General features: G+C 34.7%; 10 protein-coding genes and 1 long non-coding RNA gene across 33 annotated transcripts; 4 read left to right on the top strand and 7 right to left on the bottom strand.

Moving 5' to 3' along the window:
* Nucleotides 1–1,740: 1,740 nt before the first annotated feature.
* LOC130012266 (uncharacterized) lies at nt 1,741–4,621 on the top strand. Its single transcript, XM_056099719.1, has 2 exons — nt 1,741–2,481; nt 2,911–4,621. Exons 1-2 carry the CDS (start codon nt 1,824–1,826, stop codon nt 3,459–3,461), a joined length of 1,209 nt encoding a protein of 402 aa, XP_055955694.1. The 5' UTR covers nt 1,741–1,823; the 3' UTR covers nt 3,462–4,621.
* Nucleotides 4,622–4,912: 291 nt separating this feature from the next.
* On the bottom strand, nt 4,913–16,802 carry LOC130012265 (T-cell activation inhibitor, mitochondrial-like). 3 transcript variants are annotated; one of them, XM_056099716.1, is made up of 9 exons: nt 16,634–16,802; nt 13,582–13,729; nt 12,603–12,723; nt 11,918–12,158; nt 10,086–10,309; nt 8,762–8,853; nt 7,497–7,741; nt 5,634–5,765; nt 4,913–5,291 (listed from the first exon to the last, which is right to left on the bottom strand). In XM_056099716.1, the coding sequence occupies exons 1-9, from the start codon at nt 16,648–16,650 to the stop codon at nt 5,051–5,053; spliced, it is 1,461 nt and encodes a 486-aa protein (XP_055955691.1). In that variant the 5' UTR covers nt 16,651–16,802; the 3' UTR covers nt 4,913–5,050. The 3 variants fall into 3 exon arrangements, with proteins under 3 accessions (XP_055955691.1, XP_055955692.1, XP_055955693.1); XM_056099717.1 differs by lacking the exons at nt 12,603–12,723; nt 16,634–16,802 and adding an exon at nt 12,391–12,487 and having other exon boundaries at nt 13,582–13,616; XM_056099718.1 differs by lacking the exons at nt 12,603–12,723; nt 16,634–16,802 and having other exon boundaries at nt 13,582–13,719.
* Nucleotides 16,803–21,818: 5,016 nt separating this feature from the next.
* On the bottom strand, nt 21,819–43,678 carry LOC126815539 (uncharacterized). 3 transcript variants are annotated; one of them, XM_050541229.2, is made up of 13 exons: nt 43,534–43,678; nt 37,160–37,883; nt 31,000–31,390; nt 29,831–30,032; nt 29,390–29,524; nt 28,829–29,011; nt 27,413–27,541; nt 26,903–27,170; nt 26,530–26,656; nt 25,967–26,080; nt 25,064–25,493; nt 23,698–23,961; nt 21,819–23,396 (listed from the first exon to the last, which is right to left on the bottom strand). In XM_050541229.2, exons 2-13 carry the CDS (start codon nt 37,866–37,868, stop codon nt 23,289–23,291), a joined length of 3,060 nt encoding a protein of 1,019 aa, XP_050397186.1. In that variant the 5' UTR covers nt 37,869–37,883; nt 43,534–43,678; the 3' UTR covers nt 21,819–23,288. The 3 variants fall into 3 exon arrangements, with proteins under 3 accessions (XP_050397186.1, XP_050397188.1, XP_050397189.1); XM_050541231.2 differs by lacking the exons at nt 37,160–37,883; nt 43,534–43,678 and adding an exon at nt 35,764–35,899; XM_050541232.2 differs by lacking the exons at nt 37,160–37,883; nt 43,534–43,678 and adding an exon at nt 31,625–31,807.
* Nucleotides 43,679–47,237: 3,559 nt separating this feature from the next.
* LOC126816003 (uncharacterized) lies at nt 47,238–60,491 on the top strand. 2 transcript variants are annotated; one of them, XR_007678178.2, is made up of 5 exons: nt 47,238–47,722; nt 54,143–54,223; nt 57,167–57,400; nt 58,104–58,302; nt 59,026–60,491. It is a non-coding gene; the product is annotated as an uncharacterized LOC126816003 (long non-coding RNA). The 2 variants fall into 2 exon arrangements; XR_008787738.1 differs by lacking the exon at nt 54,143–54,223.
* A 3,119-nt stretch (nt 60,492–63,610) lies between these two features.
* Nucleotides 63,611–66,272, bottom strand: LOC130012259 (toll-like receptor 4). The gene has a single exon (XM_056099696.1). It carries the CDS (start codon nt 66,217–66,219, stop codon nt 64,312–64,314), a length of 1,908 nt encoding a protein of 635 aa, XP_055955671.1. The 5' UTR covers nt 66,220–66,272; the 3' UTR covers nt 63,611–64,311.
* Nucleotides 66,273–66,323: 51 nt separating this feature from the next.
* Nucleotides 66,324–81,861, bottom strand: LOC126815717 (toll-like receptor 4). Of its 2 annotated transcripts, none has more exons than XM_050541604.2 (2): nt 81,790–81,861; nt 66,324–69,667 (listed from the first exon to the last, which is right to left on the bottom strand). In XM_050541604.2, exon 2 carries the CDS (start codon nt 69,664–69,666, stop codon nt 67,018–67,020), a length of 2,649 nt encoding a protein of 882 aa, XP_050397561.1. In that variant the 5' UTR covers nt 69,667; nt 81,790–81,861; the 3' UTR covers nt 66,324–67,017. The 2 variants fall into 2 exon arrangements, with proteins under 2 accessions (XP_050397561.1, XP_050397560.1); XM_050541603.2 differs by lacking the exon at nt 81,790–81,861 and adding an exon at nt 74,785–74,883.
* Nucleotides 81,862–83,007: 1,146 nt separating this feature from the next.
* Nucleotides 83,008–177,292, bottom strand: LOC126816806 (tight junction protein ZO-1). Of its 13 annotated transcripts, none has more exons than XM_050543528.2 (38): nt 177,013–177,292; nt 155,236–155,446; nt 154,823–154,916; nt 153,415–153,441; nt 119,969–120,016; nt 117,303–117,427; nt 116,574–116,676; nt 116,286–116,376; nt 116,032–116,135; nt 115,666–115,810; nt 114,616–114,846; nt 114,137–114,302; nt 113,663–113,692; nt 112,615–112,771; nt 111,768–111,794; nt 111,113–111,215; nt 110,903–110,954; nt 110,301–110,471; nt 109,729–109,874; nt 108,313–108,363; nt 108,045–108,140; nt 107,325–107,404; nt 106,862–107,069; nt 106,320–106,417; nt 105,686–105,901; nt 103,552–103,615; nt 103,061–103,186; nt 102,610–102,764; nt 102,117–102,352; nt 97,925–98,098; nt 96,944–97,357; nt 95,029–95,256; nt 91,324–91,452; nt 90,899–91,078; nt 89,800–89,900; nt 88,336–88,446; nt 87,676–87,819; nt 83,008–87,177 (listed from the first exon to the last, which is right to left on the bottom strand). In XM_050543528.2, the coding sequence occupies exons 1-38, from the start codon at nt 177,290–177,292 to the stop codon at nt 87,074–87,076; spliced, it is 5,226 nt and encodes a 1,741-aa protein (XP_050399485.2). In that variant the 3' UTR covers nt 83,008–87,073. The 13 variants fall into 13 exon arrangements, with proteins under 13 accessions (XP_050399485.2, XP_050399486.2, XP_050399490.2 ...); XM_050543529.2 differs by having other exon boundaries at nt 114,137–114,293; XM_050543533.2 differs by lacking the exon at nt 90,899–91,078.
* Nucleotides 177,293–177,536: 244 nt separating this feature from the next.
* LOC126814980 (RNA polymerase-associated protein LEO1) lies at nt 177,537–191,384 on the top strand. The gene is made up of 13 exons (XM_050540479.1): nt 177,537–177,782; nt 179,500–179,673; nt 181,564–182,547; nt 183,321–183,419; nt 183,931–184,022; nt 184,253–184,407; nt 184,652–184,736; nt 186,022–186,140; nt 188,446–188,580; nt 188,911–189,046; nt 189,904–190,096; nt 190,700–190,806; nt 191,110–191,384. Exons 1-13 carry the CDS (start codon nt 177,746–177,748, stop codon nt 191,257–191,259), a joined length of 2,466 nt encoding a protein of 821 aa, XP_050396436.1. The 5' UTR covers nt 177,537–177,745; the 3' UTR covers nt 191,260–191,384.
* Nucleotides 191,385–191,786: 402 nt separating this feature from the next.
* Nucleotides 191,787–195,436, bottom strand: LOC126814981 (ERI1 exoribonuclease 3). Of its 2 annotated transcripts, none has more exons than XM_050540481.1 (6): nt 195,299–195,436; nt 194,839–194,952; nt 193,772–193,831; nt 193,165–193,256; nt 192,861–192,933; nt 191,787–192,189 (listed from the first exon to the last, which is right to left on the bottom strand). In XM_050540481.1, exons 1-6 carry the CDS (start codon nt 195,299–195,301, stop codon nt 192,010–192,012), a joined length of 522 nt encoding a protein of 173 aa, XP_050396438.1. In that variant the 5' UTR covers nt 195,302–195,436; the 3' UTR covers nt 191,787–192,009. The 2 variants fall into 2 exon arrangements, with proteins under 2 accessions (XP_050396438.1, XP_050396437.1); XM_050540480.2 differs by having other exon boundaries at nt 195,209–195,434.
* A 13,868-nt stretch (nt 195,437–209,304) lies between these two features.
* On the top strand, nt 209,305–211,635 carry LOC126815222 (cytochrome c oxidase subunit 7C, mitochondrial). The gene is made up of 3 exons (XM_050540780.2): nt 209,305–209,476; nt 210,262–210,414; nt 211,530–211,635. The coding sequence occupies exons 1-2, from the start codon at nt 209,381–209,383 to the stop codon at nt 210,376–210,378; spliced, it is 213 nt and encodes a 70-aa protein (XP_050396737.1). The 5' UTR covers nt 209,305–209,380; the 3' UTR covers nt 210,379–210,414; nt 211,530–211,635.
* A 3,467-nt stretch (nt 211,636–215,102) lies between these two features.
* Nucleotides 215,103–265,515, bottom strand: LOC126815461 (phosphatidylinositol 4-phosphate 5-kinase type-1 alpha). Of its 4 annotated transcripts, XM_056099376.1 has the most exons (19): nt 265,210–265,515; nt 255,227–255,261; nt 252,732–252,830; nt 248,882–249,012; nt 241,914–242,031; nt 239,768–239,920; nt 238,648–238,707; nt 237,693–237,932; nt 235,697–235,859; nt 234,873–234,990; nt 234,138–234,270; nt 233,700–233,787; nt 233,077–233,223; nt 232,243–232,390; nt 231,812–231,823; nt 230,320–230,525; nt 227,762–227,916; nt 221,655–221,667; nt 215,103–218,748 (listed from the first exon to the last, which is right to left on the bottom strand). In XM_056099376.1, exons 1-18 carry the CDS (start codon nt 265,298–265,300, stop codon nt 221,665–221,667), a joined length of 2,100 nt encoding a protein of 699 aa, XP_055955351.1. In that variant the 5' UTR covers nt 265,301–265,515; the 3' UTR covers nt 215,103–218,748; nt 221,655–221,664. The 4 variants fall into 4 exon arrangements, with proteins under 4 accessions (XP_055955351.1, XP_050397071.1, XP_050397074.1 ...); XM_050541114.2 differs by lacking the exon at nt 221,655–221,667; XM_050541117.2 differs by lacking the exon at nt 221,655–221,667 and having other exon boundaries at nt 230,350–230,525.
* Between the last annotated feature and the right edge of the window lie 22,843 nt (nt 265,516–288,358).

Below are 288,358 nucleotides of genomic sequence, written 5' to 3'. Positions count from 1 at the left end.
TTTCCTACTTTTCGCGTATTTTGAATTTGATTGTTACATGACATATATTTAGCCCCGCCTTCATGACGTTACCAGATGTCAGTAAAGCCAGTAATTATCGCTTCGATTTAAAAGAGATGGTTTGTACCCGTGTCAGGTTGGATTATATGCTTAATTGTAGTTGGATGTGGCAGAAATGTAATAAATAACAATAATAATCAATCGTTGTTTTGAAGAAAAAATTGAGTTTTGCTTTTTGAATCCCGATCTCATTGCATCAGGAGGGTGGAGAGATCAGGTTTCTTATCTATTATAAACCTGTAATGGTAAATCTTTTTGATATTTTGGGGTGTTGGATGGCCGAATGGTTAGCACGTGCGTGCTGTATCATACGGCATGTCATTGAGTCAACTGGCGTGGTTTCGAAACCCCGGTTGTACGTAACAAGGAGTAGGGTCACCTGTCCAACCTCGTGGGTTTTCTCCGGTTTCCTCCCACTGCTAAAGACCCCTACGCGCAAGCGAATTATAGAAATAAAACTAAACCATGTTATTTTGTTTTTCGGGACCCAGACTGAAGACGAATTGATGGACACAGAATGGAGGATGGTTAATGGCGGATGCAGACAAGGCAGCTGCGGAGAAGGTGCACCATATAGGTGGTTATCTGTGGGGACGATTTTGGTCGAAATAAGAGTAAAGCTTTTATGAATGTTTTACTTGAAGGTGATCATGGACTGCAACCCAGCGACTCTTTTTTGTCTTGGATCGGCTGAACACTCCAGTTCAATGGGGATGAAGTTAATTTCGTTTCCATTCAAGATATTTTAATAATTAGTACATCTGCAATGATAAAATATCTTGAATGAAAACGAAATTCTTGCTTCAGAACCCTTCCTAGCGGCACTACAGATAAAAGGATACAAATTTGTGGACACAGAATGGAGGATGCAGAATGGCGGAAACAGATAGGCGGATGCAGCCAAGGCAGTGGCTGGGGAGGTGCACTAGATAAGTAGTGATTTGTGCGGACGATTTTGATCAAAAGGAGAGTACAACTTTGATGGATGTAACATATGAAACAACAGATAGTCCATCATCACGGCCGTCTTCATTATATTAGCCTTATTGGTACAGAAAAGTAGGACGTTAAGCGTCGTTTTATAATCAACTCCACGGCAACGAAAACATCGTTGGCGTTATTTAAGAAACATTTGAAAACGCACATATTCTTAGAGGCTTTTCCTGGGCATTACATCATTTTAATTTAAAGTAGGGTAATGCTAGGTTGTGCATTAATGAGTTTTAATTTGGTTTGAATGTTCACACGTATGCCTTATTTGTATTTTGCTTTATTTATTCTATTTGTATATTCAGTTTCTGCGGTATATTTCTTTTGTAAGGCGCGCGTGAGGACCGAGTCGTGGAAGTTGTACGCCATAAAAATGTACAATGATGATGATGATAATAATAATAATAGTGGCGTAAATTATATTTGACCAGACACGCCTCAACAATTGACGTAATGGAAATGAAGCTATATTCTTTATATAAAATCATTAAGATTGCTTGAAATGGTTCTGTGGAAAATACTTATAGGATCATAACAATTTCCAACTGATTAAATCAATACTTATAAATATATGCGCAATCTGTGGAATTAGTTAAATTTCTAACAATAAAACAAAATGCAGACTGAACGAAATGTAACAACAGCTGGCGTAGCTTTATTCTCTGTATAATTACATCTGTGTACAGTAACCGTTATAATTAGTACAGTTTAAAGTTTATTGGAATGGCGAATTCGACACATTTAAAGATCACCAGTTTCTGAAGTGAAAAACTATGGGCAATGCAATCAGATGGAAGAGAAAAATAACATTGCCAGTAGTTTTCATTTCGATCTATGGTGCCATTTACTTATCTGTTGCCTGGAGATATACATCAACAGTATTTCATCCTCGAACAGAGTTTTCTTACAACAATGAAACTGCTTGCCCAGGAGTTCTATCTCATATGATGCGAGGATACTGGAAACCATATCCAGCACTTTTACAACGTGAACTACTTCAGATTTTACAAGAAAAATTTCTGATTAGTTACAGGTTAAACAGAGGAATACCCAGAAATTTGTCCCGATCCGATGGTAAATGCGGTAATATAACATTTTCTAATACTAAATTTGGTGTATACCGGGCTTTATGTGATCCGTCGGGGCCCACTCCGTGCTGTTATGAAGGTTATTGCGTTTCTAAATCGGTTCAAGACTGTAAATGTGAGGATTGCTTTGATGTAAGACAGCGTATTCAAGCGGAGTCTTCTATCTGGATCCCTTCAGATCATCGGTGTCATGTTGAAGATTTTGATTCCGAAACCGCGTGTGATATATTGAAGGATTCTACTATATTTTTCAGTGGAAACTCACTTCTCAGACAGATCTTCATGGCTTTAACAATGATATTGAGAGGTGATCTACGACACGCACTTCAAGAACCACAGAAAGGTATATATATTCTTCTTCTTGTAAATATGGTTTATCCTGGCATGTATGTTTACAGAGAGAGAAGGGGGGGGGGGATTTGAAAGACGCTGATCTCATAGCTTCAATGGGAAAATGAATATAAACCGTACTAATTTAATTGAGCATGATTCTTAGTAATAATATCCCTTCCCGAGTACTTTACCTGTTTTCTCATCTCTATAGTAACTAGAATGAGTGAATTTTTAACAGTCACATTTCATGGATTAAAAGTTTACGACATTAATTGTATAATTTTTGTGAGATGTACTGTGCACACTGGAGCGTATGCTCATTTCGTCGGAAATATTCCAATAAGTCCATATTATTGACAGATCTATCCGTTTTTGTTATGTTTATATTTTGAATGTAGGATGTCCTAATAACTTGATATTAATATTTTATATATTTCAGTTGTAGAAATGTGTGATGGTTTAGACAATATGGTGGGTCCCTGTCAATTTGAAATGGAGAAGAAACCCGATGTATGTAATGGTCGTGTCAATATAACGTTTGTATATAAACCACACGCTAGAAATATTCAAGAGCCATTTCGCGCTATAGACGAATTAAAACATAAACCTAAAACAATGATATTTCTGGGCGTAGGTCTACATGATCACTATAATTATGAAAAGGTTTATTTTAAATATTGTCGTCGGATATTGAAACATTTCAGAGCACAAAATGCCATTTGGCCAAAATTTCTATGGGCAAGTACCCATGCTACTGGACTTTTAAAAAGTCCGCATATGCCATCTCAATCATATAAATCCGGGCGATATTTTAATGAATGGTTAAAGCCCCGTTTAGACAAAGAAGGAGTGACTATATTTGATACCTTTAATATGACTGATGGTGTAGTCAGCCCTGATGGTTGTCATCATGGTTTGACTGTGAATATGTTGAAGGCCAGATTTTTTCTACATTACATAGCTGAACTACAGAGGAAAGGAGAATGGTGAAATCTAAGAATGTATAGGCTGGATATTAATGTGCTAAAAATATGTTTTAGGGAGTATGGGTTTCTACCAAACCAAGGATATGAGGTCAAAACCAGCCAAACCACAAACTGAACCTTAGTGTCACAACCATGTCCTGCGATAAAGTAGAATATGTGCCAAGTTGATATTTGAACTACATATATGGACAATTGATTATAAATGTAAGCATTATTCCTGCCAGTTCTGTTTAAAATACTATGCTTTTGTTTGAGGTAGATAACTGAGATTGTAACATGGATGGGAAATCTTTCTTTGTTCTTTTCGTTGAAAAAGCAGATTGTTTTCCCTCTAGTAGATTGGGTGGAGCTTAACCGTGCAATTACTAGACATGTTCAATGTTATTGCACACTTTTGCTGGTTTACACTAGTTTTAGTAGAAATCATATTGAGAAGTGGGGTGGGTTTTCTGTGCAATAACAATAAGCATGTTGAGCAGTTGTCAATGTTACAAGTCATTCATAGCGCGCTTCATTCATTAACAAGTTTAACCCCTCGGCCTTTGGCCTCTGGTTAAACCTGTTAACGAATGAAAACCATGCTATAAATATAACTTAGCTTAAATCTGGGAATACAAAAAGTACTAGTATATATGAATGAAGATCTGTTTATCCTCCCCTTTTCTGTGCACTCATGTAACAAAGTACTCTATAACTTTTATCAAATTAAACTTGTTGACCTCCAGCTGCTTTGATAATATATATAATATTGACCTTTTAATTCTGTATGCACTGTTCTTAAGTCACGTTTGTCTGTGTCATTTACGGGCTGCACATGATCTGTGTGCAACACTCGGCAGGACTTCAAAGGAATATGCACTGGTCAGTAAGCATGCCATGATGAGATAAAAGAGACAATTGCATGTATGACCATGTGTCTTATCTATTCTTTGGCGCTATATAATGTGGAGTTCACTGACTAACTACAGACGAGGCGGAGAAGAGGGGCTTGGACAAGTGCATGGACTCACCCGAGTTCAACTGCTGCCCTGGCAGAGGGGCGGAATGGTAGAGTTAATATAGTTATGTACCGTCCTGATGAGTTCCTGTATATAGTTTAAGTACCTGTATTGCTGTTGTAATTATGTAGATGTGTTATATTCTGTTCCAATGTAAATAAACCATATATTTACGAAACTGATCTCTGTTATCACTAAGATAGTGTTACACTCAACACAAACTATGTCATTTGCATCTAACATATTTTACTTCAATAATTTGCTGGTGCGTTAGCAGTGGGCCAAGTAAAAGGACCCGGAGAAAACTAAGCCGCTTGATTCAATGACAAACCTTATGATATAGAGCGGACACCTTTAACCATTCAGCCACCCAACCACCTAAATCAATTCCAGAAAATACTTATTCTCAATTGAAATTGTTATAAATATAATTAACATCAAATATGTAATAACAATGAAAAGTCTGAAAGCTTTTATTTTACATATTATCACAGAGGTAAGATTTTCAATCACCTGAAACATTTTTTTAAAAAATGAAATAAAAGTCTGATAAAAATCACTAAGTACTTTATCAACTACAAGTTTCACTTCATTCTCATTCATCCATCTTACAATTCCACGGAATACATATTTTACCGTCTTGCATCATAGAATAATAATGTGATATATTCAATCTGGTGTCAGTCAATAAAAGTCCTAATTTCCAGTATTCTGTAACTAGTCGTTCACAACAGGTTATCATCTGTTCACATGTTATATTCTCATCTTTACTGATTTCTTTTAACTCTAAATGTTGTTTACATTCTTCAATGGCCTTTTCTTCATATAATCTATAGCTGAAAAAAGCAAAAGCTTTCATTAAATTATTGCAAACAAAGAGTTTATTATGAGAAAATAAAATAAACAAGCTGGTAAATAAAATTGGTATTTTTTTGGTGATTAATATGTAGTTATCCCCTAAAATAACATAAAATGTCATATCTTATTAACAAAACTTACAGTGCTGCCTTTTAGAGTACTCAATCCCCTTAGCAACTAGCCAGATTAAAGATCAAACTTGCAAATATACCTCACCGTTGTGATTAGCTCTCTTCTTAGTTATACCCCCTTATGTTATATTTAATCTTGGACATATAATTTACCAGTCAAAAAATTAATGAACCTTGTACCTTTCTTACCTCATATTCTGTTTAAGTGTATAACTACCCTGTTCTTTATTTTTAGCTATAAATTCTACTATAAGCGAGCCAGGAACAGATGCTGGTAACAAGAACTGTCCTGTATTAGACAACGCCAACGGACCAGATTCTCTGTAACAATAATACACACTACAATTAATGTTTTTGTATAAATTTATTATTATTACAAATGTTGCAAATTGACAATATTCTTGGCAAAGGCTGCTAAAAATTCTTTAATAAGGATAAATAACAGTACTAGTCAATTTACATTGATTTTTATAAAAAAAATATTTTCAATCAAATACAATCAAAATCCAACTTTTATAGGCCGATCAGATTTCAGACGCTTATTTTCAAACGGTTATGGGTTTTTAGGACAAGTTAGTCTTGCGTTCACATGTACTATATGCCACATTAGTTTAACTTCATCGGATAAAGGTTAGAGTTAATTACGCATGGGCACAGTCGACGTTATACATGTAAACCAACTTTATCAAACGGCCAAGATGAACCAGATTTTCAGAAATGCCTTTTCGAAGACAGGTAGAGAATTGGGCTTTTTAAACTAGTTTATATGACTACCTTTAACAATCGCTGTTTTTTTAAAACTAGTTTAAAGATAGGTTGCCAGGCAACGAAACATACGCCCACAGCAGCTACATCGTCCAGGCAGTCAACAAGAGATGTCGCATATTTTTACTTTTTTCGGTAATGAAACATTTATAATACATTAAAATCTGATTAAGAGTAACAACTTATTAAGTAATTATCAGAAAATCATTAGACTTTGTTTGGTTTTTATAAAGTTCTGCCCCATGCTAACGTTTAGTATAAGAAACTTTTAACATTATGGATTTAGCTGTTCAAGTCATAAAGATTCAATGAAAATCAATATACATGTACTTGTTTGTCTCAAGATCTTAAACTCTGTGTATCAATCTGAAGTCAATCGGATGATAACTTTAGCCTCTAGAGCGTCACAAGATTTTTCAAAGTGATCAAGGGTCATAACTCTGGCAGTAATTATCCGAAATCGTTGAAAATCAATATGATTCTTCATCTCATGGCCTCAAACACTGTGTATAAATTTAAAGTCAATCGGATATTAACTTTAGTCTCTAGAGCGTCCACAAGATTTTTCAAAATGATCAAGGGCCATAACTCTGGCAGTAATTATCGGAAATCGCTGAAAATCAATAGGCTTCTTCGTCTCATGACCTTAAACACTGTGTATAAATTTAAAGTCAATCAGATATTAACTTTAGCCTCTAGAGCATCCACAAGCAATTGTGGACGCCGGCCGGACCGACCGAACACCGACGGACAGACAGGGGCAACAACAATATACGACCACATTTCAATGTGGGCGTATAAAAATGTGAGCATCTGAACAGGCTATTAGTTTGGGTTAATTGTACTAGCTTTTATTAGTGGAAGACTTGTTGGTAGTGAAATAATCTGGGCATTGGACCATTGATTTGAAATGTTTAATAACTGAACGCGAATAACACATGACACAATCAATGAATTATATGGAATACAAGTTGCATAAAAGATTTATTTCTGGCGACAGTTCGAAGAGGGTTCTCTCGTCTTTATCTTTGCTTGATAGACAAGAGAAGCCTTGTCAAAACACCGCCAGAAATAAATCTTTGAAGTAACTTGTTTTCCATATAATCGTGGCATGTGTTATTGATTTGAATGTTTTGGTTTCAAGGATGAAAGGAGAACTTTTAAGATTGTTTTCAGCCCTGTTCAATTAAGAAGTGACAAATTATCCAACCATGTACACATTAAACATTTTTTCCTTCCTTAAATGGCAGACATTTTCTAAATGAGAACAGAAACAATAAAGCTTACCCTTCTACTACAATCTGTACATCAGATAAACTTTCATCGCCTAACCACTTCTCACTTAAAACCTGACTTCTTCTTAAAGTATTCAGTAATTTATTTAATAACACTTCATATTCATCCGCCATTGTAATATGGTGATAATGTTTTCGTCGCACTACTTGAATATTATTTAAGAGTTCAGAAAGTTTTTTTTCCATATAAGGCAACCGTTCTAAAACAGCATCGTAGGCACTTACTGAACGCAGAATCTAAAGAAAAAAATATATATTTTTTAAAATTATCATCTAAATATGATTGTAACTGGTAAGAATTGTGTAAGAGAATGACTCTGCAGCCAACTTTGAATCTCTAAAAGGAATATCAGCCCAAAAATGGTTTAATTTTATTCAGTATTCATCAAGATGTGATGAATATTGAAAATTTGGCCACATTCGGCATATTCTGCAGACGATATAAATGGGATATGGTCAACCAGCGGCTGCCTGGCAGGATACGCCTACATTTTGCAAGAGATGGATAGAGAACAAGATAAAAAAAAGAGATTTTTCGTACCATCAAGGGACATAATTCAGGAAGTTATGATCTGATATGCGCAAATATCAAAAGGAACCATGATCTTAGGGTTATAAAGATATATTTCAAGTTTTATAAACATCGGATCAAAATTGTGTCCCCTAGAGGGTCCACAACCTTAATATACCATATATTTACACTATTGTGTACGTGTAGCGGCCATTTTGTCCGGCAGTTTTGGTCCGATTTTCACAAACTTCAGCATCATTACAGTGTTATGGTGATATATTCGAACATTTTTTTTAAATCAGATAATAATTATGACCTCTAGAGGGACCACAAGCTAAAAAACGTGATTTTTTGTACAATCAGGGGCCATAATTCAGGAATATGCACAATATCGAAATGAACCAAGATCTTTGGGTAATAAACATGCATTTCAAGTTTCATCAAAATCTGTTAATCCAATGAAAATTGTGACCTCCAGAGTGTCCACAAGCTAAAAACGTGATTTTTTGTATAATCAGGGGCCATAATCTATTAAGTTTCGATCCGATATATGCCAATATCTTTCGGAGACAAACCTATATTTCAAGAGTTGTCAAAATCGGATAAGAATTGTGACCTGTAGAGTGTCCACAAATAAATTGTGGACGGACAGACAGAGGTCGACAACAACATACATCCACATGAAAATGTGGGCGTATAAAAAGGATTTCAATTTATTCAAAACAGTCAAATTTAAACCTACATACTTTTATCCAATCAGCTCTGACATCTTCTCCACTTAAGACTACATCACCATGGAGACTAACACCAGAATTATTACCAAAAACTAATGTTCTTCCTGTAAATACAGTTTATATTATAGTTAAATATACAGTAAACTTCGCATAAGTCGGATCTAAGTGGACTGACCAATTTTATCCGAGCTAAACGAAGATCAATCTTAGCTCGAAGGCAAAAAATGTTCTCAAACTAGTAAACATTTAATCTTTCGAAACAAAACTGTAAAGGTATAGGGCTTGCACCATCACTTATCGATATAAAACATCATATTAACCCAAGTTAATGTACTTCAGCTTATCCTTGAGTTAGACACACATACTGGACAGACAGACTAGTGAGGATTGACCACAAGTATTTCTATATTCCATGAGTTTTTAATGGGGTTTAAATTGAATAACCCATCAAGTGCTGCCAACCAATGAACCTAGCAATAAAGCACCTGCCATACACACTGTCAGGCACAATTCAGACTCAATCACTTGGTGTCTGTAATTTTATCCAGAACAGATTTGTCTTTTTTTTCTGATTTAAGATACAATGGGTCAATTCAAATCCCGGGTTAGGCTTGTATTAAGGTTGCTTTTTTTGTGGTGTATAACTGGTGTTCTTTTTAGTGCCTTAAACGGAGTCTCTCGATTTAGCACTAGTGTTTATATCAGTGTCTAAACTAGTTTAATACCAGTGTTAACACTGGTGGAAAATAAAGGAGAAATATAACACTAGGCTAGTGTTACATGTATTTTTAAATGTTACATTTTCGTTTTTGTGTCTTGTTCTAACGCATGAGCTGGCCAACTAAAACAAAACACCGAAAGAAAGATAATGGGGAAACTAACCACTTCCCGAAAGTTAAGTAACTAGCATCTATGTTGAATTTTTGTTGTGTCATTCAAACTTTATTCAGTCGAAATTTCCAATCTGAAATTTTTCGTAAATCAGCAGGTCTGCGATAAACATTTCTTTAAGCTTTGGCCATAAATGGGTAAAAAAAAACATTTTAAGCCTTAAAACTAAATCTAAAAGCCCTAAAAGAAATTCCCCTTTTGTCCTCTGCTGTTTTACACCAGTGTATATGTTATAAGAAATGACTTGAACTGAGATTTTATTTAACACCTAGGGGTTAGTGTTAAGAGTTATTTTTAACAAGATGATAAATTTAACTGGTGTTATACATTACACCACCTTAACCCCGGACATGAATGGACCTATTGAATGGAAAGTAGTCAGCAGCACCACCATTTTCACCATGAAAGGCGAACAGTCTCAGTACTAAAATAGTAAAATTCATACCTTTTAAAGTTTCTTTAACTTGGGTAGGATGTTCTTTATATAACAAATAAAATCCCTTTAAACAGCCTCTGAAGTGGGAAAATCCCCAAAAACTTTCCCACCGAATATCTTTTAATTCCAGATGATCAATAAGCTGACAACGTAATTTATTAATATCATCTTGTACAGCAGTAGTCGATTCTTCTAATGTACGAATATTGTCAATATTCTTCCGCAACCATGATCTGTCAAATAAACAAAAAAGTGAAAAATTTAGCAGCTGGATATTAAATTAAACACACCTAAACATTTGCAAAGTTGTTGATTTAAATCACAGATAAACTATACATCAAGACGCAATGAAAACACACCACTGTCATACCCAATATGCAATGTAGCCATTTGGGGAGATAAGCCTCTGAATGGCTGCTTGTGAGATCCTATTCCACTCTTGTTGAAATACTGCTTCCAATGGTTCTGGTACTCATGCCCTCTTCAATTAACACAATGGCTGTTCTCAGTGTGCAGATGTCAACGATGACATATCGTTGCATCTTCCACAGAACTGTATACAAGTTGTACTGACCCCAGCTTTTTACAAGGGACATTTTATACCCCATGTTTGCACCATACAATAATGATTTTCAACATTCCGTTTCAATTTTTTGCATTTGAGAGAATTGATCTGTGTACTGTTGAGTTTACTCAAACATGAAAACACAATTCTCATGTGCCATCATTGTGAACTTATATTCAGAATTGCAAGATCAAAGTGTATCCATAAAACAAAATTTATAATCATCTTAATGAAGCATTTTTCAAAGATAGGTTGCCAGGCAACAAAACATACACCCACAGCAGCTAAGTCGTCCGAGCAGTCAACAAGAGTTGTCACATATTTTTTCTATTGTCGGTAATGAAACATTTATATAATCAACTAAAATCTGATTAAGAGTAACAACTCATTAACTCGTTAAGCGTGAGATTTTTAAAACATTAACTACCCCCTATTGTGTAATTAATTTGATGAAGTGTCGAAGAACTATGTACTATGTTCTAAGAATAGGTTGGGGAAAATACCTCCAAGCGTTATATTATGCCCTACACACAATGAGTGGCAGTTGTCCAAGACGTAATATAACGTCCTACACATGCTGCGATCGTGGGGAATTCCCAAGAGATTCCCCCAAGTGACGAACTATGTTCTAAGAATAGGTTGGGGAAAATACCTCCAAGGCGTTATATTTCAATGCGGGTGTATAAAAACCAACTACGGTGTCAGATCTTTTGCAGTCGGTGCTCCGAAGTTAAGGAATTCAATATCAAACGAAACCAAAAGCGCAAATTCTATTAAAGGTTTTGAAAAGTATCTCAAAACCGAACTTTTTAATCAAATATACAACTGATTTAATAGGGCTTAGCTGGGTTTGTGTCAGACTTTCACCACGTGTACTAAATAATGTTCCCTGTTTTTTGTTTATGTCTTTTTTATGGATTAATGTGTTAAGTTTATATTATTTATACTTATGTAAAGTGCCCAAGAGCAGCTCACAGAGTTTAATTGCCGACACTATATAAATTAATTATTATTATTACATGTATTATTATTATTATTATTATTATCTGTTTACAAAGCAGTGCATTGTCATTGAATCTCAGGTTTTGTACATAAATACAAAAGGTTAGAAATTAACCTCAGCAACGTGTTATTCAAATTATATGCTAAAGACCGATGGAGTTTACAAATCCAATATAAAATTTTAATATAAAACAAATAGAAGATCTTTGCTGTAATGAAACAAAAATAAAAATTACTGTATGTATGTAAACTGGTATCTGTGTAAATGTCTTACCTTAAAGTAACCTCTATGGTGGGTTGAGAGAATGCCTCACCAGGTGGAGGCTTCTTCCCAGTAGCAGCATAAAAAGATGGATGCCATTTAATTGGTCGTGAAAACTCGTTAGAATCACCTTGTGAAGAATCTTTAGGTATGGTATTAATATAACTTAAAGGTAAATCACATCTCTCCAATACAGTAATGACAGTATTCCGTACACTTTTACCCATTAAATTAAAATCCACTCGTTTTAATTCTGAAATAAAATAACATAAGACTTAATGAGTATACATAATTATATGATGAGAACTATATGCCTGAAACGGTGGCCTTAAACCATGTTTTATCTCCCTCAATAATTTCTAGTTAAATTAAAAGAGGTAAGCTTATATAAAAGACAAAGTGAAAAATACACTCTGGAATTAAAATTAAGATATGTTTTGTGACATATCAAACTGAAAGAAATACCTTTTTCTAGAAATACATACATGTATATCCTTTATATGATTCTATCTTTGGAAGTGTTTTCAGTGGATAGGCCTACTAAACAAAAATGTTATATTTCTAGTAGACTTAACTGCAAATCTAAAATAAAAATAACCCCAGTAATTCCATATCAAGAAAGACTTATCCTAACTAGCTTTTCTCCTATTGATAAGACTTTTTTCGATATTCACTAAACAAATTAAATAGATAATACCTTTAGAGTTTGTATACCGAGATCTAATATAAAATGTAACTTGAGCTGGTTTAGTTTTAACAACTTTTTGTTGACATGTTATATATTCATGTAATATCTTTAAAGACTCTTGATTCACAGCCTACAATACATAATCACTAAATTATACATCTATCATAAAAATAAATTATATATGTTTAACCCAGAAAATTTGATACTGCTTTAATGGGCGTCCTCGCTAGAGATAAAGGGACATAATTTATAGGCGAGGTGGTACCACGTGACCTCATTGTTTACCTTATGTTATAGCACAGTTTTCCTGTACATTCATTACGAACTTGTGTGTAGACAAACGTTAGTTTTTGTTGTTAATATGGAATTTAATACCGATACAGTTCTCTTACCATCGATAAGGTCACATGGAACCGAGTTTTTACTAGCGACACCTGGTGAGAATTCCTTCAGCGAGGACGCCCATTAAGTTAGGGATTAAATTAAAAGTAATCAACCTTCATTCAAACACCCACCAAAAACTATCAATTACTGTCTGATGTTTTTAAAAAGAATTTGGGAATTCCACTTATTGTGTAAAGATAAATATTGTCCAAAGAAACCCCCAGAGAAAGGATATACTAAAAATCTTCCACTATATGGCTCTGAAGGCATATCTACCATTATGTGATTACAATACAAAGTTAAAGAAGAGAGATGATAATATGAAGTTAAAATTACACAACACCTAACAATATTCTTGAAGTAATGGTTAACAGCCTTACTATCGCACTGAACAATGCTACATCAAATTTTAACTATGGTGTACAACTTTCCTTGGTGACTGATCAAAACCAGGAGACAAGAAAAGTAGTTATATAGAATCAAACTAATAATATATAGCAATGGTTAAGGAGCTGGTAATGATCATAACCCTTGCTTCAGGAATATGATCCTGACTAGGAAGTTTGACAAACTTGTTTATGGCAGTAATAAGCATAGTACTTACCTGTTCCTGAGGATATTTGCCAAAGAAATCTGGATGAACACTAAAGTAAAATGGACGAAGAGCTTTAGCTGTTTGCTTGGCACTCAGACATCTTGTTATTAGGTTGACATGATTTTTAATGTTATTTAATTTCTTTAACCCATATTGACTGAAACAGAAGAGCGGAATTCAATTTAAAGGTTTTGAATGAAATCAAATTATAGTGGACCAATCGATATTTTATTGAAATGGTACTTTTTGCACTGTAATTTCACTTACATCTGAGCATTAAAGAGGTTTCCACACTGCAGAGATTTTTTTGGGTTGGTAATTTAGTGATTTGACGTTTTTATACCATCAATTTACGAGTTATACATTGCTTAAAATGTCTTTTAAATTAATTAAATTTTTTATATTATGATGATGTTAAATTATGATGTATATGTTTCTTGGTGAAGAAATAATGCCTCTCTCAACTCTCTAATTTTGTCTAAAGTCAACAAAGTACAGTACTTACTTGACTAGTCTCTACTAACCGTGAGGCACCGGTCACAAATATTTTCGGACACAAATATTTTGAGGTATTATGACAAAACAAGGCTAATTAGAAAGAAATATTGGTGCTTTCACTTTCTGGCCATAAATAATACGGTATTATCTATGATCTGGATGCCACTACACTACTAACTACTGTCTGAACTGTCGTAAATTTTAAAAACAGATTTCTTCGATTATGAACACACTACTCAACTTTGGTTATTATAAACTTACCTGTATATTTCAAATCAACTCCCATCGAATAAAATCCATTGCACAATTAAATATTCCAACGAATAAAAAAGTTTTCTCTTGAAAAATTTGACTATTTACTTGAGTGGACGATAACATGGCTTTGGTCACGTGTTGGGCGAAACCAATGAAGTTGATGCTGGGGTGGTTTAACTTTGACAGATACATGTGTTGCAATCAAAACAAAGCGCGACCCATTGCGATCGTTTGAGTTTGGGCAATGAAAAATATCAAGTTAAGGCAATTACATAGGAGATTTGTATTGAAACCATTGCACGGATACTCGTAAAATAAAGTCATATATAAACTAAAACTTTCCTATCTTCTTTATATTATAAATAATTGAACAAGCAACATGAAGTTCATGTCCGACTTTTCTGAGTGTATTGTCAATTTGATAGCATTCTTTCAATCCAATAATAATCGTTTCAATAACATCTATGTGGCAGCCCTGAAAGTGCCTATTGGGTGCGTTTATAATGCTAAGAAGCCCGTAAGACCTCGTAAGAAGCCCAAAATTACTTCCAGATTCAATAGTTTTGACCTTAGTGTCAATATGAAACTATCCACGGTCTGTATTTCTTGCAATGTCTATGTAGTTTGTCTTGTCCACAGGTTAGGTTTTTTAGCTTTAATTTACATGTAGTGATGTCCTCCTGAACTTACTATTAGAGGAGCTAAACCTTTCCATAACATTTAAAATTAAACACACAAATTATAATTCACAACTGGGTCCACTTTAATCAATATTCATGTTGTTATCTTAAAGTGAAAATATGCAATCCTTCTATCCAACAGTTAAGACAAAATGAACATTAATTTTTATAATCACTACACGCGGTGTGTATTCATATTATTTTGAAATCCATTTCAGTTAATTCCATATCTATTCGAAATATATGTAATTTTAGATACTTTTATTTTTAAAATTTTGAATTGGAAGGGGGCTTTAAAGAAATGAAATTCAAACTCAAATGATATTCAACACTTTAATGGTTTCATTTTCGGAATTTTATCCAGTTCTCAACCAGACGACTGTGTTCTGTACACTCCAGAAACGAAGGAAAAAGTTTTTATACTTCTCATGGTAAAAGATTTGTCATTGTTTTTGTGCTATATGTGAAATTTCTCCCATTCGAGTCTCTAAATCAAATAATCAAAAATATTTCATATGAGTAAGCTATAAACTTTGAAGAGATTTTACTAGAATGTAAAAGACGGTAACAAAGTAAAGGGACACTCAAACTTAATACTGAGCCAGAATCAACTTCCATTTTGGTATACTTGAATTTAAAGTTTGTCGGATTTCAATTTTTCAAGAGAGAACTTTTTTATTAGTTGGGAATTTAAACTGTGCAATGGATTTTAATTAACGGGAGGTGATTTCAAACACACAGGTAAATTTATCAAAACTAAATTAAAGGAGCTAAATTGCTAATATTTGGGACCTAGTGTTGACACAATTTCACAAATGGGTCGCAAGGCATATAATAATGTAATATTATATGAATGTCTATTAACTGATTTATATTCAATTCTTTCCGTTGTTACTCTAATTTCAAATCAGTTATGTTCGGCTCTAATCCACAAGCTAAATATAAACTACCACTGCATTTAACTGGTGTTGACATCTTTATTGCATACTTCAGCGTCCGATCATGTTTTTGTTTACATTGGTTATGTGCGCAGAAAGTGATGCGCACAGCCGGGAGGAATTCCTCCTGGGAAGATGGCTGCCCGCTACCTGTCTCTATATTGAAGTCAGAATAGCAAAGTGACGTAGGAACCAGCCTGACGTTATTTAGAGCAGGTTGTCCAGTCTACGTTTGACATGACTTGTGGAATATCATGTCTAGCCTCGTTCTTTGAGTCCCTTCTTAGAAATGGCGCTGAAACACATTATGGTACACGATTCGTGTACCAATGGTACACGATTCGTGTACCAATGGTAAAATGTTTAATTTGTCATAAATTATTATTATTTATTATATAATTGGATATCAGAAGCCTTTTATCTGTATTATATCTTTTCACGGTAAAATCACTTAACATCAATGTTGATTTAAATTGACAAATAATTCCTGTTTTCAATGTCGAAGAGTTTGGATGATATTGAATTAGAGACTTAGCTACTTTAGGTAGTTTATTCATAATCGAAGAAATCCGTTTAAAATTTACGATGGTTCAGACAGTAGTACGTGAACTTCAGTACTAGTTTGTAACGCAGAATTGAAAATTCGGAAAAAGAAACATGACAGCGTGAAATATATTTTCATATACTTACCTAATGAAAAGCGTCATTATTTATATGACCTACATTGTCAATAGATATAATGATGTCATTGTTTGTTAGATTAGGCTATAAGTTATATTTTCTTTTTGTAAACAAAACCAAAAAACATTTTTGACCTTCGTTTTAACTAGGTGCCTATTCTAATTCTATAGAAAAGAGCGAATTGAAGGGGAGTTACCCTTGTATGATGGACACGTGATCAGACCACAGTAAATAACTCCATCATAGATCGTAGGCTACAGAACTCAATAAATCACAGAACATGCACGAACGGAACAAATGCGTTTTCCTCGTTCAGCTGAAAGCGTGAATGTTTATAATTAACCTCGTTTTGCCATAATACCTCATGTTATGTACTAGGTTAGCCCCTTTCTGTCAATCTGAGAGCCTATCCAACAATAAAATAAAACCAAGTACGAACAATCCAAACCATAAGACAGAATTCGAAGTCCTAAAAAACGTTATCGGCAAAATAGTGTATTCAAGCAAAATAGTGTAATCAGCAAATGGACTGCTCCTCGTGTACAAAATACACGACAAACAGTGGTAACAGGTGTCCGGAAGAGTAAGCTTACCCTGCCTGGCGCCACACCCGCCATAGCTGCATCCAAACTATTAGGCGATTTTCCAGGAAATTGCTCGCTCCAAAAAAGAAATGGTAGCCTATAATTTTTGACGAGCTCGCTATTAAATCGTCTGGGATATCCTTATTTATTTTAATCTTTTGTACTGGAAAAGGTAAAGCCTAAGGGTATTTTTGTTTTCTTAATCAGCTTTATGACATTAAATTGTTGTTTCCCAAGCTCAAATCGGACTCATTTAAAGCCAGTTTTATACACTAATTATGTTGTATAATATACTGTTTAAACGGCATTTAGTACCTGAACATATTAAATTAAATACAACACTTCTATGGAAAATAATAATTGCTGTATTTCGATTGGAGCTACATTTCTGCCATGATTCTCTTGTGTTTTTATATTAATGTTGTCAATTTATTAATTCATAACGGTTTGGGATATTTTGATTGCCTGTCCGAGCAGGCATGGGTTACGCGAAATTAAATCAAGTTTAACGTCTTACTGTTCAGGGAGAGGAAGGGGGAGAGGGAAATGGGGGGGTCACGGTGGCTATGTGGGTAAGGCGCTGGTTCGCTAGCCTGGACGTCGGGTGTTCGATCCCTGCATTGGCCGAGAAAGTTCATCCAGATTTTCCGGCGTGGTCCCCCCTTGTCAGTGACACAGGGCGGATGGTCTGACAAAGACAGCTGTCTAGTCGTTCGGATGGCACGAAAAACCGAGGTCCCATGCACGTAAAAGATCCCGTGACAGCTGGAATTCGATATAAGAGTAGGCAGTAGTGCCGTTGTCCGGGCAAAATTTCAGGGTGAATGTATATTTTCGCGACGATATTTTGAGAAATAGATTGCCGGAAATGCAGCCTGTCAGTAGGCTATTTCAGACACTGGTCGTCGAGATAAACAGAGCTGACCAGATAATGTCTGTCGCCAAATTACTAGCTGGGGCTATTTGCCACATGTGGTAAGACAATCCGGAGATTATTTGCCACATGTGGCAAGTCTCCGTACCGCAATTATCAACCGATTTCAATGAAACTTACAGATAACGATAACATTAATCTCAGAGTAGGCAAAGTTTCGGCCACTTCCGGTTAGCGGTTTCCGAGATATCAGGTTACCACACATTTCATGTGGCACGGCTACAGACCACAATTATCAACCGATTTCCATGAAATTTACAGAATATGATAACATTAATAATATCTCAGAGTAGCCAAAATTTCGACCACTTCCGGTTAGCGTTTTCCGAGATATCAGGTTACCACACATTTCATGTGGCACGGCTACAGAACGCAATTACCAACCGATTTCAATGAAACTTGCAGATTATCTCAGAGTAGGCAAAGTTTCGGCCACTTCCGGTTAGCGGTTTCAGAGATATCAGGTTACCACACATTTCATGAACCGATATCCATGAAACTTACAGAATATGATAACATTAATAATCTCTCAGTTAAGCCAAAATTTCGACCACTTCCGGTTAGCGGGTTCGGAGATATTAGGTTACCACACATTTTATGTGGCACGGCTACAGACCACAATTATCAACCGATTTCATTGAAACTTGCAGATTATAACTACATAAATAATATCTCAGATTAGGTAAAATTTCGACCACTTCCGGTTAGCGGTTTCGGAGATATCAGGTTACCACACATTTAATGTGACACGGCTTCAGACCGCAACTACTAACCGATTTCAATGAAACTTGCAGATTATAATTACATTAATAATATCTCAGAGTGGGCAAAATTTCGACCACTTCCGGTTAGCGGTTTCAGAGATATCAGGTTACCACACGGTTCATGTGGCACGGCTACAGACAACAATTATCAACCGATTTCAATGAAACTAGCTGATTATAATAACATTAATAATATCTCAAAGTAGGCCAAGTTTCGACCACTTCTGGTTAGCGGTTTCAGAGATATATAGCGTCTAACAATTAGGGAAGATGGACAGGAGTGATAATCATAATTGTATGGTATTGTTTATTAGCAAATTATGGTGTCTGTAATTACACTGCATATTTCTTTGGAAGTCATTGTCAGGTCAAGGTATGATGCACTGACCACTAATACATTCTCTTTGAAGTTCTGTCGAATTATACACGGATCACGTGTAGCTTGTAAAAACATATTGAATAAACTAGATGTTTAATAAGATCGTGCCTTAACAGAAGTTTATAGAGAGTTTAAACGTCAACTTCAGGTATAGATCACTTTGTCACATATTTTGAAATTCTTGCTTACCACATGTGGCAAATAGCCACTGCCTTCCGAACAGAGGGGGGAGGTGTCAAACGAACGGAGAAAGTGAATGAATAGGCTTGCCGCGTTGAACCTATACCCCAAAACTTTGACAGTCGTAAAAAGCACTTCTCAGGTAGTTCACGTCTTATTGCACTATCCACACAAGTCTCGCTATCCAGCATAGTGTTAACTGCAAGGGAATACAACTTTGTTTGGGAGATTAGTCTTATTGTTTATAGTAGGTTTACAGCCGGATGCGTCCGGTAAGACATCACTCGGCCTCTACACAACATGACTGAGTTGGAACGTGGGATTTAATCACCGTAGAAGGTATTAATTACCGAAACATATCACAACTATTTCTTTTTTAGTTTTCTAAATTATTGGTGTGTGTGTGGGGGGGGGGGACAGAGGGCAGAGCAAATTTATGGGGGGCGGGGCGCAAATTTGCCCCCCCCCCCCACACACACACTGGTTTTACCAACTTACGTAGGCCTATCTCTAAACATTTCGTGTTATGAGTTGTTGGTTTTTTAAATTAAATTCTTACAAAGATGCGTTATGCAAGAGTTAAATCTGCAAATGGAAGGTTTTTATTTATGTTACTCTTCAAAAAAGGTAGGGGATATTGAAATGCAAATACCTATGCAGATTGTGATATGATAAATAGTCATGGACACTTGACATGCTTTGAGAGTATGTTCACAGATGAAAAACTTATCGCCCCAACAGAACCACTGAGCTGCAAGTGCGACACGCAATAGCGCCATACACGTGGGAGGGGTTCATTGTCAAATTTGACACTTCAAGGAAGGGTTGGTGAAAACTGCCGCGTGCTGGTTTATCCTATCCATGTTTGCTTTCCTATTGGTTCTTGCATAAGATTTACTGTGTAACGTTTAATTTGCAATGAGCTATTGGCATGCTTCAAATGGGTGGTACACAGCGAGCAGTAGCCAACATGCTTCATGTGTCACAGACTGTGGAACCGATACCATCAAACACACAATGTTGATGATAGACCTCGTTCAGGTCGTCCTAGAGCCGCTACAAAAGCCCGGGATCGATACATACTTACACAGGTCCTGCGAAATCGAGGACAAACGGACAATCAGCTTTCTGTAAACTTGTACCAACTTACAGGAATTCGAGTTACACCCCAAATGATTAGAAAGCGGCTACATGCAGCCCATTTGCATGCGCGACGCCATTAACTAGCCAGCAGATGGCAAACAGGCGTCAATTCTCTTTGCGAGTGAAATGGGGCCGTCAGATAAGCCACCCAAATGAACTGTTTATGTTCATGTGTAGCCAATTGGCCTGTTATTAACATACACTGTTTACCTCTAATAAAAACAGCAGTGCATTTCCGAAGTTTTGTATTGTTTCTGAATATCCCCTATATTTTTGAAGAGTATATAAACTATTATTTAGACATTTCACATGACAAGCCCATAATCAACTCTCTAGACCATTAGATGGCCGAGATTTAAATGGATTGAAACACGATCTCCATTTTATAATTCAATTCAAAAATGGATTATCCAGACTTAATCTCGATAGTCAAGTACCGTTGCTATGATATTAAAAAATCTTCCAACCCTGATAACTTAGCTTAGAACAAAGTATACATTTTTAATTATCTATTTTAGAACTATTATAACAAAAACGCTCAGCTTTTTATCTAAATCTTACATAATGCATCTAAAAGTTTATACCGCATGTCAGTACCCGGATATGTAAATTTCTAATAACTAGATATTTTTCCAGTCAATGTTTTTTTTTCCGCCTGTCGTTCGAAAAATATGAAGAGGTATCTTGTACGTGCACGCCTGTTTTCATCTCACCCTACCCACTTTTCATGTCAGTCCATCATGCTTATGGAAATAGGGCTTGGCAATCACTATTTTCCCAATTCTCTCTCAATATACGTGGTTGGATATTTTTACCAGTTTTATAATTCTTGAGTAATAAAACTGGGCCATATAGCAAAAGCCACCAGAAATCTGTGTTGTTGCCCCTTTTCTTTGTTACTCCACAAAAACTATAGTTTGCGAAACAGTGGGACGGTATTGATGGGCGGTGTGTGTGGGGGGGGGGGGGTAACTTCACTTATCAAGAAAGACATTTCATATCATAAGCATGCAAGGAGATTGGCAGATAAGTAAATAAAAACAAAATAAAGCAACACGATCAATCAACAGCTGTTAAAAAGTGAGGTTTTACGTACATTCAAGGAGTACCACACGTTTGACACTAGTCTCTTGCACAAAACCGCTAAAACCACAAGGGCCAAACCAGTGCCAGTACTATCCCAGATCATAAATCGAGCTAACCGACAATATAGATTTAATACTGTTATTTTATTTTCACTAAAGCACACTACCTTTCTAGGATATAAAGACATTATGATGAATATATAAATACAATGATACAATAGATCTGTACCAAAATGGCGATAGACACTATCAAATATAAGAAGAATAAAAATAAAGTTGAACAGTTTTACATACCATGTATATTATACGATGTATAGACTTAATAAGGCTTAATATCACAGATAGCTGACAAAATATATTAACATGGAAATATAGTTCTGGGGGTAATAATAAATAGGACGGAATTAGAATATAATATTATACCATTCCAAAGTGTAAAGGAAATAACAGATCTTTTAAAAGCCCACGTTCGGCGTACATCTTCGCCTGAAACCGGCTTAAACGTATAAGCATAAAAAAAGGTCTTTTCTAGGAGATCTCAATTATCTTTGCTGCATATTGTTTCACTATATTATACAGTCGTCAACAGATTTTTAGTCGTAATTTAGCTCAAAATGCTGTCTCGACTATTTTGGTTAGTGGGAAAGCGGACTTGGTAGACCAATGAAGATTATGTAGCATCTGAAATGGCAATAGTTAAAGATGGTTGTCACTGGTTTATGAGCATGGAACTGTACGACCTCCATTTAAAATTATTATTTAACTTTAACCCAAAACCTAAACTGGAATACCACCTTATTTTACAGACTAGTTTTATCAAATGTATCATGGATAAAAACATTACAAAATACATTGTACAGTAAAATAAAAAGTGAGAACTTATACCTATACTTTATTTGAAAAACCATTGTAAAATGTCTCTGAACTGCGTCTTAGTAACGCTTAATACTGCAAAAGTTTTTCCAACTTATATGAACTAACTAACACAGTGGTGGTGCCAATATTTTTCAGTATGGGGAAAAGAGTGGCTGTCGGGGTACATTCCTATTAAATTTTTCAAAATATTCCAAGAGAAATAAATACGCGATATGAAATTTGTCTGGCATCTTAGCATTGATTAGAAAGGAAAACTATTATTAATTTTTCCTCTTCGGAACCCAAGTTTCCCGACGAACTGACACCTGGACATTAATCAGACAATCTACCATCTTGCAAGGAAAATATTTATTTTTACTCAAATTTAAACATATCTGGGCTTCGGTTAAGTTGTCACAAATCGAAACGTCACATAGATTTCATACGGTCATTGTCACATGTAAAAGTACGTCTCTATATGTGAATTTCTAAATAGCTATATGTAGTTGGATGATACCAATGGACTTTCGATATATCTGACTGTTGGGACAATTGTTTGTTGGGTTAATTGAATATTAAGTACATGTATAATCTGAGAGCGTTGCAAAAATGGGTGTATAATATGATACTAACAATGAACCCTCGATCGGATGTATTTTTAATATTTTAATAATTTTACTAAATGGTGGATGCGGTGTGAATGTCTAGATTAGTTCGTTGTTATCTGACACATTCCAAAACTAATTTGCCTGTATTTCATGACGACGATATTCTTTTTCCTTTATGCGAAGATTTTCAGCTAGATCTGACCGCCCACTTCTTGTCAAGGCTGACCCCAGAATGGATATCTGAAATACAAATATATTAGCTCATGAATCCAGAGAACTGTTCACAATATCTCGGCAAATGTAACGCAAGCGATCTATTACTAAACAACTCATCAAACATCTTGGCATTGATTTAGTGAACTGAAATAAAGATGGAACTATAATTGTCATGGATTAAAAATATTTAATCGAGAGAATGTGTTTTTTCATATTTTCAATCGCAGTGGTGGAAAAATATCACCACTGACTTTAATTGAACCCATTGATCAAAAATGGTGTACTGACAAATCGTTACCCCATTTTATTATAATTTGGGTTATACCTTATTAGCTGCTTTTGGTACTCTCTTTAACCACGTCATCAACATATCAAACTTGGCTTCGTCAAACGTTCTTTCACCTATATTCATATTTCTTAGTATGGCCTGGATACGAACTCTGTGTACATTTAAACAATGGGCAACTTTCTTCCACTCTTCTCCTAATTCTGTTGCTAGGTTACGCATGGTGTCCTCGTTTACTGGATCAGTTGTATTGTGTATTTTGATTGGTGCCTTTACGGGAATGGAACTGGGCTCAATGTGATACTGAAATGGCAGAAGGTTTTTTAAAAAAAATATGCGTGTAAATAAAAAGTCCAACGAATCACAAAACGTACAATCCAAATTGTCAATGTCATTGGTAAAACCCTTCAACACACACAATCTAAATTGCCCGTGTGGATGGTAAAAGCCTTCACAGTGTTCACAGCGATATAAAAAGAAACAATACACTAAGTACTAGAATAAAACGAAGTTATCGGACTTGAATCGGGATTCAAACTACAAAGCAAAGATACGCTAAACAGTAAATCTTATGCAAGAACCGATAGGAAAGCAAACATGGATAGGATAAACCAGCAAACGGCAGTTTTCATCAACCCGTCCTTGAAGTGTCAAATTTGACAATGAACCCCTCCCACGTGTATGGCGCTATTGCGTGTCGCATGTGCAGCTCAGTGGTTCTGTTAGGGCGATAAGTTCTTCATCTGTGAACATACTCTCAAAGCATGTCAAGTTTCCATGACTATTTATCATATCACAACCTGCATAGGTATTTGCATTTCAATATCCCCTACGTTTTTTTTAAGAGTATATATTGACAGGAGGGGTTAAATTGGCGACACAGACTGTGCAAATCTCCAGTGATCTCATTCCTTTCTACTCCACTTTACCAGGGGTTTATCCATGGGTATTCACGCATTCAAATCAACGACCCTTGACCGTAGCTTGATTTTACAAACCAATCAAAAACAGTGTACAAACCATTCTTAGCCCCATTGCTTACGTTCACAACAATATGGCGGCTTGTTTGATATAGCGGCTTGTTTGATGCAACAAGGTGAAGGTTACTCCCCTTCGCCATCTTCCTTTGTATTTAACGATTTGTTTGAATGGTCGATAAAAATAGCGTAGTTATCAAGCGGAGATAATGTTAATCCATTCTCCTTCATGGATGAACCCAGGGGTTAGTGGAGTGGAATGGAATGAAACCACTGAGAATACCGAGGATGTTGTCCTAGTTATTGTCAAATCCTGCAATATGGACTCAAATTTTCACGACTTCCATCTCCATCATAACCATTGTGTCAGGAACAACAGTTGATTATTTCGAATTATACCAGACTGATTATTTGTCAAACTTATTTACCTTCGGTATACTGAGCAACAGCTCACACAACAGTTCCTCTTTAATCTCGGGTTCCCTTTCTACGTCACCATCATGTTTTCGACCACCTATTGTTTTCACCACGGCTTTCTTCTCCTTATATTTTCGATAGACTTGTACAAGGCCACGGAACATAGGAAAGTTCTTTTGTAAATATTTATCCACTTCCGAAACAGAAAAATATAGTTGAGAATGCACATGTGTGTTGTAAGGCATTTGTTGTTTTGGATTATCACCAAGATCACGGATGTTACCACGGAATGTTATTTCTATGGTATCGCCTTCAGTCACACAGACTTGTATGGGAGGGCATGGTGCCTCTTCATACCCTTCTTCTGTTAGATGCTTTAGTGTTTTCTCCAGTCTGATAGCGGGTGTAACAGTCAAAGTTGCTTGAAAAGGATCGTCATTTCTAAAAAAAACAAGACAATATATTGTTTTGGATAGTATAATGCTATTGTATTTCATACCCTATCGTATGGACAAAACACCCAAGTTAAAAATCTAGTACATCACATAGGAATCTCCAAAACCTTCTAAAATGGGCATTCATATTTGTTTGATGGATTGTACACAGGAATAAACGTTAAATATTAAAATCTTAAGATCATATCTTTAAAAGAACATCAAGTCAATAGACTTGAATGCCCCCGTGCATTGATTTGCATCTAGATCATCGGTGATTGTTTGTAAATGACAATATTGACGAAGTATCTTTACTACTGTGAACAAATTCCGAAGTTTCAGTTCTACTACCATTTATATACCCACGACAAGACGCACCACAGTCTCGAGGAATCTGTTTCGGCTAAGTCTGTCCTCATAGATACGATTTTTAACTTAAAAGATCGCCCTGTTCAGCAGAAAAAATCGAAGAGCACGTACTTTTGTCTAATTATAACTTGAACAAATTTCTTATCTAAATATCCATTTAAACCTCTACCAATTTGAGCAACAGAATCTTCTGATACATTTGTTCTTGTTCTTATTACCATGAACCTGAAAATAACAACATACACTTTAAAGTGCTTAAAAATCCACATCGCACCAGGGCATTTTTAAGGGGTTTAGTGATGAGCCCTGAGTGAAAAGAGGACCTGCCTGAGGCAGCGTCGTGACTTTACGAGAAATATTTGAAAAAGCAGACGTGATTTGATTCATTCTAACATATTTCCCGGGTCATAAAGCCACCTCTATAGCTAGTGTCTTCTCTTTCTATGATTAGACGTCGTAAAAAAGAACTAACGCTGTAAATTAAATACTATTGTTTCATGATTTCAGATCGGGATATATGCGAGGGACCATAAATAAAATATGCAGTAAAATACCCGGAGTTGAGCCATGGATTATATCAACACATACAATGGAAAATTCATACCCTTGAGTGTGGAAAAATGTAATTGACTAAATTATAAAGGGTTGAAGATAGCGTAATTCTTATATTGTACCTATCACATGTTCTTGGTAGGTCAAAGGTAACTAGGTCGATTTTGGTTGCTGTTATGTGAACTTCTGGTTCAACATTCCATCTACCATTGGAATAAACTAAGAAATGTAATAAATCATTTTCATCATCTGAAAAAAAAAAATGCTAAATCGTAAGAAACGAAGCTCTCTTTACAGTGTCGAGTAGTAAAGAACATATAACTCTTCTTTCATTAGGGACACCAGTGTCAAGTAATGAAGGACATAGCCCTCCTCGGACGCCCACACCATAAAACTATAAGCATGTTTATATTCGGGACACTTCTTCCAAATGTCTGTCGAGATACACCCAGATTTTCAGCGTGATTGTATTATCTGTTAAAATGGACAACGTACCGTCACTAGAAGCATACTCTCCCATGTACCATCTATTCTGTGTTTTTTTTAAAGTCACAGCACCCTCTTCGTCATTCTCGCATTCTTCGCCTTGTTGCTGTTTTTGTTGTACTTTTGCCACTTTCTTTGCTTTTCTAGCTTCAGTTTTTTCTAGTTCTGCCAATGTCTTAGGAGCATTTTTTGGATGTTTCATTTTATCTTCTTTCATTTTTCTGATCTGTGCCAGTTTCTTAGCTTTAGCAGGATTTGGTGGACACGGTAATGTCACCTTCAAATACAATGAATGAATGGTGGCATAAGCAAATAGGTGTAGAGTTCTATTCTGATGGCAAGCTGCACACTGCTATCTTAAATCCATTGAATGCTGTGGTATGGAAACATATTGAAGACCATTATGGGTTTAAAACTTAATGAATTTTACTTCATAATTACCACAATATATCTCATTCACTAATATCATGAATAGAACCGAAAATATGCTAATGTGTCTATCAAACTAGTTTAACTTACCGTAACTGGATTTAATATATCACGGGAATCCCAATCCATATGTACTATATGACTAGAAGTTAATAAGCCTTTAGCTGCTGGATCTCTTGCTCTATAATCTTGTATTGACCCGGAATCTACATATTGAACCTACAAAAACAGATTAAGAAGTAATAAAAACTGATACTTGTAGATGCGACGAAACATATCAAGTCAAATGAGATCTTGTGTTTGATCCTGGCGAAAGAGTAACTCTTACTATTCACCCAAACCCTATTTTTACTTTTGGGATAATAGATTCTTTGCCGAAAATCAAATTTCAAGAAAGTTCATTTATTACGGTATTTAGATAATTGTGACCTGTAGCACCATGGGTCTTTTGTCAGACATGGAAAGCGGGCCCACCAAATCCGGTCGCCACACCCGGCGTATAACCCATGCATTCTTTATTACTACATATCTTAGGAGCCTTTATGATCGTCTAGTATTTTCACTTGTCGTCTTTGGCATCCCCTTCACATTGTGTATTCTCTTCTTCGTATCTATGTCAGTTAAGACGTTCGTCTTACCAGGAATAACAATGCAACAGTTCGGTTTTACATGTTATATATCAAGCTGCTTACATATGGTACAATGTATAATAGAATAAAGTCATTCTCTCAAGCCCCATCCAGCCAGACTCGCTGGAGCGAGTCTGCTGATAGAAATTACTACATCAAATGGTCTAGGAACTCAGATGGTAATATCTCCGGAATCTAATGAAAATCTGCCTTAAAGGTTTGCCAGGATTTATTTTATAGCACCCATATGGACATCACGTACAGACTAGGCTATTCATGTCCCCGAACCTGTGCAATTACTGATATGATTAGTTACTTAAGCCAAATGATGCAATTAGTAAATTTTCAATCACGTGTGATCTGGTGATATTTTGTTGACACATAGAACTAGCTATGTTTTGGTTCTATAACTCTTTTTATGTGTCAACCTGTCACTCATATTTTTAGTGCATATTTAGTACAATTAGCCAAAGACATTAATTAATACAATATAATGCCATCATTAATTGTAAGAACAAAATCTGTAGCAATATTGCTACAGGCCATGACAGAGACGGGTATCTACTCAAACTTCAAATGGAAATCTTGACAGGATTCCTGTTTTCTATTAGAAATCAAATGTAATATTCTGAAGTCCGAAAGAAACTATACGAAACGTAGCCTATATACTGAGATTGTTAAATAATATATAGTATATGGAAAACCAAATTAAAATACAATTTAAATCACCGAATACAGTATAAAAGCTTTTTGGGGGTATAATACATTTTGGTGGTTTAGTAAAATACTGAAACACGGATTAGAATTTGTCTAAGTCTTTTTTTTAAATTATATTTTAATAACTAAAGAGCAAATATTTGAAGAAGAATATATCTACCTGTAAAAGTAGGTTTTGTCTTTCTTGTACGGTGTCTTTTGGAAAAGAAAAGGTAATTCTCTGATCAAATGAAGATGTTATTTTTGAAGCTTTGCGTGTGAGGGTTACATAATCCTGTTTAAATCTGGACATCACCACCAATATACCCGGATGTTTAACTTCTGCTTGAGCAAATTTCATATCCTACAACACAGAAATCGTCCTACATGTAATATTAATCTAAAAAAAATATCAATTCAGGTGTTTCATCTTTAAAATTCAGAAATTTAAGAGATGACTGAGGAATCCAGCGAATATCTCTTTAAGTATTCAGGGTAATATGGTTTGTCACGAGGTTAGGCCTTATATTAGTTTCGTTACCCACTGGAGCTGCTCCATGCGACCACAGGCATTTAGGACGGAATAGGATAAAGCCATGCTAATTAGTGTAACTTCTGATAACCGTTTTAATAAGTATCTGATAACATATACTGGTATGGACAAAATGGTCAGAAAACTAGGTTCTGTCATGTTAAAGACACTTCTGAAGCTTTCAATAAAACGTCTGGTTTACCATCATACCTTCCTATTATCGAAAGATACTTCTTTAGTAGGAAGATCTACCCAGGCACCACCTACATCTGTTTTGACAATAACTTCTCTATAATTAGCTGCTGCTCGAGTTTGAAAGTGGGGTATACCAATAAACACTGGATCCTGAAAGATGTTCATAAAAATGTTTCAGCTATATACATCTATATACTAGATAGGTAAATAATGTATAACAATACAAATCTATCTGGCATCTGAATAACGCAGTGACCCCATTTACGTGATCACACATCATGGGTATTTAATACGCTATTGACAAAAAAGTAGTCGGATACTGCGATGGACAGCATTCAACATACATATATATAAAGTCTACTGTTCTTGGATTGTCGATATGATACTTGTGAAAATAGAACAAGTTTATCATAGGGTCCCTTTTATCCTTTCAGCGAAAAAGATAACTTTACCTACCTGAAATTCGGTTTCATTATGAACAGATTTAATTTCTAAGACTTCACTGACTAGTTCTTCGTGGTCATTAAATGTTACATTAGCTTCAGTTCTCTCGATAATTTCACACTTAACTAAATCTAATCCAAATTTAGTAGGATGACCTCTTACTGAACAGATGATTGGCGGTTGTTCATTCTCCTCATCACTTCTTTCCAAAATTCTGAAATTACATTACAGTCGAGTAATGCCAATACCCATTTCGAATAGATACTAAAAATATGGCCTATCAACATCGAAAAAGGAAACCGAGCCCTATTGGAATTGTGACGACATATCAACAATTGAAGTCCGTAAATTGATGCGCAATTTTCCTTGGACAAAGCATGCCAAGTTTTATGTCGACCGTACTTACATTGGTGGAACTTTTTGTCCCGAGAAGAATAACAAAAGAACAACTAGAACTCTTAAAGAGTACGGACGTGTTTCGGTATGTCACGTCACGTTACGTCACGCCTTGTCACGCCAACATTCCAGTTACACCATAAATTATTGAGTATAGTAACATTCAATACCTATTAAAGTGGAAAACCTGTCATTTTGAACTCTTAATAAATCCAATATGGCGGCCAAGCGGTTGAAAATGTTATGGAACAAGCTCTTTGAAAATGAGCTAACACCACCATGTCATTATTTGTGGATTTTTAAAATGGAGAGAACTATTCATGTTCGGGAAAAATCGGAAGGTCTCGATAATTTCCGGAAGTTTCCGGAAGCCGTCACAAAACTTTGAAGGCATTGGTGTGTTTCTTATTCCTATAAAGTTTCAACTTGATACCTCAAATAGTGACGGAGATATGCCATCTTGAACGTCGAAAAATTGATGAAGAAAACTTTCGCAAATCCTTGATGCGAATATTAATCGCGCGAACTTCCGAATTTCGAAAAACGTCAGTCAGAGCCAATATGGGATTCGTCCAAATAATCCAAAAATGAAAGCCCGAAGAAGATCCGTTGAGAAATAACCGAGATATGGGCAATTGATTTTGACTTATTTTATCAAAGGCGGGAAAGGGAGTGTAAGAACGGGGCGGATATGCTTACTACAACACATACAAGAATTCCATGAAAAAAATGCACATAGCTTATAATTTCTATTTTACTTGTGTATTATAAATTCATAAGCTTACTCGAGAACTGGCCATTTTTCTCGTTCACAGAGCGGTATTTTATCTGAACTGTTAACTTCACGTCTTCTCCATTCTGCTTCTTTAGCTTGTCTTGCGTGTTCTTCTTTTCTTTCTTGTTCTTCTTTCTTCAATCTCTCTTCCTCAGCTATCCTTTCTTGTTCTGCTTTCTTCTCTCTCTCCACCTTGGCTTTAAAATCTATTTCTTCTTGTATCTGTTCAGCCTCCATTTTGGCGCGCTCGGTGGAAATCTGTGCCCTAACTGCTGTACTCTCTGTCTCTGCTGATATTTTAATGGCCTCGGCTACGTCAAAGTGGGCAGCTGCAACTTCTACGTTGATTTTTGCTAATTTCTCGTGTAATTCCTTTTCTTCTATACTCGTATATTCGTCATCTGAAAAGACCAGGCCCTAATTAAATTCTGGTTATATACCAAGATCTAAAAATGTACTAATAAAATAATAACTGTTCATTAATGGTCACCCGTATCTCGTTATTGGTAGTTATGAAGTTGTTGTTTTTTTTTCAGTTACAGCTGGTTTATGGTTACAGTATTTCCAGAAAGCAGACATGCCAAAATTCTCTTAAAGAGGTAGATGCGGATAGCTAAATTACTAAATACAGGCACCATAAAATAGTTAGATCTTCTGTCATCTTATCAAAAGGAGGAGGAAAAGAATTCAGCCATTCGAGTGTATGTCCAGTTTAAATGAGGACTAAAACATTATGGCAGCTACAATAAAGTATATCTGTATTTACACTTGTATAAGTCTATAAAACACCTTCACTATCTATAAGTGCGATATAAGTACTGACTACCTAACTGAACGTGTAGCAATAATATTTGTATACAAACATATCGCATGGCAATAAACGTAATGTGCCCCCAGTTTTGAACTTTACATGGCTGTATTATCTGCAGTATTTGTAAATATGAAAGACGTTTTATTTTTAAAACCTTTATTGTGTCTCCTCAAACAGTCTTTATACTTTTCTTCGAGATGATTACACACGAGGGAGGTAGTGAATAGAACACAAGTAAACACTATAATAATGTTTATAAAAGACTATTGTTTGTATTTGATCGTGTTAAATGTAGCATTGTGTTATAGAAAGGGGCATGAAATAAATGTACATTTATAAAATATTCCCGGAACAAAGACTGTATAAACAGGAAACAGAACAGAATAAGAAAAGAGACGTGGGTGTTTTGTTTGGGTGTTGGTTTGGATGTGTGTATGGGTGTGAGAGTAGGGGTGGTGGGGGGGCTGGCACTGAACGGAACGGAAGGCCACCTTAACGACGGAGCAGAATGACTCAATGGAAGCAATAGCAGTAAGGAAGGTACGAAAAGGGAAATGAAAGAAGGGCACCTTAATAAGGGGCGGGAACCGGGCCGAAGAACAGTGAATGATTAATTTTGATATATGTAAAATATAAGTAGAGAATATCAACACAAACCCCTTTTGCCTGGAATTTTATTCGTGCATTAAAAGGTCAATTTAGATTGTAATATCTTCAATCCAAAAATACCCTAAACGAAACCAAAACGGGCTGTCTGGCGTAAGACGCACACCTCTTAATTTATCCACTATGGATACTGTCCCACGATCTAAAACTTACAACGGAAAGATACCTTTGTCCTATATCGCGTAAAAAAGCTGAAAGTATCATAATATGTGCAAATTTATGCGTCTTCCTTGAATCCTAATGAATAACCCCACCGACTTTAAAACAAATCCCCCAATAACGTTGCCTTTATCGTGCTTAGATAACTGCAAGATTTGCGAATGAATTTACATTGACCAACTGATCACTCCTTATAAATTATGAAAAATAAAATCCATAGAGAGCTCAATTTGAGTTGACAAGAAACACGGACGCAGGACCGACCGACGCACTAACTAAAGGTATATAATTATATAGATACTCGCGTAGCTAGGTAAAAACTTACGGTACTTACAAATGTTAATATTTAATATAAATGTATGTCAGACAGATTTCTAGAGTTCAAACATTTCAATTATGCTCTTACTGAGATAAGTTATAAATCAACAATAAAGGATTTAAGTGTTGGACCCGGGACGATATATTTAATTAATAAATTACATATCAGTATTAATACTGTGTCAATATTACAAGCTTCGCCAATTGATACACGGATCAAAATAATTGAAATGTTTAGTACAAATCGATCTATAAGACCTTACTAACCTCATAAGAATACAAATTGGTTTAAAGGATATAAGACATAGATATTCCTATCTGCATTATGTATAATTGATTAAATGTTTTGATTCATAAATTATTTAATAATATCAAAAAAAATATCGGTGGAATAACAATGCTGCGTGAAAAATGACATTTATTAATGTACCCATTTGAGTATTTGTAGACCAATTAAGGAATATATCAGTACATTTTATTCAAGTAAATGTACTGCAAATCACCCACTGACCTGGTAAATTCTAATATCACTTATTAACAAATAACAGAAAAGAAGAAAAACAGATTTTGTACGTTATTAATATTAATAAGTCTTACCTGGTTTCTACCCTCTATATTTTTTAATCTACCGTTATATATACATTCATGCTTTATTACAGGTAAGTGTCTGTGTATATGAAAAGATAGGGCTTGACCCCAATTTATTCCTGTTTTTATTTGTGATAAGCAGAACGACGTCGTATATAGATAATAAGAGAAATATGTATTAGATACGCTCACTTATCAAACATAAAACCAATGTTACTTACTTCGATTCTTTAGTTTTTATACAAAATACTGACCCACTATTATAACCTATTTTAACTCATTTCATTTCATTCCATTCAATATAATTACCTTTCTTGCCTATACATTAAGATAAAATGGCAATATGGCCAATTTCAAATTAAATTTAAAGCCAGACGAGTGCCGTTCCATAAATGCCCCCCAAAATTATATTTCTTACCAACGTTAAGATAAAATGGCAACATGGCGAGTTTCAAAATAAATTTTATGCCAGACGAGTGTTGTTCTTTAAAATAAATAATGCCCCAAAACAAGGCGAGCGTAAAAAAACATCTCGATCAAACCCACTTCATTTATATTGTTTAAATGGCATGTAGTAATTGACAAGCATAAATCAAATAAAGATAGAGACGTAAAGTGTGGAAATATGACCACAGGGCAGCTAGACACATGTTTCGAAATAAAAAGACAGCCATAGACAGCAACTTATCCAAAAGGAAGACTCTGGGTTTTGACCAAATTTGATAAGAATCCTTCATGCCCCCAAGAAATCTGAAATGTATCTCTGAAACAGAAAGACAGCCATAGACAGCAGCTTATGCAAAATGAAGACCATGGGTTTTGACCAAATTTGAAACCTGTATGCCCCACCCCCCCTAAAAAAATAATTTGAAACGTATCTCTGAAACAGAAAGTCCTAGAATGCTGAAAGTTAGCAGGGATTATCCTCGTCGATCACAAGGCTTCACACCAATTTGGAAATCAATAGGATTCCCTTTCTCAGAGTCCTTATGTTCCACACCAAAATTGTAGGCACTGTCGCATTGACAAGGTGGTCGTGGAAAATTGAAAATCGATAGAGTTCATAGGGGTTGCGGACCGTAATGGCAGATCAATGGGATTCATCTTCCTACAGTCCAAATGCTTCACACCGAACCTGTAGCCCATATCGCGTGCACAAAAAAACAAGACAAGTGGGGCGGGGGGGAATTTGAAACCAATCAGTTTCGGAAAATGTGAATATAAAAATAACTAAATGGGATACTAATTACCTGTTTTATCACATGGACGTTTCAACAAAGCTTCACTAGTCCCCATCCAGCAATTGCCCATTTTACGAATAGATCACCAACTTTGAAACACGCCATTTGACATCATGAAGACAAATTCGAAATCTTGTAGTAAGCAACTTTTCTGAAGGTAAGTCAAGCGCAGGGTAGGAATGGGAAGACGAAGAGGCAAATATGCGGCCATAATCCCATGGATAAAGACGCAGTCGTAACTTTTGAGATACAATGTCGACAAATGTTTTCTAGGAATAAAGAAGAGTCAGCAGTGACAGGGATGTTAGGGCGAAAAAGCCGTAGTCTCAACTCTGTAGTTAAAGGCCCAGTCTTGTGTTTTGAGATACATTGTCTAACAGATACTTTCAAGTCCATTCTCGGCGCCATCTAACGCCTTGCTCTCGTGTACAAGTGATATTGTCTTCCCACCTTATGAGATAATATTGATTTATTTTTAATGCAGCTGGGTTTCCCTGACAATCTACACCTCATTGGGTGTAAGGAAAGTTACCCAGTGTTCACACTTTCCACAGTCGAGAACCAAACCAAATCAGGTTCACATTACAAGAACGGCAAAGAGAGAGAGAGAGAGAGAGAGAGGGGGGGGGGATATGTTGTTCTTTTTTGGTTTCAGTATGTTACAATAATAAATCTTAGAACTCATCTAGTTTTGTTCTTTACACAATGTAAATAACAGCATATATAAAGCATAGCGCGTTGATGGTCGTATATTATCTTTTCTGGTAAGTGTCATGTTTCTATCCTTGTTTCGCATTTACCTCAAAATAACCTAAGCAGGTTTTCCACTAAATTCAAATGTTATGAAACGGAAAGTTGTTGGGCTTTTACAGAAATCTTAGAACTTCAATTTATTTTATCAATTTTGACGAAAGGGCAAGTAACTTGGTTGTGTTTTTTAAAATTTAAAAATCGTTCTTTGCGAATAATGTTTTGTTATCTAAAGACTTACCGTTTAAAGTGCATAAAATTCCCTTTTTTAACAATTTTAACGAATAGTTATAGACAGTAATCCAAACACTGATTATATCGAAATATACAATACATAAAGTCTACTACGTGAAGAGCACTGACAAGTAAAATAGCAGATCTAGGTCGAATTAACAAGCATATATAAGTAAAAAATATATATAAAATTAATGTATGTATATCATAATGTATTGTGTGATATCAATGCATTTAGATAAATGAAAAAAGAAATCGGTTTTATTGTATCGATATGAAAGAGATCTTTGTTACTTCCCTTGTCATTGTCACAAGTTATATACGTGTAGATACATACATATAGCGACATTCCAATGTTTATTGCAACAATACACGCTATAATATAATATAAAATATGAAAAGATCACTTTACTAAAGAATATATTAGCGCTTTTGATAATCAATGATAGTGATTGATAAACCACGGCATACTGTCTAATGTTACTCAATAGTACTTTGCAATAGAAAGCTTCCGAATCTATCTTTTAAATTTGATGAAAGGTATACAGCATGTTTCTTCTAAGCTCTTTCCAGATTAACTATTTAGCAATTAAAAACAAGTGCATGCAAAATGGAGTGATTTAATAAGAACAATTTTGTTTTAAAAAATCATAAATTAAAAAACATATGCCCATCAGCAGTTTTTCCACCATGGTGGAATTTAAATGAAATTGCAAACACATCGATTTCTTGAAAAGCGAATAGCTTACAAAATATAGATCTGATTAGCTAAAGCAATAAACCCCAAAACACAATTTGAAAGCTTAAAAGCTTATTAGTCTTTTCTAAATTAAAGGCCTGAATTCTTAATAATACCGGTGTTGATTTATAATAAAGGCTCACAATGACTAATATCTTTCTAATAAAATACAAATACTGAAATTTTGCGAAATGAATTGATTCGATCATTACGTTATAACTGAATCGTTAATGAATATTTTTGTATGTTATGTTGCTTAAGCAAGCCGAACAATTTTTGCCAATTGGCTGAGAACTGATTCTCGTATATTCACGTAAAGTAATGAACTCAGATTTGAGAAGCACGTACAGCACCAAACAGGATGTTAAATAAACCATGGTTCATACGTCCGAGACGCGCGAACTGTGAAGAGGCTATAGACAGATTTTCTCGAGAGTTCTTAATTGTAGCCTACATATTATTGTGTTGTTCTGTTACATTCCCATAGACATTGTGTTTTGGCGAATATACCCCCTCATTGGATTTTATGGCCACCCCTCTGGCCTTTGCTTTTATGATTTAATAATATTTAATGACATAATAATGATTCCTATTGAAGTACACTTTACAACAGCTTCTATGCCGTGTATTGAGATTTACTAAAATAAACAAAAAGGAGTCGTACCGTCTTGTAGTTCAAAGGCCTGTCGTGTCACACTCATGTGGATATTTTCTTTAACGGTCTTCATACGGTTCCTTAGTTCTTCTAGGTTTCTCTGGGAATCCGCAGTATAAATTTTATAATCTTCAATGGATGCAGATATGTCAGATACTACAGAAATTAAGTCATCAATAGGGTAATTGCCATCAAGGGAAGTAAATTTAGGCGATGAAAATAAGTCCACGTAATCACTGATACTCGTATTAAAGGACTTGATATCAAAATCCCGTGGAACTTCTCTTCTAATACCAGCTGAAACACTTCTTGGTTCTCTATATCGAGATTCGCGATTAGGATCAATATGAATTCCATATGATTCTGGAGTCTTTGGCGGGCTCCTTGGTGGTACTTTGGTCTCGACATCGCTATTTTGGTCCAGGCTAACTTCTGATTCCCGTTTCTCTATCTTTCCTTCACAATTCCCATTCTGGGAATCATGAATGTAAGATGGAGCATCTTCGCGAAAAGGTGTACCAGCTCTTGGTGGTGTTTCTGATTTTGCATTGTCCGTATTTGCTTTCTTTTCCTGGTTTGCATTATTAACACCTGATTTGCGTATCTTTGTTTTTTCGGTTTGTTGTTTTGAGTAAGCTCTGTTATCGTTACCCACTCGGTGTGCTTGTCGTTTGCTGCCGTGGTGGGCGTGTTCGTTTATTCTGCGTTCACCGGGCATCTTGTACCATCTTACCTGTAAAATATAAAACGATACACATTTATAAGTCTTACAAATTGTGTAATAAGTAATACTCTTCACTGATCTTCATGAATAAACATACCTTATGTCAAATATTATTATAGAGAACAATAGTCGGCACTGTCTAAAAATCCCTCTAAAATCAAATAACTGATATAAACCAACATTTCCTATAGCCTAATCCTTAGAGTAAAGGTATACGGTTTTTGACTGGGAGATGTAGCCACTTGTTGTTCTAAGTCTGCATTAATGACCTTTTCAAAAGGAACTTGATTTTATATTGACCTTTATATCTACAATAATATTACTGGCTATAATCTTGTAAGAACATATATAAAACACCAAGTATATAGTCTCAAAATTAATAAATCTAGAGATATAAAACACTGTGTCTTAGATCTTAGTACCACTTGAGATTCGAGGGGTATTTCTTAAGTTGAATATGGTATGTCCTACAAGGGGATTAACTACAATAATAAGTTAAAGGTATTTTTTTATACTTCAGATGCATTGCTTTAGGTTCAAGTATTGTTTATTACATGTATAATTATGCCTCTGGTGATAATACTATAGGGAGGATAGAGTGTCGCAGTTTTATTCCTTGCGTTTCGTTTTATTCAATACCATTTGACCCCATATACTCAGGTGTTTTAACTTTAGTTTATATATTATTGATATGATATAAATGTTATAGTATGAATATTTAAAATTAATATCCCTTAATGTATTCGTGGTAACATTTGCCCCTATTTTTCCCACCAAATTATGTGTTCGCCAATAAAGGGCTATAACTCTATAAACTTTTCTTCTTAATTCTAGTAAAATGAATTGTGAAGATTATTTTGTGATTTAAAAAACACGACATTTAAAATCGCTGCATAGTCACCTTTATACATATTAGATTGGTCAATTTATTTAGTAAAATAGTGTTGATGGTAGTTTGCAATATAGAACTGCAAATATTCCAGTTTTCCATACATAAAATCCCTAATAAATCTTCAGCAATGTATCAAGCACAAATTAGCAAATACATTGTTTTTCATGCAAAAGGTGTCATTCTCGAACACTATTAATCAATTACTTACCTAACTTAAAAGCAATCTGGACTATGAAACTACATCTATCTTACATCACACTTCGTTTAGAACTGACTAAATTAACCACAACTTTAGACTACATTAGATTGATATCGTAACCTAACACTATACCCAGTTTATTTCTCATTAAAGAAATCACGTTAATGGTGATAGAAGAATACCAAATTACCTGTATATATTCTTATCGGGATATAGTAAACATGATAGCGACCATGAGTCTTTTAAACCGATAATTGCAAGCGACGGAAGACCGCACCACATACAACTTTATACAAAACACATATTCGGAAAATGAGAGAACACAAAATAATCTATACGAGGACGATCAAAAGCGGAAATGTCATTCTTTGAAGCAATTTCCACTCCACTATAAATCAAGATAAATTTTACTACTGTTCTTGAGTAATTTCACTTTAATTAGAGTTTACCAAATTTATTAATGTAATAAATAACTTTATACTTTATTGCCTCTATTCTGAATGTGTCATTTCTTGATGCGAACTTTCAACAGATTAATCATTTGTGTCCAATAGCGTGATATCTGATTTGGTAATCTGTAAACGGTATCGTAATAATATAGGACACCTTTTTTTCTTTTAAAGATGGCGGTAAATAGTATAACTTATAGTTAGCGCCAGAGAGGTAGAATGGCATGTTCAGTTACCATGGAATAGTAAAAATGTTTTAAGCGAAAATCAATATATCAATGTTTAAACAATCACCGCCCATATCAACTATACGGTATTAAATGACAGCTTATTGTTTTAGGTGGAATCCAATAGATCAATATTATACAAATAAAATTTTATCACCTTTACATGGCCAAATATAATCTATAAATAAGATAATGGTTATCAATCAGATGCCAGACATAACAAAATATAAAAAGATTCAACCTTCACTAAAAGTCGTCGTTGGTCTTACTTAAAGGAGCTAAATCGCTAACATTTGGGGCCTAGAAATTGACAAAAGTGGGTCGCAACGCATATAATACTGTAATATGAATGTATATAAATTGATTTACATTCAATGGTTTCCGTTTTTACTCCAATTTCAAATCAGTTATGTTCGGCGAAATAAGCCAGCAGTCTCAAGCGAGTGCAAATTTCTAGCGTCTGGTTATTCCAGTCTACATACGCCTTTTGATTTGGAACAATGTGTCTAGCCTCGTCCCTCGAGTCTCTTGATACAACTGGGGCTGAAGCGCATTATGGTACACGATTCGTGTACCAATGGTAAAATGTTTATTTTGTCTTAAATATTGGATATCAAAAGCCCATCTTTTTCCGGTAAGATCACAACATGAATGTTGATTTAATTTGACAAATAAATCAATGTTGAAGATTTTGGATGATATTGAGTTAGAGACTTAGCTACTTTAACCGGTTGACTATACATTGCCAGGGCAGTGATCTTCAGTAACTGTTCTTGTCTAACAACTGTGTTTTGTTATTTATTGGGTTTTTTGTTCTTTGGAGGGGAAGGGGGTGCATCTTTGTCATTTGTTTGGGGGTTTTGCGCGCGGGTGGTAATGGTTTTGGTTTGTTGGGCTTATTTAGTCCTTTAATCTCTATCTCGTATTTTCATAGCATATCAAGTAGCATTACCTTATTAGGCCAAGAGAATATATTAAATCTGGACGCCTATAAAATAAGTTATTGTTTTAAAAGTGTTTTCTACTGTTAGATGGAAATAAAAATAGATAGTAATCAGAGTAATATTGTCTATAATGACCTATATCCGTGATAAGGTGGTTTATCATAATGCTTCAATGATCAAGTTGAATAAAATACGTTATATTGATTCCACGATTACAAGGTCACAAGTTGTAACACTATCTATAATAAATAAAAATAATCAAAACTGTTAATATTATTGATCAAGTTCAATAAATTAATCTCATGTTATATTTTTTAAAAAGTGCAGTGTTACGAAGCTGTCTAAATCTAAGCAAAATTAATTCATTTACTGGTGGATTTTGGAGACCTTCAAATTTGCTGAAAATGTTTTTAGTTCTATTACCAAACAAACATAATGAAACAAATGAGACGAGTTAGATCTTTTTTTAATCTCGTCTTGAACCTATTTAGGTTGACCCATAAAAAAATGTCTACGTCATTATAGCTCATTATGTCACCTGTGATTGTAGATGTTTAACTGAAGGAATGTGGGATAATACAGTTACATAATAGATGTTTTTTTTACATGTCCTAAATCAGCCACCGTAATATGTGGCAAATGCAATTTGAAATAAACTGTCATGTCAACAATATTTAAGGGAACCTTCCCCGACGTCATGTGTGGATACATGTTGGTTTATGAATCCAAATCAAACGCCAAAATATAAATACACGGTCCATTTACCGTGACTGAATATTTCAGCTCGGAATACGAACAAATTTAACAGTTCAGAATTGATTGTCTAAAAGTGATTCACAGAAGTATAGTCAAATGTATTCATTTAAATATAATCGGTACTGTGTTCCTTTCTTTTAATATTTTTTTTCTGTTTTTTTTTTTTTTTGCGAACCATATTCTTAGATTACTTAATCAATGGCGGATTGGGGTATCTCTATTTCTTGGCAAATAGTTCTTTTCTGTCACGACCTCCTGTGAGCTAGACAGGACTGGAGCGTAAATCCTAGATACAAATCAATTATTAATTATACTGATTAAGCAACCCAACAAAGCCAAGATCTATTTAAAACAGCTTTAAACCTTAAAATGGCGTGTACGAGTTTTGACTTTATATATAAATACATGTACTGAAAAAATTATTATAATTGTGTATAAAATATGTCACGTTAGTAATGAAACTATCTCTTAAATCTATAATAATAAACCATGTTGATTTTATTTACATTCTTTTAATATTATATAGCCTAAACTTACATAAACAACAATGTCATGGACTATAAACATCAAATTTATGTACATTAGATAATAAAAATAACCAAGTCATGAATATGAACATTCGTATAAAACTGTTGAAAACAATTCATTTACAACTCCATCAATCCTAAGCTAGAATCAGATACAATTTGGTTATAATAGTTTTGGAATAAAACATTAAACATTGTACGTGGTCATTTTCAGACTAATACGAGTCCCGGCTGAACAGTTCTAAGCCTGAACAGGATAGATAAGTTGGGTTGAAACAAACTTTTGCCACCACCAAGGACGATCATTGAATGAATCATAGTCATAAGAGCTGCAAATGTACCAGACTATCTTGTGAATCTACCCATTGAAATCACCAGAAATGGACAAAACTGGCTATAGGGCAGTCATCAAGTACCTGCAACTGAAAGGACTAACCTCCAGCCTTGACAATGACCCGCGTTTTGGAAGACCATCAACAGCAACCATTCAAGAAAACATTACCCAGGTGCCTGACATGGTGATGTCTGATCGACATTTGACCACTCGACATATTGCCAGTGTTGTGCGCATCTCTCATGTGAGGGTTGACCACATTATTGCCAACGAGTTAGAAATGACAAAATCTTCTACAAAATGGGTTCCAAAGCTCTTGACTGCAGATAAGAAACGTGTCAGATTCCTGACGTCCCGTTTTGAAGTAGATCCTATAATTTTTAGCCAGATTTGTAACCATGAATAGGACCTGGATTCATTACTTTCAACAAGAATCCAAAATTCAGTCTAAACAACTGAAACATCCAGAGTCGACAGCACCCCAAAAAGCCAAATCGATTCCTTCTGCTGGAAAGGTGATGGCTTCAGTCTTTTGGGATTCCAAGGGTATTCTGACTATTTGGAAAAAGACCAATGGAAGATATTATGCTGACCTACTGAGACAGATGCGTGAAGATATCAAAGCTAAGCGACGGGGAATGCTCACTAAAGCTGTTCTGTTTCACCAAGACAAAGCCCCTGTTCATAAATCGGTGAGTGTCATGTCAGCAATCCATGATTGTGACTTCGAACTCATTGACCACCCAACTTACCCGATTTGGCCCTGTCAGACTTCCACCTGTTTATAAAAATGAAAAACCAACTAGTCGGTCGTTATTTTCCTAGTAATGATGGCGTCATGTCAGCTGTGAACTAGGGTGGTTGAAGAAAACTTTTTCCTGAGCGGCACCCAGGCCTAGCAACATCGTTGGCAAAAGTGTGTACATACGTCGAAGTCTGTTTAGAAAAAAATGGAAACCATCAACTTTATACAAGTATTTCACAGATAGGTTTAGATCTTTTCAGCCACCCCTTATATCCCCGTTGAAACTAAACAACCAATAAACTATGGTTACTTTAAAGTTGACTATGAAAAGGGTCAGAAATCTGAAAACCTCAACATTACAAGACTTCTGTATTACAAACCACCTCAAAACTATACGAGAAATAAAACACAATAACAAATACGACATTATAATATAATCTATGTAATTCATACGATAGTCTTTTTATATTAAAAACAACACATAAAAACCATAAATTAATATAAAATAAATATGAAATAAAAATAAATATAAAATATAATACAAGAAAAACAGAAACATAAATTATAAGAAGGCTTACTAACGTACCTGATGTGTATTTACAGTCTATAGATATCCTTTATGTCAATTAAATCCAATAAGAACATAGGTATATAATAGCCGACAGTCAATCTATATAGTATACACAGTCCATTATTCTATTATCATGTATATTCCATAAACTATGTATGTATATATAAGTAAAATGGATTTATATAGTTAACCTCTATCTCACTGTCACTAAATCTATATTTACACTGATCGTAGAAAACTAGTTGTAAACAAACACAACCCACTTCTAATCAACCCATACCTTATCAATCATATACACCTAAAATATATCTATAGGCTAAATATCATAAAATAGGGTTAAAGAGAAAGGTTGCCCTAAGGATGGTCGATGGAATTGTATTGTTTTAAGCCCGATCGATGGAATTGGGAGGAATCGAATGGAATTGGCTGGAATTGGCTGGAATTGAACGTGTTTTATTCATTCTTCACATCACACTCATTAAGTTATATTATGACCACAGTATGGATTTGACATCTATTTAACTGTGTTACGTTTATAATGTTTTTAAATTTGATTGTTGCACAGAGGTAATGTAGTACCATGGGTCGTCTGTCAGACGTGGAAAGCGGACACGTACTAAAACCGGTCGCCACATCCTACATATCACCCATGCATTCTTTTCTTACTACATATCTTAATGGCCTTGTGATCGTCTAGTATTTTCACTTGTCTTCTTTGCTTCCTTTTCACGTTGTGTATTTTCTTCATTTTTTTTAAGTAGTTAAGACTTTTATCTTCTCATTAGTTAAGACATTTGTCTTACCAGGATTAACAATACAACAGTTCAGTTCTATATTTTTATGTCAAGCTGGGTACATATGGTTATAATGCATAATAGATTACAATAAAGTCATTCTCTCAATCCCATTCCACTCGCCTTTTCGAGTTTGCTGATAGAAATTGCTACATCTTCTCCCTCTGGAAATCAGCGGCTGTCTAACGAATGCTCAGAGATATGATAGTCTTGTAGCTTTGGGTTTGGCCCTTCAATTATCTAATTGGTCAAATATGACATGATTAATTATAATGATTGGTTAATTAGCCCAATGACGTCGAAAACCACCTTAATATGGACAGTGGAAAGTTAACACCAGAAGTGTCACACATGTTATTTTGTTATTAACCCAGCATTATCTGTTTACCAAATTATAACTGTTTTTATGTTTAAATCCGTCAGTCATTATTTGAGTGCACGAGATCTGACTTCTATAGAATGTATGAATCCAATAATTAGTTAAAGATACAATATAATGCTATTAATAATTTAAAGAGCAAAAATTCTACCAATAGTCTTAAAGTAACCCGACATTCGTTTATTTACTCTATATGCCTCTATGAGTACTTTGCCCGGATAGTGGTGATCTGTGACGAGGTTATGCGCATCCTGCCATACGATTACCTCGGAATCTTATTTTTATTTTTAAACTCATACTGATCTGAACTAGTTTTACCGAACAAAACTACTCATATTTTTTTTTATTTATTTTTTTTTTTTTTGCATCAAACAATACTTTAACGACTGTCTCTTTAATTCATTTTTATTCATAACCGTGCGTGCATGTCAAGTCATAGACCGGAGTGTCAAGCGACAATAATCTGTTTTATACTTCATTGGGTCACCATTAATGTGTTTAAATAATTCAAGTCTAAATGAAATAAGAGACCAAGGGGAAGGGGAATTCAATTTCATTTTCATTCTTATTGTCGTTATATGGCATTTGATGGCGTCTTCGTTATGTCACCTAATCTGGGTTAATAAAAGAAAACAATGCAAATAAATGAAATGGGGATTGTTCCTTCAAAAATCTTCTCAGAGACGTGTTCATTTACATTTCTAAGGTTGCGTGTATGCATTCCGAAACGTAGGTTCGTTTCCCGTCTGAGCTTCTTCAAACAATTCCAATTTGTACAAAGAGGTTCCATCTTCGTCCTATCCTTTAAAACCCAGAATCCTGTCGAAGCCGAACATGTTTTTACATGGGAATTCAAACCCTTGACATTATAATTGGGACTGTCATGTGACCTTTAAGACAAACGCTTACGGTTTCAGCCACAACCAATATTCAAGCCATATTCTATAGACATATTTTTTTCCTCGGTTCCATGACAGCACGGGTTGTGATTTCCAAATAAAAATTTATGAAAATAACAGCCAATCCTAAACATTTAGATTAATATACATAAACATAGCAACCTACTATTACTCATGTTGAAATATCGCCCCCTTTTTATGAGTATATATATGTTTTGTTATAATGTGTTTACATGACTACCTGTATTTATAATAAATACACAGATTACACACGTAGAAACCGCGACAAGAATGTTAGGAACATGATTCCCGGTGTGTTTCTACAACATGTCATAGGACTTCATCTTTATCACAGACCCGCCCTGCAGTGAGATATGATACCCGTTATTCTACAATGTGCAAGCACAATCTGCTTAATGTACGACAACCACCACAACTTGTTAAACGTTGTTTATTAAGGCATGGGTGCATGTAACTATAAGAAATTAAGTTAGCCTTGATAGTGAACTATTGTTGACCAGACCTTAACCCCATTCCACTTATTTTGCCAAAATGCCCTACCTGGCTGTTTTATGACTATTCATGATAATTATAAAGATATAATTGTTTTTCTTTGGTCATCGGTTTTTCAATAAAGGAATAGAGATTAACCTTTCTAGATTCAACGGCGTGAAAGATATTTATTGTCGTCAATTTTCGATCCGATCATTCCATATGTTATCATATTTCATATCGTCTTTAATCGATCAGATTAAATCGATTACCACTATATTATCAATACCTAGCTGTATATTTTACCACCTAACCTTGTATGCTACATTAATTTCTAGTGTTAGGCTTTAAATATATAGTTTGCTGTGCAACTTGATCTGTAATAATTTGATATGGTGTGTATTAACCACGATCAGTATGGCTCTATCTATTCAGCAGTATTATTGCATTTGTTAAGTTCCGACCTTGCGTATATATTCAAGATCGTGTTTTATTTCTAAATCTATCGATTGCTGCACACAAAATGCCTTTGTCTATCGCCCTACATTGTGTACCATTGAATACAATTGTTTGCGACTTTGTAAACAATCGAAAAAGAAATAATCCGAATAATGCATAATGTACTATATAAATATTATGGACTATAATTATGCCGAAACCTAAGAAAAATATCGATAAAATGTTCACATTTTGGATTTTGCTAAAACGTCACATCACTGTGATAATTTGTTAATTAAGAGAGAATCAATTTGTGCATGCGATATCACCCTAGGTGGAAGCGAACGTTAAGTCCCAAGGAAGAAGAAGAAGATAACGGCTGAGTTATACACATTAGTTCAGTAGTTTAAACAACACGTAAATTTATAATACCCTATTCTATCAATTTACAGTAAATTATTATCGCTTTAAACTAGTATCTAAAGGATAGAAGACATTCGCAGATTCGAAAGTGGTAAGTCTAGCTGTTTTAACTTAAGATTCTATTTTAGGCAATAGAACCATTAATTATTTGTAAATATATATTGATTGGTGTGTACGACATGCAACATTGAATATATAGTTAAGTCTTTAGGTGTGTAAGGGTAGATAACTCATATTATCTACCGTATAATGAATTCAGTATTATGTACAATAAAAAAATATGTATATCCCGAGGCAGCAGCTGTGTCAAGACAGTCCTAGTAACATTCACCACAATATGTTCATAGACTTCGATTTCTGTGAGAAAACCTCTTTATAGCTAAACGACTGTTTGTGTTATCACGTTTAACTACGTTTTGCAATTAGAACGACTCTGAATCATATATTTTATGGATTTTTACTGGAAAGAGCACCGTGTCCTCATCTTAAACTCAACAACGTTTAAAGTCAGTCACCGATAACTCCCAGATGACGTGCGACTTTTGTTATATATTACTGGTAAAAAAAAGATAGAATATATTCTTGAGTTGAAGAAATTGTGGATGTATTACATTCTTTGTTATAGTTAATTCAGTATCAGACTTCATGCCACAGATGTCCTGTTAAAATGCAATTAGAATTGGAGTTTTTATTGATGTATTGAACAATGTATGTTTGAAAACTGGAATTCCTTTAAAGGTTGTTTATTTACTAGTAACGTTTCAAAGAAGATATTGGAGGTTTGAATTACTTTTATTTACAGTAATTTTCATCAGTATATCATTTTATATTTCCTATAGGAACCCGTGCCTGGTAATGTGAACGGTTTTGAATGGGGTGGTGTTGAGATTTAAGTAACAAATTGTTAAATTTCTAGAATTTTGATACAGGCGGTTCTGGAATTTCAAATATTTGGATATGGCTATTTCACTGCTCCTATCCTTTTCTTTGCGAAATGTTTTGAAATAACAGTGTCACGGTAGATTCAAATAAATTGACGGATACAAAATGATAAATCATGTAGAAAGATGATTTATTACCTGACGTTTTATTTTAACACCCTATTTTATCTAGACATATCACTATTCTGTCTTAATAGGCAATAGAGCCAAACTAACCCAAAAAACATACTGTATATATTTAAACAAAACGTGGTGCATAATGCTGCAAAGAAAAACCACCATAATGTATTTAAAAATAACTTGAAATAAACATACATGTAATGTATATTGAAATAAACATAATGTATATTGAAATAAACATAATGTATATTGAAATAAACATAATGTATATTGAAATAAACATAATGTATATTGAAATAACCATAATGTATATTGAAATAACCATAATGTATATTGAAATAACCATAATGTATATTGAAATAAACATAATACGCATTAAGTATATCAAGGTTAAATATGCTGAATGTGTATGTATATACATGTATTTACAGTGTATATTTATACAAAATACAGTGTATATTTATACAAAATACAGTGTATATTTATACAAAATACATTTCCTGGACCCTCATCGCCGTGAAGAATACGTGACATGGCGAGAAAACTTGATTCAGATTTTCCGCACACCATTCATAGATCTTTTTTCTCCTCGGATTTAGGCCATTATATTTTGCAGTGGATGTCAGACGGTCCGAAACCTAGTCCGCTCCTCTGTGGCTTGATAATCTACTGGTTGCCTTGTTTTTTATTTATTGTGGAAGTGTAAGGCACTTTGAGACGGGGAGCCACGGAAACCCAGTGAGTAAGACGTTTGCGCGCTACCCTGGAGGTCCCGTATTCGATCCCTGTGTTGACGAGAAAGTTCATCGGAATGTTCCGACTTCGTTCTCACTTGTCAGTGGAGCAAGGCGGATGGCTTAGCAATGTGAATCGTATAGTCGTTCTGATAGGACGAAACATCGAGGTCCCGTGTACACATCACTGTAAACTCGGCGTCCTCTTTTAAAACACCAAATTCGCCATTTTAGAACACTATTTTGAAACACTTTTTAAACACTCTGTTCGTGGAAAACATCATGGGAACCAATATTGAACCTAGCGTAATGATATTAATATAACTTATCCTTAATAGAACCTTGTTTATTTAGTTCTAAATGAGTTGGATGTGGTAATTTTAAGTATCATAACCCCCGTTTACAAATTTGGGTCAAAGTGTATGTGTACGCAACTCGTTGAGGATATTTTAAAAGTCATTTATTCGTAGGTGTAATTTCCCGACATCAAAATGTCAACAGCGCCGACTATATTTCATTTTCTTTAGATCACAGATAATATATATTTAACTTTTGAAAGGTTATGCAGCATTATAAAACAACTCAGTAAAAACAAATAACAGAATCCCACGAAAGACGAACTTGATTTGCTATTCACAGCAGTATTCCAACCTCCAATAAAATACCTCAAAGTTTAACATACAATTTAATGATTTTAAGCCACCCAAGGACTATATAATTCAACAAAAAAGCAAATATCCAAATCTTAAGAAACGCGAACTTGATATGTGTATAACCATGGACCGTGTATAGATGGACAGGCAACGCCCACGTAGCCTTTAGAATTCTGTGCCGCGGTAAAAGAGAGACCTGACAATCGTGACTAAATTAAATTAGCTCCCCTCGCGCAAATACCTGTATTAAGTTTAAAAGCAAAGAAACAGAAATCAATTCATAATATTTTTATTAATCTTGCTACTCTTTTTTTTTTTAAACCCATACATAGATAGACTACTAACTGATGATTGGGGTGTAAATATATCAACACATCGTCTTTGTTTACTTCGGACGCGCCTATGTGAATCCGAAAAAAAAACGTCGAGTTTTTCTTAAAAACAAATCTACTAAAACACTCTTTTAATTTTTACTTCTGCACAATAAATCATCATCCCGGACAGTATTATACCTGAACTTTATTTTCATAACTTTAAAATCCTTCATATATACGGGAATTCGGAGTATTAAGCAAAACCAAAATGCTTACAAAACCTATGAAAATATTGAAATCGATAATTTCACAATTTTCAACTGCTGCATTTGGAAATTTCAAAGTTTCAAACTGCACAAATTCGTCACTACCGGATAGGAATACTTATCAGGTTGAAAAATTACCGTGTAACTATAAGAATACCGTAAATTCCAAGGAGGAGTTCGAGAAATTAATCAGTATAAAATCCCGCAATGTCAAAAATCACATCGCTTGATTTGCCGTTGACATTGAGATGGTATAACTATGTATACCGCAAAGCAGCGTGCCAACCCCTAATAAAATTCATAAGTGTTTAATTTAAAATTGTTGCGGAAAACAGATTTTTCATTGATCTTAAGTCAATTAAGTTACTGAAACGACCAAACAAAACCCGAAATCCTACGAAACATGATTTTGATCTGTATTCGCCGTATACAGCAGCAGTTTATCAACTTTCAATAAGAATATAAAAGTATAACAATCAAAGAATAAAAAAAAATAGCTAAACAGACTTTATAAACTTCATAATTTGTCAACTTTATTGTTTAAAAATTGTAATGACTACGAAATCTAGGAAATAACACTTAAATATGATGGGAAATGATTTGTCACGGTCACGTTTTAACCTACTTGGGTTTAATACAGTACGGCAGAAATATCAATCATTCTCAGAAAAGGAAATGACACTTAATAGATGTCTTAACCGAGAAATGTTACTTTACAAAGTATGTAAAATAAAATGGCAGCCAAAATACTATTTATGGGGCTGGTGACATGGAACAAATAATATATTAATCTTGACATTAATACCTGCATAAGATCATATCTGTATCCTAGACAAACTGAAAATCACTGTTGATAGGCTGTTGAAGGAATTGCTTACATTTTTTAAACAAACGAAAATTTCAGGATGTTTGATTAACTTGAACTCTTATGAATACATTTAATGATCGCTGATTGACTATTCATCTACTTTTATAAATGTCTAATTTTTCTTTGCGTTTCTAATTGATACAGTCTACATTATATTATATCGTTTTTTACAGCCACGGGGGTTCAGTGAGCAAGAAGCTGATAGCTTACTTTATTGATTTTCTACTTTGTTGGTTTACTTTATTGATCGTCTACCTTGATAGGTTACTTTATTAATGGTCTACCTTGATAGTAGACATGCTAGTTTACTTTACTGGTGGTCTGCTTTCATAGTTTACTTTATAAATAGCTTCCCTTGATCGTTTACTTTATTGACGGTCTACCTTGATAGTTTACTTTATTGATATTTTACCTTGATAGTTTACTTTATTGATGATGTACTTTGCTAGTCTACTTTATTGATAGTTTACTTTATTGACTGTTTACTTTGATAGTTAATTTTATTGATGGTCTACCGTGGTAGTTTATTGATAGCGAACTTTGATAGTTTACCTTAATACTTTACTTTATTGATAGTCTAGATACCTCAATAGTTTACTTTATTGGTAGTCTGGTTAGTGATAACAGAGATCAGTTTAGTAAATATACTCTTCAAAAAAAGTAGGGGATATTGAAATGCAAATACCTATGCAGGTTGCGATATGATAAATAGTCATGGAACTTGACATGCTTTGAGAGTATATTCACAGATGAAGAATTTATCGCCCTAACAGAACCACTGAGCTGCACCTGCGACACGCAATAGCGCCATACAGGTTGGAGGGGTTCATTGTCAAATTTGACACTTCAAGGAAGGGTTGATGAAAACTGCCGCGTGCTGGTTTATCCTATCCATGTTTGCTTTCCTATCGGTTCTTGCATAAGATTTACTGTTTAGCGTATCTTTGCTTTAGTGTGTTACGTTTAATTTGCAATGAGACGTCTTCAATATGATGAACGTCTACGTGCTATTGGCATGCTTCAAATGGGTTCTACACAGCGAGCAGTAGCCAACATGCTTAATGTGTCACAGTCTGTGATCAGCAGACTGTGGAACCAGTACCAACAAACACACAACACGATGATAGACCTCGTTCAGGTCGTCCTAGAGCTACTACACAAGCCCAGGATCGATACATTCGTACACAGATCCTGCGAAATCGAGGACAAACGGCCACTCAGCTTTCTGTAAACTTGGACCAAGTTACAGGAATTCGAGTTACACCCCAAACGATTAGAAATTGGCTACGTGCAGCCCATTTGCATGCGCGACGCCGACGAACGCGTGTTGTGCCTCCATTAACTCGCCAGCACATGGCAAACAGGCGTCAATGGTGTAGGCAGCGTAGAAATTGGGGTAATCGTCGATGCGCGCGTGTAATATTCTCAGATACGTCCAGATTTACTCTGAATTTCACCGATAGGCGTGCTCACGTTTGGAGGCGTGTAAATGAACGTCGTGCTAACGTTAAGGTCAGACTGCATGACAGATTCGGGCGTGGGTCTGTTATGGTGTGGGGAGGAATCACCATGACTGGCAGAACGGACTTACATATTGTTCAAGGAAGGGTCACTGGTGTGTACGACCGTGAACACATACTGGCACCGATAGTTCTGCCCTTTGCTCAACGTGCAGGTCGACGTTTCATCTTTCAAGATAATAATGCCCGTGTCCACAGCGCCCGTGTCGTGAATGTCCACCTTCAGCGTCACCATATTGTCCATATGCCTCGGCAGCGGCTGAACTTGGGTGAATCCACACGCCGGTCTCTCCGTCTCTCTCTGCCCTCTCCCTGTCTGTCTTTAGTTGTCTTGTTTAACTATATAGCGCCGGAGAATAAATAAGACACATGGTCATACATGTAATTGTCTATTTTATCTTGTCATGCTTACTGACCAGTGCATATTCCTTTGAAGTCCTGCCGAGTCTTGCAAATAGATCATGTGCAGCCCGTAAATGACTTAAGAACAGTGCATACAGAATTAAAATGTCAATACTATATGTATTATCAAATGGCACCTAAATGGCCGTTCAATTTGATGAAAGTTATAGAGTACTTTGTTACACTAGCTACCTCAATAGTATACTTTATTGATAGTCTAGCTACCTCAATAGTTTACTTTATTGGTGGTCTACCTTGGTCGTTTACTTTATTGATAGTTTACTTTATTGATAGTTTACTTTATTGATAGTTTACTTTATTGATTTTTTACCGTGATAGTTTACTTAATAATATTTTACCGTAATAGATACTTATTGATAGTTACTCATTGATTTTCTACCATGAAAGTTACTTGTGGATAGTTTACATTATTGATTATCTACCATGACAGTTACTTATCGATTGATTACTTTAATGATAGTTTATGGGCGAGCGGGAATATTTCAGACGCTTGTTGGACTGTTTGGTGTAAAACTAAAGCCTTTTCAATTATTCCAATTACTCCAAGTTTGGCATATAGCTTACTATCTTTATCTTGGCTACTACTAATAATAATAACATAATGAACTTACAGAGCGGCTGCATTCCAGTAAACATAAGGACATAATAATGTTGTGGAATGATTCTCTGTTATAATGGTCTTACTGAAACTACTTAATTGCTGGGATTTATTCCCAACATGCTGATTATATTAGACACCATATAGTATGGACTGGAGTAGCAATTCTCGACAGACAGAGAAGTAGCGCGTTAAACTCCATTTTCATAGTACAACTTTCAACAGTTTGAAAATAAGAAGAACAATGGCTATCTATCGTTATTGTCGTGCAAACACGTTGATACACCTTTCACATTTATAGTCTACTTTATTGATAATTTTCTTATTGTATTTTTTTCATTATATTTTATTTTATTTTTTTTTTTTTACATTGGGTTGGTTTTATTTTAATAAGTGTTCATATTACATTTAAATGCTTTCATAATCCGGATATCAGTGTCGCAAATATTTAAATATATTTTCTACAAAGTAGCTGATATATTCAGAAAATTGCATATAATGAGCTGTATCAGAATGTAAACTATAGTAAACTGATACACTGGCTGTTGATTAATATCTACAGTAAATGACAATATAATGTATTCATAAAGGCACACCTGGGTTGGCAACTTTAAATATAATTGTCAGTGTGGTTGGGTGGAATAAATCTATCAAAATATTGTGTAAGGTCAGGTGATGTACAGTTTTGCCACAATTCATTTATTATGCAACAAGGAGAACAATTAAACATTGTTCTACGTTATATTATTGTTTTACTTGCAGTGCGTCGTAATTAAATAATGAATAGAGTTTGGTGTATTTTGTAGAGCAGTGATATACAATACAATATATATAATATTTCAAGTAAGTAAAAGATAATATTTGTAATTGATGATGACCGTATTTTAGTATGTGTATGGAACAAACCTATCCCTAGGAGCTGCTAATGGATACTACCTGAATATATCCTCATTCACATTTTACTTAGTTGCTTAGTAAACTGCCTCCCACTAAAAAAATGCCAGTCAGCCAGGATCCGAATTCAAACTCGGCCTTAAGTGTATTAGGTGGAAATAAATATATCTCTGCATTAAAATATGTAGGTTGATGAGAGTGTTGAAGAAGAAAAAACCATTGATGAAAGTTGTAAATAATGACTTTGTTCACGATTGGCTATATATTCATTACGTGCAATGAACACAAAGGGCTTTTTTACATTATAGATCAAACGTGACACGTACTTCAATTTTTTTTCTAATCAACAAAAATAGATTTTTAGACTACAAACAGAGGCTAATCAATAATTGTATTTTGAAAACATAGTTTAATAAAGTCTGTGTCAACATTAGAAATATTTAACTATTGTTATCTAGTAGAAATATTGATGTATCGTTCTTAATAAAACATAGAATCAATCATTTTATTGTCTCGCTTGAAAAATAACCCACGACACTTGCCAAAAGGTCAAGATTGTAATACTTGTGCTCTGAACTATATACTCATTGATAATATCGTTTTATTAAAACTTCCGAACGAGTGTAATTTAGTTTTTATTTAAATTCAATATTTTGCGCTTCAGTGGTGTTATATAATGAGGAATTAGGAAACCAATACACACATATATATTTATACCAATGTTTCGCCAATTGCTGACCAGGAAGGTCCTCATCTTCGAATCGCTAGTGTAAATGATATTTTCTCTACTTGTGTTGAAACTTAACCAGATGTTGGACCGTCCCCATCCAGTCGACAACTGTGGGTATGGCAAAAACCGATTGGAAATAGCAAGTTGGTAGGTTTTGCATAATGTTTTATGTCCATATTACTACGAATTCTGTCGCATTTTTGTTTAAATTTATAAATGAGCAACGTGGTCGTGTATTCTTGTCCGCCCGTTCAACATGTTGTAGTCACTGCTCAGGAAAGAGTTTTTGAGATTTGTTTGTTTTTTTTTAAAAAGGCTTACTGGGAAACTTCAACTAATCAAATCATGTTCTGTTAAAAAAAAAATCCTTAAATTTAACATTTATATACAAAAAAAAAAATACCAACTGTAAATAATCTCCTGGTGTGGATTCAATCGGATGTTAGCCAAGGTTAAGAGTGTCTCGGCTTGTTTTGAATATATCCAGTGTATATCATCTGCAGATCAGAGGATGCAGATTATTCACGAATTGACAATTTAACATATCTTCCTGAATACTGGGCTGATATTCCTGTTAGATATCCAACCTAACTTTCGTCATAATTTAGTTTGTAAATATTGTATTTCCGAATAACACCAATATACTTTCGTAAGCTAAAAAATCCCAGTATATCTACATTTATACATGATTTAAAATAAGATTTGACCAAATATACAATAAACGATGTTTGTCTTTGCTAGAGTTGATGTTTCTTGTGTCAGAATTTGGAGTTGGGTTGTCCTGCTCGTGATGTTTTTATTATTTTTATATGGAGTTAGTCAGTTTATTACTTATCTCGAAGGTTGTCATATTAAAATAATACACCTACATGTATATACCTATTATCCAATTAAGTGACTAATTTCTTTTTTTGGCCAACAATTTAAATTATGTATTATACTGAACAATGTTGTGGGACTAGGAGAGGGTGTCGAAGAGGTCTTGTATATATTCTTCTTTTTTATATGAAAAAAGAGCAATACTAAAACAAAATGTTCTTAACTATTTCTGACAACAAAGTCATCTTAAATATGTTTAAAGGTAAGAGAAAATTTAACCGGATGTACTAATAACATGTCCATGAATGCACTTATTTTGTGAAAAAACATTATAAGTTTATTTTTATACGGCCATACAGGGGCGGATCCAGGAAGTTTTGCAGGAGTGGGTTTGCCAGGTGACGTCAATTTGTATTATGAATTTCATACGATGACATTGTGATTCAATTTTATTGATGCAAAGCATAAATTGTGATATCACATACACGTACGTCTATATGATTATCTTGCACAATTATGACACTTTTCTCACAAAAAAACGTTGTTTTACAAAAAAAATTATGCAGTTTAGGTGCGTGTATATCGTTGTCCATCTATTTGTCTGTTCACAAGTCTTGTACACATTCTACATGATTGATATTTTAGATTTTAGAATTTTAGTATCGCCACATTGTTAAGTCACGTTTAGCCAATTGGGTTAGTTCCTGTACCAATGGTGACAAATAATTTTTTTTGACTCTTTATTAGCCAGCAATTAATTTGTCATCATTGTTGATTTGTTAATCATTTTGCTTTCTCTACCCGGTTAATTGATTTTTCTTTGTTTTGCCCCAATGTTCCCCGCTGTTTTGCCCGAAATTGGGGTTATAGGTGTACACCTGAAAAATACTAGTGTGGAAAAATTTAAGAAGGTTGTTTATCGTGATGTTGATTATTGGTCATCTTTGTTTGTTAATAATGGTGCGTTTTCTGTCCGAAAATTTGTATCTTGCTTTGTCCAAATTTCCGACATATTTTTTTCCGAATTATGAAAGAAAACTCCGTCCTCATCAACCCCGACCGTACGCCAATGCAACGCTTGTACAATTCAATATTTCTGATTAATGCTTCCGGTAAGTTTGGCAAGACATTTGAATTGTGGTTGGGGCGTGAGGAAATTCCTTTAAACAAATGAAAATAATCTGCGATATTGAAGCGTTAATCGAGACACAGACGTTTTTATAATTTAATGACAAAAATTGTACAAAGAACGAATCTTAATTAGGGCTTCTACCATTTGATTAAGCGCGAGGTTTTACGATTTAAATAAATGTTGTTTTTTTTTTATAATTTTCTTATTCTAGGTAACATTACAACAGAAATGGAATGTCCTGTATTAGCAAATAAAACTGTTATAGTTACTCAAAACAATATAAATTCTGTTGTATTAAGTAGTTATATCAGACGTGTTAATACTGTTGTTAAGGTTTCATGTTTAAGTAAACCAGATTATAAACCTGTTGGTCAGACAACTATAACATGTCAAGAGAACACAAACTGGAGCCATCCACTACCAAAATGTATGAGACTTGCTGCAAGTAAGAAAAGAATATGGTTATCAAATGTTATTGTGAGTGTGAGATATCAAGAGCCGTAGGGCTACGCCCAACCCCACCCCTATTTATTTGACAAAATTAATGTAGGCCTACTTACATTCCAACCCAACAAATACTTAGTGCTGGATTAAACTTTATTCACCCTTCTAGATTTCTCAGATCGACTGGCAAAAGCTAAACAAAAATCACACACACACACGCACACAGGGGCGGGTCCTGGAACGTTTGCAGGAGGTGCCCCCCCCCCCCCGATCCACGCCTGACACTTGTGGTCTTTTGGCAGTTGATGAATGATTGGGATACGGTCTCAGACCCATAACTTTAAACGTCTTCTACTGATTGAAATAGTCCATATGGTCTCTCACATTCCGCGGAGCTACTGTGGCTCAGTGAGTACGGTGCTACCTTCGTTTCGGAGTAGGCCAAGAAACTTCATAGGGATTTTTCGGCGTAGTTTTCACATGTCAGTGGTGCTGGACAGAGGACGTGGCAAGGGGCAGTGTCTAGTCGTTCGGGTGATATGAAAAGCCGAGGTCCGATGTACAATTACCCTTGGCAGATGGAATTCAATGACGTGTAGGCGAAAACCCCATTGCCTGGTCAAAATTTCCCCTCAGTCGTAAATTACATGGATAAACACCGTAATAATACCTTGCAATAGCTCTTTAAAATGTTTTTTTTTCAGCAACTGAGCCAACAGTAACGGATATAAAAGAAAGAACGGGGAACATTGTTAATAATGATATTAGTATGCTACCTATGATAGTTGTACTCGCATTATTTTCTCTGTTGTGCATATTTGCTCTTGTGTTGATAATATTTGCTGCAAGAAATTGGAAAAGAAACCAAAAGAAACCGCTGACAGAATCATCTAGCCTTGACAGGTATGCCACGGGGACTCGAATTTATTGATTTTTGGTTGTCTAGCTTTGGTTTTCAGTTTTCTTAATTGCGTATTTTAAAGTTCATTGTTATAGAATAACTGCACAACAGAACCAAAAAAAAAACGGATCAAACAAACTTAAGAAAGATTAAATTCAATTTTCAAGAAAGGGAACGGCGAATTCTTATTGGACTATAAAAAATGAGTTATAACTACCACAGATCATTGTCTTCCCTTGGTTTTTGGTACTACGCAAAACAAAATTATATAAATACCAATGTATCTTTGCCGTGTAGAGACTCGACATTAATTGTCTTTGCCTTATAAAATATCACATGACTAAGCTTTGAAATAGTTTGGGTTTTTTAGCGTTCAGAGAAAGAAAAAAATAATCAATCCAATTATCAACTTGTAGACAAATTCTAGGTGCCCTCGTTCAAGCGCAACCGTTAACTAAAAAATGCGTTAGCTTTCAAATAGAGATGGTTTAAGTAAATTAACAGTTAATCGTGTGACTACCCTTTCGAAATGACAATTGCTAGTCCCAGTTACGTCAGTGACACCAAAACACAATCTTTAATTTACCTCGGAGTTTTAACGGGGGTGTTTAGAAAATTTTAAGTTGGTTCCAGTAGCTGTCACCGTGTCCTGTTGTAATGTTATTAGTCCTATATAAGTATACTTATCTAGACCCAATAATATTTTGATGTTTATCTGATTGCAGAAATAGTCAACCAATTAGTCAACCAGCCAGTCAACCAACCGCTCAGACGTTCAATCAACCAAGACACATATTCCCGACCTTCAACTCATCACCACATAGTTTATTTAATAACCCATTCAGTACGGACTGGGAATCGGCGTCTGCTGGCGATGCCTATAATTTAGCTCTGGACGACAATAGTGATTACATCTATAACGGATCGACAGTAACTGCTATTGATAAAAATAAAACTAGACCATCTAGACCCTGGTATTGTAATATACCACAAAATGGTGTGTCTATGTCAAACTTAACAAATGATTCAGAGGAGAAATTCTGAAAGGTGTTGCCTTGTGATATTACATACATTTCAACCTGAACAAGTTTGTGTTATTGTTTAAATAATGATCCATCATATGGTGCAATTAAAAAATGTGGGTAATATACTGCGACGCAATTAAAACCCCGCCACTTTTATAAATGGATGATTGTAAATTTTGTTTACTTTAATTTAGCAAAGAAACACAGATCACAATGATGACACCTGAGAATGGTGTTTTCCCGATCCCGTATTCGCACTCAAAGATCAGTTGAATTTGACAGACTAGGATATAAAATGGGTCTTTTTAACAAGCTAGGGCCAGTACATATCTGCAGAAGACGCATTGCGTTAGTTCAAGAGAACATTGGTACCACATACGTAGCTCGATGGTTTGGGTGCCAACTCTTGGGACGACAACGCCTCGACAAGACATACGTTACTGACTTTTGATTTTTACCATTCGTGCCTAAGTTTTATTCAAAACTTGTTGTGACCCCCGTTGTTGATTTTCTTGCGTTGGCTTGACTTACTGCAACCATGCCAAAAATCACATTTCAGCTGCCTTATGTCTCGACAGCTCTTCCAGTCAAATTCGTGGTGGGTTTGCATTGCGTCTCAGTGTATGAAAAGTTACTGTACATCTCCAACGCCAATCTTTGGACACACCCATTGTAATAAATATATTTTTTAAGAATACTGTTTGGAAATAACTTCAAAGATATAACCAAGGATACTTAAATACATAATGAACATTTCTTTTGGGCTTTTGTGTACGGACCTGAAATGTGTATTAAAAGTAACAGTGCGGAACTGTGAAAGAAAGATTGTCTTGTTGTACAGTACATTTATCTAAGAGAGAGAGAGAGAAATGGGGTTTAACGTCCACTCGACACAAACTAGGTCATTTTGGGACTAACATATGGTTTAATTTTATTTCAATAATTCGCTTGCGCGTAGGGGTCTTTAGCAGTGGGGGGAAACCGGAGGACCCGGAGAAAACCCATTTATCTAAGAAGAGAGCCCTGTATGTATTGTTTTATCATGCAACAGATTGATATACGAAGATCAGCTAACAAAGCCAAGGACACTAAATAAGGCGCGCCTCCGACTCAAAATGTGATCATAACCACAAATCAATTAACATAAAGACCATGTGTATATATACTTATAAAGAAAATTGAGTATTTGTTATTTATTTATGCATTTATCTACCGTAAACAAAGAAGTACTTGTACTTTTTCTACAGTAATATATTATATATATGGAGAAATAGGGTACAGGTAGGATCGAAACCGCGCCACTTGACTCAATGTCAGTCCTTATGACTATTGGGTCTCTCTTTATATGGGTATTCAAAATTGGTCCTACTAATCACCGACAAGAGTTTTTTTTTCTCAAAAGCACGCGAAGTACATGTATTGCAAACATTTTGGATATGATATGATATACTTTGGGCGCTATATCGACAAAGTAAATGATCTTGTCAGTTCTTGTCGGTGAATAGTGGCCGTGCAAAATTAATAGATGGTTGGGTTGAGTCTATGTAGCGTTGTTTCTTACGGTTGAGAAGAATCTTTCTTCCCTGCTTGGTTTACGCGTATCAGCTTGGATACACCCCCCCCCCCATTATTCCACTCCTCTATCATATACTAACTTATCACCATCATATTCACGGTAGTGAATCGTCCTGTTATTAGTACCACTAGTGAGTGGTTCGTGGGGCGACAGGCTGTACAAATGTTATGTCAACTCTAACAAAACAGGCGGAATTGACAGGCAGGCCTCGAGATTCTGCCCCCTTGAGGCTTGACTCACATTTTTGGCCCTCTCGTTCACAAGAATGTGCTCCCAGCAATGACCTCAAATGCCAGGATATTGACTCAAATTACAAAATTTTCTCAGATTGTTCAGTGCTCCTAAGGTTCACAAAAATCTAATAACATCAATAACAATCCTAATATGACATGAACTTTGTCAACTTGAATGAAACTGCTTTCCGACGAGGTAAAGATCGGCGAACAACAATACGATTAGAGCGGGAGCCCAGGGGGTTAACCTAGCTGAAAAGTGTACCAATTTTCTCCTGTATGGTATCGATGATACATATCTGGTATCATCAGAATGTAAGTCTACCGGGTATCTGGTGGTGGGTGTGGTATTCCACGGCCAAAATGCCATGCACCCCACCTAGGCTAGATTAGCTCAAAAGTGTACCACATAAAAATCGTACAGCAGTCTACCGTACATCTTCAAAACACCCTGACAGACATTTCTAGTGGCGGTGTACCCTGACAGATCTATGTAATTGCAAGACATTTGTAGTGGTGGAGTATCCCTGACAAGAGTTATCTAATTTCCAGCCCACAGCTAGGCTAGATTAGTTGAAATCTGTACCACCTAAAACTGCGTTGAATGACCAATGCCAGTCAGTTTGTGCAGTGGGTTACCTATAACAGGCACGCCCAAAATGCCACGGCCCCTAACTAGGATAGATTAGCGTAGAATACTAATTAAAATTGGTACACTTTTCAGGTAGGTTGAGCCCCCCCCCCCACCCCCAGGCTCATGGTCTAGATCTATGTGTTCTACCGGTACGCTCAGTGTTTTAGCCAGCATTTTGTTGACATTCATTGTGGGGTGGGATTGTGGATGGCGCCATAGATCCCCCCCCCCACCTTATTTCCCGCTTCTAGATCGACTATTGTCACCTGAAGAATAAAATTTTCTTGGATTAGAATTTACCTATAATAAAAATGTTATTATATTTAAAAAAATAGTGAGGACGGGTGAATGTGTGTGAGTAAGGGGCGGGGTGGCGACTTGGGCAATGTGGATTATATGAATTAGTACACAGATAATCGACAATGGCGAAGGAGGGTATTTGCTAAAAGGGGGGGAGGGGGTCTTAGGTTTGAATGACAGAAGGCCATAAAGCGAGTACAACAGGTGAGGACGTATATTGCCGTCGTCCCTGTCTGTGTGTATGTTTGTGGTGCATGCCCAACCCTCAGGGGCAGAGCTGCGCCTATTTTCTTTATGTGTGTCGCCTACAACCCGCAATTCTTAATTGATTGTCTTGAAAACTTTTCATACTTATTCCTTGTGCCCTAAGGATGACCTTTATTATGTTTGGTGCATGCCCAACCCCCTGGAACAGAGCTACATCCAATTTTTGTCTGTGTCTGTGTTTCGTCTACAGGCCGCAATTCTTAACAGATCCTTTTGAAACTTTGCATACCTATTCCTTATACCCTAAGAATGATCCCTATTGTTTTTTTGTGAATGCCCGACCCCCAGGGACAGAGCCGCGTCCATTTTTTCTTTGTCTTTGTTTGTTGCCTTCAGGCCACAATCCTTAATGACTTGGAACTTGGCATGTATATTCCATATCGCCTAAGGACGGCAACTATTGATTTTTGTGCATGTCTCGACCCCCAGGGGCAGAGTCACGCCCAAATTTTGTGTTTATCGTATACAGGCCGCAATTCTGAATGGATCAGCTTGGAACTTGGCATATGCATTCCTTATAGCCTAAAGACGGCAACAATTCATCTGTTTAGCGCCCGAAGGCCACAATTCGGAATGGATTATCTTGGAACTTGGTATACACTTATTCCTTATAAGCTAAGGATGGCAACTATTGATTTTGGTGCATGATCCCCCCCCCCCTACCCGCTTTTGGGCGGTCCCACCTTTTGTTAATATTTTGTCTGTAAATGATATATAGGCCGCAATTATTTACAGATTTGGATCCAATTCAGAATGATCCCTCATAGGGTTGTACTTATTTATATTGGTCCATGTCCAACCCCAAGGAGCAGAGCCACGCCCAATTTTTGTGTTTTTTGTCTACAGGCTGGAATTCTGAATGGATCATCTTGGAACTTGGCATATTTATTCCTGCAAGGATAGCAACTATTTATTTTGGTAGATGTCCTGACCCCCATATCAATCATTTCAATAACAGGGTTTTATCTATTTATATTGTTACAAATCCAACCACAGGGGCAGAGCCACGCCCAATTTTTGTATTTATCATCTACAGGCTGTAATGTGGAAGTTTATTGCAGCGTTAGCTATGCTCTAGTTATATCTCGAGGGCGTTCTAATCCATTTCAATCTCTGCCATTGATTATGAACTTGTCATGTTAATATATATCTAAATTATAGTATACATTTAACATTTGAAGCCAAAATAAAGTCCTGCTATAGGAAGATTTAACTCTTACATAATTCAGCTTTAATCATTGGACATAAAACAAAAAGTACAACAGACTTGGTTAACTGCACGTATGTAAAATATCAATGATTTATTATGTTAACGATAAAATTATACATATTTAGATACTTTCCATACAGAAGTTCAATGAAATGGACTTATATTCATTGGAATAAAACTAAAAAAAAAATACTATTCAATAAAAATCGACAAACGCATTTATAACAGAAAAGAAAGGTTTAACGTAGCTAAGAAATATTATTTACAATTTGATGGCATTACTGTAGTACTGTTTTCTGGGGGTTGTAGCTATTTCCAACACTAACGACGAAAGCTGTACTTTTTTACTAAACAAGTATCCAAAACTGGCTAATGGTCACAATAACGAGATATGTATCGCTATAGGGCGAGTCGAAGCCCAGACAAAAGTTTCAGTAGAATATAGAACATATATATAAGCTTAGGATTAAAGCAATTATATAATAATATTTGATAAGAAATGTTAAATTGTACAAAGAAAACCAATGTTTAAATACGCGTGGTATCTATAATTAACTCAAATACATCGTTACATAAACTCAAACAGTTAACGATGAGATATTAATACGGATATAGGTCAATTGCTACATTAACTTTAATTAAAATTAGATAATAATTAAAATATCCACAAAGATACGCTATAACAGTATAAATAAATATATCATTTCTAGTAATCTAATATATAATGGGGGTTTCGTCTTTATTCCAATCCTCTAATGCATTCTTTTCAATCGGTATTTATTGCCCTTGTTAGATTGGCCCAAAATACAACGTTACCTTCTGGGTCGTCTGTATAATCTATGTAGCTGTCGTCGTTCATCAGCTGAACAAGGGCCTCGGGTAAATCACAGACCGGAATACTTTCACAGACAATAACAATCAGGACATTTCGTCCTGTACTAATGCTTTCAACCTTAGCCATATTCAACTCATAAATGCACCAATAACTATTCAGAAAATTTCTTGTTAAGAGAATCAAGGTCTTCTTACTATTTCTTACTGCGCTCAAAATATTGGCCGCGATTTCCTCTCCAGGCACAAAATCTCTGTGGTGTATGCATAGTCTCAGATCTTGTTCCTGTTCTAGTTTCTCCCTCATTCCCTGGGTGACCAAATGACGATCTTCGTCGGCGTAAGAAACGAAGGCGTCAAATTCAAACTCGGTTTCCGCATCATTCACCAGGGGAAACGCTCCACGATATCTATTTCTGGTTAGATAATACAGATACCTTAACTTCCATCGATAACGATAGACCAAACTTCCAATTAGAACACTGACAATAACAAATAAACTACCAGTTAAAACTATAATCATAGCTGTTAACGAAGCACACTGCTTCTCCAGCTGGATGATAATCCCATCTAAGTTGGACAAACTCAGTTCTTTTCCCTTATTATCTTCACATGTGTATTCGTTACGTCTCAAAAAGACAGTCTTGTTGGATTTCATCCATATTAAAAACGGTAAATTCTCACAGGTACACTGTAATGTCTGATCTGATAGGTCAACCATTAATTGTTTATTCTTATTGTACTGTTGTTCACCAAAATTTCTAAATTTGACGGGTAGACTTGTCAATTGATTTGAGGAGAGGTCAATGTATTGAAGTTCGTCCATGTGGTCAATGTCCAAAGTCCACAATTTAAGGATATTTTTCGATAAATCTAGACTCTTGAGGTTCACTTGTCCACGGAGTAGTTTTTGTGGTAGTATTCTAATTTTGTTGTCGGAAATATCGAATAATTCTAGATTTTTTAAATTACTAAATATATTTCCGTTTACATCAGCTTCCAAAACAACGGCTAGAAAATTAGAAGCAATATATAGCTCTCGAAGGTTGGGAAGATAATCAAAAAATGTATCACCAATGTAGTCACAGAAGTTGTTTGACAGGCTTAGCCATTCTAAGTCGTCCAATCCAGTTACTGGTCCTATCCATTTATTTAAGATGTTGATGGATACGTCGATCACTTTTACGCTGTTATTTTCAAACCGCATTTTAGGGATTGGATAACTAAGAACACAATAGCTACAATTAGCATACTTTAGATTGGGAGGAATAGGAATTGGTACATTCAACTTTGGATTCAAAATGTCATCAAATGAAAGTTTGCGTAATGCAGGAAAATTATTACGTCCATGCAGGTCACCTTTATCTACGGGGGTGTTTAATTTGCTTAGGCGACTTTGTTCTTTTTCGGTAAAATTGGGGCTTTGGTGTCGTGACCAGGTTAAATCTGAAGAACACAACTTACGAAAGTTGTACCTGGATTTAGAATAGGATGAAACATACCGAGAAGAAAGGGGATGCCCAACTGGATTATGCGACGTGTATTGATAACTTGCGTCTAAACAGATCAGATTCATCATTTTCTCCAATCCAATTATATAAGCCCCATACGTGGGTCTATTATCTCGCATGCTAAATAATTGAATGTATTTAGGAATTTGCGGAATCGCCTCTGTTTCTATTAACTCGAATCTGTTGTGGTCTAAATAAAGTTCAGTTATATTGAGATGTTTTATTCTATAAATATGTAGAGCTGTAATGACAACACCAACTGCAAAAGTGTCAACAATAGCACTCAGATTCAAAACGCGCATATCCGGCGAATTTAATGAAAACAGTGCCATTGAGGCTCTATCTAAGCCAAGGTTGGAGTTAAATGACAAATCCAAGAAACGCAACTGGGGGAACACATAAAACAAAAAGTACAACAGACTTGGTTAACTGCACGTATGTAAAATATCAATGATTTATTATGTTAACGATAAAATTATACATATTTAGATACTTTCCATACAGAAGTTCAATGAAATGGACTTATATTCATTGGAATAAAACTAAAAAAAAAATACTATTCAATAAAAATCGACAAACGCATTTATAACAGAAAAGAAAGGTTTAACGTAGCTAAGAAATATTATTTACAATTTGATGGCATTACTGTAGTACTGTTTTCTGGGGGTTGTAGCTATTTCCAACACTAACGACGAAAGCTGTACTTTTTTACTAAACAAGTATCCAAAACTGGCTAATGGTCACAATAACGAGATATGTATCGCTATAGGGCGAGTCGAAGCCCAGACAAAAGTTTCAGTAGAATATAGAACATATATATAAGCTTAGGATTAAAGCAATTATATAATAATATTTGATAAGAAATGTTAAATTGTACAAAGAAAACCAATGTTTAAATACGCGTGGTATCTATAATTAACTCAAATACATCGTTACATAAACTCAAACAGTTAACGATGAGATATTAATACGGATATAGGTCAATTGCTACATTAACTTTAATTAAAATTAGATAATAATTAAAATATCCACAAAGATACGCTATAACAGTATAAATAAATATATCATTTCTAGTAATCTAATATATAATGGGGGTTTCGTCTTTATTCCAATCCTCTAATGCATTCTTTTCAATCGGTATTTATTGCCCTTGTTAGATTGGCCCAAAATACAACGTTACCTTCTGGGTCGTCTGTATAATCTATGTAGCTGTCGTCGTTCATCAGCTGAACAAGGGCCTCGGGTAAATCACAGACCGGAATACTTTCACAGACAATAACAATCAGGACATTTCGTCCTGTACTAATGCTTTCAACCTTAGCCATATTCAACTCATAAATGCACCAATAACTATTCAGAAAATTTCTTGTTAAGAGAATCAAGGTCTTCTTACTATTTCTTACTGCGCTCAAAATATTGGCCGCGATTTCCTCTCCAGGCACAAAATCTCTGTGGTGTATGCATAGTCTCAGATCTTGTTCCTGTTCTAGTTTCTCCCTCATTCCCTGGGTGACCAAATGACGATCTTCGTCGGCGTAAGAAACGAAGGCGTCAAATTCAAACTCGGTTTCCGCATCATTCACCAGGGGAAACGCTCCACGATATCTATTTCTGGTTAGATAATACAGATACCTTAACTTCCATCGATAACGATAGACCAAACTTCCAATTAGAACACTGACAATAACAAATAAACTACCAGTTAAAACTATAATCATAGCTGTTAACGAAGCACACTGCTTCTCCAGCTGGATGATAATCCCATCTAAGTTGGACAAACTCAGTTCTTTTCCCTTATTATCTTCACATGTGTATTCGTTACGTCTCAAAAAGACAGTCTTGTTGGATTTCATCCATATTAAAAACGGTAAATTCTCACAGGTACACTGTAATGTCTGATCTGATAGGTCAACCATTAATTGTTTATTCTTATTGTACTGTTGTTCACCAAAATTTCTAAATTTGACGGGTAGACTTGTCAATTGATTTGAGGAGAGGTCAATGTATTGAAGTTCGTCCATGTGGTCAATGTCCAAAGTCCACAATTTAAGGATATTTTTCGATAAATCTAGACTCTTGAGGTTCACTTGTCCACGGAGTAGTTTTTGTGGTAGTATTCTAATTTTGTTGTCGGAAATATCGAATAATTCTAGATTTTTTAAATTACTAAATATATTTCCGTTTACATCAGCTTCCAAAACAACGGCTAGAAAATTAGAAGCAATATATAGCTCTCGAAGGTTGGGAAGATAATCAAAAAATGTATCACCAATGTAGTCACAGAAGTTGTTTGACAGGCTTAGCCATTCTAAGTCGTCCAATCCAGTTACTGGTCCTATCCATTTATTTAAGATGTTGATGGATACGTCGATCACTTTTACGCTGTTATTTTCAAACCGCATTTTAGGGATTGGATAACTAAGAACACAATAGCTACAATTAGCATACTTTAGATTGGGAGGAATAGGAATTGGTACATTCAACTTTGGATTCAAAATGTCATCAAATGAAAGTTTGCGTAATGCAGGAAAATTATTACGTCCATGCAGGTCACCTTTATCTACGGGGGTGTTTAATTTGCTTAGGCGACTTTGTTCTTTTTCGGTAAAATTGGGGCTTTGGTGTCGTGACCAGGTTAAATCTGAAGAACACAACTTACGAAAGTTGTACCTGGATTTAGAATAGGATGAAACATACCGAGAAGAAAGGGGATGCCCAACTGGATTATGCGACGTGTATTGATAACTTGCGTCTAAACAGATCAGATTCATCATTTTCTCCAATCCAATTATATAAGCCCCATACGTGGGTCTATTATCTCGCATGCTAAATAATTGAATGTATTTAGGAATTTGCGGAATCGCCTCTGTTTCTATTAACTCGAATCTGTTGTGGTCTAAATAAAGTTCAGTTATATTGAGATGTTTTATTCTATAAATATGTAGAGCTGTAATGACAACACCAACTGCAAAAGTGTCAACAATAGCACTCAGATTCAAAACGCGCATATCCGGCGAATTTAATGAAAACAGTGCCATTGAGGCTCTATCTAAGCCAAGGTTGGAGTTAAATGACAAATCCAAGAAACGCAACTGGGGGAACACAGAAAACGTAAAATTATCAATATAACGAAGGTGACAATGACTCAATACAAGCTCTTCTATGTGGAATACATGATGAAAACTATCGATGAATATATTAGCTGTTTGACAATTGCCAGAAAAGTTGAGATGAGTTAGGTTTTGAAGGTCGGAGAACTCTCTCAGGTACAGATTTGGTATACCATCAATTTTCAACTTCTGGAGAGATATTAAGTGACGAAGATTAGGGTAGGTCGGGTTTCTGGTATATTTGCCCAAATTTGAAGATAAATCCAGTCTTTTTAGTTTAACCAATGGCTTGAATACGTCATCAGGGTAACTCTTGTTATCCAGGTCTAGCTGGTTGTGTTGGAGGTTCAGGGTTACCAAGGATTCCAACCCATAAAAAGAATTTTGGCTGAGATTGTTAAGTGCATTTTTGGAAATGTCCAGATTGACAAGTTTAGTGTTACTGAAGATGAAATCCTTAATTTCGTCTATGTGGTTGTCTTTGAGGGTGAGGGTGGACGTGTTATATGGAATATCGGGTGGTATTTCCGTCAGATTTTTGTTGCTGCAATCTATGATGAACTGACCTTGGTGATTTAGGCAATGACATGTTTCGCAGACAGAATCTTGAAGGTTGGTTATAGAGTCAACAACTGTCAGTAAAAACACGACGATCTTCAATATTAACATCCTGCAAAAAACACGAAAATAAACATTATATATGAGAACAAGTGCTCTAATAACATAATAATTTTCAACAACAGTAAACACTAATGGAGGATAGCTTAATACGAGTGAAATCTGTACACGGTTGATTTTAATATAAAATTATCAATAAATAAAAACAATCTTTCTCATGTTACCCAATCATGCTAGGGCTTCTAGCTTTACATTGAAACGTGGAGCAGTCAACAATTTTGTTTTTGTGCTTATGTTATAGGATATTGTCGGGACGCGAGGGTAGAAATTAGGGTGTAACCAGGTAAAATCTATACTCAATAACGGATTTAGGGGCGCTTTCCAATAATTCAAGGATTAAAAGGCAGGCGTTTATAAATTAAATAGATATCTGATACCCAGCGTATTGTAAAAAGTGACTGACAAGGACATCATATCCAAACTGTATATGACGTAAAATTTGGTTGATTCGAGATGACTGCACACATTACATAATGCAAGCAGTTTTCATTTTGAAATATTTCAATTAAACAGACATTATGCAGGGCTAAATCTGGCTATTGCAGATCTTTCTTTAGGTCTTAGATGTTATATAAACTATTAATTAAACATTTATTAACATGACAAGACCCTAACCAACTCCCGATGCCATCAGATTGGTCCGATTTTAAGTAGATTAAAAAAATCCGGCCATTTCATGATTTAATTTAAAAATGATGAAGCTAGACTTAGCCTCGAACAACCAGTGTGGTGGTTACAATCAGTGCACACCTCTTGTCAAACCTTTAAAGGCTAATATCTTTGCCCAGAATAAAGTAATTTTAATGAAAATTTCAGTATATTCATTTCAGGGGTGGATCCAAAAAAATTTGCAGGAGTGGATTTGCCAGGTTCTTGAGATAATGTATCTTTTAGTTGGGGTCCTGGTGGGTTCTCTCCCCCGGCCTTGAAAGTTTTTGAGCTGTCGCCGTTTTAGCGTATATCTGGGGTAACAAGAGGTCACTTTGACATAACAAAGAAACTGGGAATTTACATAAAAACATACTAAATACTTGTACCTAGTACGCTACGTTTTGGTTTTATTGATATCCAATAAAATCAGTTCTGCACGATCGTTACAGGAAACTTTAAAGATACATTATGGGAGATTTTTATAAAGAGTTGGCCATTCTTGCTATAACAGTTCAAAAGTAGATGATGAAAGAAGAATATATTGAAAAATTCAGTCAAATTACTTTATTCTGAACATAGTTATCATCGTTGTAATATTTGCCTAGAAATGGTAGCGAATTGTGTCTTCACCTTCGCTGATCGTTTGGTTGACAGGCGTTAACTCCACCTACATATCTCGATTATCAAGTAAAGTTTTCAATGGCATACCGAAACGCTTTACAGCGGCCTCGCTAAGTACACTCTATCATTTAGCCTCGATCTAACAGGCGTATTTTCATCAGGTTACCCCTTATTTGATTTAATCAATTAGTGAAATCCTATTTAAATCCGAGCTGTAGCCGAGCCATCCGTGGGTCTACAGAGTTGATTTTGGTCTTGTTGTTTAAATAAAGATCTAATTTATAATTTCTATAACATCTGAAGCCTAAATTAAGACTTGCAATAATCAGATTTAGCTCTTGCATAATGCATGTTTAAGGAAGCAAAATAGAAAAAAAAAAGACCGCGACTGCGTCAAACACCAAAATATCAAGAAAATTCATCACATAAACCATTCGTTTAATTGTTTCCAAAACGTCGGGACACAGATAACTTGACAAGAGCCTATAACAGAGTTTTGCACAATTATGACTCGAAATATAATGGGAAAAATAGGCGGTGTGGATGTTTTTTGATGAATGCAAAGCATTAATTGTCTATATTAATTGGCAGCTATTGATAGGGCAAATTCAAAACACCCAGTCTTACAAGGTTTCAGTGGGTCATTTGGCTGGGAGGGGCAGATAAAAGGGGCCAAAAAAGGGCTAAAATGTGCCTCATAAGTAATAGGATCAGAATTATTTCTAAAATATTGCCATACAATGTATGAATGTAAAATATATAAATCTGACCGGAAAAAGTCTGGCCATGCCCTTTTCTGACTGCCTTTAAAGTGTGGACCGGGGCCAAAATTTGCCTCATAAGTAATATAGTTGTTTCAGTAGAGCACATCCCTAATCTGAGCACTTAAAATCTGCCCGATCTGCCACGCCCACACAAAAGGTCAAAATTTGCATCATAATACGATCAGAAACAGTTTTGAAATGTTGTAGTGCTATATCTGAATCTTTAAATTTAAAACTGAACGGAAAAAATGGGTCACCTTTCTGACTGCCCTAAAAATGCCTCACGAGTAATAAGATTGAAATTGGTGCCAAATGTTAGCTAATTATGAGACGGTTCTAAAAATATTAAATTTTGTCTCATAATTAATATGACTGAAACTGATGTCAAATGTTAGTTCTGTATTAGTCAGTTCTAAAACTATCAGGGCATATCCCTAATCTGACTAATGAAATATCATAATCAACCACACCGGCAAGGGGAATACACAATTTGTTATCAAGCAAAAGTTAAATCTACAAACTGAAATATGATTCAAATCTGTGCCAAATGTCTGTGAGTAGGTTCTGTTTGGTTTTTAAAACTTTCTATATATCTGGCCTCATTTACACTTGTTAAATGGCATAATCCATGTATGGGACAAACAAACTTTCCTATTGTAGGTGTAGCTTCCTCATTCATATTTTGGTGGCACCCAAAGTTGGAAATTTATTCTTGGACCTCTGAATTGCCCTCAAGACCTTTTAATGGGCGAATCTTTTCCATTCTGAAGAATGCAGCAATATAGTCACAGCCAGTGAAGCAGTGACAAGCTGGCAAAGCACTGCATAATAGTGGTCCTAATTGTCTTAATATATCGCAAATTAGTTTGCGACTGGATTCCAACCTCCATAAACACATTTCCGACACAAGGAATTTGATTTAAAAAGTATTTATAAATGCATACATGTCAATGTAGAATCTTTGTAATACTGAAGAGACCGGTTTACATTTGTAAAAACATAACAGCCCGTATCCCGATTTACATGCAATGTCTTAGATCGAATAACTGACAAATAGTCAGTACTCATCCAATTGTTAACTATGTACCGCACAATAGATTTTTTGAACTTGTCATTTATTTACGCTGATGTAAAGGTTATTGGCCGTCTCATATTTGGACCTGAAATGGTATATTTTTGGTCACGATCTAAGGAACCCGCACGTCTATCTCTCTCTACGTCCCTTATCGATGGTTGAGGGTCTCCAAGTAGATGAAGAAAAATCATTACATCTATCACTATACAGTCAATCCATTTAGGCTCATGAGACTCTATTCTGTTTGCAAAGGCCTTCAAATGGAAAGATGTTTCAGTTGATATCATGGTTTCATCTATATAACTAAACACAGGTGGCATTGTGTGAGCAGATAACGTAAAGTAATCATCAGGTCTGTTGCCGTTCTTTTGACGTTTCTTGTAAGTACTGTCAGAAGCAAATGTGCTTGGTTTTGACAGTTTTATGGATTTATCAAACCAGGAAGGATCTGCAAAAACTTCTGAAATAAATTTGTCTCGAGAACTGTTGCCATTTTTATAAACGTTTCAAAGAAAATCTTTTGATTAATGTTAATTAATATATCTTGTTCCGCATTATTCTTGAATGGATTAGACATGTTTACAATTCTTTCAATAATTTTGATGTGATGTACCGTGTTCTGAATACTAGCTTGTCTCAATTCAGAAGTTACATCTTCAAGTGTGGAAATGCCTAAATGTTCAAACTTCAACCATAGTTGCCCTCGTATAATGGGACATGGGCCATCTTTATCTAGCTGCTACGGAATTTGTAAATGATGATAGTAATACCTGAAAAACGATTAGTAGCATCTGCATTAACTGTCCGTTCTACGTATGGAAAGGGCACGTCTTTGGAATTGGCCAGATACTCCAGGATGTGTTTCATCTATTTTCATCATACTGTCATGCAACCGGAGAGTCCATCTGGCATAGTTTGGCTGATATAAACTGAAGAATAAACTTGACATTTCAAAGAAGCGGTATGTAAATAAGTTGTCACCAACATGAATACCTTGTGAAACAAAGTGAAATATTCGAATTATTTTCACATACGTGACCAGTGTATTTTGTGAATAAACAATTATTTAATTCAGTTCTTTGGAAACATTATAGCTTATTGAAGAATTTGATTCACAAAAATGTCTGAAATGTAATACATCCAAAGAGAAAGCTAGCAAAGGGTGGGTGCGTTTACATCTATTATAGTGGGCACCTGTTAAGAATCAAGTAAGAGAACCATCAACTATTATCCCAGCATCACTCAATACGAATGGTCCTTCGGATTCTCCAATATAATTTGAAATATGCCATTGATATGTGGAAAGGTCCCAGCAGTATGAAGAGGTTGTCAAATAGAGGACTTTCTGCAGCCTGAATTGTATATGCCATATTCGCAATAGCCAAGTCATATCATGTATTTCTTGACCACACTCTTCACCAATCTGTTGGGATCACTTCATTGTTTCCAAAACAAAATTGGGAGAGGTTGGCGATTGATTGATTTGAGGAAGATAACATATTTGTTATTGAGGAAGGTTATCTTTTACCACAAGTGGATTCCACCATACCCACGTTTGTGTATCGGTAGTTTCTAGTGATATCAACCAAATAACATCCAAAAGTTTGCCATCTGCACAGTTACTAAAAATAATAGATCTTCTGGGATACATCCACTGTTAGTCATCCTAAGTTTCTTCCTATATGGTTCTAGATTTAAAAGGCTTCGAGTAAATGACTGTCTATTCCGACAAACAGGGAGCTGGTTATCATTGTCAGTTGTTTTAGTACTGGTACTTGTATCTGATACATTTTGTCGTAATTATCCCAGGCAGCACTGTGTTCTTCCTGTGAACTACTAGTATATGTTAATCCGTATCCAGTTCTCCATTGCCGGTGTAGCCAACACCGTGTCCATAACGATTTAAAATATCAATTACTTTTCTGCGTCTTGTTATACTCTTAATCGCCATTCCAAGAGTCAAATGACATTTTGAGAAATTGATATAATTTTTCTTACATTTTTTACTGTTTTTCTTCGTCTCTGGTCAGGCCCTCCTACTAAATGAGTAAAAAGTCGATTAATAAATCTTGCACAGAAACCTCTCCTTGAATTATATCCTGCACAGTTAATTTTGATGATAAAGTGGACTTTGGTACATTTAGTATTTCCTTACATAATACGTATGCTATTGTGACGAATCTTTGCTTTTATCGATGATTTTCTGAGAACACCTCTTTAATTGTCTCTTCAACATTCAATCTTTTGTTTTAGTAATATTTCCTTTAGTATGTGATGATAATAATGTCAATTTCTCTGTCCCAAAGTAATTCACTATCTTCCTTTCAAAATGGAAAATAATAAAATCACCATCCTTCGAAAAACTGGTATATACTATTCAAAAAATGTAGGGGATATTTGATTTTGGGGGCACAATACTAAAATATGCAAATGACTACGAAAAAAGTCACTATAGAACCTAACAGAAGAAACATTTCCAGTTACATGTGACGCCCAAACGCACCAATAGCTACCGCATGGAATGCAGGTGATGCTTGGGATCATCATGGGGGTCCACCCCAAGATTTGCACGACTCTGACTTTGAATGTTACAGTCATTGTGGCATTGAATTCCAGGGTGGAAACATCAGTTTAATTGTTTTAGTGACCAGAAAACAAATTTTGATATGCGTCGGCTTACCCAAAATGAAAGGTTACGTGCCCTTGGCATGCTACAGATCGGCACAACACAGGCGGTTGTGGCGCGGACGATGAATGTTTCTCAGTCTGTCATAAGCAGGCTATAGTCCAGATACCGTGATACACAATATGTACAGGACAGACCACGCTCAGGTCGACCAAGGGCGACAACTCAAGCCCAGGATCGATTTATCCGTACCTTGGCCTTGAGAAATCGTGTCATCACAGCAAATCAGATCAGCGCTCGTCTTCAAACAGACACTGGTGTGAGAGTGAGTGGCCAGACGATTCGGAATCGACTGCATAGGGGTCACCTTCGCGCCCGACGTCCTCGCGTGATCCCTTGTTTGAGAGATCATCACATTCAGGTAAGACATCGTTGGTGTAGGGATCGTCAACACTGGGATAATCGACGCTGGAGCAATGTGATGTTTTCAGATGAGTCAAGGTTCACTGTTGATTTTTTGGACAGACGTAGGAGGGTGTGGCGTCGTCGAAACGAGCGTTTCCAAGACGTTAACGTCATCAGACATGATCGATTTGGGGGTGGTTCTGTTATGGTGTGGGGAGGCATCACTGTTGCTGGAAGAACGGCTTTACATGTTGTTGCAGGGCGTGTTACAGGCCAGTACTACCGGGACAACATCTTGGCAGTCCATGTTGTGCCGTTCGCACGACGTCATGGCCGCCGTTTCATCTTCCAGGATGACAACGCAAGATGTCACAGGGCCAGGATCGTTACAGGTTACCTCCAACTACAGAACATCACCACATTACCTTGGCCAGCACTGAGTCCCGACCTCTCCCCCATCGAGCATGTCTGGGACATGCTTGGACAGAGGTTACGTCAACGTCAACAACGTCCTACCAATGTCCAAGAACTTGCTGCTGCGTTGCAACAGGAATGGGACAATCTGGACCAAAATGACCTTAGACGTCTCATAAGGAGTATGCCACGTCGGATCAATGCTTGTTTGGCAAACAGAGGAGGATTTACCCGTTGTGATGCTGTGGTAACTTTGCTGTTTGACCCCGGGTATCATTTTACCCTTATAATGGTCAGTCTGTGCATTACTTAGTCTAACGATCATTTGGAATAAATCGATGAATGTGAACTTCATTTCATTTTGTCATTTGTTTCTTCGTCAGTTTCATTAGGTGACTTTAATAACACTTAAAAATCAAATATCCCCTACTTTTTTTGAATAGTATATATATATACTTCCAACAATGCACTGATTATATATTTCTTTTGTTTGATGTTGAATAGAAATTTCGGATTAATATCTCAGTTTCTAATAAGACGATTTAAACTGTAATTTGGGATTGGGGATCTCAATTGCTAATGGTTGCATAATTTTAATCGATTGGACACTTGGGAATGGGGATCTTCGTTTCTAATCTAATAATGATTTCACAATAATTTTGTAGTATGGATCTTACTTGCTAATGTTTTAATAATAATAACTTGGGAATCTCAGATATTAATAATCAATATTGTATTTCATGCATTTATGTTATGTAACATTTGTTTAAAATATTCTACACATTATCTTGGATGGGGGATATTGCTTGTAACAATGTTTGAGCAAAGTTACAGCCATATTGTGGCGGTTTTTTTTATTCCCATCTTTGATCATTACAGTAGCCTATAAGATAATTTGTATTGTTATTATATATGTTATCGTAGTTCAAATTGTATTAGAAATTGTTCATTATTCATTACAATCATATTTATATATTTTTGTACCTTGTCATTTATTAATAAGATATATTAATAAAAGGCCATTTTCAATTCATTCACTGTGTTGTTGTATTATACGTGCTTTGATCAAACTGAGCAAGATACTGTGTGGCATAAAAAAGAAAATGCCATGAAATAATGTAACACTATATTTAAAGAAGATAAATCGCTATTCTTTGGCACCTAGAAATGGACACAAATGGGTCGCAACGCTCATAATAATGTAATATTAATGTATATAAACTGATTTACATTCAATCGTTTCTGTTTTTACAGTAATTTCTAATCAGTTATGTTCAGCGGAATACGCGAAGAGTCCGAATTGAATGACAGTCTTTGGCATCTGGTTATTCCAGTCTACACTGGTAGTATTCTCCTACATGGGACATGGTTAGCTTCGCTCATCGAGGCGCTTCATACAAAGGCGCTCAAAAGCAGCCCGACACACGATGCGTGTACCAATTGTAACATTTTCATTTTGTCTTAAATATTGAATATCAGAAGCACAACTTTTCACGGTAAGATAACAAAATCAATGTTGATTTTGGTTCCATTAATGGAGAATCATATCACTTGAAGGTCAGTCGTGCTGTATTGTATTTCTACTATACAATGTTGTTGACATCTGCAAATTAATAGTGAAGGTGTCAAACTAGTCAGTTTGTAGATTTAACTTTGAAGTGAAAGCAAGAATGTGTATTCAACCTTGGGTTGGGTGGTGACAATCAAGTGGTCAGATTAGGAGTTTGCCCCACGGAAAACCATCAGATTTGATATTTTTAGAACCGACTAATACATAGTTAACATTTGACACCAGTGACAGTCATATTATTTATGAGGAAAATTTTGACCCTCATTATTGAGAGTGGCTAATTAGGCACATTTAAGTGGTCAGATTAGGGGTTTGCCGTTGTGGTGGGATATGATATTTAAATAGTCAGATTAGGGATATGCCCCACTAATACCAGGCAGATTTGATATATTTAGAACCGACTAATACACAGCTAACATTTGACACCTGTTTCAGTCATATTACTTATGAGGCAAAATTTGACCCCTTTTGTGGACGTGACAGATGAGGCACATTTAAGTGCCCCACTGAAACCAGTTAGATTTTATATTTTTAGAACCGTCTCATAATTAGCCAACATTTGGCACCAATTTCAATCTTATTACTTATGTGGCATTTTTGGGCCCCGTCCTAACTTTTTAGGGCAGTCAGAAAGGGGTGTGGCCAATTTTTCTGGTCAGATTTTGCTTTTTAAGATTCAGATATAGCACCACATTTCAAAACTATTTCTGATCGTGTTACTTATGATGCAAATTTTGACCTTTTGTGTGGGCGTGGCAGATCGGGCAGATTTTAAGTTCTCAGATAAGGGATGTGCCCCACTGAAATCAGTCAGATTTGATATTTTTAAAATCATCTCATACATAACTAACATTTGATTTGGCACCCGTCCGCACTATTTAAGGCAGTCAGAAAAGGGCATTTCCGGTCAGATTTGTATTTTTTATATTCATACATTGTATGATTACATATTAGAAATAATTCTGATCCTATTATTTATGAGGCAAATTTTAACTCTTTTTGGCCCTTTTGTCTGCCCCTCCCAGTCAAATGCCCAACTGAAATCTCGTAAGACTGGGTGGTGAAATGAAATGAAATGAAATTTAACGTCCCACTGTTCTGCTCCTATACTGGGCTAATGAAAACGGGCATAGGCCATACAGTGTGCTATGAGAAAATTTTGCCCGGACTGCGGCACTATGGCCTACTCTTATATCGAATTCAAACTACCAAGGATCTTGTACGTGCACGCCAATGTATACAAGGGACCTCGGTTTTCCGTCAGATCCAAACGACTAGACAGCTGTCCTTATCAGGCCCACCGTCCTGCACCACGGACAAGGGAAAACCACGTCGGAAAATCCTGATGAAATTTCTCGGCCAATGCAGGGATTGAACACGCGACCTCCAGGCTAGCGAGCCAGCGTCTTACCCACTATCACCGTGCCTCCAGACTGGGTGTTTTGAATTTCCCCTATCAATAGCTGCCAATTAATATGGTCAAACCTTCTATACTATTCAAAAAAAGTAGGGGATATTTGATTTTTAAGTGTTATTAAAGTCACCTAATGAAACTGACGAAGAAACAAATGACAAAATGAAATGAAGTTCACATTCATCGATTTATTCCAAATGATCGTTAGACTAAGTTAGACACAGACTGACCATTATAAGGGTAAAATGATACCCGGGGTCAAACAGCAAAGTTACCACAGCATCACAACCAAGTCAGTAACGGGTAAATCCTCCTCTGTTTGCCAAACAAGCATTGATCCGACGTGGCATACTCCTAATGAGACGTCTAAGGTCATTTTGGTCCAGATTGTCCCATTCCTGTTGCAACGCAGCAGCAAGTTCTTGGACATTGGCAGGACGTTGTTGACGTTGACGTAACCTCTGTCCAAGCATGTCCCAGACATGCTCGATGGGGGAGAGGTCGGGACTCAGTGCTGGCCAAGGTAATGTGGTGATGTTCTGTTGTTGGAGGTAACCTGTAACGATCCTGGCCTTGTGACATCTTGCGTTGTCATCCTGGAAGATGAAACGGCGGCCATGACGTCGTTTGAACGGCACAACATGGACTGCCAAGATGTTGTCCCGGTAGTAATGGCCTGTAACACGCCCTGCAACAACATGTAAAGCCGTTCTTCCAGCAACAGTGATGCCTCCCCACACCATAACAGAACCACCCCCAAATCGATCATTTCTGATGACGTTAACGTCTTGGAAGCGCTCGTTTCGACGACGCCACACCCTCCTACGTCTGTCCAAAAAATCAACAGTGAACCTTGACTCATCTGAAAACATCACATTGCTCCAGCGTCGATTATCCCAGTGTTGACGATCCCTACACCAACGACGTCTTGCCTGAATGTGATGATCTCTCAAACAAGGGATCACGCGAGGACGTCGGGCGCGAAGGTGACCCCTATGCAGTCGGTTCCGAATCGTCTGGCCACTCACTCTCACACCAGTGTCTGTTTGAAGACGAGCGCTGATCTGATTTGCTGTGATGACACGATTTCTCAAGGCCAAGGTACGGATAAATCGATCCTGTGCTTGGGTTGTCGCCCTTGGTCGACCTGAGCGTGGTCTGTCCTGTACAGATTGTGTATCACGGTATCTGGACCATAGCCTGCTTATGACAGACTGAGAAACATTCATCGTCCGCGCCACAACCGCCTGTGTTGTGCCCATCTGTAGCATTCCAAGGGCACGTAACCTTTCATTTTGGGTAAGCCGACGCATATCAAAATTTGTTTTCTGGTCACTAAAACAATTAAATTGATGTTTCCACCCTGGAATTCAATGCCACAATGACTGTAACATTCAAAGTCAGAGTCGTGCAAATCTTGGGTTGGACCCCCATGATGATCCCAAGCATCACCTGCATTCCATGCGGTAGCTATTGGTGCGTTTGGGCGTCACATGTAACTGGAAATGTTTCTTCTGTTAGGTTCTATAGTGACTTTTTTCGTAGTCATTTGCATATTTTAGTATTATGCCCCCAAAATCAAATATCCCCTACTTTTTTTGAATAGTATATTACTCATGAAATGAAGGATTTTTTTCGTTACTGGCTCTTAGACTAGTTTTACAAACTTTTTAAATAGCTACATAAATCATCTACATAATATATCTTGAATGTCTATCGAAGCCCTTCGTTCTACACCACTGACAAGGGTGAACCACACCAGAGCATCCGATGAACTTTCTCAGCCAACGCAGGGATCGGACACGGGACCTCCAGGTTAGCGAGCCAACGGTTACTTACTGAGCCACCTTAGCCAGGCATACGTTGAAACTAAATGAAATCAGGTTTAACGTCCTACTGTTCTGCTCATGGTCGGGCTAATGAAGACGAACTTGCGCCATACAGTGTGCTATGAGGGGATTTTTTCCCGGGCAGCGGCACTACGGCCTACTCTTATATCGAATTCCATCTGCCAAGGGATCTTTTACGTGCACGCCAATGTGTACACGAGACCTCGGTTTTTCGTTGTCACTTGTCAGGCCCTCTATTCTGTACCACTGACAAGGTAGAACCACGCCGGAAAATCTGGATGAACTTTCTCGGTTCAATGCAGGGATCGAACACCCGACCCCCAGGTTAGCGAGCCAACGTCTTACCGCCTAGCCACCACCGTAGCAAGCTCCCATGTTTAAATTAAAGCTACTAGGTTCGGAGTTGGGGTGTTGGATGGCCGAATGGTTATAAAAGAGTGTGCGCGCTGTATCATAAGGTCTGTCATTGAGTCAACTGGCGTGGTTTCGATTCGCCAGTTGTATGTGACAAGAAGTAGGGTCGCCTGTCCAGCCTCGTGGTTTTTCTCCGGGTCCTCGAGAGACCCTACGCGCAAGTGAATTATTGAAATAAAATGTCCCGAAATGACCTGGTTTGTGTCGAGTGGATGTTAAACCACATCTCTCTCTCAGGTTCGGGGTTTCAACGAAATAATAGAAAAATGTCAAATTGCATAAGTTGTGTAAGACATATTAAACAACTTACCTAGCAGAGACCACTGTGTCGACAAAAATATATTAAGCGTGAAGGAGAGAGAAACGCTTCATTATTACGGAGTCCGATACCGGACACAAAATATAGCCTACCTCGCGTACCCAATTACTAACTAGTGCACACAAAACAATAAATAGTGCGTGCCAGATATTAAATATTGTGTAACTTAAATACTAGTGCGCGCCAAATTTTAACGAGCTAGTTATAAGGTGGCTTCAGACCGCGATGTCTACACAGGCTTATCCTTTCAGTTTAATACCCCAAAACATAATGCACTTCGTATTATAAATCGCGCCCGAGTTGTTTACTTTTGTGTCGCTTACCGGACTCCGTAGTATACGCTTGCGCCTGGGTTTTCTCCATTCAACTTATTATAGATAGAGTCTGCCTGTGTCAAACTATTTGTTGCGTAATAGTCAACGGGAAGTATCATCTAAAGGAGTTAAGTCTTTAACTCAATATTTTCCATAATATTCGAAATTAAAAACACGAATTAGAATTCAATGTTGATCAATTTTAATCAATATTGATGTTGTTAGATGTTGTTATCTTGTCGTGAATCTATAATCATTACATGGGTGCCATTTTGTAATCATCAAATAAAATAATATCCCACAACAGTATGTGGAATAATTAGTAAAGGCTGATTCACAAACGACAAAATAATAATTTAAAAAATGTCTAGAATGCACGCAGCAGGTGTAAACGACTGCCGTTCAGTTTGAACTGTTCACATATTTCACCAAACATAATTGATTAGTAATTGCAATATTTTTTTTTTCAAAAATTGAATATAAATCACTTTACATACATTCATATTACATTAATATGTGCTTTTAGAACCATTTTTGTCTATTTCAAGGTTCCAAAAAATAGAGCCAAAAGGTTGTGATCAAAAGCACATTGATCACTCAATACAAGAGCACATCAACAGCACATTGATCACTCAATACAAGAGCTATAGGCAACAAGTGTGTTCCCACCCTTTACATTTTCATACACATTCTGAAACCAAACTTTGCACCAAGTGAGCAAGTGACAATTGCTTTCTTTCCATTGCTCTGCAATCCTTTTTGACTAGTTGTCATATCTAGGATAGGACAAAATGGTCAAAGTTGGGTTAGTGGATATAGAAAGTCATAGGAATAGTTTGATGTGAGATCATGATCTGTTACTGATCTCAGTAAAGAATAATAACAAAACATCATATTATAATAGATAAATATCATTTTTTATTGATTGTTGCTCTAAGACAAATATTCTGTATGTTTTTCTGATATGGTAAAAAAACAAAATTGGTATTAATTTTTTTTTTACATACCAATTACATAGAAAAATATAAATATACAGATATGATAGCAATAAAGATCAGGGCTGGGGCCATTACACTGCCAATGTAATTACTTTTTCATTTTTAGGAATGTAATTCATTACCATTGCCCATAACATTGAAAGTAATTAATAACCATTACCTATTACTTTATGGCTCTATAAATAAAACTCTTTTTATATAGACATTAAAAAAGACAACCTTATTTTTCTGCCATTGAGCACTTAAAAAATCGCACTGAAAATAATATTTGATTTGATATAACAGAGTTTTGGTATGAATTCTAATTTCTAAGGAAATTTTCAAGTGATGGGTGTTGTGAAAAAAATCTGCTGTTGTAATTTTATGGGTTTGAAAAATGAATTGATCATATTGTTAACTACATATGATTTCAAGTACATGTAATAAGATAAAATTCGTACTCAATTCAAATAGTTTTCTACAAACATTGCTCAGCATGACCATAAAACAAGATTTACCTTTTTTTCATATTTTAAGTAACCATATGATGAGATACTTGAAAGCCATTGTTTGGTTGGTCACTTGTTACCTTGAGATTAAGATCAATCTGCAGGACCGTAGCTAGCCCAAAATTGTTGGGGAGGCAAAGGCTTCTGGGGGCGCTGATGTACCTACACTTGACGGTTCACGGTGAACAGTACCGTGGACACGCCTCCCTTCGGAGATTGGTCTAGGGTGCTCTCCCCCCAGAAAATTTGGGAAAATAGGGTTTGCACCTGAAACTGACGGAAAATTTTATTTTTGAAGCTGAATTTGCGATATTGGCATATTATGATTTTTCGATATGAACATTATAAAAATTTGAAGGAAGGAATACGACTTTAATGTACCTATAATAATTTGAAAAAACCCCGAAAAATTCGGAATCAGGTTAGAGTGCGACTTGTTTGCATTTTGAAGATTATCATGCCATTTTGGACGTCCAATTCATTCGTACGCGCCTAACCAATCTCACTCGGCAAATGGGCGCCCACGATGTCGGTAATATGGGTGCTGCTCCGGGATGAGGCACCTCACCAATCATTGATCAGGTCGTGGGCGTCCAACCAATCTTATGTGCGGTCCGACAATCATATATTGTCATTATAAGGCACCCCACAGATCAAGCCGTGGTGTTAATCGTGTGAGTCATGGTGAGGCACCTCATAATGACTCACATAAAGCCAAGTGACATTGGTTGGGCGCCCCGCCAATCTCGTTAGTCATTAGCTTTGTATTGCGTCCGAATTTTTCTAGGGGCCCCCGCTAGCTACGGGCCTGAATCTGTCATAAGACTATCTAATTGTCTTTTAATCTAACTGATGGATTGACTAAAAGGTTGAATTCAGATTAGCACTAATAATTCCCTTTGTTTTATCTGTCTATAAAAGGGCCCTCAATAAAAACAAAAGGACTAATATGAAATAGTTTTGTTTTGTAATTATATTTTGTCTAAAACAGATTTGTTCTTTTTTTCAATTACAATGAATTGGATTTGTGTCAGATGTAGTTAATTTACTTCTTTAATGCTAAAATTTGAGGCTTGTCATAGTTGGAACTATTGATATATGCCATGAAATGTAATTGAAAAGTTACTGAAATGTAATTATTCATTATATGATTTTGGGAATGTAATTTTAATTAAAATTACATTTTCATTACTCATTAGTATTGTAACCTCCCATTACTCATTACATGACCATAAATTAAAAATATAATTGCCAATTTCCATTATCCCAGTCCTTATAATAAAGATAGCTTTAATATACTTATTTTCTTGTCAATGGTATTCATGTTACAACGGGTATCTCTGGTTTTGTGTAAAACGTGGCACGGACAGACTGAAGAGCAAAATTTACTTTAAACAGGCTTTTAATAATAATATACAATGATATGAAAAGGCTATTTACATGAATACTGATACACAGAATTCAGATGTTTCTTATAAAGGCAAGCAAGGACAGTACATCACACATATAAAGTTTGTCCTACAACTCATTGAACCGAAATCATCATGGAAGACAGGAGAGGTCTAGATTCAAATGATTCGTTTTTAAAGAATATAAAATTCTATATAATTTCTATCTAGTTTTCTTTCTAGCATGATGATGATGGTGATAATGATGAAAGCAGAAAAATAACTAGAATAAGAATTTGATTATATTTAAGGAAGACATTATAATAAATTATCAATACAATTACATGCATTTATATTTTAAAATGTGGAGTGAAGATATAGATGATCAGATAAAAGTGTACAATGAAATTATGAGTTATCAGGTTAATAAAACATGAAAGAATAGTGTGCCAAATAAAATACATTTATACAGAAAATCCTGTTTCAGTTTAAGAGTTGAGGAAAATATGAGATAAGATTTGATTTATTAGGAAGTTGATATAAAATGTTATCTTAATTATTTAAAGATGCATTAGCAAGTTGGGGGTCTTTGTCAGTTGGTACAAAAATAATTTTTGATGTACTGTCATTTGACTACAGATCTACATTGGGCAAGTTCAAATTAGACTGTCATAGGCAAATCTACCAAACCACCAAACAGTGTCATACAAATTTTAGTGCTACTGAAGTAGTTTAATAAATACTCTTTAAAGTATTCTTGGATTTTGCACAAGCGAGTTTAAGTTTGTTTTGAATATATATATTATTATAAAATAATTACATTTATTTTATTGGGGGAGAGTTTCAATACGAAATGACAGGTTCAGTATATTTTGGATGATCAGATAGCCCCAAAGTATAAAATCTCTAGTTATCAATATAACAACATTTTGAAGATGAACAATCTTGTTTTCACATTCCATGTTTTACTCCCATGTTCTTCTTCATTTTCATAAATATAACACTAAAAACTATTTACATATCATACAATATTTTAACAGACCTACAAGGTTTTCTAAATATTATTTAATAACTTTTAATTTTGTAACAAAACATAAACAATAACAGATATAAATTTTAACTAACACTCACAACCTCTGTTTTCTCTTCTACTTATGATTATCAAAATGACTACTAATGACAAACTGTTACTTTATGGTCAGTTTGATTGTAGCTCTAGTGAGTCTACATCAAGATTTAAGATTTCTAAAGCACATTTTCTGTATAAATATTACAATCTCAATTCTAAATACAGCTTTGAAAATTAGTGTTGATTCTTAGGAATCCAAATAGTAGCCATTTTAGTTCAGATTTATTTCAATCAAAATTCTCCTTTAATTTTTTAGAAAAACAATTTCAATGACCCTGTTCACAACCTTCCTGTGTAGATAAGTATGGTATATAAAACCACATGTGAAATAATGCTCACTCAATTTGAATTTCAAAATAAAACTAGAATCAAATAAAGTTTTGGAATGAAATACATGTATTTAAAAACTTGAAGGGAGTTGATATCTAAAATACATCTAAATAAATCTATAGTACATGCAAAATCAATATTTGGAAGGTGGAACATACTATAACAGTGGTCACATTAATAAGATGTATACATGATGTAACTTCATCACCAACATAATATATAACACATTTAAATTTAATATCAATTAATAAATTTTTGGCAAAATTTAGAAGATATGTCTAATAATATTTCAGCTATAATATTTAACTCCTTCAACATACAGACATTATAAATGTTCCATAGAAAATTTTGTATGAAATTTTATTTAAAGTTCATATTTACATTATATATAATATCTCTAATAACTAATTTTTTCTAATATCACACAATGCAGTTCACTACGAAATATTTAAATGAAACTATCCTATGAACACAATATGGATGTGAACGTAATAAAAGTGATCTACAATACATATATGTAGATGTAACAAAATTATATGTTCACAGTTAAGTACGTACAGCGAATGTTGAATGTGACCTATACTGGAGGTAGTATTAATACTATGTAATGAATTTATCGAGATTGCTATTAGAAATGATCAACCATTACAGATACACTGTTCTTGCCAACATGTCCTTGTGTTACCCCATCTAAACCAGCTAGATTCATATTCTGCCATTGTGTTGGGTGACCTAAATTATAAAGGAAATAGATAGGTCTATTTTCACCAGATTGATATGAAAATACAAGCATATTGTTTTACTGGAATCATGATTAAAATAATCTAGGAGACAGTACTTGTTTGAAATTCAAAATATTACACAAATGAATGCTCAAAATTAATGTCACCTCTATCCGACGGACTTAAAAAAATCAAAAATTAATATACTATGTACTTTTCTTTTGAAGCTAGCCATACCCAATCTCCATTGGCCAATTTTTCTCCTTTCTGATTAATACTAAGATGCAATCATTTCTATTGATTGTGTTCCTTATGAAGGACCTACTCCAGAATATTTTCTGGGGGAGACCCCCCCCCCCCCCCTACTTGATAATCACAATATTGATGACTTTATTGACTCTAAAGAGATCTTCTGGACAAATATAGCTTAAACTGTAAGATAGGAAGAAATATTGGAATAACCTTTCCTTTATACTGTACATGATGAAGTATTATATATAATACATACCTGATGGAGAATCACTAGATTTTAAAGCAAAAGACCAACTATCCGGATTAACAGCAGCACAATGTGGTAATTTTAATTCTACTGGTTGATTAAATTTTAAACCATGGGGACCACACATTACTAGTGGACTTAATAATGTTTCTCCTGAAAAAATATAATATTTACTCTATTACCAGTATTCACATTGTATGATTGAATGGTATCACATTTTGCATTTTTATTCATTACCAGTATCTAGTATCAAAAGATTTAAAATTTCATCAACCATGAATGAATGAAATAGGGTTTAACATCCTAATTTCTGCTAATGAAGACAGGTGCCCAACCAGAAGTACCATTTATTCACCTTTACAACTGCTCCAACCATGAAAAACCCGGAAGTGCAAACCATTTCATTAATGAGGAGAGGGCGTGTCATATTAAGGACATGTAATCATGTTTATTTATTTTTGTCAGCTACTTTTTTGTCAATTAAACAAGCAACATGCACAATATTGTCAATATTTTGTTTTGAATCTTGTCAATTGTTCTCAAATGGAGGACAATTTTTAAAAAATATAAAAATTCTGAATTTTTTATTTAGTTTGACAATTTAATAACATTGTAATTAACAAAAGCTGGTAGGGATTCTACAAGATTATAATGTGATGAAATACTAACCTTTATCTCTATCTAATGGAGGTAGAATACTGTTATCTCTACATACTTTAAAATATATTTCTTGTTTTGGACCATCTGGTATAGCACCTGGTGGTATTATAATACTAACACCTATATAAATATACAAAAACATTCATATATGTCAAGATAGGTTGCCAGGCAACGAAATATACGCCCAAAGCAGCTAAGTTGTCCGAGCAGTCAACAAGAGTTTTTTCTTTTGTCGGTAATGAAAACATTTATAAAACACTAAAATTTTATTAAGAGTAACAACCCATTAAGTAATTATCAGAAATCACTAGAGTTTGTTTGCTACAGCTAAAAGATAGGTTGCCAGGCAACAAAACATACGCCCACAGCAGCTAAGTTGTCCGAGCAGTCAACAAGAGTTTTTTCTTTTATCGGTAATGAAAACATTTACAACACACTTAAATTTGATTAAGAGTAACAACCCATTAAGTAACTATCAGAAATCATTAGAATTTGTTTGCTACATGCTAACGTTTAGTATACAAAAATTTAATAGCATGAATTTAGCTGTCCATGTTATTGGAAATTATTGAAAATCAATTAACTTCATCTTCTCATGACCTTTAACACTGTGTATAAATTTAAAGTCAATCAACACTGTGTATAAATTTAAAGTCAATCTGATGATACATATGGTCTCAAGAGCATCCACAACATTTTTCGAAGTTATCAAGGGCCACAACTCAGGCTGTAATTATCGGAAATTGTTGAAAATCAATAAGTTTTGTAGTTTCAGGACCATATCACTATATATCAATTTAAAGTCAATCGAATGATAACTTTGGTCTGAAGAGCGTGAACTCGAGTATTCAAAGAGGTCAAGGGCCATAATTCTTGCAGTAATTATCAGAAATAGTTGAAGTCAATTGGATATTAACTTTAGCTTCTAGAGCGTCCACAAGATTTTTCAAAGTGATCAATGGCCATAACTCGGGCAGTAATTATCAGAAATCGTTGATCAATAGGTGTCTGCATCGCATGATCTTAAACACTGTGTATAAATATGAAGTCAACTGGATATTAACTTTAGCCTCCAGAGAGGCCACAAGATTTTTCAAAGTGATCAAGGGCCATAACTCTGTCAGTAATTATCGGCAATCGTTGAAAATCAAATTTAAAGTTAATTTGATATTAACTTTAGCCTCTAAAGCATCCACAAGAATTTTTAGTGATCATGGGCCATAACTCTAGCATTAATTAATGAAAAAAGTTGAAAATCAATATGCTTCTTCGTCTCATGACCTTCAAAACTGTGTATAAATTTAAAGTCCATCAAATATTAACTTTAGCCTCAAGTGTGCCCACAAGCAATTATGAATGACAGACAGATGGAAGGGTGTGACGACAATATATGACCACATTTCAATGGAGGCATATAAAAACTATATCTTAATTAATAATATCTTTCTATGGGAGAGAATAAACAAATTTTACCTGTTTCTTTTGATTCTAAAACACCACCTCCACTATCAAATGATCCTCTAGCAGTAGCCACTACTGTATGGTTCTCGTCTATTTCTCTGCCAAAATCCATCCTACAAAAATACAAACAGTTCAGATAAATGGGACAACAGTTCAGAGTATTTTTAGATGCATATAACACAATTTCTTCAATAATAATAAATCAATTCATACAAATACAAAATTCTTTCTTGAATTTAACATTAAGCTAATGTCAATATTTCAATTTCATTCATGGTGGGTGTGGTGTGCAAGGCAAGTTATGCTTGCTCTTTCATGGAAACCTGGTACCACTTTCCATTAAGGGATTCATCCAGGAAGCTGCGTTGGCTCACTCACCTGGTGGTCCCCTGTTCCATCCGGGTGATTGCCAAGAAAGTTCATCGGAACTTACCGGTGTGGTTCCCCCTTGCCAGTGGTGTTGGACAGAGGGCCTGGCAAGGGAAAATGTATAGTAATTCAGATGGTACGAAAAACTGAGGTTATGTGTACACATCGGTGTACATGTAAAAGACCCTTGACAGTTGGAATTCGAAATAAGAGTAGGCTGTAGAGGCAAAATTTCCATCATAGCACACTGCATTGCATATGCTCGGTTTTCTAAGGAGAGTCAGTGCAGAAAAGTAGGATATTAAACCCCATTTCATTTTATTTCATTTCAGTTGCTACCAATACTCGATTTTGCTTCATTTGTCTGCTGGACTATATATTTGTCAACTGGTTAGGAATTTGGATTGATTGTGCTTGAATTTTGTTCAATAAGTGACATGCATGTTTTTAGTTATAGAAAAAGATATATTTTATAAACCAACTCTATAAATACATTACAGCTGTTCTAGAAAACATCTGCCAATTTATCCCTCATAATAAAATACTTGCTAATTTGTGGACTAATTTGATGGCTACTTTATAAAGAATTTAAAATAAAGCTCAAGTAACACTACAGAAGATTGCTGCAGAATTTAAAATCTTGCGTGCTACCACAATATATGCCCATCAGCAGGAATAAAATTCACAAATCCTTTTTAATTTTTGTATTGCCAGAAATATGGCTGATTTCATGCAGTCTTACCCTGCAATAACTGTATCAGGCGTAGAGATACTATCTGATGCCCCATCACAACTATCATTATCTCGTACATATAGTTCCTTAGTTACCAGCAAACTAGTCACTAGGGGAGATGGCCGATACACATTATCAAATTTAATTGGGGGTGGAGGAGGGGGAGTGGGGACAGGTTTAAATGGTGTACTGGTGTTAAAAAAAGAAAAGAAAGGAGAGAAAATGTTAAAAATTAAAATGGATAAAGCAGAAATAAAGCTTTTAAACCAAATATGAAATAAGCACCACAACCATGAGAGAAATAAAACTGATAAAATTAATTTTAAGGTACATAAAACTTTCAGTACTCAGATCATTGAGATTAAAATCCAGAAAGTTTAAAAACCCAATGGTAAAATATATCAAAATACATTTCATTGGTTAAAATAAAGTACCTGTCAGTAACATCTACAGCTTTTACTGATTGTGGAGGTTCCTTTTTACCAAATGTCCTCAAAGGTTCTTGTTTTCTGTATGCCTCAAAAGCACTGTTTCGTTTATCTTGCGCATCTTTCTCCCCCTCTCTGTGCAATAAAATGAGTTACATAGATTTTTCACAAGTTATTAGAACAAAAGCAAATGGAATGGTAAGCGCTAGAAGCTCTAAAGCACACCTTAGCAAGCGCATTATTGAAACTAGGATGAAATGAATATTCAGCCTATTATCTGTACGTGAACAAAAACATGCATATTGATATATGATCGATATATGATCATATGGCCTATTATTAAAGAAAAGGGAATCTACACATGACACAATTATATGGAATACAAGTTAGATGTTTTTGTTGTGATGTTTTGCCAAGGATTCTCCCATCTTTATCTTTGCTCGATAGAGAACACGTGTTGAAACATCGCCATTCTTTGCTTGAAAAAGACATTTATTGTACCATGTGTTATTAAACATATTCATATTTAATATAGCAACTTGTAAATTGTCCGTCATTTATCATTCCAGTAAAGAATAAACAAGTGCATACATTAAAAATTTCAGCTGTTACTTTTAACCCACGTCAGTCATTTTTTAAAATACACCCAGCTATACCGAATTTGAACCATTAACTTGTTTTATATCAAAAGCAGTCTACAATCAACAGATCTCAAACCTTTTAAATTAACCTGAACATTCAAAAGATCCAGTTCACGATAAATCTTCAATATTCACAACATTAGCATTATAAGCCATAGGCATATAATTATGTATAATCATTTAGTGAATGGTACGTGTAGGTGTAGAATATGTGTTTTGTCCCCATATTTCTAAACTTTCTTTGATGTGTATCTTAAGTTAAAATATTTGGTTTGTTCATTAATTTCCTGTTCTTTATGATTAACATTCTGTACTCAACATTTTAAATAAACAGTGACAATAAAACAGCTTGATGAAAACAATCAGTAAGCTTACATGTTCTTATCCTAAATTAAAAAATCTTCCAGCTGTGTCACATGTCAATGTGAAGTCAATATTTTACTTTCATTGCTTAAATGTCCATTTGAGCTAGGTAATGCAACAGAGATGTTTCAAATCACCACGTCCTTTGGCACCAAACTTGCGTAAGTGTTTTACGCATGATACAAAATAGACACATTTGTAAACTAGGTCATATTAACTGAGTATTACTTGTTCAATTTGATTGAAAATATTAGCACCAAACCTTAGCTGAAGTGAACTATTTGTTGAAATTTGTGTTTCATTTAGGTATTTTTTTATTTCTTATTGCCACTGATATATTTGCAAAAATAACGAATGGGAGCACATAATGTCTGATGGTTATTTGGCTTAAGCTATACTTTAGTGGAACAAACAGAACATGCACCCTGATTACATGCCAAACTCAAAGACAAGTTAATGTAGCACATACAGTAAAAAAAAAAGATAGGTTGCCAGGCAACGAAACATACGCCCACAGCAACCAAATCGTCCGGGCAGTCAAAAAGGGTTGTCGCATATTTTTACTTTTTTCGGTAATGAAACATTTATAATACACTAAAATCTGATTAAGAGCAACAACTCACAAGGTAATTATCAGAAAACTATAAGAATTTGTTTGGTTTTTATAAAGTTCTGCCCCATGCTAACATTTTGTATGCAAAGCTTATAATATCATGGATTTAACTGTTCAAGTCATAAAAATTCATTGAAAATCAATATACTTGTTCGTCTCAAGATCTTAAACTCTGTGTATCAATCTGAAGTCAATCGGATGATAACTTTAGCCTTTAGAGCGTCACAAGATTTTGTAAAGTGATCAAGGGCCATAACTTTGGCAGTAATTATCGGAAATCGTTGAAAATCAATAGGCTTCTTTGTCTCATGACCTTAAACACTGTGTATAAATTGAAAGTCAATCGGATATTAACTTTGGCCTCTAGAGCGTCCACAAGATTTTTCAAAGCGATCAAGGGCCATAACTCTGGCAGCAAATATTGGAAATCGCTGAAAATCAAAAGGCTTCTTCGTCTCATGACCTTAAAAACACTGTGTATAAATTTAAAGTCAATCGAATATTAACTTTAGCCTTTAGAGCGTCACAAGATTTTGTAAAGTGATCAAGGGCCATAACTCTGGCAGTAATTATTGGAAATCGTTGAAAATCAATAGGTTTCTTCATCTCATGACCGTAAACATTGTGTATAAATTTAAAGTCAATCGGATATTAACTTTGGCCTTTAGAGCATCCACAAGATTTTTTGAAGTGATCAAGGGCCATACATAACTCTGGCAATAATTATCGGAAATCGCTGAAAATCAATAGGCTTCTTCGTCTCATGACCTTAAACATTGTGTATAAATAACTCTGGCAGTAATTATTGGAAATCGCTGAAAATCAATAGGCTTCTTCGTCTCATGACCTTAAACACTGTGTATAAATTTATAAAGTCAATCGGATATTAACTTTGGCCTTTAGAGTGTCCACAAGATTTTATGGAGAGATCAAGGGCCATAACTCTGGCAGTAATTATTGGAAATCGTTGAAAATCAATACGCTTCTTCGTCTCATGACCTCAAACACTGTGTATAAATTTAAGGTCAATTGGATATTAACTTTAGCCTTTAGAGTGTCACAAGATTTTGTAAAGTGATCAAGGGCCATAACTCTGGCAGTAATTATCGGAAATCGCTGAAATTCAATAGGCTTCTTCGTCTCAAGACCTTAAACACTGTGTATAAATTTAAAGTCAATCAGATATTAACTTTAGCCTCTAGAGCGTCCACAAGCAATTGAGGATGCCGGACCGCCGGACGGACGGACGGACGGGGGCGACGACAATATACGACCACATTTCAATGTGGGCGTATAAAAAGGAGATACAATTACAAAATAAACTTTGACAAAGCATACTGTATAGTTAGCTGAGCATGCATTGAAATCTGTTTAACCATTAAATGAGCATTGCAAAGCCATCTTAAATTGGATATTCCAATTGTTTTTTTGACAATAATTTGAATACTAAATCAATTGTGGCATTTTACTCATACAACAGAAAAAAAAATCAGCAACAAATATAAATGCAGTTTGCTCCAACAGATCCAGAAATAGCAGAAAGAGAGAGCCAATCGGTTATTGTGTAATTGTGGTGTTATAATAAGCTAGTCATGCACTATCAAAGATAACATCTAAATAAAGCAACCGGATACTGTATTCATCTTTTAAACTCAACACAGACATGATGCATACTTGTACTAATATAGAATGTCCTGGTGTAAATTCTAGGAAATATTTCATTCACATAAAATTTCTATAAATATATCACTGGCTTTTCTTATATCAAGGGTCAAAATAATATGCAAAGTTCATAACCTTATTCTGTCCTGTTTCAGTTAGGTACATAGGTGGTTACCATCTTTATTTGTTTGAAGTTTAATTTTGGGCTTGGTCATTAAAGTTGTATGTTTTCATGCTCTTAGTCTTAGTAATATTTATGTTCTATCCATACTACCATACGAGGCAAAGTGTCTGGTAAAATAACCACAACTGATGTATGTGCTGTAAGCCTTGTGTGCTTATTTTGATTGAATACAGTACCAAAGGTATTATAAAATAGGCTATACTCTTATTAGCAACCATCTCCAAGGATAGCAATAGAATTTTTTTTACCGAAGATCACTATGGGAATGTAAAAACTGTTTCTTTGATCCGTAAAAACCAGGTGTAATTAACTTCTTATAAGACTCAAAATGTTCTCTGACATGTTTGTCTGGGTCCCAACTTTTATATCTATCTGATCGAGGGTTAGAAAGTGTAGGTTTATTTGTTCTAGTATGAGATTCAGACTTTGCTCGATGTCTAAATTGATTTAATTCTTGCAGTTGTTCATCATCAGTTCTGGAAATTAAACGAACCAAACATGTTAGCAGAATACTCTATGATTAACAAAGGCCTTGAGAAAGTTAAATTCCTTTTGCAGACATGTCATTACATCATATCAACATATACAGCATTTGTTAGTCATGTGGCAATGTTTTTATTAAACAGATTAAATTAAAGCAATATATGCAATCTTATTGACTACTTAAGCTGGTAGAATGCACATGGAGAGAGGTGGAAAATACCAGTTGATTGTAAGTTTATTTCAGATTTGAAATTTTGCAGTATTTTTTTGCTTGGTAATTGTTCTGACTATAGACCATGAAATTATACTCTTTTTTTCAATAATTAAAGAAAGATTTAAAAGGGAAAATATACTAGCAAAGAAGAAGCAAGTGCAGTCAGGGTTGGGAAGGGAATAGGCAAATTGAAACGGACTAATAAAAAAAAAATAAGACATGCTATTCAGTAATGAAATTGGTACTTTATTCATGCTTGTTGAAAATATGATAATTTAGAAAATAATACTACAGATATAATATTTATGCTATAATTCATGAATAGCTGAGCATGAATGCTAATTATAAAGTATGTGAATCATTTTTAACAAATGATGCAAGTTTCCGTTCCATTACATTACATTCAAAACGGTCCATGCAGTAGCGAGTAATAAATTCATGGCCATTTTTACAGCATGCACAGGGTATGTGTTTTTTTTTCTAGCTATCTATAGATGAATAGAACTGTTATATGGGTAATTTGGAATGGAATGGAAACATGCAACTATTAATCTACAATGGACAATGATGAAGGAAGCTTGCTCCTTCTTTGCTGTAGTATACATTAAGAAAATTTTAAAATAACATTGGTTGGTTACAGTATATTTAAACATATTATGCCTTCATGTTGAAAAGTGAGCATACTGATCAAATGCCTATTCAAACCATTATGTTCATGTATATCTTTGACCAATACATTCCGAAATGTTGGCATACAAATTTCCATTTTGCATACCATTCGAAACTGAATATATATGACCATAGAATTCTGGGTTTATTCACAATATTTGGATTATTCTATTTAATATATCTATCTTTCTATTTACAATATACTAATGTACAAAACTATAAATATTATTATATATTACAATTATTTATATAAATAAGATATATACGCACTCCTAGAACTGCCATTTTCTTTTTATAAAATATCATTTTGGGATAATAAAAGTTAGCTAAGAAATATTAAAATGCCAGAATCTGTAAAATCTCATTAGAAGCCAAATGGCCTCAAAATAAACTTGCTGAAGTTTAGTATAAAAGTAAAAAAGAGTGATTTATAAAATGATTATTATAAAATATATCAAACTTAACAACAGTGATCTACTTTGCTAGACCGGCAGCATCAACATGTGTGTGCCGAATGCAATGGCTATCAATACAGCACCTAGATTATAAGTATTGTCTGTATATTTATATCAGTTGTGAGTGACGTATCAAAAGGCAAGAACAAGAATGAAAAGAAGAAGAGCACTATTATATATCACACAATATGTGATTAAAATGAGAATTAAAATGATGTTACGGTATATCAATGATAAATGGTAGTCAAATATGTACATGTAAACGATAATAAAACTGATATTTGTTAATACTGTCATGTAACAACACAACCTTTTAGTAAACAACCACAACCTATATCTCACCTTGGTCGAGTATACCCATTTTCAACAGGGTAAATTTCACTATCGTTACGCAATTGTTCTTTACTGGATCGTATTCTATCTAGATCGCGATGGTCCATGTACATATGATTTGCGAATGATTTACCAGTTCGATCATACACATTGTCCGGAAAATATTCTGTTCCGTATATTTGATTATCGTAACTGTTCACATGATTATTATAAACATCAACATGATTATCAGATGGTCGTTTTTCCCTATTCACACCATTCTGACGCAAGTCGCGCACATGACCATTTGGCTGTTTGAGTGCCACATATTCATAAGGTCCTTCTGGGGTATTGTCCACCGAACGATGAAGTTCGTTATCTGCACCATTGTAATTTGGTCGGTCACGTCTGGCTTGTGAGGAATAGTTCATGTCTGTATAACTCCTGCAATTAAATATGGTACCATTCAAGTGCTGTGATATACATTAAAAGACATGTGTTGGTCAGACAGTAGTTGAGATTTGGTAGGAATTTGGATGTGCCTGTCATCCTTTAAGCACATAAGGGTCAAATATTAATAGCCAATTACTAAGTGTGACCAGTGCTTTAATCAATCTAAACTTTTAACAATGTCCGTTTTACACATGTCTACAGTCTAAAACAAGTCCAACTAAATGTCCTTAATTAGTTTCTAAAACAAATTAGATTCAGTTCTATTTCTATCTATTTGTCAAAGACAACAGTATTTTTTTGTCACAGAGTTTATTGTTAAGTATCAACAAAAATATGAATTTTGGGAAGTTTAAGACAATAAGAGCTGATTATTATTTGGTGATGCTAACTAATGAAAATTGAGAACATTGTTTACTGAGGCTGTAAAAAGTTTAGATCCACAAAAAATAAAAAGCAAAATACAAGGCAAAAAAAAAAAAAAATCAATGTTAAAGCAGCAAACTAAACTTTGAACTAAAGAATGCAATTGAATTCCAAATGGCAATATTAAATACAAACCTATTGGAATTTTCATAATTTCGGGCTTTTTCATCCTCAAATACAACACCTCTTTCACGCAAACTATAATTTTTAACTGGCACTGGTGGGGGTTCCTTTTTTACTTTGGGTGGAACATCTATTACTGGAGCATCCATGTATTTAACAGGTTTTTTTGATTTCGGATCGTCCTTTCTGAAACAAAAAAAAAAAATGGAACAAAACCATTAAATGTGATAAGAAAAATGTAATAATGTAACATAATGGTGCATAATTAAAGTATGTATAAGTATAGCATGATATTTAGTCAACATATATTCCAGATAACAGAACATACTTAATCAACCTGTCAAAATTATTTTTATGGCAACCGTGGGGATCTTAATTTCAAGCAAGATCAAAGAAAACAAAACATATTTGGTCAACTTGGCAAGTTTAATTTGTAGGCTAATTCTAATCGCAGGGTGTATTCCCATGACCGCACCGTTACAGAGATGAACAAAATCAATCCTCCCCACGAAGGTGCAGATATTGACTTGTTAGCTTTCATTTGAAGAGAGGCATGTTGTTATTAGGACCCAATTAACAGTGTTAAAGATTTTATGAATTTATATTCACTCTGAATTTTATGAATTTATGTTCACTCTGAATTTCATGAATTTATGTTCACTCTGAATTTATGTTCACTCTGAATTTTAGTTCACTCTGAATTTTATGAATTTATGTTCACTCTGAATTTTATGAATTTATTTTCACTCTGAATTTTATGAATTTATGTTCACTCTGAATTTTATTCACCAATTGGCAACTAATGATGAATATCATGAAATCATCCAAGTAGTGTTCACTCTGAATTTTATTCACCAATTGGCAACTAATGATGAAAATCATCAAGTCATCAAAGTATTCAATATGAATCTTAATCACCAATTGGCAACTAATGGTGAATATCATTATATCATCCATGTAGTCTTCACATATTCGCTCACTCTCAATCAGATCCAAAAATAACTGAATTGGCCGACTATGTAACAAACCAATGGGCGAGGGTGAATATATCAGTGATGGGATTTCCCCCATATATTCTGGACATCTCCGACGCTATTTTCCAAACGTCCTAAATTGTGCGACCAGGAATATGCCCGATCAGACATCAAGACATGGTGAATAATATTCCAAATTCCAAAATTAATATAGTGTACCGAGTGTATAACTACCACTCAACCCGATTATCGCTGATAATAGGCTGGATTGATTAAGTAATTCAGTGATCGACGTATTTATCGTGTTATACTGTCTATACACCTACTTAATCTGCCTTGATTGGCTGACTTAATCCTTTGTCGGACAATTCATCAATCCAATTCTGAACAGAAGACATTGCATCTCCTTGGTCGGACTATATATCAATCCAATATGAGTGATTATAAACTTAATCTACGTGATAAACCCATGACTTCTCCATCGTTGGACGTTTCAATCTCCTTGGTGTTGGCCGACAACGCATAGGAATAAGTCATATATGATATGTCACAGATCCTAATAGTATATAACACCCCAAATCAATATAAATTGTATCAGATAACTTGTCTGTGATGTTTCTTTGGTGGAAGCCGAAGTTAAATAAAGCTATTTCCCACACACGCATATCGGATAAATACTAACTGTTTCTGATTGCACGTGGCAGTTATAGTACAATAACTAAAATGAAAGAAATCTCGCGAGACCCGTGAAATTAAGAGATGTAAACGTGCCGAATTTCACACGTCAAATGTCAGAGAAAAGATTCTATTTTGATGGCATATTCTCGGATTTATGATCATATTTTGAATGGGGTTTATGTTTTTAAATAAATAAACATGCTAAGAAATGTTGACGAATATTTCGATTGGAATAATGTAAATAGTTAATTGTTTTAGACAATAGCGCGTGCTAGAGTCGACTGCGATTATTTAGAAGATGTCACTCGCTCATTGTGGTCGAGCAACGGTTACTGCCAAATAAATTTAGGGATGTCATTTTTTTTAAAACTTCAGTACAATTCGAAAAGGAGTATACGACGAATGTCGGACTTCCAATGAAAAGTGTATTGACTTATACCCCCCAAAAATATGGTAATTTTGGAGGAATTTGAAACAGGCACAGGCTGGCACGCTTTTATTCTATCATATTATGACAATACGTAATTTTTAGGAATATTACTGACATAAATTTGAATGAACCAGCGGCTGCCAGGCAGGATACGCCCACATTTTCAATAGATGGATAGAAAACAAGCTAAAACGAAATTTTATCTGTCAGTTTTGGGCCGATTTTCACGAAATTCGAACTCAATCATCCTTAGGGTGTAACGGTGATATAATAATACGATTTTTTAAATTGGATAATAATTATGACCTCCATAGGGTCCACAAGCTAAAAACGTGATTTTTCGTACAATCAGGGGCCATAATTCAGGAAGTTACAGTCCGATATGCGCGAATATCGACAGGAACCGAGATCTTTGGGTTATAAACTTACATTCCAAGTTTCAACAAAATCGGATAAAAATTGTGACCTCTATAGGGTCCACAACCTTGATATACCGTATTTTTACGCTATCTGAGAACGAGCGGCGGCCATTTTTTCTGTCAGTTTTGGGCCGATTTTCACGAAATTCGAACTCAGCCGTCCTTAGGGTGTAACGGTAATATATAAACAGGTTTTTTTTAAATCGGATAAAAAAATTATGACCTCTATAGGGTCCACAAGCCAAAAACGGGTTTTTGCGTACAATCAGGGGCCATAATTCATGAAGTTACGGTGCGATATGCGCAAATATCGAAAGGAACCAAGATCTTTGTGTTATAAACTTACATTTCAAGTTTCAACAAAATCGGATAAAAATTGTGACCTCTATAGGGTCCACAACCTTGATATACCATATTTTTACGCTATTTGAGAACGAACGGCGGCCATTTTGTCTGTTAGTTTTGGGCCGATTTTCACGAAATTCGAACTTAGCCGTCCTTAGGGTTTAACGGTGATATATTAATACGGTTTTTTAAATCGGATAAAAATTATAACCTCTAAAGGGTCCACAAGCCAAAAAACACGTTTTTACGTACAATCAGGGGCCATAATTCAAGAAGTTACGGTCCGATATGCGCGAATATCGAAAGGAACCGAGATCTTTGGGTTATAAACTTACATTTCAAGTTTCAACAAAATCGGATAAAAATTGTGACCTCTATAGTGTTCACAAGCCAAAAACGTGATTTTTCGTACAATCAGGGGCCATAATCCATGAAGTTACGGTCCGATAGATGCCAATATCGAGAGGAACCGAGATCTTAGGGTGATAAACCTATATTTCAAGTTTCATTGAAATCGGATAAAAATTGTTACCTGTAGACTGTTCACAAACAATTGTGGCCGGACGGACGGACAGGGGCGACGACAATATACGTCCACATGAAAATGTGGGCGTATAAAAATAACGAGGTGCACCTATTTTTTTATTACGTATGAATTTGAATATTTTGTTGACATGTGATTTTTAATTGTGGTCTGAAAACTCCTGTTTAAATAATGATAAGAGTTATTCCCCTTTATTTTTGAGGAAAAATTTCTGATAAGAAAAATTTTGAAATCCCATCACTGGTGAATATGCTACTCATCAGTGGAACCACTACCAAACAGGGGAACACAGAACCAACAAAACTCTGGAAGGATGGCATTCAAGGATCAAGTAGCTAGTTGTTAAAGCTCATCCAAATGTTTTTGAAATGATCGTATTTTTACAACAAGAGCAAAAATATTAATGAAATTAGAATTGTACAGTATGCTGGGGGACAGGGACCACCAAGGAAGAAACATAAATATGCCCAAATCCAAAGTCAGCTCTAGGAATTGAAAAGAAAACTCGAACAAGCGGAATTAACTTTAGTCAAGTATTTAGACACGGTGTCTTATTTGGTGAAATTGAATTAATTTGTTTTTATTTCTTATGCCATATGCCAAACATGTTAATTAAAATGTTAGTTAATTAGTCACATTAGGAATTATGAAAGTGTAAATTCTTATAACAATCTATAACACCATTGTTACATTTTTAATCCATTTTAATCCCTAAAAGCTGGATTCCCACGAAGGCGTCGAAAACAACCTCCTTTAATCCATTATGGTCAATATCATGATATCAGAGTAGTTGAGATGTAACAGAAGTACATACCTATATTTAGCACTAAGGTCAGATAGTTTTGCTTTATCAACATGAGCCGAACTAACAGGATTAGTAGTGCTGCGTGTAAATCTATAAGGATCATGAGCTAATCCTTTCTCGGGTTGACCAGACACCACTAAACTACCAAATTTATCTCTTAATTTTGAGTCATCATGTTTATTAGATGGAGAGCTCACATATCTGTTATACGAGTCGCTACTGTGAGATGAAGAGTCATTGTGGCCCTGAAAAAATATAAAAACACTTGTTAGAATGTCACATGAAAATCAAAGACTTTGTTCAATTATTATGACTTTTTAAAATAATTTTCTATATTTGTTAACAAGAGTATCAACACTTCAAATATAACACTGATGCTAGGGTCAACTGATCCCCCCACATCAAACTGAAACCAGACATTCATCGAACCACAATCTATATTTTTTCATACGTTTTTCCAAATCTATTTTTGACAATAAATAATAAAACAAGCAGTACTTACTGATTTTTGATTACTAGTTGGTGGAACACTAGATTGTGATATATGAGGTAAAGTATGTTTTTGTACAGTAGCATATTCTGGTATTTCAGATCGATATAAATCTGATGAACTAACTCTAGTTTTATATGGACTGTAATCATTGACACCAGGATTAACTGCAATTTAAATAACATTAACACACTTATTGACGGACATTTTATCAAACCTACTGATTAATGCACTGCCATCACAAAGGAGACAAGATTGATATTCGAATTTCACAGAAAAATTCAATCTAATTTGGTGGTATAGAAAAGTTGTTGTTTTTACTGAGAAAGAAAATCCAACAATTCTTACAATTAACATATAAATTAGTTGATGTTTTCTATGGGGAATTGGATCCATCACTTGATCAAAATGATCAACAAGAAAACAAAAAAAAACCCATTTGAAATGTGTTATTCACACCCACCTTCAACTGATCTATGGCGTAATCTTTCACTAGGTGTTAAGGTTGCGTAGTGATCTATATGGGATCTATTTTGTGCATGATCAGCGTAATAAGATGGGTAATAATGATCTTCTGGTCTGCCATTAACTAAAATATAAAGTAAATGGTGTCAAAATTAATGTCTACTATTTAATTATTGACCTAAACAAAAGCATCAATATAAAGCAATTCATATAACTAGATCAAATGATAGCATTAAATATTGCATTATTAGCATCAACCGGACTAATCAAGATGTGTACAGTCTAACGTATACACAGTGCCTCATATTTTCAGACCATCAGAATGAATGAATGCGTTTCTTTGCTAGGCTCACACCACTTATATAGGGAAACTGGTGGAAAATCCTGATGAACTGTCACTAACTGTCCTAGTTAATGAGCCAGCGCCATATTCACTGAGCTACGTGGCTTCAGTTAGAAACAAACTCAAATAACATGACTTAACCTTACCATGAGAATAGGGATCGTCATATCTAGGATCATCATTATAAGGTATTCGTTCTCCATAGCCTTTCTACAATACAAAATGAACATCATAAACATAATTGAAATATTATGAAATTGAAGACCAGGTGTCATTTAAAGGAGACAAACCTCATGGACTTAGACCAAAATGAAGATTTGATTTAAGATTACCGGTATCTTTGATTGGCAAGATCTAAAGAAACAGAATTAACAAGCCAACAGTGAGGCTGATGTCCCCCGCCGAAATTGCAAAATAAATAGATGACACATATTAATTAATCGCACATTTATTTTTTTCACTAAGTTTCATCACTCTCTATCAGATAGAATCAAGATTATCTTGTCCCAAACCATCGACAAATGAAATCGATTAGCTCTGCTTAGCTTCAGCTCGAAATGTTAATTATTGAACTCAGTCAAGACATTCACCTAATGAATATCTACATATACATCAAGTTTAAACATTCACCTAATAGACACCTATGCCAAGTTTGAACATTGTACCTCAATTAGAAGGAGAGTTATTGTGTTCCAAAGTTTCTACCAATCAAATTGCTTATCACTCTGCTTACCCTCAGCAAAAAATGTTCATTATCGAACTTAGTTAAGGTATTCATATAATAAATCTATACACCAAGTTTCATCAATCTCACTTAATTAGAACTAAAGTTATCGTGTCCCAAAGCATCAACCAATCAAATTGCTTATCTCTGCTTACCCTAAGCGGAAAATGCTCATCTTCGAACTCCATCAAGGCATTGACCTACTCAACACATACACCAAGTTTGAACATTCTAGCTCAATTAGGAAGAGAGTTATCGTGCCCCAAAGTATCAACCAATCAAATTGCTTATCTCTGCTTACCCTAAGCGGAAAATGCTCATCTTCGAACTCCATCAAGGCATTGACCTAATAAACACATACACCAAGTTTGAACATTCTAGCTCAATTAAAAGTTATCGTGTCCCAAAGCATCAACCAATCAAATTGCTTATCTCTGCTTACCCTAAGCGGAAAATGCTCATCTTCGAACTCCATCAAGGCATTGACCTAATCAACACATACACCAAGTTTGAATATTCTAGCCCAATTAGGAAGAGAGTTATCGTGTCCCAAAGCATCAACCAATCAAATTGCTTATCTCTGCTTACCCTAAGTGGAAAATGCTCATCTTCGAACTCCATCAAGGCATTGACCTAATAAACACATACACCAAGTTTGAACATTCTAGCTCAATTAGGAAGAGAGTTATTGTGTCCCAAAAAGTGTGACGGACAGACAGACGGACAGACAGAAGGACAGACAGACGGACAGACAGACAGACAGACAGACAGACGGACGAACCCATTTTAATAGTCCCCTGCTTTCTTCGAAAGGCGGGGGACAAAAATTTGTTTCAAAATATTAAAGATACATTATATAAGATTTAGATAAAGAGCTAGCCATTCGTGCTATAATAGTTCGGAAATAGATAATGTAAAATGAATAATTTGAAAATTTCATTCAAATTACTCTATTGTGAATGAATATATTAGCCTTTGAAGGTTTGACTTTCAACCACCGTACTGGTTGTTCGAAGCTAAGTCTCGCTCCTCCATTTTGAGCTTAAATCAAAATATGGCTAACTGTTCTAATCTATTTACTATCGGAGAATTCTGATGCCATGTAGAGTTGATTATGGCCTGGATAAGTTAATAATTTAGAAAATATTTCAGGCCTAAAGAAAGACCTGCAATAGGCAGATTTAGCTCTTGCATAATGTATGTTTAAGCCGAAGTCGACTTGTTTACTAATAATATAACAAGTTCGATATCACATCTAGAATAAGTTGGTTCAGCATCATCAATTTGTGGTCACAAACTGTTAATTGTGACCACACACAAACTGTCCAGAGAACCATGAGTGGCAACTAGATTCTGTATGGTGCTAGCACTTGTTTTATCTATAGATGTAATGTTTTCAATGAGGATAAATTGTCATCCCTCCGAACAAATGCCCCCAACAAATCCAATAAAATCAACTATTTTATTTTTGACCCACATAAAAGAGATCTAGTCATTTTAAATCTATCTTTCACATCAATGTACTGAAAATATAATAAATACAAGTAAAAATTTACCTTATGATTATAATTAGGTGGTGTTGGGTATGGAGGTATACCAGGTATATGATCGTTGGTATTAATACTAGGATCAGATGATGATCTCATTAATCTCGGTTTACCGGATTGGTCACCAGTATTGCGACTTAAATCTAATTCACTATCAGGTGAACCAGCAAAACTCATACGATTTGGCATCGGAAACAAAAAATCATCATTAATATCATCTTCGGGCTGAAAGACATATAATACATATTCATATTCTATAAAATTGAAAACCGAGGTCCCGTGTAAACATTGGAATGCACGTAAAAGATCCCTTGGCAGTTGGAATTCGATATAAGAGTAGGCGATAGTGCCGCTGCCCGGGCAAAATTTCCCTCATAGCACACTGTATGGCGTATGCCCGTCTTCATTAGCCCAGTATAGGAGCAGAACATTAGGACGTTAAACCCCATTTCATTTCATTTCATTTCTATAAAATTGATGAATGAAATAATTCTAGGTATTAACTGAGCAAGGGCTATTTGAACAATTGCAAGATAATCTCCAGAAATAATAAATATCTTCTATCACTGATATCAAATCTTTTGAATATCTAGTAGATAATATCTTTGTTCAAGAAAACATCTCTACTTATGTTTTTACAAACCTTTTTCTCTGACATCCAGATTTTTTGATGATTCTGTGCTTCAACCATTTCCATAACTTTAGGAAACCAGTTATCTGAGCTATTGTGATTAATAACACCTAAAACATATCAATTTCAAATGTTTTAACACGGACATCACAATTAATAAAACTGATATATAACTGCATGTCTTTCTGCTTGTAGAAAACACTGATATTATTATTAATTAGTATGAACATTTTTTCTCTGTACAACTCTGTTGTTGGGTGGGTGAAAAGTCCAATGCATATACTTTGCATCATAAGGTTTATCCTATAGTCAAGTCTGAGACTCTATCTCAGGTGTTTATGTGACAAGCAGTAAGTTTGCCTACATAACTTTGTGGGTTTTCTCTGAGTATTCAGGTTTTTCTCCTTCTCTTCTGACAAACTTCTGTGCACAAGTGAATTATTGAAATAAATACCACATTAGTCCCAAAATGACCTTTTTAGTGTCTCTTAGTCTTTCAAAACATAGCTCTTTATAGATAATCATTATATAGCATAATATATTTGAAGACATACCTGTAAATAAGTGAGAATAGAATCTTTCTAGTTTTTCATTATGTTCAAGAAGTTTCTTAGGGTTTTTACTGGATGTTTTCCATTTGGCTCGACAATCTTTAATAGCCTGTTTATTATCTGCCTTGATATAGATAACTATAGGACAATACTGGGCATAGTTTAATCTATCTACATGATGTGGTGTGACATCTATTACACAATGTTTTCTCTGTTCAAAAAATAAAATACATATTATAACCCTACATATCTTGATCAATTTGATCTGTTGATTCGTTCACTAAATTTAGCTTCATTTTTGGCTTACTATGTTGACATTTTCAACGAAGACAGGTTATAATCTAACAAAGCAAATCAACAGATAATATTCAATGAAGTCTTCAAATTTTGATTTTACTCAAATCAAGATCACAAATTCTGTCATTTTAAGATTTACAATGATCAAATTGTGAAGTGAATTTTTTACCTTGTTTATAATATTACGAATAGATCCCAGTCTAATAATACCAGACTTTTTCTTGGAATCTTCTGAACTGGATTCACTTTCTGCATTAAAAAGAAATATTATATTTAGTTAATTTTACTAAAAAAAAATATTCCTAACCGTCCTCAATTAGTGCTTTTTTCAACACCTTGGATGGTTGTTTAAAATAAATCATTTTAATAATGTCTGTTCAAATGTCTATCATGCCATAGCAAATGTCTTAGCTTTCAACGTTGGGGTTGTAAAAAACAAGAGTTGTCACATATTTTTTGCTTTTTCAGTAATGAAACATTTATAATACACTAAAATCTGATTAAGAGTAACAACTCATTAAGTAATTATCAGAAAATCATCAGAATTTTTTTTGGTTTTTATAAATTTCTGCCCCATAAGAAATATTTAATATCATGGATTTAGCTGTTAAAGTTATCAAAATTCATTGAAAATCAATATTATACTTAAATCAAGACCTTAAACTCTGTGTATCAAGCGAATGGTGGAAATAATAATATACAAGAAAGTACTTCTAATCTTGTCAGTACTTGTATTTTTGGTGATTAAGTATGCCTATTTTATGATATAATTCAAAATTAATTTCATCTATTTTTCATGGTGAGCTTGATAATGCTTTTCACAATTTTCATCTAAAAAAATACCTATATCAAGTATGTTTTCAAAAGGACATCAACCTAGAAAACTTACCTGGTGCTTCAAATCTTTCAGGATAAGTACTGATAAGTCTTTCTCTAGCAATATCTGATATAGCACCGAAAATAACAACAGGTCGTACAAAGCCAGCTGAAAAAAAATCGACAGTTTAATTAACTCAATTCATTAATTATTTTGTAACAAAAAATTCTTTATTGACATTTTAAAAATTAGTGTTTATAATCTCAACAGTCATATTAATTGGCATCACAATTATAAGAGAGATTCCTATGTAAACAAAAACACAATATTTACCACTTACCTTCTCTTAGTACAACTCTTTGGTATGCTGTGAATTTGGTATGTAAGCCAGCTGAAATAGTGAAAGTGAAACCATGGTGGAATATGACATTTTACATCAATTCATATTAATCATAGACATATATTAAACTGCAAATCTATCAATGTTATAAAATTGTTTTTTATGGAATACAATTACTGCTTATTACTGAGCGATGTTTCGACTAGGCTTCTCTAGTCTTTATCAAACAGTGTCCTGTGTATTTCACGTTCAATTACTAAATGCCACTGAAACAATTCAATATTGATTGTACAAAAACTAAACAGTGAATAGAAAAGGCAAAAGATTGAAATCAAGTAGAAACTTGAAATACAAATCAAGAGAAAATACAAATCAATAGGAAATAAAAAGCAAAGACAATCATGTTTGTATAGTAAACTTAACACTTCTCTATTCTAATCAAAATTGATAAACTATGTTTAACAAACAGGAGGACTGAAGTATTGTTTTCTTTTATTTTCGTAATCCTTATCACTATATCAACTTCTGTTTACTCAAGGTAAGCATTTAATACATGACTAACAAGAATGTTAAGTAAAGATTTTTAAGGAAAGAAATTTGTGTATTTGACAGAGGAGGCCTACATGTAGGATAGAGCATGTATTTGTAATAATTTCATGCGAGTAACATATCTAGTAATATTTCATATACATAAATATATGTATCGTGCATTTGTGCTTACAAATAAGAAATATCTTAATATATAACATAAGATATTACATAATCATAATCATATAATCATAATGTTTTTTCTCCTTTATTTTAAAGTGTTGTAAATCAGTTATAAATAAGATCATTCTATATTATTTATAAAATCATCTATCTGTTATTAACACTATTTAATTGATCTAAAAGATTATCAGTGCCACTAGTAGAATAAAGATTAAAATAATGCATAATAAACAGTAAAGCAAACAGGTAAAATAAGTGAATCACATCAAGCTAATTTCTCCCAACTCTACACTTACCATCATCATTAGCTAATAAAAATAAAACAAAAATAAAATACACCAATAATATAAAACTACACATTACACACAGATACAGTGGAACTTTGCTATTATTTTGTGAGAGAAAGAAATAAGGTCAATTTTTGTGTGGAAAGGTTATTACCATTTTTCTCATTAGTTCTCTAATTCAAAACTAACAAATCTTCAGTGCTAAAACTAAATGTCCAAGTTCCTTCATTTTTCATATTTTATATATAGTAGAATAATTAATTAAATATATATATATCTCTTTACTTTAGCAAGGTTTCCCTGTATCACCAAATTATAAACACAACAAATACAATATGAAGACATAAAACATGGTATATATTATATTCCCTTTACCAGACATCAGTAAGAAATCAGTTAATAAAATATATAAACTTACAGAAGATAAGTTCTTCCCAATGGTCTTTACCGAGCGATTTTGCCCGTCTGGCAGCTTTGCGTCTAAATAAACTGCCCCGCCCTTTATTTGGGAAGTTTTCTTTGTCATTGTTCTGTTGTTGTTGATATTGACATATTGTTTCAGCCCTAAAATGTAATATATTTACACAAATTATTTAATATCAATTGTGCATAACATTAATTTTTCTATCTTTATAGTCACATTCAAAATTAATTCATTTGAAACTTAAGTTACTATTAAACATTAACGCTATAAAATGATCAATTTAGTGACATTGGGGGTTCTATAAGAATTAAATAATGTGTAGTGTGCTATAAAACGGAAGGAGGGTGTTACATGTAGCGAGTATTGTGAGTTAATCGACAAAGAAATGTCTTCACTGAGTTAAAACAATATGGTGTATGCTATACCTTGTCAATATTGTAGTATGCTAGACAAGATAATGTAAGAAATTTTAATCCCTTCAAGTGCCTGTGTTAAATTCTAATCAATAAATTTATGAAATTTGTATCAATTACATTCGTTTGCTGCAGAGATGTCCAAAAACTTACTTGTGAGTATTTGGTATCGTTCCTTTTTTGGTTTCCTGAAAGTTCTTATCTAGCTTAATAGCTAACCAGGAGCCACCAATACCTCGAAATAAAGTATCCTTAATATGAAATAAATCTCCAATAACAAATGAATGTTCACCATTAGCCGTGCCTTCATAATGAAAATGTGTTCTAAAAACAAAGACATAAGAATTAATAGAGGTTATAAAAAGAAGAAAGGAGGTAGGGAGATGGGGTTTAACGTCCACTTGACGCAAACTAGGTCATTTTGGGACTAACATATGGTTCAACTTTATTTCAATAATTCGCTTGAGCGTAGGGGTCTTTAGCAGTGGGAGGAAACCGGAGTACCCGGAGAAAACAAATGAGGTTGGAGAGGCGACCCTACTCCTTGTCACGTACAACCAGGGAATCAAAACTACACCAGTTGACTCAATGACAGACCCCCTTTTTAAAAAAAAATATATCTTTTTGAAGTGAAAAATATCAAACAATAAAAATTTTAAGAAAAGAGGGCTGTATTGGAAAAAGTAATGGGTTTTAACATCTTATTTTTCTGCACCAAGCCCTTACAGCATTGATGAGTTGCGTATTATACTTACTTTATATAGAATGAATCTCCAGCTTCATGACTTGCCATAATTCTGTCATATTCTGTAAAATACAGGAAGAAATACAGTTATATATAATAGTCAGAATATTTGTAAAACTCAATCAAAATACTTTAGAACATACGACCCTATTCAAGAATAATAAACATTCGATCCCTAATTATGTTTGTGAAATATAGAACTTTGAAACATGTAACATACCTTCTTTTTTATATTGCACAACCAATGTAACTTCTCCCTGTAGACTAGTTAAATAATTGACAGCTTCTTCTCTTGTCATTCCTGATACTTCACGTTCATTAGCCTAAAAATATACAAAGTCAACCAATACAACTCTGTTTTCAATAATTTATTAAAAAAAAAAAATGCACTGCATGCTTTATTAATTCACATACATCCAATGAAACTAATCACATGCAATTAAACATAATTCGTGGTAACCAAAACATATGATAGTAACGTATACATTAACGTATACAATGACAGAGAATATGTTTGAAAAAACAGACAATGCCAAACAAAAGGTAAGCAATTACAATCATTGTTCATATTCACACCGTATGCAAACGTGCAAAAACAATCTTGTCAGATGCAATTAATGTGTAAGCATTGGTTTCACATTAATAACCAATCTCAGTAAATAATAATGTTGTAATTTATGATCAGCGCAATTGGTACTGTATTTGTATTAAACGCTTATTAGTTTGGGTATAGAAGTGTGAAAAAATTCATAAACTTTCGATTAGAAAAAAAAAGATTTAATAGAAAAGACAGAAATAAAATGAAATAGGCTAGAGATTGGTCGAATACTATTACTAGTAGTGATTATTTAAAAAGGTTGCTTGTTAGTACACACCTTAACACCATGTTCTGTTAGCCATGCCTGCAAGTAAGGTAAATAAAACAAGGTTGGAATAAAAACAAACACAGCAACTTAAACACAACAAACAGATATAGAAAAAGTCTCCGGCATATATGTTTTGATTTGTAACAAATTTAATAAAACAGTTTTAAAGGAGCTAAATCTCTATTCTTTGGCGCCTAGAACAAGGACACAAATGGGTCGCAACGCATATAATAATGTAATATGAATGTATATAAACTAATTTACTTTCAATCGTTTCTGTTTTTACTGCAATTTCTAATCAGTTATGTTTGGCGAAATACTTGAAGAGTTCGATTTGAATGGCATTCTTTGGTGCCTGGTTATTCCAGTCTACACTGGTAGTATTCTCTTGCGGGATATGTTTAGCCTCATTACAAATGGCACCCGAAAGCATTCTGGCACGCGATTCGCACCCCAATTTTAAAATTCTCATTGTGTCTTAAATATTGGATATCAGAAGCCCATCTTTTCATGGTAAGATAACATCATCAATGTTGATTTAAATTGACCAGTAAGTCATGTTTGGAATGCCGAAGACTGTAGATGACATTGAGTTAAAGACTTGCCTCCTTTAATTAATAAATTGTCCCAGAGACTTATTTCCATATTCATCAAGAAAAACATATCGTATTCATTTCACTAAACTCTATTCATGCAATATACTACTTTACCTAATAATAAACTTCACAAAATATAATGAATAAACAGTTTCAAACAAAAAATTGTTTCTTGAAATAGTTCATTCAACCATGCAAAACATTCGTATTTCATACAAAATCATAAAGAAAAGAAATAAAACCAGCTCTTCTTTATTTACCTTAACAATCTGATCACCCTCTGTTAAACCTTGTGCTTCAGCAGCACAACCTGGCTGTACTGATGCTATAAATGTACCTGTAGAATTACCGCCCGCTAATCTTAATCCTAAACCGACATCAGCATCTTTTCTAAATGTCACTGATCGTGGTTCAGGCCTGTAGAAGAGAAAACATGAATATTATAATGTGAAAATGTGAAAAAAAATTATCTATACTACGACTGAATAAAATGAACTACAAAATCTAGTTTTGAAAAGACGTAGAACATGTGTAAGTGGGATAATTGAAGTCAATTTGGAACGACTTTATAATTCAGAGTTATTTGTGGTGCCTATAAACAATGAGGTCATACATAACGTAAATGAAAAATTTGCTATATTTTCAAAACAAATGAAAATATTTAAGTGCATTCTAGTACATGAAACATTAAAGAGATAGAACTACTTTGAACACAGAATTAAAAGAGGAATGGAAAAGGAATAGATATCAGATAAAAATAAAACAAAACTAAACTAGCAAGCCTTTACAAATTGCATGTGAATAATGATCACATGGACATGGTTGATAATTTATTTTTATGTGGAGTCATCAAATTACTACATGAATTTGTTAAAACTTGATTGTTATGGTTTAATTATTAGGTGAGGATTATTAGGCATGATCAAATCTGTTCTACAGTAAAATCCATTTGTTGTTTATGTATAATGCTTTAATTTCAGGGATATAATTATTATACGGAATGGGAAATAGACCTATGAACCAGACAATACCCAATTTACCAGGATTTGGATGGTAATGAATATGGGTATAACTCCACCACAGTAAAATTATATTTGATTAAACTTTTGTGTGGACAAAAACAACAAAAAAAGCACTGAAATCAAAACTCTTTCAAACAAAACTCTATTCATGCTTTGAGGCATTAACCTAGGAATGTAAATCATAAAATGAAAATGAAAGTTAAAAGAGGATGCTATTTGTTAAGGTAACCATGCGAAACCTTCATCTTCTAGTACTACAATAGTTTCACTAGCAACTCAAGCCTACCTAATATCATGTCGTTTTCCAACATATCTTCTGTAAAAACATATGATAAGCTAATATATATTTTATAAACAAATTAATATTCTACTAATTACATATTATAAACCATATTAATAATAGTTATTGTCTTAGTATCACACAAAATAAGTATCACACAAAATAATTATCTAGTTTGAGACAGGCGGGTTATTCACAGCAGACTATAAAATATGGTATAATTTATAAGCCTACTACATACAGGTAGAAACATGCATGATGTTTTTCGATTTAATGATGTTAAAGATGATCCATTGATTTTTAAATGATTGATTTATGAAATGATAATCAGCTAACTAAGTTAAACGATTGATTCATGAATTGAAAATCAGCCACATTTAATGATTGATTCATGATTGCTGTAACAATACGACTGGCAAAAAAAAAAAAAATATATATAAAACCTATGTTTTATCATCTTAATTCATATCATCTACTTACTCTTCATGTGATGTATTAAAAACATCATCATCAACAATTGGTCGGGTGTTGTAATCACGTAATCTTGAATCATGAGGCGAGTAGTTGTTATTACCAGGATACTGTTGATAGTAATCTTCAGGATTTAATCGACCTTGACCTGGACTTTGGGGTAGAGCTGGACCATCTAATAGAACAAGATCAATTAATGTTTATAAATGAAACTTACAGAAGCCACAATATATTAAAGGGAGGTAACTCCTACATAAAGACCTAACTCTCATATTATCTCCCCTTAGAGCACAGACTGACATCTTTTCTCAATTACACATAAAAATACTTCTTAAGAATAGTTTCATTACAAACTATAACCAAATAGATAACTATTATCAGGTTAAAAGAATGAAGCATTTCCTAAGAATTTCTGTCTTTCTTGGCAACAAAACTTCTGGAAAATAATGTAGTCAATTAGGTTTGAAATGGTAAATAAAGCAACATACCATCAAATCCAGTTGGTAATGGTGGTCTAGGAGGACCTTCATGATCATATACATATCTCCCATCATATCTAGTATGTTCTGATTGTGGGTAAGCGCCTAATGGTACACCCTGGGGTAGAGATTCAGGTTTAAATAAATCATCTTCTGATCGTACACTAGGTCTATATATATTCACATCATCTTTATCTAGTTGTCTACGTAAAGTATCAAAACCGGGTTGATATGGTAAAGCTGGAAAAATAATATAAGCAAACATTTTACAGTATAACATGGCATTTGTGAAAAGAATAGCTTGCCATGTCTCATCTTAATTTATATACATGTACTAGATAACAATAAAATTGATTATATTTGTATTGCATTGGTTATCCAATACTCTCATTACTATTCTATCCCAGAGAATAATTAACCTATTATTGTGACCTTGCATAATGTGGGATGGTGGGGTGAATGAATTCATTCTGGCAAATATTGTTCTTGCAGATGTCTTCCCATGTCATTTATTATTTAAACAATTTAATAAAATTAGGAAGATCTATAGATTCTTTGAACTCTGAACAATTGTTTTTAGGTGCAAAAATAAACAAAAAAAATTATCACATGGTTTTGCATCCCCAAGGACATAATAAAATGGTTTCTTCAACAAATCTTACCACACCAATCAATCTTTCTATCACATTGATGTGTTCCACTACCAAAGCAAATATTAAATTACCTTTTCCCCTTTAATACCATGTAGTAATACATATCTACATTGGATTTTTTGTCTCTTTCAACAAAATAATTCTTAATATCAATATTGATCACAATAACAAAACACATGAAAGATTGCTATCTACTCTTTGCAAATGCAAACAAAAAGATTTGTAGAGAGAGAGACATAAAGAAACTAATCAGCAGATCTTACAAAAGATCAACTGTTGAAGCCTAATAACATCTACAATTCAATACCTAGCCATTGATTTTTGGAGGAAAAATACAGTAATAGACGACGTGTAACATTTAGAGATTGAAAGGAATGATGGAAATAAACAATAAGAGACTTCTTACCATCATCTTTAGGTTGACTATTTTGTTTTTTATGTGATATATTTTTATGTTTGGCTACTATTAACTGTAATTTATCTTTACTGCCTTTCTCTAGAAGTTTTCTAGCCTCTATTAAAGATAAATTCTCTGTAGTAGTGTTGTTAATCTGAAATATAAAAGGATTAAAATAACTATAGGAATTGTACATGGCAATACATGTACTTAAACCCAAAATTTTGTTATGTAATGATCAATAATATGTAATGAAGAAAACTATCAACTTACAATAGATTGCTTTATAATAAAGTGTAAGACATATTGTGCATGGCTTTCACATACATGCAGCCTGCTTCAACAAATTAATGTAGACTTGACAGTCAAACTTACTTTAAGCACTGTATCTCCTACTTTTAGTCCCCCCTCTTGAGCAGCAAGAGAGTGACCAGGTATGTCTTTAATATAAAATCTACATCCTAATATCACTCCGAAATCTGAAAAAAGAGAAGAAAAAAAAAAGAGATTAAAACATCGTTTAAATAATGGTCATTCTTCTACATATTCTTTCTTATGGCTGCCACATTCAATTGTGCACAAACATTGAATTCATAAAAGAAGTCAAAATGTATTTAATTTCTACTAACCATCTTTCTTGCTCTTCTTAGAGAGGGTTACTTTGAGGGGTGGCGTATCTGAATCCAGGATGCTGGGTAGCACTACACGACGGCGTATAACCTAAAAGATGTTCATTTGGCGATTAATAAAATACATTATGTCATGTATTTTATGCATTAGGTATATGTTGAAATTATCTAAATATGAAATTTCTGTTTTGTGTGAATATTCAATAACAAATTATGTTTAGGGGCATTTCAAAATATCATCTTTTGCACATTCACTACATAACAGGAAGAAAATTGAATTTGACTCACCAAATGGACTGCTGTTCCACAGTCTCTTAGCACTTGTATAGCTCGGGCGTGATCTACATTCTCTAACGAAATACTATTCACACTAACAATTCTATCATTCACTCTAAAAAAAATACATTTACACGCAGTCGTTACCTTAATGTCATTTACTCAATTCATTTTTTCCAATTGCCATAAGAGATAGTATCTGCACTCGAAATGAAAATGTCAGAAAATATCAATTTGGTGGCTGAAGATTATCTTGAACAAAAACTGAACTTTCAAATTAGATTTTCATGAAAATTCAATTATGTGTCTCAAAAGAATCCAAAATTGAATGCTCATTCAGAAAGGATCGTCTAAAATTCATTTTCTTATTAATGTTATCTAATTTTAATGATGGAAATGCAATCTAATCAAATTTACAAATCTCCATTTTGTTCCCATATTAATATTCAAATCTTAAACTAAAGAGAATAAAATATGAAAAAGAATTTCCATATTTTGATCTGTAAAAAAAATACTAATTTCATCTTAGAAATTTGTGATAAAAAAAAGTACAACATGTGTTACTGTTTCCATTATCTTAGTAGGTAATTTGACTAAGTACATGAATATCTGATTATAATTAATTAGATCCTGTTGGAGACTAATGAGATCAAATGAACTACATCATTAAGACATCCAAACAGACCATATTGTGATAAGAGATAAGTAATTAGAGATTAAATTACTTATACTTTTACTTACTGAAGCCTGCCTTCTGCCGGTCCTGCTCTCAGTACGTCAGATATAGCTACAGAAGGATCACCGTTGGCGAAATGAGGACTATCAACTCCCCCACTGACTGCAATGCCAAAACCAAAGACTGGTGCCTGGAAAAAGGAATTAAGATGGAAATCTGTTAATGATCATAGTAAAACATGTTTGTACTGGTCATTTAATAAGCTGGGAAAATCTATTGGATGCTTGACAGAGGGACATTTATTAGAAAAATATTTGGCATGAAGGTTAAGGGAGAGGAATTTACTGACTAGAGAAAACACTGTCTGGTTTACTAGTAAAAATATGAATGTTATACCTACAGTCTATCTGTATAGGTATAAACTTAATATATAGTTGACCTTTAAAACAACACGAATAACACCTTAACCACCAAATCAAAATGAATGCAAACAATGTAGTGCAAATATTTTCAAAGTCAAGTAGAATACTGCAAGGTTTTTCCTTGTGTAATAATCTTTATTAAAGATTGGATAACTTCCTTGTTTCAATTACTGCTATTTAATTTTTTTTATCCATTTCTACTATTGTCAAAGATCTCGCTACAAAAAGCTTTAGGAAGTGATCAATGGTGTGCACGAGGCAGGGTAAACTTTACTTCGTCTAGAACACCTGATATCACTGCTGTTATATGCCCACATAGTCAATAAATTTTTTCTGTACTTTTGTATATTTATTTGAGTGTTTCTATGAATGTAGTTGATGTAATGTAAATATAAACTAGATGAATCAACAGGTGTGTTATGACTACTATCTTTCATTTTAGATCTGACATTTTACATGAAATATACAATATGTTCCGACCATGTTTAAGATGTGATGGAGCTATGCAGGTAAATCACTTGGGACAAAAATATACACATCAAGATGCAACTTAAACCACTTTGCTTGCCAAATCGTATCATTAAATGAAAATGCACATTTTCTTGCATTATTCTTCAAATAGCTTTTCCTACCACACATACCTAATGAGAATATAACTGTATGTGTTCTAAAAGGAGATGTAATTTGCAAGCCTAGAAACACAAATAGTGTACGATTTTATAATGCAATTTAGAAACATCAATAACACGTTGCAGAAAAAGGCAACAATTCTTTTTAAGGAATAAAGGTTACAGCTAATATGTAATTGCATGTATCAATAATTAAAATATCTATTTGCTATATTTAATGTCACCTTTTAAAATATGTGAGGTCAAACAATCAATATCAAATGGGGATATATGCAAACAATATCATAATCTATCTCACCACTTCAATCACGTTTGCCAGTATTCAAATAAATTCATGTTTGGTGTGCAAGAATGAAGTTTGTACAGAATGTGAACTTGGGTTTCCATTTCAAACTTTACACATCAGACATTTTAATTGGGGTTACAAAGGCCAGAAATAGATGTTAGCGTCAGGAATAAGGTTAATAAACTTTCATTGTCTTGAATACACTTCAACCACAAATTAAATGTTAATGTTATGTACCATATGGTATTCTGAATAATATTTATGATTATCCCCCAAAAATTAGGTGCACCACAATATTTTTCCTATTTTAATTCACATACTAACTTCAAGTTCATGGCAATAATAGTAATACTCCTAAATTATTACCTATATTCATTACATGTATCTATTAATCAAATACTGTGTTTTATTATTCACAGATATTAGAATTCCATGGGTCAAATTTGTCTGCTCAGCATGCAATTTCTGTTACACATTAAGATTAATAAATTGCGTGCCAAACTGCTTTTAAATCTCAGAAATCTATCAAATTGTATACATGTATAACCTTGTGTACAGGCAAAAAAACCAGATGAATTACAATAAAGGCAACTACATGTATTCAGCTTAAGTGTTACTCTAGTATTATCTCTTACAATGCCTCTTTTTTAAAAAGAGGATTTACAAAAAACTCAGTTCAGTCTACTTGCCAAGCTAAAACACTGCTGACATTTTGTTGTAAAAATGCCAAACAATCACAATTAGTCTTGTTTCATGCTGAACTACAGAACTGACAGCTTTATCAGGATGCTTCATTTTTTATAAAAATAATGCTCTCTTTCCAAAAACAAGTTTATTCTAGGTTTTAGTACCTTAAATGTTACAACACATATCATGTTTGTTTGAGAATTGATGTTTTTCTATTATTCTGGCAGTTTACAAATTGTTTTTACTTTCAAGACATATTCAAATGCAAAATGATCTACAGATTCTAATACAAACAAATGAAGGTCTAAACATGTAGAAATTTGCGTTACTCCCCCAGCTCCTGCATGTAAGCACGTACAATCCATTAGGTTTTAACATCAAAGATCATGATTCCTCTTTTATGCTATACATTAACAAGCCAATTTTTTTCTAATAAACACTATAAATTTCTTTACCTAACAAGAGAGACATTAAACCTAGATCCCAAAAGGCTGCTTATTGTTCATCAAAGCAATATAATAGTTTTTGATCATAATCTGTGATTTTTTGATATACTGGTACATGTCTTGATATTACTTATTGGAAACTAACTTGGACAACATTGATTTTCTCTTAGCATGTTCAAAATATAAATTTAATAATAACGGTATTTTTTAATAAAGTTCAGGTAAATTCCTTCCTGAATTTGTAAGAAGAGACTTACTTACCTTGGTTAAATGAACTTTATGAGTTTCCCACACCACATTATCTCCAGACTACAAAGAGAGAAAAAAATACATGAGTAAAGCTATAACAATCTTAAATTTGTCTCCATCAATAAATGTTGTGATGTACATTGATCCTCTGTATCTGAGTTAAAGATGATTTAAACAGCACACCTTCTTGATATATACACACCTTGATGAAACAACTATTATCCACTATGTCATTTTAACGAAAGATCAAAATGAGCAAAAGACAGACACAAGGTAAACACTAACTCCACCAAACTATTGTTTGTCAAAAACAAAATGCAGCACATTTAAGTGATGACACACCAGTTTAACGGCTTAACATGTATGATGTTGACATTAGCTTGTAGGTCCCCTACAGCAGACAATAACCCATGTGCTGTGTGAAATGTTCTTTGTAGTAGTAGTTAGTTGTATTTTACGTCCGCTTCCACCGAGGTGATATCGCAGACAAGATGTTCTTTGTGACCTTGATACATTTATATAGTCCTGCTTTTGTGACATGTAGATGCCAGAATTAATGGGGATGATTATTTTTGCTAATTTTAAAATCTACTGGTACAATTTTTTCAACCATCATAGATGTTATGTCATAATTGTATAATCAACATTTGTTTAAACTGTGTATGCTGTCCTTGGGGGATGCAATGATACAATAAAATCTTATCTTATCTTATCTTAGTTATTGTTTATTGACAAAACAGAAATTAATGGGCATAAAAATTTAAGTTTATTATTTTTTTAGTGGGTCATATAATTTATAAAAACAGTCACATCTGGTAGGTAATTTTCAGGGGAAATTATAATAAGCCTTCTTGAATATTAACATACATTGATTGCAGATTCATAATATCAGAAAATTGTTAAAATTAGCAGGTGTAACCCTTGACCCTGGTAAAGACGTATTGATCTTCGGGTCCATTAGACATTAGTGAAGCAGTTGAAGTACAAATAAATAAAGAGTTTTGTCACACGATTGATTAATCAGAGATATAAAAGCCTCTGTTTGATTGGTCAAGGAGCAGGTGAAATAATCAAATGACATTTTAGAAAGTGGCACACGCCAATTGTTATGGTTACAATTTCACAAACTCTTCCTGTCATTAGGACATGAACTTAATACTTAAATCTCTTTTATTAACCTGTCCATATTTCAAGGTAAATACTTCACTCAGTCATGGTAAATGTTTGAAATATAAATACTAACTTTCTAACCTTAAATACTTTTCAAAAAGACTTTTAAGTCTGCATTCAGAGGTCTTATAGTTTTATTTACAATATCAGCTTAGACAGATGGTATTCAACATTGATATCAACCTACTAATTCAACCACAACTTTCTCATTAGTAAATGGTATATATTTAATGCACTTAGTTGTACCAAATATATCTCCAGTATATAAATTTCACATTTAAATGTACAAGCTTCAACACCACAAAATTATTAGAAATAAATATGGTATATATTACCAAAGTGAGAATAATAAGTTTTAGCTCAAGTTCCAAGATTAGATAATCTCAACAAAGTTATAAATCAAATAACTTTTATGGATGAGAATTTTTTAATCTTATCTAAAATCTATCAATCGTTGGTGATGACAGAAAAATACACAGACAATAGATTCTTCTGATCTATTGTTCCCAGATGAGAAATGATTACTGGCCACCAATAAACCAAGACTGATTTCTATAGCAACATCCCAAGTGTGAAACTTTTGTAAAAAAAAACCCAAATCTAAACATGTTTTAATATTTCATGCAATATTTATTTTTCTGACATTAGTGATATACATATAAACCATCAAATTAAATAAACTTTAGCAGGTAATTAAATAAACTGAATCCAAAGATAATAACTTAATCTAAAATTAGCAAAAAGTAAGGTCTATAAATAAAAGGGGAAATCCAACTGTGTGAACTAGGACAACATTCTTCTCTTGAAGTCTTACATCAGCTCTTTAAATAGCTAGCCAAGAAACTAAAAGCCTAGATTATGTGATATACTGTAACAAGTCAACAAAGTTTAATTTCTGGGAGTTCACTGATAATTGTATAATTTATGAACTAATTATAGCAATTTAATTACAGTTAACTTAATTTTCATGAGTGCCAATTTAAAGTTATCACAGTTAAAAAATAAAAATTTACTTTCTTGATAAGAACATCAAAGTTTTAGAAAAGACAGAATCTTTCACGCAAGGGTACAATCAGGGTTCTCTTCTAACACATCACTTCTTCACAGCTTGCATAAATGAAATCAATCAAATTTGTTCAGTCTACCATGGGAGACCACCTTTCATTCTGATAAGATCTATACCTAATGGTTTAAAAATTGTCTTTAGCAGCTAACATTTCTCTGATGTTATAATATAGCACAGTAAAGATTAATGACTTAATCAAATTCTATTCAAAAACCAATTCTCTAACTGCATAAAAATTTCACTCATGTTATTTGCAACAATATACTTCTATCAACATGGGGTTCTACATTTGAATTAGTTGGTTATTAAGCATCACAATTAGAATGAGTAGCATCAGTGGAAGCCAAGTTATGTGTATTGATGTAGCTGTTAAAATTTTGCTAATTGATGAGTGTGAATTAATTCAGCTATTGTAAGGCAGTACACAACCTTCCAAATATCAAGTGGATGTATTGTCAAGTTAAGATTATACGAACTGTAAGATCTGTCAAGGTGCTAGATGTCAGCTCAGAAGTTAGCACTCTACTTTGGTAATAAACATTTCAGCACTGTGTCAAAAGATAATACAGAATAGCTTTAAGTGAGACATGGAACACCTTTCTTAATCTTTTAGTACAATTTGGTGTAAGGATATACACATGGATTATCTTTTTTCTGAAGTGTTTATCTAAACATACATTTTTTTAAACTTCTGAGATGCTTAGTATCCCTATTTATTACTTTGTGTATTCACTACTTTATGTAAATGTTGTTACTTTAAACCTTGGGTTGATTAAATGCATAAGGCAGTTTTAACTAAAACATTTACATATCTTGTTTAAAATCAAAAGAACAAATACAAAAATTTGTAATGAATCAAATAAATTTCTCATCATTCACAGAAGATTGATGGGATTTAAACTGATGTTGACATTGAACTCTTTGATTCCAAGAAAAAAATGTGCAATTTGAGATACTCCACATCAACTTTTCAGGAGAAAACTGGAATTAATAATCAATAAAAAAAAACCCAGTTAAAGCAGTGGAAGAGTTGTCATGGTGCTGTGAGTAATTTCCTGTAATTCTACCTCTATAATAATGTTCTACAGATTCCATTATCTTTATTTTATTGGTCACACCAACTGTACACTCACTTTATAGTTTAATACCAGTATAAATGATTACTACTGTTCATTAGAAAATGAGATCTGGGATATAAAACATGGATCTGTCAAAGCAGATTGTATTTTAATAAATAATTCCATTGTTTCATAGAATAAATCAATAACATATTTATCACTGGTCAAACAATGATCAAGATACCTGTAGTATTAAGTGCATACATATGTGTGACCAAAGTCCAGATAAATATATACATGTATGCTAATTAACTAAAAATATTTGTTGGTGAGGTTTGTGCGTAAATGAAAACTTTATTGACCATCGTTTAATGATAACAATAAACAGTTTATTTTGATGTAACAAATGAGAAGGAGGACAAGTATATATTAATATATTAGTTCATAGTAAATATAAGATATTTATCCTCTAATTCAATATTTAATACAACATACAAAATCAATGCAAGCTGTTGTTTGAGAGAAACTTACAACCAAAAGTTAAACAACATGTTCCAGTGATAGTAATGTTTTTTCTGGGTCACTTCTTCAAGGCAAAAATATGCTTTAAATACATGTAATTTTTTCAGTTTATTCATAATTCATTATCTCATGTAAATTTTTTTCTATGATTGAATTTGCATACATGATATAAAGATAAAATGACAGCTCTAGGTAAAGTGACTACACTGTATCAAGTATATTACCCGTACATAAATCTAAAGAATGTAGTTTTCAGTTTATTCATAAAACATTATCTCACATTATCTCTGAATTGAATTTGCATACATGATATAAAAATTCAATTAAAGCTCTAGGGTACATAATTGAAAGAATGTCCGTATTTAAGATAAGAGATATTGAATGATATATGACCACAAAGATTCAAAGAATGTTTGGCCATGTGCCTGGGTAAATAACGCCTTCTTTTTAATCTAACTGGTAGTTAACGCAATAAATGTCATCCCACCAGCCAACTGTCACCACCGTAAACTCATATTAATAATAAATTTATTTACTACAGTCTTCAAAACTAACCTAACCATAAAAATATTAGTTCATTTTACTGTCTTAGATGAAAATTTCAACAACAACATTTTGGGGGATTAGAAAAAAAAATATTTCTCACTGAAATTTTTTTTAAACTTCCACATGGCATGCATAGAATATTATGCTGCTTGTAAGTGTCGGTGTTCTAATAATCTTGTAAAATTTACACAGATCACTTTGACAATCGTTATTACAAAAAAAACATATTCAGATACAAATAATATATTTTATTTTGTTTTGTATAGGTGTCAATATCATAATTGATACTAAAATGTCACTTTCCATATCCGCATTCTAAAAAAATGTTTTTTTTTTTTTATAATGAATATCATCATAAGATACTATGTAAAACTGTCATTATCAATGCAGCCTGTATCAAAATATCAATCATTCATAAAAATAAGTTATTGTCAACATACCTTAACCCTAAGAAAATTTTTGGGTAGACGCATATTGGCAGTTAATAAATTATAATCCAGTTCAGAGTTTGGTAAATGAGACAAAAGTTCCTCGAAAGTTATCAGTACATGTTGAGAGCCTTGTTACATGTTGCTAGTCTGGTGTGTTCTTTTTAACTGTACATTCCATACAAGATTGAGGGAAGGCCAGACACCACTGATAATCACTATTATTAGATGGCTCACTGACCAATCAGATCACAGCTCTACCACCCGTCTGCTTAAGAAACCTTCTACCAAGGATTTCCAAATGCAGGTGTGTTGTGTTAATAAAACTACCTATTGTGAATCCATGAGGGTGTTGTTTTATGGTTCTACTTAATGGTGTTGTCTTAACATAAAATACTTTTGCTCAATAAATGAGTAAATATATTTTTAATAAGTGTGCTGCTGTTTTTATGGCTAATCACTTCTAAACTTTATGTGGATGTTAAATGTTTTATTAAAGAATTAGCTTTAAGAGTAATTCTCATATATAAAGTAATGCTTTGTGGAATTCACTGAGCAAAATTATCAAGTGATAAACTGCTGATAAATAAATTATTATCCGTTTAGAATAAAATGCACACTAAATTTAATTAACAATGGTGTATGAGGTGACACAATTTGGACATCAGTCAAACTTAGTGTCATGCTTAATTTAATTATATTTCCTGGTTAATTATTTAATGACACTAACAGAGCACACACCAATCACTGTTGTTTTCTGTTCAATACAAATTTATTAAATATTAATGTGAACTGACTGCTGCATAATTTCTTAAGATTTTAATCCAATATTATATTATTAATGCCTGATTATTTTATTGCAAGGCATTTTTCTTCACATTTCAATCCATAAATTGGATCTTTTAATTTTTGTTCAACTCTTTTTATACCTGACCAGAATAACCTCTCAAACTCAAACTTTCTATATGTATTATTGCATTAATGCCAAAAACACGTTTTGTAACCCTGATTCAATTTCTACATTTAATAAATAATTTACAAGGATTAGGGTGTTCTTGGTTCAAGCTTTTTCAGTATTATTGTTTTTGAAAAAACAAAATCAGCATGTATAAATAAAAGCTAACAAAACAGTTATACATGTATTTTCATACACCTTATGACCTGAAATATTTATGTAGTTTATGTATTTGGATTCAATCTTGACCATATGTTGCAGACCTTTATAGTGGTCAATCTTTATAAAGTGGACAATCTGTTACCCATGAACATTTTCTACTATTGTAATAGACTAAAGACAACATGTTTTCTATCCATGTCAATATAGATATCTAAAATATTCACATTACTCAAAGAACCAATTAATTAATTCTTTTACAGAAATCGACCAGCACCCTTATCATCTAGGTACTAGAACTGGCGTATAAGTATTCGTATGCTATTGAACATTTCATTTAAACATCCACTCACCATCACTTACGTTCGAGACAAATTAGACAATTTCAATTTTCTCTAGGACCTGCTTATCCATGAAGAAGACGAAATTGGGAGAGTAATCGATATAACCTTTGGGCTCTTTTGATAAATTTAGATCAATTCTATCAATTCTTTGCCATTTGAGAGAAGACGAAAAATCTTAATGATTTCTCCTGGTTGGCAGCAAAGATGGAAACTCCTTTAAATATGTTGTTGACAAGATTAGTTTTATGTCAACTTCAATAACATCTCCTTGACATCATCCTGTCTTCTAAACCAGTGAATATATCTGATTGCCCGTGGTCTACTTAACTCAGGCTTACTTAGTCCGGGGCAAATAGATATTGATTCTCATTACGAAGAAGCGACAGAAAAATACCAGTCTGCACCGGTTACAATACTACTATATTTCTGTAACTTTTTATTATCAAAACATTTAATGAGGGGGTTACAAGTTTCTTTTAAATATGACTAGGCTATTTTGAGATTAACATGTTGTAAATCTGTATTCATTAATATGCTTACATGCAACCGTTGGGAAATAGGAGAAAACTCATGAGGATAGATACACAAATAACCTTACTTCTTTTCAATTAATACAATCATCTGATGGGACCCATGGGCATGACACAATTAAAAGAAGGCACATTAACTTTGTGTTGAAAGAAGTAAATCAAATTCTGTGGAATGTTTTCTCTTTTCCTTCCACAAGGTTTTATGTAAGTTTTAATGAATGTCCCCTGTCAAATTTCATATTAACATTCTGTGGGTGACCTATGTTAAGTGATTATCATGATAAAATAAGTTACATAAATAGGAATATTCATTTAGATATTTCTTTTTAAAATATACTGATCATTGTATTATAATCTACTCAAGATGTATCAGGTAATCTAAAATGCAAAGTATTTACAGTATAATAAGTGGATATACCGTATTTGTAAAATAACATCCATACAAATATACCACGCAAGTTGAAAGTTTTAAATTTATTCTATCTTTTTAATATTTGAGGTGCAGTATGAAATTAATTATTAACAACTTCGATCATGAGGCTGCCTTTTTGCCATTTACCGGTAACAAAAATGTAGCGAACAACCACCTTTCAAGGGAAGACCTTGAAATTCCTAAAATAGTTTTGTAGTTACTTAATAAATAAAGTTAAAAGTCACAAAAAAAATGCCAAAGATTTTTTTGTTGAAACAAGATTAGAGATGATAAATCACTATAAAACTATTTATGTAATAAAATGAAGTACTTATTTTTAGATATTTTTTAAAACAATAACTGCACTTTATAATTTCAATGAAATAATTCAAGCAAATCTTGATTTATTTTCACAGAAAGTATTTCATGATTCCATTGCCAATTATTTTATTTGTGACACAGCATCTACTACATAATTAGTTAAACATTAAGACTGAGCTGCCAGGCAACCCAATTATTATTTGTGATATTTTCACGTGTACAATTTGCATGTCAGTGAGTAATATTAATATAATTTATGAACAGTTTATGTTGAGAGATAACAACAAGATAAATAGAATATGTAGCTGTAGTGTTTACAGGAATAACATGTTTCTGAAGGCTATGACACGTTAAATTACACATAACAGAGCTGTAATGTTTTTCCCACACCCTCAACATCAAATCTAACATGCACAGTTTCCTCTACACTACTACAAATGTTTAACTCATTATATGAGGTTCATTTAGTTTGTCAGTGAAACATTTGTATTTGTGTCCATCTGCTGGCTGGACATAGAAATCTGTAGAGTTGTGAGTGACCGCTGATAGACATACTGTATCAATAAAAGTTGTATGTGTAAGGCCATACAAACATGATAGTTGGATAATGAATAGATAGTAGACCACAGATAGATAATCTTCATACATATTTGTAAACAAACTGTCAGTTATTGAACTCTGATGACAAACAAAAGTCTAATATTGATATTGTACATACTTTTCTTATATGACTGTATAAACATAGTAATTATCAATAATCTCTTTATCCTCACAGGTAATATTGCATAAATGTATCAAAATCAGTTGACTTTGACATTTTGCTTTAAAGCGGTGGACACACTAGCCAAATGAATCGCCGCCAAAATTTACCTAGTGTGTCCAGTGTTCCAATGCCAAATTTGATATATTTGACCAAATGTTAATTCGCCGTGTTCACCTAGTGTGACCGTTTTGCCGAAGCATTCGTCTGATTGCAGAATTCATTAGCCAATCACCACTGGTGTCGAGAAAGTCACATGATATTTTGAAGACAAAATGGCGACCATCACTGAAACGTGGAATTCGGAACTTATTATTTTACGGGAAGAGACAAATACGGTGTAAAATTAAAACAAATCCCACTGCTGCAGCTTTTTTTTTTTTTTTTCTTGGTCGCTGCCATGTTTAATCATTGGAATCATTTTAAAACTTAAAATATAAAAATTTCAGAAATAAAAAGAATTCATTATGATTTGTCTTTCTGTTAAAAAAAATAGGAGTTCCATCCTTTTCAGGTTTAGACAATGTGTGAATCTTGTAGAACAGATATAAATATCTAACTACAATGTATGTAGCCATCAAATCTAAATAAACACACCTACATACATGTAGGTATATAAACATAGGTAAAAATATAGTTCCTGACACTCGCTATATAAAACACTGAAGTGATAAGATGAACAATGACCAATCTTAACTCATTCTTTCTCTATCATTCTCTACATATAGACAGTTACAACTTTAATCCTTGATGAGTGATAGAGAAAAACAATGCCCACAAAAGGTCAGTCATCAGAGAGAAGTTAAGGATTAGGAAGGATTATCCCATGAAACTGTTCATATTATTAAAAGAAGAAGAAGTGTCTCCCATCTTGTTTTAATCTGATCAGAATCCCCAGCTCTCCATCAAGAAAGACAATAAGCTTACAAACAATACAGTGCAACTGGAAGCTGTTTATTTTAACATGGTCAACAGATAATACTTACAAATCCTGTCTGACTAGGGTTTCAACTTTCTGGTCCCTGCTAATCCTAATCCTGTGGAGTGTTAATCCTACATTAGTTGACTGTAGTTTTACTAGAGTATATTTAAGTTAATAAACTTACTAGTGTAAGCAAACTGATAGATTTTATAAACATTGTTTAAATTGAACAACAAAATACCGACTTAAGTAGTATATATGTTGTTTGTATATTTATTTATACCATCATTTGTTGATTAAATTAACTTTTACAGACTAATCCTATCAGTACTAAAAATTATATTTGTAATGTAAATCAAATTGTTTTTACTGGAGTTTTTACAATTTATTCCTTTGTGTACTAATTTGATTGATTTCAATAATTAGCTTGAGCAGGAGTGTCTTTATCAGTGACAGTGGCAGGAAACTAAATAAGCAAGGCAGCTGACCCTACCCCTCATGATGTGTCAGTGGCACCTGAACCTATGACCAACCACAGGATTGACGGAATCCACCACGGTTGTTGTATTACATGTATACATGTAAGGTATAATACAAGTTTAATCTTTTCTAAATCTAATGATTTTCACAACAACTTATCTGGAAAAATATAGCTGCAGGATTTTTATTCAGAGGTAATTTTAGATTGCGATTTTCTAACTTCTGACTTAGCAGGTGGTCTTAAAGAAACCATGTACAGTAGAATCTGCATTAAGCAGCCACCCAAGGGAATTTTCACAACTGACCGCTTAACGGGAGTAGCCTCTTAATAAAATCTCGTTGCTTTTTGTGCCGACATAAATTAAATATTACGCTTGGATGCATTGGAAGCGGTAAATTTGGCCGTCGCTGAATCTTGCGCCGAACGAAAATTATTTTCTCAAATCTCGGACATAACTTAACGTGAGTGGCCTCTTAATAAAATCTTGTTGCTTTTTGTGCCGACATAAATTAAATATTACGCTTGGATGCATTGGAAGCGGTAAATTTGGCCGTCGCTGAATCTTGCGCCGAACGAAAATTCTTTACTTAAATCTCGGACATAACTTCTGTAAACTTGTCATTTTGTACCAACCTTCGATACTACTGTCTACCATTGTGATGCATTCGATAATATTTATCCATTTTTGTGAAGAAAATCGATGAATTCATTTTATTTTATCAAAAAAGCACATGAACAAAAAACATCGCTAATTTTATCACCTATTTACAGGGGGTGTAACTCTGTATGTAATGTTATAGGAGGCGCTAAGAGAGATACTAGATGATCGTGACAAAACTCGGTACTTTTATTTTATTCAATCAGTATCAAATAATGTGTCGTTACACGTGAAAACAATGATCAGGTTAGTCGTTTAATAAAACAAAAGATTAATTAACAGATAATCCCGGGTTGATTGTTATTTTTACATTTCTTTTTACCTGATCAGTGGGGGTCCAGTTAATTAACTACTACTCACGGGATTAGCGGGGGTGTTACAAAGAACGACAAGATGGTATCATTCAACAATGGCCGTTGAATGGGCGATGTTTTGTTGAATTTATTAGTAAAATAGTGACCGCTGGCCGCGTTAGAGGAGTGACCGTTGAATAAAGAGATGAAACAACAGAATTTCTAGTGGGGGAATTTATCGTGACCACTTACAAGGAGATGTCGCTGAATAGGAGTGGTTGCTCATACAGATTCTACTGTACAGAAATGTCTATTTAGTGTGTTCCATCTCATCAACAACTCCACTTATCTTCAAAATAATCAAAATGAGACTCATTAAAATAATAAATTAGTTTTAAAGAAGAAAAACACACAATTCCTCCCACAAAAACTAGACAACTATTTCGGCAACATCAAGACAGTTTTAAAATAATAACATGAAGATTTCTACTTTAAAATCAGGAATCGATATTTCATCAAAAAAGGAAGAAATAATATCTGTGGTTAATGGTATTTCTTCAAGTTTGTGATGTGCTGTCATCCTGTCTACTAGTCCTTCAATCATCTGACAATTATAGGTTTCAAAAGATGTAAGAAATATGAGGTGATATTTCTAGATAATTATTTGCTTAAGCAAGTAAATCAATACTCCCTATATTATGTTAAGGTGTAAAATAGATTCATGTTATCTGCAGTTCTGAATTAATGTCTATATCCAAGATACTATTTTACATTTTACAGACTGTTGATAAATTTATTATTGCCCCACTAGTTGACTGAACTGAGCAGTACACTGCTGTTGTAGCTCTGGCGCCCTATAAATTCATTATCATATATACACTGATAAATATATTTATTTCACGAAAAAAAGATTTGATTAATATTCTTCAAAAGACTATTCATTCGTAACTTTTTTCTGAGAAATGAAATGGGGTTTAATGTCCTACTTTTCTGCACTGACTGAGCTAATGACAACTTCTTTCTACCCACACACAACCACAGACTCAAAACTTGGCAAAAGTCTTGGGTTTAAATGGGTTTATTTACAGCTTTGGTTATGATGAATGAAGCCCACAGTTTCCGTCTTTTCAGACCCTCCCATGCACGCGGTCATTTTGGCTTAACTCTATTCTTAATTCCTATACATGTATGCTAAATGAGCACCAAATTTCACAAGTCCACCTTGACCCCATTCCCCCAACCTGCTGCTCAAATTCCTGGACATGCCCAGATATGTAATAAAGATGCCTATTTATTGCAATGATCAGGTTTAAAGATAGGTTGCCAGGCAACGAAACGTACGCCCACAGCAGCTAAATCGTCCGGGCAGTCAACAAGAGTTGTCGCATATTTTTACTTTTTTCGGTAATGAAACATTTTTAATACACTAAAATCTGATTAAGAGCAACAACTCAGATAACCATTAGAATTTGTTTGGTTTTTATAAAGTTCTGCCCCATGCTAACGTTTTGTATACAAAACTTTTAATATCATGGATTTAGCTGTTCCAAGTCATAAAAATTCATAGAAAATCAATATACTTGTTCCTCTCAAGATCTTAAACTCTGTGTATCAAGCTGAAGTCAATCGGATGATAACTTTAGCCTTTAGAGCGTCACAAGATTTTGCAAAGTGATCAAGGGCCATAACTTTGGCAGTAATTATTGAAAATCAATAGGATTCTTCGTCTCATGATCCTAAACACTGTGTATAAATTTAAGGTCAATCGGATATTTACTTTGGCCTCTAGAGCGTCCACAATATTTTTTGAAGTGATCAAGGGCCATAACTCTGGCATTAATTATCGTAAATTGCTGAAAATCAATAGGCTTCTTTGTCTCATGACCTTAAACACTGTGTATAAATTTAAAGTAAATCGGATATTAACTTTGGCCTCTAGAGCGTTCACAAGATTTTTCAAAGTGATCAAGGGCCATAACTCTGGCAGTAATTATCGGAAATCTCTGAAAATCAATAGGCTTTTTCGTCTCATGACCTTAAACACTGTGTATGAATTTAAAGTCAATCGGATCTTAACTTTGGCCTCTAGAGCGTTCACAAGATTTTCAAAAGTGATCAAGGGCCATAACTCTGGCAGTAATTATCGGAAATTGCTAAAAATCTATAGGCTTCTTCGTCTCATGACCTTAAACACTGTGTATAAATTTAAGATCAATCGGATATTAACTTTGGCCTCTAGAGCGTCCACAAGATTTTTTGAAGTGATCAAGGGCCATAACTCTGGCAGTAATTTTCGGAAATTGCTAAAAATCAATAGGCTTCTTCGTCTAATGTCCTTAAACACTGTGTATGAATTTAAAGTCAATCGGATATTAACTTTGGCCTCTAGAGCGTTCACAAGATTTTTTGAAGTGATCAAGGGCCATAACTCTGGTAGTTATTATCGGAAATCGCTGAAAATCAATAGGCTTCTTTGTCTCATGACCTTAAACACTGTGTATAAATTTAAGATCAATCGGATATTAACTTTGGCCTCTAGAGCCTCCACAAGATTTTTTGAAGTGATCAAGGGCCATAACTCTGGCAGTAATTATCGGAAATCGCTGAAAATCAATAGGCTTCTTCATCTCATGACCTCAAACACTGTGTATAAATTTAAAGTCAATCGGATATTAACTTTAGCCTCTAGAGCTTGTGGACGCCGGACCGATGGACGGGGGGGGCGACGACAATATACGACCACATTTAAATGTGGGCGTATAAAAATCGTTCATATATTAGATCAACAATAAGATCACATTTATGTTTTCCTAAATTAATGTGTTATCTTATTTTGATGCCATTTATTACACCAAAAATTATGATGAAGTTTCTCCCTCTTCTGATATCCTTTAATTGTAAATATGTACCGTAATAAAAAGGCTCTTTTGTTACGATTTGATTCAAATATTGCAATGATCATGTTTACAAAATCTATCTGTCGGATATCAGATCAACAACAAGTTCACATTTATCATTTCCTAAAGAAAATTCCTTTAGGAAATTAATGTCTTATTATTTCATGGACATGTTTCCATATATTAATCTGATATCATTTATCACAGCAAAAAATATGATAAAGATAAACATCAAAGAACTGATGGAATTATAAAATCAATGTGGACATCTCCAGGGTTGTATTGACATTTCCATATTTGTGGTCATGGTTTTATCAACTATTGCTAGCGATATATCCAATGGCTTTATTTCATAGTTCTAGTGAGAATATAAAGGATGTAGAAAATTTGATTAAATTAATGTTTTCTGTTAACTACAACTATTATCTTACAAAACAGTTAAAGGGACTGTCAGTGTTTATATAATTTCTAATGGACTTTGAAATTTAAATGAAAACTAAATCTGTTCAGCTCACCATGTAATGTTATTAACAAAGCTATATCACTGAATTAGAATGGAACTAGAAATCTATATAATGGGTTTGACAGATTTGGTGAATTTGCTTTGTGTATTTCCAAAATTAAAGATATTTTGTTTTGATCATTAAAGATACATTATGGGAGATTTGATAACGAGTTGGCAGTTCTCACTATAATAGTTAAAAACTAGATAATGTAAAGGCAATTTGCTGAAAATTTCATTTAAATTGATCCACTATGAACCGAGAACTAAGCGACTGAAATTCCCATAAGCCTCGGTCATCATTACTAAAGTCAGTACGATAGACATTAGGCCTGAAATGTTTTCTAAAGTATTAATTAGACATTAATTAACTGATCAACTCTCGATGGCATCAGATTTCTCCGATATTAAATAGATCAGAATGGTTCAGCGATACTTTGATTTAATCAAATATGGAGGACCGAGACCTAGCTTCGATCAACCAGTACGGTGGTTGAAATTATTGCACACGTCTGTCAAACCTTCAAAGGCTAATATCTTCGCTTGCAATAGAGTAATTTGAATGAAATTTTCAAATTATTCATTTTACATCATCTACTTTCGAACTTTTACAGCAAGAATGGCTAGTTCTTTATCATAATGTATCTTTAATAAAAACTTATACCATGTTTGAACATTCTAGCTCAATTAGAAGGAAAGTTATTGTGTCACAAAATGTGTGACGGACAGACGAACAGATCCATTTTGATAGTAACCTGCTTTCTTCGAAAGATGGGGGACAATAAAATTTTCAGTTGCAGTAAATTAAAAGAAAGGTGTTGTAATAAACTAGAGATTCCAAATTATCAAATACTAATAATAGAAAAGTGGTTTCTGTGAACAATGTTCTTTTAAGATATAATTATAAACGCTTTAAAAACAAAGTCAAATTTTTCTAGGCCTATTTTTTCACCTGGCAACGCTGTGTGTCATTACCATACACCTTACAGTAAGCTTCCCACAGATCTCTAAAGGAAACAATTTGGTTTCATTTTGAATGCTTTCAACGAATGATAAATTTTGTAAGATTATCATAAATGTGTATTATGGGAGCTCAACCTCTCCACTTACATTTTTATAATTTATTAATATCAGATAATAACCATCTGTGAATTTATCTTTTTTTTATATCGAGTATAGGTTGATGAATTTCCCTATTTTCAAGATATATAGGTCGATGAATTTTCATATTTCTGAGATATATCTTTCAGAGATTCTAAAGAAAAAATCATTTGACACAAAGAAAACAGCATAAGAGGATGTTGTTTGGTATCAAAATATTGTTCACAGATATAACTTTTATAACCATATGCTTATAATGATTTCTCATTTTAATTTGACTCAGGAAGGATTCCTGTATTATCTATCTTCAGATCAAATGTTTCACTGTTTATATGCCCACATTAAAATGTGGTCGTATATCATCGTCATCCCTGTCCGTTGGGCGTCCACAATTGCTTGTGAATGCTCTATCTGATTAACTTTAAATTTATTCACAGTGTTTATGATCATACAACGATGACACCTATTGATTTCCGATAATTACTTCCATAGTTATGGCCCTTGACCTCTAGAAACCAAAGTCATCAACCGATTTCCAATTTATACACAGTGTTTAAGGTCCGATAATTTCCGATGATTATTGCCAGAGTTAAGGCCCTTGATCACTTCGAAAAATGTTGTGGATGCTCTCAAGACCACATTTATCATCCAATTGATTTTAGATTTATACACAGTGTTTAAGGTCATGAGACTTGAACAGCTAAATTCATGATATTAAATGTTTTGGTGACTGCTTGGACGACTCAGCTGCTGTGGGCGTATGTTTCATTGCTCGGCAACCCATCTTTGTGTTTGAAATCAGCTGGTCTATATATTAGTGTGTATATACAACATATATCTATCTATCTATCTATCTATCTATCTATCAAATGTTAAACCATTAAATCAAATTGAAGATTTTTAAAAATGAAAGCTAATAAACTATAAATGTTATAAAACAAATCTTCAAATGTACATGTGATCATGTAATGCAATGTGGACAAATGTCCCGGGCCCCCCACATTTAGGGGCTCCCCACAATTCTGGTTTATACTAATATTTTATCCCGGACGGAGCCAACCAGTACCTGGGCTGAGGGGGCGAGGATTGGGGCCCTGGGCAGTAAGGGATATTGGGGACCCCGGGACTGGTAGGTACCAACAGATTTTCGGGGGTCCAGAGATCAGTTAGGCCCTAAAATTTGAACAAACAACAATGGGGCCCCCGCACAGTTGGAATGTCCTGGGCCCCCCACAAGGTTAATCCGGCACTGAATGTATCACCTACATATCAGATAAATTCAATTCACAATCAACTACTGCGATATCACCTCGGTGGAAGCGGACGTAAAATACAACTAACCCATCATCAACTACTGGTAAATGTACATAAGGGGAAATAACTCCTTTTTACCACCCAAGAAGCTGTTGCTTTGCTGAGTTAACTAAGCCTGCTGTTAATAACAGAAATTTGATGAAGTGTTAAGATCTAACAAGTAATTACTGCTGGTAATTATCTAATAAGTTCATAACTAACACAGTTGATTAAACAGACATATGTTTGTAAGTAACAATCAAATTATACTCATATCCATTATAATTAGACTATTAAGCTTACTCTACTTAGCTAGTCTATCAATATTTTGAACTAGATCAGTGCTTTCTGTGTTTTATTATCTTAATAATACCAATTTTCTTGAAGTCTCTGAGCGTTATTTGCATTTTTTTTAACATTTCAAATCTTCCACAACCAAGACTGAAAATAAGGGACCTGTCACTGACAAATGTCAGGCACAAATTCAAGCTTTGTCAGAACAAAATCCCTGGTGCCTGTCATTTTGTTTGGCACTGATTTGCCTTTTTATTGATATGATTAATACATCTGGGACAAAGTTAAAATGCCTGACATAAAGTCAAGTACAATTTAAACCGTTATTTCCTAGCCTGATTGCGTGCAAGATACAGAATTGTGTCATGTGCTTTTTTCAAATTAAAATATAATATTCAAATGCCATAAATCTATATTCAAATTATTTTAATTGTAACACTTATTCTTTAAGAATATACCTGATTAAAACTCGAATTTAATCCTGAACAACAGTTACACAATTTAAACTTCATTCTGAAAATAACTTAAACTTTATCTTTTCCACACATTATACCTATACACCTATTGCAAACACAAATATACTGTAAATAGAAAACTTACTGTTTCATTTTAAATCTCATTCCAAATGAAAGGTATACCATGGAATGTGACAAGAGGATCTTCAATTGGTTGGTTTAAAAATTAGGGTCAAGTATTCAACATGAAGAGAGAAGACATTCCAGGTGGTAACTTGACACAAATATTACAATATCTAACAACAAAACAAGACAGGCTTGACCATAGGTTTAGTTAGCGATAAAGATGAATTGTTGATATTACACAGATGTAGCAGAGACAAAGTTGTGTAGATCATGTTTTCAAACAAAACATCAAATACTGTATTTTACCTGTATCTTTATCTTATAAAAGAATTTAGGATAAGGATTAGAGTTACACTTACAGTATATGTGTGGAGAAATTTGAAAATGACAGTTATTTATGTATCACGTCTGTTGGAATGAAATTCATATGTAGGCATATAGAGAGCCAAAATTGGATTTTAAAAGCTTGTCAACATGACAATTTTTAAAATACTGAACACTTTTCAATGGCCATGTATATTCATAGAATTTAAGAATGCACAAGTATTATTATTAAAACATTTAAATGTGATATTTACCCATTTGATTCCATGGACGTGGATTTAGGGGGGGGGGGCCCCTTCCCAGAGAATTGGAAGGGGGGTACGAATAGGTCCCCCCCAATGATTTTGATCGCCAGGACAGATTTTCAGGTTTATATCCACATGAATGTCCCGTTCTGCTCAGCCGAGCGATCCTTCAGCACTCTGCGCCATAACAAAACTTGGCTGCGCAAGTCCATGGCGCAAAAACGACTGAACCACCTGATAGTGTGTGGGGTGCATAATGACCTCTTTCGTGATCCGGACCCAAAGCATGTCGCTAAGATAGAGAACAGTCCTGATCGTAGAATGAACATTTTTGGACGATTCACTTAACTTCATACTTCATGAACAATTAATATTTGTGCAGCTTTGATGTAGGTAGTCAGTTTTTCCATATCGTCATCATATTACCCCTATTTACAGTTTTCATCGAAATAACACTGGTATTTTGGTTTGGTAATGAAATGTTCCAGATTCCAGGGTTTGTTCTCCCTCCCCCCCAAAGTTATGACAAATCCACGCCCTTGTTTGATTCCAATGCAGAAATTCAGAACTGTCTTCTTTGCCAGTGACTTTGTATTAGTCAACTGACAAAAGCGTTTGTGAAAAAATCCATATCTTCATATTTTATGTATTAGTTCTTCTTGTAAGCATTTAATTTAACTAATTAAACTTTTACAATCCACAGGGACTAGTTCACATGGAAATTCATTCACATCTAAAATTAGTTATACAGTACGCAACTCATTATGCTGACGAAGTAACAAAATAACTCATGAGGGAGATGGTATTCAAATAAAAAATAAAACCCGTGGTTGCCATGCAAGATACGCCCACATTTTGCAAGAGACGCCCACATTTTGCAAGAGATGGATAGAGAACAAGCTAAAAACAGGCAATTTTTCGTACAATTTCGTATGGCCTGAAAGACACAAATATCAAAAGGAACCCCTATCTTTGGATTATAAACATACATTTCACGTTTCATCAAAATTGGGTAAAAATTTTGCCTTCTAGAGTGTCCCCTTTACAACCTTGGTATTACATACTTTTACACCATTTGCGTACAAAGAGCAGCCATCTTGTCCAGCAGTTTTCCTCAGATTTTTACGAAATTCGAACTAAACTTTTATTGATGTGTAATAGTGATATATTTAAAAGGTTTTTAAAATTCAATACAAATTGTGACCTCTAGCGAGTCCACAAGCTTAAAATGCAATTTTTCGAACAATCAGGGGTCATAATCCAGAAATTTATGTTTGCATATGGGCGATTATCGAAAGGAACCAAGATCTTTGTGATATAAACATAAATTTAAAGTTGCATCAAAATCTGATAAAAAATTATGGCCACAACCTTGATATACCATATTTTTACACTATTTGCGTACGAGTGGTAGCCATTTTGTCTGGAAGTTGGAACTAACCCTCCATTACACCATGGTGATAAATTTGAACGTTTTTTTAAGTAGGATAAAAATTCTGACCTGTAGAGTGTCCACAAGAAAATTAAGGACGGACGGACAAGGGCGACAATATACATCCACATGATTTTTAAAATCGGATAAAAAAAATGTGACATCCAGAGGGTCCACAAGCTAAAATGGCGATCTTAACAATATAATCTTCATTATATTTAGCATTAAAGACCAGTAACTAAGGAACCACAATTCAATTTAGAGTATGTACCATTGTTTGTCAATAACAGCATTGTTTGACATTTTAAACTCTTCTTTCATATAATTTCAAAATCAATGTTCTAAAAAATTTTGTTAAAAAATCAATACTAAATATTAATTCTATATTAATTCCATGAATTATAATACTTCACTGATTATTTATAAAAATTTGATTTATGTTTAAGTCTGTTTGAACCATATCCCATTGATAACGTCATAACGTCTGCAGAGGATGCTAAATATTGCAAAAATTCAATAATCATAACTTTGTAAATCAATCGTTTTTGAACCGATATTCTATTGACTTTTTTAGAGATTAAACTTTAACAATATTATAGTTTACAAGGAATTCGATTCCCTCAAATGCAGATTAGTACCTTTAATCTACTACTGGACAATGATGAGGTTTTTTAACATGGTGTAGGGTAGGGAGTATATGTTAGTTTACAAACACTAGTGTTTCTAAGCTAGGGGAGTGTAGGGTACACACATACTAATAAAGTGAAACCAGCTTTACTTGTTATGACAGCCAGTCAAAAGTTATATAGTTAATTATCCAAGCATACTGTATATTAATACTGCAGTACAACTGCAAATTTCCACAACAGGAAATGAAATGTGCATGTCCTATGATATCCGAAGCCGACAATTTAAAGGATTACAAGCTATTATAGGTTTTTGTAAGCCCTCAGGACGTTTCAATACCAATACAAAAAAATAAGACCAGGGGTGTATATGGAGATGTATTCATGAACTACCTCTACATAGTATGTCTTTCATATTCATGTACAATGGCCTATATAATACTGCATATCTCAGTCCTACATACTAGAATGTCCCTAACTGCAAGTGTCAAGCACCTGTTTTTAAAAATCAAATACCTTGCCAGGCTATGCTAAGGCGTAAATTAAGACGTGAACATTCATGTTTGAACAAACTAAACAGACAATATTGACAAGACCTATTTTAAACAAATATATAAGTAAGAAAGAATTTTAAAACTTCCACAAATCTTATTTAAAATCTAGGAACTCATTTATTAATAACCAACAACAAAATTTTCAGTGCCCATCCCCCCCCCCCCTTCTCCTGCATACTGTAAAGGAAAAAGACATCTGCATCATTGATTATACGCTCTAGTTAGAACTTTGTTATATTTTTTACTTCAATAAATAAATCTCAAAGCAAAAATATTAATTCTGATCGATATTTCCGCTATGCACAGAGTTTAGATGTTCTAAACTATACATGTCTGCGAGTTAAGATTTCATTTTAATATTATCTGACATGATTTGGAGGAAATTTATTTTAAACTTGGACTTCATTTTGAAATTTTCTTTTTGTCTGGGATTCTAAACTACACTATAGCTACAACATTTACCTACCTGGTCATCAAGATTGCTGACACTGTTCAAGAGATTGGTGTTTTTGGCATTACTGGCACCTAAATCATTCAAACTACGCGAAAATATCCTGTGATCACGTTGCATTTGTCAGTATTTATGAAACACCATAACAACAAGAGTGGACAACAATTTAATAGAGGAATAGTCAAGTGAAATAATTTTAATAGGTCACATACATGTCCCTTATCTTTCATCAAATATTATCATCAAATATCTAGCCCTTCTTAATAACCTTTGAATACCTCGCACAGAAATCTTCTACACAACATTCACAATATGTCAACCATCCCTCCACATGAATCACAAAATCTGTCAAAGCTAGCTCACAACATTCTCCTTCAAGTGTCCTATATAGAATGATTCAAAGGTAGAGTTGTAGACAATTTATCTTACACTGACACCAGTATACGGTCAAATTAAAGGGCAGTGTGGACAGTTTTACAAGTATTCATAATATGAACTGTTCTTAATACAAACTTAAGACTTACACCATCAATGTATTCATATCACTCAATGAAAATATGAACTGGTAATGTAGCACAATGGTACTGTTATTAAAATTCAATTACTGTAGGCTAACTGAAGTCAGACAATCATAATGGCCTCTATAACACCGACAAAAGTGTTTATCATTAGCCGATCACATTATCAAAGATTAACAATTACAGTTATCTACAGGTACATACAGAGTTCAATATCTTAAATATGACAAATGTATGAAATAGCAGAGAGTTTTATTGAAGACATCAAAGTTTACCTTGATCCTACTTTGGACTACTTTAATCCCTGTTTATTGATCTGATACAGTCATCACAATAAGATGAAAATAGCTACACAATTGATTCTATATTTATATTAGAAAACTATAGATGATTCACTTAATAAAACTATACCACGCACATCTACTTGGGTACATATAATCAACTCCGCTGGGAATGAAGTTTTTTGACTAGTTCTTAATTCAAATGTACATACTTTTTCTACTCATCCCACTTTGAACACTCCAATAATTTCTAACTAAAATTGATTCGTCAATAATATAAATTTACTTTGCACCTTTATCCATTCCGTGAATCAGCCCGTTTGTAATTCATGTCACATCCTTTGAAAGTATTCCACTATAAAAGTTGAACTGTGTGCAAATATGTTAAAATAAATATGTCTGATTGCTCCTTGAAGTGGAACATATACAACAATCAATCTTATATCTCAATTATATAAACCTATTATATCTACTTTTACAATACAAATATATAGTGATATACATCTATTTTTATAGTCTTGATATTCACTCTAACAGTTAGCTAATGTATACAGTTGACACAGGTTTTGGTGACTGGATGATGGGTGTCCCCGGGAATCAGTGTTCAGCCTAGCGTGACCTTACATTAAACAAACTTTTATCAAACCCCCAGTCACAAAAACAGCCTTTAGTCATGCCCAGTAAATTCCTTACCTGAATATTGTTTAAGTTCAGAGGTCAGATGATAAAGGGAAAACTAAAATGCTTGTTGCTTGTTAATCTTACAGAAGAGGTTTGACAAAGTAGCTAAGAATGCAGGTCAAGTGCCTTACTGCCTTCTTTGATGGGTGGCATTTCTGTGTTGTTAAACCACGATTTCATTGAAACAATGTTTTCTTCTAGAAACAACACAAATTTCAACTTAAGAAGAAATCATTCTTTAGACCTTGAAATTGATAAAAATAGCAAATTACAAGGAACTAACTAATTCCAATCACTATTGTAATGTTCAAGGAAATAAAATTAATTCTCAAATAAACATTAATGTTCAGGCACCTTTCAATTCCTGCATTCAATCAAACTGATTTAAATAACATTAGTTTTGCAGATTCTAAAGAAGATGAAACTTTATTAATTATCAATAATCATTAAAGAAAAATCACAGAAGGGTAAGCTTATACTGTAATAATAGACCTAACATGGGTTCTACGTCCATTTACCAAAAAAATGAAATGAAATGGGGTTTAACATCCTACTTTTCTGCACCGACTAGGTAAAGAAGAAGAGATGTCCATTTATGAATGACAATTTACAAAATTCTACTTGAAAAAAGTGTTGAAATGTTATAAATTTGTGTCAGATGTGACGAGAAATGATTCCTTTTGGCGAAAAATAAAGAATCACAGTGAAAAATAGAAGGCAAGGATTCCAAAATAACCTTAGAACACTGGTGGGGAAGAGTAGTATTTTCATATTGCAGCTGTATAGGGATGGATATGAACAGTCAGCGGATAGGATCCGATCAAAGACCGTTCCTAATAAGGAACTAATGTGTTCCATTCTCTAATTATATTGCTATTGTTTATCACTCAGAACATTAACTGCCACATGGATAAACTCCTTCTTTGTATTCCTTCTATATCTGACCGTCTTACTGTTAAACAGTTCTAGAAACATTTTCACCAGATGCCAATTGACCTGAACTTAAGTTTTCTCTACAATCCTATGCATGTTAACACAGATAGTGGTACTCGGCAAACCTCATCAGATTCCAGTACCTTACATCTAGCTTCAGCTGTATGACAAAGTCCGCCATTGGAACTACTTTCAAGTTCCCGGATTGACAACGCTTTTGAAGAATGTTTTATCATACAAATATTTCAAAGTCTGAAGCTGTTTTTCTTTCAAGTTTATCCGATTTTTTTAAAACTTTGCACTAAAAATTCTACACACGCTTTGAACGACACAATTTTGATACAGCATATTCAATATAACATTTGTGGAATAGCAAAACAACTGGATTTATTAAATTTAAATACAAGATGCTGAAAATAGACTGACTTGTTTAAAGAACTGTCAGCTTGATAATAAAGCATTGGAGTCACACACACACATACTTTTACCATCACCAATTTTAAACACCTAACATGCCAGAATAATAAATATTCAAAAAATAATTTAACACAATGAACAATAAAAAGTCCTTTTATTTTTAAAATTCAAGTCTAGATTATTCAAATCAATCAATTCTAATTTACAGTTTTACACTGACTGATCACACTTTACACACCATTTAATCAATTAATGTTAAAACAGAAAATCAAAACTCCCAGATGGTTATTACGGTTGCAATGACGATGGAGACTACATGTCAAACCTTCAAACATTTGAAACTTTGCTCAGAATAGAAATTTGACTTTGATAATTGATTTTCAAAATATTCATTATTCATAATGTATTTCTTTTTTTTTAAAAAGTATATTATTTTTGACTTAGAGAACTATGATGTGAACAATCCGGATTGTTGTGCCTCCCTTATGGAAAATTCCTACAAAAAAGTGGATACTGAAAAAAGATTCCTTAAGTCTTTCTACAACAATTGCATTTTTGGAAAATATCAAAATTTCCATGGCTTAATCCACATCAAAATATCAACTGTCGATACTCTCCCTGCTTGGGATTCAATCGGATTAAAAAGAGGCACAAAGGTCTCAAAAAAAATAAAATATTGCTTTTCTTTTGACCATATCCCATTTATCTTTGTAAATAATGAACATAATTAAATCCTTTTTGATCTTATATTCCTTATAGAGATTTAACTTCTATAATAATGTTGTAGTAGGGATTCCTAAATCTCTTAGTTCAAAGATGAATGGAACAGATTTCATAATTCCATTAAAATATCATGCAAGAAGTTAAATCAAATACATAGAAGTAAAAAGAAGCATCAACACTACTTACCCGTGGAATAATAAGTCTAGGTGAAAATGGAATTCTGGGACTTCTTGGCGAGAAAGATTTATGTGTTCGTGGTAAAGGGTGTGAGCGGGAACGAGGTCGAGAAGATCGGCCTCTTCTCTGATGATTTGTTCGCATTATGTAAATTAACAGAAACTCCCTCGGTTATTATCACTTGGTTAAAACAATTAAAAGTTGAATGTTTCATATAACTGAGATCTTCACATCCAAAATAAGAAATTGTCCCAAATCACCTCCACCAGGTATCCACACACTACTTAACAGCAGTTTGTTAAACTTTCTGATGTGCAAGTCAAAATCTGTCAAGAATGTCTCCAACCATCAACTTGTCAAATAAGTGCAGGTACAGATATAACCCATATATACCTTATATTACTATACCCAGTAAATATTAGTAGAGAATTTAAAGATAACAACTCATCCTTTACATCACCATGTCAACAGAATAGTCTTCATAATGTCCTGTCACCACCAATAACTCTAATTCTCTGACCATAAAATGTCCAGTTAATTATTTGTATTAGATAAAAAGGGTGGATCAGTTAATCACAGACCAATTAGAATTACAGAATATTGTACTAATTAAAAACAGGATGAGTCCATTGTTTTAATTTGGATAAAATCTGATACTCCTATCATCACCAAAACACTGATACTGTAACTCATGATTTTAAACAGCAAATAATCTGAAGGGTCATCAATTACATAAATATAATTTTATAACCATGGAAATTTTTAGGTTAAATTTTGTATGTACAAGTTGAAACTGAGTTGAATGGACCAAATAATTGTACAAAAACACGACCTTTGACACAGCAATTTAAACTGGTTATCAACAATGGTAATTAAACAATGGTTATTAGGAATAACATGTTGAGGCTTCCTACCACTAAGTAGAATATCAAATAGGTCTGATAATAATGTCAGGCACAGGTTATCTCAATCCTGGTCCATATAATCTATCTTCTATGATAACAACCAACACAATTATCTCAATTGCTGGCTAGTTTTAGGTGTCTTTTCTCACAATAGTTCACATAGAACAAAGTCAATCTATTTTGGATATAAAGCAGTGTTCCAGCTTTACAACTGTTTGAAGGTGGTAGAAGTAATTCAAACTTGCAGGAAAATCATATAAGCTTACAGTAACTTCCATAGCAAAGGCTGAACATTTTTGAATAAACATTTGTTTGATTTGTCCGGTTTGTCCACTCTGTAGCTTAGACAACCATGGACTTAAGACACAGCGCCGAGTGATTCAGCAGATGGGAGCGAAATGAAAGAAACATAAGCGCTCTCAAATGCTGTTTGTAATGACTTGCAGAAACATCTGACGGATTAAAAGAATACTTTTCTAAATTGCAAGATCTAAATTAGGTCAGAAGAATTCCAAGAGATTTTGGATGTTAGGATAGAAATATATGAGCTAAGCATTTGAGACAAATAGCTATCAAGCTGCCTCTTTACTACAGCACATGATTACAATAAAATTATTCATACTCACATAATAAAATTACCTAAAGAGATTGAATGACCATATCTTCTAGTGGAGGATTTTCTATTAAATGATATGTTTGTTAAAATTGGCTATAATTTATGTACTGGTTGATGTAATTTTATGTAAATGAGACCATCTCTAGCCTCTTTACATGAATTAGACAGTTGATGAGTGACAAGTGTATATTACATGGAACACAACAAAACTCCTGTCATCTAATACCTAAACTATATATGCAAGCATATTTCATCACTACGTAATACACTATACCAGTGTCTACATATTTTACATCAAATTTAACACCTTTATAAGATTAGATTGTTTAATTACGTCATCATAACTTTGTTACATAGTAACTTTAATTCTACACTACATCTACATGTAACACAATCCAATAAAAGACGTCTATAAAACAAAAAGCATTTACGGAATACAATTACTGAACTTAATATGAGCAACTTGTCATTATCAAACACAAGGCAAGAGGATCATTGTTGAAATGTTGCTAATATTAAATTGTATTCCTTAAAGGTACTGTGTTATTTAATGTGACCAATTGCTAAAATGCCACTAAAACAATACGTCATAATAACTTAGTTGAATTCAAAAAAGTTCTAAAAGTACAACTTATTATCAAAAATAATAATTAGAGACATACCTAGCAAAACCTACACATACCTGCTGTAAAGTTTTTAGAACTATAATATTAAAAATTAAAAATTATCCCTTTTGCGTAAAGAATATCTAACACTTAAAAACAGATACAGAATTTAACCAACATGACTTCTAATTAAAACTAAAGAGGAACAAAATCGCAAACTATGCACAGTTGAAAGTCTTCACATTATAACCTACAGATTAAAAAGTGCTTACCATAACCCCAGTCAAATTGATGATCTAATAAAAGTTTATAGAAGTCAATAGCAGTAGGCTATCCATCACATATTTTACAGCAGACTGTAGTACATAATATACATTTACCACATACCAGTAACGCAATTATTAAAACATGACCATTTAGTGATTTACCGGTACTAATAACAGTTTTACTAATTACATGTATTTTTAGCTAAACTTGCCTCGGAAAAATATTACAAATGTCAAAATGTTTAAAAGCAAGACTGTAAGGCAAATATGTCAGGAATATTTATTCCAGTTTCCATTTTATGAAATTTTACTTGCAACAATTTTAAAACGTGAATCAAGCCCCAGTATATATAGGAAACTGTATCCTCATTCTAGTAATTCTACAAATGTTTTCATGGATTTAATAGATTTCGTAACAAGACACATGGCAAGGTGTAATCAAAAACGATAAAGAGAGAATTTGTGTTATTTATAATGTCAAAGCTGATTAACATGTTACACCTAACACATTCCTTTACCTATCTATGAGAACGGGTGTTACTAATTACAACTAATTAACACATTAACAACTCATTAATCAGACAACAAAAAACTAATAACTCACATAACTCATCTTAAAGATACTTTCCCAGAAAAGTATTTATCGGGTGGTTATTTCCAATATCAGTATGTCAAATTTGATATATATGGAAAGTATAGACACCCAATCTTAATAGAAAAATAATGGATTACCCGAAAAATGCCCATGGGGCAAGCACTGGGCAAAATTGTCAGGGTATCACTAACTGGCAACCCGACTGTTATCTGCCAGCTTATTGTGTGCCAGCTTAAGTGAGGGAGCGGTTGTTATTTTTTGATCAAATGGTTAGGCGGTTTTGGGAACATTGAGGGGTGTCAACATACAAAAGACTCTGCAATTAAACTGCGGAAAAAGAAGTTGACAGAAATAATTAAGAATTTACTTAGGCCTCAATATGTATGGTAAATGTACAGTAAGTAATCATAAATACATTCTGAAAGATAGGTTGTCAGGCAACGAAACATACGCCCACAGAAGCTAACTCGTCCGAGCAGTCAACAAAAGTTGTCACATATTTTTACTTTTTTCGGTAATGAAACATTTATAATACATTAAAATCTGATTAAGAGTAACAACTCATTAAGTAATTATCAGAAAACCATTAGAATTTGTTTGGTTTTTATAAAGTTTTGCCCCATGCTAACGTTTAGTATAGGAAACTTTTAACATCATGGATTTAGCTGTTCAAGTCCTAAAAATTCATTGAAAATCAATATACTTGTTTGTCTCAAGACCTTACACTCTGTGTATGAATCTGAAGTCAATCGGGTGATAACTTTAGCTTCTAGAGGGTCACAAGGTTTTTAAAAGTGATCAAGGGCCATAACTTTGGCAGTAATTATCGGAAATCGTTGAAAATCAATACGATTCTTCGTCTCATGACCTCAAACACTCTGTATCAATTTAAAGTCAATCGGATATTAACTTTAGTCTCTAGAGCATTTACAAGATTTTTTGAAGTGATCAAGGGCCATAACTCTGGCAGTAATTATCGAAAATCGCTGTAAATGAATAAACTTCTTCGTCTCATGACCTTAAATTTAAACTCAATCGGATATTAACTTTAGCCTCTAGAGCGTCCACAAGATTTTTCAAAGTGATCAAGGGTCATAACTCTGGCAGTAATTATCGGAAATCGCTGAAAATCAATAGGCTTCTTCGTCTAATGACCTTTAACACTGTGTATAAATTTAAAGTCAATCGGATATTAACTTGAGCCTCTAGAGCATTTACAAGATTTTTTGAAGTGATCAAGGGCCATAACTCTGGCAGTAATTATCGAAAATGGCTGAAAATCAATAGGCTTCTTCGTCTCATGACCTTAAACACAGTGTATAAATTTAAAGTCAATCGGACATTAACTTTGGCCTCTAGAGCGTCCACAAGATATTTTGAAGTGATCAAGGGCCATAACTCTGGCAGTAATTATCAGAAATCGCTGAAAATCAATAGGCTTCTTCGTCTCATGACCTTAAACACTGTGTATAAATTTAAAGTCAATCGGATATTAACTTTGGCCTCTAGAGCATCCACAAGATTTTTTGAAGTGATCAAGGGCCATAACTCTGGCAGTAATTATCGGAAATCGCTGAAAATCAATAGGCTTCTTCGTCTCATGACCTTAAACACAGTGTATAAATTTAAAGTCAATCGGATATTAACTATGGCCTCTAGAGCGTCCACAAGATATTTTGAAGTGATCAAGGGCCATAACTCTGGCAGTAATTATCAGAAATCGCTGAAAATCAATAGGCTTCTTCGTCTCATGACCTTAAACACTTTGTATAAATTTAAAGTCAATCGGGTATTGTGGACGCCGGACCGACGGACAGGGGCGACGACAATATACAACCACATTTCAATGTGGGCGTTTAAAAATGAACCCTCCCACAATGAAGCTAAGTTGACAGACATTGCGTCTAACAACAGCTTACTTATAGCTATAGGTATCCCCGGCGAATACAAAGTTTTGAGACGGAATTGAAGCAAATTTTTGATAGATTGTTTATTTTGAATATGTTTTTAGTCCAAATATATCATCAAATCACAAAGTTTGGACGCGGGAATGTATCTTTAAAGGGAACTGGTCCAGAATTTCTTGTATGAGGGACCAATTGAGAAAGGGCACATTTTCATGAATTGAGTGTAAAAAAAGGAAAAAATGTTGTTTGTTTATTCCTCTCAAATCATAACATTTTTTTGAAAAGTGTTTGTCATTCTAAATAGTTTTATTAAAGCGGCATTAGGTAAGATTAGATAAAGAGCTCACAGTTCTTGCTATAATAGTTTAAAAAAGGTAATGAAAAGAGAATTACTTCAGTCTAAGCCTAGATATTCGTGATACAATTAGAGTCTAACCTCGATTGTCATAACTACCGTTGATACGATAATAAACAAAGTCTTGATTATCTATTTTTACTGTAACCGTATGTAATTATATCACAGCCATCCGGTGGCATCGAGAGTTGATTATGGTCTTGGCAAGTTAATTAATGTCTAATTAATAATTTATAACATTTCAGGCCTAAAGAAAGACCTGTGATAGGCAGATTTAGCTCTTGCATAATACCTGTTTAACAGATTTTTAGTAAATATTTGTTATTAAATATAGGACTGACATAAGTCAGAACATGCGTACTGGAAATAGGAAGAATGTGACGTCATTTTTTATAGACTACTTTTAGAAATAATTTACATAAATAAAACCAAAGATATCTGTGTGTATGTATGAATGTTCGCCCATCACACTTCATCGCTGCGCTCCACCTACACATATGTGTATCAAATTAACCAACATGGCCCCATAAATGTTATAGGCCATCGAATTGGGCCCTGGGCAAAGCCAGATTTCTTGCTAGTATCAAATAAAATGTACTCTATCAATAATACTGATATGACACCAAAAAATGAAAGATAAACTTTCTTCAATATCGTTAATTCAAAATAACTAATGAATCAATGCAACCCAAAATATATCCTTGATAACATTTACTTGATACACAGAAATACCCTGTTGTTAAAACAGTCTCTGCACTAAATATAGATAAAATTAAAGATGAAACTGTAATAAAAGTAAGATCTCAGATTACAATACCAGTTGAAATATGTCCTTCACTAAGATAATTTATGATAAAAACACACATTGTAAAATGCAAATTCCATAAAGTGTCATAAGATATATAAATTACCTATTTGACTTTCAAAATGTTGAATATATATTAAACAAAGGTCAGACCTGAATATATTAAATCTTATTACATCAGTAAAAACAAGAACAAGACTTTACAAACACAAAAGTTAAATTAAGAGGCACAATACAATACATGAACCATATATATATATATATATACATTATGGATTATGGTCTAGCTTCCACTACCATCATGGAATCTTGCTTTTGGACACATTTTATGAAATAAAAGACACCACATTATAAAAATATTTAAAGGAGCTAAATCGCTAATATTTGGGACCTCGAAATTGACCCTAATGGGTCGCAACGCATATAATAATGTAATCTGATTGTATATAAACTGATTTACATTCAATTGTTTCCGTTTTGACTCTAATTTCAAATCGGTTATGTCAAGAGAAATACGGCACGAGTCTGAGCAACCGAATGACAATTTCTAGCGTCTGGTTATTCCAGTCTATTGCGCATGCTCTCCAGATGAGATATGGCGTCAACGTTTGCCAGGAGTTGTGGAATATGTCTAGCCTCGTTCTTTCTGGTCACTTGTTACAAATGACGCTGAAACGCACTATGGTACACGATTCGTGTACCAATGGTAAAATGTTTATTTTGTCTTAAAAATTGATATCAGAAGCCTACTGTTTCCCAGTAAGATCACAACATCAAGGTTGATTTGAATTCACAAATAATTCATGTTTTCAATGTGTAAGAATTTGGATGATATTGAGTTAGAGACTTAGCTACTTTAATGCGAAAACAAAAATATCAACTCAGGTCAAAACTAATAACCAAGCCATTCACCAACAACATGACACATTAAAGCTTAAGCTTAATGTATTTCATAAAATAATACATTATATATTCCCCAAAATATAATATATAAGATGACAACAAATATACACGCTCAGGGGCAGAATGTGGTGAAAAATCTTGTGGGTATAAAAAGCATGCAATATCATGCACGGTAATATTCCAGTTGACTATACATTTACACTTACAGTTTGTATCAAGTCTTACTAACATATAAATACTGAAATAGTATTTGAAGTTAATACTATCATCTTTTGTTACAAATCAGATAAAAATTGTGACCTCTAGAAGATCCACAATCTAAAAAACATGACTTTCGGACAATCAAGAGCCATAATCCTGGAAGTTACGATCTGATATGTGCGAATATCAAAAAGAATCAAGATTTTTGGGTTATAATAAACATACATTTCACGTTTCATCAAAATTGGATAAAAATTGTGACCTGTATACTGTCCACAAACAAATTGTGGACAGACGGACAGGACGATAACAATATACGTCCATATGGAAAGTTTTACCACAATGTAACTTTAGCCATAAAATAAAACGTTATTATTCAAAAATTCAATTTCAAAAATTTTATGAAATATGTAAAGAAGCTTAACACGTAAAGTAATACTTGCAATAAAAGCTGTGCTCTTATAACATAACTAAATAAACCAGCGGCTGCCAGGCAGGCTACGCCCACATTTTGCAAGAGAAGGATAGAGAACAAGCTAAAAACTTTAAATGATTTTTTGAACAATATCCGGGACCATAATCCAGAAAGTTATGGTCTGAAATGCTCAAATATGACAAGAAACTGACATTTTTGGAATATAAAGATATCTTTTAAGCTTTATCAAATTCGGATAAAAACTGTGACCTCTAGAGGGCCCATAACCTTTGTATTATGTACTTATACACAATTTGCGTACAAAGAATGGCCATTTTGTCGGGCAGTTTCATTTCGATTTTCCCGAAATTCCAATTCAACCTTCATTCTGGTGGAATGGTGATATATCTAAATGGTTTTTAAAATCGGAAAAAAAATTGTAACTTCTAGAGAATCCACAAGCTAACTGTGATTTTTCAACCAATCAGGGGACATATTCCAAAAAGTTACGTTTGGATATGTGTGATTATCAAAAGGAACCAAGATCTTTATGATAAAAACATATATTATGGAAGATTAGATAAAGAGCTGGTAGTTCTCACTATAATAGTTAAAAACTAGATACTGTAAAGGGAAATTGCTGAAAATTTCAGTCAAATTGATCCACTATGAACCGAGATTTTAGCGATTGAATTTTCGGCCTAGACTCGATAATCATTACTAAAGTCGGTAGGATAAAAAACATCGTCTCGATTATCCATTTCATGATTTAATTATGAATGGAAGTCGAACAGCAAGTCAAAACCTAATCCAATAAACATCGCAGGGTAGCAATGCCATCGAGAGATGATTATGATCTGGATAAGTTAATTAATGTCTAATTAATAATTTAGATAACATTTCAGGCCTAAAGAAAACCCTGCAATAGGCAGATTTAGCTCTTGCATAATGTATGTTTAAAGTTTCATCCAAATCGGATAGAAACTGTGGCATCTAGAGGGCCCACAACCTTGATATACCATATTTGTACACTATTTGCGTACAAAAGGCGGCCATTCTGTCCGTCAGTATTTTCTGATTTTCATGAAATTCAAACTCAACCATCATTAGTGTATAACTGTGATATATTGACCTCTATAGGGACCACAAGCTCAAAACGCGTATAAAAACCCAGCAAGCTTTCCTTTTAAACAAACAACACCAATAACCAGCTGTAGAATGAAATCTTACCTTACTACTGGGTGTAACACAATATAACTTAAAATATAAAGTCATCATATTATACTTGATTTATATAAGAAAACAAATGGAAAATCAAAATTTTACCAACATTTTGTTCTTTATTTTCAAATTGTCTTGTTCTAAAATATATGTGACCGCTTGACCAGTGATGGGATTTCACCTGTATATTCCGGACATGAAAGTAAAGCTACAAGATGCACCAACCAGGAGGTTCTAGCTCACAGAATGTGCTTCTGAAGTTATCTAAATATTGTAATGGATGGATGTCTTCAAGCAAATAATATTCTGGCCATAAATAGTTTTTATGAAGAAGATTTTTGAAAAATACTTGAGCTATATTTTTGTTCAACTGTGAAATCTGATCATTCCAACCCTAACAATTTTCATTTTCTAGCTTTTCGAATATTATCTCCACCTAATGACAAGTCTAAAAGTATGCACTGTAGAAATATCTCTTTTTTTGTTTTCAAAGCAGAACCAGTTTTTGCAAATTCACAAAATCCAATAATGGCTGGGACAGAAAAATAAAAATAGGACATTACGGCCAAAACACCAGTTTATGCCCACAGCAATCCTTTGTTAGTTGTTGAGATAAGGTTGGCATTAGAAAAAGAGAAGAAGAATGAAATAAAATAAAAATGAGTTACAATAGGTTCCCACAAGTTTGGCTGAAACCCTAATAAAAAAAAAACAATGGTGTAGAACTCAGTTTTTCAAATTATGGTAAGGTATAGTTAAACGATGCTGTTATAAACTATTTAATAAATCGACTTAGCTAGACTTGGTACTAGAATATTAATATGCAAGACGCTAAATATTAAAATATTTGAATATACAACAATGAGAGAGGGAGAAATGGGGTTTAACGTCCACTCGACACAAACTAGGTCATTTCAGGACTAACATGGGGTTTAATTTTATTTCAATAATTTGCTTGCGCGTAGGGGTCTTTAGCAGTGGGAGGAAACCAGAGGACCCAGAGAAAACCCACGAGGCTGGACAGGCGACCCTACTCCTTGTCACGTACAACCGGGGATTCGAAACCACGCCAGTTGACTCAATGACAGGCTTTATGATACAGCACGCACATGCTAACCATTCGGCCATCCAACCCCCGGAATATACAACAATAATCAAGCATCAAAATCACAGATGAACATAATTTTAATCATTAGAAACAGGTAAGTTAGTATTTAAAATTGGCATTTAAAACTGTATAGTACTAACAGTAAGTAACACTAAACCTCCATAATTCAACATGGAGAAAACTAAATACTAGCTGATCTAATATTCTAATCTGGTTTTTCGTCAAGAAGAAAATATTAATAGGCACATTTTTCATATATGCAGTTTAATATTAAACCCTGATAAATAAGAACAGAAAATGATTGTTTACCTCTTCAACTTCTCCATCACTTTCCATAACTCGGTTTTTGTGATTTGGTGAACCCGATCTCGCACCAAGGATTGGACTATCTTCAAATCTTTTCCTAAAAATATATAATCGTATTTATATTACCAAATAAATTTAAAATGCCAGATATATAATGTTCCAAAGTGTCCTCTTGCAAAAATATATTTTATTTCTCTCAGGACTACTGTTTCAACAGACATAAATTACTCAAGGGAAACAACTCTTTTATAGTTTACCAATTCATTTTGTTTGCTCTAATAATTTTAAAAGAGGCCCTAGACTAAAGATCAAATAAAATTTGTACTTATCATCCTTGGCATACAATCAGATTAAGTTTGTTGTGTGTAGGATGATAAGTACAAATTTAATCTTATTTTTTCAAACACTAAACTTACGTGTTACTAAGTTTTGCTGGTTTTCCTGTTAGATTTTCTAAACTAGTAATGGCTTGATCTCGTTCTGATTTGACTTGCTGTAACTGTCGTATGGCATTATCTCTCTCTTCTGTAGCTTTAGCCTTTTCCCTTAATACAGCATCTCTATCTTTTAATGCTAATTCAAATCCTAACTGTAAGGCTTGAGATGGTTTGTCATCATCATCTACTTCTGAAAATATACATTATTAAAATACAGATGTGACGTCACCCTTTGATGTTGGCGTACTATTATTTCAAATAATCGTACGGGCAACTTGTCAATGGTACATTATTTATACTAGTGAAATATTGGACTCACGTGACGTATTTCACTGTAAAAGCACATGCGGAGTGTCTGTATTTTAAGTCATTTAAGGGTCTCGAGCTTAAGACATTGTGTAATATATTGTAAAACCACTCGGGCCTACGGCCCTCTTGTTGTTACAATATATTACTTAATGTCTCGCTCTCGACCATTAAACAATACGTAAATAGAGTTAGATCAAAATAAGTATTACCAATGAATATATGTTCAATTATTTACACAACTTTTTTTTTAACTGACAAATGGGATAAAGTGTCAGCTTCTTGCTACCAGATCATTTATTTGTTTGAAGATATTTTTCTCTTTTCCATGTCAACATTCAAATAATATACGATATCTTTTTGTACATGAAAGTAAATCATGTTGCTTTTCTTCAGAAATCTGTCTTACTCCATTTCCCATTTTTAACCTATGCACCTATATTCTACATGTTAATTTCAGGAAATTTTTAAAACAAAGAAGGAAATGTCAAAATAAACTGTCAAAAATAAGGTTTTTTTATGCCATACCTTCATCTCATAAATTATACTACCAGTTCACATGACAGACTTACATCAAATGTAGGATACTAACAATCTTGATAGTATCAATATGTGCCTAACTATTTACAATACAAATCAATATTTAATTACCGATGGAAAATATACTAGAGAAGTTGAAACAATAAACTGACACAAGATTGACAGGGTGTGAAGATTATGAAAAATATAAAAAAGGTTCATCATACTATATTCCCTAATGAATCATCCTCCTCCTACATAAAACTTATAATCCAACTACTATTGATACACCCGGGTCATTAATATTAACCTTAACTATCAACATTATTCTCACTACCTCTCTTATAACAACCATAATAATATACGTTATTAGCAGATCACCACTTATATCCTTGAAGATTGTTTATACTAAAGCTCCTCGATACACCTGATTGATTTGTAAAAGAGAAGGGGAAAATAGAAGACGATAATTTTGTTGTATTTATTATGGAAGAGTATATTCCCCCCCACGGGTTTTAAATCGTATGTAAGGCTGAGTGAGCAAATTGAATAGAAGTAAGTTGTAGTAGTTGTAGTGAACAACTATATCTATCAATTATCACAGTTACATACTGTATTATCCCAAGTAAAATGGTGAGAAAATTCGCTATATCATACGATAATGTTTTAAGATCAGTCCTTTTTGTACATTAGTTCATGATTCATTTTTTGTATTATAAACTATTACAATAAATAAATTGATACTGATAAAAAATATATGATCCCGAAAAACACAACATGAATCAAGCACCACCTATCCTCCTGTGACAGGATACTATTTAACTATTAATATTTTACTACTTTAGAAAGTAATACTACCCTACCAATTTATTGAATCTTAGGACTTGCCAGATTAGCTAATTACATATTTTTTACCAATCACAGCCTAGTTTTCATCAGTTGTTTCTATCATTGTGTTAGTTTAAAGTACTGTAGGTAAAATTTTCTATGTTAAATCTGAAAAAAATGTGTTTAAACTGTCAATTTCCACGCTGGACACCGATTCTGTGGTTACAGCATAATGTAGTAAGGTTTTGCTAGACTTTGGGAAAATGCCTAATACAATGTCTTTACACTAAATATAAGATAGGTTGCCAGGCAACGAAACACACACCCACAGCAGTTAAATCGTCCGAGCGGTCAACAAGGGTTGTCGCATATTTAATCTTTTGTAGGTAATGGGGGGAATTTACAAGACAATTTCATACAGATCAGATTTGAGGGTTCACAAGGTGCTACAAACTGAAACAAGAGTCTTAACTCTGGAAGTAATATACAAAAATTGTTGCAATTCGACAGCCTTTTTCGTTTTACTAATTTAAATAATGCATATAAATTTCATACAGATCGGATGATGACTTTTGTCATTCGATTGTTCACAATGCTCAACAAAGTAAAACAAGGGCCATAACTCTAGAAGCAATTGACGGAAATTGCTGAAATTCAATAGATTTCTTCGCTTCACTAACTGAAATCATGCATATAAATTTCATCCAGTTCAAATGATAACTTTTGTCATTAGAGCATTCACAAGGTTCAACAAAATGAAACAAGGACCATAACTCTAGAAGCATTTAACAGAAATTGCTGAAATTCAATAAACTTATTCGTTTCACTAATTTAAATAATGCATATAAATTTCATACCGATCGGATGATAATTTTTTTTCGTTAGAGCGTTCACAAGGCTCAACAAAGTAAAACAAGGGCCATAACTCTAGACTTAACGGCAATTGCTGAAATTCCATAGGCTTCTTCGTTACACTAATTTAAAGGATGCATATAAATTTCATATAGATCGAATGACCATTTTTGTCGTTAGAGAGTTCACAAGGTGCAATAAAGTGAAACAAGAGCCATAACTCCAGAAGAAATTAACATAAATTATTGAAATTAAATAGGCTTCTTTATCTCAGTAATGTAAACAACATACATCAATTTCAAAACTATCAGATGATAAATGTAGTCTGTATATTGTTCACAAGAAAGTGTGGACAACGGACCGACAATAATATACAACCACATTTCCATGTGGGCATATAAAAATTGACTTCTGAGACATAAGAAGGATCTGCCACTCTTGTCTGTTCTACAATGAATGAAAGACATAATTTTGACTTATTACTGTATAATGATAAATGGAACAACATTTTGAAACCATAGACTCAAATTCATTTAACACTGATCCAAACAATGTGAATGAAAGTCATAATAGATTATATCTATAAATATTAATCTTCTTTTTCAAAGTGTGCAGTGATCCTGAATGGCAGTCAAAATATTTTCAGTTTTTCTATACATTTTATAAAAGCTTGCATCACAATGCCAAAAGTGAGGAACTCTATTGAAATAGAGGAGAATTATAGTGATAGTTGAGCTTGAAATGGTGTTATAACCAGTCCAACTTGTTTTTTTGTATTAACTGTGCCAATAAATGCAGTGTTGTTAACCTGAGAATACAAACAAACACACAAAAAACACACAAACACAATCCATGGACAAATTTTTTACAATTGTAACACATAGCAATTTTGTTTCTGGATGTGCATTACAATTGAATCTGACCAATATTTCTATAAAACTGAAACTGAGTGAGAAAGAGAGTTTAACGTCCACCAACTCCACAATAATCACGTTATTTTGGGAGAAACATATTGCATATTTTAAAATATTTAAATAATTCACTTATGCGCAGGAGTTCTTTAGAGACAGATGAAAACAACAGTATACAATGAAAAACCATGAAAACAAGAATTGGATAGAATCTAAACATAACAGGCCTTACAATCCTAGATAAGTAAAATTCTTGATACATGTAGTTCAGTTCCTCAGTCTTCACCTATTATTTCTATTACCGGTATTTGTACAATGAACAATCATAGTGGCCAAATGGCTTCGTCACAAAAGTGCTAGCAGGATAGAGTATCAACAAATGGAATAAACCGTTTAATGCATAAATTCTCATCAATTTTATCATTCCAAGCAAAGTTTGATTTTCACAATAGAAACAATTCAAAATAGGAATACAATAGATGCACATGGATATGTTTACAGAATTTCTTTATATAGGTTCCTGTGATAAAAATGTCTTCTGAATAGCATTCATGAAAAATGATGTACATGTATGTAATTGTAAGCTTATAAATAAAGAAATACTAAATGGTTCTGGAGATCTTGTACGATGTGTATGTCATTCTTATTCTTACAGAATCAAGACCTCATTATATACTATGATCTATATCAAATACATACCTAATAGGACTTAACCTACAAGTTTTAACTCGAGTTAAATCTGTATTATACCTAACTAACACTAAAAGCCATAGTAAAACAAGTTTAAACAAACATTATCTATATACAGTTGTTAATAATAATATTGATCACCTAGATGTCATGACTTATGACACTCGATGTCTCAGATAAATTAAGAGTTTTTACATTAGCTCAAGGCTAAGGTTATCACAGATTTCTAAGCATATTTCATTCCCCATTAAAATTAACGTCAAAATCTTTTTAAAAAAAGTCCAAAAACCACAAAGGTATACCTTTTTTTATTCAAATTTTTGAATATCAATCATTGAATATAAGTTTCCTACAAATAGTTTATATATTGATATTGATTTTTAGGTTATTTTAAGCAGATTATTCTGAATATGAGGTAGCATAAAGTGTGCTACTATTACTATACATTATAGAAATCAGTATTCAACTGTGTTTCGTAATATCAAAGATTTTGAATTATTCAAGAAACATAATTAGATTTAACACTGTTTCTGCACCTACTGGGATAATGAAGATGGAATTATTCAAGAGATTGAATGCACACTTCAGGGCGTATGACTCTATTTTTTGGAACTTTGAAAGAGACAAAAACGGTTCCAAAAGCACTTGTACACTATATGTAAAGTGATTTATATTCAATTTTTGAAAAAATATTGTATTTCTAATCAATTATGTTTGGTGAAATATGTGAACAGTTCAAATTGAACGGCAGTTGTTAATGCCTGCTTAGTCCATTCTATATGTTTTTTTATTATTTGTCGTTTGGGAATCAGGCTTTAACTAATTACTTCTGTATTGTCTTGTAGGGTAAGTTTTTATTTGTTCATTACAAAATGGCACCTGAAACCATAGAATACACGACTCATGTACTAATTATAAAATGTTAATTGTGTCTTAAATATTGGATATTAGGATCCTATATTTTCACGGCAAGATAACATTATCATTGATTGAAAGTGACCAATATTGAATTATAATTTGTGTTTTCAATTTCGAATATTATGGAAAATATTGATTTAGCTCCTTTAACTTTAATAAGTGTTTTTATAAAGTCTGCTACATTTAATATTTGCTGTACCTTGCCGCGACTAGAATAAAATATTTGATAAATATAAAGCCGGTTGTTTTAACCTGAGTTTAGAAATAAACCTTGCACACATGTGAACAAATAGTTAAATCAATAGGCACATGGATACAAGTAGATAAGCTGCAGATTAACACTTACACCTTACCTTGGCATTCAACTTATCCACCATCACTTATCTCTTCATTAATCATCCACATTTGCTATGAACTATGAACATCCGAATGAACATCAGTCGGCATAGAATGATTTTGTTCTCATATTACCTCTGTAGACATAATAACCATGAAAACCTTAGAAGTTACATGTCGTAAAAAACATTTTGCTCATGGCAAATACTGTCTTTGATCCAGTTAAAGTAAGTTAAATCTCAATACCAAGTAAAGTTGCAAATGTATTGGTAGGTTTGTAACTCGAGATATATATGCCAGGATTGACATGTGTCATACTATGATCTACATGTACTTATTTATAGGGCTGCAACGATACCCCAGGACACAATATGATGCGCATCACGATTCATGCTCCACGATACGATTAATATTGCGATGTAGGAAATAAATTTAATAAATGCTGTTAAATTTTTAAAAGTTTTTATTTTACTTGGCACATAGGTTAACAGCTCAGGAATCCACTCTACTTTCATTCTTTCAATAACAAAGTTCAAATATTTCACTGTGAAAATTTGAAAGGCCTATTTTTATGATTTATTTTAAATGATTTTTGATATTACATATCGTGACCTTGACAAAAACTGCAGGTGGCCTTAATATTTAGATCTAACCTTGCTTAACCAGGCTGATATTTTAATCTTGACGAATAGATATCTATAATAGGCCACTTCACGCGCCAAAAATGCCTTAACACTCGCTAAAAGTAAAAAAGTTATTTTGCTCATGGACTTATTTACCAACTTAAACGATGGAATATTGGTCTATTTTTGTGAAATTATTATTTGGATACAGACATTGATTGCATCGTGCATCACGGATTTATAAAACATTGCGGTTCATCGATGAATAATTAATTGCAGCCCTACTTATTACTGTGATAAAATGTTTAGGCAGAAAATCAATGTGATTCAAGAATATTTACTAACCTCAATGACTCAGGTTGATGGGAATCGTACATATATTTCAGTACAACTTACAAGATATTATCATATTCTTGATTAAATCGCCCTATAACATGTTAGATGAGTCAGAAAAAAGTTCTCAAACCTTGATAACAAGCATAAGTTGACCATATAGTTGTCTAAAACTGTAATGTACATCTATCTATATGACAATTGTGAAGCTTTCATTATACATGTACCCATATGTATACAGGTAGAAGAGAATAAGTAAACATGTATCTTACCTGAGTATAGTAGTAATAGTAGTAAGTAACAAGCCCAACTGACCTAGTTTATAGCTTGTATAATACTGGGGTTAAGATTTGACCTAAGCTGCCCCCACAGGTATATTAGTATGACTTGCAAGGTAATAAAATAAAAGCACTTTATGTTACAGCACAGTCTAGTAATCTAACTAACATAAAATGACAAACCAGTATAGTTGGTGACCTGTCAGACAATCTAAAAGTGTCTAGCAAGTTGATTTGATAATATTGGGAAACCTGTTAAAACCCTCTTAACACTACTGTACTGTCTTTCTACAACTTGAACATCGCATTACTTAACCAAATAATCAATCAATGTCTTTACAATTAGCATCATATAGAAAACATTAAACACATTTCAAGAACATTCAATTCTGAATAATGCACATTTAACTTTGAAATAAAAAAAAATTTCCTGTCATGTTAAGTTTCAATGTTGTATATTGTTGATGCAGATTTTTTTTCTTAAAAAAGCAGCCATGTGACAAAAACAATTTTTGCATTTGAGCTCATCATGACTGTTTTATTCACTAAATATAAATACAAGTTTATGCCTTTATAATACAAAATCTGAATATGGTATGTAATTTGAAATTTGTATACTTTTACTAAGAGTAAGAGACTCAAGAGCTATTTTCAATGTTATGGTAGTAAAATCATGTTAAACTTTTTCTATAAAATTTACTGAGCACCCAATATTACTACAGAGAGATCTAGAAACTTTGGCTCATGTAAACTAATGGTTTAGTAAATAACAAAAATCATTAGTTAAAGAAAAAATGAAATAAAATGGGGTTTAACGTCTTATGCTTCTGCTCCGACTGGGCTAATAAAGATGGAGTTAAAGAACAGCGACATTAGGTAAGACAGTATTAAATTTCAATAATAAATATAGTTTGCATAATAATCACTGATTGAAAATGTATAAAAACTGTCCATTTGGCAAATTGTCATTTCACTATGTAACAATGGTCATTCTGTCCTCTTGTATTTATGTATGAAATAAATGTAAATGATCAGCGTGGGAATAGGTATGATGGGTGTAATGGTTACATGCAGACATACCAATGAACAGTTGAACACCTAATAATACACAATACCTTCTATTGTTATTATATCAATGGCATTACAGACGAATTACATTAGATTACTGGAATTGAACCCTTTGCTTCAAATACTCATGTCTACTAAAAACAGACAGCAACCAAATTAAAACACAAAATTAACTAGAACTGTGATGCAGTGATGACGGGTTTCACTGGTGCCACATTACTCTTGAACTTATGTCACTTCCAGTGCCACGATACACTTGAACTTATGTCACTTCCGGTAGCAATGAAACTGTTAAACAGATTTCCACATAAGCATTGCACACGTGTTATAAAATAGATGCAGAATTAACCAAATCCAACAATATCAATTCCATTTATACATTTGTTACCATGTGTTTCATATGTCAAAAAAGTGATCCTGACCTTACCGCTAAGTTAGATGACTTTCTAATGGAAAATTAAAAAGCAAAAAAAAAATCATAATAAGTGATCCAGACAAAATTGGTTATTTCTCGAAAACGGAAGACGCTAGAAGCAATTTGTGGCCATCTATACGATCGTATTGATCCAATCTATGTCACTTTCCAGAAGGTTTCCATAAATCTTAAATATATATTAATATATAATCCCCTCAGTAGCCCAAGCAAAAAAGTTTTTGTAAGTAAGAAATTAATTTTTATTTAAACCGGAAGTGACATAGTTGGTTCAACACTCTCACTGGGCTCTATAGTAAGCATACAGATTTGGCATAAGTTTACTGCTGTATTGTGTTCACGTCTCGTCCTTTGGCCAAAAATCTGATTGTTAAAAATCAATAGGCTTCTTCGTCTCATGACCTTAAACACTGTGTATAAATTTAAAGTCAATCGGATATTAACTTAAGCCTCTAGAGCGTCCACAATTGCCGACCGACGGACGAATCGACGACAATATACGACCACTTTTCAATGTGGTCGTATAAAAACTATAGCTTCGGTGATTTCGGACATCCTCTAAGTCACACCCACCTTACGCTGTGTGAAACCCTAATAATCCGAACAAAAACAAGTGTTTCACACTGCGTAGCACCCTAATAATATGGTTCACAGAGAAAACTTAATCAGCTAACAGATTAAAATGTTATTTTTTCTTATATGTAAAACAACAAGTTTAACAGACATGTCCTTTTATTAGGGAAGCTGCAGTGACTCAGTGATGTAAGACACTGGCTTGTTAACTAGGAGATCTCCAGTTTCCTCCAGGATTTTCTTATGGATATTCTGGTCCAGGTTTCCCCTTCTCGGAGGTGCAGAAAGGCGGGCCTGGCAAGGACAGTGTCTGGTCATTTAGATGAGACGAAGTACTGAGGTCCCATGTACACATTGATGAGCACGTAAAAGAACCCTTGACAGTTGGAATTCAAAATAGAGTAGGCCGTAGCACCACTGTCCACGCAAAACTTCCCTCACAGCGCATCTTCTTATTTCAGTTTTATAAAGATAAATACAGCACATTATATAAAGTACAAGACATTCTTATCAATAACTATATCCAATACAAGAAATCTATCTCATAGATCAGACCTGATGTTATTGACTGTACAACTACATTGTACACATATACAATCCAATGATTAAATAAATTTGTTCTTCAAGTTGAATAATTCAAATGTACTAATCTCATAGAATATTTACATAATGATGTACATGTACTTATTTAAGTTTACTTTTTACACCAAAGTTAACAATTCTACTAGTCTTGTTTGTCATTTAAATTCTAAAGCTCATCCTTAACTAGTTACGTTGACAGTGCAACTTAAAATCAAACTGTCAGGAATTTATATACATGTACTATTTCAACAAATCAAACTGATAAAACTTTTGACATTGTACCAATTAAAATCCAATATATCCATTAGCTTTTCAACACTTCCAACAATTCAGTGATTCATATTCATATATGATTATGATTGAAAAAGTTCACATCTCTTGTAACTTCTTAACCTCTCTTAAAATTATATTTTCAGGGTGTTTGTTGTAACAATTAATACTTCATCTAAAGTATTTACCTTATTCTTACAAATTAGCATTCCTGTGTGTTATCAGTGAAAATATCTTGACTAAAGTTATCGTGAGAACACAACTTGTTGAATGTCTCTATATAAAGCGAAATGTTTTGAAGGAGTAGCCAGTCACACTAATAACTGAAGTATAAATCCACACAAAGCCTATAATCAACTCTTTAAGCCCCATTAGACACAGTCTCTTATAAAATATATATATTATAAACAATGAACTTTGATCTATAGGTCACACAGGTGTATTTTGGACCAACTTAATTTTAAGCAAAATATTTACCTAATTACTTAAAGGGACAATAACACTCTTGCTGGCTTGAAAGCTCCAGAAAATAAATAATATCTCTATCTAAGTACTAGATGTTTAAGTGTCCTACCTGTTGTGTAAATTATCCATTACATCCTATTTTACTTGTCCAGAGGGTTCGAAAATATTTTTAAATCGAAGTTTCATTTGAAAAGGTTTACGTTAGACGTTTCAAACCATGATGTTGAATATTTCAAAATTTTTAAATAAGGTGTGTTAAGATGAAATTTGTATCATCAATTAATTGAAATATTCTAAAATAGTACAATTTGTTGACCAGAATAAAGATTGGGACATATTATTCAGTTACAACAAGAGTGGTATTGCGCCTTTAAGAACACAATCAATGCTAACTATACCCTGTAACACATTCATTCTCTTTATCTTCAAGCAGTGCAGAAAATAACTGTAGATTTTAAAAAATGTGAGAAAGTTATGATTCATCTTTTCCAGTGAATAATTAAGTAGGAATCATTAAAGACTGACACAGTTAAAGATGAAATACCGGTTCTCTTTTGGTACCGATGCAATTGAGGCTAGAAGGAGTCGCATGCTAGTTTTTTTGATAAAATATGAAATATGAAAATAGAAACAAAGTTTAATCATATTTAATGCATATAAAATATCATCTGCAGGGAGGTGGGCATTGTGAATGTAGATGAAAAAATAGGATTATGCAGAACTTACCAATGTTAGGGACTGTCACAAAATTTCAACAATTGCTTTCAAACGAAAAAACTGCAGATAGATCAAGGAACCCATCATACTGCTACAAGGTCCTCCCTACTAAACAACTATACATTTTTGGAAAGTTTATAACACAAGGAACACAAATGCAGGGAGTTCCAAGCAAAATGTTTGCAATAACTCGATTTAGGGCCAGATGAAATTTGTGATAATTGTCAATTAAGTAAATGCTATATTTACATGTATACTAACAATTGCAAAGAATATGGTATTGGTTAAATTTTGATTTAAACCAAAATGCAGAAAACATAATGGACAAGGGAATATATTGAATTTTGGAAATCCATTAACGGTATAGTTATCTCCCTTTCTGTCAAATGTCTGCAATTGATAACAGTATTTCTGGTGTGTGTTGACTGCTGATGCCGTATGACGCACAAGATCATTAGTGAGCACACAAGACCAATATTTATATCGTTAATGTGGACCCAGGGACCTGCAATTGTTAGATGTGGACCCAGGGCCCCGCAATTGTTAGTGAGAGGGTGATTACCCAGAAATTATGGGTATAAGGCCTAGTTTGACATTGGTTGAGCAATATTGTTATGAAGTAATGGAAACCTGAATATGTCCGTAGTTTTGTAAATCGCATTGATGTAGTAATAAGGATGGGGGATTTGTGCTAAAAAACATATAATAATATTAAATTATTATGGCCTTGATTAATTATTCCCATGTCATTTACGATTTCATAAAAGTAATTTAAGATTTTCACCGGAAGTAATGTCATTCTGGACAAAAACTGTATTTTTAGCCTCCAAAACAAATTTTTTGTTGTAATGAGTTCTATTTTTTATTCGTTTACAATTATGATATTTGATTCCAAAGGATAAATAGTATAAATCAATAAGATCATTTTGATATAAAAAAATTGTTTCTAACACCTTCCGGGGAATCACGTGGCTAAGTGGGTGAGACGCTGGCTCGCTAGCCTGGAGGTCGGGTATTCGATCCCTGCATTGGCCGAGAAAGTTCATCCAGATTTTTCGGCGTGGTTTCCCCTTGTCAGTGATGCAGGACGGAAGGCCCGACAAGGACAGCTGTCTAGTCGTTCGGATGGGACGAAAAACCGAGGTCCTGTGTACATATTGGCGTGCACGTAAAAGATCCCTTGGCAGTTGGAATTCGATATAAGAGTAGGCTGTAGCGCAAAATTTCCCTCATAGCACACTGTATGGCGTATGCCCGTCTTCATTAGCCCAGTTTAAGAGCAGAACAGTAGGATGTTAAACCCCATTTCATTTCTAACACCTTCCGTTTCCGAGAAATAACCAATTTTGTCAACATCACTTTTTCGCATTTTAATTTCAGTTGATGGGTTCTGGCTTTATTAATTATTGCCTGATTTATATAAAAGAAAAGGACATATGTTCCGTGGTGCAAATTCTCAACTTTTTTCTACCAATAAGAAAGTTTTCTGTTGGCACCAGAAGTGATGTAATTCTGTCCAAAACTTCAATTTTGTTTACAAATTTTGTCAGGATCACTTTTTTGACATATGTAACACATGGTAACAAATGTATAAATGGAATTGATATTGCTGGATTTGGTTGCTTCTGAATCCATTTTATAACACTGTACAATGTTTATGTGGAAATCTGTTTAACGGTTTCATTGGTACCGGAAGTGAAATACGTTCAAAGGTAACGTGACACCGGAAGTGACATATGTTCAAGGGTAACGTGACACAAATGAAACCTGTCATTACTGCATCGCAGTTTTAGTTTACCATTTTATATCCGCTGTGACGTTCATCAAACCCATCGAGTTAGGTAAGTTATTCATTTAGATGCAAGTGTTAAAGTAAGTTCCTATGACCAAAATAATTGAAATTACTTCATAAATTATAATTCCATACAACTATGCCATTATTAGCCTTCGCGTATCTTGAACCATTGTCTTGTTGACCTAATTCCAACCGTAATGCAAGGACTACACAGGCCATATACATGTACTAAGATGCAATGAAAATTGAAAATGCACTACTGATTGGAAGTGCTAGCAAGGCAATTTTTTAATGCTGCTGAAATTTTATTTTTGGTTTAATTGTAGGCTGGACATTTACTGACACAAGGAACATCAACATCATACGGAGGCTATAACAACTTTACAGTGAAACATAGGCACAAGGGATAAAAATCAAAAGTCAGTAATCACACATGCCATACAAGTTACATGGCATGTGTGACTACTAGATCAGGGTCGCCACATGGGGGAGATAAGCCTCTGATACGGTCATATTTGATGGTTGCAGGAGACTCTTATTCTATTACCTGTTATTTCCGTTATGCCACCAGGGCTCCACGTAAAACAAAAACACCCGTAATAAGAGGGAGGTAAAAAGACAACAAAGAGAAAGTATTCAGTTGGATTATTTAATTATTAACTAATTAATGTCTTGTTCTTAACGATTAAATTTTATAGAAATTGAAAGAAAGCCAAATTGTTTTACATTCAGCATATTATCAGTTCATGATAATTTAATGCAACAGATAATTCCCATTTTTATACTCCCACACTGAAATGTGGTTGTATATTGTCGTCGCCCCAATCTGTCCGTCCGATTGTCTTTAAATTTATACACTGTGTTTAAGGCCATGAAATGAAGAAGCCTATTGATTTTCAGCGATTTCCGATAATTACTGGCAGAGTTATGGCCCTTGATCACTTCATAAAATCTTGTGGACACTCTAAAGCAGTGATTCTCAACCAGTGTGCAGCGGTACACAGGTGTGCGACGAGATCTTCCTAAGTGTGCCGCTAAATTTTGAACGACACTCTTAGAAAATGCAAAAAACCATGTGATCCCAATTGAGTATTCATTGGTGTATACAGTACTGGTAAATAGCTGTGCTTTTCTTTATTTAGTTTGAGTCTTTCTATGTGTCTATGACTAGTCTGTGTCTACGGTTGTATGCCTTCGGGGGGTCACGGTGGCTAGGTGGGTAAGACGCTGGCTCGCGATCCCTGCATTGGCCAAGAAAGTTCATCAGGATTTTCCGACATGGTTTCCCCTTGTCAGTGGTGCAGAACGGAGGGCCTGACAAGGACAGCTGTCTAGTCCTTCGGATTATACGAAAAACCAAGGTCCCATGTATACATTGGAATGCACATAAAAGTTCTCTTGGCAGTTGGATTCGATATAAGAGTAGGCGATAGTGCCACTGCCCGGGCAAAATTTCCCTCATAGCACAATGTATGGCGTATGCCCATCTTCATTAGCCCAGTATAGGAGCAGAACAGTAGTAGGACGTTAAACCCCATTTCATTTCATTTGTATGCCTTCTAGATGACTTTATTTTACAAAATTCAACTATTTTTCATATATATTAAGCCAGGTTTGCCGCTATCTTTTTCATGTGTTCCAAGGTGTGCCATTGGCAAAAAAAAGTTGAGAATCACTGCTCTAAACGCTAAAGTTAATATCCGATTGACTTTAAATTTTTACACAGTATTCAATGTCATGTGACGAAGAAGCCTATTGATATTCGACGATTTCCGATAATTACTGCTAGAGTTATGGCCCTTGATCACTTCAAAATATCTTGTTACTCTTAATCAGATTTTAGTGTATTATAAATGTTTCATTTCCGAAAAAAGTAAAAATATGTAATCTTGTTGCATTTGACTGCCTGGACAATTAAGCTGCTGTGGGCGTATGTTTCATTGTCGGACAACCTATCTTTTACTAAGAGAAAATATATTTTGATATATCATATATTCTTTATTTAGAGAATATTAAATGTTCACGTTTCATTTAATAAGACATCTTCGCCTTAAACATACATTATGCAAGAGCTAAATCTGATTATTTCAAGTCTTTATTTAGGCTTCAGATGTCATAGAAATTATAAATTAGATCCTTATTTACACAACAAGCACAAAATCAACTCTGTAGACCCACGGATGGCTTGGATTCAGCTTGGATTTAAACGGGATTTCGTTAACTGATTTAATTTTAAATGGCGTCGTGAGCAGATATTAACTCCCGGATCGAGGCTAAATGATAGAGTGTACGAAGCAAGGCCGCTGTTGAGCGATGCCTTAACAAATGACATCTAAACTATTTAAAGTGCAATAAACTAAAATCAGATGATGACAAATTATACAATTCCTGGAGACCGTGTGATGACTAATACAGACAGACAGGTCTTCTGTCTTAATAATATCAAAAAAAATATTTTAGGCACGACGCCACTGGTGTATACCTATAGATTTATCATAATTGTATTATAATATTATGTCCTATATTCAATTGATTTAATGCATCCCCAAAATACAAGTAAGAATGAAAATTTACCCTCTCACTCATTTTGTCCAATTGTTATAAAAATCCAAAAAGGTAAAACACAAATTCGGATATGATGACTGCAGACAAACGACAGCAGAGATTATGTAGGTGGAGTTAATGCCTGTCAATCAAACGATCGGCCATACTAAGAATCGGTGAAGATGGAATTCAATCCCATTTCTAGTGATAACTATGTTCAGAATAAAGTAATTTGCCTGAAATTTTCAATATATTCTTCTTTCATCAACTATTTTTGAACTGTTACAGCAAGAATGGCTAACTCCTTATAAAAATCTCCCATAATGTATCTTTAATTCTTTTTTTTCTTTGAATTTTCTTTATCTTCCTTCTCCCTTTGCTCTTTTTGTTGATTATTTCAGGCGAAATTACGAGATGAGGTGAAGTCAATCAATGTTTATTTGGAATAGATGGTGTTGTTTTTACTGGCGTTAAATGAAACAGGCTATTTAATTCTTTGTTACAGGCAGAAGACCAAGAAAATTCAGATATTGAACTATTCAGTGCAGCTGTTCATTCGAAGTATCATACAAATTATTCACAGTATGAGAAGAATTATCAGCATGAGACGAATTATTCACAGTATCAAAAGAATTATTCAGCGGCAGTGAAATTTCAGCAAGGACAGTGTTTTCGTCAAAAGCTGACAGATATGAATTACTTGCACTCTCAGAAAGAAAGCTTGGTGGAAAAAGTGGAATTATGTCTGCATGCATGGAATCGTCTTCAAAATTTACAGTGCATGTAACTATAACAGACTCGGTGTTGGAACGCTGATTGTTTCTAAAGGAGAATTAATGGTACATGTACGTGCAGATGATGGCACACAAGACGGCGATGGTAGAATGCAAGGTGCCGATGGAGGCACACAAGAAGCTGGGGGTGGCACAAAAGTTGCCGATGATGACACATAAGACGCCAATGATGGCACATAAGACGCCGACGACTCGTAGCACGGCACTGACATTGAATAGCTATATTATCGGTACTGTTGCAATAGCAGGACCAAAGTCAGTTAATTCCTTCAATAAGAAGTGGTGTCGGGGGGTATCGATCCAGTAAGCATACATTGCCTCGTGTACAACACACACCAATACTTATAGATGACTGGAGCAATAGTTTAGAAGGGATTTCAGAAGATTTCACGGTGCTGGATTAACCATAAGGCACGTGCCTTAGGGCCAGCCAAAAATCCAAGCCACAAAAAGTAAAACTTTTTTGATAATTATCAGGTGGTGACAAAAATGCTTGCCTTTATTTTTATTATGTAAATTATTTGCACCCTTCCTTATCTACGCGTTGTCCTTAAAAGCTTTCCATACTCTGGCAAAGGGTTGATATGATGTTTCGTCCCTTTATACACGTGAGGTTTGTTTACATTTGTTGTGGGAAAGAATCTCGTAAGTAATTTCATATTTGTTTGGAATAAATTTTCTGTTGCTAAATTTAACTTAATTCTTTTTGTCAATGAACCCAACATATCTGAATTTTCAGGCCACCTATCAAAATGTGCCTTAGAGCCAGCAGAGTCATAATCCGGCACTGGATTTCACATTTGTTTTATTGCATGAGGGAGTTGTAGAAAGTCTCAAATCGGGTCACAATCTTTAAAATCACCGCATTGGTGTAACACGCTACCCCAGTAGTTGAAGGAGAGGTTTTTTATTAGGTGCGGAAAACGATTCGCGCTGTTATTGACCTTACCGCATATTCATCCATTTGGCATCACTAATGGGATCGAGGCCTATATAGATAATTAAAAATAGGCCCAGTATTGCCTTCAATTATGAACACGCTCAAAAAGTCCCATACGCCCCCATCTCTTATTTTGTTTTACAAATAATTCCGGAATCAATAAAATGGTATCAGTAGGATATAAATTGTGACTACTGGACAATTGTAATGATTGTACTGGCATCAGTTCATTTGTATAGACAAAAATCAAGTTGGTCAAACAAATAAAAATTGAGTTATTCTAATAGGTATTTGTATTGCAATGTCACACTCAGTCTACTGTCTGTAATTGGCCAAGTTAGCCCTACATCATAACCTGAGACCCCCAGCAAACGTTCTTTTTCAGTGCCGCATCATATAATACGGTTCATCACCATTGCCGAGGATTTATATTAATATACCAAGTCAATAATGTTTATACCAGCTCTGGGTGGCGTTTGCGAAATCTCCCCCACCAATCTTTTCCGAGTATGCCGTCTTTCAGCGGGGTTGTGATTTCCGATCTTTGCATAAGGTTGTGGCCCTGGCAATGAATTGACGCCTACCAAAGCCCTGCTTTGCCAGATCCATAGCCATCGGAGTCATTTTATCTTCAATGACTGGCTTTCTACCAAGACTGACTTCTACTGCTTTCTTCCCAGATATACGATCACCTAATGTACTTTTTAGATTTAGGACTTTTCGGCAGCTTGCCGCACACTCATACCATTATTGACAGCATTAACCACGTCCACCATTGCCAGGACGTCATACTGACAATAGATATTTCTCCCTTTAGGTGGTATATTTACTAAAGATACATTAAGAAATATAAACTTATTTTTAATTTTACTTATCATGTATATAATGATGTTTTTCTGTGATATTATTTAGCATGTCTCGAGATAATCAACATTAAAATGTGTTTGGCGCAATATAGCCCGTGTGCCGACGTGCCATAACACAACATTTCATTTCATAAAACAGTGAATATTGTGTGTTTTTTTTTTTTACATTTGCTTTAATTTCAATAGGTTATCTCGTCCAGTAAGTCTTTAATTAAATCAATATCGCATAGACACTGTTTAGGATTGTTTATAAATTTCTTGACTAGAAAGACGACGCTAAATTTGTCACTTACGGGTTCAAATTTGTTGGTAAGTAAAAGAACATATAAAATGTTTATTGTTGTACCTTGGTTATATGTACATTTAGAAGCAAGTTTGATTATTGACTCGATAAGGGAAGGCAACAAATAATGATCATAGCACCATTCGCGATCTAAAAAATACCAAAGTTTATATCTTATGTGATATTTAGTATTCTTGGGTGGTGTATTCCAGTACTACGGTGATTTATTAATTTAAGTAAAGACATCTGAGATTGGTGAAGGATATATACTCTTCAAAAAAGGTAGGTGATATTGAAATGCAAATACCTATGCAGATTGCGATATGATAATGGACATTTGACATGCTTAGAGAGCATGTTCACAGATGAAGAACTTATCGCCCCAACAGAATCACTGAGTTGCACATGCAACACGCAATAGCGCCATACACGTGGGAGGGGTCCATTGTCAAATTTGACACTTCAAGGAAGGCTTGATGAAAACTGACGCGTGCTGGTTTATCTATCCATGTTTGCTTTCCTGTCGGTTCTTGCATAGATTTACTGTTTAGCGTATCTTTGCTTTAGTGTGTTATGTTTAATTTGATCGGGAGACGTGTTCATCGACATCAACGTCAACCGACAACACTGCAAGAACTGACCTTGGCACTGCAAGAGGAGTGGGTCAAATTGCCCCAAATCGTGATTGGACGGTTGATTAGGAGCATGCCACAACGAATTGCTGAATTTCTGAAGATTGATGTAGCAATTACTCATTATTAAGACAAAAATCAAAAACGTCCATTTTGACAGTGTATCTCTTTGCGAGTGAAATGGGGCCGTCAGATAAACCGCCCATATGAACTGTTTATGTTCATGTGTAGGCAATTGACCTGTTATTAACCAGGGCTTTCGGTAATTTTTCACAGATGATTAGCAGCACTGCTAATCAAAAAGTCCAATTTTGCCAAATTTGATTAGCAAATTTAAAAATTGATTAGCAGTTTTTCAGTTTCAAATCAACATAAAACACCCAAATAACAAGATTATTTTAATTTTAATTGATAGCAAATGATTAGATTTCATTCTTAAGATTTTTTTAGAATGTTAGCACTTCTACAGCTAGCTGTGAACATTTCTGAATGAATGTAGACTTTTGTTAGGCCTTATGTCTGAAGCCAATTCTTGGCAGTGGCTTCTTATTTCTTCGTTAGAAAACAATTTCGTCTGCTTTTTATCGTGTGTTATTATTTTTGTTCAATCGGAAGCACGCGGTATTTTACGAATAATCTCGATTAACTAGACGCACGCGATATAAACAATAATAGTTTACGGGAATTCTTACTTTGATTTCTCACTTTACAATACGTTTACACGTATTTATTTTTTATATTTTATTTACAATACGTGGGGGATACACTGAATTTATTTTTTTTAAAATTGAATACTGATATAATTACTCGAAATTGACATGTCTCGCAACGTGAGTGGTACTACTTGATTCCCTATTTCCAGTTTAATAGTCCCGATTCATAGAGTTATGTCCCTGTATTATATAGTATCATGAATTGAGTCTGGGTAGTTCGAGAAGAAAATGTCACACGGAGAATTCCGTTTTGTTTATAAAATTTATTTGATATTTTATACGCGTTGAAAGTGTTGAGAAATGTGGATAAATCTTTGTGTCAATATCCAAAATGACAGGCATATTAATGATTCGCAGTTACTGCGAATCAAAAACGTTAGATTTTAATTTTTGATTAGCAACGGACAAAATATGTATCGCAAATTGCGCTGCGATACTGGTTGTCGGCAGCCCTGTTATTAACATACATTGGTTACCTCTAATAAAAACAGCAGTGCACTTCCGCAGTTTTGTATTGTTTCTGAATATACCCTACTTTTTTGGAAGAGTATATATATATTATGTATATTAAATGATTCTATGATTACTGTTCGTGTATATATTTATATATACCAGTAATAACCAGTTTTGAATCTTTGCAAGCCTTCTTTATTTGCCTACGAATAAATTATTATTATAAAAAGAAAATTTATTTAATACCGTCGCTGTGACCGCAATATACCCCATATTGACTGTTATCCACGTCCACAGCCAGACGTCAGGATGTCTCCGAAGATCCCCGCCAAGCATAATGTTGTGTGGCAGGGATCTTCGGACAGTATAAATGTATTGATTTATAGTTTATTATTAATCAGGGCAGCATATAAATTACACAAAAATGATCTTTAATAAATAAGCTATCAAAAAGGATACATTAAAAAACAGGGTGCTGGATAATCTCTTATCAATAAAGTAAAAAATGTGAAGACGTCAACATATAGTTCTTTCAGTCTGAATTTGTAATTGGCAGGCAAACATATGACACGCGCACATGACACTTTTTGGCCTATTAAATCGTAGTTTGTTATGAAAACAATAGAACAATAAAAGTAATTCAACATTATTGTAAGAAATGTTTTTATTGGTTTTTATTATAAATAGATTGTCGTATTAACCAATAGGAGTACAGACGAAAATAGTAGATGTTTAATAAAGCGTCTGAACATCCCTGTATGTCCAAAGATCCCCGGTTTTACCCTACACATAAATTCAAAAGGGGTGAAGGCTATTCATACATGTATTTGCGATTTAGATTTATGTACATGATGTAGGCCTACATTGTAAATATGTACCAGGCTTCAAAATTGGTGGACGCAAAGACACAAAAAGCGTGCTAAAATATGAAAATAGCGTGTTAGATTTGAACTAAAACGCAAAATTTTGCGCCTACGGTAATTTAGTTTTAAGCAAGTTTTAAAACTTGAATTTTTCTATAGCTTAATTCTGTGAAAAGGTTGAAAATGTTTACGATAAAATTTTACGTAAGACGCCATTTTGCCTATAGACTCACTTTCCTTTAACAAACTCTGAGTCTCAACGAAGAGACCAGATATAATCGGCCATGCGTAACTTAACCAATGAAATAACAATACGTCACCTTCCCGACAAATAATATATGCAAAACTGAAACCATGTGATATTATTGACCAATCATGTTATCCCTAACTGTGTTGACCCTAAGAAGGCGAACGGGCCATTTCACACGGTTCACACAGCCGTAACTAAAATACTAGGCCTACAGTTGACTGATGTAGTATTTTGGTCTAAACGATGATTACAACATTTTGTAAACGCAAAAACCAATAAAATACACATTTGTGAATAAGTGGTGGTTAAATGGACAAAAGGTCCAAACGATCAAATTCTGTTCCAATACTTCCATTTGGCACCAGGCAGAAAAATTTTGTATTAATTTTAGATTTACAACTAGAATTACTGAAAGTTTTTGCTTGTTACACTTTGTTTTTGCTTCTAATTTTTAAAAATAACAAGCAATTAAAATATTGCTTCTGGTATTGGAAATAAGATTCGAACCCTGTATGTACGTATACGTCTGTACTTCGTGAAACATGACCCAATCCCATAATATTTACAAAGAATATTTGTGATCAATTATGTACCCTATGTACATCATGCATGTGCATGATGTGTTTTAAAATGAAAATTTATCCCTGAATATATGTCTATAGCGAGACATAACCAGATGTTGGCGTGGTGGTCGACATTCAGCTCAATGAAAGTATGGTGAAATGCTGGAGAATATTTGGTGGTCTGTCTCCAAAATCAAAAGGTAGTGAGTGTGAATGACTGAATGATCAGTCACACAGCACAGGTGTTGACAGTTTATTATGATCTGTCAGACGCTTGTCAAATCAATATTGCTCGCATCTAAGAAAAGAATTAAGCTAACAATGGAACGAGTATTTTGAATTATCCATAAATGTTTACCTGATGTCTCCAAAAGAAAACTTGTCAACAGATTTGGGGACAGCTCTTCCAAACTTGAGCAAAACTCCTGGAATGCTTTGGTGCCCTTTACAGACAGCAAGTCCAAAAATACTTCTAACTTCTTAATATTGTCAGTTATAGACGAGATTTCTGTCTCTTCGACTGCTGTAAAAACACCTTTTCGTGCAAGTTTCGGAAAAATTCTATTTATGTCTAATTCTTTTAACAATCTTGACCGATGTCTCTCAAAGAGGCGAGCTACACCACCTCTGCCCGCCATCTTTCTAATTTGACACCGAACGGAGATAAATAAAAGATGTGGATTACATGAAGACCAATCTGAATTATAATAGAACGATTTCTGAACGTCATTGATTATTTCGAGTCATATATTTAACTTTCAAAGATATTTTATTGATATTGAACACAGAGAGCAGTATTTTCTTTTAAGGGAAATTAGTGTTATTCCCATTAGCCCATTCGATTTTCATTTGACCCCAAAAGTGACGCGATATATAGCGCCATCTACACAATAACTTGTCAAAGAAGACCACGAGTTTCACACGTTGGTTTGTTTTCATCACGTGTACATCCAGGAAGAATCCAATAGGTCTTGGGATATTCCATTAATTGGGCAAACATGGCGAATTGAAAATAATAATTGAATAACATGTAACGGGACCATTTGGCAACCATTTTTGTTCTGAATCACGTAGTTATCGAGGGACGAAACATGGAGAGTCAGAGTGGCAGTGATGATGATAATGCTGGTATGAAATTATTTTTACTTCAAAAGTAGCTAAGTCTCTAGCCTAACTCAATCATCCAAAGTCTTACACGTTGAAAAAACGAATTATTTGTCAATTCAAATCAACATTGATGTTGTATTGTAATCTTACCCGGAAGAGGTAGGCTTCTGATATCCAATATTTAAGACAAAATAAACATTTGACCATTGGTACACGAATCGTGTACATATATAGTGGGTTTCTGCGTCATTTGTAACAAGTGACCAGAAAGAACGAGGCTAGACCTATTCAACAACTCATGTCAAACGGTGATGCCATATCTTATCTGGAGAGCATGCGCAATAGACTGGAATAACCAGACGCTAGAAATTGGCATTATGCCGTATTTCGCTGGACATAACTGATTTGAAATTGGGGTCAAAACGGAAACAATTGAATGTAAATAAGTTTATATACAATCAGATTACATTATTATATGCGTTGCGACCCATTTGGGTCAATTTCTAGGTCCCAAATATTAGCGATTTAGCTCCTTTAAGATACGGAAGGGCCAGATATACTTGGTTCTTCATGCAAAAAGCATAGGCCTACAAGTTTTCATTGTATTGGTTATCTGTCCTACAATGAAAGGTTTGCTCCAGGTATTGGCAGGTTGGAGGGCCTGGCAAGGACAGCTGTCATCTAGCCATTTGGATGGTACAAAAAAACGAGGTCCTGTGTACGCAGAAGGCGTGCACGTAAAAGATCCTGTGGCAGTTGGATTTCAATATAAGAGTAGGCCATAGACAAAATGTCCTTATAGTACACTGTATGGTGTATGGCCGTCTTCATTAGCTCAGTCGGAGCAGAACAGTAGGACATTAAACCCCATTTCATTTCATTGATATAAGAGTAACCCGCAGCGCCGCTGTCCAGACAAAATGTCCTTCATTTCAAAGCCCACTGTATGGGGTATGCCCATCATTATTAGCCCAGTCGGAGCAGAATAGTTGGACGTTAAACCCCATTTCATTTACAATAAAAGTGTCAATCAACGATAACGGCGGCCATGTATTGATTGCAATTATTCCGTTTCACGTAAAAGACATTTAGGCTTTCACAATTATAAAATCATCAGCAGTGATCGGCCAGTCAAGCTCATTTACTATTTGATAAAAGAAAAACAAAAAAGTATTACATAATATCCACAAATTTTCAACAATATTTTATTGTTGAGTTCAATAGGCGCCGATTAAACAAAACAGTCTTTTAATTATTCTTCCGAGTCCAAAACATCACCAGACCGAGTCCGAAAAGTCGCCAATTAAGCCCAAACCCTTCGTCAAACTGAGTCCGAAAGGTTGTCTGTGTTGAGTCCGACGGAAATGTCATGCTACCATGTATGAGTAGGCTATGAGTGTGATTCATATTTAAGGTAGACCGAAGAAAAAGTATAATAGAGGACAATATCAAACTGTATCAGACCACTTGTTGTTGCACAAGTTTGATTCTTGAATACTACCAACCATAATATTCATTGGTCAAATTTTGTAAGACCCCTAGTCATTTTAATTAGAAATATTTTTTTACAATTAATTGGGTAATTAGGTCTTACTGCTACTACTAGAATGTCACAGCATCTGCAGACATACTGTCGTGATAAGTTTAGATGTAGACCTATCATGCTATACTTTGACCTTAGGGAGACTATTTATACAAGTTGTGATATTAACCAATACCATAATTTTTTTATTGACAGGGTCTGGTTCAGACCACGAAGGAAATAGACATTCTGGTTCAGAAGCAGGTTCTCCAGCTGGCAGTGGATCTGGATCAGGTTCAGATAGTGAGGCAGGCAGTCCAGTTCGAAGCGGTAGTGATAAGAGCCGGTCACCAAGTCCGACGGCTGGTTCTCCAGCTGTTAGTCCAGCAGGTTATTTTCTTTTCATATTTCCTATTTTTATATGATTTTAGTGCTTGGACTTCCCAAGTCTCCTTGTGAGACATGTGATTAACTATGGCGCCCTCAAGCACTAGGTTTCTTTCAAGGAACCAGGGCAGTCAATACTTACATTTACCAAGTGTTAAGAGGTTAATATACTATTCAAAAAAAGTAGGGGATATTTGATTTTTAAGTGTTATTAAAGTCACCTAATGAAACTGACGAAGAAACAAATGACAAAATGAAATGAAGTTCACATTCATCGATTTATTCCAAATGATCGTTAGACTAAGTAAGGCACAGACTGACCATTATAAGGGTGAAATGATACCCGGGGTCAAACAGCAAAGTTACCACAGCATCACAACCAAGTCAGTAACGGGTAAATCCTCCTCTGTTTGCCAAACAAGCATTGATCCGACGTGGCATACTCCTAATGAGACGTCTAAGGTCATTTTGGTCCAGATTGTCCCATTCCTGTTGCAACGCAGCAGCAAGTTCTTGGACATTGGCAGGACGTTGTTGACGTTGACGTAACCTCTGTCCAAGCATGTCCCAGACATGCTCGATGGGGGAGAGGTCGGGACTCAGTGCTGGCCAAGGTAATGTGGTGATGTTCTGTTGTTGGAGGTAACCTGTAACGATCCTGGCCCTGTGACATCTTGCGTTGTCATCCTGGAAGATGAAACGGCGGCCATGACGTCGTGCGAACGGCACAACATGGACTGCCAAGATGTTGTCTCGGTAGTACTGGCCTGTAACACGCCCTGCAACAAGATGTAAAGCCGTTCTTCCAGCAACAGTGATGCCTCCCCACACCATAACAGAACCACCCCCAAATCGATCATGTCTGATGACGTTAACGTCTTGGAAGCGCTCGTTTCGACGACGCCACACCCTCCTACGTCTGTCCAAAAAATCAACAGTGAACCTTGACTCATCTGAAAACATCACATTGCTCCAGCGTCGATTATCCCAGTGTTGACGATCCCTACACCAACGACGTCTTGCCTGAATGTGATGATCTCTCAAACAAGGGATCACGCGAGTACGTCGGGCGCGAAGGTGACCCCTATGCAGTCGATTCCAAATCGTCTGGCCACTCACTCTCACACCAGTGTCTGTTTGAAGACGAGCGCTGATCTGATTTGCTGTGATGACACGATTTCTCAAGGCCAAGGTACGGATAAATCGATCCTGGGCTTGAGTTGTCGCCCTTGGTCGTCCTGAGCGTGGTCTGTCCTGTACAGATTGTGTATCACGGTATCTGGACCATAGCCTGCTTATGACAGACTGAGAAACATTCATCGTCCGCGCCACAACCGCCTGTGTTGTGCCGATCTGTAGCATGCCAAGGGCACGTAACCTTTCATTTTGGGTAAGCCGACGCATATCAAAATTTGTTTTCTGGTCACTAAAACAATTAAACTGATGTTTCCACCCTGGAATTCAATGCCACAATGACTGTAACATTCAAAGTCAGAGTCGTGCAAATCTTGGGTTGGACCCCCATGATGATCCCAAGCATCACCTGCATTCCATGCGGTAGCTATTGGTGCGTTTGGGCGTCACATGTAACTGGAAATGTTTCTTCTGTTAGGTTCTATAGTGACTTTTTTCGTAGTCATTTGCATATTTTAGTATTATGCCCCCAAAATCAAATATCCCCTACTTTTTTTGAATAGTACAGTGTATATATCATTATAATACGAAAGCAAAATAGACATTTATTGTAATTTTTTTTAAAAGTAAAAATTGATGTGAACCTTATTATTAATAAATAGAGGATGTAAAATTGATGTGAACCATATTAATAAATTGAGGATGTAAAAATGCATTTCTATAGTGAAGGTTTATTTCTTTTTTTCTTGCACATATCAGGAAGCCGTCATAGTAGTAGAGGAAGCAGTCCAGTAGGAAGTGGTGGTGGCAGTGATCATGAAGATGGGAGTGGTGCTGCAAGTCCTGCTCATAGTGGAGGTGGTAGTCCTCAACAAAGTAATGGTGGAAGTCCAAGAGACAGTCCAGCTAGTAGTCCAAGAGGAAGTGGAAGAGGTAGTAATGTGGGTAGTCCTGAGGCCAGTGATATAGGCACACCTGCGGGAAGCAATGCTGGTAGTCCTGCAAGGAGTGCTGCTGGTAGTCCAGTTGCCAGTAGAGATGGTAGTCCAGCAGGCAGTGAAGGTGGTAGTCATAGAGGTAGTCCAGCACAGAGTGGTGGTGGAAGTCCCGCCAGTAGTGGAGGTAGAAGTCCCACTGGCAGTGGAGGTGGAAGTCCAGCAGTCAGTGGCAGTGAAAGTCCAGCAGGCAGTGGTGGTGGAAGTCCTGCAGGCAGTGGCGGTGGAAGTCCAGCAGGCAGTGGCGGTGGAAGTCCAGCAGGCAGTGGCGGTGGCAGTCCAGCAGGCAGTGGCGGTGGAAGTCCAGCAGGCAGTGGCGGAAGTGCAGCAGGCAGTGACGGTGGAAGTCCAGCTGGCAGTGGCGGTGGAAGTCCTGCAGGTAGTGGTGTGGTTGGCAGCCCTGTAGGTAGTGAAAGAGGAAGTCCAGTGGGCAGAATTAGCCCTGCTGTAAGTGGTGGGGGTAGCCCAAAGGAAAGTAAAATGCCTGACAGAAGTCGCTCCAACAGTCCTGATGGAAGTCGTGGTGGGAGTCCTCATTCAGTTAGAAGTGGTTCAAAAAGTCTTGCAAGGAGTGGGCACAATAGTGCTGAAGGAAGTAATAGAGGGAGTCGACCAGGATCACCAATGGATGAAGGAAAAAGGAGTAGATCGCCTAGTCCAGCTGGAAGTAACCAGTCAAAAGGTAGTAGAGGGTCTCCTAAAGATGTACATATGGCTAGTGATAAAGATGGCGAAGGAAGTGGATCAGGTACATTATGAATACTTTTATTTTTAATACAGTACTAGTTCAAGTCCCAATAGTTTTTATGAAAGTGTGAATTTTTTTTTTTAAGTAGGCCTAATATGGTTTACTTCCAAAATGATGTTTGGCTATAAATACCTTAGATTACACCCTCTTTTGTCCAAATTTAAGATACCTTCCTTCTCAAAACATTGCATTTGTGAGGGAATAACCCTCCTATAAAAAAAAAATCTATTAAAAGAGGTCATGTTTGTGTCATGTGATTGGCTGAGGGGGTACCTTAGCAACGGGTACGAAGTCAGAGGAGAGTTCATTGCATATACAAGACGATGCCTTTAATCGCCATTTATTTATTTTAAATATCGAAGCCTAATTAAATTGTCGGATTATCCACTGCCTACCTTTTTTTCCGTCTTTTTATCTCAGAAACTGTTGTACTCTTAAGCTCACCATCAAGTTTATTAACAAATACATCAAGTGCTCACTAATCAGACGATCTTTACGTGCTTTGACGTCACTCGAGCAGATATCCCTAATCGTCAGGTTGCTGGTTAGGGATACCCTTACATTTTTGTCTTGTATACGCTCCATGGGTGTTTTTCAGGGAATCCAGTATTTTCCAATAAGATTAGATTTTTCTACTTTCAATATATACCAAAATTGACATATTTTTATTGGAAATAACCACCTGATAAATACTTTTGTGGGAAAGTATCTTTAAATTTGCTTGTTGAAACTAATTTATATTTTTTGTGAAAGGTTTATTATGTCTCTTCCAGATAAAGAAGTTAAGAAAAGAAAAAATGCCATTATGAGTGATGAAGATAGTGATGAAGAGGTGGGAAAAAAAGTACATGGTTCTGATGATAATATGGAAGGTAAATAGATGTATTGTAATTAGGGATTATACAGTTTAATTACCTATGTAATTACAATATCAAAGAGCAATTTAGATAGTGTCTCTGCTTTCACAAAAAAGAAAAAAAAAACAGTAATAGAATAGTTTTACTTTTAATCACCTATCCACAAGTGAGAGTCCTTTTCATATTAATAGGATCGGCCCACTGCTTTAGGTTAAAACACTAGACACAAAGAGATCCATCCAGAGGTTGTAATCACAGAAGTCAATAATTTTGCCAGTTACACACGTCAAATTTTTTGACACATTTGCTTTGATAAGCATGTTCAGAAATATGACTTTTGTTGAGTAATAATTGTGACTTTAATGTACACAAACTGATTTTGGAGTTGTCTGCCTGATGCCGGCATTCACATATATGTACGCTAAGGGACAGTGAGCATTTAACTTATTCTGCTTAAAATCAAGAATTTTATTATAATAAATTAATAATGCATTTGTATTACATGTATGTAATTATTTTTTAACAGCAACAATGGGTGATTTGTTTGGTGATGCTGATGATATTAGTTCTGATGAAGATGATAAAGAGAAGAAAGGGAATGATGAATCTCAAATACAGGTAATATTCACTTCCAACTTGTTTAAATGTAAATATTTATCGTTTTTCAGCATATGTAGCCATCTGAATAGTAATCAATCATGAAATCATTTGATATTCTTAACCCAGTAGATTCCCATTTACCTGAAATTGTGATTAAGTTTTTTTTTTGTTTTTTTGTTTTTAAAATAACCTGTTTGCTATTGTTTAGCTGACATAGATCAAATTTGTTAATTTTTCTTATGCAATAGCATCCACGTTTTGATGACGATGAGGATGAGCAGAATCAACAAGAAGAAGAAATACCTGAAACCAGAATAGAAGTTGAAATACCACGTATTGTTACAGATTTAGGCAAAGCTGTACATTATGCAAAATTACCTAATTTCCTTAGTGTAGAAACAAGGTAACACGATTTAGATAGATAGATAGATAGATAGATACATATATAGATATACACACATGTACTTTAACAATTCCATTCAAATCTGGATCTGTTGGTCAATTCTCAGAATATTACAGAAATTGATTGATTGTTAATCAATCCATTATAATCTGGGTGGCAGATCCTCAGATATATTTAAAACATGTTTTTAAATTAAGGTTGTGAAATATGAGATATAATAATAGATTTATTTATGGTGTTAAAGACCGTATGATTCTGCAACATATGAAGATGAAATAGACGAAGATGAAGTATTGGATGAAGAAGGTAGAGCTCGTATGAAGTTAAAGGTAAGCAGTAATTAAACATCGCTACATTGTAGTTAAACTTCACTATGATACAATTATCAAGAGCACATTTGAATTCAGTTTTCACAAATACAATGAATTTTATCCCAACACATTTTAATGCTGGGAGTCATAATTTCATAGAGCACTGAAATTCAGTACCAAATGTAGGGCGGGTGGGGAGGTGGATAACTTTAATGACTTTGGCTAAAGGTTTCTCACATAACCTACACCGGTAGTGAATGCTTGCCCTTAAAAAGGTCCCGTCTTCATAAGCCCAGTCAGAGCAGAACAGTAGGACATTAAACCCCATTGCATTTCATTTCTTAAAAAGGACAGCTGGGATTATTACCTAGATTAAAGGTTGATATAATACTGGGGGATTTGCGCTGTATTAGACACTACACTTTTGTTTTAATTAGTTTAGCCCACCAAAGTTGACTTGTCCCGGCCCCCACAAGGTTAATCCAGATCTACTGTCACTTTGGATATCCAAAATGCAAAATTTGATTTTTATACAGCCACATTAAAATGTGGACGCTCTACAGGCTAAAGTTAATATCCGATTGACTTCAAATTTATACACAGTGTTTCAGATTATGAGACGAAGAAGCCTATTGATATGCGGTGATTTCCGACAATTACTGCCAGAGTTATGGCCCTTGATCACTTTGAAAAATATTGTGGACGTTCTAGAGGCTAATGTTTATATCTGATTGACTTTAAATTTATCCACAGTGTTTAAGGTCATGAGACGAAGAAGCCCGATAATTACTGCCAAAGTTATGGTCCTTGATCACTTTCAAAAATCTTTTTGATGCTCTCCAGAGGCTAAAGTTAATATCCGATTGACTTTAAATTTATACACCATGAGACGAAGGATCCTATTGATTTTCAACAATTTCCGATAATGACTGCCAGTGTTATGGCCCTTGATCACTTTGAAATATCTTGTTGACACTGTAGAGACTAAAGGTTAATCGAATGACTTTAAATTTATACACAGTGTTTAAGGTCATGAGATGACGAAGTCTGTCAATTTTCAACGATTTCCAATGATTATGGAAATTGATATTAAATGTTTTGTATGCAAAATGTTAGAATAGGGCAGAACTAGAAGCCAAATGGGTTGTTACTTGTATTCAGATTTTAGTGTGTTGTAAATGTTTTCATTTCTGACAAAAAAAAATAAAATATGTGATGACAACCCTTATTGACACCCCGGATGACTTAGCTGCTGTTGGCGTATGTTTCATTGCCTGGCAACCAATCTTATTTTAATTTATAGGTAGAAAATACAATAAGATGGAGAAATAAGAAAGATGAAGATGGAACTGATGTATTAGATGATAATCTTAATCCAATTAGAGAAAGTAATGCCAAGATGGTTAAATGGTCAGATGGCAGGTAATTACATTTAAAGGAGAATGCTATAGTAAAAGTTTAATTTTTCCATTGTGTTACAAATTTCAGAATTATTTTTAAAAAAAAAAAAGTTTTAGTAACAAATAACATTAAAAAACACTTTCAAATTTCTGCAATTACGGAAACACCTGACAATTAATGAGCTGAAGCTAAATCACATGACATGACGTAAGAGGCGACTCTCGTGTAGGAGTCGATGTATATTTTAATATAGGCATCGGCAGAAAGTGAAAGCTTGTCAGACATTGATTTCACCCCGAATGTTGTTCCCAAACAGTACGAGCCAATTAGAACGGTGAGCAACAACGGTGCCGATAATGGTTCGGACCATTCTAGCATTTCTAGCCACGAAGAATGACAAATAGGCACTACCTTGTCTTATCACCACGAACACAGTCCTTGGACTGAGTTGGATTCTCGATAACTTTTCGCTTCATTTATTGATGTTCACGCTTCATGTGCGAAAATATATCAGAGAAAAACTATCAATTCCCGTAAGTTTACCCTAGCCATAGTGTAATACAGTATTATATGCCCTAGACTACTTTCTTTGTGCAACAATTGAAAAACGAGGATCACATACATTATATACATAGGACTATCGGCATCGAACCAGTGTATCGGCATATAACTGAAAAAATATTCTATCACACTCATTTACTTAGTTAAATCTGCGTCCATAGGCCTACACCTACTACTGACACTTGAAACACTTCGAAGTGGGGATATTAATTTAATTTTAGTATTTAGCTGGACTACCTTGCTGTGTTGTTTACATTTAGTTGCCATGGTTACATCAATCATTTCTATTGCTAGATTTTGAAAGCGTGTCGGTTTCGCCATAGAACTATGCACAATTTTAACATTGAAAGATTATAACTACTATATCTTGATCAACATAATAATATTAATATTATTAAAATTGCACTGGTCACGTTCGTAAGCAGATATCTCGAAATGCTCCGAACAAAGACAGGCGTGTTTTGACATCGCTGTGGCCAGACCATTCTGCGTGTTGCCTTGCTTGGAAATTTTTAAAAAATGACACATGCTTCCTGATTTATATTTTTGTACTATTAGTACATCCCCAATTGAGCATGTTTATGCTTCAAGTTAGACAAAATGACGGGATGCAGTGCTCAGCTGCAATAGCCTTCTATAGGGAGATTCACAAAGTCTGTAGTCTTTGACATCAAAATGAGGCTGCAGATATGCATAAATGTCAATTCAGGTTTTTATATGCCCACATTGAAATGTAGTCGTATATTGTCGTCGGTCCGGCGTCCACAATTGCTTGTTAATATTCGATTGACTTTAAATTTACACAGTGTTTAAGGTCTTGAGACGAAGAAGCCGATTGATTTTCAGCGATTTCGGATAATTACTGCCAGAGTTATGGCCCTTGATCACTTTGAAAAAACCTTGTGGACTTTCTAGAGGCCAACGTTAATATCCGATTGACTTTAAATTTATACACAGTGTTTAATGTCATGAGACAAAGAATCCTATTGATTTTCAGCCATTTCCGATAATTACTGCCAGAGTTATAGCCCTTGATCACTTCAAAAAATCTTGTGGACACTCTAGAGGCTAAAGTTATCATCCGATTGACTTTAGATTGATACACAGAGTTTAAGGTCTTGAGACGAACAAGTATATTGATTTTCAATGAATTTTGATTACTTGAAGTTGAACGGCCAAATCCATGATATTAAATGTTTCGTATACCAAACGTTAGCATGGGGCGGAACTAAAAGCCAAACATTTTCTAATGATAATTACTTAATAATGAGTTGTTACTCTTAATCAGATTTTAGTGTATTATAAATGTTCTATAACCGACAACAGAAAAAATATGCAACAACTCTTGTTGACTGCTCGGACTACTTAGCTGCTGTGGGCGTATGTTTCGTTGCTTGGCAACCTATCTTTATAAGAACACATATATTTATATTTGGTCATTTTTATTTCCCAGGTGCATATACATGTATGGTGATAAGTACTATATGGTGTAGGCTTAGATATTTCTCACAAATGATATAAGTCTTGATATAAATAGATAAAAATGGTTCAATTAAGAAAGATTTGAGGGTTTAGTTGTGGGAGGATTTACTATAACGTAACCATATTTCGAGTTTAGATTCTTATTCATTTCCGTTTCCTTATCTTCTGAAATTATATTTAAATAACAGCCATATTTTGCAATACTTCAAGTTATTTTCATTAATTAGTTCTCACTTCCATTACAGTGCTTATAGAACTGTTAATATAATTTATATTATTACAGCATGTCTCTACATCTAGGAGATGAAGTATTTGATGTTTATGCTATGCCTCTACAAGGCGATTTTAATCATTTATTCGTACGGCAAGGTACTGGTTTACAAGGTCAATCTGTATTTAAAACAAAACTAGCTTTTAGGTAAGTATGTTGCCATCTTAAATTTACACATCACGGGTCAATCATGAGTTAGTGAAAAAGTGAAATTTTTATCTACAATTACTGTGACATAGTAGTTACCGATGATAAATTGAAAGGATTAAGTTTCTTTTGCTGCTGAATGAATCCAGCAGGGTAAATGCTCATTTGAATGAGAACATGGTTAAAAAAATTCCACCATTATTATTGGCAAAGAAAATGTTGGACTTTCTGTGTATATCAGTAACAGAAGGTATAAAATTTAGTGCAATAAAATAATGTGTGTGTGTGTATGTAATCTTTTAAATACGGTATGTAATTTATTTCTTTCAGACCTCATTCCACAGAATCATTTACACATCGTAAAATGACCATGTCGTTAGCTGATAGATCTAATAAAACACAGAAAGTTAAAATGTTACCTATCACAGGTCATGATCCAGAACAAAACAGATCAGAAATGATTAAGGTAAAATCATTATTTATGCCTGAGTGGATAGGACAAAAAAAACGAAGTCCTGTGTACACATTAGCGTGCATGTAAATCAACCCTTGACTGTTGGAATTCGAAATAAAAGTAGGCCCAAGAGCTGCTGTCTGGGCAAAATCTCCCTCATAGCACACTTTATGGTGTAAGCCCGTCTTCATTGGCTTAGTCGGTGCAGAAAAGTAGGCCGTTAAACCCCATATTGTTTCATATAAAGATTTCTGGTTTGCTACTCATTGGTCAGATCAGACATTAACATATCTCAGATAAATATCAATACAAGTATAACATCAGGAGGTTTTATTTGTTCCAACTGAGGACTATGAATTCTACATCCTGTACAGATTATTACACAAGTAAAGAAGCTAAGTCTGTTTATGATTGCTGTCATAGAATAGTATACATAGTCGTCAAGAGAGATATGTTTTTCGTTGATAATTAATATTTGGTAAATTGTTTAAGTTGCATTTAGTAAATGAATGAGAATAACATACGACACAATTATATGGAATACAAGTTACTTAAAGGATTTATTTCAGCAACGTTTCTACGAGGGTTCTCCAGTCTTTAAGTAACTTGTATTTTATATAATTGTGTTATGTTTAATAATCGGTAGTCTGTTAATAATGAGGTGGTCTGTTAATAATGGGAAGCACTTGTCTGATCGAACAATAAAATTTAATTGTTATTTGAGAATTTTATCGAATGATGAGAGTAGGTCCTTTGTTGGCCAGCCTCTAGTATTTGAGCGCCTTTGTATTGTCCATGTGTCAAAAGAATTTTCTAGAACTGTATATTGACATTTTACCTTATTTACTTTATATATTTAAATTAAATAGAAAGAAGAAGAAAGATTAAGAGCATCTATAAGAAGAGAAAGTCAACAGAGACGTATGAGAGAACGTGCACATGCTCGTGGTATGAATGCTAATTATTTAGAAGGTGGTTATGATGATGAGGATGATGATGAAGAAATGTCTATAGCTGCTATCAAAAAGAAATATAAAGATGGTGTTAATCAAAGAATGAAAGGTATTAATGAATTCTGAACGCCATTTGAGGAGTAGTTAATCCCTTGCAAATTACCTTATTGTGAATGTTGAATCGTTAAAATAAATATCAGACCAAAAATAGTTCAATTTCATTAAGTAATTACAAAGATATGATTTGTAAATTTTGCAACATTCGGCATCCTCTGCAACCGATAGAAACTGGATATGGTCAAAGCGGACATAACTGAAATTGGCCAAATTTCACCAAGATCAAAACGACCAAAAATGTGACAGGATCCGTTGCAGACAATAAAAACTGGATATGGTCAAAATGGAGATAAATGAAAATGGAAAAAATTCACCAAGATCAAAACAAAAAAAAATGTGATAAGAATAATTTTGATTGTATATGGTTGTGGTCATTTTGACTCAAAGTTATGTCTGTTTTGTTCAAATTTTAGTTGAGGCCGTTTTGTATATTTTACTTCTAAGTTTTGTTGAACTCTTTTAAAAACTTGACATCAGTTCAATTTCATAAATTGATTACCCAATTTTGTAACTAAACTTTATATATTGTCCATCCAAATTTTTGAGAAGAAAGTTTATTTTTGATATCCAATTAATTTAAAATATTTGTATTTAGAGAGACCTAACATCTATAGTTCTGATAGCGAAGATGCTTATGAGACTGATAATGAGGATTTACAAGCTAAAAAACTAAATAAAGCCAAAAAATTAGACAGTGATGAGGTAGGTTATTTAGTAGATCTTATCTTTAGGTTAAACATGTTTTATATATACTGATTGCTCATTGCTGGAACTGATAATATTATTTTGTTTTGTCCTTTATTATCCCATGCCAAATAAAGTTATTATCTTGCGCCAAACAAAGTACAAACATCAACCTGTTATAGTAGTACTTGTGCCTTTTCCTAATCAAAAATTTCTCAGATTTAAAATTGTTATTTTCTGTTAAGGAGACTCTTTCGTTCCATTTGTTACTGATGATATGGTTAATACTTGTACTCTAACCTTTTCTTTTAATTACTACAGGATTCTGGATCAGATACCGGACCTCGTAGAAAGAAAGCTCGAGTTGTGAGTGATGACGAAGAGGAAGAAGGTGGAGGTGCTAGTGGGGTTGGGGGAAATGGTAGTGATACAGGAGGAGGGGGTACAGGAATTGATGTGGAGAGTGATTAGACCATGCAAAAATATGTATATAAAGTATGACATTTAGATAAGATATGTTGTAAATATCATGTGACACATCTCATTATCCAAATTCTTATTTTTTAAAATGGGAAATAAAACTACAACAAATCTTATTCATTATGTATTCATATATTTATAAGAATTCACAAAAAAGTTGAATTACTTTACCCCTGATGCACTTCGTGATATTGAAAGGAAACTTCATGTAGATAGGATTGGATAACCAATACATATTCCGACTGTAATTATGTACAAAGAAATCAATAGATGGATGAAAAAACCCACAGCCATTTGAGAGTCATTTCCAGACAGCTACATCTTGATGTTTAATTATCCAGCTTTAAACCCACTTACATAAATATATTTTTTATAAAATCTGTGATATTTCTTCTAGAAAGATGAAATGCTAAGCAAAGACATTTGTGTGGATTATATTCTTGTCAAGTTGTGAAATCTACCATGAACTCCATTCTCCCAAAAGATATTCCAATGGAACCTGATCAAACTATCACACACTGAGCAGCAAGCTATTTAATTTTCAATGTTACAAAGAGTCTAAGTCTGGTATTGAGGCCTTTTGATTGGAACATATCTGTTTGAAAACACAACAATCACATGTCATTGACACAGAATATCCTTAGCTCTGTCCTCACTTTCATTAAAAACAATAATTGTAAAAAATTTATTTTGGTACTTTCTATAGTTCCCTGTGATAAAAGAAGTGAGCATTGTTTTTTATCAATCATGCCAGCCTGTTACTTTGTACACAAAACCTTTTTCTGCTAATCTTGTTAAAATTTTTGAGATATTTTTACTATCATCTAAACCACTATGATGTCTTCCATCTAATGTTAAATGTAAATTGTGTAACATTGACTTCATACCATGAGGTCTTATTCCTGTTACTTCACGAAATGGCTGAAAATGAAATAGGAAAAATATCAAAAGCGTCGACGTTCATTGTGGGTTTAATGTGATTGTTCTCCAAACCAGGTTTAAAATAGCATTAGCCCTCAAAATGGAAGTGGTCAAAGCCTGTGTGATTTTCATTTATTTTTGGTTACTCTGTTCAATGAAATGAAATGGGGTTTAACGTCCTACTGTTCTGCTCCTAAACTGGGCTAATGAAGACGGGCATACGCCATACAGTGTGTTATGAGGGAAATTTTGCCCGGGCAGCAGCGCTACGGCCTACTCTTATATCGAATTCCAACTGCCAAGGGATCTTTTACGTGCATGCCAATATGTACACGGGACCTCGTTTTTTTGTCCCATCCAAACGACTAGACAGCTGTCCTTGTCAGGCCCTCCGTCCTGCATCACTGACAAGGGGAAACCACGCTGGAAAATCTGGATGAACTTTCTCGGCAAATGCAGGGATCGAACACCCGACCTCCAGGCTAGCGAGCCAGCGCCTTACCCACTTAGCCACGTGATCCCCCCTCTGTTCAATGAAAAATTGAAAAGGCCATAAGCAGGGTGTTTTTGGCTGTAAAATATAACCAAGACATATTTTTACACAAAAAGTATATAATACTACAGTTTATACTGTATTAATATTGATAGAGGAGTAAAAAAAAAATATTTACCGTTTTAATATTTATCCATTGATTATAATATTGTGGTAGTAGAATATTAAACCAGGCTGTTTCTCTTGGTAATCTGATAAATAAACAATATATTATCTTCAAGTTAGAATAATAGCAGGATGTCTGCTCTTATTAACCCTTAAGGCATACAAAGTAAAGTTTATGAAATATGTCTCAAAAATATGTATTTCATCTGCACTTTTTGCAGTGTGATCTCAAACATCTGGCATTCTTCTGTCTAACAATTAATTTTTAATTTCCGGGTTTGTTTTATTTCAAGAATATTTTAAAGATATAAACTTACTGTGTTTTTAAATCCCAGTCACCACAAGTTACAAATATAAATTTAACACCATCTTTTAACAACCCTTCTTTATTCATCCACTCGTCAACAAGCTATAGAAAATTTTATAATTTGCTAATTAAAAACATATTATTAAAATCTTAATTCTTAATTCTGCTAGGCATTGCCCTTCAATAATATAAGACAAATATATATTTTCTAAACAGTTCAATTATCAACACAATGTGATCATTTTACTGTGTTTCCATCTATTCTTCATCAAATTCCAACTTTTAATGGTCCTAATACATGCACACAAATGTACACATACATACTATCTCAACTAGACAACATGGTGCTTCTTCATTACTATCCAACCCATAATTGCTCGACTACTGTGAGCCCGGAAATGAGTAGAGGAGAAAGTGTGACAAAAAAATCACTGGGGTGATAAATTCTTTAATAAATATAGTCTTTAGATTGATTGCACAGCTACATAGAACTGGTCAATAACTGTGTGATAATTAATCCACAAATCTTCGGTTAGCCTTTCAACTAGGAGAACTGTCCAACAAATGTATATCTAGAAATTTGAGGGTATAAAAAGAAAGTTGGTTTCACATCTTACTTGTAAAGTTTTTCTTAAGTGTGGTTTTCCCCTCACCATATCTTGAGAGATACCTGTCACCTATACAAAAAAAAAGTTTTCTTTAAACATGCATTATGCAAGAGCTAAATCTGCTTATTGCAGGTCTTTCTTTAGGCCTGAAATGTTTTCTAAAGTATTAATTAGACATTAATTAACTGATCCAGGCCTTAATCAACTCTCGATGGCATCAGATTTCTCCGATATTAAATAGATTAGAATGGTTCAGCGATACTTTGATTTAATCAAATATGGAGGACCGAGACTTAGCTTCGATCAACCAGTACAGTGGTTGAAATTATTGCACACGTCTGTCAAACCTTCAAAGGCTAATATCTTCGCTTGCAATATAGTAATTTGAATGAAATTTTCAAATTATTCATTTTACATCATCTACTCTCGAACTATTATAGCAAGAATGGCTAGTTCTTTATCTAAATCTTACATAATGTATCTTTAATAAATCAGTTAAAGTCTCTGATCCTCATTTGAAGCAAATTTAATCATTTGTAAACTACAATATTGTGAAAATTCAATCAGTATTTGAGTACGTTTTAGCGTTGATTAAGCTGTGAAAAAAATTTGATATTGTCTAAGAAATACAAATGACAATTGTGATGAAAAACCGAACAATTAAAAAAATAAAATAATATTTCTCACATGTAGCAAACACACTACATGGTTTGTGTATTGGTGCTGAAAAATAGGATGTTAAACCCAATTTCATTGCATATATTAGCGTCAAACTATCTGACACTTATAATCTTTGAGTGGCATTTAGTGATTGAGCACATTAGAAAAACACAACACAATTTATATGGAATACAATCACTGGTTTATACACATATAGCACAACGTTTCAACAAGTATTCTCTTATGGTTATCAAGTACAAATTATTTCGACAAGTATTCGCTTATTGTTATCAAGTACAAATTATTTGTACTTCATAACGATAAGAGAATACTTGTCAAAACGTCGTACTATATGTGTATTAACCAGTGATTGTATTCCATAAAAATTGTGTTGTGTTTTTTTATCTGATATTTACCTTAGTACAGTATTCACAAATCTCATTGACTTCTGGTTCAACATATTGCTGGAATACTGATTCGATTTCAAACGTTTTAGCATTAACTTTGACGATTGGAAATTCAATTATTTCCTGAAAAATTGAAAACAAATATTATATAACATCTTATTGTGGTGAATTAATCATTAAAACAGCATAATAACCGTACACAAAATTTATCCTAATATTTTTTACAGTAGATTTGGTAAGGTTTTGTACACATGGATATTGGGCTATATTATAGTAATACCAGTACGATGTCACGGCGTGAAATAATTACCGGTGGATCTAACACTACTTAATACAAGTTATCATCCCCGCTGTATGGCAATAACACAATAACACCCACCATCGGCTTTATGATTTTGTGATCACCATTTGCCTCAAAATCTAACACTAGAAAATAATCGAACTGTTGTTTTGGGAACTGAAACGATACCATTATTCAACTCTGAACAAATGGATGGTTAAAAACTGTATGCATCAACTAAATTTTATCTCCAGAGTCCATGAAATCCTCGACTGTCAATATATAGCTATAAATTGTGTTACTATATTTATCCCCTTTGTAACACTACTGAAATGTTTAATAATCTATGGTGTTCTATTTCAGCCACTCCGCTTTTTTACGCCCACATTTTGTGAACAGTCTACAGGTCACAATTTTTATCCGATTTCAATGAAACTTGAAATGTAGGTTTATCACCCCAAGATCTCGATTCCTTTTGATATTGGCGTGTATCGGACTGTAACTTCGTGGATTATGGCCCCCTGATTGTACGAAAAATAACGTTTTTAGCTTGTGAACACTGTTGAGGTCACAATTTTTATCCGATTTGGTTTAAACTTGAAATGTATGCTTCTAACCCAAAGATCTCGGTTCCTGTAGATATTCGCGCATATCGGAACGTAACTTCCTGAATTATGGCCCCCGATTGTACGAAAAATCGCGTTTTTAGCTTGTGGACCCTATAGAGGTCATAATTTTTATCCGATTTAAAAAAACGTAATATTATATCACCGTTAAACCCTAAGGACGACTGAGTTCGAATTTCGGAAAAATCGGCCCAAAACTGACAGACAAAATGGCCGCCGTTCGTTCTCAAATAGCGTAAAAATATGGTATATCAAGGTTGTGGACCCTATAGAGGTCACAATTTTTATCCGATTTTGTTGAAACTTGAAATGTAAGTTTATAACCCAAAGATCTCGGTTCCTGTCGATATTTGCGCATATCAGAACGCAACTTCCTGAATTATGGCCCCTGATTGTACGAAAAATCGCGTTTTTAGCTTGTTGACTCTATAGAGATCATAATTTTTATCCGATTTAAAAAAACGTATTATTATATCACCGTTAAACCCTAAGGACGGCTGAGATCGAATTTCGTAAAAATCGGCCCAAAACTGACAGACAAAATGGCCGCCGTTCGTTCTCAAATAGCGTAAAAATATGGTATATCAAGGTGGTGGACCCTATAGAGGTCACAATTTTTATCCGATTTTGTTGAAACTTGAAATGTAAATTTATAACCCAAAGATCTCGGTTCCTGTCGATATTTGCGCATATCAGAACGCAACTTCCTGAATTATGGCCCCTGATTGTACGAAAAATCGCGTTTTTAGCTTGTTGACTCTATAGAGATCATAATTTTTATCCGATTTAAAAAAACGTATTATTATATCACCGTTAAACCCTAAGGACGGCTGAGTTCGAATTTCGTAAAAATCGGCCCAAAACTGACAGACAAAATGGCCACCGTTCGTTCTCAAACAGCGTAAAAATATGGTATATCAAGGTTGTGGACCCTATAGAGGTCACAATTTTTATCCGATTTTGTTAAAACTTGAAATGTAAGTTTATAACCCAAAGATCTCGGTTCCTGTCGATATTTGCGCATATCAGAACGCAACTTCCTGAATTATGGCCCCTGATTGTACGAAAAATCGCGTTTTTAGCTTGTTGACTCTATAGAGATCATAATTTTTATCCGATTTAAAAAAAACGTATTATTATATCACCGTTAAACCCTAAGTACGGCTGAGTTCGAATTTCGTAAAAATCGGCCCAAAACTGACAGACAAAATGGCCGCCGTTCGTTCTCAAATAGCGTAAAAATATGGTATATCAAGGTTGTGGACCCTATAGAGGTCACAATTTTTATCCGATTTTGTTAAAACTTGAAATGTAAGTTTATAACCCAAAGATCTCGGTTCCTGTCGATATTTGCGCATATCGGAACGTAACTTCCTGAATTATGACCCCTGATTGTACGAAAAATCGCGTTTTTAGCTTGTGGACCCTATAGAGATCATAATTTTTATCCGATTTAAAAAAAAACGTATTATTATATCACCGTTACACCCTAAGGACGGCTGATTTCGAATTTCGTGAAAATCGGCCCAAAACTGACTGACAAAATGGCCGTACGTCGTTCTCAAATAGTTTATAACCCAAAGATCTCGGTTCCTTTCGATATTCGTGCATATTTTAATCCGATTTAAAAAAAAACCGTATTATTATATCACCGTTAAACCCTAAGGACGGCTGAGTTCGAATTTCGTGAAAATCGGCCCAAAACTGACAGACAAAATGGCCGCTGTTCGTTCTCAAATAGCGTAAAAATATGGTATATCAAGGTTGTGGACCCTATAGAGGTCACAGTTTTTATCCGATTTTGTTGAAACTTGAAATGTAAGTATATAACCCAAAGATCTCAGTGGGCGTATCCTGCCTGGTTTTCGAGGGACCACGTCGTGTTAAACAGTGGGCATGTCAGTGGCTAAAATAGAACGCCATAATATTTACCTGTTGATTGAAGCTTTCTTTTACAGGTCTTAACGACATGGGGGCGGATAGGTGATTTTTATACGCCCACATAGAAATGTGCACGTATATTGCCATCGCCCCCGTCCGTACGTCCGTACGTCGTCCACAATTTCTTGTGAACGCTCTAACGCCAAAAGTTATCATCCAATTGTTTTAAAATTGATATATGTTGTTAACATTAGTGATATGAAGAAGCCTGTTTAATTTCAATTTAATTTCCGTTTATAACGTCTAGAGTTATGGCCCTTGTTTCACTTTGTTGAACCTTGTGAACGCTCTAATGCCAAAAGTTAACATCCGATCATTGTGAAATTTATATGCAATATTTAAATTAGGGAAACGAAGAAACCTATTGAATTTCAGCAATTTCCGTTTATTACTTCTAGAGTTATGGCCCTTTTTTCACTTTGTTTAACCTTGTGAACGCTTTAACCCCAAAATATGCATTATTTAAATTAGTGAAACGAAGAAGCCTATTTAATTTCAATAATTTCCGTTTATAACGGCTAGAGTTATGGCCCTTGTTTCACTTTGTTGAACCTTGTGAACGCTCTAATGCCAAAAGTTAACACCCGATCTTTGTGAAATTTATATGCAATATTTAAATTGGGGAAACGAAGAAGCCTATTGAATTTCAGCAATTTCCGTTTATTACTTTTAGAGTTATGGCCCCTGTTTCACTTTGTTTAACCGTGTGAACGCTTTAACCCCAAAAATTATCATCTTATCTTTCTGAAATCTATATGCATTATTTAAATTAGTGAAACGAAGAAGCCTATTGAATTTCAGCAATTTCTGTGTATTACGTCTAGAGTTATGGCCCTTGTCTCACTTTATTGAACCTTGTGAACTCCCTAACACCAAAAGTTATCATCCGATCTTTCTGAAATTTATATGCATTATTTAAATAAGTGAAACGAAGAAGCTTATTGAATTTCAGCAATTTCTGTTTATTAGGTCTAGAGTTATGGCTCTTGTTTCACTTTATTGAACTTTGTGAATGCTCTCACATCAAAAGTTATCTGTCGATCTGTATGAAATTTACATGCGTCATTTAAATTAGTAAAGAGAAGAATCCTATTGAATTTCAGAAATTTCGGTTTATTACTTGTAGAGTTATTGCCCTTGTTTAACTTTGTTCAACCTTGTTAATGCGCGATTGATGAAAGTTATCATCCGATATGTAGGCTATGAAATTTATATGCATCATTTACATTTGTGAAACGAAAAAGCCTGTCAAATTTCAACAATTTCTGTAGACTACTTCCAGAGTTGAGGCCCTTGTTTCAATTTGTAGAACCTTGTGAACCCTCAAACGGCAAAAATTATAATCTGATCTGTATGGAATTGTCTTGTAAAAGCCCCCCAATTACCTACAAAGGAATAAATATGCGACAACCCTTGTCGACCGCGCGGACGATTTAGCCGCTGTGGGCGTATGTTTCGTTGCCTGGAAACCTAACTTTGAAAAGGTGTTGGGGTGCAAACCAATCTGATTAAAACACAGATCCTATTTCGTTTCGTTTTTATAATTCAAAATTTCGTTTTACCTGACTTTACTACACTAGGATCTGGACGAGTTGTTATCATTGACGTGTTCTGAATGATGTGAGCTAGTAGCATAAGCCAATGAAACGGTCTGTTAAGGCGAGCTTTAGGCGTGTTTTGCACGGAACTGTGGGTAATCCACTAGATCAATACTGATTGGTTAATCAAATGTCTGACGTCATATGTCAAAAGCCGCTAGTATGACCTCTGACGCGACCTATCGCTACAACCGGTCAGATCTTCATGTAGTGTATAGGCCATCGAAAGTATAAAAAACGAAACGAAATATAAATCTGTATTTTAATCAGATTGGGGTGCAAACCCGATTCTTGTCGAGCCAAACGAGTAAAAAAAAAGACTTTGCCATAATTACGAGAAATATCCACAGGAAATTGGACTAAGAATTTCAATTTGTTTCTTGTTACATTAAAAGAGTTTGTTTGTTAAACCGTCGTTTGCTCGTTGCAAACAGATTATTGCCCAAAACTAGATACTTGCCACCCTGCTTAATATTACAGGCCATTTACCACATAATTTCACCACATAATATAAGAGACTGACACTATTATTATATTCTAATATATTTTGACCCATATTATTGGCGTGTAGCATACAGCCATTTTTATACAGTTTACAAATATATTCAATCTGATTAAAATACAGATCTGTAAATCGTTTCGTTTTAATATGTCCACATTATAATGCGGATGTATATTGCCGTCGCCCCTGTCTCTGTGTGTGTGGGTGTGTGTGTCTGTATGTTGCCTACAGGCCACAATTCTTAAATGATCATCTTGAAACTTTACATAGTTATTCCTTTACGCTACGGATGATACCTATTGTTTTTGGTGCATGCCCGACCCCAGGGAAAGAGCCACATCCATTTCTTGTATTTGTTTGTTTGCCGTCTACAGGTCGCATTTCTTAACGTATTATCTTTGCATACTTATAGACCGGGAACCCATGAGGCCAACCTAGCTGGAAAGTGTACCATTTTTGTCCTATATGTTATCAATGCATGTATATCTGGTATCATCAGAATGTAAGTCTACCGGGTTTCCGGTGGTGGGTGTGGTATTCCACGCCCAAAATGACATGCACCCCAACTAGGCTAGATTAGCTCAAAAGTGTACCTATGAAAATCGTACAGCAGTGTACCGTACATCTTCAGGTGTTACAAAAACACTGTAACAGTCATTTCGAGTGGTTGGTTACCCCTGACAGAGCTATGTAATTGTCAGACATTTGTAGTGGTAGAGTATCCCTGACAAGAGTTATCTAATTTCCAGTCCACAGCTAGGCTAGATTAGCTGAAATCTGTACCCCCTAAAACAGCTTTGGAGTTGTTCAGTACCACCACAGGAATCATGAATGACCACTGCCAGACAGTTTGTGCGGTGGGTTACCCCTTATAGATACGCCCCAAAATGCCACGCCCCCAACTAGGCTAGATTAGCGGGCACTGTTCCATAGAATACTAATACCTAGCACGTATGGAAGAGGCGATAAACTGCGGTTACAAGAAATTAATTTTTGGGCATAAAACGTTTTATGGGGCTAAAAATGCGTTTTTGAAAAAAAAATTGTTCCCGAAACCGCAGAGTATCACCTCTTCCATATGTGCTAGGTATTAGTATTTTACGCATCCTGGCACAACTTTTAATTTTTGGGACCACGGGAACAGTGCCGGTTAATCTATCGTAGTGTCTGTTAGAGGTAACCCACCGCACAAACTGTCTGGCAGTGGTCATTCATGATTCCTGTAATGGTACTGAACAACTCCAAAGCTGTTTTAGGTGGTACAGATTTCAGCTAATCTAGCCTAGCTGCGGTCTGGAAATTAGAAAACTCTTGTCAGGGATACTCTACCACTACAAATGTCTGACAATTACATAGCTCTGTCAGGGGTAACCCACCACTAGAAATGTCTGTTAGAGTGTTTTTGTAACACCTGAAGATGTACGGTACACTGCTGTAAGATTTTCATGTGGTACACTTTTGAGCTAATCTACTAACCCAACCCTAACCCTAACCCTAGCATGGCATTTTAGACGTGGAATACCACACCCACCACCAGAAACCCGGCAGACTTACATTCTGATGATACCAGATATACATGCATTGATACCCTATTGGAGAAAATTGGTACACTTTTCAGCTAGGTTAACCCCCTGGGCTCCTGCTCTATTATTCTTTGTATCCAAAGGAACAACCCTATTACTTTTTATATGTCTGTGTGTCACCTACAGGCCACAATTCTTAATCAATCGTCTTGAAAAATTTTCGTATGAATTCCTTATACCCTAAGGATGATCCCTATTGTTTTCCCATTTCTTGTATTTGTTTGTTTGTCGTCAACAGGCCGCATTTCTTAACGTATCATCTTGAAACTTTGCATACTTATTCTTTGTACCATAAGGAACATCCCTGTCGTTTGGGGTGCATGCCCAACCCCCAGGGACAGAGCCACGCCCATTTTTTCTTTGTGTCTCTGTGTGTTGCCTACAGTCCACGATTCTTAATGGGTCGTCTTTGAACTTGGGATATGTATTCCTTATAGCTTAAGGACGATAGCCTAAGGACGACAACTTCATGTCTCGACGGGGGTCACGGTGGCTAAGTGGGTAAGACGCTGGCTCGCTAGCCTGGAGGTCAGGTGTTTGTTCGATCCCTGCATTGGCCGATAAAGTTCATCCAGATTTTCCGGCGTGGTTCCCCCCTTGTCAGTGATGCATGACGGAGGGCCTGACAAGGACAGCTGTCTAGTCATTCGGATAGGACGAAACACCGAGACATGCACGTAAAAGATCCCTTGACAGTTGGAATTCGATATAAGAGTAGGCCGGGCAAAATTTCCCTCATGGCACACTGTATGGCGTATGCCTGTCTTATACTGTAAGGATAACATCTATTTATTTCGGTGCATGTCCTGACCCCAGGGGTGTGGTACCACACCCACATTTTTGTTAGTTTTTATCGGTAAATATTCTACAGGTTGCAATAATTAACAGATTTTGTTCAAATTCAGCATGTCAATCATCAATAACAGGATGGTACCTATTTATATTTTTCCGTATCCAACCCCCAGGGGCAGAGCCACACCCAATTTTTGTATTTATCGTCTACAGGTTGCAATTCAGAATGGATCATCTTGGAACTTTGCATATATATTCCTTATACCGTAAAGACAGCAACTATTTATTTTGCTGCATGCACCACTTTTTTGTTAATATTTTGTCTGTAAATTTAGCAAAACAAACGCCTAGCCTTCTTTGCCTCTTGTCATATTACAGCCATTTCATATTTCATTCTCTTCATTTTAAAATTACTATATCAATCAAAGCAGGAATGTGGACATATATTGCAGCGTTAGCGATGTTCTTGTTTTATACTTTCGATTGCCTCCACTACATAAAGATTAGCTGCAATTTATAGCCGTGATCATTCTTATTGGCTGGAGCAAGACAGAAGACATCAGTAGTGGAACCATTTCTACATGCAGATCTGACCGGTTAGATCTATTTTCTAAGGCCAACTTCAAGTTTGGTCAAAAGTCACGAGATGTAACCCTGGACCTAGCCTCAACGCTTACCCTAACCTACAATATCGCCAACAATTAACCTTATTTACATCTCAGCGACCTTTTGCCTAATCTGGAGGTGGTCTCAAGAAATAGATATAGCCAGATCAGACCAGTTGTTGTGGGAGGTCGCGCCAGGGATCATACGGGCGGCTTTTGACACTATGACATCAGACATTGATTAACCAATCAGCATTGATGTTTCTGGTGGGATACCTACAGTTCCGTGCACCGCACACCAAGAACATGCAACAACAGAATATTTCATTGGCTAATCCCCCACATCAACCAGAACGCGGGTTATATAACAACTCTTCCATGGTTAGATCTATTTCTTAAGGCCACCTCCAGATGTAAGCAGAGCTATAGCGATAACACTAACCCTGGACCTATCCCTTACCCTAATCCACAATCTCGTCAACAAGCATGTACCCTAACATTATTTAAATCTCAGCGACCCTGACGAAATCTGGAGGTGGCCTTAGGTAATAGAACTATCCCTCTTCCAGATTCTAGTGTAATAAAGACAAGTGAAACGAAATTTTGAACAAAAAAACGAAACGAAATAGGATCTGTGTTTTAATCAGATTGAAATATACCCTTAAAAAAAGTAGGGGATATTTAGAAACAATACAAAACTGCGGAAATGCACTGCTGTTTTTATTAGAGGTAACCATTGTATGTTAATAATAGGCCAATTGCCTACACATGAAGACAAACAGTTCATATGGGCGGCTTATCTGACGGCCCCATTTCACTCGCAAAGAGAAACACCGTCAAGAGTGAAAATGGACGTTTTTGATTTTTGTCTTGATAATGAGTAATTGCTCCACCAATCCTCAGACATTCAGCAATTCGTCGTGGCATGCTCCTCATCAACCATCCAATCACGATTTGGGGCAATCTGACCCACTCCTCTTGCAGTGCCACGGCCAATTCTCCCGATCAAATTAAACGTAACACACTAAAGCAAAGATACGATAAACAGTAAATCTTATGCAAGAACCGAGGGGAAAGCAAACATGGATAGACAAACCAGCACGCGGTAGTTTTCATCAACCCTTCCTTGACGTGTCAAATTTGACAATGAACCCCTCCCACGTGTATGGCGCTATTGCGCGTCGCATGTGCAACAAAGTGGTTCTGTTGGTGCGATAATTTCTTCATCTGTGAACATACTCTCAAAGCATGTCAAATGTCCATGACTATTCATCATATCTCAACCTGCATAGGTATTTCATTTCAATATCCCCTACTTTTTTTTTTGAAGAGTATCTTCCTATTACCTATGTCGATTAATCATATTCGTGCATTCATAATTGATTATACCAATATAATTGATAATTGCATGTATCATGTTGGTGGAAGTTCAGTTTTGTAGATTTTCATGTTTTGTACTAATATGTAAAAATGTAAATTGTACATGCTGTCCCAAAGTGAACGATTTGGTGCAATAGACCTATTTTTTCTTTCTTAACGAAATATCCAATGTAGATTTAAATTATGTCTTCTTTAAGCTAAGCCCTATGTCCCCTTTCCCCACTTCGGCGATTGTCGAAATTACACTGTTTTATGTTTCAAATCAGATTGTTTGCGAAATTTGAGACAAATTTTCATAATTACTGAGATATAAATTATTAATAAGACTCATTTTATTGGCTATATTATAAGCTTCATATAGTCTATTGATTTTCTTGTTAAAAGTGATAATGTCCCTATTATTTGTCTGGAAGATCTATGCCGCGCAGGGGTAAGCTATTTTAAAATTATATTTTAAAAATAATCTACCCTATTTTGGATTCTACGCTGCTTACTGCTCGCCGCCTTATTTTTGTTTCCATGGTAGAGAGTGAGGACTGAGACTAGTAGGCCTACTTCCCGCTCCCCCTCTTTGCGGCCAATTGTTATTGTTTTTCTGGGTTGGAATCAAAGAAGAGTGCTCGAATTCACATTATATGCACGTTTAGGTGAATGTGAATGTTTATGATTTTAAGGTGGGAATTAGGGAAATCACAAAACTTGCGCAGGGATACACTCTCTTACATTTTGCCCTTTATAACAGAAGTTAAAGAAGTTAACAATAAAATTTGAATATAGAAGAAAAATATTTACAAAAGAATATTAACAAAATCACAACTGAATATAATAATTACAATGACAATATAATAAAGGTGTCACACACGAATCATATGATTATCATCTAATAATATGCTTAAGGTACATGTAAATAGAACAAACTAATTAATGGAAATGGCCGTAATATATTTCTTCTGACTGCTCCCAATGTATATAAGTACTACTACAAAGAAGACATTACTAGGTCTCTACGTAGTTACAAATTTAAATAATCGCCTTCGAAATGAATAATATGATTTACAATATTTTAAATAGTCGGGTAATGAATTCCATAAATGGGCACCAGTGAATTTAATACTATTTTTAACAACAGATAAATCAGGCCGAAGAATGACAATTTTGTTATTGATACTAGAGTATGGAGTATCATATTAGTAGGAGGATGTTGGTTAAATATGAAGGGCATTGTTGATTAATAATTTTGTAAATAAATGTAGAGTCACCCTGATCCCAAACTGGTGAACAATAACCTAGATAGGTTTGTATATATGCTGTGTAAAATAGAGACCGATATTGAAGTGGTAGTAGCTGTTTGTCTTGGCGAAGTTGGAAAATCTTTTGATTCACAATTCTGGTTACATAATGTACATAGTCAGTTGTAAATGGTGGTCTAAAATAATTCCCAGAAGATTGAACCTGGGAACAATTTCTATGACTGAGTCATTGATTTTAATACTAAGTTCAGACGATAAATGTTTACGCTCCTGTCTAGTTGTAATTGACCTCATTAACTATCATGCTATTATGTCTACACCGATTCATCACCGTATCTGTATCCATTTGAAGATTGTTTTGAAGGTCAGGGACAGTTTTTGCACTAGTATAAATGGTTGTATCATCAGCAAAAAGATCACAATTAGAATTTAAATACAGAGGTAAATCATTTATAAAAATATTAAATAATAAAGGCCCGAAGACTGAACCTTGTGGTACGCCTTGGCCTATTGGTTTACAAGAAGACAAATTACCATTTATAAAGGTCCTTTGTTGTCTATCAATCAAGTGTAAATTGAGAAACATTATAAATGTCTTGGACAATTGATACAATTGCAATTTTTGTAAGAGCAGTTTATGATTTACAAGGTCAAAGGCTTTCCTAAAATCAAAGAAAATAGCTCCACATAGAAGATTATTATTTAGGGAGTCATACATAGTGTCAGTAATATTAGTCAAAGCAGTCAAACAGGGGCTATTAGATCTGAACACGGACTGGTTAGAATACAATTTATTATATTTATTATATTTATTATGATATTCAGTAAGATGTGAAAAGACATGTTTTTCTAATACTTTTGATAAACTTGGTAATATAGAAATTGGTCGGTAGTTGTTTGAATCATTTTTGGGTCCATTTTTGTATAAAGGTAAAACTTTAGCAGTTTTTTAAAAAGTAAAGAAAACATTCTGATCAATACAAATATTATAAATATAGGTTTAATAGGCTTCCAGATATTATGTGTGCCCCTTTTTGAAAAAAAGGGCATTAACAGAGTCTAATCCAAAGGCTTTTGCGATATCTAGAGCTTGTAGGGACTTATTAACTTCTGTTATTTTTATACCTGGGATATGAAATTGTGAATTATTATTGTTTCTATTTAAAGTTGTGTTTATGGCATTCCATATAGTTTTAGAATTTTTATTATTAGAGACAAGACTTTGGAAATATATAGCTTTTTCTTTCCGAATCATACTTTTTAACAAATTTCTATACATTTTAGACTGAGTAATATTTCCCTTCTTTTTATGGTAATCGCGTTGACGCATCATATTAAAAAAATTTTTGTTAAGCCAGGGCTGCTTCGTAGTATTCTTAACATGTTTGGTTGTCAGTGGAGCATGTTTATTTATAACTGGAATTATAGTATTATACCATAACTCCAGGGCTTTATTGGGATCATTTGTGCTATAAACATTATCAAAAAGGGCGAGTTGTAAATCGTTTATATAATCAGATTCAGAAAAATATTTAAAAGATCGATATATAATATAAATATGATTAGTTTGGGGGATTTGTATGCCTTTTTGTTCCATGTAAAACATATTGGATAATGTTTCAATAATATTATTAGGTGAGGACACGATGCCATGATCAATTAAGGTAGTTGAATATGGTTTGTGACTCTTGTAGGAGAAGAAATACTTTGTTTGAAGTTATATAAATCCAGTACATCTAGCCAGTAGCAATTATTATGATTTAGAATATCAATATTTAAATCAACAAACATTATTATTTCAGACCCAGAATTACAAGGTAGTTCAATTATTTTCTTAAAGTTTTCAAGCCAGTTACAGCGCGAGGCCGGGTTGCGATAAACGCAGCATGGGAGAATAGGGGTCGTATTTTTCAATTTTATTTCAAGCCAGATTGACTCTACATCGAGGTGTTCAAGATCGTTTCTTCTCCTACAATTGAGCGTATCTCTAACATATAAAAGCGTACCCGATGTGCATGGAAGCCAGGAATACTTCAGGAATACTTCAGAAAAACCAAATATATCAAAATTTCTGATTAACTCTTTAAGCTCATCAAGCTTATTAATAATGTGACAAACATTTAAGTGACCACAGTGAATTTCTCTTTGTGTTAAAAAGTTAAACATATCAAGGGGAAATAACTCGTACACACTAAAGCCATTTGCAAAACAATACCTGCGGGAATCTATGAATTGCGGTTAATAATATTTAAAAAAAAATCATTCTACAATATATTGATAACTTAAAAGAGGCCTAGATGCATTTACTCCAGTACATGTATCTGAAATTTACAGCATGCATACATAGAGAACGAAAATGGGTCTTAAAGTCTACTCAACAAAAGTGGCCTAGCCAGTACCAGGAATCCTCGTATTTAAGCCCTGTCGTTATAACGAGTTTAAATTTCGAATTGAAGCCCAAGGGGTTAAATTCAAAATTTATTTTAGAGTGATACTGATGATTGTAAGATCTGATTTAACCCAAATGTTTGTCATTTTTTCCTCTTTTCGAATTTAAGCCCTGGGCTTAATTTCAGAAGAAATGTTTCACCACTAAACTTGGTCAAATTCGAAATTAAACCCAGGGCTTAAATACGAGAATTTCCGGTACCAATCTGTTTCACAGAGAATTACGAACTAATATCTCTGTAAAGGATGACAGCTACCTCCAGCACGTGACGTCTCATCACGCGGCGTCAATCACTGGCTCAATGGCGCGTGCATTGTTTACATAAGACCTTACTTGTTCGGGCTGAATGGAGCCTTTTACTAATTTTAATACCATTTTTACACTAAATAGGAAATAATTTTTACCTACACATACGTCAAACGTCTTTATTTATTTTTGTAATACATAAAAAAAATGTTTTAGAATTGAATTTGTCGGAGAAAAAAAAGTTAATATTTATGGCTCATTAAGTCGCATCGATGTCATCCTTATCAGTGATTGTCGCGGCCTAGCGAATATTCACTGCTGATCAGTATGAGCCAGTGCACTGAAAGTTACAGCATGCATACATAGGGAAAGAAATTGGGTCTTAATATAATCAGAGAAATATTTTTATACATAGCAGAACCATAACAGCACATTTAATTCCCTTGAAACATTAATCATATATGAGTTAAAGCTACATACTCAATTATTAGTAGGCCTATTATTAATTAATTGAATAGCCCAAGCGGTATTCAACGGCCATTGACTTTGAGTTCTATCTATAGATTACTATATTGAGCAGGCTTAGCAAAAACAGAAACTGCCAAACCCTTTAATATTTATATCAAATGATTGTGATATATTGTATTAAATCATGTGGTTATGAAGATAAGGATCATCGAAATGAGAAGTAGGTAGTAGTAGTCTCATTCCATGATACCACTCTGTTTCATAGAGAATTACGAGTCTAGAGTAATATCTCTGTCAAAGATGACTAACCGTAACACGTGCCGTCACAGCATGCGGCGTCAATCATTGGCTGAATGGCGCGTGCATTGTTATATAAGACCATGGACGTGTATAAGACAGTACTGCTTCGGTCGGAATGCTGCCTTTTAGTCATTTTAATACCCATTTACACTAAATAGAAAATAATTTTTACCTACAAATACGTCAAACGCCTTTATTTATTTTTCCTATACATAAAAAAAATGTTTTAGAATTTAATTTGTCGCAGGAAAAAAGTTAATATTTCTGGCTCATTTAGTCGCATACAAATACGTCAAACGCCTTAATTTATTTTTCCCATACATAAAAAAAATGTTTTAGAATTTAATTTGTCGCAGGAAAAAAGTTAATATTTCTGTCTCATTAAGTCGCATCGATTTCATCCTTATCAGTGATTGTAGCGGCCTAGCGAAAAATTCACTGCTGATCAGTATGCCGTGATACGATTCATGAAGGTCGGTAGATGTCGCCACTAGTCTCTTAGCCCTTCACTTCCGACAGACAAAATCCAAAATGCTTCTTACACGGCTAGCACGACCCTTTTCGAGGAAATTCACCACAACTGCTGTGGCTAGAAGTGAATACCAACAAGAAGGCATTCCCGGCGCGGTAAACAAATTATTAGTTCATTTGAAGTTAAATCTGTTTTTGAAAACTACAGAAAATTAGTACTCGACAAGTGGACGAAGCAAGGTCGAATGTGTGACTTTCTTTCGTCTTTGCTATGTTTTGCCGCAGTGTGGTGGATTATCATTTTTAGGCTATAGACCGAACCATAGGGTTTACCTAGAAAAATACCACCGACAACTGGACGGTATATTAATTGGCTTCAACTTAGTGGCAAAACTATTCACGTCACAAGTATTTGTCCTGCCTCTCAATCTCACTCAGCTAACCATATTATGGCAGTGGCTCATTCGAGTGATTATTGACTCTAAATAAGTCTAATAAAAGGTCAGTAAGGAACTGGCTCACTAACCAGGAGGTCAGTGGGGTTTGATCCCAGTGTTGGCCGAGAATGTTCACCTGGGATTTTATAACATGGTTTTCCCTTGTCAGTGAGGCAGGAAGGAGAGAGACTGCCATTGCTTACATTAGTGTGCACGTAAAAGAACCCTTAACCTTAGCATGTGGAACTGCTGTCTAGTAGCCTAGTACAGCTGTCTAGGCAAAATGGCCATCTTCATTATCCATGTTGGTGTAGAAAAGTATGTAAGATAATTTACTAATTAAGTTATTGTATTTGTTAAAGGCTTCAAGCCCATTGGCATTTCATTCATGTGACAATCCTTGTCCCTTGTTTAGTAGTAGTAGGAATCACAGGTGTTCATTGGTAGGTTCATTTAACTCAGACATTCCTAATTTAATTAAACTGACAAATGTTTTAATTTCAGAATTTACCATTTAGTATCGCAAACAGATATAAATTGGCTGTTTACATGGCTCTGTTTTTCTGCAGTGGATTTTCAATGCCTTTCATTGTAGTACGTCATCAAATTTTAAAGAAATAAGAGCTTTTCAAAGAGACACAGAACATCTTGGTACTGGTAAGCTTTTATTAACTGTATGGTAGACTGGAATTCTCTATATTATGGTAGCTGACTGATTGTTCGCACAGTGGCTTATTGTTAAGATCCACTAGATCATACTGCATTCTGCAATCTTTCCAATGTAAAGTGAAGGTGAAAAATAAGACGAACTGAAATCTCTGTGTAACCTCTAACCTATTTTGTCCAGATTATTATATGTTGAGACTAATAAAGAAGTGTTGGTAGTTACAAGTGTGGTTTCAAGTTTTTATTTACAATAAACTTCGCATAAGTCAGATCTAAATGGACCAATTATATCCAAGTTACGCGAAGTTCCGAGTTAGCCGAAGACCTAGTTCAGTTCGCCCTGTCCTGTACAAAATAAAATCGGTTCCCAGTCAATTTTACTGGGCAACTTTTTACTGCTAAACGGTCATGTGTCAGTCTTATGAACGTCTGAACAATGTAAAGGAACATTTTAGTGAGAAAATAAAACCTTGCTTACCTCGCTAGAGTTGGTATGTGCAACACAACATGCTGTTAAACATGCGTCCCCTTCTGCTAGACGGCTTTGGTGGATTTACGTGGCTCAGCCATATAAGACGAAACAAAATTTAGGTAACCTGGGGTGGGGAAAAATTAGAATCGTTGAAAAGCTGAGAGACTTCAGTCAATTATTTCTTTGCCTAGCCCGATTACAATCAAATTTTTTCAAAAGTTCCAATTTCGTTTCGTCTTATATGGCAGAGTTGCGCAAATTTGTGCGCTGCCCTGTATTTGGATTTCAAGGCATCAGCCAGGCCGTTTGGCAGAGGGGGGACATATTTTTAACGGCATATTGTGAACATACTGATACTGCCGATCCGACTTAGGCAAAGGAAAAAAGCCGGAATTAGATCAAATGGACCAGACATTTTGATTCGAGTTGAGCGAAGATCCAACTTACATGTACGCGCAGAAATTTAATAAGAAAATCGTGCAAGATCAAAGGGTCCAAACAATTTTATCCGAGTTGAGCAAAGATCCGACTTGTGTGAGGTTTACTGTAGTTTTGATTCTGAAGAAATTTTGCTTTTATGTGCAATTAATTTGGTTTGTAAAAAATTGATGTTATCGTTTCTTATATTTTTCAGATGATGCATTTCAAGGTCATCATTACTTTTGGTAATCTTAATATTATGTGAATAGCAGAAAATATAATGTAAACTATTGAATAAAACCTGTTATAAAAAGTTTAAAGCAGTGTTATTTATTGGAACAAATCAAACTGATAATAATATGATTGTATTTATGGCAATAATAGAAATTATATTTATTGCATAGTCTTAATTATATGATACTTCATGTCTGATTCCTTCATAAATGAAAAAGTGCTTAGTTGTTGGCATAGTACACAAATTAAGGTTCGGTGTACAAAGTTGCATAGTGTACACAATATATTCCTTTCCCAAACTATTTGAATTCAGCTCTATGAAAATCCTCCCACACGTCATAAGTCACATATATTTTCCACCTGGAAATATATCCTGTTGTGCATTTTACTAGAAGTTAGTACCTGTGGGTCTATTATATGTTTACTTTTGGGAAATATTCCCCCTTTCTTTCCCTTATTGTTGAATTGTTTTCATTTTGAGTGAAAACTGTGGTGGTGCTCGATTGTCAGTCCAGAACCTCACGAATTGACAGAATTGCAATCCAGTGATACGGAATTCAGTCCTGTGACAGTTCTGCCAGTCCCAACAGCTGAGGTGGTGTGAGTAGAATCTTGACATATTTTACGTAACAAATATGTTTCAGCTGTCATGATTGGTTGAGATATTTTTTATGCAGATGGCACATGGGTTGTACTCCGAAATTCTCCTTTTCGCTCGATTGACACTATTTTTGGAAATGAGAGAATTTAATTCCGGAACGTTCATTTGAGTATCCCCTGTATGACTAGCCCACAGATCCATTGTTTTAAATGTCTGTATATTATGTCCTATACGTAGCTTTGTCTTGTGTGTTTGTTTATGTGTGGTATGGTCTTCCTGCACTTACTATCTGAACTTTGAGAAACAAAAGATGTTCACAAAACTAAAACACACCAAGTAATAAGACAGAACCAAAATCTGTGTTAGTAATACAAGAAAGTGATAGGTGGAATGCAATATACTGTTGGCACAAGAGAAATAGGCCAAACTTTTCTGAAAATTGTGTGTTTTCTTTCGTTTTTTTTCTCACAAAAGGTCACTGCACGGGCATCTTCCTCCATGAGTTATATTTACAACTACAGAATCCTAGAAATATGTTAAAATTTAATTATTATTTTTCTGATTTTTTGACACAAAAAGGAGGAAACTGCACAGGCATCTTCCTCTTATGCCATTAGTTGTAATTGTAACTACCATGGGCGTCACACAGGGCACCCCCCCCCCCCCCAATTGTTTTTCGGGGGGGGGGGGGGAGTCTGAATATACTTGGACCCCCCCAAAAATTTACATAGTAGGCCCAAACTCCTATTTATTTACAACAATTATTAGGATTACAGGCCCGGCGGAGGGGTGCTTTAGCCCCCCCCCCCCAATAATTTGGCCGCAAGTACTCTTTTCTCCAGGTTATTGCGGCCCCTGGACCCACGCCTATAAGGACCTAGGATGGAAGCCCCCCCCCCCCCCCAATCAAGAATTGCTTCCGCCGGCCCTGGATTATTAGTTAAGATTCTATCTTTATAAAACCTGTACATATCCCAATATGGTTTACATAGCTAAAATAAAACACAGAGAGAATCATCCTGGAAACATGTGTGAAGTGAAAAGTAACTGTGTTCCATAAAATTGTGTCTAGTTAGCCTGTCAGTATTTTGATAATTTTTTTCTGCCACCTATCAGAGTGAATCGCATGTAGGTTCCCAAAAACGTTATCGCCTAAACCAAATATTTATCGCCCGCTCAGCCAGCAACGTAACCATAATGCTTTGCATGCGGTGTCTTGGTAGACAGCATGGCCACATGGTGTTTTATATTTTTTAGGGTTTTAAAAAATGGGTTAGGGGTGCCCCCCCCCCCATATATATTTCACGGCTACGCCTCTGGCAGTGGCGGCGCCAGCCGTCGGTGATTGGAGGGGCAAAGTCCAAGGTTAAGGGGGCAAAGGCACGAGCTTCAACTAGGGGTAGGGGGCCTCCCCCAGAAAATTTTGAAAAACAGGTTGCCGAAAATGCAGTCTGACAGTATTTCAGGCACTGATCGATGAGGTAAAGTGTCAAACGAACGGACTTGCGAATCACGACGAAGCCCACTTACGAGCGTCAAAGTAGGGAGTCTTCCCCAAAAAAATTTTGAAAAATAGACTGCCTGAAATGCTGTCTTACAGTATTCCCAGGCACCGATCGCCGAGATAAATAGATCTGACCGGATACCGTCCGTCGCCTGATTACTAGCTTATCCGACTAGAGAACAAAATGTCAAACAAACGGACTTGCGAACCTCAACAAATTCCCCTTGTGAACGCAAAAGTAGCGAGTTCATTGGGGACCTCGCCAAGAAAATTTTGAAAAATAGACTGTCGGAAATGCTCTACAACATGCAAGTTTATGACTGAGTGGGGATGTGGGGTTTATTCACCGTAGAAGGTATTGATTACCGAAACGTATCACAAATACTTTTTTTTATTTTCTAAAATTATTGGGGGGGGGGGGGGGTTAAACAGAGGGCAGAACAGATTATGGGGGGGGGGGGGGGCTGGCGCCGCCATTGGCCTCTGGTAACTACAGAATCCTAAAAATATGTTAAATTTAATTAATTGTTGCATAATTTTTGACCAATCTACGTCACTGAAATATAGTACATGAATATGGACAACTAAATGGAATGAAATGAAACACTTGAAATTTGTATGCATTGTCCACATCAGTGAAATTGAGAAGCCTATTGGGTTTCAATAATTGTTATTGCTAGAGTTATTGCACTTGCTCAATTAATAGAATCTTGTGGATATGCTCCAAGAACATATTATGATCACCTGCCAAATCTTGTAGGTTCCTCCCATTGCTGAAGACCCTTACGTGCAAGCGAATTGGTAAAATAAAATTGAATCATGTTCGTTCCATAATTATCTAGTATGTGTCGAGTGGAAATCCCATTTCTCTCTCTCGGATGACTTTTAAACTGCTATGGGTGTATAATTTATCTGGCAACCTATCTTAGTTCAAATGGAACCCAAAACCAACATTGATCGGCAGGTATTAAACTGCAATAATTTTGTAGAATTTTTCCATTCCAGAAACTATTTGGAAACATGACATCAAATACTGGACTCTGTACTTGGAAACATTACATCAAATAAAGGATTTGAAATCAGTGGGACAAAACATGTATTTTTGGTGAATTTGGGAAATATTGTGCTATTAAAAGGGATTAAAATACAGATGTGACGTCATCCTTTGATGGATGTTGGCATATCATTATTTCAAATAATGGTACAGGCAATGTGCCAAGCATACATTATTTATAGTAGTTACAATTTTGGACCTGTGCAAAGCACATGCAAGTGTCTGTATTTTAAGTTGTTTAATGGTCTCCAGCTTAAGACATTGCGTAATATATTGAAACAACAACTTGTGACGAAGGTCAATTACTTAATGTATTGCTCTCAACCATTAAACCACACGTAATATGGACCATATCACAATAGTTCAGAGGAGGGGTTAAGAAAACAATGCTAGAATCTATTCAAATACTTTATTTGTACATTATGTGTTCCTTTATACAATTATGTACCAGAAGCTTACAGCAAATGATATGTACATTCTATGATATGAAGGTCTCGACTATATTACAAGGCATATACATGTAATAAATATAAATATGTTCACAGGTATTCAAATGTCCATTCATTCTGTGGATGACTAAAACTTATGTTAAAATAAAAACTATGATATATAAATATTTTGATCAATGATGGAGTTGGGCATTCTCAGAACTCCATTGCATTTTGCCAATACAAACATTTCTAGGTGACTGATATTGAATTAGCCAGTTTTCAAATATATAATGTTAAAGGAGCTAAGTCGCTAATATTTGGGACCTAGAAATTGACACAAATGGATCACAACGAATACAATAATGTAATATGAATGTATATAAATTGATTTACATTCAATCGTTTCTATTTTTACTTTAATTTCTAATCAGTTAGGCTCAGCGAAATACGCCAGTATTCTGGTTTTTCCAGTCTACGCTGATAGTATTTAGTGGGCATGCGCTCCAGATAAGAATATAGCGTCACCGTTTGATATGACTTGTGGAATATGCCTAACCTCGTTTTTCGAGTCCCTTATTACAAATAGCACTGAAACGCATTATGGTACACGATTTGTGTACCAATTGTAAAATGTTTATTTTGTCTTAAATATTGGATATCAGAAGGTTATCTTTTCCCAGTAAGATCACAACATCAAGGTTGATTTAAAGTGACAAATAAATCGTGTTTTCAATGTCGAAGATTTTGGATGATATTGAGTTAGAGATTTAGCTATTTTAAATAATAAATAACTGTTGACATTTCTTGTAATGACACATAGCTATTGAAATATCTTACACCCTCATTATTCATGAACAAATCACTATCAGTGACCAAGAGCAGTCATCTGTAGCAATTTACAATGGGTTTTGAGTATGTGGCTGGAGAAGAAAAAAAACAAAAAAACTAAGACCATGCATAAAATGTCAACTACAATTGCACTCAAGTCCCACACATAAATTAAATCATTCACACACTGCACATCAATATAGTTAGTTGCTAAGAAATTATTTAACTATATATGTACACATTTTCGTTCTAACTGAAAGTTTGAACAGGGTCTGGCACAGTGATATTATTTTTAAGTCTGTTGGTGGTTAAATATAGAATCCCTGTACTCACTATATGATAAATAACCCTATAATCAGAATAAATACATATCAAACATCTATGAAAAGGGGTTTAATGTCCTATTTTTCTGTACCAAAAAAGGCAAATGAAGTGTGGATTATGCTGACAAAAAAAAAAACAAATTAGATATTGTCTGTGAAATACAAATGACAATTAGCAGCTTTAATCAGTATAATAAATAGTCCTAAAACACTTTTGATGGTAACTGTGTGGAGTACAGAGTTACTATCAATTTATACCATAAAAAACCTCTTGATAGAAAGCTCAGCAGGTAATGGCTAACTTTGGTTGATTAGAATGCTAATGAGATTTACAAAAAAAATAGATAAAGCCTCTAATTAATACAAATGTACAAATCTTAAAACCCCAATGTTCAAGAAGACTAATCATCAATTTCATTATTTAACACAATTAAAGAGCTGTATAGTGTTCTTTAAATGGTATTTTTTGAGATTTAAACAAAACACATAGCCTTATATGTCATGTCATCGTGTCCTCGCTGTTTATGCATAGAAACCGATGATCATTTATTACTTCACTTAATATATATTTCAAGTTGAAACAGATGGTGGTGTAAAATCAACAGAAAGTAATGATACTTTAGATGGCCATAACACACATTAGGACTGATATTAATATAATTTCTGAACTAATATGCTTTCTGGCAAGACCTCTTTTTATTGTTTATGATCTGAAATTCAATATTAGTCTAGGAATCTGTGGCTTTAAGAAAATTCCAATGTCACCTGTCACTACAAATACTGATTATAGGAATTTGATAAAATTGGCAATTACTGATCAAATTTGGATGAGTAATGTGTTTTTGTACATGTTATATATAAATGAATATTAATTAGTATGTTTAATTGTGCACCTAATTACAGTTTGTAACATTATTAATAAATGCCATGGTTAGGTGTAATGATATATTTATTCATTGTACTGTAGACTTAGTACAAAATATTCATGCTTGTAATACTAATATAGATGATGTACTATATATGTTATGAATTAAGCCATGCAAACTTTGCTACCACTTTATACAATAAGAAATGGTTCGAAAAATAAACTGGAGCTGTTGCCACCATGGCACGTTTCACGGGGCATTCATAAACCTTATGTCATAATATTCAAACAATGTGAAATTGAGGTCAATACAAAATAAGATACACAAAGGTGTCTATATAGACCATAAATGTCTTCTGAACACATTTACATACTTTAAATCGCTTAAATTTGCTTGTAATTTAAAATCACTGTATATTAAAACATTGTGTTGTAGCCTTCTTAAATATTATTTTTTACATTACTAGAAATTTAAAGGGATTTAAGTTTTGTTGCGAAAGTTTTTTTTATTAAACACCTTAAGTTTATATACCTAAATCTTTTTAAAAAGATACATACATACTGTCACCATGTACATGTACTGTATCCACATTACAACATGCTTTGTGTAATGGGACCTGTTCCACAAAGCATACACAAGGCTTAATCACACTGAACATTTTATGATACAACTCTACTGAATTCACGTGTATACAGCTTATGTACACTTCCTGAAACAGGATCCTGGTCTAAATCTTGAAACACAGTATTCCTTGATAAAAATTGTAAGAATTTAACTTCTTTTAATTTTATATGTAATAGATCCAAAGCTCCTACTGGCAACTGGATAGTTTAATTACTTTGATTGCACATGATCTAAACTAATCTAAGCATACATATTTCAACCAATGACTTTCAATGTATGATACTTTATTACCATCCATTACATTATTACAACTGCATACTATTCATCATAGAAACATTTATTCTACACATACATACGTATGTATACAATTTATGAAATACAAAAAAAAAATCTTCATATGAAATATTGGAATGAATAATACACAAGTGTATAGAAAGCTATTTGTATGAGTTGCTACAGTATAAATATAACATAATAGTTTATCAGATACAAAGGTGTTCTAGATTCTAGAACAAAAACAAAACACATTCAAAATATAGTCAACAATACTGTTGAATTCCATTGTTCTTTTAAAAAAAAAAAAAAAACTAAGTGTGGACTACTGTCACTGTTATATAACATAAATATTAATATCTCTTGATTTGTTCCGAGAACAGCAGGATCTATTCCGTTTGCACATGATACACTGTTACATTCCTGCCCATTCACAATTTGAAGAATGTCCTTATTTCGTTAACACTGTATGTTTAGTCTCCATGTCTTCCCAGAAAAACAGGTAGCTGAGTAATATCATTTCACATAACAAAATCAAAATTCCAAAAAGCCGCAAAAGTAGATCTATGCCTACATAGATATGGACACAGACATCACAATCTGTCCACATGTGTTTACTGCTAAATCCTAGCTACACAGTGCTTTTATCTCCCATATAGTCTAATCACTAAGTCTAATTGTAGTTATAAATGTGTCTGAAAAATAGAAAGAAAACATTAGTTACATTTAATAGAAAAACATTACCATTAAGATTAAGCAATTTATAATACCAAATCATGATTCAATTCATGCATAAATAAAAGACATCCCATATTTGTGTCGATTTTTTTTCAATTTTTAACAAGAGCAGATGACTACAAGTACAATTTGTCTCTGAGATGCACAAACAAAATGCAAATATATTACCAATGTTAAGACAGTAGAACACTATTTTTTGGTATTTCAATCATTTATTTTCATATAAATTGTGTTGGTTTAAAAATTAGCTGTATCAACTGGCTGTAATCTAATAATAATCTAAATGTACCAGTACTGTTAAAAGATAATTAATGTGCAGGAACATGTTTTTTTTCTTTTGATCCCATCTGAACAATTAAAAAATTCTTGCCAGGATTACCATCAACTTAAATTACTAGAATAAAAATCCTGTGTGAATGTTCTTCTTAATGTACAGTGGCATTTAACTTTAATTTAGTGAAGAATGGAAGTTGGCTCATTAACTCAATACTTTGGTCATTGTGAGACTAATATTTTTTAATGCTCATGTTTGCACTCTGAGGAGCAAAAGTTGCCCAGTCAAGCCATGTTTCGGACCATTCTTCTTTGAATTATAACTGACACAGGATCTTTAATGTGCACTGCTTATTTGTACACAGGACATTCAGAAGCCCAAACGAATATACACTTTCCTTGTCATCCTCGCATGCGCTAACCCTGACAACTGGGAACCAGCTTAAAAAATCCGAAACCAGGACATTCTACTTGTGGGTCATTGCAGCCCTCGTAAAGAAGAGGAACAATTCTTTATGTTGGTAACCAAACAAAATTTTTATAGAATATGGGAATGATAGAACATTTTACTTTGATGTTCATCAAAATATGGTATATCAAAATCAGGTAGCAATTGCATGCATCCAAATATATTTACAATCATTTACATAATTTAACAAATTTACTAGTTAGGAAAGCAAGAAGAAATATCTAAACTTATTAATATTTGTGAACTTATACTCTTATAGCTGTCTAACAGTGACTATAATATGCTAGTAAAACTCCTACTACTATTTTTGTTAAGCTCCAACTACTAAAACTATCCACTGAATAACAAAATATTCCCACAAACAAAAAAAAAGTTCTTTTGTAACATCCTTAATTTTCTTCATAAATTGTTAGTTGTTGTAAACATATCAGTGATGTCATCAGACAAAATTAATCTGATTTTCTACTGGAAATAACCGCAAGTTTAGTGGTAAGAGTTTTAGAATTGTTTATTACTCAGTTTTGGCTCAAACAAAGTTAAAATTTTACAAAGTAAACTTATGCTCAGAAAACAAGCCAACAGTGTGGCTGATGTCACCTGCCTCAATCCCAAAATAAACAGATGAAACACTTGCATATTTATCTTTTATAAAGCATTAAGCAATCACTCTGCTAAACCTGAACAAAATATGCTCATTATCAAACTTCGTCATGGTATTGATAGAAAAGTTTCATCACCTCCCCTCGATTAGAATGACAAAGCATCAGAATCACAAAGCATCGACAAATCATATTGATTAATCTCTTGCTTAGCCTTAGCAGAAAATGTTCATCACTGAACTCAGTCAAGACTTTCATCTAATGAACATCTACACCAAGTTGGAATATTCTACCTCACAGATATTGTGTTCCAAAATATGATAGACAGGCAGATGGATGCATCCATTTTAATAGTCCCATACTTCCTCCAAAAGGTGGAGGACAAAAATGTTAATACTACATGTATAATGATCTACATCCAAACAATTACACTCACACCACAATACCCATTCTTCCAAAATATTTTATACATGCAATCATATTCAATTTACACCTGGCAAAATCTCTTACTTAACGAGTAAACAACATGTACACACAAATTTCCCGCCTTAAACATTAACAAATAACAAGTAGAGTAATTCACACATGTGTAGGCATTGTATTCCAATATAATTTTAATATGAAATTAGAAATGACAGAAGAGAAGAAAAGAGTTTTATTATCAGAAAAGACTATGCTTTGAATTGCATAATTCAGATGTAGCTACATGCAGAACAAAAACAAGAACAGTATTATTTTTATTTTATTACAGCATCCACCCCAAAATCTGGTTTTAATTCTGAATAAGAATGTCATTCCATGCACAGCAACAATCAAACAACAAACACCATGCAAAACAATATCTAATAATCAACAATAAATTCAAGCTTTCGTTTTAATTTAGAGAATTTTGTAGAATCATCATCCTAGCCAAGACAGATATACTAGCTTCAACTCTATTTAAATATGTTTACCTGTATTCTATATAACAATGCTTGATTGATGATGTGTTACACATTGAAGCTCAAACATTTTCTAATAAAGGTCAAAAACAATATACCTGAGTTTATGGTTACATGACGGACCATATTTAATTACTCATTTCCATCCTATAAATCAGTCTTGGCGACATGGTGGGATTTTCTGCAGACCAATTTCAACATAGAAATTTTGGTATCTATAACTGTCCGAATTGACATTATTTTCAAGAACCTTACTCAGTAATTAATGAGTGAAATAGGATTTAACCTCCTAATTTTCTTCACCATCCCTTTATTTTGGGAGCTAGTAACCATAAACACAGGCATTTTTTTTCCTGGCCTAATCCTGCTAGTCTTTATAAACTACAAATCATTTTTATCTATTTTTGAAAAGCATGATTTTGCAATTAATTGATTACACATGGTTCCAAACATCTTCAATCAAGCAAAACAATTGGTTAATATCTGGTTTCTATTACCCCTAGTCTATTAATCAAAGCATGTATTCTAAGATGTTACAAAGAAGAGAAAGTACATGAATTATTTATATAAGACCCTATTACCTGCAGAATATCACTGAAAGAAAGGAGATAAAAAAAAAAGACAAAAATAAAATCAAAGTGTTAATAATTCAAATCAAAAGTATAATCAATGCAATAAAAATGCAGTAATACATTATTCTAGTAAGCAAAGCAATACAAAAAAAGACAGAAGTTGAAAAAATAAAAAAAGACAAACTGACATTTTGGGCAGATGGGTAAAGTGAAAACAAAAATTATTCTTTCATCTATTTGGCAATATAAAGTGCCCGAAATCTAATAAAAAAAAAACTAATTTTACTTTACTTTTAATTGAATACCATGAATTTGTACTGAACCGACTATTTAATAAAAACATTTTGTCTGGGTCACTCTACTTTGTGAGCCATTTTTCAGGCATCGATTATTATTTGTGAATGCAGCTGCAACAGTCCGATTGGATGGTTGGAAAAACAATTGGAAACTTTGAAGTTGTTTAACTCACAGGCTAGAATGGCAGAAAAACGCATTTGCAGCTCTTAAATTTTACAAATTTTCTCGGGTAGGCGAGGCCCCCCTATCCTGCGACCATTTATTTTAAGGTTGTTTGGGATTCAGGTCAGCCTTGTAGACTATATTGGACACATTGAAGTTGATGTGTTCCCGGGTTGAAATAGCAGGAAAATGCGTTTGCAGCATTTAAATTTGAAAAATATTTCTCCCGACAGTCCTACAATCGTGGACTGTAAACGATTGGTTGGTTGATTGGAATTCGAGTCAGCCTTAAGTTAGGCTTTATTAGACCACTTGCTGCATTCACGGGCTGCAGGAAAACGTTTTTGCTGCCGCCGTCAGTAGTCTGTAACCCGAAATATTTTCAGGCATTCCAGGTTGTCTCATTAACATTCATCAAGCCTGTATGCCTATGATATCAATGCAACTTATATAGGACCAGAGTAATTTTTTGTGTCGTTGGAATACTTTAGCTATAGAACTTTTTTTTGTCTCATTAATGGATCTCAAGATATAAAAAAAATCTGGAACAGTTAACAGAATGCTAACATGTAACAACAAATTCTAACATCAAAGTAACAGTTTTTTACTGAAGAATAATTTTAATAAGGAACAAATAATTTTTTTTAACAATCACTTACACTATTATCAAACATTTTTTTAGGTTAGGAAAATAATTTTCTCCATGTGGGGCTTAAAGAATATGTACTAAAAATAAGTTATGTATTTTAAAGTATGTGTGCAAATTGAATAAAATAAAATAATAAGCTTATTAATAACATAATCAAAAGTTACATAAGAATTTCCAAACTTTGGTAGAATTCACCGGTTTTAATGATTGCAAACATTTATTGCTACAAATTTTCAGTTCCTCCATGAACCGTCCAATTAGCCAATCAAAACTTTTATAGATATGTACTTTCTTCCAGCACATTTTCATCCAAGTTATCATTATTTATTTTAACTGGTAGATATGGTGAAATCAAACTAGTTGATCCTGGTAAAAATATACCTGAACCATACGATGGTTTGGGTTTTAAATCTGGCACTGACTGAGACTCTATTATTTCAAGTTCTTTTTCCTTATCACCTTGTGTTCGACTATTCAAGATAATAAATTCAGAACTTTTGTTGGTATATTCTGATGAATACGAGCATCTTTTTTGTTGAGGTTTAACATGGTGTGTACTATAATTAGTAGAGTTTGTAAGATATTCTGATTTTCTATCTACCACTTTTGTTTGAAGTTTAGATGAATGTTTATTAGCATGCAAGACAACATCACCATCACCAGTGACAGAAAGCTTGAAAAATATACGAAAAAATAAACAAAACAAATGGACGAGTTAAGACAAAACATAGCAAAACAGTAGGACATGTAAAGATTTTAGATGGAAATCGCAGAAGAAAAAAGAAGACAATAGAAAAATATATAAAGAGGCTTATCAAGTCAAATTTGTTGGTCTTTAAAATTGCTGGAAATGCAACAAGAAGCACTGAACTTTGTATTAAGTAGTGATTTAGATTTACATTAATTCAAAACAATATCAAGATGCAATGGGCAGCAACCCAGTAATTAACATACACTTCTAGTCCTGATAATTATCATAGGGTATGACTGCAAATATTAAATGCTCAGCTAAAATGTCTTTTCTATTGAACAAATGTGAACACTGGTAGAGGAGAATGTCTTTAATATTGATTAAAGATCTTTTCTATTGAATAAATGTAAAAAAAAAAAATTGTACCAAGTCCTAATACCTCTAGTCAAAATACTTCTAATGAAAAAGTCAAATGTAAACATAGGCTGCCAGGCAACAAAACATACTCCCATGCGACCCGCCAGCAGCTAAGTCGTCCATACAGTTATGAGCTACTTAACTCATAAATATTTCACAAAAATCAGATAATTAATGCCTCTAAACTAAGATTTCGTAACAATGGGATGTTGAAAATCAAGACGTCTTTCTTTGAATAGAATAGACAACCAATAGGTAGGAAATGCTCATCATCAAACTTAGTCAAGGTATTGATGTGATGAAACTATACATCAAGTTTCAATGGAATCAAAGTTATTGTGTTTAAAGTCTTGACCATCAAATTTTTATCACAGGGCTAAACAGGGCATCAACATAAAACTGGGTCAAATAATGGAGGTATGTAATGTGTCAAATGCCAAATGTTTTATTGCCTGTTGCTAGATTGTTGCACAATAGAATGAGAGTTTAGCAAGTATTTAACATAGGCAATCATACCCTTTAATATAATAAAACATTTGTTGATCAAGGATTAGAACTTTATTCTTGTAATTTATGAACTGTTGTGAGTAGGGCTGCAACGATACACTAACCTCACGATACGATACCTATCATGGTATGGACCTCACGATACGTATCACAGTATTTTTTATCTGTCCAAATTTACTTAAAAAATAAAAATAATTACATAATATTTAATGGCGACACCTCAACATTATTAGCCACAGCTTTTCCATCTGGCCTATTTTATCCAAAATGTTTCCATATCCGTGATTTGTGGTTCAATGGAGGCGAATGTTTCATAGCCGGAAGCCATCTTTCCTCCTTGTCACATGAACTACAGTGGGCCATAACTCTGCATGATACTTGAGTATCGGCAGGAAACGGACGGTTAAAAAAAAATCGTACCGTGTTTTCCAAAAAGTGGTACAGAACTTAAAATACTGTGAACCGAACTGTGACATGTATACCGTAGTATACCATCTCGCTGTATAGTGTATATCGTTGCAGCCCTAGTTGTGGGTATGAAAAGTAATGTATCAAATCATGCATTTTTTCCCTCAAATCTTTATCAATTAAATAAACATGCATTATGCAAGAGCAAAATCTGCCTATTGCAGGTCTTTCTTTACGCCTGAAATGTTATATAAACTATTAATTACTGTCTGGACCTCCCTATTTTCTAAACAGATTTCTTTGATTATGAACGAACTATGTAACTTTGGATTATAAACCTACCTGCGTGTTTGAAGTCAACTCCGGTTAAATAAAATCCATTGCGCAAATAAATATCCCAATGAATAAAAAAGTTCTCTCTTGAAAATTTTGCAATGTTTACTTATATTTTCGACTGAGTACAAGACAACACTGCTTTCGTCATGTGTTGGGCGAAACCAATGAGGCTGTTGCTGGGGTGGTTTAACTTTGACAGAGAGTTTGACAACCACGTGTTGCAATGAAAACAAACCGCGATCGTTTCGATCGTTTGATTGACGAAAAATATCAACAGAAAGCAATTACATAGAAGATTTATATGGAAACCATTGATGGCCAGTCTACCAAATTGTATTCACAATGAAAATATCAATGATTGTACAGTTACTCGTAAAAATAAAGTCATATATAAATTAAAACTTTCCTATTTTCTTTATATTATAGATAATCTAACAAACAACATGGGTACAATTTTAAAGCCTGTTTTTGGGCCGCATTTGTGTTCAAAAGAAAAATTCTCTCATCCGACTTATCAAATAATTTTAAAAAACAAAATATTTCAAAAGAAAATCTATAAACTCGGATTTTACTAGAATATAAAAAGATGATAACAAAATAAAGGGATACGGGCAGTTACATGAGTCAACGCCCAAACTCAATATCGAGCCAAGACTGATAGCTTATACCTTGAATTTTTGTATATGTACCGCAAACCCTTTCTTTGTGGCATGCGTGCACCAGTGATGGGATTTTGCCCGTATATTCCGGACTTGTCCGAATCTTTTTTTCCAAACGCCCAAAATTGTCCGATCGGGAATATGCCCAATCGGACATCAAGACATGGTGAATAATATTCAAAATTCCGAAATTAATATAGTTTACTGAGTGTATAACTACCACTCAACCCGATTATCGTCGATAATACGCTGGGTTTATTAGGTAATTAAGTGATCAACGTATTTATCGTGTTATACCGTCGAGCGCGGCACGAATATTGCTTAACATATTATTAGGCAGTGCTTACTATGAAGCCGTGTGATGAGTCACGTAGGCTATTAGTCTCTATTATCCAGAAAAATATTCTACGAATATGTTGAAGACTAGGAGTTCTGGGTGACCGAGACTAGTACGCACCCAGCAAAATAACAAAAAGGGGAGGGGCTACCAATAGCTATATGAGCAGAAATTCTTACGTATTTGTAGTCGTCAATCATTCTGCTGTGTTGCCTATGATGCCTGTCACTCTGTCGTGACTATCAAAGAGTGTTATTCGCTGAAGTTAGCTATGCCTGTTTACAAGTGATTTAACTATTTCGGAAGTTCTGCATTCATTTGCTGCCGTATAAATGAAGACATGTAATTCTAAAGGAATATTATGGTTGTGAATTTGATGCCGAAGCAGGATCGGCAAGCTTTCATTCAACATATCACGAAAATGCTTAATTTTGTAGGACATTTACTGACATAAATTTGAATGCCGAACGGGAATTAAGTGTGAAAAATAGCGAGGTCACCAATTTTTATTACGTACGGGATTTGAATATTTTGTTTTTAATTGTGGTATGAATTGAATACTGTACGGGAATTAAATATGAAAAATAGCGAGGTTCACCTATTTTTAATACGTACGGGATTTGAATATTTTGACGTGACTTTTAATTGTGGTACGAATTCGTCTGCTTAAATAACGATAAGAGTTATGCCCCTTTATTTTCGGTAAAATGTCCGACAAATAAAATTTTGAAATCCCATCACTGGCGTGCACCCCTTTATATGAAATGATCTCTCCCGAAGAGTGACGTAATCGGGCTCCATTTTGGTATTGCCCAATGTCAAAAGTTTGTGGGAGTTAAATTTTTCAAGAGAGAAATTTTTTATTTATTGGGATATTTAATTGTGCAGTGGATTTTATTTAACCAGAGTTGATTTCAAACACACAGTTAAGTTTATAATAACCAAAGTTAAATAGTTTGTTCACAATTGAAGAAATCCATTTAAAAAATCAGAAGGTTCAGAATCAGACAGTAGACATTTATCAACGTGACAAGAACATAATCAAGTTTCGATGCCTTCAGATAGGTTCGATTTTAAGTAGATTAGAATGGTTAAGTCATTTAATGATTTAATCTAAAAATGGTGAAGCAAGACTAAGCTTTGAATAACCAGCAAGGTTGTTACAATCTGTGCACACATCTTGTCAAACCTTCAAAGGCTAATATCTTCGCTCAGAATAAAGTAATTTGAATGAAATTTTCAATATATCCATTTTGCATTATCTATTTTTGAGTTATTATAGCAAGAATGACCAGCTCCTTATCTAAATCTTACATAATATATCTGTAAGTCAAAAAAATCACAAAAAGGTTTTTAACACAAGATCAATCCTTGGTTTAAAGAATAAAGTTTCAAATTGTCACAGGGTAGATGTTAATATGTTACATGCAATGTTCATCAGTTGGTGTTTTGAATGATAAACGAGCAACAAAAAGAGAAGTGACTTTTCCTCAACAAAATGTGTACAAAATTGTCAATAAATTCATGCTTAATTCAATCAAATTATACAATTATTGCAGGCTGGATTTAAGCCAGAAATATTAAACTCTGCAAAACTATTGGCACTTTATTATTGTAGGATTTAATATGTAGCAATATTTCAGTGAGCCTTACCACTTCTTCCTTTTCTGTATGAACATTAGATGACACTTGTTGTTCTAGAGCACTGGAATATGATGCCTCACTGCTGCTTGCTTTTTTGGAAGGGGAAGCTTTTTCTGGACTAAGAGAGGCTGGTGACAAGCCTGAATCTGTATTTGTAGTAAAATCTGTAAAAAAGATACACCATGTTAGGATAGATTTTATCAAAACCTTACACACTTATTTTCAGTTGTTAACTAGGCATGTACACCAGTTACTATCTTATAACAAAAGATATATTATGACCGTCACTTGGACTTGGATCAACTGCTAGAAAATTTATTGACATCCATGTTCAAGCACTACTCCTAATCAAAGAATGCGCTTAAGTCAACATCCATCCTACCAGATCTTTCAATATGGCATGCCGAAGTTTGAAAATGGTGATTGTTTTATTAACCCTTTCTGAGCTAATCATGACGATTGTCGGGATAATTTTATAGTCTGTCAGAGCGGCACCCGACGATAGTCGGGAACTTTATTTAATTTGGTTTACTCCCCTGTAAAATCATGGTTTTAACCTTAGATGGTGTATAACACGAGTTTTTATTACGAGGGGGTTTCCCCTATTGACGGAACAACCATCAATAGTCAGAACAGCCGAGGAATGGCGTCCTTCACAACAAAAAGACTTCGGCTGAATCCCGATGCCGATGACGTCACGTCTATATTGGTTTCGGGTAGTGACTATACTATTAGTGGGGACTCTTCTTTTGATGAAAATTCAGAGGTTTGTCACAAAGTAAAGACACAAAAAAAAGGAAGACTTCTCCGGAGGAAATTATTCGTCTGCTTTTATACAGTCGCGCACGTAGATCGCTGCCGATATAAACGTATACGATATGGTCAAATTGGTTACCATGGCAACACTAATGTGAATATTTCGGTATATATTAATGTTATTTTCCAAATATTTAATTTATTTTTATTTTATTGTTAATAAAAACTTGTTACTGATGATTTTATATTTGTATTGTCTACCACAAAATTGTCAATACTGCTCGTTTATATTTTATTATTTTTAGAAAAAAAACATTATTATCACAATTTAGTGACTTTTCCCCAAAAACCTATACTATTCTTACAAAAGAGATATCTATCATGGTAATAATCCATATAGCTTTATTCCTGACCATCTTGAATTTTTTAATGAAAATTTCATTTATGACAATAATATGGCAGCCATTTTGAAACCCACTGGTAACCATAGTAACCATAAAATCTAAACTAAAAATATGCAAAAATCCCAAGTCATATATAATGGATATACATTTGCAATTTTACAGTTGTAGTCGCATTCATATTCAAGGTATGAATGATTTTTCACAACAGGGTCTAAAGCTTGATTTTTACTCAATATTTGCATAGCCCTGTATGGGTGTAAAGTGGTTAGCCCAGGAAGGGTTAAATCAGTCAAATTTCATTTCTACCTATTCCAATTACTAGTTTTGATTCTGCCAAATACACCACAAACACAATCTTTAGTTTAGTGTTTAGTGTCAAGAAATTGTTTTCTTAAGAGTTGATTCTAGTCATATTTATATCTGTTGTTAGAATATATAGAAATAGGTGGACAACAAAATATTAATTTTGAATTACAATACAACCACATTCTAAATGTTTTGTATATAACTCATGACAGATATCTAATACCAACAAAACATCTTGGTCAGTTTTTTTTTCTATACGGTTATGTTGCCATACATAAGTTTTACATATAATAATTTCAATTCTGAAAGAATATCTTATTGTATGCTAAAGCTGTGGCATGTAGAATGTAGCTGTGTATTTCAAATTTGTAAAAAGCTCCATTCCTTTTGATCTGATATGCAAGTATTGGCAAACAATAGCAATGAGTACATTAGTCAATGATTTGACATTCTTTTCATCCTAATACTATATTCAATACATTTCTAAATACTGTAAAACATGATACTATTGCAATCATGAAATTAATTCCAAGTCTGAAAGACACAAGGTGAGAGGTATTTAACCTAGGCGATTTCAATTTCATTCTCAATCATGACAAGTACAAAATATTGTTAGTTGTGTGATCTGCTCAAGTAAATGGCACCCATCACTGTAATATTTTCATGATACAATAAATTCATGTCTCATCTACAGTAGTACAACAACAATCACAATATTAGATAAGTAGTAAGATGAATAAGTGATCAAATAAAGCTGCAATAAATGACTATATCATGATGTACTCATAAGAAATTGAATACAGAAATAATTGTGAGAATCAGATAAGTCTGGCAAAGAGAAGAAATTTGCCTATGTGACAAGCCAAGAAGAAATCTGCTTATATATGTGATAAGCCAAGACAATAAGATGAGTGAAAAGAATTAAGCTTGTTAGTTTTGTGATAAAATTGCATCATTCAATTCAGACTGAATTTCTTTTTTAAGAGAATGCTAATTTGAAACAGCAGTAGAAAGACTAAAATAGTTAAGACTTTAGTGAACTTTTGTTAAAGCAAAAAAGACTGATTATATCTTAAAGCAAGAACGAAGGCTACAAACTACCGTGCCGACTGGTCTTATTACAAAGGTTACCAAGAACATCACTTGAACAACTTGGACTGGAGGTAGTAAAACTAGGCGTGCCCTCGGTATGATCTGTGTGGGTAGGAGTCGACTCGGACAGGCTCAATGGTGGAGAATTACGAATTGCTGAAGCTATCCTCATAGAATCGTCAGAACGATATACTACTGATGTCATTACTTCTGACCTGTGAACAAAAATGTACATCATTTAATCCATTGTTTATAAAGATTTGTTGCCCTAGACAATGAAACATACGCCCATAGCAGTTAAGTCGTCCAGAACGTCAACAAGGGTTGTCGCATATTTTTTTATTTTGTCAGTAATGAAAACATTTAAATCTGATTACAAGTAACAATCTACAAGTATGAAGTAAATATCAGAAATCATTAGAATCTGTTTGGTTTCTAGTTCTTCCCCATACTAACGTTAAGTATATAAAACATTTAATATCAAGGGCCATAATAGGATATTAACTTTTACCTCTAGAGCGTCTACAAGATATTTCAAAGTGATTAAGGGCCATAACTCTGGCAGTAATTATAAGAAATCGTTGAAAATCAATAGGCTTCATTGTGTCATGTTGGACTGACCGACGACAGTATACAACTACATTTCAATGTGGGTGTATAAAAAGTTATATTTTTTTTTAGGAATTGTCATTGTCAAGCACAAAATATGAGGAAAACAAAAAAAAAAATCTATATTTGTTTTGCATGATTTTAATTTACAATACATTACTAAACCTTAAATTAATCAGTCTATTCAAAAGAAAATTTCAATCATTGTAAAATACCAGAGACTTTATCTTTTAAAACAACTTTCTCTTAATAAAATCTTGAAAGTTTGACCACAGTAAAGTTAGAATTCAAGTAATTAAAGTTCTTTTAGACAATTGGAGATTATTTCTAGTTGTTTATAAAATACATGGTAAGCTTTCTAACACATACTAAACTTAACTTACTTCACAAAATATCAATAACACAAAACAATGAAATCTGTAACTAGAAGCTAAGCAGAAAGCAGAGAATACTGGGATATTTCATCTTATATACCTTACACCTTTTACATATTTATATCAAAACACAAGCTATGAATTAATAGCAATGTTTCCAATCAGCCAAGCGCAGGAATTTTGAAATCATGAATGAATTATATAAAAGTTATATACAGATTTTTTAAATTTATGATGCTTGTTGAGCCTTTATTATATTAGACATCCAGATTGCTTTATTCAAAATGGTATCAGGTTTTAGTGAAATCTTCCAAACCTTAGTAAAACCAATCTTAGTGCTGTGTCCTTCAACAAAATCAAAGAACATGTAAGGAAATTTAATTGCATCCAGCACAATCTAATCATGCTAAACCCTAGTTGATTAATATATTTGGGGTGTAAAGCTGGCCAACCTATTATATACACATGTAGCTAAATACTGACTTCTAAAATATATAAAATACATGTGAACAGATTACCTGTACCAATTCCTGTTGGCAACATTTAAACAAACAAATATCAAAACAATACAGTAAACAATGTGGGCTGCTGTATATCAAATACAATATCATTTGGAGAAAATTGGCACAAACAATATTATCAAAAATTCATGCATCTGCAGTGCAAAATTTCGAAAGGAGAAAAATTTTCAAACAATAATTTAGAGAGGATAAAACATTTTGGATAATATATCAATATGTAATAAACTATACAAACATGGCAGACATACGACGAAAAAACAATTTTACACGGCATGACAATTTTTCTCTCCAGAAAAAATAAACAGCGAAATGTAAAATATGTGGCAAATGTGTGTATGTGCTGGCAAATGGCAACTACAATTAGCCGCTAAAAATAACAATGTTTGAAGGTGGTAAAATTAAAAATAAAAAAGAAGATGGTTATGTACCTTTTGTTGAGTCGATCACCTTTGTTATTTATATTAGATGATTGTTGAGTTGTTGGTATATCTGTTATACTGGGATTAGACTGATATTTTGTATCATTAGAAGCATCAGGTAATAAATCTGGTTTACCACTCATAGCTACTGACGGATCTGCACAAAAAAAATAAATAAATAAGTGAAATGAAATGGAGTTTAACGTCCTACTGTTCTGCTCCTAACCTGGGCTAATGAAGACGGGCATACGCCATACAGTGTGCTATGAGGAAAATTTTGCACGGACAGCGGCACTACAGCCTACTCTTATATCGAATTCCAACTGCCAAGGGATCTTTTACGTGCACGCCAATGTGTACACGGGACCTCAGTTTTTCAGCCCATCGGAACGACTAGACAGCTTTCCTTGTCAGCCCCTCCGTCTGTCATCACTGACAAGGGAGAACCACGCCGGAAAATCTGGATGAACTTTCTCGGCCAATGCAGGGATCGAACACCTGACCTCCAGGCTAGCGAGCTAGCGTCTTACCCACTTAGCCACGTGATCCAACAATAAATAAATAAAATTAATTCCCAGTGTGGCTGGACACCAGTGACGATACTTTGTAACAAACCAAGCAGATTTATTAATGAAAGCAAATTGTAAATTCAAGATAGTAAGTAAATACAGGTTTGTGAAATTGCAAAATGAGTTGTTGGATCGTGCCAGCTCACATGGTACAAAGAGCTAGGTACATTTATTAAGTAAATTTATCATAAGAGCAGTATGCTAGCATTTTTTTCATTAAATTGATATGTGCATGTTTCAAGCCTGATTCTTCAAGAAGTAACAATTATCTTACTGTATTCATCAGAGAAACTGATGGTTCTCTGTGTTTTTTCTGGTACTTTACGTATGGCACTGCCTGGTTCTGTTTGTTCTGGTATAGTTGTCTGAGCTCGAGCTCTTCCTGCATATCCTTTCTTCTTTGAAGGAGAATGCTTTAAAGCTAAAGAAAAATCAAACAAATACAAACTTATCCCATCAAATTTTTCTATCAATACCCAATTTCCTTAAATCATACTATTCAACTAAATTCTTTATGAGAAATGTTTTGGAAAAATACAACTTGTAAAGACAACTTTAATAGTTATAGACAATATAGGGAACTTACAATATTATTTATAATATATCCATTAGTTGAATTTTAATTCAAACTGATTAAGCAATACAAAAAGAAATCTAACATATTGTTCAATTTTATTTTAATAATTAGTTTGCACGTAGGCGTCATTAGCACATGCAGAAACGCAGAAAACCCACGTGGTGAATCAAAACAACACATCATGACTCAATTATAGACCTTATGATCTAAAGTCATGTCTTAGATCATTCATCCACCCCCCCACCAAAACAAAGATGAAACTTATGTTTGAAAATTCAAGTCATCAAATTATATTCTTCTAAGAAACATATAAAACTCACGAGTTTGTATTTTTTTGAAGACTCTTGTGGCACAATATGATGCAAATCTGTTGGCATAATAACCTGGTCTATGTACTGAGATGGTATCCTACAAGATACAGAGAAATAAAATTACGTAAACTACAAGAAACCAAAACATGCTACATTGGCTTTATTAAATCACTCATCTTTTTAGTAGGTTGATTCACAGAGGCTCAAGAACAAAATGGCGCAGAACAAATCTCCTTTAAAATGAACTTCACATGTGCAATGCTAGGAACGAGCATTGAAGTTTCTGTCCAGTCTGCATTAAATCTAAACTGTCAAAGATTTTTACATGAACCTCAACATACTCTTGGTTTTTGTTCTATCTTAACAACTGGCTTAACACTTTACTTCTTGGCCTACATTTGAGAGTGTAAAAAAGAACTTGCTGTAGTGTTAGTTAATTTTACTTACCCCATCTATGACAAGAGACTTGATTTGATGTTCTAGTCGTTTTTTTAGTCTATATGATTGTAAAATGTCAATAATACCAAGATATATCAATAATCTATCTCCTTTTTGGTTTCTAGCTGGGATGCCTCCAGGTCTATAATAAAAAAAACCCTCTAAAACGTAACTAAATCTATATGTGATTTATTTGTAATTAATGCACTACAGAACGTGGCATTAACAAAACTATACTTGATATATTTTGACCAAATGTTACGAAATTAATTGTGGTTGGATGCTTCTAAGCTGAGTGCATGAAAATGGAATCGGTTTGATATATTTCACACACATTTAAAAATGAAATGAAAAGAAAAGAAAGGAAATGGGGTTTAACATCCTACTGTTCTGCTCCGACTGGGCTAATACAGTGTGCTATGAGGGAAATTTTGCCCAGGCAGTGGCACTATGGCCTACTCTTATATCGAATTTCAACTGCAAGGGGATTTTTTTAAGTGCACAGCAATGTATACACTGGTCCTCAGTTTTCCGTCCCATCCAAATGACTAGACAGCTGTCCTTGTCAGGTCATTCGTCCTGCATCACTGACAAGGGGAGAATCCACGCCGGAAGAATCCCAAAGAACTTTCGCGGCCAATGCAGGGATCGAACACGCATCTTACGCACTTAGACGCCGTGGTTCCCCACACACATATAAAACATCTTCATAAACATACAGAGAATAGTAATATGATGTCTTACGGAAAGTTCTCATCTTCATTTTCTTCTATATCTGTTTTGGCTGTGATTGATTCAAGAGCTGTTGAATACTGAGCTAATCGTGTTTTAAAAGACTTCCCTCTTTGTAAACTTGTATTAACTAGAAATAAATTAAATTACACAATTAAAGAATAGTATACTCTTTCCAGAACACCTGATACCCTATCATTGGGTTCATCGTTATTCTGTTCTGTGTCAAATTTACTTTTCACATTTTTGATTATAGAGCCAACATTTTGACCATTAATATATTTCATTTTGCTTCAAGAAGGCATTACTGTTTTTAGGAACTTCACAAAATAATTTATCTAATTTATTCAAGTTTGATTGCATGCAATATTTAGACACCAGCCATGATGAGACATGTCAATCTATAAGTGTACAATTATTTTTAGTTTTTTACCTAAATTTAAGGCATTACTGTTTTTAGGAACTTCACAAAATAATTTATCTAATTTATTCAAGTTTGATTGCATGCAATATTTAGACACCAGCCATGATGAGACATGTCAATCTATAAGTGTACAATTATTTTTAGTTTTTTACCTAAATTTAACGAACGCTCATCAAAAGTAATGTGCTAAGTGGATCAGATATATGATTATTAAATTTAAGTGAGTTCGAAGGTTGTTTCAAAAGTAATCATATTTTCATGATTTTAGCCGACAGTGGCAACACCTCCTTAAATATTAATTGTGTGTGTTTTAATCATATACTGTTGTTCCTACGTACCAATGAATCGTTTGGTTGCATTGTCTATCAGTTTGTAGAAAGAACAATGTACTGCTAATACAAATAAAACTTACCTTTACCCTGTTGTGTGTCTACAGAATCTTGATGTGGATAACCTGAATCATATTCACTACATTCTGATACAACTCTAGTATGTCCCTTTTCTCTTTCCACAGCATCTAGATTATGTATACCAACTAATAAACTGAAGTCCATTATCTTAAAACTTTCTAAAACCTGCAGTAAATATGACAATAATTTACATAAATTCAATAGTTTTTTTCCTGTGGCCACAATCTGATTAAAAATACATTTAACTATATTGCGTTTTTTTTTTAAAATACTTTCAATGGCCTATACTACATGAAGATCTGACCGGTTGTACTGGGAGGACACATCAGGGGTCATACGAGCAGCTTTTGACCATATGACGTCAGACATTGATTAATCAATCAGCGTTGACGTTTGCAGGATTTTAACCACACCAAGAACTCGCAGTTTCATTGGCTAATTCCTCACATCAACTAAAACGCCTGTTATATAACAACTCTTCAGTGTAGAAGCGCGGGAATATGAGTCACGTGATGTCAACACAGTCACCCTTGCAGAAATCGTGAAAATAAATGGAATTAACTATTTTTGGGCAAGTCCTTTATTCATATAATGTAACGCTTACTTCATAAATGAACATTCAGTTGCATTTCGACGTAATTTACCGCAAATATGGGTCTTGGGGACTTGAAATACAGTTTTTCTTCGCGGTGTCTTATGACATCATAACACGAAAGACTACGAGATTTATTTGTCCACAAAATGTCACGTTGTATACCATTTTCAAGTGCTCGGCGGCAGCACTTAACATGCTCCGATTTATTGATTTTAATAGCATCGGAACGGCAATAACAACCTTTGATCGGTCAGGGGTGGAATCTTGACAAATTACCTCATAAAAAGTGAGCATGAATTGTTTTTTCAACTTAAAAAATATACATAGTATTTTTAAATGCCAACATTCCACCCCCGACCGATCGAAAGGTAGTTCAATTATCTAATGGTACCCCCGTTTCAAAACGCGACAAATTTTTTTACCGTAACGTCAAAACACACAAAATTGAAGTTTTTCAACTTATGTTTATGAAATTAATAATATGATCAGGTTCATAAAAAATATATCAAACAAAACCATAAGAAACTGGCTTTAAAAATATGTTAAAAATATTGCAAAAGATTAAATAGCGACTATGTGACGTTAAGTTTAAAAAAGGTTACAAATTGGGAAAAAACACTTTCTTCCAATGCGAGCAATGGAGTTGTGACACCTACTTCCAGATCCTAGTATTGTGAAGACAAGTAAAACGAAATTTTGAACTATAAAAAAAACGAAACGAAAGAGGATGTGTGTTTTAATCAGATTGCTGTGGCCAGTATTATAAGATAACTGAAATCAAGCCTTACCAAATCTATTGCTTGGCAGTGATAGGCTTAGTAATATGCTAGTATATTTTGTTAGAAAATCAAGGTTAATTAAATGTGAATTATATTCCTGTAAATACAATTCCAAGAAACAATATCTGACTGATAATAAAACCTAAATGAAATAGGATGTGCTATATTAACCATGTCAGGATGTGATATGGTTAAATGATAAGTAACACCAGTATAAAATGGTGTGAATGGTCAGAGAATAGTGCTTTAGTTATGTTATAATCTGAGCATGAAGAAGAAGTAATTTAAATTTTTGATATGGTGTAATCAAGAAATATCTATTAACAATATAAACATGTTACTTCAGGTCAGGTCTGATGTCTGATATTTACTCATACATAGTTCAGACTCAGCATATCAAACTTGACCATAAACAATGGATTTTGACTTGTATTTCAAAAGATTTTGAAATCTGTCATTACAAAAATATTTCAGGATCCCACTGAATAACTTGAGCATATCATTTAATGTTTTGTTAAAGGTGATTGTCAGCAGAACTTCAGATTAACGGTGAACCGCAGATTAACAAAACAAGACCTTTCTATAATTTAAACAAACTTCAAATTATCTAAATCGGATACTTACCCTAATATCTCGGTTAAGTGTTTTTATAAGAGCATCATAATATTCTTTTTCCATTAGAATACCTTCAGGATGATTTTCATTAAAGTCTAAATCTTTCAAAGTAGGATTTGATTTGGCACGTTCACTTTTGGATGCTTTTCTTTTGTACGTACTACCTTTCAGATCATATTTCTCATGCATTTTTATTGATGATGGCAGTAAATTATTCATAACAGTAAATCGAATATTCTTTCCTCCACACTGAAATATACAAATTGCATCTTTAAGATAGTCAGGCTGAATATATTTACAAATTTTAATCTTTTTGTCTCTACAAACAATTGGATGCTCCATTTTAAAATATTCTTAATAAACAATTAATTATCCCCAAATCAATTGATTATATTCATTAATTACTTGCTCATTTACCTTTTCGTAAATCAACATGCAATCAAATTGTTTATCACTTGGCATAACCTAAGCAGATAATGCTCATTATCAAACCTAGTCATGGTATTGATAGAAAATATACACCAATGCCCCCTCCCCCCACTCCAATTAGAAACAGGGTTATTGTGTTCTAAAGTCTTGTCAATCAGATTGCTTATCTCTTCTTAGCCTAAACACAGAATGCACATCATGAGTCAAGACTTTCACCTAATGAACATAAACACCAAGTTTGCACACATTCTAATTCAATTAGACGAAGCTAAGTTATTATGTCCCAAAATTTCTTGATGAATTAAATTAATTATCACGGTTTATCCTAAGCAGAAAATATCAATGCATTCATCAAATGTACAACTAAATGCAGTTTAAATATTCTAGCTCAATGACTTATTGTGTTCCAAACATATGATGGTGTCCCAAGCTGCAGGTGATCCTCTTTTAAAATCGGTAAATTGTCAAGTAAATTAACAGTGAGAGCTAGTATTATCTATTATAAAGTAATCAATTCTTGTTAAATGCTACATACCTGATAACAATATAAACCATAATATTTAGGCAGTAATGTTCTGGGATTTTGACTGTGATTCTGTAAGTAAATATATTTATAAAATCAGTTACTTTAAATAATCAAGACGTAATTAAACAAGTTTGCATAATATAATAACTGGGTAAGTAATGATTTAGATTAGCTCGGTTTATCCTTTATTTAGTTTTTCAGTCAGTCTGATTAAAATATGTTGTCAACTCTTTTATTACTGTTCTATTACAGAGAGAGAGAAATTAGGTTTAACATTCACTTGGCACATTCCATCGTGACTAACATATGGTTCACTTTTATTTCAAGCTCATAGTTTTTTTTTATCAGTAGGAGGAAACCGGAGAAAACCCAGGAGGTTGGGCCCGGCAACCCTACTCCTTGTTGCAAGTGGGGAATCGAAACCACAGCACTTGACTCAATAACAGAAATTATGATCAAAACTTGTGTGTGTTAATAACCATTCGCCTACCCAACCCCCGTGTTCTATTACAAGTACATTGCCAGGAAGAACAATCTAAGTTGCTTTTTCAACGAACCCCAGTTAATGGCGCCATCTGGTAGCAAATTGTATAAGCTTTCTGTGGAATAAACAATTTCAGGTCAAAACGATCAGAGTCACATTGAACCAAGTCCCTTTTGAAACGGCCTCCCAGACAAATATGTCCATCGTACCCTTTGTTTGACCTTAACTTTGCTGAAAAGTGGAAGTCAGTTGTTGTATGATTATGATTCATATTAAACATAATTTGATGTTGTAATTAAACCCACTCGTTATTCTGTTCGAGTCATGCATTCTCGTCCAAAAGTCTGTTTTGCCTTTTATGCAAAAAGACAAAAATGTGACTTAGATCATTCTTCCCCTGAACTCTTCATTTCCTTTGACGCATGAATTCAGATTATGTCAGTCGACTGATTGACTAATCAAACATCAAATTGTCTGCATAGGAGCACAGGACTTTACGTTGGTTGGAATTATAGGAAAATGCATAAATATTACAGTGACTATGGTTGATGTAGCAGCATAATTAAAACAAAACAACAACAAAAAAACAGACAATAATTCCAAGGAATTGCAGTTGATAAAAGATGTCCAAGATAGTTGACTTACCAAAAAATATCCTGGTAAAAGTTTAGTTAAAAAGTCAGCTTCTTTATGCTGTACTGTTTTTATAATAAATTCATCATCTTGTGTTATATAAAATATACTACCACTAGCTCCAGGATTACTTAATTCTTGTAATGGTTCATCACATAATGACATCTACAATGATAATATTTTATTACATAAAAATCTGTGACAAATATATATTAACATTGTATATACCGGAACAATTACTAAGCTTACTCACCAATCTGGTTAAAATACAGATCCTATTTCGTTTCATTTTTATAGTTCAAAATTTCGTTTTACTTGTCTTTACTACACTTGGATCTGGAAGATTTGTTATTTAACTTGTGTTCTGCTTGAAATGAGGGGTCAGCCAATCAAATGGTCTGTCGAATCGAGTGTTTGACCTTTTTTGCCCGGAACTGTGGGTAATCCACTAGTAACATCAATGTTGATTGGTTGATCAAATGTCTGACGTCATAGGTCAAAAGTCGGTCTTTTGACCCCTGACGTGACCTATCGCTATAACTTGTCATATCTTGATGTAGTGAAGGCCATCGACAGTATAAAAAAACGAAACGAAATATAGATCTGTATTTTAATCAGATATGCTTACTCACCAAATCCATCATTTATTAAGAATAGGAGGACAAACAGCAAGCAGATAATGTTTAAAAATTGGTGTAAGAAGGAAGGTGGGAAATCAGGAAGTGGCATCAGACGTCGACTCAACTAGGCTATTTACTGGACTAAAGGCCAATGTCTACTATTAAGTGCAGTAATGTTAATTGCATGTAATTTCACTTGGAAATATTGGCAAGTGCAATATTTAGGAGTAGTTATTGATCCTACTTTTCAACAATTAACCACCTAGAACAATGATCATTCAGCCATTGCATCGTTTTATCAATAGAAAGGGATAAAATTATATTCATTTTCCTGCAATGTTGATTTGGTTGAGGTTTTTTGAATGATTAAGTGGACCAAATTAGGCATAAAACAGCTGTCATCATATTGCTTTATTTTAATAATTCATTTGACCATAGACTGCTGTAACAGGAGAAGGAAAACAGAAAAGTTAGGCAATTGAACCTACTACAGTACTTGAACATATTGAATAGCCTTATGAAACATGATTAGTCTAATCATGAACATAGTATTAGTGATGGTATAGAGTAATAGTAGGGAGGATGATTTTCCGCGATCTTGGAAAAACAGCAGAAAATGCTAAATTCACATTGTGAAATGGATTCGCGGAAAATCACGGAAAATGAAATTTATTCTGTGTAAAAATCATGAAATATATTCTGTGTAAAAATCATGAAATCTATTTTGTGTAAAAATCATGAAATTTTATAAAATAAGCCATTTACAAAGAATTTTTAAACGAAAACTCACATAGTCCAAGTCCAAACAGACGAAGCGAGTTCTAAACAAACTTGGTCAAGTAATAATGAAGAAACATTTCATAAATAAATGAGCAGTCAAGTGGAAAAAGTGAAATATCCAAAGAAAATATTTTAATGTCATCTAAATTAACCTTGTTTTTTCCAAAAAATTATTACAATTCCTACCAAAACTATCAAAGTAGCCGTAGGTAAGTTTCTTGTCTCTCGAGTTGAGAGTACATGCAGATCATAAATATTCTTAGAGGTCATGACATCGATGTCACACTTTTGAAAGCCTTTCATTGGCTTAAACTTCGAATGAGGAATTGAGTTGTCGACTGCTAAAACGGCGAGAAGATCAATCTCCATCACACAAATTACAGCTGAAAATCCGGCTAAACAATTTCAAAACCATTTTTATGAAGATGACGGTATTATGCTTTGTAAATTTTGTTCACACAGCGTGGATTATATACACAGTAATAGGGTGATGGATCATATTGAATCAAAGAAACATCAATCGGCCATGATGGATTCAGTAATACCCATGTCTTACTGTGAAATGGAAAAAAATGGAATTGACTAAAATCTGAAATGGAATTTGCCCATATCTGAAGTGGAAAATCATCATCCCTATAATAGGTTATTACATGTAGTTAACAAGAATTGCTAAAATATTAATATCGATCATGTTGAAACATTAATAAATATTCTTAAAGTTCAACTTTATGATAATTAATAAACATAAAGAAACAAACCATAAAATCATCTGGTTGAATACCAAATAATTCACGAAAATAACGAAAAGCTACAGGAGCATACGTCTTAAAACGATAATCACTGTGCTGATGTGCTGGTGTCAAATTACTTCCTTCTCTGTAAAATAAAACAACACATAACTATTATATTTATAATAGGATGATATAAAATGACATATATAAAGATAGGTTGCCAGGCAACGAAACATATGCCCACAGCAGCTAAATCGTCCGAGCGGTCGACAAGGGTTGTCGCATATTTATTCCTTTGTAGGTAATTGGGGGCCTTTACAAGACAGTTCCATACAGATCAGAATATAAATTTTGTCGTTTGAGGGGTTTACAAGGTTCTACAAACTGAAACAAGGGTCTCAACTCTGGAAGTAATCTACAGAAATTGTTGAAATTTGACAGGCTTTTCATTTTACTATTTTAAATAATGCATATGTAGATCACATGATCACTTTTGTCATTCGAACTTTCACAAGGTTCACAATCGCCATAACTTGACGAAAATTGCTGAAATTCAATAGACCACTGTTTCACAAATTTAAATGATGCATATAAATATTTCATACATATCAGATGATAACTTTCATCAATCAAGCATTAACAAGGTTATTATTGTAAATTGTTGAAATTCAATAGGATTCTTCGTTTCACTAATTGAAATCATGCATATAAATTTTACAAAGATCGGGTAATAACTTCTGACGTTCAAGCGTTCACAAGATTCAACAAAGTTAAACAAGGGCCATAACTCTAGATGTAATTAACGGAAATTTGCTGAAACTCAATATGTAATGTTACGAATGTCTTCGAATCAGACCATCTAGTGAACGTACCCATTGAAGTCACCAGAAATGGACAAAACTGGCTATAGGCAGTCATCAAGTATCTACAATTGAAAGAACTAATCCCAACACAGATAAATGTCGCCATGGTCGCCTTCTTTTTTCAACAGTAAAGTGAGCTGCGGAATTTAAACGTAGCAGAGAGAACCTTGACTATGACCTACATTGTGGAAGGCCATCCACAGCATCGATTCATGAAAACATTACCCGGGTGCATGACGTTGATTGATCGACAATTAACCACTCAACATATTGCCAGTGGGCATCTTTCATGAGAGGGTTCAGTACGTTATCATTGCCATCGAGTTAGGAATGACAAAAGTTTCTGCAAGATGGGTGCCCAAAGCTCTTGACTGCAGATCATAAACGTGTCAAATTCCTGTGTCCTGTGACAATCTGCGCAGTTTTGGATCAGATTCTGATAAATTTTTGGGTCAAATACACTAAAATCTGATTAAGAGTAACAACTCATTAAGTAATTATCAGATAATCATTAGAATTTGTTTGGCTTTTAGTTCTGCCCCATGCTGACATTTAGTATACAAAACATTTAATATCATGAATTTAGCTGTTCAAGTTATCAAAATTCACTGAAAATCAATATACTTGTTCATCTCATGACCTTACACTCTGTTTATCAATCTAAAGTCAATCGGATGATAACTTTGGTCTCTAGGGCATCCACAAGATTTTCAAAGTGGTCAAGGGCCATAACTCTGGTAGTAATTATCGGAAATCATTGAAAATCACTGGGCTTCTTTGTCTCACGACCTTAAACACTGTGTATAAACCTGTCAGTCAAATTATGACTGGCTGGCAACTAAAGTGGTTGATCTGTTAAGTCTCATCTAACTATTGTTTTAAATGCCTTAAGTCTTAATCCTTCAATAATTATATGTTTATGTCAACACTTTCTAAGTAACTGATTTGTATAAATAGACAAATGTATGTTAGATGAGGACATTAGTTGGAGAGACCAGCTTAGGGAACCTATACTAGTTGGAGGTCCGATACATAGGAAATTATAAGTTGTTAAATTGTTGCTGTTAATTATTTGCTCCTGAAATAAAGTGTTGAAGATCCATTCCAAGAATCTGTATTCTTTTCTGATATTTGGAGAACACGTGTCGACGAGCTACATTCCCTGAAAGTCGAACGGTGTTATATGGTGGAGATGCCGGGCAGAGTGAACAAAATTGTCTACTCTTGATTCCGGTACAGCTAAGCGAGATAAATTGTAAACATATTTGGAAGAAGAAAGGATGGATATCAACATTATTCTTCCTTCAGCAGCAGTAGCAGCAATAAGAAGTCTGAATCAACTACCAATGTCTTGGAGTCTCAAACAGGATAGGGGTTCTACAGAAATCAGCTTTAAATGGGGCTTCTCAGAAAATTCATTACCCAGTTCGGAAAAGAAATATCGTTCTTTTGCCAAAAGACAAATGGATAGACAGCAGCAGCTAGAATTTTTTGCTAAGAAGGATGCCCAAAAAGTACAGATTTCTGTGGTCTCCAGTAAAAAGGATGTTGGGTGTCCAAAATGTTCCTGATACTAAAGATGTGGCTGTTGGGAATAACCCTGTGTTAATGGTGACAAGAGAAACAATGTGTCATCCTGCCAATAGCCATGATAAAGGTTGTCAAATAAATTTTGACAGTGAGGCAGCGATGAAAGATGTTTCAAGTTCTAGTGCCAAAAGTACCAGCAGTTAAGACCATCGACATGTAGGAGTTTGTTCAACAAATCCACCTGTACAAGTATCCGACAAAGTGCTTAGACAAAGAGTTAAGAACCCAAAACAAGAATATCTCATTCAGTGGAAGAATTGTCCAGCAACTTCGATTTCTTGGGTTCTGGAGGAGGAACTAGATTAAAGTGCTCAACAATACATAAATGCGAATTCAAATAGAATATAAGGACTCAGGTTACGTTTACCTGATGAAAAAGTTAACCAGTACAATTTGCAAGAACATTATTTTATGCCTCACATGAATCCTATGTACAGAAACAGAAATTATCAGGAAAAAAGGGATAGATTATGTTACTTTGATTAATCGAAAAATAAGGATTTTTGATTTTATTAAATGCTTAAAACATGGGGTCATGTTTTTGTCTGAAGTAAGGGGGATATATGACCGATGTCTAGGTCATATGTTATTTTATTATTTTTCAATTCTGTTTTAAATTTCAAATCTATATTTTAATTTTCATTAATGCTTGGTTAGTCATTAGAGGCAGGCAGCAATTAACCTGTCAGTCAAATTATGACAGGCTGGCAACTAAAGTGGTTGATCTGTCAAGTCTCATCTAACTATTACTATTGTTTTAAATGCCTTAAGTCTTAATCCTTCAATAATTATATGTTTATGTCAACACTTTCTAAGTAACTGATTTGTATAAATAGACAAATGTATGTTAGATGAGGACATTAGTTGGAGAGACCAGCTTAGGGAACCTATACTAGTTGGAGGTCCAATACATAGGAAATTATAAGTTGTTAAATTGTTGCTGTTAATTATTTGCTCCTGAACTAAAGTGTTGAAGATCCATTCCAAGAAACTGTATTCTTTTCTGATATTTGGAGAACACGTGTCGACGAGCTACATTCCCTGAAAGTCGAACGGTGTTAAATGCTCCTACTATAGACGCAAAATGTTTCGGGCTTAGCTTTTTTATTTGGGTTTTGTATTTGCGCCATTTTGTTTTAAATGTGAAGAAAAGGTGTGAAAATGACTATTTACAATGCATTCAGGATTTTTATATTTTAAAATATTTCTTGACAACATTCATAAACCTATAGCAATAATCCCAACGAAGACACTATTTGTCAAAATGAATTTGTAATATTACCAGTTGCCGAGAATACATATTGTTGGATTTGGTTGATTTTGCACACGTGTGCAATGCTTATTTGGAAATCTGTTTAACGGTTTCATTGCTACCAGATATGACATTAAATTCAAGGGAAGCGTGGTGGTACCTGAAGTGACATACAGTACACGGCTAGAGTTTCAGACTAGAATCGCCAAAAACGCTGAGTTCCACGGGGCATCCTTAGCGAATCGCTAGCATGCCATATCACAGAGTTTCACGGTGGATCACAGAGTTTTGCGGTGAAACACGGTGAATCACTTGCGTGCCGATATGGTCCCGATTCTAGCATGTTGAAGAAAAATGTACTTTATTTAAGTTGAATACATGTATGTTAATCTTGAGCGAGGAAGCTAGGATCAAACTAATATTGGCTACAATAAATTTTAATGCTGCCGCGAAAACGTGTACATGTATAATAATCCAACTTCCCCGGCAATCTATATCGGTTAAAATTTTGAATGTGCATGTTGGGCTATACATGTACATGTATGCAAACAGTGAACAACTTACAATTTCTTAAACGTATCATTTGGGCTTCGTCTATAAGTTCCACATCGTAACACGTAGATGTGATTCATTAATCATTGGCTGTTATCAAATCCAAATTTTAAATTATGTACGATAAGGTTTTACAATTACATCATTACTGGCAATTTCAGTTAATCTAAATTAACCATCTATACAGCACAGTGCCATACCATAAATCACTCCACGATGCACACAGCGGTATGTCACATGGTCAATTACACACCAAAACATTGAGTGTCTACATGTATTCTTACGCGACATCATCAACATGTAGTTGGAAGTGGGCGTAAAATCTCTGCTGTGACCATATACGTCTATTGTCTTTGAAATCACTTATCTTATATTTAATCTCGAAATAATCATTTGACTAACCTGTCATTTATGCGTGCGTATACATACTTTTGTACCAAGTTACGGCAAATGTTCTTTGATTCTAATTACTCCAATTAATGTTATATAAAACAAACGTTAATACTTCTCAACCACCAAGCTAAGAGACAAAGGCTTTTGACAAATCTACAGGAAGCCATTTCACTCTATAAGGTTGACACGTTAAAGTTATTATTACAATGTAATCATCTTCTATCATATACAATATGAATGTTAAGCAAGCTATTCTCTATAAATAAAAACAGTCTGCCTCCCTAAGAAAAACATCCTTTTCCACAGTAAATAAAGTGCTAATATAATTAAACACAAACTTTATTTCATAATTTAGTAAAAAATTGTAGAGCTGGATCACGTTGCATAGTGCTTTATTAATTAAAATAAATAAATTAACATAATTCTACATCACACTCTTTATTTAAACTAACCAGTCCCATCAAACATTTCCATGTATCATAAATCACAGAGGATCGGTAACCCGGTCAAGGCAGTGAACAGTTTCCGAGGCCTGCTGGATTACCACGTAGCGTGTAATATATATTCTACAGATTAGGGGACTTATTTGATATGTATTCATTCGCCATGTGAACGAGTTTTATACACGTTGTGCATTACTCATTGGAATATAAACGGATAAAGATTTCCTTAATTTCGGTTGTCTATGATATCATCCTTGGTGGAAGTGAATGAACTTAATTTCGGCAAAAGAGAACAGGTAGTTTATGTGTTCAAGTAGATCTATTACTGATTATGATATATTCAAACGTTCGTTCAGTGGAATTGTTTTAAGTTGTCTTCTTTACGTAGGAAAGTAGAACTTACAAATGCCATAAATGAAGACATTTAATAGGAAACATAGTAAAGAGTGAAATACTTTGTGATAGTAATACACTACTGATAAACTTGATGAAACCGTAGCTACATAATGTACATGTATTTCCAAGCGTGACTAGTTTTGGGCCATCGGTAAATGTGAACACTTAGTAATACTTTGAGAAATAACAACATTCCTGCTACCGTATAAAAGTCGGTGGGGGGTGGGGGGGGGGTGTCGACGAAAAGCTCATGAATTCCTTGCGCGAAAGCATGGCGATACACGGTATTTTCCTAACACAGTGTTTTTGAACGAATCCTGGCGGAAATTCACCGTGAAACTTAGCAATTTCTTAGTGGTTTTTTCCCGCGGTGTTCGTGCAATTCTGGTCTGAAAATTTGAGAGGTACTGTAAGTTCAAGGGTAACGTGGCACCCGTGAAATCTGTCATTACTGCACCGCAGTTCTAGTTATGCTTTGAGTTGTGAGAACATGTCTTCTCTATACAACTATTTTTTAATAAGTCTTCACAGCAAAATAGTGCTAGAGACACACTCAGAGTTTAGAGATGGTTAAATATACTTCAACACTAAGCTGCAAGTCCATAGTCCAAATAATACAGTTATTTTGATAGTGTACTATGTTATAAATACGATGATTCCATTTAACGTCCTACTGTTCTGCTCTGAACTGGGCTAATGAAGACGGACATATGCCATACAGTATGCTATGAGGGAAATTTTGCCCGGACTGCAGCACTACGGCATGCATCACTGACATGGAGGAACCATGCCGGAAAATCTGGATGAACTTTCTCGGCCAATGCAGCGATTGAACACTCGACCTCCAGGCTAGCGAGCCAGCTTCTTACCCACCATGACCCCTGCAATAACTCTGTAAGTAATTATCTAAAATTGTTGTACCAGAAATTGTTAATCACCGCCATAACATTTAGAGCAGATAAAGCATTCGCAAGTTTCTAGAAAGTGAGGCACGGGTCAGTAATTTTATTGTTAAATTTTGAAAGGACTCATTTCATTAATCTCAACAATGAATGTAAATTCCAAGCAAACTGGATAGTTAATTTTTCTGCTTTACAAGAAATTTGGATGACAGATGTATAAAGATCAATTTAATTATATAATAGAATGATGTGAATAACTAAGTTTACTTATTATTATGTCTAAATATAAGATTTGTACAAAAGCCTAAAAAGTAGACCATTGCCATTTGAGAGTAACAATAACAAAGCTAAAACTTTTCACAATATGGCTTTAAAAAACAAACAAAACTAGGAGCTTAAGATTTCTCTGAATCTATATTTCTAGACCACTCTTTATACAATAATGTCAATATATCATTTTTGTAGAGATAATTATTAATGGAAATTTCTACCTGTAATTTCAAAGTTAGCCCATTTATAGTTTTACTTACTGCTGAAGACATATTTGTACACAATCTGGCTTGTTGCCACCCATAACTTATTATAAAATCAATAGAGTTCTTACTTTGGAAAGAAGACACTTTCTACCACAGCAAAATCTTGCATCAATACATCTCTTTCTGGTTTCGATGATAAACCTCCAATACTTTGTCCCATACCTAACTGTATAGCAGCCATAAGCTCACTAGTAGGTTTCTACAAAATACAAGATGTCACCTCATAAGTCATCACATTAGCACAAACAAAAAGCCACTGTGTCATAATAACATTATTTAATTATACATGTATATATACATAAGCTTAATAAATATAAAATTCATCCAGCTATAACTTAAAGTGTAATACTTTTTTCAGAAATGCATAGTATATTCACAGCTGACAAGGAAATACTACATCCAAATTAAGATATTCTTTTCACCTTCAACACAGTTCAAATGAGGGTTGTTTTTTTTAAATAATGATTTAAGTGCATAAAAAGTTTCTTGTTACTTAAATCCGGGTTTTGTTTAGCCTAATAAATTATTATCTAGCACTAGAAAGTCCACTGCAACATTTCTAATTTTGGTTAATCTTTATGTAATATTTCAAATTTCTAATAGTAAACTTGTGAAAGTTACATGTAAATGACGAGATTTGTGTTTTATAGACTGTAATAATCTAGTATAAATTCTTTTCTCTTGACAACGTGAAAATATATTTATTGCTTAATATAAATCATTTAATTTACTTATAAAAATAATCAATAACCCAAGATAAATGCCATCAGATGCATTAAATATATAAAAAGGCCATTCATAAAATTTAAGCCTGAATTTATCAGCAAAACCGTAAAAGTATTTTGAACTAACAGTATATCAATCTTTATTAACGTGTTATCTATTTAAAAGACTTATATTACAACAAATTGCATTTAAAGGAGCAGTCCCAGATTTCTTTAGGAGACAATAAATAAAAGTGGATTTCAAAAAGTATGAAAAGCGCGCGAGAGAGAGAGAGAGAGAAATGGGATTTACCGACCACTAGACACAAACTAGGTCATTTCGGGACTAACATATGGTTTAATTTTATTTCAATAATTCGCTTGCGCGCAGGGGTCTTTAGCAGTGGGAGGAAGCCGGAGGAACCGGAGAAAACCTACGAGGCTGGACAGGCGACCCTACTACTTGTCAAGTACAACCGGGGATTCAAAACCACGCCAGTTGACTCAATAACAGGCCTTATGATACAGCATGCACATGCTAACCATTCGGCCATCCAACCCCCCAGTATGAAAAGCAAATGGCTAAAGTGAAAGAAGGTCTATTCACTTTGTCTGAAAGTTTCAGGAAATAAAGTTATATATGTATATATATTATAAAATATAATTTAAAACCTATAATAATTAATAGCATGACAAGTGCAATACACAAATGTCTTCTAATTAAACTAATTATATTATTCAAAACTTCACTACCTTCTTAATTAGCTCTGTAGTCTAGTTACTACAGGTGATTTTTTTTTAACAAAAGAATTTTGCACAACTCTACCTTAAGTTAAATTATTATGAAAAATAACAAGATACAATAGCTAACAATAAGGCTTTGTTAACTTTACTGTCTTTACCCTGCGCAACTTAGTGTCTTTTTAATGTACTGCATTTAAGTCTAATTGTGAATAAATCTATTGGTTCACTCGGTATGACACAATAAGTTATAACACTCAACATATAATACAGTTACTTTTAAGAGAGTTTGGTATGAAAATTATTCAATGATGACAGTCATCCTATTCCTTCAGCTAACAAAACTAAAATAACTTTGTCGTTAATCTCTGAGATGTCATATAAATGTTTTCAGACATTATGTACATTACAATGTATATGTTCTCCTCCAACATAACCCACAGAGATAGATGTACAGTAGATGAATAAGGCTATATTATTAACTTTTCACACACAAATTCCAGACACATTTGATATTCTATATCACATACACCAATTGATAATTGGTGTTAATCAATTGGTGTTAATCAATTGCATAAATCCAACAGAACTTTCAATAAAATATCTAAATGACTGCATACATACATGTATGTACATGTAGGTCACCTGTTAAGATGTTGACTTGAGTTTGTACAAGTAATATATATTTTCAATTAATGGTCACCAAGTTTATAGAATAATAAGATTTTTTCTAAGTATAACCAGCTGTAATAATAGAATATAAGTTATACCACATGGATGTAACACTTGCCATACTTCTAGAGAATACGGTACAATCTTACCTACCGGTACATTTCCATTTTGTTTGAGACATGTGTTGTGTTAACTCTCCAATCTTCAAGGACACGAATCATGGAAAGTATTAACTTCACTATGGGCTTAGGTTTGTCATGAAAAGAAAGAATTCCTTTTCTTTCTGATGACAACAACATTTTTTGATGAAAATGGACATACTGTCGCCTACAAGCCACTTATGGTTTGCTATTTTTGTATTCAAACTATTCTCACTCAATTAGGATCAAAGTTGTCCGGCTCCAAAGTCTCGACTAATTAAATTGCTCATCATCAAACTTAGTCAAGATATTGATGTACTGAAATGAAATGAAATGGAGTTTAACGTCCTACTGTTCTGCTCCTAACCTGTGCTAATGAAGACGGGCATACTCCATACAGTGTGCTATGAGGGAAATTTTGCCCGGACAGCGGCACTACGGCCTACTCTTATATCGAATTCCAACTGCCAAGGGATCTTTTACGTGCACGCCAATGTGTACACGGGACCTCGGTTTTTCGTCCCATCCGAACGACTAGACAGCTTTCCTTGTCAGGCCCTCCGTCCTGCATCACTGACAAGGGGAAACCACGCCGGAAAATCTGGATGAACTTTCTCGGCCAATGCAGGGATCGAACACCCGACCTCCAGGCTAGCGAGCTAGCGTCTTACCCACTTAATCCCCTGATGTACTGAAACTATACTCTGAGATTGATGTAAATGTAATGAAACTATATGTCCCAATTGATGTAATGATATACGCCAAGTTTCACCATTCTCACTCAATTAAAATCAAAGTTGTCAAGCTCCAAAGTCTCAACTAATCAAATTGCTTATCACTCTGCTTACTCTTAGCAGAAAATGCTCATTATCGAACTTAGTCTCTCTTCATTAGACAGACAGACACCCATTTTAATACTCATAGTCCTGTGCTTTCTTTGAAAGGAGGGGCACAAGAAGCTAACAGCGGGGCTGATCTCCCACATGTAAATCCCAAATTAAATAGAAGACACATAAATTGTGCATTTTCTTTTTGTAAAGTATTGAACAATAAAAATGCTTCTGAGGCTATTAAAGCTGATAATGTAGTGAAAACTGTTCAAAATGACTCAGTGTAACAAACTTGAATTATTTTTTTACTCCTAATTTACACATCTGATACCATATGTCATCATTCAGTGGACTTAAACAATGGTCCTCCTTTCATCACTGACAGTCAGTATAGTACTAAATCTAAATACTTCACTGCATACTTTTCTTCGTTTTATCTACATGTAAGTAACTACAGTACTGGTATTTTCTGCACACTGTCATATGTAGAAGTTTTAGAAAAAGCAGGAAAATATCACGTTGGTAATGCTTGATTGGGATGAAGGGAGGGAATGACGGGAGAATAACAAGTGTTTGCTACCGTTGACAGATGGGAAGCTATCGCTTTGATATTGTATCATTATCACATAAACCATTTATTATTATTATAGGCATTTGTATCTGTATCGGCCGATATATTTCACTGTCAATATCTGATATTGGTAAACCCCAAGCATCAATCAATTAAATTATTAAGCAAAACCTTAAAAAAAGAACTTCATTTGCTGAATATTTAATTTGGTTATGTTTTACGGTGTTACAAATAGATTATATTAACAGAAAATAAATTACCTTTTTATAAGTAACTACACCAGCATGATCAACACGTCTGTGACCCAGTTTTCTGTCTCGTAGACCTTTAGCTCCTGGCCCAGTAGAAGCCATGCTAACCTGAGGTAAAAAATCAATTATACATGTAAGTTATAAGCTTATCCATAAAGATTTGATTTAACTGAAACAACCTGTAATGAGAGAGAGAAATGGGGTTTAATGTCCACTCGACACATACTACATGTAGGTCATTTTGGGACTCATTTCAATAATTCGCTTGCGCGTTGGGGTCTTTAGCTGTGGGAGGAAACCGGAGGACCCGGAGAAAACCCACGAGGTTGGACAGGCAACCCTACACCTTGTCACGAAACCGCACCGGTTGACTCAATGACAGACCTTATGATACAGTGTGCACATGCTATCAATTCAGACATCCAACCGCCCCCCCCCCCCTCCAACCTGTAATGATGATGATCATCATTTGAAATTTACAGATAAAATATTATCCAATCTTTTTATGGACTCAAATATATTATGTATGTAAAATTATGCAATGTTATGTTTCAAAATTTGATAATGCAAGATAAATACGGTAGAATCTGTATGAGCAGCCACTCCTATTCAGCGACATCTCCTTGTAAGCGGTCATGATAAATTCCCCCCTAAAAATTCTATTATTTCATCTCTTTATTCAACGGTCACTCCTCTAACGCGGCCAGCGGTCACTATTTTAATAATAAATTCAACAAAACAACGCCCATTCAACGGCCATTGTTGAATGATACCATCTTGTCGTTCTTTGTAACACCCCCGCTAATCCTGTGAGTAGTAGTTAATTAACTGGACCCCCACTGATTAGGTAAAAAGAAATGTAAAAATAACAATCAACCCTGGATTATCTGTTAATTAATCTTTGGTTTTATTAAACGACTAACCTGATCATTGTTTTCACGCGGAACGACACATGATTTGATACTGATTGAATAAAATAAAAGTACCGAGTTTTGTCACGATCATATAGTATCTCTTTTCCATTGCCACTTTGCTGTTAGACGGTTTAGCGCCTCCTATAATATTACATACGTAATTACACCCCCTGTAAATAGGTGATAAAATCAGCGATGGTTTTTTGTTTATGTGCTTTTTGGATAAAATACAATTAATTCATCGATTTTCTTCACAAAAATGGATAATTATTATCGAATGCATCACAATAGTAGACAGTAGTATCGAAGGATGGTACAAAATGACAAGTTTACAGAAGTTATGTGCGAGACTTGAGTAAAGAATTTTCGTTCGGCGCAAGATTCAGCTACGGTCAAATTTACCGATGCAAGTATTGATGTTTGCTTCCAATGCATCCAAGCGTAATATTTAATTTATGTCAGCACAAAAAGCACCGAGATTTTATTAAGAGGCCACTCCCGTTAAGCGGTCAGTCGTGAAAATTCCCTTGGGTGGCTGCTTAATGCAGATTCTACTGTATATTGAAAATTTCATTCAAATTACTTTATTTTGAGCAAAGTTTTCAATTAAATCATTTTATTAAATGGCCAAGCTGTTCTAATCTATTTAAAATCGAAGCCATCCATTTGCATCATGAGTTGATTATGTTCTTTTCATGTTAATAAATGACCAATTAATAATTCATAAAACATTTAAGGCCCAAAGAAATACCTGCAATAGGCAGATTTAGCTCTTACAATTACATAATGCTGGTTTAACATTTTTAAATTAAAAAAAAAAAATCAAATTATCAATGATAGACAGGCGCTATCAGCTTGGAGTCAGTTTGACAGAAAAAAGATATCTATCCATAGGTGATACTGGCTTTTTACGACCATATCATAGTTATATTTTCTGTAGAGATTGTCGAATGTTAAAAAAAGGGTTTTTTAATTTTGGTAAATGCTGAACCAAATTTACCCGTTTTTGGACTGAACTTAGACAATATTGTACTTCTCAAGATATTAAAAATCCCTCATATCACAATCAGAAACTTGCTTATTCCTAGCACAAGTAATACAAATGATCTAACAATACAAGAAACAAAATAGAAATCAAGAAATTTTCCCAGAAAAATCTTAATTTGGATTTCATGACAGATCTTGACTGAAATTGTCTGGTTAAACTTTTAACTTAAAATTGACCATGTAGGAACCAGGCTAATACATGTATATCATTGCACCTTAGTGCAAATATACATTATCACGACTGTTAGCTTACATAATTATGATATCTCTGATGATTTATAGGATTTCTTTACTACCAGGAAATCTATACTATCTTTTTTTTTAAAAAAAATACAAAATACCCATGTTGCAAGTACAATCTCAGCACAGAAATTTAAAAAGTTTATGTCCTTCTTTGAGTATTTCAATCTACATTTTGTTTATTGTCTTGAGTCAACAGCATGCCATCATCATACAATATAACTGCATTATTAAACTATTCTATCTTACATAACTTCACTTCACAAGGCATTTAGCCAATATAGATAGACAAATCCAACTTACATCCAGTGAGCCTTGTTTTTCTGTCTTGTCATATCCTATAGAAAAAAAAAAGATTGAAATACATGTATAAATGAATCAGCAGCTGCCAGGCAGGATACGCCCACATTTTGCAAGTGATGGATAGAGAACAAGCTAAAAACAAACGTGATTTTTTGTACAATCAGAGGCAATAATCCGGAGAGTTATGGCCTGAAATGTACAAATATCAAAAGGGACAGAGATCTTTAGGATAAAAAGATATGTTTTAAGTTTCATCAAAATCGGATAAAAATTGTGGCCACAACCTTCGTATTACACACTTCTACACAATTTGCGTACAAAGAGCGTCCATTTTGTCGGGCAGTTTTATTTCGATTTTCCAGAAATACGAATTCAACCTTCATTATGGTGGAATGGTGATGTATTTAAACGTTTTATTAAAATCGGAAGAAATTGTGACCTCTAGAGAATCCGCAAGCTAAAAATTTGATTTTTCGAACAATCAGGGGCCATAATCCAGGAAGTTAAGTTCGGGTATCCGGGATTATCAAAAGGAACCAAGATCTTAGTGTGTATTGTGATATATTCACGTTTTTTTTTAGATCCAATAAAAATTGTGACCCGACAAGAAAAACGTGATTTTTTGTTAAATCAAGGGCCATAATTCAGGAATTTACGATCCGATATGCGTGAATATCGAAAGAAACCAATATCTTTCGGTTATAAACAGGTATTTCAAGTTTCATCAAAATCGGATCAAAATTGTGACCTCTAGAGGGTCCACAACCTTGATTTACCAGATGTTTACACTATTTGCGTACGAGGGGCGGCCATTTTGTCTGTCAGTTTTGGTCCGATTCTTACGAAATTCGAACTCAACCATCCTTAGGGTGGAACGGTGATATATTGTGACGGTTTTTTAAATCGAATAAAAATTGTGATCTCTATGGGGTCCACAAGCTAAAAACAAGATTTTTCGTACAATGAGGGGCCATAATTCAGGAAGTTATGGTCCGATATGCGCAAATATCAAAAGGAACCTAGATTTATGGGTTATAAACATACATTTCAAGCTTAAACCAAATTGGATAAAAATTGTGACCTCTACAGTGTTCACAAGCTAAAAACATAATTTTTCGTACAATCAGGGGCCATAATCCATGAAGTTACAGTCTGATACATGCCAATATCGAAAGGAACCGAGATCTTAGGGTGATAAACCTATATTTCAAGTTTCATTCAAATCGGAAAAAAATTGTGACCTGTAGAGTGTTTACAAACAATTGTGGACGGACGGACAGGGGCGACGACATAATCAAGTAAAGAATGTCTATTGCTGCACTAAACAGCAACCAACATAGTTCGGCAGAATGGTGAAATAATTGTGCATTTTGTGCTAAGGTGCAATGCTAGAGAAGAGAATATTTAAGACTAATAAGAGGAAGCAACATTTCCCCAGGACTACATGTGTACCTTACTGTTCATGAAATTCCACCTTGAAAAGAAAGTGTTCTTTCACTAGCTTCGAGCACATCGCTAATACGTTGAGACACAACTTTCCAATACATGTAAAAGTTCTGCAAAAATCATCCATTAAATTAATCAAGCAGGTTTTTTTTTTTTATTGACTTGATTGACCATGGCAGTTAATTAATAGATTTCATTCACTTATAAAACACCAACACTTATAAGCTTACATTACACACAACTATTTTACATTGAAAATGGCACCTTCAATAGAAGGCTTGATGTCGCTTTAACTAGGTACATCTTATCAAAGCCTTCATGTAATACACTACAAATGTAGGCACTAATTTCGATTGGGTACAACCCCACCTTGGAAGCCTATCAGATTCCTCAATCGTCGGGAACACCAAGTCTCGCGCTTTCAAGCTAAAATGTCTACCTGTGACCAGAGGCGTGACAATCGAGTTGCAAAGTTCAAGGTTCATTCAATGTCAAGGTTTCTGCGGAAGTCGCGATGTCACAACCTCTGATTGGACGCTACTGCTCACATGTCTGTAGATCACATAGCTATAAGTTCGGGAATTGTGAAGTAAACGGCAAGATGTTGTAAAACTCACAGTCGTTGCTTCAGGAACATGGGAAAATGGGTAGAGTTAATTATATTCATCCTCCAATGGCAATACCATATTTAGCCCCATCAATCATTGTGACGTTTTGATGTGAAAGAAAACGTCTGGCCTAGAAATACTAGTGATATCAATCAAGTAATATTTTACACATTGGTGTAATTGTAACAAACATATTTTCTTATAAATTAAAGTAACTTTCGCTATATTTATTGATGTTCACTCTTCCTCAGAAAAAATACAACTTTCATTTAACACCCACACATATTTTGGGTACTCCGAAGGCCGAATACATTAAATTTTTCTTTCCATTTGATGCATCGTGAGTAGGCAGAATGCATTGATTAATGAGAACAGCATTACCGGTACCGTACAAATTTTGGCAATCACGTATGTTGTAAAAAAAAATCTGTGCAACTGTTTTGATCGTTTGAGTTTGGGCAACAAATTGTAACTGAAATCGAAACATTCTTGATAAGAATAGTTCAGAATGTCTACACATTGTTTATTGTCTAAAGTTATAAAATGAATTTTAAAAATAAATAACCCGTTATTTAAAGAGTCATCGCAGATAGCGTGTATTATTAGGTCACGTGTGTTAATTTTTCAGTTTTGCGCCAAATTTAACCATTTTCACTGTGAACCTGCTGGAGCATACAATAACTCATATAGCATGGGACCTAATGCTGTAAATTTCAAAATGAAGCCGGGATTTTCAGAAATTAATTGCGTTACGGAGACGCAGGATTATAAAATTCTAAACAGTTCTTCCACAACGAAAATATATACAGTACAATAAATCGAAAGTAATGAGAGTATCTGCAGATAATTAAACCGATTTGCTGTATGATAATTTTTGGTATGTTTTATTGATGAATGAATTTATAAAAATAAAATGGACTCTAAATAACGTTATATACGTATTCAATGGCCTTGCCAAAGAAAATGTTAAATACACCGGCATTTATAGTAGATGGTTGAGGTTAATTGACAGGACTGTCTAAGTGTAAGTTCATCAAGAAATATTAAAGATATTCAAGGGTGAGATTCAAGTCCTGTAAACGAATATCGTTCTTTTTGTTCTGCATTTGTGTTCAAAAGAAATCATCCAAGGCGGGAACAAAATAATGGACTACAGGCATATTTATGTGTGTAAACGCCCAAACTCATTACAGGGTCCAAGAGCAATAGCTTATTCATACACAAAATTTGAATTGTCGTAAAAGAGCCAGACACTGTCACAATACACGCGCCTTGCTGCCACCCCTTCTTGTAAATGAAATGAAATGAAATGGGGTTTAACGTCCTACTGTTTTGCTCCGAACTGGGCTAATGAAGACGGGCATACGCCATACAGTGTGCTATGAGGGAAATTTTGCCCGGACAGCGGCACTACGGCCTACTCTTATATCGAATTCCAACTGTCAAGGGATCATTTACGTGCACGCCAATGTGTACACGGGACCTCGGTTTTTCGTCCCATCCGAACGACTAGACAGCTTTCCTTGTCAGCCCCTCCATCCTGCATCACTGACAAGGGAGAACCACGCCAGAAATCTGGATGAACTTTCTCGGCCAATGCAGGGATCGAACACCCGACCTCCAGGCTAGCGAGCCAGCGTCTTACCCACTTAGCCACCGTGATCCTCGCCACCCCTTCTTGTACGAAATGATCTATCCCGATAGAGGGGGGGATTTCAAACACATGGGCAAGTTTTTAATAACCATAATTAAGTTGTTTGTTCATAATCAGAGAATTCCGTTTAAGAGCCATTCCACGAGAAAACCATGCAATATCATGCAGATGTTCGAAGGTGGGGGTCTGCCGATTGAGTTCATATTCGCAAGGTTAGGTCGACCCATCGAGTCTACTCCACAGACAAAATCGCTGATTTCAGAAATTAACCGTTTCCGAAATACAGGCCGATTACGTTTTACGACCGATTTTTGCCATTTTCAGACCAAATTTTAGCTATTTTCCTACTATCACTGTTACGTGACCCTTGCAAACTAGGTTTTGGTTGTTCATGATAGTCAGGGTTTTACTCTATCAAATTATCATGGTCACCCGGCTAAAGTTCCTTTTCTACAGTAGGTGTCAGGACTCAGGAGACTACACAAGATACGTGTCTGGAGATACCTGAAATGTACCATATCTTCAGATCGCGATAACTCCACTGGAGCAGGGTCTGCGATAAAAATTAAAATCAATTTATTTCCAGCTTGACCAGTTCTTGCAACATAAGAAATAAAATCATTGTCAGCTAAATTGCAACAGTATGAAAGTTTGTGTGGAAAGTTACCAAAAACTTCCTTCAGTTTTGATTGGGATACATCGGTGGATTATTCAGGTACCGGTACCCAATCGCCTAAATTGATATTCAAAGGGTCAATATATCAACTCCGACTCCCTTTCAACCCGCTTTGCCAAAATATTTAGTCTCAGTGGTTTGGTATCCAGTATACAAATCCAAGATTGCATCTCCAGTGAATATGGATTTTCGCAAATTCTCGATCTAATAGGAGCTTTTACGCGCGACGTATTTCCGGTGTCTATTTTTAGCCTGGCCTTTTTCAACACGGGTCTTAACATGGGAAATGCTAGGGAAAATAGGTTTTTTCCTCTTTTTCTCTTTAAATACAAAAAGTATTATTGAATGCCACTCTTGTAAGTTGCGTGTAGCATTCGTAATAAATTACCAATTTCAAATCGCGTCTTAATTATTTTTGTTTCGTTTTATTGACAATATACTGCGTTGTATGTAGCAGACGATATATGTCAAGCTCGCACACGGTCAAGTTGACCACAGTACGCAAAAGCATTACAAAGATGCATTGCTGTATGAAGCTGATTTATATGTTTTGTTTTAATTTTACTGCAAACAATTAATAGATAACATCTGTTTGCTTGTAAAATGCCATGAAATAGAGCACAAGAGTAAATAATAGAATGGGTTAGAGATGTTGACCTGCAGTTCCACGAAAGAATTATTCAAGGCGATATTAAAATTTAAGCACAACCGTAGCACATCTAAGAAAAGAGAACAAATAATAATCACGCTGTATAGAATGCACTGAGTCCAGTTACATATTTTCATTCAACAGTTGTTCTCTGAACCAAATACTGAATTAGAAATTGATAAAATGGACACAAATGTATCGTTCTTCTTCTTGGTTGCGGCAAGATAAACTGATTGGATTAAAATTTCACTGAGTGCCAAAAGCTGAGCCAAGACGATTTATGTGGTTACAATTAACAGAAAAAAAAAACGGTTTTAAAAAATATTCACAGATTCAACTTGATCGTCGTTTTATTCTTTCCGTTATTCATATCCCATCAAGAGGAAAATTTCTAAAAATGGCTGAAGTTTTACCCCGTACACCAAACTATTTTATCATTGGTTAGAGCCCTCTAAACCCGGGGACATTTACAATAGCTATTGACTAACAATATGCGATAAACAAACTTATTTGCATATTGCATACTATTTATAGTATTATTAGCTGGAATTATTTTCAAGTTGACAGCCTCAAAGACCAACATAGTACCGTGTTTTGTGTCGTTTATGGTAGCATGCAGTGCTATAGCAGACGATATATCAACCTCGCAAAGAACTGTCCAGTCGGCAGTTGAATGTAAATAGGATAGACCATTTAAATCTTTTGTGTTAATAGTCCTGTAATTAATATATACATGTAACATCTGTTGGTCCGTAAAATGCGTAATAAACTTGACTTAATTCTAGTTCAGGCCATGCGTACGGATCAGTCATCCACTTGTTTCCTCAATTGCAAACGGCCAATTACGGGTCTTGTACATGTAAACTTGCCGTATCTTTCCTATATCGAGTTTTTTGTAAATCTCGCTTTCTGGCATCGGTCGGTAAAGCTTACACATATATAGAAATGACGTTCAGTTCCATTTTATAAAAAGAAGCTTGCTGTACGACGGGTATGTTCACAAAAAAACACACACTGGCCTATGGGTTTCAGTCTACGAATAAGGCCAGGGTCTGCGCATGACCGAAAATGACGTCAAAAGGGAAACCCGTAAAAGCTCCTATACAGTCGACCCTGATTATTTCAACATTTTTTCTATGCAAAATTTCAATCCGAAATTTTGAATAAAAAAAGTTGAGTTACATGAAGAGCAGATGAAAGTCGACAATTATGCAAAGAAACCCAATTTCCAAGAAAATCGCCTATTTGAAATTGATCGTGACCTTCAATCGCGAGGTCATCAGCGATACAATTTGAAGCTCACACGTTGCTCGATCGACAAACCATATCTCATACGAAAATATTGAAAAACAAATGAGTTACGAGTTGGGATTTCAAAAATTTTCTTGTCAAACATTTTACCGAAAATGAAGGGGCATAAACCTTACATGTATATCAATCGTTATTTAAGCAGACAGATTCATACCACAATTAAAAATCATGTGTCAAGAAAATATTCAAATTCCGTACATAATAAAAATAGGTGTATGTACCTGTATGATATTCAAATTATGTTATTAATATTCCTACAAAATTACATGTTTTTGTAAAACATTGATTGAATGAAAGCTTGCCGATCCTGACTCGACTTCAAATTCACAACAGTAATATTCCTTCAACAGCAAATGAATGCAGAACTTCCGAAATAAGAATAGTTTGTGATGTCAAAACATCATTTTCTTCTTTTTAAAATGACAACAAAATATTCAAATCTGCACGTAATAAAAATAGGAATAGCTCGCTATTTTTGTACGCCCACATTTTTTTATTGAACGTATATTGTCGTCGCCCCTGTCCGTCTGTCCACAATTTGTTTGTGGACACTCTACATGTCACAATTTTTATCCAATTTCAACAAAACATCATGAATTATGACCAATGAATGTACGAAAAATCACATTTTTTTAGCTAGTAGTCCCCCTTTGATTTCACAATGTTTATTTGACTTTCATGTAACTTTTTTTTATATATACTTTTATATCCCAAAGATCTTGGTACCATTTGATATTGTTGCATGTCGGACTGATTGAACGAAAAATCGCTTTTTATTTAGCTTGTTCTCTGTCCATCTCTTGCAAAATGTGGACGTATCTTGCATGGCAACTGCTGCTTATTGATATTTAATTCTCATGTGGTATTCAAATTTATGTCAGTAATGTTCCTACAAAATTACGTGTTTTCGTAATACGATAGAATGAAAGCTTGCCGATCCGTGCCTGCTTCAATCAAATTCACACCAGTAATATTACTAAAATATTACGAGTCTTCGTTTATATGGCAGCAAATGAAAGAAAGGCGTCCGAAATAAGACTTGTGGTGATGTCAAAACATTTTGATAAAATGGGATTTTAAAATTACATTAATAGTTAATCACTTGTAAAGGCATACATACTGTAACTTCAGCCTATGGTGTACGTGACCGTAAAAATACATGTACAACCATAGTTTCGCAGCAAGCAATGCCTTATATGGTAAGTGATTTTCGTGCGATAATCGAGATTGCGTGAAAGTGCCATGTGACATCAACGACTAGTTTCAATGAGATTAATATGTCTGGCAATAGTGAAACCACCAAGGTAATCATGTAGATATGGTTGATACTCAGTCATGATTGAATTGATAAATAGTCCGACAAAAGAGAAGCAATGACTTCTGTTCAACTTCAAGATGAGATTGATGAGAATTTCCCGACAAAGGAATAAGTCAGTCAAGCAAGGCAGATTAAGCAGGTAAACAAGGTACATGTATGTGTGTAGACGGGATACCACGATAAATACACTGATCACATAATTGTGTAATCAATCTGGGGATCACGGTTGCTAAGTGGGTAGGATGCTGGCTCGCTAGCCTGGAGGTCGGGTGTTCAATCACTGCATTGGCCAGGTTCATCCAGATTTTCCGGTCTGGTTCCCCCTCGTCAGTGATGCAGGACAGAGGGCCTGACAAGGACAGCTGTCTAGTTGTTCGGATGGAGCGAAAAACCGAGATCCCACTGTTTTGCTCCGAACTGGGCCAATGAAGTCAGGCATTAATGACAGTGTGCTATGAGGGAGATTTTGTACATGGGATCTCGGTTTTTCGCTCCATCCGAACGACTAGACAGCTGTCCTTGTCAGCCCCTACGTTATTCATCATTGTCAAGAAGAACCACGCCGGAAAATTAGGATGAACTTTCTCGGCCAATGCAGGGATCGAACACCCGATCTCCAGGCTAGAGAGCTAGCGTCTTACCCACTTAGCCACTTGATCCCCTCATCCCAAAGACAACTCATCCCAAGATAAAAGACAACTCATCCCAATTTTAAAACATGGGTCGAGATATACGTGTAAACAACTCATCCCAACAAATATATGTGCTAGTTATATTTGTTTTTAATACAATTGCTTTCTTTGAAGACCACTCAGACCATTCTGATTTTGTTATAAAAATGAGTTATCTTAAAATTGATATTGTTGTTTTAATAAAATTATTAAAATGGATATTGTTGTTTTAATAAAATTATTAAAATGGATATTGTTGTTTTAAATTTTAAGTTGTTTTAACTTTTGGGTCCTCTGCATACTTATCATAGCGTACACGTTTCAATTCCTTCTTTAAACCATACATGCATAGGCGTACGGGCTGGGGGGCGGCTGCACCCCCATTTTGGGCACCAAATGCTGGGAAAATTTGGGCACACAATTGTACTTTGTAAAAGTTGTATAAAAAAAATATTGTGTTCTTGAGTGTGTCCAATTTAACAGCGAATTTATTATCATTATGTAACATACTAAGAACCTAACTACATTTTTTGGGCACCAACCACCACCGCCCCCCCAGTCAAAAATTTCCCCGTACGCCTATGCATACATGTGACTGAAAATGTTGGCCCCAGTAGTGCTGATTGTTTCCATATCATTGTCTGATAGAAATTCGTCAGAACATAACATATCCTTATCTTTATGTATGAGTTTCTGTATAGCTAATATCTTGGGATGAGTTGTCTTATATTGGGATGAGTTGTCAGGTATTCGTCCGGAATGTACGGGCGAAATCTCAACACTCGGGAGTTCAGAAACCAAAAATCACGCGAAAAGTGACGAATTTCGTAACTCTCGACACAAATTTTCATACTGTTGACGGTTAGTTGACAACGATTTTATTTTTTATGTTGTTAGAACATGTCACGCTGCAAATTAAATGATTTTCATTTTTATCCCAAACCTGCTTAGGTGGAGTTATCGCAACTTGAAGAAAGGATATAATTCGGGTATCCACAGACACATATTTTGTGTAGTCTTGTGACACCCAGGGAAAGAGAGATTGTACTGAGTGACCATTATAATATGGTAGGGTGATACCCAGACTATAATCACCAACCAAAACATAGTCAGTCATTGGTTGATTAACGGTTGCAGAAATGCTACAAAAATGGTCGAAATTTGACCAGAAATTCAGTCGAAAAATGTAATCGAGCTGTATATCCGAAAAGGTTGATTTCTAAAATCGGCGATTTTGGCTGGGGAGTAGGCTCGATGGGTCGTCCAAACCCTGTAAATATGAACTCAATTGGCCGACCCCCACTTTGGCTTCGCACCTTCCTCATGGTTTTCTTGTTGAGTGGCTCTTCAAATTTACAACGGTTCTGACCGATTTAGGGCATTGTGAGAGGGGGGAAAAAAAGATAGGCTACAAATCATTTTCTATGTTATTGAATTGAATCATTCATTCAATTTCAGCGTTCGAATCGAAGTTAATAATAGGACTAGCCTAATAATACTAATAGGCCTATGTATGGCATGTGCATTGCATGGCTAGCTTAGTCGAGAATTTTGGAAGAGACTTGAGAAATCACATTTTCTTTAATTGCACGTTTCCTGGGACTAAATAAAGTTACCACACTACATCTATATTCTCAGCTACATTCTTACCGATTGTTTCTTCTAATTGCTCTGTATCTCCATCGTCTGTTATCGACATCGACATCGGCCCCGGCTGTCGGATTTCTGCAGCCGTCGCCATTTTGGTCACGGTCACAACAATACAATGGAGATTGTGAAATTATCCTTACATACGAGAAGCCTGCTCAGTGCTATATAGCCTATCTTGATTGTGTTTAAATAAAATCGCCTGAAACTACTAGTGCCGAAATATCGAATCTGAATCAAGAACTTGTTCAATAAAATAGAATATTTGCGGTTTAACATCGGCTGACAGACATTTTCAATACGCATGCGCTTGAATTCCCGGAAGTTAATCTGCCTCTTGTGTGCTATATTTAGTAACGAATACAGTGGGTGTGACATAACAGTCGTTTCTCGAGAAATCGGCTTTTAATTAAAAAGAGACCGTACACAATGTGTGTGTTAGCACAAATATTTAAATACATTCGAATTTACTTTAAGTACACTTGTATCTTTGAAATATCCCTCTTAACACCGATTCCGATATTTATGTACTACAAGTACAAGACAAGCAATTTTGCCAGTAGTCTGTAGAATCTAATTTAATATTAAGAAATCAACATTTGGATCTGAATCTGAAGTATTACGTTGAAGTAACCACTGCTGGGGTGTATTCGAAACAGTGTTCCGGTGCAGAGAACGGACGGAGAATTTGTTCTTGTCGGTCTCGAACAGCCGGGAATGCGTTCGCGAACACGTTCCCGTTCTCAAATGCCACACTACCTCGTTAGCTGGTGTGAGGCGAGGACTTGAAACATAGTCGACGCGTCGACAACTGCCGAGAAAACAGCATCATGATTCGAGTGCATTAATTCATATTGATTTAAAAAACTGTATGTAGTATGTGGTCAGTATAACATCAAGTAAGATAGGCTGCTAGGCAACGAAACATACGCCCAAAGCAGCTAAATCGTCAGTGCGGTCGACAAGGGTAATTGTCGATTCATTCTTTTGTAGGTAATGGGTGCATTTACAAGACAATTATACATACATATCAGATTATAATTTTAGTCGTTTGTGGGTTTACAAAGGTTCTACAAACTGAAACAGGGCCTTAATTGTTGAAATTTACAGATTTTTATACGCCCACATGGAGATGAACGTACCGATATACTATCATTGCCGTCGCCCCCCGTCGCCCACAATTTCTTGTGTACGATCTAACGCCAAAGGCCGCGGTTATCATCCGATTGTTTTCAAATTGATATATGCTGTTTACATTAGTGAGATAAAGACGCCTATTGAATTTCAATAATTTCTGTTTATTGTGTCTGGAGTTATGGCCCTTGTTTCACTTTGATGAACCCTGTGAACGTTCCAACGCCAAAGTTAACAACCGATCTTTGTGCCATTTATATATGCATTATTTAAATTAGTGAAACGAAGAATCCTATTAAATGTCAGCAATTTTCGTTTATTACGTCAAGAGTCATGGCCCTTGTTTCACTTTGTCGTTACAGCGTTCACAAGGTGCAACAAAGTGAAACAAGTGTCATAACTCCAGAAGAAATTAACGGAAATCATTGAAATTAACTAGGCTTCTTCATCTCACTAAAGTAAACAACATATATCAATTTCACAACAATCAGATGATAAATGTTGTCTGCATAGTGTTCACAAGAAATTGTGGACGGACAGACGGAGGGAGCGACGACATTATACGAGCACATTTTCATGTGGCCGTATCAAAAGGCGAAGTAATCGTCACCGAAAGAATTGAAAAGGAGTAAAACGGAGTCATTTATCAAAATTATGCTTAATAGCGAGGTCATTTGTGCATAATACAGAACTAATCAAGTTATAGTAATAGATTGTATAAATTTAATTCAACTTATTACCATGGATACCGTTCTCCCATGTTCGGGACCCGTGAAAGTGTTCTGTGTTCTTCCATCGTTCACGAACCTGCGCGAACACTGTTATTCTACGGATACAATCGGATTAAAAATATTTTAGCGAAGATTATAGGTGGTGCTGACTTGGCCATATCCTGTTAACCTATTTGCTTTTAAAGTAGCAATATTTTTAGTTTAAAATTAAAACGAAAATAACTCCACTTCCAGTTAAATCATACTAGGAATTATGGTCATCTAAAACGTATTCTTACAAGTTACAAACCTCCAAATTTCCCAAATACAACGTATGAAAAGAAAATTACAAATACTGTTAGAATTTCTAAAATAATATATGGATAGGTCCGGTAAACAGTTACAAAAAAAAAAAAAAAATACAACAAAATAACAATCCTTTAGAATTATTTGGTAACGAATATGCCCACTACCATCTCCATATTGCGAAGAAAGGATAACACAGTTTTCTGCATTTTTGAAGGATTCCTTATTATGACGATAGCCGACCAATTCCTGTATTGGGGGGGGGGGGGGCGTATAAATAAATTCTGAAATTTAGAGCGTTTAACCTGTTTTCAATTAAAATAGACGCATGATTCTGAATTTCGACATGTTTCCTCCAGGCGAAAAGTTCCAGAAACTTAAATCCCCAAAATTTGAATGCGGGCGATCAATGATATTATTTAATATTTTATGGATTTATTAGGCAATTTCGTTTTTCCTTGTCTTTAAATATAACATGTTTTCAGATAAAAATAAGTTTTGTGGGACGAATAGATGACCTGACTTTGCTCAAAAGCAGTTATCTTCAAAAGCACATGTTTATTCTATCAGCCTTATTTGTGGAAAAGATATCGAATCGACCGCATTGTATAGTAATGAATGGCTATCAGTGCCAAACAAAAAAAAAGTATTTCGTTTGAACGAGTTAGTATCTCGTTTGAACGTGTTAGTAGCCTATCTCGTTTGAGCGGATATCTCGTTTTCACGAATTAATTACCTCGTTTTCACGAATTAATTATCTCGTTTTCACGAATTAATTATCTCGTTTTCACGAGTTAGTATTTCGTTTGAACGAATTAGTATCTCGTTTGAACAAATTAGTATCTCGTTTTCACGAATTAATTATGTGTATGTCGAACGAACGAAAATGTTTCTTGTCTCATATTTTATATTGAATTTTCCACAATTTTTCGAGGCCTTGTGTATATTGTTGATTGTGTAGAATGTGCTTAAATGCAATATTCTGCGTGATTTCATTTTACATCTCCCAAAAAATCGATTGAAAACTTTGCCTGGACCGAGAAGTTCATGGAGTGGCAATTTCAATTCAAGTTGAATTATAGAATGATATCGAATATATCTATTTCTAAATAATCAGTTTATGAAAAATATACGGAAGCGTAATAGGGCCACATATTTTTTTTATTATTCTATTTTCAATTTTTCAAGTTACCAACTTGAATTTTCAAGTTACCAACTTGAATTTTCAAGATACTAACTAGAATTTTCAAGATACTAAATTTGACAATTCCACTCTCGCTGGTTCAAAAAAGGCCTTATTCTAAGTACTAAATGTGTTAGTGTTCTGCCTTTAGTTTAAATCATCTCATTAAATTCTATTTTTTACGAGTCCAACAGTTTTGAGGGTGGTCGGGTGGTCGGTCTGTCATCAATGGGGTCGTGGTACGAATCCCGTTCTCGCCGACCTCAATGACAAGGTGCGGGAGTAGCTTATTCGATCACGCAGGTTTCCTCCGGGTACTCCGGTTTCCCCCTGCAAATCATCTTCGATAGCACATAGATTGGCGCAAATTGACCAGATTATTACGGTGTCGACGTGCTATAAAACACCAACCATTCATTCATTCATTTTAACAGTTTTGAGCCCTATAGAAAACCTTTTTGAAGTACAAAAAAAAAAAAATTAAATGTGGTGCGTAATGACGAATCAAACGTCCCAGTTCCCAGTTCTAAAAATAATCTTTATTGACGTAATACACGACATTCCCCCCCCCACCCCACCTGGACATCTCCCCCGCCGGACACCTGCCCCCGGATACCCCCCCCCCTTTTATGACTTTTACCCCCAGGACATTTCCTCCTGAAGACATCTTCCCTCCTAGGACATCTACCCCCGGACTTTTACTCACCGGACATTTGCCCCCCCCCCCCAGGACATCTACCCCCCGCCCCCCCTAAGGAACTCTACCCCCAGAGTTTTGCCCCCTCCCCCCGGACATTTTTCCTTTGGAACATCTGCCCCCTAGGACATCTCTGCCATCCCCCCACACCCTTAATAACCCTGGACGTTACGAGGTACTTCAAGAAACGATGTAAAATAAATATAAATTTTTTACAGTTCATTATTTTAGTAGAATGTGTCCATCGCCTCATTCCTAGCGTGTCCTAGAAGGCGACTCTTGGGGAGAGGGTCGGGTGGCCGATAGGCTACGCCTTAGTCTGCCATCAATGGTGTCGAGGGTTTGAGTCCCATTCTCTGCTATCTTAGTGACAAGGTGTGGGAGCAGCCTATCCTATCACTTAGGGGTACTCCCAAAACATAAGCAGATTATCGGCGATAACACGTAGACTGACATGATTCACTCATTCATTTATTTAGGTCAATACTGCCAGTTTATGAAGAGAAGACATGTTTTTTTTTTATCAGAGCTTAGTATAAACGCAATACTCTTCCCCCCTCTGTTAATTCTACGGAAGCGTAATAGGGCCATTAATTTATTCTTTTCTAAATTTTAAAGCCTGTAAGTCAATAACTTGAAAATTCCGGGTAGTAAAAGGCCATACAAGAAAGATAATACGCCCACACAGCCGCCTTGACACAAATATAGGCTACCAGAAATGTAACGGATATGTAACGGATAAAAGTAGGCCTAACTAGTAACTTCAAGTTAGTATCTTGAAAATTCAAGTTAGTATCTTGAAAATTCAAGTTAGTATCTTGAAAATTCAAGTTAGTAACTTGAAAATTCAAGTTAATAATTTGAAAATTCAAGTTAGTAACTTGAAAATTCAAGTTAGTATCTTGAAAATTCAAATCAGTATCTTGAAAATTCAAGTTACTAACTTGAAAATTCAAGTTACTATCTTGAAAATTCATGTTAGTAACTTGAAAAATTGAAAATAGAATAATAAAAAAAAATATGTGGCCCTATTACGCTTCCGTAAAAATACCTTGAAATAGTTGAAATTTAATTAGATAATGTGTTTCATCATCTGAATAGAAAATAGCGTAAGTTCTTTTATACCATTTCTAGCGTCAGCGTTAGTAGAAGGAACTATTTGTTTAATGTTAGCCTGAGTTAGCCACAACATTGTAGTGAAATCATTGTTTTATGACATGTATAAGGACGTGGATTTGAAACACACCCAATTAAGAAAGAACAATGCCTTAGTTGAATTTTCGCTATCTCAGTCTCAGTGATCAAAACTACAGGTATACGGTTGCTTGTCAGCGGGATTTACAAATTAAGGATTAATGTAATTGTTGCCAGATGAACCTATAGTAAAGGATTATTCCAGAGTTTGTTTATTTCCAGGGTTGATAAGTTTGTAATGTATGGATGGAAGAGGATTTGGGTGAGTTTTTATGATAGATGGGAGGAGGGGGGAGAAACAACTAATTTGCGCCGTCAACTTGAATGGCGCGGGTCTTGTTAGAAAAGTATGTAGCCCTCGGATAACTCGAAAAACCGCGGAGTGAGTGCAGTAGCAGTATGCAAAACGACACAAGAATTTTGCCGTAAAATTTCCCGCAATGCACGTCATCTCAGCCCTCTCACTGCTCGAGAGAACAGGGGACTTGAAACCGAGGGTTGCGGAGGGGAACGTTGACTCAAGCGAGGAATGGCTGTTCTCTAGTCACCCTATGTACATGTATGCTTGATTACCGGTGAACGCGACACGAAGACCTGCACCTGTTGGTTTAGTTACCTTATTTATTTGTTGGGGGTGATTTTATCGAATCTGGGAGGCGCCCTCCGTTTCGCTATGGATGCCAACTCGAGAGTAGAGGACGGCAGGCGAGGAATGGCTGTTCTCTAGTCACCCTATGTACATGTATGCTTGATTACCGGTGAACGCGACACGAAGACCTGCACCTGTTGGTTTACCTTATTTATTTGTTGGGGGTGATTTTATCGAATCTGGGAGGCGCCCTCCGTTTCGCTATGGATGCCAACTCGAGAGTAGAGGACGGCAGGGGAGTGCCTCTGCCGCCAACATTTATTTTGTGGGTGTGATTTTATCGCGTTTTTGGATGCCGTGCCTTCGACGGGCGCCGAGGGGGAAATGATAATGATCAGGGTGGTTTCACTTTCAGTCTACCAGCACAAGACCGGCTATGCCGGGCCTGCTAAAGTTCCCCTCGGTGAGGAATTCTACGCGGAAATCTTGCGGTATTTCCAATTCATACGCTATTTGGCACAAGCCAAACTCAGTCGTGAGGACAGGCTATTCACCAAGTACCGGTCCGCCTTGCCTTATATACACGCCTTCCGAGATAGGTGGCCCGTTGCAGCTACACGGCAATTTCCCGAGGGAAAAGTTTAACCGTCGAGTCTGTCGTGTGTTCCATGCTCCAAAGGCACCTGCGCTCTCTGCCAATCTGGCGGCACAGATGTCTCATTCAGAGGGAACTCAGAAACGGTACTACCGCCAGATTTTGCGAAACGAGCATACCGACCCCGTCACTTTATACAGACACTAACAGCATTCCGTCCATGTATGAAACCTACGACGGCGAGAACAGGCCAGGCGAGCCTGCACGCTAAGTCCCGACCCTATAGAAAATCTAATCAAAAGAACTATAAAATGTTGGCTGAAGAGGCACTCCCCCGTGAATCGGAGGGAGCCTCCTAGGCTTCGATAAAATCACCCCCAACAAATAAATAAGGTAGGTGAACCAAGAGGGGAAGGCCCCCCGTGTCGATGTTCATCGGTAATCACGCGTAGGGCGAACGACCGTTCCTCGTTTGAGCCAACGTTCAGCTCTACAACCGTCTGCTTCAAGTTTTCTGTCCTCTTGAGCAAGTCGGTCAACGACAACGTCGGATCGCTACTCCACGGGACCCTAATGGGAGGAGTGCGACGTGCAATGCGGGAAATTTTGCGGCACAATTTCTACTCTTCTTTCGTTTTGCATGCTGCGCAAATTAGTTACCCCCCCCCCCCCACATTCATCTCAGAAGCTCATCCAAATTCTGTTCACTGAGCTAGCGAAAATTCAGGTAAGGTAAAATCTACCATTTTATTTCTTCATTGGGTGCATTTCAAATCAACGTCCTTACAGTATTAAACATACATGTTATAAAACAATGACTCCACTACAATGTTGTGGCTAACATTAAACAAATTGGATAACTTCCAACGTATTCTGTACTAATTCACCTTTAACATAAATCTAGTTCCTTCTACTGACGCTAACTTTAGAAATAGTAAAGAATCAACGTATCAAATCACACTATCTTTACTTGAGACACCTGTTAGGATCACAATTTTTGCATCTCCCTTCCATGTTTCTGTACAATCAAAGTAGTAATTCGCTCAGACGAGATAATTAATTCGCCCAAACGAGATACATGTAGTATTCGTTCAAACGAGACCATTAATTCGTTCAAACGAGACACTAACTCGTTCAAACGAGATACTAGGGACCTTTCGCATCGGTACGAAAACGAATACGAAAACGAAAGCGTCATCGGTTCGTGTGTACTTGTGACGTCAATCCGTAATGAGTGTTCGGCCAGTGAAAAACGTTACGCGTATGGAGCTGGATTTACGTAGGTATGCAAACGAATATGTTTCTTGTCTCATATATTGAATTTCTCACCATTTTTCGAGGCTTTATATTGTTCATGTTTTAGAGTTCGTAGAATGTGCTCAACAGCAATATTCTGTTTGATTTGTTGTACATCTGCCAAAAAATCGATTGAAAACTTTGCCTTGACCGAGAAGTTCATCGAGTGGAAATTAACGCCATCTAGCTATTATCGTACGTCGGATTGCGAAACAGCGTGTAAGAGGATACGAAAACGAAAACGTAAACGAACATATGTTCCTTGGTGTTCGTTTTCGTACCGATGCGAAAGGTCCCTATTAACATGTTCAAACGAGATAGGCTACTAACTCGTTCAAAAGGAGATAATTAATCGTTCAAACGAGATACCAGTTCGTTCAAACGGATTAATATTTTTTCTTGTTTGGCACTAATGGGCCTTCGTACTATTTCAATTACCGTGTCTTTTAATCGCAAGTTGTTTTAGGTGATTGTTATTTGTGATCAGCCATTTAATTACAGTTTGATCAATACCAGGCTTACTGATGCTGGAAACGGAGAAGAGTAAAACGCTTTAACGAAATCGGTGCTACAGTCAGTCAATAGCTTTCTTTACTTCTCTCCTTCGCCCGCTCGGAACGTGAATAGAAAGCGTGAGTTAAGATTAGTGGGATATCAATATCAATCTGTTTGTATCAATATAGGTAACAGTCGCTGTATATAATTGGCTTATAGATAACAGGAATTTGAAAGTTCCGTTTCAGCTAAAGCGAAAACGGTCAATAAAACGATGTTTTGATTTAATAGAGGAGACACGGTGATTCAATGGGGAAGTACGTGCCTGGCTCACTAACTTGTAGTTTTTGGGTTCTATCCTCATGTTGATTGAGACAGTTACTCGGGATTTTTCAGCGTGGCAAGGAACCGTGTCTAGGACAACAAAACCGATGTACCCTGTACACGTTGGCATACATGTATAGACCGGAGGCTCAGCGCGGAGGTGTGTCCATCAAATGGGCACAAAACCAGACCAAACTTTTCTAGAGTAAAATTTTGCGTAGAATACGATGCCAAGTAATAATCAGTCCGCCGCTGTGGCGTTTTCGAGATATTCGGGGTCAAAGGTCAAATGAGTTCATTTGCACTGAAAGTGAATGCGCAGTCATTCTTGTATTATGAAAAGAAGCTGAAAATGATCGAAAGTAATCACACTTTCAATAAAAATGTAAACTTGCAAAATTCACCTTTAGTCTTAGTGACCCTGGAGGTCAAAAGGCGAACTTTACCGTTTTGCACTAGGAAGATTTAAAGCAATAAAATGTCAACGTAAAATATAAAAACTAAAGCGAAACCTGTTCTAATTAATAATAGGAAATTTGTGACCTTTTGACCTCTGGGGTCACAAACAACAAAGGTGAATTTAGTAAGTTTACATTTTTATTGAAAGTGTGATTACTTTCGATCATTTTCAGCTTATTTTCATGATTCAAGAATGACCGCGCATTCACTTCCAGTGCAAATGAATCTATTTGACCTTTGACCCCGAATATCTCGAAAACCCCCAACGGCGGACTGATTACCACTCGGCATCGTATTCTACGCAAAATTTTACTCTAGAAAAGTTGGGTCTGGTTTTGTGCCCATTTGATGGACACCCCCCCCCCCCGCGCTAAGCCTCCAGACTAATGTGTTTATAAAAGCCCTACTGACAGCTGGGGGGGGGGGGGATGGATGGTCGAATGGCTAGCGCATACGCGTTGCATCAAAAGGTCTGTCATTGAGTCAACTGGCGTGTTTTCGATTTCCCGGGTTGTACGTACAGAAAAGACGGAAACACCACTGTGTTCAAACTGTTCCCCATATAGCGCACTACATTAACCCGGTCGGTGCAGAAAAGTAGTAAATGGAACTAAATGGGGTGTAACGTCCTATTTTTCAGCGCCGATTGGGCCAATGAAAACAGGCATACGCCATGCAGTGTGCTATGAGGAAAATTTACCAGGACGGCGGTACTACTACTCATAATTCGAATTCATAGCGTAGACGGTACCTCGTTTATTTTTGCACCATCCGAACGACTAGATATTGTTCCTTGCCAGGTCGCCCTGCACCACTAACAAGGGGAAACCCCGCCGGGAAATCCCGACGAACTTTCTCGGCCAACACCGCATGTAACCCCGCGATCATCTGGTTAACGAGTCAGCCCCTTACTCACTGAACCACCTCGGCTACCAGAAAAGTAGGACGTGAAACCCTATTTCATTTCATTTATTGGTTCAATAGAAACCAGGAACAGTTTAACAGGCTTATAGGGAAACCCCCATATTATAGGCCTACTCATTGCACTTCCGTTACTTTTGTGTATTTTAATAGACAATATATAGGTATATCACTATGTTTATTTTAACTTTTGGTATGATATGATAATATTTAGTCATTAAATCTGCATTAAATCAGGAACAAGAGACTGATTAAAAAGTATTATAAAATGGAATTTATGGATTTTTGGCGTGTACGTATATATTTTCTTTCAACTAAATGACTCGACAAAGAATGCGGAAATTTATTTTCTTGTATGCGTAAAGTATAGAAAAATGTTGGGCGTATATTTGATAATATTTAGGTGTGTGTATTAAAAGACACACATCTAAATGTTATCAAATATGCGTCCAACATATACGCACCACTATACTCTTATTAAAATCTTAGTTGTAACATTACTAGGAAAATGTTTGTCGAAATATTATATTGTTACGCACGAAAATAGTATAACTATATAATTTATGATAATATGATGGCACGCACCCGTTACCGGAACAGCTGTTTTCGTATAGATGTTTTTCAAAAACAGTAGATTTCAATAGTGTTATCGAATAGTGGTAGTATTGTAGACTTTATTATAACGAATAGAAATAACATATTAGCAATACGCATGTCTATTGGCTTAAAAAGTTTAAAGTTAAACTGAACAAATTATTCAGTGTTGTTTATCAATCTATCATTTGAGAAATTCATAGAAATTGTGTCAGTTCCTAAACTTTAGAATCCTAAATGCCTGGCCTTGACGGTACATTGTTAATCATTGGTGGCACGCTTCGGCCAGCAGTCATCATCATATATTTGTAAATTTATACCAACGAAGACAAGAACATGTAGCAATCAAAACTTCAAATATGTATGTGGAATGAATTGTAAAACTTAAACTATGCCTTGCTTCTCGCGGCCGTATTAATATTTTCTGAAATCTGCAATGGAATGTCATCGCAATGTCAAATTTACAAATAAATTTAACGCATCAAACTTTATTATATGACAGTCGTGGCAAACATGATTGATTAAGCAATGCGAACATGATAGATGATCGGGAAAAAACCCTTGACCATTTCGGTGGTAGTAATCTTATACACTACTATGGCTCTACAAAATCAAAGCTGGTGATAAAAAAACGTTGGATGACAGCTACGCTCAAGCGACATTGTCTTTGTTTCAATCCCAATCCCCAACTTTTAAAATCGCCATTACGGGCCTGCTACGACATTGTGTACTCCGGTTAAAAGAAGTCATAATCTCACTTAACTTTAAAGGAGCTAAATCGCTAATTTTTGGGACCTAGAAATTGACACAAATGGGTCACAACGCATATAATAATTTAATATGAATGTATATAAACTGGTTTACATTCAATCGTTTCTGTTTTTACTGTAATTTCTAATCAGTTATGTTCGGCGATATACGCCGGAAGCCTCAATTGAATGGCAATCTCTAGCGTCTGGTTATTCCAGTCTACACCGATAGCATTTATTGCGCATGCTCTCCAGATAAAAATATGAGTCACCGTTTGATATGACTTGTGGATTATGTCTAGCCTCGTTCTTCGAGTCCCGTGTTACACATCGCGATGAAACGCGTTATCGCACACGATTCGTATACCAATGGTACAATGTTTCTTTTGTCTTAAATATTGGATATCAGAAGCCCATCTTTTCCCGGTAAAACCACAACATCAATGTTGATATAAATTGACAAATAATTCGAGATTTTAATGTCGAAGACTTTAAATGATATTGAGTTAGAGACTTGGCTACTTTAAGGTACCTCCCGTAGGTCACTTAAAGTTAAATGGATTTTTTCTCACTTAAACTGGCCTTTGAATACCACTAAAAGACTAAACACTTTATATTAAGGCAGCTTAACTTTCAGGGAAAATTCGATATTTAACACTGCCTTTGAATACCACTTACCCTTAACTTACAGGAAGTTACGTATATTTAAGTGAAATCTAGTAGTTAAAGATACTTTCCCAGAAAAGTGTTTATCGGGTGGTTCTTTCAAATAAAATTATGTCAAATTTGGTATATATGGAACGTATAGACACCCAATCTTACTAGAAAAATACTGGACTACCCGAAAAAACGCCCATGGGGCAAGCACTGGATAAAATTGTCAGGGTATCACTAACTGATCAAATGGTTAGGCGGTTTTGGGAACATTGAGGGGTGTCAACGTACAAAAGACTCTGCAAATAAACGGAGGGAAAAAAGTTGACAGAAGTAATTAAGAATTTACTTCGGCCTCAATATGTATGGTAAATGTACAGTAAGTAATGATAAATACATTCTGAAAAATGGACCCTCCCACAATGAAGCAAAGTTGACAGACATTGCGTCAAACAACAGCGTACTTGTAGCTATAGGTATCCTCGGCGAATACAAAGTTTTGAGAGGGAATTGAAGCAAATTTTTGATAGATTGGTTACTTTGAACATGTTTTTAGTCCAAATATATCGCCAAATCACAAAGTTTGTACGCGGGAATGTATCTTTAAGTGACTATCTTAGACTTAATATATCCTTTGAATACGAACCCTGGTAACAATCCAAGGGCGATAACTCCCGTTTCTACGGTTTCATCGCATTAAGTTTGCAAAGAAATTCTGTTACATTTTCTACAGTGAAACAACACAATATAAAACGCAATAGAACTATGACATCTATACACGTTGACTGCGTGGTGGCGCGGAGTTGGGGGAAGATTGATTGATTTATGCCATTTTGACAATGACACGTTGCTTCATCCACCCAAATTCTTCATAATGTGGAATATCACGGTGGAGATCTCGGGAACCATTCAATATTCCTTCGCGAAACTTTCTGCATATACATATAATAACAAAGTCTAATCGGTGGATGGGCGTCGTTTCCGGTGCACTGAATAAGAATTCTGTCTAAAAATTCGACATTTTTCGTTTCCATGGATACAAGTTGGATTAAGTCCCAGTCTGGGGATGGGCTTCTATTCCGAATCAGATTTCAGATAATATCTAATATTTTCCCAGTTCCCCAGTTTCATTTCCAGTGCAGAACCAGAATTTTTTATATTTTCATGGAACTTTATACATCAAATTTCATGTATGCTATAGTCTCCCCGTCTCCTCGGCCTACATCAATGTTTGAATTCTGGACATTTTGGTTCTGAATCATGTGTCCTTACAACACAATACTCTCTGCCCCCCCCCCCCCCCCGCCGAAACGTCGGGGAAAACAGTGTGGCTGTGTACTATGCAACGGAACAATGATTATTCGTAATCGCCGGCATTAATAATAGCCTACTTCATTGTGTGCACAGACCTTTAGTCTTAAAAAAGACCTACATAATATGGGACTCTAAACCCCAATCCTTTCCATTGAAATACTTAACTGAAATGAAATAAAATAGGGCTTAACGTGCCACTGTTCTGCTCCGACTGGGCTATTGAGGACGGGTAAATAGTCATACACTGTGCTATGAGGGAAATAATTTGCCCGGATAGCAGGACTTTGGCCTATTTTTATATCGAATTCCAACTGCCAATGTGTACACGGGACCTCGGTTTTTGTTTCCAGCTGACAGACTATACGTTGTTTAAATGGCATTTAGTAATTGAACTAGAGTATACAGGTCACAATTCTATGGAATACAATTACTGCTTTTTACTGAGCGACGTTTCGACTAGGCTTATCTGAGAAGCCTAGTCGAAACGTCGCTCAGTAAAAAGCAGTAATTGTATTCCATAGAATTGTGACCTGTAAAGACTATACGTTGTTGCTTGTCAGACAGGGGGGGGGGGGCACCCCGGAAATCCCGATGACCTCCAGGATAGCGAGCCAACGTCTTACTGAGTATATGTAAAATGTATTTCTTCTGGTTATAACCTGAACACGTATATAGTCTATCGTCTGACCACCAATCATAATCATGGTTGTTAATGGTACACGTTTTATTAGTTCTTCTTTAATAATCGTGTAATAGGAAGTGCAGGACCACATGTCACGCAAAACAAACCCATGGACAAGACAAACTACATAGACATTGCAAGAAAAAAATGAAATGGGCTCATGAGGACTGGCATATGCAGTGTGCTTTGAGTGAAATTTTACCCGGACGACTATGTATACGTTGTGTCTTGCCAGCCCCCCTATCCTACATCACTAACAAGGGGGGACCACGCCAGAAAATCCTGATGAACTTTCTCGTCTAAAAACTTGACCAAACAAGGGACCTCCTGGTTAGCGAGCAACGTCATACCCAATGAGTCACCACGACTTCTGCATGCGGGGGCCATTTTTGTTTGCTCGACGATATTTCTTTGAATAAAGGGGTCAAAGAAATGCTCTGAGTGAGTAGGGTAGGACCGGGAGCCCCCATGTTCCTGAAGCAACGACCGCGAGTTTTACAACATCTAGAAGTTGCTACGACTGGTGGTCTACGATTCCCGAGCTTATAGCTACGTTATCTCCCTTTAACGCAGACACACAAACGATAGGGTCCAATCAGGGGTTGTGACACAAACACACTCAAATCAAACATGGCGACCTCTACAGAAACCTTGACATTGAGCGAACCTTGAACTTGGCAATTCGATTATCACAGTTAGACATTTAAGCTGGAAAGCGCGAGACTTAGTATTCACGATGATCGGGGAATCTGATAGGCCCCCCAGCTGGGTCAGTAGCCAATAGAAATTTGTGCCGAAATATGCAGGATATTACGTGAAGGGCTTGATAAGATGTACGCAGTTAAACGTGTTACAACTCAATATTTATTATAGCTATTTGTATTGTAGGCTTTCATTACCTGGAACACAGGTTCACCAGCTTTATTGTTTCAATTTAGTCTACATTATTTACAATAAACTATAAGAATAACGATAAAGAATACAAAATTGAAAAATATATCAAAATTGACAGTTTTAATAGATATGATTTACATGTAGCATTATGTCAAGAATTCTCCATAGACGTTATCTAGAACAAGAAACTAAAAAAAAATATCACAGAATGTCGTAATTTTAATCCTGTATACAATTATATTCAACCAGTTTTACATTATATACATTATATACGTTATGTAAACACTTTCCCATTTCATAAAAATAAATGACATAAAAAAAATAGCAAACTTCTTTAGTGCTCCTCCCTTTACAACACGGGGTGGATATTTGTATGCATACCCATCTCGATTCGGGGCCAGTAACTTCTCGATAAAAATTATCTCAATTGATAGGCAAACCAATACACCACGAGATAAACCGACATTGGTGACGACAGTCTATAACCACATAATGAAAGGGTACATGTGCCACAAAATGAACAAGGAAGTGTGTAAAAAAATAATTAATAATAATACCAAAAAATTATGTTTCCATTATACTGTTTAAGACTATACGTCTAGTAATGAAATAATAGTTTTAAACTTCATGGTATGCAGTTGGTACAGTTGGGCAAATTACATACTCTGAGGTATTGGCAGTAAAATTTACATGTAATTGGACACTTCGGTCGGTTTGGTGGTATAGGTGATGGTCTGGTATAGGTGATGACGACTGGAGTCTGGGTTGCAATGACTGGTGGATTGGTGACAATCACTTGCGGAATGGTGACAATAACAGGTCGATTGGTGACAATGACAGGTGGATTTGTGATGACTGGAGGAAGCACACCCCCAGATTCAATTGCAACATCAGCACAACTATAAAAGTGTTCCTGCCTTTCACCAAAACCAATATTTTGTGCTGAAATGAAGTAATTACCGTATTAACACTACTATATGACATAAATACATAGAAGTTAAAAACCTGAGATCGACGGAGAAAAGGGAAATCAGTTAAAACTGTCGAAACTCCGGGAGTGGGTGGCGGCCCAGAACGAAGAATATCGGTATGATTCGCCTTGACATGATCAAGTCTGAAATCAATCTGAACTAAGCAAGGGAATCTCATATTATGGAATTCTGATTATCTATGTAGTTGATTTTCGTACAGTCAGTGACAATAATCCAGGAAGTTCCGGTTCGTGCTCGGATAAAAATTGTGACCCTTAGAGTGTCGGACGGAGCAGGGACGAAGTGAAGATGATGCATTGCCGCGCTAATGTCATGGGTTTGAGATGTTGCAACACCCCCCCCCCTCTCCTTTGAGTTTTTGTGCCCCTTCTTAAATGGAAAAATCATGTGGCTAAGATATAAATATTGAGGTTTTGTGTCTCCATGTTTCGAATGAAAAATCAACGGTCACCACGCCACCAGGACGGACAGGGTTGGATACACTCTAGCAATGTGCCTATAGTCAGAGTCTCCGTGACAAACTGAGGTTGTTACCTGTCAAGCCAAATAGAGGAGAACGTCTTTGGCCATTTTCTTGAGTGGGCCTTAAAAAGTGCACGATATTTAAATAAAAAGTCAAAAAAAGAAGGAAAAAAGTGGTATACTTTCATCATGGATATATATCAGAACACACCTTACAAATTTAGATATTTAGATGCGTATTTTTTCAGTTAAAGATGCATTATGTATGGGCCCTTTATTTTGGCTTCAAGTCTTGTATAAATTCTTATTTAGACATTTATTCACATAACAAGCCCATAATCAACTCTTTATTTCATTGGATGGTGGAGATTTAAATGGATTAGAAGACCCGCGAGATTTAAAAAAATAATCTAGACTTAATCTGGACTTAGTCTCGACTGTCAAGTACCATTGCTACGATAATAAACAATATACGGTACATCTTCAGACACTCATAACTGCACTCAGAATAAATTAAGAACGCGTCCGCGAGAGGACCATGCAAAAATTGAAAAAAATGATAACCCTGAGGGTCAGAAATTTTCAATCATACATGGTGAAAAAATTTTTTAATGACAACTTCCGGTATAACTGGAAATTGTTGCTTTTGGTCAAAATTTGCAACATTTCGACCAATTATTTGCCCAAATTTCAAAATGCTCCTACTCGAAATATTGTGACCCTAAAATTTTGATATTGGTCAGGTATGATAGGGCAAGTGGTCTACTTAAATTCCTGCAGTATGAGCTATCTGAAAGTGGTCATTTTACGTATGTTGAAAACTATGTCACCCTAAAACGTATATAGCTGCTTCTTGGCTGATCTGACCTAGAACTACTGAGTGTGGTTATGAAGGGCATCCGTGCAAGTGTATGTCAGAAGAAACAAATTGACCGGCACTAAACCCACAAGTGTGCTACAATATTCTGAAAATGTGTAAAAATCAGTATTTTCCATGCGATTCTTCTTTTACTGATGACCGACGACTATATTCAACAGTTCAAATGAACATTGATTATCAACATTAATACTATATTTTGTTATTTGAGCGTTCCTCGTGCCAAATATATTATTTTGGTTAAAAATCATGTTTTTGTGACAAAATCGGATGTTCACGATCATCGTAGGAAAGGGGCGTAACTGGTGTATAATTTTGCAGAATCAGACAACGATTATTCTCGGTTGTATTATGTAGTTAGTAGCCGGGAATTCTATAAATGTATGGGTTGACATTGCAAGCTTTTATATCAGCACAATCTAACCAAAGCAGCGCCTTTTCGCCAATGACCAACGATTATTTTCAAATGACCACTGATCATCACCATTACTACTATATGTTTCGTTTTTTGAACATGCCTGTTAAATTAAAGTGCACATAAGATGGGTTTTGGAACTTTTGGATATGTGTAGCCAATGGTTACTATATCAACTTTACGGCAAGTTCACACCAATCTGATTGAAATTAATTCAGTTATCTTCACTCAAAGTCGTAAAAATGGACCCTCCCGTGAAAACGACTTTGCCAATTATCGAAAACACTCTTAATCCCGTCAGACGCCAGTGACGTCACAGTGACCGAATGCATATTCGGAATGTTTATTCCTTAATTACCTATATACAGCCGGTGTGTGTACTCATTAACGCCTGGCTGATTCCTTAATCTCCCTTAGTTCTTAATTAAATAAAACAATTGACTTCGGAATAATTCGTTTTGTAATTCATTTTAATTTAAGATCCAATTTAGATTGCCTACAACTTTTAAACTTTGAAGTCTTGAACTCTTAATTAATTTTTTACAATATTTAACTTATTGGACGAACACTTTTAATATGTAAATAATATACCGGTCCAGCTATGTGTTTTTTACTGCGAGCACTTCGCTTTTCCACATAAAGTGTAGTGTCGTTAATATTTGTCATTAATTAATCAATCCGACTATAAAAGTTATACAGGCATGGGTCATAAATTACACGTCGGTGTTAGCAGTGAGTGTTAGTGGGATTAAGAATGTTGATTAGGTAATTATCTTTTTTTACGCCGGCCAGATCAAAGACATCACTCTAAAGTGGAACGTGTGCATAATACCTCATGAACGAACTAATGGTAGAATCGTACACCCACACATTAATTGTATAAAATCATTAAGTTTTACTCATCAGTTGTTTATAAGTATTATTTACCCAATAATTATTGCTCACCAGTGTTTTTATAATCAAGTAGCCTCGTATTATTTGTTGATTGGCGTTTAAACAACAATCGTTTATCTTCTTTTTAATAAAAGTATTTTACAATTGCATTGACAGTTTAATCACTCACCAAACGGCACCAGGAACTCCACGTATGATCCCGTGCAATTTTCGTGCCGAAGTTTAACCTCATTTACTACACCCGTAGTACATGTAACCGTAAATGGATTCCCAGCGTTGATTGGCTGAGAAATGAGGGCGATCTATTGTACATGTTATGCATAGTCATCGGAAAATTCCATATTCACTGTAAATTTCAAATGGAGTTACGATAAAAGTTGTTCTTTATGTATAGAAATGGTTATTATTATTATATATAGCTAATAATGAATATATCGACAAATGACTGGCGCCATTATATCAAGTATTACGGGGTTATCCAAATTACCGGTAAATGCGCTAATTTCTTGAGTCGTCTTCATTTGACATGTGGCCTATTTAAACAAAGGCAGCTTAAATGGATCTACGGCATGATACGGCATTTGAAATTCACTCTAAAATATTCCAATCACAAATGAAAGACGATAATTCGGTGATTAGGATTAGGCCAGTCACGTGGTAATTGGAACGTCAACAGACGCTTGTCAACTTGCCGTGTGTATTGATAGTGCTATATTGTACAGACGGTGAGATATTGTATAGATAATGTATATCCTATGTGTAGTGCCTGTGACGTCACCAGCCAATCAACCGGATTAAGGTCGTAATTGAAAAATTGAAAAGCGTTTTGGCTTGTCGGACACTTAAACGTTAACAGCGGACTTAATTTTAATCAGATTGGTGAGAAGTTGTCGTAAAGTTGATATAGTAACCATGGGCTATACATACATGTAATTTAGATTTTCGATCTTACGTGGTCTTTAAGTATTTTGGTCAAAATAACCGAAGTGAAGGTCACTTTCGTCATGCTTAACAATGGTGGTGATCCCCATGCCCTATTAAACCACCTAAACGCACAGTACAACGAAATCAAGTTTACTATGGAAAATACCCCCCCCCCCCCCACACTTTTTTTAGATGTCAATGTCCAAACTCTCTCCGTACTTCAGTTTACAGGAAACCGACCCGCACCGATCAGTATCTCCATTTTAAATCCAACCATCCGTCCCAAACCAAGAAAGCCATTATTACAACGGTCACTAACCGCGCCCTCAATATCTGTGAACATGATCTCTTACAAAAAGAAAGTGAACACCTTAGACAAGTCTTCTCCACCTTTAACCAATACCCCAAACAGCTAATTAATACATCCATTAATTCCACCTTAGCGTCCCGACACTCTGTCAGCAAGAACGGACCCTTCACCCATACGCGTTAGGATACCATTCAACGGCAGTTCATCCTACCACAGAAGCAGGTATTGACACAGTCTTTTCCAGTAGCAGTACCCTGAAAGACTTACTGTGAGCCAACGGAAAAATGAACCAAACCATCCCACAACAACATAAAGGGTGTGTCTACCACAATTTTCGTGTTCTTGCGGCCAGACATACATGTATATAGGAGAAACCAAACGCCCGTTAAATGCCCGTATTAAAGAGCGCCAATCCCTAGCAGCCAACAATACATCTGCAATAGCCCAACATCTCAGCAACAATGGTCGTCACAAAATAAATTGGGAAGATACCATAACACTGACAGTCAACCAACAAAACAAATAGACGAGGAAACTTTTAGAAGTCATCAATATCAAAAGGCACTAACCGGCACTCAATCGTGACCCTGACCTATTCATCCCAAGAGCATACGACAGTCTCATCCAGTGATTACGTTTCTAGTGTAAGGAAAGATTTGTAATATAAGAATTTTCAATGGAAAAAATGGAATTAAACAGTTAGAAGGTTTAATGGATCCATGTGATTTAAAGCGTCGACACATGGATCCAAAATTTTCACAGTCTACAACAGAATACAATACAGAACAGCTGTATTCATCCGCAAATAAATAGTACCTAAAATTCATGTACATTATATAGGTTTAAACGTCAAATGAGGTCAAATGAATAGAGACGTCTTTAATATATACTCAATATTCGTATCATCCCAAATCGACAATAAAATCTAAGTAATGGCAATCTAAGTAACATAAAATTTACGACATAATCGATTCTTCAATGTTTTGATGGTGATCATGAAGAAAATACATCTGTTCTCAGGAATCCGATAAGATTTTCAAAAAAAAGATCACTAGAATTATAGATTGTTATTCCACAAAGTCGAAAGGTATGTTAGATTTTTCATTCAGTCAAGTTAGAGCGAGTTTGTTGCCGTCCTTTGAGCTCCAAACCCGATAGAAATGAAGGCGGAAGTGGACATAATAGTTTTAGAGATCACTACGTGATGGCGCTCCTCCGTCGCGACAAACGGGGCCGATTTGTCAAGTAATACACTATTCCGGTCATTCCATCTTGATAGCTTTTTTTTGATATTTATGGATGCAGTACCTTTGTTTAATCTTGCTTACAGTGTATGAATGCTCTTTATACAATGTTCTTAAAATGTTCTTAAAATGTTCTATAAATATTCTAAAATTCCACAATGTTTTCAATGTAAGTTTTACTTGTCTTTTATATAATTCTGTTTAAATAATTTGACCTCCTTACACCTTTTTTTTTTTACCAATTTTTACATATATCCTAATATTTTTTGTATAATCTAAATATTTTTATATTTCTCATATGACTTCTATTTTTATCTATATTTCACAATTATTTTTTAAATTCTTAATATGATTATCTTTTAATGCCCCATTGATCCAATACCGGATAAACTTGTGTTATATACTGACAAATGGCTTTTCTATACTGATCATGGTCTCTTAGTGGATTCCTCCTGTGTTAGCATAGTCACCACCCAATCTAGCGGTCTTTATGATCATGTTTTCTTTGTATATAGTTCATTTTACCCACCATTATGGCTTTCCACCCTTTGATGGTTTCGAAATGATTATCTCTGATTGTATATTAATGTTTTTCTTTATTCCATATTTTGTATATATATCTTCATTTGTACTATGGTTGTCATTCTTTGCTTGATAAAGACCGGAGAACCCTCGTCGAAACGTCGCTGAAATAAATCCTTTAAGTAACTTGTATTCAATATAATTGTGTCATGTGTTATGTCCATACGTATTCTTCATCTGGGGTATTGATAAACGAAACATTTTATCCCAATTTTTTGAGTTTTTAATTTATTTCTCCTTTTTTTATTATGCCTGTGCCGGTCATTTTTATTTTGTTAGTAGGAAAGTTGCTAGTTGTGGGTAACATTCAACTTTGGTCCTAGTCCCTGCCAAGAACGAACTATAGCCTCTCAAACTTTGGGTTTCATTAGTTGAGTATCTGGCCAGTACAAAGATATCATTGGCAGTAGAAACTTAAAACTCTGTGTGTAGCAGGAGCTTGGGCGGTCCTACTAAAGTCCTCAATTTCGTCTGTCCAAATCAATTATTGTCCGAATAACAGATCATCCAAATTTAGTCCCAAATTAGCCCATTTTTTAAATATTTTTCTATTAAAAAAATATTTTTCCAATTTGCCAAATTGGTATCAAGTAAATCAACCTAATATTTTGTGGGGATGTATCTGGGTACTAATCCAACTCACAGAAAAAATTTGGTCCAAATCCCCGACCCAAGATTTATCACCCTCTGCATGGTGGTCTCGCGGACACGCTCTTCTATGAATGAAATTTTAAATATATTGGGTTTTGATTGTCTTTTTTAAAACTATTATAGCAAGAAAGACCAACCCTTTATCAAAATCTTACATAATGCAGCTTTAAAATGGGTATCCTTTAATTTACTGAGCTCTTATCTTTGAACGTGCAATATAGGTAATATGAATGTGGACAGATTATGGTAGCTAGCATTAGTGGGATTAAGATATAATAAATTTACTTACCGGCAAAATATTTCCATCTAAAAACACAAAAAGAACATGTGAGATCAGCTGGCAATATGACATCAACAGAAACGTAACGTTCTTCTCCATTCAAATTATACCTCAGATCACCACTGGATGTTTTGAGCCGGTAGCTGTTCATGCAAGCGTCTGTAGCATAGAACCCTGGATTGTTGGTTGGACAAATATTGAATTCAAAATGACCTTTATGGTTCGCGGTAAGTTCTATTTCCACAGTTATCTTCTGTCCCTTTTGATAACGACGAACTATGATTCCTTTGCCGTATTTCCCACCTGCTTCATGGTCACGCGGTTGTGCGTTTTGAAAAGGATCTCCACAGACCCCACACTTTCCACCATTTACATCCCATAAATTCTAAAAACAACACAATTTTAAATTTCACAACAAATACATCGCTTTAAACATAACAGATTAAAATTATAAACTATTTAAAAGAAGGTCACTTCAAAAGACGTAAGCCTTATGCTTAAAGAAAATATGACCACATTTCTATTGAGATTGGGGGGTTGGATGGCTGAATGGTTAGCGTGCGCGCGCTGTATCATAAAGTCTGTCATTGAGTCGACTGGCGTGGTTTCGAATCCCCGGTTGTACGTGACAAGGAGTAGGATCGCCTGTCCAACCTCGTGGGTTTTCTCCGGGTCCTCCGGTTTCCTCCCACTGCTAAAGACCCCTACGCGCAAGCGAATTATTGTTAGTC

This window comes from Patella vulgata, chromosome 3, assembly GCF_932274485.2.
Source record: "Patella vulgata chromosome 3, xgPatVulg1.2, whole genome shotgun sequence".
NCBI classification, from domain to species: domain Eukaryota; kingdom Metazoa; phylum Mollusca; class Gastropoda; family Patellidae; genus Patella; species Patella vulgata.
This window is presented reverse-complemented; position numbering and strand designations above follow the sequence as displayed.

Coding starts and splice junctions, on each gene's coding strand:
- LOC130012266 (XM_056099719.1), top strand. CDS start 1,824: ATGGGCAATGCAATCAGATGGAAGAGAAAAATAACATTGCCAGTAGTT. Junction 2,482..2,910: donor ACTTCAAGAACCACAGAAAG/GTATATATATTC, acceptor TATATATTTCAG/TTGTAGAAATGTGTGATGGT.
- LOC130012265 (XM_056099716.1), bottom strand. Junction 7,742..8,761: donor TCAGAGCTGATTGGATAAAA/GTATGTAGGTTT, acceptor TTTTTTCTTTAG/ATTCTGCGTTCAGTAAGTGC. Junction 5,766..7,496: donor GTACAGATTGTAGTAGAAGG/GTAAGCTTTATT, acceptor TTATTGTTACAG/AGAATCTGGTCCGTTGGCGT.
- LOC126815539 (XM_050541229.2), bottom strand. CDS start 37,868: ATGCCCGGTGAACGCAGAATAAACGAACACGCCCACCACGGCAGCAAA. Junction 29,012..29,389: donor TATCTTTCGATAATAGGAAG/GTATGATGGTAA, acceptor TCTGTGTTGTAG/GATATGAAATTTGCTCAAGC. Junction 26,081..26,529: donor CTACCAAGAACATGTGATAG/GTACAATATAAG, acceptor TGTTATTTTCAG/GTTCATGGTAATAAGAACAA.
- LOC130012259 (XM_056099696.1), bottom strand. CDS start 66,219: ATGGCACTGTTTTCATTAAATTCGCCGGATATGCGCGTTTTGAATCTG.
- LOC126816806 (XM_050543528.2), bottom strand. CDS start 177,292: ATGGCGGGCAGAGGTGGTGTAGCTCGCCTCTTTGAGAGACATCGGTCA. Junction 109,875..110,300: donor ACGATACCAAATACTCACAA/GTAAGTTTTTGG, acceptor ATTACATTTTAG/GGCTGAAACAATATGTCAAT. Junction 87,820..88,335: donor TCCATTAGATAGAGATAAAG/GTTAGTATTTCA, acceptor ATATTTTTTCAG/GAGAAACATTATTAAGTCCA.
- LOC126814980 (XM_050540479.1), top strand. CDS start 177,746: ATGGAGAGTCAGAGTGGCAGTGATGATGATAATGCTG. Junction 184,023..184,252: donor ATGATGAATCTCAAATACAG/GTAATATTCACT, acceptor CTTATGCAATAG/CATCCACGTTTTGATGACGA. Junction 189,047..189,903: donor ACAGATCAGAAATGATTAAG/GTAAAATCATTA, acceptor TAAATTAAATAG/AAAGAAGAAGAAAGATTAAG.
- LOC126814981 (XM_050540480.2), bottom strand. CDS start 195,301: ATGGTATCGTTTCAGTTCCCAAAACAACAGTTCGATTATTTTCTAGTG. Junction 194,953..195,208: donor ACAAAATCATAAAGCCGATG/GTGGGTGTTATT, acceptor TCAATTTTTCAG/GAAATAATTGAATTTCCAAT. Junction 193,257..193,771: donor ACTTAAGAAAAACTTTACAA/GTAAGATGTGAA, acceptor AATTTTCTATAG/CTTGTTGACGAGTGGATGAA.
- LOC126815222 (XM_050540780.2), top strand. CDS start 209,381: ATGCTTCTTACACGGCTAGCACGACCCTTTTCGAGGAAATTCACCACA. Junction 209,477..210,261: donor AAGAAGGCATTCCCGGCGCG/GTAAACAAATTA, acceptor TTTTAATTTCAG/AATTTACCATTTAGTATCGC.
- LOC126815461 (XM_050541114.2), bottom strand. CDS start 265,300: ATGGCGACGGCTGCAGAAATCCGACAGCCGGGGCCGATGTCGATGTCG. Junction 238,708..239,767: donor TTTTACCAGGATATTTTTTG/GTAAGTCAACTA, acceptor ATTTACTTACAG/AATCACAGTCAAAATCCCAG. Junction 234,271..234,872: donor AATGAAGATGAGAACTTTCC/GTAAGACATCAT, acceptor TTTTTATTATAG/ACCTGGAGGCATCCCAGCTA.